General features: G+C 40.1%; 1 protein-coding gene across 2 annotated transcripts; it reads left to right on the top strand.

Moving 5' to 3' along the window:
* The first annotated feature begins 116966 nt into the window (after window positions 1-116966).
* Window positions 116967-254103, top strand: LOC126299558 (probable serine/threonine-protein kinase DDB_G0282963). Of its 2 annotated transcripts, XM_049991552.1 has the most exons (7): window positions 116967-117457; window positions 146080-146205; window positions 152543-152662; window positions 207578-207770; window positions 222132-222339; window positions 224796-224917; window positions 250194-254103. In XM_049991552.1, exons 1-7 carry the CDS (start codon window positions 117117-117119, stop codon window positions 254025-254027), a joined length of 4944 nt encoding a protein of 1647 aa, XP_049847509.1. In that variant the 5' UTR covers window positions 116967-117116; the 3' UTR covers window positions 254028-254103. The 2 variants fall into 2 exon arrangements, with proteins under 2 accessions (XP_049847509.1, XP_049847510.1); XM_049991553.1 differs by lacking the exons at window positions 116967-117457; window positions 146080-146205 and adding an exon at window positions 148341-148463.
* The last annotated feature ends 34255 nt before the right edge of the window (window positions 254104-288358 follow it).

The raw sequence follows: 288358 nt of genomic DNA, 5'->3' as shown, positions 1-288358 counted from the left end.
CCAACCAGTATTTCGTGCCATTTCATGGCAAAAACACGAGAATAACGATGTCTCTTCCTGTGCCGGAATCAAAGGAATCAAACAGTATGAGACGTAGACACTGTGACATATGGAAGTTTGGGTAGCCATCGGAGGCGTGCACCGATAGCCAAAGTTATTAAGGCGATCGCTTGCATTAAGCGGAAAATCCGGGTTAGAGTCCCGCTCAAGCACTAATTTTGATCTGTCACTAATCATTTGTAGAGCTCTTACAACTACTAAAATCTATTATTCTGCTTGTTAGTATCACATCTAAGATACAATATTTTACAAATCAATTGAACCTACGTTATTATAGTTGCTGAATACCACCGCAAAATGTTCACGCTCTTCTCCATTGCTAGGTCGCTTTCTTTTAAACGTTGAAGTGCGGAAAACAAAACTGTCTCATGTTATACCTATCACACACATCTATACAAAGAGGACGCTTATCATAGATAACCTCGTTTTGCGCTAACAAAACTAGTTCAGCAGCTGACAAACAGTTGTGGCATTTCTTGTTTCAGTAAAAATTTGCAGACATGGAATACATCTAATAATAGCGACCTTAAAAAAAAAAAAAAAAAAAAAAAAAGAATGCAGTACCGAAATTATGCTTTACATATTTTACAGTTACCTTTCTCAGTCCAGCTTCATGAACCAGGGCGATAGCTGAACCTCATTAGCGGTGAGGCGCAGCCCTTGGAAGATATTCTAGTAATCTCGAAATTCCTTATTCGCGACATGAATTGCCAAGGAAGAGCCTGAGCTTACAGACCTCTTTTACCGGAGTACTTGATAGAATTAAATAAACCAAAAAGCAAACAAAGTAAACATTATATTTAACAATACATAATTTTATCTCTGTGGATCCCATTCAATTAAATTCAAAGTGGCATTGAATTTAAAAACTGCTGTAGGATATTGAAAGTTTGAGAAACACTTTGCACCATTCATTATTGAATTACAAAAAGTACTCACTTGTGAGGGCACGGAAAAAAATTTCATGACTGCCTACAGAGATGGCTCTGATATCTTTAAAATTTTGTTTTGTCGTGACGGTACATATTGCACAACATTAAAAGTGTTGGTTTGATCATCAAAAAAATTTCGTTTGTGCGATTTTTTAAAGTAGTACTATTCTGTGTGTTTTGTTGAAACTGATCAAGTGTAAAGTAGTTGATGAACGTCAGTTGGAGCACAACATAGGAGGACTATGTCTGCGTCATGAGGGGCCACCTCCCCTCCCCCATCCCCGACCCTCTATCACCACACTCACGATAACTGCGCTTCAATTGGGATTCATCCCTACTCTGTCAAACCATGCCACCATAAAATTGTTTTAGTTGAAAGCTTTTTAGAAAATGGAAATGTAATTAAACTATTTAGGATTGTATATCTCAGTTTACAACTCTTCGGCGATTGAATTAAGAAGTGGCCGCAGTTCTTTTAATATGACCCACGTGATTAACGTCAGCAATCCAATGCGCCACCCACCGCAAACTGTGCTAAAAGGGTTAGGATTTGAGCACCAGACTACTGACTTGAGGATGCTTTTATAGCCAACCCTTCTCCCATTTGTCCCGACGTCACTCCTAGTAAGCAAGTTTTGGAAGCCATCGCGCGAGGTATGCAACTCTTGGACTCAGTTGCCGAACAATCTTGGTCAATAATTGTGGGCGGTGCTTGAGCGATACATGGATCAGAATGGCTTCCGGTATCCCGAGGAAAGCATGCTAGGACACCTCCTGACAACTTGTACATTAAGCGGCATTGAAAGTGGATTCTCACTGTTTATAATATGTCCAACATATGTAAACAGTTGTGATATTGCGTACCGCGTTTCTATGGTGCAACAAGCAACTGGTAACAATAGTATATGTACATAGCCTGTTGTACAAAGAGCTTTATATTTTTAAATATTTTAGAGATGACAAAATTTTTATAATGTGCTCTTTCTATCCACTTCACATATTGTACGTAGGATCAGTGTAAAATGAGCATGTTTTACAACAAGAGATTTTAAGACCTGAAGGTCACAGCATAATCTTTTGAAACAGCTTCTCCTAAAAAAATCTTGAGTGTTTAATGGTTTTTAAACGTCAGTTTTACTATTTGTAAGTGTCCCACTAAGCCGGTGGCGTAATAAGACCTGCAGGACCAAAAGAGGTCGAAAATGGAAAATAATTCGAGCAATCACAAATTGTTGTTAAGTGGCGGAAGGGGAGTGCCATGAACAGCATACCAGAAATCCTGATCGGTGAGGGCGGAGTGTGTGAGTGGGGGTGCGTTTTAAGTTCGCTTTTGTACGTTTTTCCTGAATAACTCGAAAACTACGACCTGTAGCGGAAACGTAACCCAGACCAGAATTTAACGTTACATTTCCTACAAAAAAGTCGTGTTCATTTTTTTTCTGTAGGACTTATAGTGCGCTCGTAGTGAGCGTGAGAATATGAAAATCTCTGACATGGTTTTTGAAGGCCGGGTATAACATTGCATGTTGCATAACGTGACGTCGGTAGGAACAGTTGATAATGACCCTGTATAATTATAATAGCGTAGAGAATCTCTGTCTGACTCCTTTTGGCTGTATATTTTGCACCAACTAATAGCATTTGCCGACATTTAGTCTCTTGAATTTATTTATTAAATTTATGTGGAAGGCCAGTTACAACAGAGAGAAAGAACTTGCATGTATTCTTTGACATTGTGTCTGTACAAATAAAAATACAAAGATGAAAGTTAGGATATAATGTCCCATCGACGACAACGTGATTAGAGACACTGCACATGCTCGTATGGGAGGAAGCTGAAAGAACAAATAGACCGTGCCTTAGAAACATAAAAACAAAAACGATTTATTGAAACTAAGCAAAACAGAAATCTGGGTAGTCGAACGGGATTTTTAACGACCTTCCTCCCAATTATGCGTCCACTGTGTTAACACTGCCCCACCTAGCTTTGTGCATTAATAAAACTTCTTAATTGTATGCAAACACGAAGCAGTCGAAAAGCAGAAGACTGGCAGAAGCGGAGTAGATTTAAGGTCCAAGCGGCACAAGCGGACGCTTGTGGCGCCAAGGTGAGAGGGGCGACGGAGGCGCCCAAGTGCAAAAGTTATACAGGGTGATCCATTGATAGTGACCGGGCCATATATCTCACGAAATAAGCATCAAACGAAAAAACTACAAAGAACGAAATTCGTCTAGCTTGAAGGGGGAAACCAGATGGCGCTGTGGTTGGCCCGCTAGATGGCGCTGCCATAGATCAAACAAGTATCAGCTGCGTTTTTGTAAGTAGGAACCCCCAATTTTTATTACATATTCGTGTGGTACGTAAAGAAATATTAATGTTTTAATTGAACCACTTTTTTCGCTTTGTGATAGATGGCGCTGTAATAGCCACAAAAGTATAAGTACGTGGTATCACGTAACATTCCGCCAGTGCGGACGGTGTTTGCTTCGTGATACATTACCCGTGTTAAAATGGACCGTTTACCAACTGCGGAAAAGATCAATATCGTGTTGATGTATGGATATTGCGATCAAAATGCCAAACGGGCATATGCTGTGTATGCTGCTCAGTATCCTGGACGATGTCATCCAAGTGTCCGGACCGTTCGTCGGATAGTTACGTATTTTAAGGAAACAGGAAGTGTTCAGCCACATGTGAAACGTCATCCACGACCTGCAATAAATGATGATGCCCAAATAGGTGTTTTAGCTGCTGTCGCGGCTAATCCGCACATCAGCAACAGACAAATTGCGCGAGAATCTGGAATCTCAAAAACGTCCGTGTTGAGAATGCTACATCAACATCGATTGCACCCGTACCATATTTCTATGCACCAGAAATTGCATGGTGACGATTTTGAGCGTCGTGTACGGTTCTGTCACTGGGCACAAGAGAAATTACGGGACGATGACAGATTTTTTGCACGCGTTCTATTTAGCGACGAAGGGTCATTCACCAACAGCGGTAACGTAAACCTGAATAATATGCACTATTGGGCAATGGAAAATCCACAATGGCTGCGACAAGTGGAACATCGGCGACCTTGGCGGGTTAATGTATAGTGCGACGTTACGGGAGGAAAGATAATTGGCCCCCATTTTATCGATGGCAATCTAAATGGTGCAATGTATGCTGATTTCCTACGTAATGTTCTACCGATGTTACTACAAGATGTTTCACTGCATGACATAATGGCGATGTACTTCCCAGATTATGGATGTCCGGCAAATAGCTCGCGTGCGGCTGAAGCGGTAATGAATAGCATATTTCATAACAGGTGGATTGGTCGTCGAAGCACCATACCATGGCCCGCACGTTCACCGGATCTGACATCCCCGGATTTCTTTCTGTGGGGAAAGTTGAAGGATTTGCTATCGTGATCCACCGACAACGCCTGACAACATGCGTCGGCGCATTGTCAATGCATGTGCGAACATTACGGAAAGCGAACAACTCGCTGTTGAGAGGAATGTCGTTACACGTATTGCCAAATGCATTGAGGTTGACGGACATCATTTTGAGTATTTGTTGCATTAATGTGGTATTTACAGGTCATCACGCTGTAACACCATGCGTTCTCAGAAATGATAAGTTCACTAAGGTACATGTATCACATTGGAACAACCGAAATAAAATGTTCAAACGTACCTACGTTCTGTATTTTAATTTAAAAAACCCGCCTGTTACCAACTGTTCGTCTAAAATTGTGAGCCATATGTTTAGGACTATTACATCGCCATCTTTCAGAAAGCGAAAAAAGTGGTCCAACCAAATCATTCATATTTCTTTACATACTACACTTATATGTAATAAAAAATGAGGATTCCTATTTTAAAAAACGCAGTTGATATCCGTTTGACCTATGGCAGCGCCATTTAGCTGGCCAACCATAGCCTCATCTGGTTTCCTCCTTCAAACAAGACGAGTTTCGTTCTTTGTAGTTTTTTCGTTTGACGCTTGTTTCGTGAGATATTTGGCCCGGTCACGATCAATGGACCACCCTGTACACAGGCCATATCACAATCAGTAGCGCGAAACGAGATGAGTGGAAGTATGCACTAACAGAGACAAAAACGTTCCAGCAAATGGTTCGTTTGAGAAGCCATGTGTTCGGGAACGTTTCCCTTCTGCTATTGTATATTTTCACCCTTGTCATTTTTCGTTCAGTTTATACACTGTCCAGTCACATTGACGTGATTACCTGTAAAACGCCTTAAAAAGCACCGACCGCTATGAGGTAGGCAGGAAGGGAGTCATAAGGTTCTGCACGGTATCGGCAGGAGTGTGGAGCCATGCCGACTCGAGTGTCGTATGCAGCTGCATTAGGTTTCTCGGTTGAAAATCCATGACGCCAACAGCTCTTTCGAGGTGGTGCCAAAGATTCTCGATTTGTTTGAAATCCGGGAAGTGTATTGGCCGTTGGAGTGTGGTAAACTCATCCTGGTGCTCTACGAACTACACACGTACACTGCGTGCTGTACGACACGTTAATTCGTCCTGCTGGTAGAAGCCATCGTCCCGAGGAAAAACAAACTGCATGTAGGGGTGGGTAAGGATACATCCATACTTGTGTCTACCCATTGTGCAGTCCATAATGACGAGATCACTCAAGGAATGCCACGAAAACATGCCGCAGAAGGTAAGGCTCCCTTCTCCGACCTGGATCCTTCCGACCGTTGTTGCAGGGCCGTACACGCCAACCGCCATCTGTCCTATGGAGCGTGAAAAGTGATTCCTGTGGAAAGGCCACCAAGTTGCGGCACTGGCGTGCTAATTCCAGCCTTCGTCGCTGACGAAAGGTAGTCAGCATGGGTGCGTGAAACTGGCACCTGTTGCGGAGGCTCGTATGCAGCAACGTTCGCTGAACGGTCGTTGAGGAGATATGTTCGTAGCCCATTGGTTCATCTGAACGGTCTGTTGATCAGCAGTTTCACTTTTATTCACCCTTACGCATCTCCGTAGCCGTCGTTCAGCCCTGTAACCTATGGCCCTTGGTGCACCACAGTCGCTTCGGCGGTAGTTTTGGATACTACCATTATGCCATGCACGGTATACTTTAGCCACGATGGCACGAGAACAGTTTACGAACTTAGCCGTTTTGGCCTGAAAGCCAACGATCATGCTGTTTTGGACGTCAGACAACGACTGCACTGTTCTCCGCGTCCTCCGACACACACTCATGTCCATAAATTAAGGATAATTGCAGAATGTGGTGACACAAAACGTGACACTACACAAATCTGGCGCTAATAGCATAGGCACATAGGGAACACACACGACACAGATCTGTAAGTCCACGGTATTGGTGATAAGTTGAGAAAAGCGTCCCGAAGCATATGTGCCACAAAACGCCACTATTTCCTGCGCATGTACCCCGACATCAATATGGGATATGATCACCATGCACTCGTACACAGGCCGCACAACAGGTTGGCATACTCTGTATCTGGTGGTCGAGCAGCTGCTGGGGTATAGCCTCCCATTCTTGCACCAGTGCCTGTCGGAGCTCCTGAAGTGTCGTAGGAGTTTGAAGACGTCGACCTAGAGCATCCCAGACGTGCTCGATGGGGCTTAGGTCTGGCGAACAGGCAGGACACTCCATTCGCCTGATATCTTCTATTTCAAGGTACTCCTCCACGATGGCAGCTCGGTGGGGCCGTGGTTTATCATCCAACAGGAGGAAGGTGGGACCCACTGAACTCCTGAAAAGGCGAACATACTGATGCAAAATGACGTCCCGATACACCTGACCTGTTACAGTTCCTCTGTCAAAGACATGCAGGGGTGTAGTTGCACCAAACATAATCCCACCTCACACCATCAAACCACGACCTCCATACAGGTCCCTTTCAAGGACATTAAAGGGTTGGTATCTGGTTCCTGGTTCACGCCAGATGATAACCCGGCGAGAATCACTGTTCAGACTATACCTGGATTCGTCCATGAACATATCCTGGGACCACTGTTCCAACAACTATGCCGACCGAAGTGGCCGAGCGGTTCTAGGCGCTATAACTGGAACCAAGCGACCACTACGGTCGCAGGTTCGAATCCTGCCTCAACCATGGATGTGTGCGATGTCCTTAGGTTAGTTAGGTTTAAGTAGTTCTCAGTTCTAGGGGACTGATGACCTCAGCAGTTGAGTCCCATAGTGCTCAGAGCCATTTGAACCATTTGAACCAATGACCATGTACTGTGTTCTTGACACCAGGCTTTACGGGCTCTCCTGTGACCAGGGGTCAGTGGAATACACCTTGCAGGTCTCCAGGCGAATAAACCATGTCTGTTCAGTCGTCTATAGACTGTGTGTCTGGAGACAAATGTTCCATTGGCTGCGTTAAGGCCTCGAACAAGGCTACCTGCAGTACTCCGTGGCCGTCTGAGGGCACTGATGGTGAGATATCGGTCTTCTTGTGGTGTTGTATACTGTGGACGTCCCGTACTGTACCTCCTGGACACGTTTCCTGTCTGTTGAAATCGTTACCATAATCTTGAGATCACACTTTGTGGCATACGGAGGGCCCGTGCTACGACCTGCTGTGTTTGACCAGCCTCCAGTCGCCCTAGTATTCTACCCCTCATAACATCATCAATATGTGTTCTTTGGGCAAATTTCAATACACAGTCACCATTAGCACGTCTGAAAATGTCTGCACACTTACTCGAGGCACCGTGCTCTGATATGCATCAGTATGTGGACCGCTGCCAGCGCTACCGTGCGACGACCACAGGTCACATGCACCGCATGGTCATACCCCAAGGTGAGTTAAACCCGCAAACTGCCCACCAGAGCGTTGTTTCACCATGTATCAGCATTATCCTTAATTTATGAGAATGGTGTACTTTATGTACCATCCAATGCTAGTGCTGCCACCTGGCGTCTGTGGATGGTTACTGCACGTTGACATCGAACACAGACGGTGGTCACATCAATGTGACTGGACCGTGCACATCGTCGTCCAGCCAACTGAAGACCTACTTGAATGAGAAGTAGTAGTTCCAAGGTCAACAACGCCAGCAACTGCCGAGAAAGCGATGAGCTGACCCCACGCGCTTCCATGTCGCATCCAATGAAGCCGTTGGCAGAGGATATGACGGCGATCAGTCGGTCCCGATTGCATCGAGACCAGAACGCAGAGCTTTGCTTTGCCTGCTTCTATGTAACAGTTTTTTATTATAATGTTCACACATAAATGAATATTAAATCTCTTGTGACTTAGGACTCGACACAAATATTTTAGTTTGACGTCATTTCCAAGGCAGGTGTGTCAGTTTAAACTGATGCTGTCACCAGTAGTCAAATCCAGTTCTACCGCGTGATTTTTCTTTATTATGACACTCCAATTTGTGTTTTATCATTTTCAGTTGCATACATAAAAATTGTAAACATGTTTATCAATTATCAGTTACTTTCATGGAAAATGTCCTAAAATTAAACTACTTTCCAGTGCTTTTTTTCCAACTTTAACATGCAACTTACGTAGTTATACAATGCCTTATATTTAACAGATCAATATACAGAATTAGTTGATATTTTTTTTTATTTCTAACCCACTTTTTCCCATGGAAAATAAAATAATTTGTGTATTAGAGAATTAAAAAGTTTTATTATAAATCTAAAAAATTACAGAACTTTTATATTTTCATTCTTTCCAACCACGTCAGTAGATAGCTCATTATTATTGCAAGTAGAACGATGAAGTAAGTCTAGTTATTTTCTGAAAATGATTTAAATGTCTCAGGAATTACGTTAAAAGGGAATGAATTTATTGTTTCCTCTTTAACACTGGAATAAGACTCAGAAATTTATTTCTGTTGCAGAAGAACGTCTACATGGTAAATGTTTTAAAAGAAGTAATATTTGAGAGAGGGGTGGGGGAGGAGGCACCAAATGACACGACGCTTGTGTGGAATAACTGTGCTCGAACCAGCCCTGGATAGAAGATAAACTACTGAACGGAGGACGAACTGGCTTCAGAATTACATGATTGTATAATTCTTGCACGGACATTACCTAAATCCAGTCGTAATGCCAGGGCATCTTTTTTGCTGCCACACCGATCACCAAATTTTTTCGTTGTGGCAGCAATTCATATTCGTTTCAGATAGTTTCATTTGTACCTAAATCCGTACTCTGCAAGCCACTGATAACCAAATGAAAGAGAGTGCTTCTCGTTGTACAACATATTATTATTTTTTCCCTGTTCATCCGTGATTGGAATAGATAAATAATTACTGCTTAAATGGCCAGATATACGCTCTAATTAATCTAACCATGTCCTCGCTGCCCCTACAGATGAGACACGTAGGTGTCTCTGATATATTCCGCACATGATACTAGTTCTTGCAACTTTGCAGACAGGGTTTTGTGGGATAGGTGGCACCCATCTTTGGTCTGCCAGCCCAAGTTCTTCATCATTTCCATGAAACGCACCCACGGGTAAAACAAACCTGTGAGCAGTCGTGCTCTCCTTTTTCCTGTACGTTCAAATATTTGCCGTTAGACATATCAGGTAAGGCCCCCACACACCTCTAGGAGGAGACGTACGAAAGTTTTGTAAGCAGTCTCCTTTGCATCCTAGGCGCTCCAGTCTGGAACTGCGCTGCTGCTACGGTCGCAGGTTCGAATCCTGTCTCGGGCATGGATGTGTGTGATGTCCTTAGTTTAGTTAGGTTTAAGTAGTTCTAAATCGAGGGGACTGATGACCTCAGATGTTACGTCCCATAGTGCTTAGAGCCATTTGAACCTTGTATCCCAGCAATGAACCGAAACCTACCACCTGATTTACCTACAGATGAATGTACGTGAGCATTTCCTTATGTATCTTCACAAATTTGATATGCAGATATACAGGGTGGTCCATTGATAGTGACCGGGCCAAATATCTCATAAAATAAACATCAAACGAAAAAACTACATAGAACGAAACTCGTCTAGCTTGAAGCTTGGCCAGCTAGGTGGGGCTGCCATAGGTCAAAGGGGTATCAACTGCGTTTTTTCAAGTAGGAACCATTATTTTTTTATTATACACTCGTGTAGTATGTAAAGAAATATGAATGTTTTAGTTGGACCACTTTTTTCGCTTTGTGACAGATGGCGCTGTAATAGCCACCAACGTATACATTCTGCCAGTGCGGGCGCTGTTGGCTTCGTGATACATTACCCATGTGAAAATGGACCGTTTACCAATTGCGGAAAAGGTCGACATCGTGCTGATGTATGGCTATTGTGTTCAAAATGCCCAACGGCCGTGTGCTATGTATCCTGGAGGACATCATCCAAGTGTCTGTGCCGTTCGCCGGATACTTACGTTATTTAAGGAAACAGGAAGTGTTCAGCCACATGTGAAACATCAACCACGACCTGCAACAAATTATGATGCCCAAGTAGGTGTTTTAGCTGCTGTCGCGGCTAATCCGCACATCAGTAGCACACAAATTGCGCGAGAATCGGGAACCTCAAAAGCGTCGGTGTTCATAATGCTACATCAACATCGATTGCACCCGTACCATATTTCTATGCACCAGGAATTGCATGGTGACGACTTTGAACGTCGTGTACAGTTCTGCCACTGGGCACAAGAGAAATTACGGGACGATGAAAGAATTTTTGCACGCGTTCTATTTAGCGAAGAAGCGTCATTCACCAACAACCGGCATAATATGCACTATTGGGCAACGGAAAATCCACGATGGCTGCAACAACTGAAAATAAAAAAAAAAGTTCAAATGTGTATGAAATCTTATGGGACTAAACTGCTAAGGTCATCAGTCCATAAGCTTTCTCACTACTTAACCTAAATTATCCTAAAGACAAACACACACACTCATGCCCGCGAGAGAACTCGAACCTCCGCCGGTATCAGCCGCACAGTCCATGACTGCAGCGCCCTAGACCGCTCGGCTAATCCCGCGCGGCAAGTGAAACATCAGCGACCTTGGCCGGTTAATGTATGGTGCGACATTATGGGAGGAAGGATAATTGGTCCCCATTTTATCCATGGCAGTCTAAATGGTGCAATGTATGCTGATTTCCTACGTACTTTTCTACCGATGTTACTACAGGATGTTTCACTGGATAACACAATGGCGATGTACTTCATGTTTGATGGATGTCCGGCACATAGCTCGCGTGCGGTTGAAGCGGTATTGAATAGCATATTTCATGACAGGTGGATTGGTCGGCGAAGCACCATACCATGGCCCGCACGTTCATCGGATCTGGCGTCCCCGGATTTTCTTTTGTGGGGATAGTTGAAGGATATTTGCTATCGTGATCCACCGACGTCGCCTGAAAACATGCGTTAGTGCATTGTCAATGCACGTGCGAACATTACGGAAGGCGAACTACTCGCTCTTGAGAGGAATTTCGTTACACGTATTGCCAAATGCATTGAGGTTGACGGACATCATTATGAGCATTTATTGCATTAATGTGGTATTTACAGGTTATCACGCTGCAACAGCATGCGTTCTCAGAAATGATAAGTTCACAAAGATACCTGTATCACATTGGAACAACCGAAATAAAATGTTCAAACGTACCTACGTTCTGTATTTTAATTTAAAAAACCCACCTGTTACCAACTGTTCGTCTAAAATTGTGAGCCATATGTTTGTGACTATTACAGCGCTATCACAAAGGGTAGAAAGTGGTCCAACTAAAAATTCATATTTCTTTACATACTACACGAATATGTAATAAAAATGGGGAGTTTCTATTTTAAAAAAAACGTAGTTGATAGCCGTTTGACCTATGGCAGCGCCATCTAGCGGGCCAACCATAGCGCTATCTGGTTTCTACCTTCAAGCTAGATAAGTTTCGTTCTTTGTAGTTTTTTCGTTTGACGCTTATTTCGTGAGATATTTGGCCCGGTCACGATCAATGGACCACCCTATATAAGCTAGCTGATTCCAGTTGTGACTCGTTGATATTGCACTCATTGTACGCTGTTTATCTGTGTTTTGTGAGGTGCATAAATTTACGTTTCTGTACGTTTAAAGCAACTTTCCAAGTCTTGCACCACTCTGAAATCTTATCAAGATCTGCCTGGATAATTCCGTAGATTTTTTTAAAGATGGTGCTTCACTATATATAACTGCATCATTTACAAAACATGTGAGATCGCTTTTAACAACTTCTGTAAGGACGTTAACATACAAGGTGAACCACCTGGGTCACACGGCACTTTCCTGGAGCACGCCTGCAGATGTAGATCTGCTGGTCACACTCCATCCAAGAGAAAATAAAAACCACGTCTAATCCTACTTTCGTTAATAAGCACTTGCGTGTTTCTGAGTCAGGTGATTTTTCGTAAGTCAAGAAATACCACAACAACCTGACCGCCGTGATCTATGGATTTCAGGATTTCGTGTAAGATAAGCTCGAGCTGGGTTTCATGTGAGCAAGGTTTACAGAATCCATGCTGGTTGGCACGGGTGTCACTCTTGTCGAGATACCTCATTACATTTGAGCTCAGATTATTTTCTACGATTCCGCCACAAATTTATCTCACTAATATTGCACGAAAATGTCATAGATCACGTCTGTTACCCCTCCCGTAGCCCTTTTACTCGCTTTTACCCAATCCTCAATGTTTCGAATGCCTCCTTGAGATACGACACTACTGGCTCTTTACCTAACTAAAAATCTAAATCTTTCTACTTTCTTTTAAATGCATTTTGTACTTTATTAATCATTTTTTTACAACTGCCTCATGGTCACTAACATCCGTTTCAATTTGAACATCCTCAAACAGATTAGGTTCATTAGTTGACATTAGATCTTAAATTTCCGTCATGTGTGGGCATCCAAACTGTCCGTTCTAAGTTCTTTGCAGAGAAGGTATTTATTTTACTTTCTTTTCACACCCACCACTTTTATATCTTTAATTATCCCTAATGATTGTTGCATGATTTAAGCCTCCTCCAATGTTAATGTTGTTCAGCAACATATGTATTGGCAATCTAAGGGTTCTTTCTAAATTTTTCAGTTAAATTTTTGGTTTGTCAGAAGGTCGATAGAAGGATCCAGTTTCTGTGAATTTAGTGAATTTGAATTTCTGATCTACTACGACGAATACACCATCTCAATTTCCCACTAATCTACTCATTATGTGTACCCTTAGATTTATTCTAAAACTCTCACTGCTGTCAAGTTCGTGTTTTTAGCCATATTTGTTTGCCTATTATTGTATGAGTTCCATTGCGTTTTAGAGGTACTTTAAACTCTAGCACGCCTTTGAATATTAGGATTTAAAAAGTTTGATATCAGTCATCATCGGTGCATTTTTCTAACCGATACATGCCATAAATAGGATTTCTGTCCTTGGCAGCCAATGACTTCATGATAGAAATCTGCCGAGGACTGTACTTCTACTTCTGGCATGTATCGGTTAGAAAAATGCACCGATGATGACTGATATCAGTCGAAACTATTTGCAACAAGATAAATAAATTATGTTTCCGCGACTGGGTGCTACATTCTTTGTAATTTTATACTCCACGGTCGCTGCACAGAAAGGGAACCTTATGGAGTCCAACATTTAAAAAGTCTGTTCTATGGGGACATTTCTGTGGTTCTTATACGAATATCTTTTGATTGTGTAAATCATGGAATACTTATAGACAAGCTCAAGTACTGTGGTATGAATGGGACAGTGCTCAAATGGTTTAAATCATACCTAACTGGAAGAGTGCAGAAAGTTGAAATAAACAGTTCACATAATATGCAAAAAACTGGTGATTTCTCAAACTGGGGAACAATCAATAATGGGGTGCCGCAAGGTTCGGTCTTGGGTCCTCTGCTGCTGGTTGGTTTGTGGTGTGTGTTTAACGTCCGGTCGACAACGAGGTCATTAGAGACGGAGCGCAAGCTCTGGTTAGGGAAGGATTGGGAACGAAATCGCCGTGCCCTTTCAAAGGAACCATCCCAGCATTTGCCTGAAACGATTTAGGGAAATCACGGAAAACCTAAATCAGGATGGCCGGCGGCGGGATTGAACCGTCGTCCTCCCGAATGCGAGTCCAGTGTGCTAACCATCCTCTGCTGTTCTTAATATATACACTCCTAGAAATTGAAATAAGAACACCATGAATTCATTGTCCCAGGAAGGGGAAACTTTATTGACTCATTCCTGGGGTCAGATACATCACATGATCACACTGACAGAACCACAGGCACATAGACATAGACACAGGCAACAGAGCATGCACAATGTCGGCACTATTACAGTGTATATCCACCTTTCGCAGCAATGCAGGCTGCTATTCTCCCATGGAGACGATCGTAGAGATGCTGGATGTAGTCCTGTGGAACGGCTTGCCATGCCATTTCCACCTGGCGCCTCAGTTGGACCAGCGTTCGTGCTGGACGTGCAGACCGCGTGAGACGACGCTTCATCCAGTCCCAAACATGCTCAATGGGGGACAGATCCGGAGATCTTGCTGGCCAGGGTAGTTAACTTACACCTTCATTGTCCTGTCCTGTTGGAACAGCAAGTTCCCTTGCCGGTCTAGGAATGGTACAACGATGGGTTCGATGACGGTTTGGATGTACCGTGCACTATTCAGTGTCCCCTCGACGATCACCAGAGGTGTACGGCCAGTGTAGGAGATGCCTCCCCACACCAAGATGCCGGGTGTTGGCCCTGTGTGCCTCAGTCGTATGCAGTCCTGATTGTGCGCTCACCTGCACGGCGCCAAACACGCATACGACCATCATTGGCATCAAGGCAGAAGCGACTCTCATCGCTGAAGACGACACGTCTCCATTCGTCCCTCCATTCACGCCTGTCGCGACACCACTGGAGGCGGGCTGCTCGATGTTGGGGCGTGAGCGGAAGACGGCCTAACGGTGTGCGGGACCGTAGCCCAGCTTCATGGAGACGGTTGCGAATGGTCCTCGCCGATACCCCAGGAGCAACAGTGTCCCTAATTTGCTGGGAAGGGGCGGTGCGGTCCCCTACGGCACTGCGTAGGATCCTACGGTCTTGGCGTGCATCCGTGCGTCGCTGCGGTCCGGTCCTAGGTCTACGGGCACGTGCACCTTCCGCCGACCACTGGCGACAACATCGATGTACTGTGGAGACCTCACGCCCCACGTGTTGAGCAATTCGGCGGTACGTCCACCCGGCCTCCCGCATGCCCACTATATGCCCTCGCTCAAAGTTCGTCAACTGCACATACGGTTCACGTCCACGCTGTCGCGGCATGCTACCAGTGTTAAAGACTGCGATGGAGCTCCGTATGCCACGGCAAACTGGCTGACACTGACGGCGGCGGTGCACAAATGCTGCGCAGCTAGCGCCATTCGACGGCCAACACCGCGGTTCCCGGTGTGTCCGCTGTGCCGTGCGTGTGATCATTGCTTGTACAACCCTCTCGCAGTGTCCGGAGCAAGTATGGTGGGTCTGACACACCGGTGTCAATGTGTTCTTTTTTCCATTTCCAGGAGTGTACATCTGAGTAAATTAGCTTTCCACGTCTATTTTCATTCTCTGCTTTCGTATGGCATCATATTCTGGGGCAATTCATCATTGCGTAAGAGAGTGTTCATTGCACAAAAGCGTGTAATCAGAATAACTGCTGGAGCTCATCCAAGATCATCCTGCAAACACTTATTTAAAGAGCTAGAAATCTTCACTGTAGCCTCACAATATATATATTCATTTATCAAATTTGTTGTTAACAATGCAAATGAATTCAAAAGTAATATTAGTGTACATGGCTGCAACACTAGGAGAAAGGATGATCTTCACTACTCAAGGTTAAATCTAACTTCAGCTCAGAAGGGGGTAAATTATGCTGCCACAAAAGTCTTTGGTCACTTACCTAATAGCATCAAAAGTCTGGCAGATAGCCATATAACATTTAAAAAGAAATTAAAAGAATTTCTTATTGGCAACGCCTTCTACTCATTAGATGAATTTTTGGATATAGTAAGTGGGTAATTTCCCTACCCCCACAAAAAAAGTATTGAGTGTCATGTAATATTTTGTGTAATGTAATATCTTGTATAGACACCTTTTATTAACCTGGCACGTTCCACATCATTACGAAGTGTCGTATTAATGATCTGTGGAACAAGTACTAATCTAATCTATAATCTAATCTGGAGGTCTCCCATATCTATCATTATCTCTAACTGAATGGAGAGTCGCCAGGTAATTAAAAAAAAAGGTTTTGTCCGCCCGACACACAGTCAGCAACCTAGGTACCAGCTTCTGATGTGTAATGCACCCTGATCCATTTAGGGGGAACTTTCAGCCGCAACCCTATGGAGCTAGTCTAGGAAGTCGCAGACTAGCTTATTACAGAGCTTTGAATGTCTATGGTTCGAGCCTTTCACTCGACTCGGAACCTGAGGGACACAGATTTTCCTAAAGCCAATGGTGCAGATGGTGAGCATCATTGAAATTCCGTGAGAAAACCTGGTCGATCTTTGTTAGTCTGTCAGTGGCTGCAACGGTCCACATACTGCCTCGAACCCAGTCGACTGGTGTCGTTCATTCCAACGCGCACCACAAACTGCAGCTGGTTGCATCCCATTTTCTCAAGACATGGAGGAACAACATGTTCAGCATGTTGAAACATGCCCGTAGAAATACACTTTGAGTGTACAGGTTGATCGTTCTTGTCCTCTCCTATTCCCTTACCCTTTTCCCTTGCTTTCATCTGACAGGCGACTCAGCAGGCTTCCAGACAAGTGAAATGTATCGTAATGGCTCAGCTTCAGTGGGAGACTGCACTTTTAACATATTGGTTAGGGGGTGGTTGCAAAGGACTCTTACTCCAACCACCGACGCAACTCATAGAGAAGATGCTGAATGGTGAGAGATCCTACATTTCCTGGAGAGGAGACAGTACCCTTGGGAGAGCAGAGTATTTGAGATACCTTTGGTACATCTGGTACGTGTATCTTACCAGATCGCCTAAGGCACACATATTCACCACCTTCCAATTGCTTTACAGCAGTCGAGACGATTTTCAGCTGCTTACGGACATAAACTAACTCGTCTCGTGTCTGAGAACATCATTTCCAGTGGGCTGCATTTTGACTGGTCCAATAACATCCCGAAGTACTAAAAGCTTTAAGCTTGCTGTCCCACATTCATTTTCTGGATCTATTAAGCTGCAAGTAATACAAGTTGGCTTTCAGAACTGAAACTGTTAATACCCAAGAAAATGACTCAGTGTATTAACAAGAAAAATAACCTTGGGTAAAATATACCGAGCACCTGAAGCAGCATGAAACTTAATCTCTCTAATTTTTTGTTTTGTCTAGGTTATGCTCACTATCAAACTTACGTAACAAAACAAATACACTATGTGATCAAACGTATCTGGTCACCTGGCTGAAAATGATTTACACGTTCGTGGCACCCTCTATCGGTAATGCTGGTGTTGGCCCACGCTTAGCCTTGATGACAGCCTCCACTCTCGCAGGCATACGTTCCGTCAGGTGCTGGAAGGTTTCTTGGGGAATGGCAACCCATTATTCACGGAGTGCGGCACTGAGGAGAGATATCGATCTGGATCGGGGAGGCCTGGCACGAAGTCGGGGTTCCGAAACATTCCAAAGGTGTTCTATAGGATTCAGTTCAGAACTCTGTGCAAGTCAGTCCATTACAGGGATGTTATTGCCGTGCAACCACTCCAACATAGGCCGTGCAATATGAACAGGTGCTGGATCGTGTTGAAAGATGCAGTCACTATCCCCGAATTGCTCTTCAACAGTGGGAAGCAAGAAGGTGCTTAAAACATCAATTGAGGCCTGTGCTATGATAGTGCCACGCAGAACAACAAGCTGTGCAAGTCCCCTCCATGAATAACACGAACAAACCATAACTGTACGGCCTCTGAATCTTATTGTTGGCACTACAACGCTGGCAAATGACGTTCACCGGACATTTGCCATACCGACACGCTGCCATCGAATCGCCACATTGTGTACAGTGATTCGTCACTCCACACAACGTTTTTCCACTGTTCAATCGTCCAATGTTTACCCTCCTTACACCAAGCCAGGCGTCGTTGGCATTTACCGGCGTGATGTGTCGCTTATGAGTAGCCGCTCGACCATGAAATCTAAGTTTTCTCACCTCCCGCCTAACTATCATAGTACTTGCAGTGGATCCTGATGGAGTTTGGAATTCCTGTGTGATGGTCTGGATAGATGTCTGCCCATTACACGTTACGACCCTCTTCAACTGTCGGCGGTCTTTGTCAGTCAACAGACGAAGTCGGCCTGTACGCTTTTGTGCTGCACATGCCCCTTCACGTTTCCACTTCACATCGGAAACAGTGGACCTAGGGATGTGGAAATCTCGCGTACAGACGTATGAGACATGTGACATCCAATCACCTGACCACGTTCAAAGTCCATGAGTTCCGCGGAGCGCACCATTCTGCTCTCTCACGACGTCTAATGACTACTGAGGTCGCTGATTTGGAGCACCTGGCAGTAGGTGGCAGCACAATGCACCTAATATGAAAAATGTATGTTTTTGTGGGTGACCGGATACTTTTGATCACATAGCGTAAATAGCGAAAATTTATGGCTAATGCAGACATTATTCACTGCTGCTGAAGGTGGAAATTAAATGAATTAAGTATGACAGTTTCAATATCAGCAGAACGCAACACTGATAACAGCACTCAACTTCGTAAGAACTGTGTTTATATTTTGATCTTAAACGTTCGTGCATTTACATTTTAGAAAAAATTTTAGTGGCTGGGAAAAGTGTAAACACATCACCAGCGATCCAAGTACGTACAGCGCAATAATGAAAAACGATTTTCGATTACGATGCTCTATACTGTCCACGCAGAGTATTTCTGAGGGTCGAAGTAGATGTTGAAGTTCATCCGTATGTTCACGAAACGACACCTAAAAGATTAAGCTATGTAAATGAGCATATTACCGTCGTTTGGAGACTGAGTTCTTATTAAAGAGAAACACACGCACCACCTATACACTATAAAATTCCACGTAATTCTTGGCAATAATGAGCTGTAGGCAATGCGATACAATGAAACAGCGGCCCTTGCCACCACAGGGTGTCAGTACGTAATCTTTTTCACCGTGTAGCTTACATAAGTGAGCTATTACCAGAACGAAAGTCAAGGATGCTGAGTCATTGTATGATTTTTCATTTTTTTGCGACTCCTTTAGAACTGCAACTCCAAAACAAGGTAACAAGATATTCTGGTTTCGTTCACTTGTCTTTTATGTCTTATTAGCTTTACGGGCCCGGCTTTACCGTACGGTGAACCAAATAATAAGAAGCAAGAGTGCGTCATTGTTCAAACAATTTTCTCATATTCAAAACAAGTGAGTTTCAAGTGTTCGTCCAGCTAAGAGATTCAGATTTTCCTCTATAGTTTCAGTTTACAGCTGAATTAAAGGCTCGAACTATTCCCTTTCTTCACCTTTCTCCAGCCAAACTACAGTACCGTTTCTGATGACCTCTACACTGACGAAAAGGCAATTTCTGAGATTCCTTCACCTTTTCGTAATATAGTTACCGAGAGTACTTTTTTCTCCGTTTAGACTTTCAGCGAGAATCGTGTTAGTCGTTGACACGTTTTCTTCATGGTGTATTGAGATATTCCAACGACAGTTTCTCAATAAGCAACGTTACAAAACACTTCGAAGAACTTCAAACTTCGCGTAATAAAAAATCGCGACGAGGAAGCACGTCCCAATGACGACGGCGTAATTCCATTTAAAATCACCAAGTGGGACAAACCAGTTGATTCGTTTGATATTTGCATTTTAATTTAGATCCGCCATCATCTAAAATAATTAAATCTGGACTATATCAAGCCAGTTAATTGTTCGTTGATGCATGAACGATCAATTGAGAACAGTTCTTATGCATGAAATTACGTAAGATAAAGAAATAATCTTAAAATTAATCTGAGGGCGTCTCAGACTCCTGCAAAGGAATAGTTAACGAAAGAACATGAATAGCGTTCCGTCATTTTATCATAAACAATCCGCTTCCAACTCCTCTCATTCTATCTCTGAAGAGTTATTATGGTTACTTTTATGTTAAAATTATCTTTGTGTGGCATGGTTCATATTAACTAGATATTTTTGACATAATGTTATCTTTGAGGTTACGAGTACTCTGGCTACTCATGTCATGTCCAGACCAAATATGTACAATTTCCTGTTTGTATGTATGATGAAGGTCGCTGATGTGAGAAAATTGTTGTGTTCTTTGTTATTACTCATGAGCTTGACAGTTAATCAGATTTTATGGTTCAGCATTATTGATATGCGATTTGTATTGAGTAATTCTTTTGTAAGTAAGGTTTTTTGTATTTTCGTGTCCTTATGACTTTTTTACATTGAGGTTTTCCTCTCATTTCTGTCCTTTTTTACTACTGATTCACGTACCAGGTGATGGTCGTCCATCGATACACGTAATAAACAAATAATCTGCTCTAATTCAGCCTTGTGTCATGAGTTTCCTGAAACATATATCTGCTGCTGACATAGCCTGAAGAAAACATTTGAACTAAAATAGCCTCAGGCAACAAAGATGGTTTTATAGCTTTTTTGTTCCATTGTAAATTTCGAGACTTCTCGTCCCATCACCATATGTAAATTTGTGCACGTTTATTCTACGTTAATTATCAATTTCCCAGCTCACAGCAGGTTGTCAACCATTCTGCAGGTGTGCAACCTAATGTCACCAACACCACGTAAAGTGACATCTCACCAGTGGGCAGCCATAACGGTTGTTGTCTAGCAGCAGACCGAAGACCACCAAAGAACACCAATGTACAAGTCTCTTGGTAGGCTGAACATCATGGACATTATCATCAGCTTTGGAACTAACCTTAGTAATATTACTGTATTAGTGTCATGTTAGTAATAATGGGTGAACTGGCACCACAAAGCATTAAATTAGTTCTGACCAATGGTGTTAAATCACTTGTTGCAGATTCTGAATTTATAAGTCTTGTATGTACAGGTGCGATATCTAACAGTGTTTGATCCATTTCTTGGATACAATACGTTTTTTGGAAGAGAGCTCCTCTAATAAATAATCTTAAAACCAATTTTTCGGCAGTTTGCAATCTTCTTTATCCAAGTCACGTGAAGTAAAATAAATGCAACTAAATACAAAGAATGCGAGTTAAATCATATCCAGAATTAGTCATTACTATTCGAATAATATTATCGATAAGCTGTTTAAGAAACTTGACTTTTCAAGAGGGAGATTCTAGCTGGACATTGAGAGAAACATTTCAACTATATGTTAATCTAAATGAAAAAAGAGCTTTATGCGGGGCTATACACTAAACTGCTCAAAGTGATAGCACATAAACACATAGCAATAAATGTTCATCCAAGAGACAATACTGGCAATACCTGTTTCAGTTGGTCATTCTGACTGGACAACATCCTGTAAATAAGGATTTACAATGTTTGTCTAAATACTGTACTCATGCCAACAAATTAAAATTTACCACGATACCGCGTCCTAGTGAGCTGAAACATGTTCAGTATTAGTATTACTCCTCATCGTAGATATCGAAGTATGTGAGAACTGGCTGCACTATTTCCATTCAAAGGAGAAATTAGTTGCAGATTTAATTGACTGCGCAATGTGTGACCCTCCTAGAATCACCGAGGTCAATACGACTCCATAAGCACTTTGGAAATACATCTCCCTAGTTTTCGTAATGTATGACTTTCCCAATCTGTTTCAATTGTAGCCGATGGCGTTTCGTTCATTTTCATATTTACAACATTTTAAAATTTATTCATGCATTTTGCACTGACCCCAACTTAAATTGTTTGCTTCTTTCCTGACTGTAACATTTATGAAAACAGAACGATGAATATTATGTTGAACAACTGCTATACGAAACACCTACAACAATGAAAATATTAATTCCCGCTTATTATTGTACCTATTGTTAGGTTTTCTTCCATCATTTGTTGTACCCTTCCTAGTACGACTGTACCGAGCGAGGTGGCGCAGTGGTCAGCACACTGGACTCGCATTCGAGAGGACGACGGTTGAATCCCGCGTTCGGCCATCCTGATTTCCCTAAATCGCTCCAGGCAAATTCCAGGATGGTTCCTTTGAAAGGTCACGTACGACTTCCTTCCCCATCCTTCCCTAATTCGATGAGACTGATGACCTTGCTGCTTCGTCTCTTCCCCCAAACAACCCAACCCAAACCTAGAACGACTGGAGTCAACGTGACCCCATAATCACGTTGGAAAATTATGTTTTCCTTGTTTCCCAAGCTATTTTTTTTCAATATATATGTCTTTCTCTCTTTGACTCAGTTGTGCCAGTGATTTTTTTTTGCAGCTTTATATTTATAGCACATTAAAATTTATTCATGGTTTTTTGCACTGAATAACAATGGGGTCAATATGACCCCAATCTATATTTATTTTTATGTCTTAATCGTAATATTTATGAAAACAATCATTACTTTTGCACTGAGCAGCTGTAATCTAAATTTTACGTTAGTCCATTAAAACAGTGCCAACATATCCAATGTAAACTACTTTGTGTCTGTGTGATACTAATGCTAATTAGCGAGACAAAAAAATGCTGGTAGTAGGAGGGTTAAAGCTGTCAAGTGCCATGCACAGCGGACTGAATTAGTAAATAAAATTGAGCAAGTCTGGCAACAAACTGAAGCTCCCCTTTGTAATTTATGCTGATATGGAGTGTATGTTGAAACTAATTGTCACTTGCAGACACACTACTGACTCTGGTTCATGTACCAATCAATTACGTTTGCCTACAGCATTTCACATAGCCTACTATGTACTCTGCGGCTATGACCATGGATATTCCGAGTTTAAATTGTAGAGAGGCAGCGATCACGTGAAATGTTCCACTCAACAATTCATGAAATCACTAAGAGCGTGAATGACTTTCTTCTTATTGCAAAGTAAAAAGATGCACCTAAGTCCCAAAGAAAAATTAGCGTCTTGCTCAGCAAAGGTCTGCCATATTTGACGAAATCCGTTTAAGGAAGCAGATATTAAACACTGAGGCCACTGTCATTTGACTGCTGCATACTGAGGGATTGCACATGCCAGTTGCAATGTAAACTACAGGTCTCACTAAACAGTACCAGTCTTATCCCACAATCTCTGCTATTATGATGACCATTTCTTAATCATGAGCATATGCCAACGGGTGATGATAGACAATGATGAGAATGTTAAATTAAATCTGGGTCGCATTTCTCTGCTGCCATTATGAGGTGGCGGTTGAGCATTTAGTACACCCAGGAGATGCTATGAGATCAGGACCCAGTGATCTCCATGGTGAAATAATGGCTCCCCATCAGATCAGGTGATACGAAGAAGCAAAGTCATGCTGTGGATAACTAATTGGGTATCTGAACTAAATAAGAGTGGCCAAAATGAACATGAAACCTGGGTGGCACCTAGCTACTAAACGAAGCATATGGTCACTATGACAATTCGATTTATTGCTGCATACATTTATATAATTCTTATCAGTGAATCAACAGTACACATAATCACAAAAGGGCACAACGATGCAATGACTGTACGAAAAACCTTGGCACAGGTGGCTAATTTTTAAAGACAAAATTATACGAAAATTGTCTAAGAGAATCTCAATTATTGCTGAAAAATTTGATAGCCTAATTAAAACACCAATCAAATTCGAGGAAGCACCAATTCTTTCACCTAAGCACATCCTGAGTACAACTAGCTGGCTATGAATTAGGTAAAAAAAACGGAACTTTGACGTGAACCAAATAACTTCGCAGTCCCCTCATCACAACGTACGCATGTGTAGTTCATGCTTACCACTCTAGTGATGTACTAAAATGCAGAGTATGACTGCAGTAGGGTCTGAGAATTCCAAGTTGACTCCTGGCATCCGTGATCAGCTCTAAAGTCAAGACATCTCCATTCCCTCCCTATGTTCTGTTAGAAAGAAGTACACTCTCTCATGCCCTAAGACGAAGACTTACTCTTCTCCTCCCCAAAATCTAGCTGCTTCTGTGAACACTGGATACTCAGCCAACCAATGAAAAGTCTATAACACTTGAAACAGTTTCCCTACTCCTAAAGAAATTGCCGTAGTTAACCAAACCTCATCAATTCTTTCTTAGAGAGCGGCAGAAGACATACAATCTCTTCCATTCTGTGTGTGGTTTTGTGTTTCCTTCAATCAAAATAGCTGCCTTCATGCACTCACGATTTCTCATCCCCACTACCAAAAGCATTACTATGAACCAGCCACGGGCCATTTCCAGATCTTATTTTTTCTACATGGCATTCTTGCTCCTTGCTTTTCAAACGTTTACAATGTGCTGGGTTCTCTTACTTGGCTTGCCGCCTCCAGCTGGTATTTTCGCATCTGCCGAAAAAAAACATTGCTCTGTCCCCAGCTGGTACTTGCCTGACTCCTGGTTTTCAGAAGAAACATTTTTATTGTCTGCCTGCCGCACTCTTCTTTGGCGCACTTGTACATTCTCATGGCCAGCTGGTCATTCAGAGTTTCAGAAATACACTAGAAGGGTCCGCAACAGTGCATAGTTAAATGAAAGATTTCTGTTTATATCCGCAGTCAGTGGTATTGGATTTAATTACGTTCATATTTTCATACAGTATAAAAAATTTGAATGGAATGTGTACCCTGATCTGAATAATGATTTATAAACCCTTTCAGACCTTCTGGCTACAACTGTGTACAATAACTTTTACTGTGTCTTAGCTGCAATAGAAATATTTTTTCCTAATGGAAACCTGAGGTACACATTTGGGAATGTTCAACCCTGACATCACGCGCAAGTGCTGCCAACTGTTTGGCATCGCTATGAAAATATCAGCAAGTCAACATAGCAGTGCACAGCAGCTTGTGACCACCAGCATACACTAATTTGATTGGTTTGCTATATTTTACAGTATAATTGAATATTGCTATTGTTACTTGGAATGCTAATTATTTAATGATCATTTTACTGTTTATTACAATAGAGAATATTTCTTAGTAAGTTATTTTAGTCCATAACATGAGCCAAGCGTACAAAGTATGTTTTGAAAACGGGTACATATTCTTGTATAAGTCTTACATCTAAAACCACTGAAAAGTCACCTAAGAGCATTAGCACATAAAGAAATATTTTCTTTCCTCCAGAAAAAATTCAGATCTGAAATTGTTAATGAAGTTATGGACTCGTCTTGAAAAAATTGTCCCGTAACACCATCTAATATGAAAAATTTTAATCATTTATGAAAAGTATTGGACCGAGAGAGACAATGTAATACAGATTTATGATTTATTGATCCTATGCATGTTTTGATGTGCCCACTCGAAAACTGTAGTAACACTTGAAATCATATGAACTCAAGGTTAAGAGGATATAGTTTCCTGATTATTGAGAGTTTAATGTAGTTAATCAGGAGATGAGGATCGAGAGGGAGAGGAGAGGAGAGAAGGGAAGAGGAAGTTGTGGCCTCTCATGCGATGATGATGACGATGATGATGTCATTGATAAGGCCGATACGTCATTGAGAAGAAAGGCGGGGCTTATGATATCACGGATAAGGCAAAAAACTGTGTTCAAATGTGTGTGAAATCTTATGGGACTTAACTGCCAAGGTCATCAGTCCCTAAGCTTACACACTACTTAACCTAAATGATCCTAAGGACAAACACACACACCCATGCCCGAGGGAGGACTCGAACCTCCGCCGGGACCAGCCGCACAGCCTAAGACTGCAGAACCTAAAACCGCTCAGCTAATCCCGCGCGGCCATGGGTAAGGCACTGACCTGCTCAACTGACATCACAAATTCAAACAAAGTGCACCAGAACATTTACAGCCATACTGTTCACCTCGTATCCAATGTGTGTGTGTGTATGGCATTAATGTCGTCAGCTTTGGTTCATTAGAAATTCAATCAAAAGTGGTTCAAATGGCTCTGAGCACTATGGGACTCAACTGCTGTGGTCATTAGTCCCCTAGAACTTAGAACTACTTAAACCTAACTAACCTAAGGAGATCACACACATCCATGCCCGAGGCAGGATTAGAACCTGCGACCGTAGCAGACGCACGGTTCCGGACTGCGCGCCTAGAACCGCGAGACCACCGCGGCCGGCAGAAATTCAGTCAAAGGTTACTATACTCTACTGCGCATTACCTTATGTTAAGACTAGTAGCCAACGTTTTTCCACCTTTCTGACAGATCGTCAACCATCAACCTGGGGTTTACTCAAGGGGGAATCCCCAAAATATTGCTATTTCGTCAATATTGAACTGGACATTAATACAATTTTTAGCCGATATCCTTCGTCTTAGATTGTGTTCTCAGAACATAGTCTGAATTACTTGTGTGTTGTAGATAACACTCCTTTCAGGGTATATTTGTGCGTTCTACATGTTAATAAAGCTTCAGTCCAGTCGAGAATATGGCTAGATCTCTCACGCGAAGCTGCTTCCTTTAGATGGCGAAGGTGTGACAATGTATCTGAAGTATTACGAAATTCTCAAAACAATGAATTTGTGTACCCCTCTTCCATGACTGTCTGGATGTACTTTCAGAAGCGGGCGACCTATTGTTTGTGTTCTTGAAGGAAAATATGTATGCGATGTGCACATCCCTGATGCACTAATGATAAATACGTACCACAAAAATAACTAGTACCCACCATGAGAGCTAGTTCCTGAGAGGAACGTTACAACACTGTAACGTTGATGCACTACGTATTGGAGTACATAGGCTGTATTTTAACACAAGCCTTTTGAAGAGAAGGAAATCTATACTTTTACATCTTCTTGTTGACAAAACTATTAGAGATTCGAAAATAAACTAGACAAAGTTGGAAAAACAATTGGTATAACATAGAACTCATTGCAGTTATTATTAAGTAGCGTAGAAAGTTTTTCGAATTGTCGAAGGTCTTACTACACTGTGTCATTAGACGTTTCTATCAATGTTTCTAAGTACTCCATTTTTTCTTAACTGCACTACTGGTCATTAAAATTGCTACACCATGAAGAAATGCAGATGATAAACGGGTATACATTCAACAAATATATTATACTAGAACTGACATGTGATTACATTTTCACGCAATTTGGGTGCATAGATCCTGAGAAATCAGTACCCAGAACAACCACCTCTGGTGAGTCAAACAGAGCTTGGATGGCGTGTACAGGTACAGCTGCACATGCAGCTTCAACACGATACCACAGTTCATCAATAATAGTGGATGGCGTATTGTGACGAGCCAGTTGCTCGGCCACCATTGACCAGACGTTTTCAATTGGTGAGAGATCTGGAGAATGTGCTTGCCAGGGCAGTAGTCGAACATTTACTTTATCCAGAAAGGCCCGTACAGGACCTGCAATTTGCGGTCGTGCATTAACCAGCTGAAATGTAGGGTTTCGCAGGGATCGAATGAAGGGTAGAGCCACGGGTCGTAACACATCTGAAATGTAACGTCCACTGTTCAGAGTGCCGTCAATGCGAACAAGAGGTGACCGAGACGTGTAACCAATGGCACGCCAAACCGTCACGCCGGGTGATACGCTAGTATGGTGATGACGATTACACGCTTCTAATGTGCGTTCACCGCGATGTCGCCAAACACGGAAGCTACCATCATGATACTGTAAACAGAACCTGGATTCATCCGAAAAAATGACGTTTTGCCATTCGTGCAACCAGCTTCGTCGTCGAGTACACCATCACAGGCGCTCCTGTCTGTGATGCAGCGTCAAGGGTTACTGCAGCCTTGGTCTCCGAGCTGATAGTCCATGCTGCTGTAAACGTCGTCGAACTGTTCGTGCAGATGGTTGTTGTCTTGCAAACGTCCCCATCTCTTGACTCAGGGATCGAGACGTGGCTACACGATCCGTTAGTCATGCGGATAAGATGTCTGTCAACTCGACTGCTAGTGATACGAGGCCATTGGGATCCAGCACGGCGTTCCGTATTACCCTCCTCAACCCGCCGATACCATATTCTGCTAACAGTCATTGGATGTCGACCAATGCGAGCAGCAATGTCGCGATACGATAAACCGCAATCGCGATATGCTACAATCCGACCTTTATCAAAGTCGGAAATGTGATGGTTTGTATTTCTCCTCCTTACACGAAGCATCACAATAACGTTTCACCAGGCAAAACCGGTCAACTGCTGTTCTGTGTATGAGAAATAGGTTCGAAACTTTCCTCATGTCAGCACGTTGTAGGTGTCGCCACCGGCGCCAACCTTGTGTGAATGCTCTGAAAAGCTAATCATTTGCATATCACAGCATCTTCTTCCTGTCGGTTAAACTTCGCGTCTGTAGCACGTCATCTTTTTGGTGTAGCAATTTCAATGGCCAGTAGTCTATAAGAAGAATCATAACGGAGAAGAATGTGGAAGAGAAGATCTTTTTTGTTCTTTTAATCACAGTCGCGCACATAACTGGTTGCCTGTAATAACATTTATACACGTTATAGGACTAACGTGATTCGAACACCTGCAACCCATTTTACAATTTTAAAAATTGATTTAACAGAGGTATTTTGACATTTAAAAAACGAATTGCACATTTTTCTGATTTTTTTTTTAAGTAACGGAGGTAATTTTATCGATGATGTACTACAAGCTGTTGACTTCCTCTGATGTTTCTATTGTTGGTGGTGATGGCAGTAGTTGATTTGCAGGTTCAAATGGCTCTGAGCACTATGGGACTCAACTGTTGTGGTCATCAGTCCCCTAGAACTTAGAACTACTTAAACCTAACTAACCTAAGGACATCACACACATCCATGCCCGAAGCAGGATTTGAACCTGCGACCGTAGCAGTCGCACGGTTCCGGACTGCGCGCCTAGAACCGCGAGACCACCGCGGCCGGTGCTGATTTGCAGGAGAAAAGCTCGAGAATAACAATCGAAAGGGAATGGGAGTTTGCAGATTTTTGCAAAAAGGGAAGAAAGATTATCACAACTAATGCTGTCATTAGAGACGGAGCACAAGTTCGAAACAGGAAAGTTAAGGAAGGTTATCAGCAGTTAACTTTTAAATTAAACTTTCCCGGAATTTGTTTAATGATTTGGTAAGTGCACGGCAAACATCAATTTGCGTGGTTGGATGGGTATTTCAATCACGGTCCTCCCGAATTCGAATCCAGTGTACTATAACTGCACCACATCATTCGACATGAAGGTTTCAATGCTTCTCTTTGGGTTTGCTATGTCGGAAGTGAAAAATTAGCCACGATTCTTGTGTGTGGTTGACTTTTTTTTTTTTTAGATGAAAGGAAAGGTGTGGGTGGAACGACTCCGATAGGAACAGAAAGAGTGGACAGAGCAGGAAGGGAATAATGGGGATTTTCTTAAAATTGGATAGATGGGCGTATTTCGTTATCCATTCATGGTCAACTGTACACTTAAGTGACAAAACTCATGGGGTACCTCCTAATATCGTGTCGGACCTCCTTTTGCTAGGAGTAGTGGAGCAGCTCGACGTGGCATGGACACAGCAAGTCTTTGGAAGTCATCTGTAGAAATACTCAGCCATGCTGCCTCTACACCCCTCCATGATTGCGAAAGTGTGGCCGGTGCAGGATTTTGTGCACGAGCTCTCCATTATGTGTCCGATTCCCGGCCGGGTTGGGGATTTTTTCTGCCCGGTGACTGGACGTTTGTGTTGTCCTCGTCATTTCATCATCATCATCACCATCATTCGTGACAATGGCTAGATTTGATTGCATAAAAATTGTACTGTGTAAAAATTGACTTTGTACGAGTGCTGATGACCGGGCAGTTGAGCGCCCCACAAACCAAACATCATCATCATCTATTATATACCGTAAATGTTCGATGGCATTCGTGTCGGGCGATCTGAGTGGTCAAATCACTCGCTAGAGTTGTTCAGAATGTTCTTGAAGTCAATCGAGAGCAATTGTTGTTCCGTGGCATGGCACATTGTCATCCATAAAAAATCCATCGGTATTTTGGAATGTGAAGTCCATGAATGGTCGCCAAGTAGCCCAACAGAACCATTTCCAGTCCATGTTCGGTTCAGTTGGACAGAGGCCCAACACATTCCATGTAAACACATCCCACACCATTATGGACCCACCACCAGATTGCACAGTACTTTGCTGACAGCTTGGCTCCATGACTTCGTGGGGTCTGCGCCACACTCAAAACCTACCATCAACTGCCGGCCGAGGTGGCCGAGCGGTTCTAGGCGCTACAGTCTGGAACCGCGTGACCGCTACGGTCGCAGGTTCGATTCCTGTCTCGGGCATGGATGTGTGTGATATCTTTAGGTGAGTTAGGTCCAAGTAGTTCTAAGTTCTAGGGAACTGATAACCTCAGAAGTTAAGTCCCATACTGCTCAGAGCCATTTGAATCATTTTGAACCTACCATCAACTCTTACCAACTGAAGTCGGGACGCATTTTACAACGCCAAAGTCTTGAAGTCGTCTAGGTTCCAATCGACAGGGTCACGAGTCCAGGGGAGGCGCTGCAGGTGATGGTTTGCTTTTGGCAAAGGCACTTGAATCGGTCGTCTGCTGCCATAGCCTATAACGCCAAATATCGCCGCACTGTCCTAACGGATTCGTTCGTCGTACGTCCCACATTGATTTCTGCCGTTATTTCATGCAGCATTGCTTGTCTGTTAGCACTGACAACTCTACGCAAACGACGCTGCTCTCCGTCGTTAAGTAAACGCCGTCGGCCACTGAACTCTCCGTGGCGAGAGGTAACGCCTGAAATTTGATATGCTGGGCACAATTTTGACACTGTGGATTCCGGAATATTCAATTCCCAAACGATTTCCGGAATGGATTGTCCCATGCGTCTAGCTCCAACTACCATTCCGCATTCAGAGTTTGTTAATTTCCATCGCGCGGCCATAATCACGTCAGGAACCTTTTCACATGCATAAACTGAGTGTAAATGACAGTTCCGCCAATGCGCTGTCCTTTTATACCTTGTGTACGCGATGCTACCGCCATCTGTGTATGTGCATATCGTTATCCCATGATTTTTGTCACCCTGTGTAGGTACAGGAGATTATTGTGACTGGCGATCAAGGTTGGAAGATAGAGCGATTATGTTTCTAGGAACTCTAGAAAATCCACGGTTGTTCATTATGTGAAATGACCGGATAAATAATATAACCTGGTAAGGGATTCAAAAGGGGGAACTATGGAAGGAATTCAAGATGTTCAAGTAATTGTGAGAGTGTTAGGGTGTTGTAAGAGCAGAAACAAAGCGGCATTTACCTATAATAGAATGACTCAGTTCAAGTATTTCTAAATGCGTAAACTGGTGGGGTAAAGCAATGCCCATGTTCGGCTGCTTAGTTTTATAGTATTGTGCGATTTCAAATGGTTCAAATGGCTCTGAGCACTATGGGACTCAACATCTGGGGTCATCAGTCCCTTAGAACTTTGAACTACTTGAACCTAACTAACCTAAGGACATTGTGGTATTTTGCGTGTATATTTAACGAATGATTTTCATTGTTCTACTAAAGTTTAGGATTATCCAAGGCTATTAAGGGGATAGTTAGCTGTGTATTCTGGGTGATTAGGCAGAAGTTGTGCCACTGGAAACTGTGAGAGTTTCGACTGGACTTTGGAAAGATTTAGCCAAAGAAGCCACTAACTGCAACAGTAAACTTGTTGAGAAGAAAGTTTGGGATTTATAGTGGCTGTAGCACAGTGTATCAGCAGTATACTGACGAAAGTGTGCAGGGGGAGGTGACTTAATTGTGTGGACGTTATACTGAGTTTGTGGGAGTGGAGAGATGATGAAGCCTTGAGCATGAATTTAAAAGAAATTGCTTTTTCTAATGATTATATTTCATGGACCATTGGATAATGAGTGTGTAAAAAGCGGACGTAATTATTTGAAGGTTCATAGTTATGCAGTTTGAAATTCTCATTTGGTACCGCATAAACAATATAATTTGGTGACTGGCCTGTGACGAGTCTAGGATATTGGTAGGTGTCCAGTATGGGAGAGAACATGAGGGATCGTAGCTGATAAAGTATATGAGAAGCAAGACAGAGTGTATGGGGTTCAATGGTTCACAAGAAATGACAGAATTTTGGGCGAGCGGAAATATCGTTTATATATGAGTAGATGCACGATCCAAGGCTTTATAGGTGCGGCTAATGGTGGAGGAAGTACGAGACAGAGAGCAGTCAGGGCCCAGGACAGAGCGGCAAACGACGCGCGTCGAATGGCCGAGTCTCGTATTCGGGTCTCATTAACAGCGGCGCAGCCGGTTTCCTTTTCAGTCCAAGCGGTCGGTGATAGCCCGATACCGCCCAAATCACCCACCACCGAGTCTAAAAGAACAGCTGCCGCAAAACAAACTTGGCTGAGGATGGCTGTAGCCGGTAAAGGAAGACTTAGGAGATGGAGAGCTAAGGCATTTCTCATCTAGCCGACATGAATAGGGTCCACCTGTGGGCTAGCGTAAATAATAAATAACCGAAAGTATTAAAATTTGCATATTATTGTAGCTAACATATATTCCTTTTGGTTCTCGTAAAAGAAATAAATGCATCAAATTTCTTGAAAAAGAAAATGGTCCAGTGATTGATAAGATCCTAGCCCCCATCTTTTAATCCCTTTCTGAATACTTATTTACGAGGGCGTGCTAGAAAGTAATACCTCCGAATCTTTCATGTGAAAACTCTCAAAGTTTTTTAAATAAAGAAAACTATATCAACATTCTACTTCTGTATTCTTTATCAACATAGTCACCCTGACGATTGACACATTTCTCCCAACGAGAGACCTGTTTGTTGATACCGTCACTGTAGAATGTTTGACTTTTTTGACGCAGTCACAAACTCACCTCTGCTTGCACGCTTCATCACTATCAGAGTGAAATACTCGAATGTGTTCCTTAAGTTTTGGAAACAGGTGAAAATGGGATGGGGCCCAGTCGGGGACTGTATGAAAGATGATCGATGACAACAGACCCAAGGCGTCGGATTGTTGCAGATATCGCAGCGCTCGTGCGCGGTCTGGCATTATCATGTTGAAGGAGAGTGTGCTCCATGTGTGTACTGGCTCTTGGAATTCGAAACTCGATTACAGCACGTTGTTTCTCGTGTACTGACACCTTACGTTACATAGAGCCATGTTACACGTTACAGCTCGGAGCCCTCTAACGGCAGAGGGCTGCAAATTTGTGGACATGAAGAATAAGGACGTAAAATGTTAATAACGTTTGCTGCATTTAAAAAAAACATTAAGAGTTTTCACATAAAAAATTTGATGACATGACTTCTCAGCACGGCCTTGTATTTAGTCTTTACAATTACAGTCTGTTATATGGATAGCTAAAATAGGCCTTAAAACCCACATTAATGGGTGCTATACTAAAAACGAAATGAGAAAGAAAATCAGAAAATCTACCAAAACATACAGAAGACAGAATTAATGGCATATCTTCTCTGAACACCACTACTAAAAAACAGGCCAACAAGAGAAACACCCCGGTTTCCCTGAAAAAAAAAATATTAAAAATAGATCTAGAAAGAAAGAATCCGAAATAACAGGAATTAACTAAAAATAAAGAATAAAATACTAATTCTGAAGGCTTTCAAGACAGAAAAAGTAAGAAATCAGGGACACGAAAGCCAGAAGAAAGGAAAAGACATAATGGGGAGAAGATGAAAGCGTAGTGGAAAAATAGGAAAAAACAATGAAAGGGTTATTGAAGTTGTTACGTGATCCCAGTTGGTCAATACTAAAGCCTAAAAAGAACTAATAAGGCAACGAAGAAACAGAAAAAGAAAGAAGAAACTACTTTCTAGCACTAGAAACCCACTACTGATCCTTTAACGGATTACCTACGCATTAGAGCTACCGTTTATGCACGTGTTTCTATCACTCCTACCGCTACATCTCTCTCAATATTCGATCATGGAGGTCATTGTTTCCTTGCAAAACGGATATACTGCTGACCATTAGCACTGCTACACTGGCAAGAATAGCAAAAAATGAAATTTTGATTATTTTGTGCATACAGTATAGTAGGAAGAACACATGATGTGACTGTAGCAGTACTGTCAGTCCCGTTTCGTAAGAGTTGCAAATTCAGAATTTCCAAGAGTGCGCACAAAACGCAAGTCACATCGAATGTTTCTCTTTTACCTTGATAAGGAGCCTCTGGAAGAGTGTTGACTCGGAAAATGTGTTTTTTTATTGTGTATTTGTATCTATGTGATCCATACACTTCCCTGTGCGCTCTTCTGAGTGAATGAGTTTGTTTTGAAAGTTCCGTGGTTGGTTTGGGGGAGGGGTTCAAACAGTGAGGTCATCGATCCCGTCGGATTAGCGAAAGGATGGGGAAGGAAGTCGGCTGTGTCCGTTCAAATGAACCATCCCGGCATTTGCCTGAAGCGATTTAGTGAAAGCACGAAAAAGCTGAATCAGGATGGCCGGACACGGGTTTGAACCGGCTTCCTCCCGAATGCGAGTCCAGTGTGCTAACCACTGCACCACCCCGCTCGGTTATAGTAAAGTGTAGGAATGAATTCAGTTCAGGCCAGAGATTTACCGTTTCCACTAAAACACCTCTAAGCAAGGGTTGGAACTACGTAACTGTTTTGCCCTCCACCTCTCTTCAGAATGCAAGCAGTGAAAATAGCAAATGGATAAGCACTCTTGTTCCGTGTACGTCAGTATAATATGGTGCTCTTTGGAGCTTACTGTTACATTTTTGGAGTTTGGTAGCGATTTGAGTTATGCCAATAGCTAGAGGGGCTTTATCTGTTTCTTTCTGCAGTATAACACGACAGGGTGTCTCGCGATTATATTTTTGATTACTTTTATTCAATTTTTACATGTTGTGTGCAACTTAGTATGGAGGACACTGTCCATTGCACAATGCAACCACGTGTCTGTATGGTTCTTCGCGTTTAGTCTCTCATGAGTTGCTTAATTTCTAATACAGTACACAGTTCGCAAGGTTTATGAAAATTTACAGGTGAACCACTCTTTCCTAAAATTTTCCCAATAAACCGAAGTCGACCATTCGCCTTCCCTACCAGAGTTCTCACTTGCTCGTTCCACCTCATATCGCCTTGCAACGTTACGCGTATTTAAACGACTTCACTGTGTCAATCAGGACACTAGTTATACTGTATTCGAACGTTACAGGTTTATCTTCCTACTGATCCGCATCATTTACATTTTTCCGCATGTAGGGCTAGCTGCCATTCATCACACAAACCGCAAATTTTGTCTAAGCCATCTTGTATCTTCCTATAGTCACTCAACTTCGACACCTTACCGTACACCGCGGCATCATCAGCAAACAACCGCAGATTGCTGCCCACTCTGTCCGCCAAATCATTTATGTAACCAGAGAACCACAGCGGTCTTATCACACTTCCCTGGGCCACTCCTGATGATACCTTTGTCCCTGATGAACACTCGCTATTTCGAACTGAGAATATGTTCGAGGATTCTGCAGTTAACAGAAGTTAGGGATATTGGTCTGTCCCATTTGTAGGCTGTCGTTAACCCGACCGAACTAACGGCTGCTATTGCAGAAGTTCCGTGACTGGGAAGCATGGACTGCCGATGAATGGTAGTGGTACGTGGGTTCCCTTATTCGTACTACACTTACCCACCATATCTTAGATACCTTAAAAGAGGAAGCGGGATGGAATCATGGTTGGTAGTTACAATTTATAATTAATACGGATTATTGACATTACGTCTTTTAAGGACTTTGACAATTACAAAGTGTGGACGAGCCACTAGATAAAGCTTTGCAAATACAGTTAGAAACCCATCGTACTCAGTACTCAAATAAACAGTCCCTTAAGAGAAAGTTATAAAAAAACTTAATGTACCAGACATTTATAGAAAACTTAAGCATAGCAATTATCACTTACTTCACATAGCCACTCCTTAAGACCAGGTATTACATTAAAATGGCCACACTTAAAACATTCTTCCTAAAATACCCTTATAAAATTATTATTTCAAGCCGTTAAAGAAGCACTTGTCAAAAGGTTAATTACAAACTTAACGTTGCCGGGCACTAATACCCTTCACTTTATTTTGCCTTATTAAGAAAACAGAATTACTGACAAACTTCAGAAATTCAAACTCCCATATAGGATTTCCCTCAAAATACATATAATGAAAACAGTTACCAGTAAAGGGTGACTTAATGACACTTCAACACTAGTGCCAAGCTAAGTTCCAATTACATAACGTGATAGAACCACTTATATAAAAAACAACAGAAACACTGATCTATAAAAATGAATGTTCACATGCTCAGACGTGTTAATAAAAGACTACTAGAAAGAGCTGCGCAAGAAACTCAGCGGATGCTATGCAATTTAAAGTTTAGCCAGTTACGAATCGCTAATATTTAAAGAAACAGGTTCGTATAGGAACAGGTTACATACAATATACACTTATATATCTACCAGCTTAACCCGCCTTGGCGGCAGGAATATAAATATTAAACTTTGGAAGGCGGTATGCGAAGAACTCCCGGTAATGGCCAGGTTCTTAAACACTGCCAGGCCTACACCTCAGATGACATTTCACTCCCCAACAAGACGCCGGCACAATCAAAGATAAGGCGCGAATCACAAAGACATTCCAATAACTCTGAAATATAGACTCAATATATGGGTAAGCGTGTAAGGGAACACGTTACACTACTGACAAATTCGCAACTTTGACCTTAAGCATTTTACACATGGACAACTGTATTAATAGAGTGCAGCCTTTGAAAACGTCAACACAAAATCATTTGATTACAAGAAACAGAGAGCAATACTAAAACTTCTGAGGAAGCTTTCAAATAACGGCCACCATTTAACTAGGCCAACTGAACTCTTCCACACCATATTAAATTTCTACTGTGAAAGTATCACCACAATAATAAAATTTAAATACCTCTGAGTGCGTCGGTCAACAAAACACAATTAAGACCACTTACTCACATCACGTACACAATACGAAGTGGCAGGTTCCACAGCTTCACCACTTCACTTCAAATTTTGTTCCCAGTAAGTCACAGAACTTGTATCTCCAAGCTGCCCATGTCGCCAAAACGCCCGACCAGGTTCACACAACAACATACACTCCTGGAAATTGAAATAAGAACACAGTGAATTCATTGTCCCAGGAAGGGGAAACTTTATTGACACATCCCTGGGGTCAGATACATCACATGATCACACTGACAGAACCACAGGCACATAGACACAGGCAACAGAGCCTGCACAATGTCGGCACTAGTACAGTGTATATCCACCTTTCGCAGCAATGCAGGCTGCTATTCTCCCATGGAGACGATCGTAGAGATGCTGGATGTAGTCCTGTGGAACGGCTTGCTATGCCATTTCCACGTGGCGCCTCAGTTGGACCAGCGTTCGTGCTGGACGTGCAGACCGCGTGAGACGACGCTTCATCCAGTCCCAAACATGCTCAATGGGGGACAGATCCGGAGATCTTGCTGGCTAGGGTAGTTGACTTACACCTTCTAGAGCACGTTGGGTGGCACGGGATACATGCGGAATTGCATTGTCCTGTTGAAACAGCAAGTTCCCTTGCCGGTCTAGGAATGGTAGAACGATGGGTTCGATGACGGTTTGGATCTACCGTGCACTATTCAGTGTCCCCTCGACGATCACTAGAGGTGTACGGCCAGTGTAGGAGATCGCTCCCCACACCATGATGCCGGGTGTTGGCCCTGTGTGCCTCCGTCGTATGCAGTCATGATTGTGGCGCTCACCTGCACGGCGCCAAACACGACCATCATTGACACCGAGGCAGAAGCGACTCTCATCGCTGAAGACGACACGTCTACATTCGTCCCTCCATTCACGCCTGTCGCGACACCACTGGAGGAGGGCTGCACGATGTTGGGGCGTGAGCGGAAGACGGCCTCAAGGTGTGCGGGACCGTAGCCCAGCTTCATGGAGACGGTTGCGAATGGTCCTCGCCGATACCCCAGGAGCAACAGTGTCCCTAATTTGCTGGGAAGTGGCGGTGCTGTCCCCTACGGCACTGCGTAGGATCCTATGGTCTTGGCGTGCATCCGTGCGTCGCTGCGGTCCGGTCCCAGGTCGACGACCACTGGCGACAACATCGATGTACTGTGGAGACCTCACGCCCCACGTGTTGAGCAATTCGGCGGTACGTCCACCCGGCCTCCCGCATGCCCACTATACGCCCTCGCTCAAAGTCCGTCAACTGCACATACGGTTCACGTCCACGCTGTCGCGGCATGCTACCAGTGTTAAAGACTGCGATGTTGCTCCGTATGCCAGGGCAAACTGGCTGACACTGACGGCGGCGGTGCACAAATGCTGCGCAGCTAGCGCCATTCGACGGCCAACACCGCGGTTCCTGGTGTGTCCGCTGTGCCGTGCGTGTGATCATTGCTTGTACAGCCCTCTCGCAGTGTCCGGAGCAAGTATGGTGGGTCTGACACACCGGTGTCAATGTGTTCTTTTTTCCATTTCCAGGAGTGTATAACGGTCGTCACGCTCGTTCGGAAGCCGTTGACACTCATCTCCCCAGGGAATGTCACGAGATCTCGAGGGTTACCCGTAGAAGGCTGACAACCAACTCGCTTCGTCCGCCATCCCGAAAGATAAAGACACCCGAAAAGCAAAGACAGCTTAGCTCAACCACAAACGATCTCAACGATACATGAACAAAATAACACTGGCGCCAGCTCGCCAAGGCTCAGGTAGTTCTGCACTGTTCAACATGACGATCGTCAGTGAGTATGGCAGAGACCTTGGCAGAGGTCTTATCTTTCCAATGTTTTGGAAAGACGCAGCAGTGTTACTCCTTGCGTCATGGAATGGAGAGCCATCGAGTATGGCTTCAGTACATGGCTGGTAGTAACTGAGGGAACTCTGACGATCCTACATTACATCACAAACAACTTGCTTCCTCATGTGTTTTCTCTCATGCGACGATATTGACGTGCCATTTTTCAACACGGCAATGTTCGTCTAAGGCTCTTGTCTCTATGAATTGTCTGCATAATGGTGAGGTATCCCCATGAGCAGTAAGATACCCAGATCTGTCTCCAACAGAACATGTGTGGGACCAGCTGAGACGTCAGGTCCGTTCCAGCATCAGTATCCAGGTTGTCAAGAAGCAGTTACAATAGTTGTGGACTAGCTTGCCTCTGGAGAGGAGACAACGGCTTTATGACCCCCTACCAAACAAAATTAGTACACTCGCCCGGGCCAGACGGGCTGCAACATCGTACTGATTAGTGGGCTCATACTGCCAAGTTCTTTGTAAATGTGACTCGATTTGGTAGTCACTGAAATAACGTCATATACCCTCTCACCTCTAAAGTTTTTCTTCGTTTCTTCTTCCCCTTCTGGATGCTTCACTTTTTGTCAAGCAGTGTGTTAGAAGAAAGCATTTAAAGTGTATCTTTTAACTGAAACACGCTACATATCCAAACATTATTTAGAAGGTGAAGAGAAAGGGTTTAAAATATGTACCATAAATTGATGGTAAAATACCTCTTTAGATGAGCAATATTCTATTAGCGTACAACGCATCTTAATAGAAAATCGTCCGACCAAAGTCAATGATGAATAACACCAATCTCTTTTTGTCTTCTTGAACTCTACGTTTTTATTGTGGGGCATTCTGAATCAACTTTCCAGACAAATAAATGGGAAAGCAAGGTAGGTGTATTAACCTAGTCGTCGTGGTTCCTACGTCAGCGGAAGTTTATACACGTAATGCGTTCAGTGCGTTTTAGCATTGCAAATGGATTTTTGAAAATGTTTGGGGAGTCATAACTGAGCCGTATCCTGGTAAACACTGTTTTATTATGAGGCAAAAGACTTGTTAACAGATTTGTACGTGTCAGCATTATGGAGGGTTGATGTAATTTCGATTAGTTGGCTCTCAAATACAATAGATTTTCCATTTAATTTTGTTCCAACTGCGTGGTATGTGGCACTTCACAAACTATCCAATTTATGCCGAGAAAGCCTCTACTGAACTTACCTGCTAATAACTTTCAGTCAGATGAGCCGTGATATGGAACCACCGGAGCTTTCAAGTTCAAGATGCTGTCAGGATTTTGTAATATCTGTAAAGAAATGGCTATATGAACGTTGTGAAGGACTCAACCTGAATGGTAAAAGTTTAACAAACAATACAGAGTTATGCAGCCTCGAAGGAGCTCTTTTTTTAGTAGTATAGCCTATGGGCCTTCTGGCTCTCGGTTTACAAGCTTATAAGGACACCACACGGTAATCGGATTTTCGTAATTTTTTACACTGATGAGCCGAAACATTATAACCACCTGCTTTATACCTTGTTTTTCCGTCTTTGGAGGGAAATACATCATTGATTCTGCGTATCAGGGATCCGACAGTTTGTTGGTAGGTTTGTGAAGGAATGGGGCATTAGATGTCTACTCACAGGTCATGTAATTCGCGTAAATAACGGACTGCTGATCTGCGTACGAGATGATGGCGCCCGATAGCGACACAAGTGGTTCTATAAGAATAACATCAGGCGAATTTGATTGCCAAGACAGCAACGTGAGTTCGCTATAATTCACCTCAAACCAATGTAGCATAATTCTGGCTCTGAAACGTGGACAAATATAATGCTGAAAGATGAAATTGCCATTGGGGAAGACATCAGGCATCAAGGGATGCAGGTGGTTCGCAGCTGTCATAGTTTCTTCGCTTACTACCACACGTCCCATGCAAGCGCAGATGTATATATCTCGAAGCATAATACTGCTCCCACCAGACTGCGTCCGTGGTGCGTTTACGTTTCAAACCGCCGTTCACATCAATGACGGCGCTTGTGGAGACGTTCATTAACATAGTGTAACAAAATGTGATTGACCCGAAGAGCCGACACTTATCCATTGATCGACAGTCGAATCCCTATGGTCCCACGCCTGCTGCTATTGTAACTGATGATGTCGTTGGGTCAACATGTGAACATGTAGGGATGGTCTTCTACGGAGCTCAATGTTCAACAATGTACGACGAATGGTGTGCTCTGAAACACTCGTGCGTGTACCGGCATTGTGCTCTTTCGGCAGAGGTGCCACAGATCACCATCTATTCTACATTACAGGGTAGACACGCCTCCGAACCCCACATTCTGTGAAAAGTCGTGGACGTCCAACCTTTAGCACCTAGTGGTAGTTTCACTGTCCTTCTACCTCTTTCCGTATATGCTCACGACAGTAGCACGTGAACATTGGACCAGATTTCCCGTTTTCGAGATACTCGTCCACAGGCTCTGCGTAATAATAATTTGCCCTTTGCCAAATTCGCTTATCTCAATGGATTTCTCGATTTGCAGCCCATATCTTCGCTAGGGTGATCCCCCTAACGTGTCTGCTCCTCTTACATACTTTTGCTACAGCGTCATCTGCCCGCAAACCCATCAGGCGGGATCCAACCCCGTGGTGGGCACTGGTCATAATGTCTCGGCGTATCATTGTATATTTAGGTTACATGAACTTCAGAACTCAAGTATCAGTATCCGAAAGTAATTCGATTCAACCCTCAAGATCTCTCGGAAAAATCGACTCTGAAGTGTTCCAGCCACCTTTAATATGGTGGCATTTAAAAATATCTAGGTACAGTTCTAGAGATATCAGACACAGTTCGACCACCGAACACCTAACTAGAGGCTAATGGCAGCAACGTTTAAGTCAGCTTCCTGACCAGCAACACACTCAAAAAGTACTCGGAAGTATGAAACTCAACTAAACATGCAAAAATACAACAAAAGTTAAATTGCATATATTTATGGGTAAATGTATTGTAGCCAATACACACTATGGTCTTTGAACCACACTAAAACTAAAAAACCATCATGTCTATGCAATCAGGTTTCAAAAGAGCCATACTGGTCATACATATCATCTCGCAAACCAATTTGTCAATTGACCAGTGAGGAGCCCACACAACATGCCAATAATTGAATCGTAAGTGAATCCTAAATTTATGTTTGATGTGAGACTGTGATCATGTCACAGCAGTCTCGAGTTGACAATACGTCCACAATTACAAATGCAACACTGGGAATGTCATAGTCCTGCCCAGCGGAATCTGAGTGATGGTAAACGCATACTTATGTAAACTCGTAAATGGGTGCATAACCACTGAATGTGTCACACACGACCTTTTTTCTTAACAATTATTTCTCAGCACTACCCTGCAACACCTTTACAAGCTTTCCAGACTGTTTCTGACCACCCTGTACATGGAACAATTGATTTATCAACATAATGTAATATCTAGTCAAAATGCTAACTGCTGCAATGATTCTCTTGGTGTTGTTTTCAAGGTCACCCCTTATCTGTCGTAGTTCCGTTAAACAAGTGCATCACCAACCACAGTCTGATGATCAGGGTGCAGTGCACGTGGTGAGTGGTGCCTCCTTCTCTAGTACAGGAACGCTCACAATTGCGTTGTGTATGTAATACCTTGTACAACACTCACGCCCAGAGTACGATGATCAGGGCACAACTTATATAACGATCGGAGCTTGCGTCTGTGTTAAATTTCCTTATTTCGATGCAGTTATTGTAAGCCGTATGTGCCTAAACATAAGTATATCCACCTTGTGCGTGTCACATACAAAGCGTAGCTTTATTTCGAAAAATGGCTCTGAGCACTATGGGACTTAACATCTGAGGTCATCAGTCCCCTAGAATTTAGAACCACTTAAACCTAACTAACCTAAGGACATCACACACATACATGCCCGAGGCAGGATTCGAACCTGCGACCGTAGCGGTATCGCGGTTCCGAACTGAAGCGCCTAGATCCGATCGGCCATAACAGCTGTATTTCATAATCTAACGTTTTCCCAGAAAAAAGACTTGAGGTTCCAGCCATTTGCACGGCGAAATAAACAGCCAATTTTTTTACCATATTTTAAAGTATTTGTGAGTAAAATGTAAAACGGTTTGTTTACTTACTAATGGGTTGGTGCATAAGTTCGTAGTCTTTTTGTTTTGGATGTTGGTATTCCGGCTGTTATGCGTTTATTTATCGATTCTCATTTTTTATTTGTACTTCACTGTTGCTAATTGAGTTTACACATTGTCATTTCGTTATCTGGAGATAGTGAGTGAAGCTATGGACACTAGAAAATACAGAGGCAAATTGAGAAATCTAAACATTTTTGACATATTTTTCTTTTCAGTTTAGTAGAGGGTGACCGCAGCGGAGACAGTCAGAAACACTTTCGCCGTGTATGGGGATAATGCCTTTGGACAGAGTACGCAAGAAAATGATTTGCTCTTTTTAAGGAGGATCGTTTTGACATTAGTAACTCTCCAGGTTAAGGAAACCAGAGAGCTTTGATGAAGATCGTTTAAACGCATTAATCGACGATGCCCCACGTCAGTGTACTCGAGAAATGACAAATTTGATGAACTGTGATCATACCAACATTGTGCGACATTTACATGCAATGTGGAAGATTGAAAAATCGGATGCATGGGTACTGCATATATGAGCCAAAATCACAAAAATCAGCGGGTAGTCATAAGTGCATCTCTGGTTTCCCGTCATTAAACGGCTCTCGAACAACACGCACCGTTCCTATCCCGAATCGTTGCTGGTGATAACAAATGATGCCTTTATGCTAATACGAGGGTGAGTCAAATGAAAACCTTAAATATTTTTTAAATATTATTTATTGTGCAGAAGTGGTATAAAGCTGTATCACTTTTCAACATAATCTCCCCCATGCTCAATGTAAGTCCTCCAGCGCTTACAAAGTGCATCAATTCCTTTAGAAAAAAAATCGTTTGGTAGTCCGCGCAGTCACTCATGCACCGCGTGAAGTACCTCTTCATCAGAAAGGAACTTCTTTACTCCCATTACGTCTTTGAGTGGTCCAAACATATGGAAATCACTTGGGGCAAGATCTGCTGAGTATGGTGGATGAGGAAGACACTCAAAATGCAGGTCTGTGATTGTTGCAATTGTTGTACGGGCAGTGTAAGGCCTTGCATTGTCATGTTTCAAAAGGACACCTGCTGACAGCAATCCACGTCTCTTTGATTTTATTGCAGGCCGCAGATGATTTTTTAGGAGATCTATGTATGATGCACTGGTGACAGTGGCACCTCTTGGCATGTGATGCTCCAAAATGACGCCTTTTTCGTCCCAAAAGAGAGTCAACATAATCTTCCCTGCTGATGGTTCTCTTCGAAACCTCTTTGATTTTGGTGATAAAGGAATGGCGCCATTCCTTGCTCGCTCTCTTTGTATCCGGTTGGTGGGAGCGAACCCAGGTTTAGTCCCCAGTAACGATTCTTGCAAGGAAGCCATCATCTTCTCGTTAAAAGCGCCGAAGAAGTTCTTCACAAGCATCAACACGTCGTTCCCTCACTTCAGGAGTCAGCTGCCGTGGCACCCATCTTGCAGACACTTTGTGAAACTGGAGCACATCATGCACAATGTGGTGTGCTGACCCATGACTAATCTGTAAACATGCTGCAATGTCATTCAGTGTCACTCTGCGGTTTTCCTTCACTATGGCTTCAACTGCTGCAATGTTCTGTGGAGTCACAACTCGTTGTGCCTGACCTGTACGAGGAGCATCTGCCACTGAAGTCACACCATTTGCGAACTTCCTACTCCATTTGTAGACTTGCTGCTGTGACAAACATGCATTACCGTACTGATCCTTCATTCGTCGATGAATTCCAATTGGTTTCACACCTTCACGACACTCTCTCACTCACTGGTCATACCGGACTCGAGAGTCCATTACCGCAGCAACGTACACTCCTGGAAATGGAAAAAAGAACACATTGACACCGGTGTGTCAGACCCACCATACTTGCTCCGGACACTGCGAGAGGGCTGTACAAGCAATGATCACACGCACGGCACAGCGGACACACCAGGAACCGCGGTGTTGGCCGTCGAATGGCGCTAGCTGCGCAGCATTTGTGCACCGCCGCCGTCAGTGTCAGCCACTTTGCCGTGGCATACGGAGCTCCATCGCATTCTTTAACACTGGTAGCATGCCGCGACAGCGTGGACGTGAACCGTATGTGCAGTTGACGGACTTTGAGCGAGGGCGTATAGTGGGCATGCGGGAGGCCGGGTGGACGTACCGCCGAAATGCTCAACACGTGGGGCGTGAGGTCTCCACAGTACATCGATGTTGTCGCCAATGGTCGGCGGAAGGTGCACGTGCCCGTCGACCTGGGACCGGACCGCAGCGACGCATGGATGCACGCCAAGAACGTAGGATCCTACACAGTGCCGTAGGGGACCGCACCGCCACTTCCCAGCAAATTAGGGACACTGTTGTTCCTGGGGTATCGGCGAGGACCATTCGCAGCCGTCTCCATGAAGCTGGGCTACGGTCCCGCACACCGTTAGGCAGTCTTCCGCTCACGCCCCAACATCTTGCAGCCCGCCTCCAGTGGTGTCGCGACAGGCGTGAATGGAGGGACGAATGGAGACGTGTAGTCTTCAGCGATGAGAGTCGCTTCTGCCTTGGTGCCAATGATGGTCGTATGCGTGTTTGGCGCCGTACAGGTGAGCGCCACAATCAGGACTGCATACGACCGAGGCACACAGGGCCAACACCCGGCATCATGGTGTGGGGAGCGATCTCCTACACTGGCCGTACACCTCTGGTGATCGTCGAGGGGACACTGAATAGTGCACGGTACATCCAAACCGTCATCGAACCCATCGTTCTACCATTCCTAGACCGGCAAGGGAACTTGCTGTTCCAACAGGACAATGCACGTCCGCATGTATCCCGTGCCACCCAACGTGCTCTAGAAGGTGTAAGTCAACTACCCTGGCCAGCAATATCTCCGGATCTGTCCCCCATTGAGCATGTTTGGGACTGGATGAAGCGTCGTCTCACGCGGTCTGCACGTCCAGCACGAACGCTGGTCCAACTGAGGCGCCAAATGGAAATGGCATGGCAAGCCGTTCCACAGGACTACATCCAGCATCTCTACGATCGTCTCCATGGGAGAATAGCAGCCTGCATTGCTGCGAAAGGTGGATATACACTGTACTAGTGCCGACATTGTGCATGCTCTGTTGCCTGTGTCTATGTGCGTGTGGTTCTGTCAGTGTGATCATGTGATGTATCTGACCCCAGGAATGTGTCAATAAAGTTTCCCCTTCCTGGGACAATGAATTCACGGTGTTCTTATTTCAATTTCCAGGAGTGTATTTTCGCCATCTGTCCCTGTCTTGGGCTATTTCCTTCCATTCACCTTCAATACCTAGGCTCCTCAAATCTGCCTTCACATTGTCCTCCCATCTACTCCTCGGTCTCCCCACAGGACGTTTTCCGTCTAAGTGCCCTACCAGTACTCTGCGCGCTGCCCTGCCCTCATGCGTTCGAGCTACGTGTCCCGCCAATCGCAGCCTACGTGATTTAATAATACTGATTACGTCAGGGCTTGAATAGAGTTCGTGAACCTCTACGTTATGCAGTTTTCGCCACTCTCCGCTAATGTCATCCCTTTTTGTTCCGAAAATTTTCCTCAAAATTTTGTTCTCAAATACTCGAAACGGCTTTTCATTTTGCACAGTGGGAGATCAAGTCTCACACCCATACAGCATAAGTGGTAGAATAATAGTTTTGTATATTGTAATCTTTAAATTCCTAGACAATATCCGTGATGAAAGTAGTCCATTCAGTGAGAAGTAACACGCATTTCCCGCCCGTAATCTCTTCTTCAGTTCGGATTAAATCTCCTTTTTCATAGTAATGTCCTCGCCTAGATACTTACATGTGTTCACTTTTTCAAACTGCATGTCTCCAACTCTTAACATGTCCTGTTCTACTTCTGTTGGCATTCTAGTAGTAACCAGGCATTTAGTTTTGTCACACCTTCACTAAGCAAAAACCGAGTAACAGAACGTTGTCCTTCCCTGGTGCAAGTCGCAAGTGAGGCGGCCTTCTTTATGCTGATGCTGCGACGGTACTTGTGCATCTGCACTATGCTGCCACCTACAGGCCATCCTACACGCTGTTTGTAACACGCCTACCAATTTACAGGATAACGGCGAGAAATTTCGATTTGTTATTACAAATTTAAGGTTTCCATTTGACTCACCTTCGTATAAGGAAAAGAGAGGAATGGTGGAGCCCAAACAAAGCGGTAACTCCCACTTCAAAGACCTGTGCGCATCCACAAAAGATAAGGTTATACATCTGGTAGAACAGCGATGGTGTGATGCACTACGAATTGCTTCCCTGAGGTGTAACCGTCACTGCTAAGATTTACTGTCAACAACTGAGACGACTACAGACGAAATCCAAGAACAACCACTGGGAAGACTGCGGACATGTCCGAAAGAACAGATATATAGGTGGGGCTTACCGGCCAATGATCTGCTACAGTGCAGATGAACTCACATTTGCTCAAACTCTTTCGTGAATCGGTAGATTGAATGCCGCGAGTAATGAGTATAGTGGGCACGGGCACTACAAATGTAGTGTGTGGGCAATAAGTTGGAAACGTGGATCTCACAGGGAGTGTGCCAGAGATAAGTCCCTGCAGTCGCACTATCTTCTGTGTCCTCGATGGCTCAGTCGGATAGAGCGTCTGCCATGTAAGCAGGAGATCCCGAGTTGGAGACCCGGTCAGGGCACACTTTTTCTACTGTCCCCGTTGATATTTATCAACACCTGTAAGCAGCTAATGGTCTGGATTTCATAGTAATTTCATTAAACCAAAGTTGGTAGGCTTGTTTCTACACTCCTGGAAATTGAAATAAGAACACCGTGAATTCATTGTCCCAGGAAGGGGAAGCTTTATTGACACATTCCTGGGGTCAGATACATCACATGATCACACTGACAGAACCACACGCACATAGACACAGGCAACAGAGCATGCACAATGTCGGCACTAGTACAGTGTATATCCACCTTTCGCAGCAATGCAGGCTGCTATTCTCCCATGGAGACGATCGTAGAGATGCTGGATGTAGTCCTGTGGAACGGCTTGCCATGCCATTTCCACCTGGCGCCTCAGTTGGACCAGCGTTCGTGCTGGACGTGCAGACCGCGTGAGACGACGCTTCATCCAGTCCCAAACATGCTCATTGGGGGAGAGATCCGGAGATCTTGTTGGCCAGGGTAGTTGACTTACACCTTCTAGAGCACGTTGGGTGGCACGGGATACATGCGGACGTGCATTGTCCTGTTGGAACAGCAAGTTCCCTTGCCGGTCTATGAATGGTAGAACGATGGGTTCGATGACGGTTTGGATGTACCGTGCATTATTCAGTGTCCCCTCGACGATCACCAGAGGTGTACGGCCAGTGTAGGAGATCGCTCCCCACACCATGATGCCGGGTGTTGGCCCTGTGTGCCTCCGTCGTATGCAGTCCTGATTGTGCGCTCACCTGCACGGCGCCAAACACGCATACGACCATCATTGGCACCAAGGCAGAAGCGACTCTCATCGCTGAAGACGACACGTCTCCATTCGTCCCTCCATTCACGCCTGTCGCGACTCCACTGGAGGCGGGCTGCACGATGTTGGGGCGTGAGCGGAAGACGGCCTAACGGTGTGCGGGACCGTAGCCCAGCTTCATGGAGACGGTTGCGAATGGTCCTCGCCGATACCCCAGGAGCAACAGTGTCCCTAATTTTCTGGGAAGTGGCGGTGCGGTCCCCTACGGCACTGCGTAGGATCCTACGGTCTTGGCGTGCATCCGTGCGTCGGTGCTGTCCGGTCCCAGGTCGACGGGCACGTGCACCTTCCGCCGACCACTGGCGACAACATCGATGTACTGCGGAGACCTCACGCCCCACGTGTTGAGCAATTCGGCGGTACGTCCACCCGGCCTCCCGCATGCCCACTATATGCCCTCGCTCAAAGTTCGTCAACTGCACATACGGTTCACGTCCACGCTGTCGCGGCATGCTACCAGTGTTCGACGGCCAACACTGCGGTTCCTGGTGTGTCCGCTGTGCCGTGCGTGTGATCATTGCTTGTACAGCCCTCTCGCAGTGTCCGGAGCAAGTATGGTGGGTCTGACACACCGGTGTCAATGTGTTCTTTTTTCCATTTCCAGGAGTGTACATCTGAAAGATGGTGTCTATTCAAATTTCGCGCCCGACACGTATGAGTGGCCTTGTAGCGACACAGTGATGATGCAGATCAGGTTTGCTTTAAACACATGCTGTAACGGTCGTCAGCTTTAGTTACCTTTGCGATTGGACGCGGTGAGTTGATGTTAGTCAAGAACGCCTTTCTGGCAACAAAGGGGCCACTATCAGCATCTTAGTAAGTTTGAACGGCGTCGTGTAATAGGATTACGAGAAGATGGATGTTCCTTCTACAATACTGAAGAAAGACTTGGCAGCAATGTAGCCACAGTATGTGATTGCTATCAGTGGTGGTGACGGGAATGTACGGTCGCAAAAAGATCAACTTCAGAAGACCTCAACGCACTATCTAAATGTAAGACCATCGTGTTCAGCTTATGACACTGGCGCGTCGTACTGCACCTGCAGCAGCAATTTGAGCAGCAGTTTACACCATAGTGACAAGACTAACTGTTACATATCGGTCGCGTCAAGAACGGCTCCAAGAGAGACGCCTTGTGGCATACATTCCACTGACGCCAAACCACCACCATTTGCGGCCTCAGTTGTGTCAAAGGAGAGCCCATTTGAGGGCAGAGTGGAGGTATATTTTGTTTTCTGATGAAAGCTGGTTCTTCCTCTGTGACAGTGATGGCCGTGAATCGGTTAGGAGAAGGCCAATTGAAGGTCTACAACCAACCTATCTGTGTGATAGACGCATTGGACCTACACCTGGAGATTTGGTCTGCGGTGTGATTTCGTATAACAGCAGAAGCACTCTGGGGCATTGGCTAGCGCACGGGACTCGCATTCGGGAGGACGACGGTTCAAAGCCCCCTCCAGCCATCCTGATTTAGGTTTTCCGTGATTTCCCAAAATCGCTTCAGGCAAATGGCGAAATGGCTCCTTTGAAAAGGCATGGCCGATTTCCTTCCCCCTCCTTCCCTTATCCGATATGACTGATGACTTCGCTGTTTCGTCCCCTCCAACCAACAAACCAACCAACCAACAAACCAACCAACCAACCAGAAGTACTCTCATGGTTATAATACCATGACTGCAACTATGCTCATAAATCTGGTCATTCGACCTGATGTGCTGTCATTCATGAACAACGTACCAGGGGGTCTTTTCCAATAGGCTGTCACTCGCTCACATACCACTGTTGTAACCCAACATGCTCTACAGAGTGTCGACATGTTGCTTTGGTCCACCCGATCTGCAGATCTGTCTCCAACAGAGCACATATATGACAACATCGGACGACGACTCCAGTGTCATCCACAATCCGTATTAACCGTTCTTGTACTGAGGGACCAAGTGCAACAGCCGTGGAACTCAAGCCCAAAAACAGACATTCAACACCTGTAGAACACAGTCCATACACATACGCATGCCTGCAGTCAACATTCCGGTTATTAACGTACGCCTTCAACAATTGCAATGAGGTATTTCGCGCTTACATTAACCTGTGATCTCGCAGTGTTAATCGTTTAAACATGTTACTTAGATAAATGTATTCCTGAAATTCCAGTACTCTATATAAATTATTTCTGGTATCACGGTTTTTTCCGTCAGTGTATGCCAACTCCTCTTTTTGCTGCTGTCAGCTGTTGACAGAACAGGGTCTGTGATATCACGAAAACATCACTGTTTCATCACACCATATCATAAATTCTGCAGAGTCTTTTCCATATAATACTGTAAAGTGTGTGTAGGGTGTGTAGGACATAAAGTTTATCACTTTAGCAAACGAATGGCTGTTCCTTGTAGTCGTTCCATACGTCTTAAACTCTGAATATGGTTTTCCTACTGCTAGCTGCACAATGCCGACAGCACCACGTTTAAATACACTCTAACCATCATTTTTAAGTAGGTCTAGACGGTAATGGAGGTTAATAAATAGCTTCTTCATATATTCTCTATTGTAGTAAACGTCCTTGGATCCATCGTTTTTTTACTCAAACCTGTGGTCATTTTCCCTTTGTATTTACAGTAAGTGCTGATTTATTATATTCGCCCAGTTTTATGCAGATTTTTACACACACAGTTTTAAATGCAATTTGTCAGCCTTGTTTGCACATGTACAATGGCTTCTTCTTTTTCCAACAACAGTTTACACTGCGGGACATAAGACATGGGATAGCAATACAGCCGGCTGTGGTGGCCGAGCGGTTCTAGGCGCTACAGTCTGGAACCGCGCGACCGCTACGGTCGCAGGTTCGAATCCTGCCTCGGGCATGTATGTGAGTGCTGTCCTTGGGTTAGTTAGGTTTAAGTAGTTCTAAGTTCTAGGGAACTGATGTCCCCAGAAGTTAAGTCCCATAGTGCTCAGAGACATTTGAACCATTTTGATAGCAATACACACATATACAGATGGTAGTAGTATAACGTACATAAGGTATAAAAGGGTGGTGCATTGGCGGAGCTTTCACTTGTACTTAGGTAATCTATGGGAAAAGGTTTCCAACGTGATTATTGCCACACTACGGGAATTACCAGACTTTGAACGCAGAATGGTAGTTGGAGCTTGACAGATGGGACATTCTGTTTCGGAAACTGTTAGTGAATTCAGTATTCCGAGATCCACAATGTCAAGAGAGTGTCGAGAACACCCAATTTCAGGCATTACCTCTCACCACGGACAACGCAGTGGTGAGGGCCCTCACATAATGACTGAGAGCAGTGACGTTTGGGTAGACTTTTCAGTACTAACAGACAAGAAATACCGCGTCAAACAACAGTAGAAATCAATACAGGACGTACGACGAACATATCCGTTGGGACACTGTGGCTAAATTTGGCTATGGTAGCGGATGTCCAACGCGAGTGCCTTTGCTAACAGCGCGACGTCACCTACAGCTCCTCTCCTGGGCTCTTCACCATATTGGTTGGATGCTAGACGACTGGAAAACAGTGACCTCCTCAGATGAGTCCCGATTTCAGGTGGTAGGAGCTGATGGGAGGCCGTGCGGAGTGGCCGCGTGGTCTAAGGTGCCATGTCACGGTTCGAGTCCCCCCCCCAGGTATCGCTGTGTGTGTTGTTCTTAGCGTTAAGTTAGTTTAAGTAGTGTGTAAGTTTAGAGGCCGATGACCTCAGCAGTTTGGTCCCTTAGGAATTCACACACACTTGAACATTTTAGCAGGTGATGGTTGGATTCGAGTGTGGCGCATACCCCACGAGGCCATGGGCCCAGGTTGTCAACAAGGCACTGTGTAAGATGGTGGTGGTTCCATAATGATGTGGACTGTGTTTACATGGAATGGACTTCGTCCTCCGGTCCAACTGAAGCGATCATTAACAGGAAATGGTTCTGTTCGGCTATCTGGAGACCATTTGTTGCCATTCATGGCCTTTACGTTCCCAATGACAATACACCATATTACCAGGTCATAAACGTTCGCGATTGGTTTGAAGGCTGTTATGGACAATTCTAGCGAAAGATTTAGCCACCCGAACGTCCGACGTGAATCATATCGAATGGTTATGGGACTTAATCGAGAGGTCAGTTCTTGCACAAATTCCTGCACCTGCAACACTTTCGCAATTATGGATGGCTACAGGGGCAGTATGGCTCAATACTTCGGCAGGGGACTTCCAACGACTCGTTGAACAACTGTGGCCAAGTGACATGAAAACGTTTTTTGGGAACATGAAGTCCATCAGAGACTGCAAATGGTCTCCCAGTAGCTGAACTGAGCCACTTCCAGTCAACTATCAAATCAGTAGGTCCAGATAGCACAGTCGGCACCATTATGGAGCCACCAACAGCTTGCACAGTGCCTTGCTAACAACCTGGATCCGTTGTTTCGTGTGGTCCGTGTCACACTCGAAATCTACCATTAACTCTTATCAACTGAAATCATCAGAGTCATCTGACTAGGTCACAGTTTTCCAGTCATGGTTCAAATGGCTCTGAGCACTATGGGACTTAACATCTATGGTCATCAGTCCCCTAGAACTTAGAACTACTTAAACCTAAATGACCTAAGGACATCACACAACACCCAGCCATCACAAGGCAGAGAAAATCCCTGATCCCGCCGGGAATCGAACCCGGGAACCCGGGCGTGGGAAGCGAGAACGCTACCGGATGACCACGAGATTTCCAGTCATCTAGGGTCCAACCGATAGGTTCAAAAGCCCAGGAGAGGAGCTGCAAGTGATGTCGTGTTGTTAGCAAAGGCATTCACGTTGGTCGTCTGCTGCCATAACCCATTAATGTCAAATTTCGCCCAATATCCTAACGGATACGTTCGTCGTTCGTCCCACATTGATTTCTGCCGTTATTTCACATATTTTTGCTTGTCTTTTAGCACTGGCAACTCTATGCGAACGCCTCTGCTCTCGGTCGGTATGTGAAGGGCACTGGCCTCTGTGTTATCCGTGGTGAGAGGCATTGCCTGAAATCTGACGTTGTCGGCATATTCTTGATATTGTGGATCTCTAAATATTGTATTCCCTGACGATATGCGTGGTGTAATGTCCCATGCGTGAAGCTCCAACTGCCATTCCGCGTTCAAAGTCCGCTAAATCCAGTCTTGCGGCCATAATCATCTGGGAAACACTTTCACACGAATCACCTGAGTACAGATGACAGCTCCGCTTTTTTTTTTCTTTATTGATTTTCAAGTCCCCCCGAAGGGGGCGGGCTGGCAGCAGCTTAGTATGCTGCTCTACAGCCTACAGACTTTTTAAAAACGGAAGAAGAAAAGAAACAAGAAAAACAGGCGATGAAACGATGACTTAAAGTGTAAAATGGCGGAAAAATGCGGAAAGTTAAAACAGAAAGCAAAGGGGTTGGCGATGTTAATAAAATACACAGGAATCGGACAAGTAACATAGTAGACACACAATTAAAAAGCATGGCGACAGTCTGGTTTCTGTTGGCAAGAGATAAAAAAAATCACACCCAGCGACAGTATGATGGCCGTTCGCAACACTTCCCAAAAGACACAACACGGAACACTCACTGTAAAACACTGCACGAAAATGGCGGCACAAAGATGACACTCCTGAGCCAAGGCAGATGGGGGGGGGGGACCTGGAGAAGGGGCAAAAACAAGGAGGGAGGAGAGGAAAAAACGAAATGGGGAACCAAGGAGGGAGAGGACTCATAAGGAAGGAGAGGGGCAGGGCAGACGGGAGAGGGAATGAGAAGAGGCAGAGGAGGGAAATGCAAAAGTACTTGGGGGAGAGAAGGGGGCCGAGAGGGGAAGTGGGGAAAAAAAGAGGATGGAAGGGGGGGAGAGGGAGCCCGGGAAAGGACAGAGGAAGGGAGGGGGAGTGAGGATCAGAGTTGATAAGAGGGATAAATGGAGGGAGAGAGGACATCATCCGGGAGGGGGAGTTGATGGAAGCCACCTTGGGAAAGGAGATGAAGGGTGTAGAGATGAAGGGTAGGGTGGACACAAAAGTGAAGATGTGGCAGTGGGTGGGGATGGGAGAAGAGAGGAGCAACCAGGGGGTGAGGGGGATCAAGGCGGCGGGAGGTGTAGAGGGTGCGGATATGTTCGAGGAATAGGAGCAGATGGGGGAAAGGAATGAGGTCATAGAGGATCCGCGTGGGGGACGGGAGGCGAATACGGAAGGCAAGGCGGAGTGCATGACGCTCAAGGATCTGGAGCGACTTATAGAATTTGGGGGGGCGGGGGGGCATATATCCAGGCAGGACTGGAATAACAGAGGATGGGATGGATTAAAGATTTGTAGGTGTGGAGGATGGTAGAGGGGTGCAACCCCTATGTCTGGCCAGAGAGGAGTTTGAGGAGTTGTAGGTGGTTGTGGGCTTTGGATTGGATGGAGTGGAGATGAGGGATCCAGGTAAGGTGACGGTCAATGGTGAGGCCAAGGCAGGTGAGGGTGGGGGTGAGGTGGACAGGATGGGTGCAGACAGTAAGGGAGAAATTCAGGAGCCGGAAGGAGCGAGTGGTACGACCTACGACGATTGCCTGGGTCTTGGAAGGATTGATTTTCAAGAGCCACTGGTTACACCATGCAGCAAAAAGGTCAAGGTGATTCTGGAGAATGCGCTGGGACCGTTGGAGGGTAGGAGCGAGGGCGAGGAATGCGGTGTCATCAGCATATTCCAACAGGTGTCTGGAGGGAGGGGGGGTTGGGGCCTATCTGCCGTGCACAGGAGGTAGAGGAGAGGGGAGAGGACAGAGCCCTGAGGCACACCTGCAGAGGGGTAGAAGGTGTGGGAATTGGCATTATGGAAAAGCTCCGCCAATGCACTGCGCTTTTATACCTTGTGTAAGCGATACTACCGCCAACTGTAGATGTGCAAATAGTTAACCCACGACTTTTTATCACCTCAGTGTACATTTAGACGGTATGCCACACGGTTAAACGAAGTATCTCTTCTATAGTTTTAAACTGTAGCATCCAATCTGACAATATTATGTTCTTCAGTCAAGGAACACGTAGAAGTTGCTTGTAGGCGCGGTTCAGAGCACTTTATAAAACCGGTAATATGGTTGCCGATATTTTTGTTAACCCTTCTCCTTGTGTTTTGACAAATTTCTTGTATAACTTTGTTCTGGAATTGGAGCTCATCTACGTTAAACTGTCTGTTGCAACTATCTTATCGTAGTTCACAATGACATAGCTGTTACCTTGGTAGTTTCTTCCATACAAAAGTTGAGGACTGATGTTTGGCAATCACACATCTGTTTTATTAAAAATCCCAGTAAAATCTTGCATTATATTCATGTGTGTAAGGTAATGGACATGTGCATGGGTTGCTGCAATATGCAAGGCAGCTCATCAATTAGTACACCCATTTAAGTGTCAAATAACGACCTTGCTGCAGTGACTACACGCGTCCCCGTGAGATCACTGAAGTTAAGCGCTGTCGGGCGTGGTCGACACTTGGATGGGTGACCATCCAGGCCACCATGCGCTGTTGCCATTTTTCTGGGTGCACTCAGCCTCGTGATGCCAAGTGAGGAGCTACTCGACCGAATAGTAGCGGCGTCGGTCAAGAATGCCATCATAACGACTGGGAGAGAGGTGTGCTGACCCTACGCCCCTCCTATCCGCATCCTCCACTGAGAATGACACGGCGGTCGGATGGTCCCGGTAGGCCACTCCTGGCCGGACGACGGAGTGCTTATCTAAATGTCAAACTACTCCATTTTATTTCGTATGGCCACCATATTTTTGTATTTCCTAGAAATGGTTTCCAGTGTTTCTGTGTCGATTTTTCCCAAAATAACTTTCGCCGTGACATTATCGTTCCCATGTAGGAGAAATTATAGTTTGGCCTTCACTCCACCTCTCACAGAGATGAACTTAGTGAATTTACCATGTAGATAACTGTAACATGTATGTGTCTATAGTTGAGTGGTCAGTGCAGCTGATTATCATAAGAGGGATCAGGGTTCCACTTCCGCTATTACCAGGAATTATTCCTTTGTGGAAAGGCTGGCAAGGAGTGCACTCAGTCTCATGATGTCAGTTGAAAAGCAGCTTGACTGAGTAGTATCGGTACCAGCTCTGATAGCACGACAACAGCTGGGAGAGAGATGTGTTGACCTCAAGCCCCTCCATACCGAATCCTGATTATGCTATTGTCTGACAGCATTCAATCGGCCCACTAGCCCCATCTGTGACGACAATGGGGTTCTTTCCTTTCCTTTCTCTTCCTTTCCTTTCCTTTCCTTTCCTTTTAACTGTAACATGCGCCACATTATTCCCTCTTTCACGTTACTACTATCCCTTCTCTAACTTTACTTAGCAGTCCACTAGAGCACAGGTTCCCCCTGCTGCCACCAAGCTGATACATGTGTAACTGCATCTCTTTAATATGGAAAGTAATACATGTGCAAGTTTGAAGTCCCTACTTCTCTAAGATTTTGCTGACTAAGCGTAAGTATATATCTTAGGGCCATCCCACGACATTACATGTATGGCTATCTGTAGCCCTCTTCCCATCCCCACCATCACCTTCGTCTCGGGCCGCATGTTGATATATGTCTTTTTACGAAACTAACCCGTCATATTTTATGCTTTTCTTATTTATACTTGCATATTACCAAGACGTGCAGTTTAAGTGATATATCACACTAAGGAGTTCTTCAAAACGAGTCATTTAAAGTACGCTTTGTTGTGCTAAAATGTCGTAATATTTGAGGTCGTTGGCTTAACGTATCATAGATCTTACCTTGGAGTTATCTCTTGTACTGTTTAGTAGTTTATTACGAAAAGGAGATCAGTATTAAAGTTTTCAGAGCTGTGACACCATAGGTCCGATTGACAAATGACACAACATTCCTCTGTGGAACCTTTTAGCTGTTCCTGTTCAAAGATGAAGCTACGTTGGTGCTTTCACGAAGTACACAAAATAAAAACCAAATCAGTACTGTAAATTTCATTTTTCTAGCGTAATACAGTATCTTCTTACCTTTGGAAATCATGCTTTTTGAAGGGCAGCATTACTGAAAGACACCAAAAACGTCCCATGGTAGTTCGTTTGTTGTACCCACCGTTCCCTGAACATTACTTCCAATAACACCAGTTGTCTCACACGCAGCAGAGAATCTAGCTCATTTCACTTGGTTTACAGTGACTTAATTGCGAGAAACTATAGCATATAGTAAGTGAGTAAATAGTTTCACAATTTGCACACAAATGATTCGAAGTACAGCAAAACTAGAGTAGGTTATTGGTACCGGCGTGGAATGCAATGTAACTTCGAATCTATTTCTCGTAAAACATTAGAAAACGAAATAAAGATAGACTCTGTTTGTGACACACATAAGATGAACACGCATATGTTTCGGACAGTGCTGCTGACAGTAGCTACACTACTGGCCATTAAAATTGCTACACCAAGAATAAATGCAGATTATAAACGGGTATTCATTCAACAAACATATTATACTGGAACTGACATGTGATTACATTTTCACGCAATTTGGGTGCATAGGTCCTGAGAAATCAATACCCAGAACAACCACCTCCGGCCGTAATAACGGCCTTGATACGCCTGGGCATTGAGTCAAACAGAGCTTGGATGGCGTGTGCAGGTACAGCTGCCCATGCAGCTTCAACATGATACCACAGTTTATCAAGGGTAGTGACTGGCGCATTGTGACGAGCCAGTTTCTCGGCCACCATTGACCAGACGTTTTCAATTGGTGAGAGATCAGGAAAATGTGCTGGCCAGGGCAGCCGTCGAACATTTTCTGTATCCAGAAAGGCCCGTACAGGACCTGCAACATGCGGTCGTGCATTATCCTGCTGAAATGTAGGGTTTCGCAAAGATCGAATGAACGGTAGAGCCACGGGTCGTAACACATCTGAAATGTAACGTCCAATGTTCAAAGTGCCGTCAATGCGAACAAGAGGTGACCGAGACGTGTAACCAATGGCACGCCAAACCGTCACGCCGGGTGATACGCTAGTATGGTGATGACGATTACACGCTTCTAATGTGCGTTCACCGCGATGTCGCCAAACACGGAAGCTACCATCATGATACTGTAAACAGAACCTGGATTCATCCGAAAAAATGACGTTTTGCCATTCGTGCAACCAGCTTCGTCGTCGAGTACACCATCACAGGCGCTCCTGTCTGTGATGCAGCGTCAAGGGTTACTGCAGCCTTGGTCTCCGAGCTGATAGTCCATGCTGCTGTAAACGTCGTCGAACTGTTCGTGCAGATGGTTGTTGTCTTGCAAACGTCCCCATCTCTTGACTCAGGGATCGAGACGTGGCTGCACGATCCGTTACAGCCATGCGGATAGGATGCCTGTCATGTCGACTACTAGTGATACGAGGCCGTTGGGATCCAGCACGGCATTCCGTATTACCCTCCTGAATCCCACCGATTCCATATTCTGCTAACAGTCATTGGATCACGACCAACGCCAGCAGCAATGTCGCGATACGATAAATTGCAATCGTGATAGGCTACAATGCGACCTTTATCAAAGTCGGAAACGTGGTGGTACGCATTTCTCCTCCTTACACGAGGCTTCACAACAACGTTTCACCAGGCAACGCCGGTCAAGTGCTGTTTGTGTATGAGAAATCGGGTGGAAACTTTCCTCCTATCAGCACGTTGTAGGTGTTGCCTCCGGCTCCAACCTTGTGTGAATGCTCTGAAAAGCTAATCATTTGCATATCACAGCATCTTCTTCCTGTCGGTTAAATTTCGCGTCTGCAGCACGTCATCTTCGTGGTGTAGCAATTTTAATGGCCAGTACTGTATATCGAAAACGAGAAGTGTAGCAAAGAGGCAGGTACCATTCCGTGCACAGCCCTACATTGCGCCCTGATCATCGGACTGTGTAAGTCAGTGTTGTACAGCATGTTTCACTTGCGACACGAGTGCTATGTCCGGCACTGTATAGGTTCCAGTACTTGGGAGGACTCCAGGCGCCGCATATGCTGTGCCTTGGTCATCGAACCATGGAATTTGACGAACTGGTTTTAGCTGAACTAAGAACAATGATGAGCAGGCTTGAAAAGTAGTCTGCGAAAATCGTTATGCCATTTAGCACTTGAGGCTATGTATTAAATGATTTTGATAAATGAACTGTTCAGCGTATAATTCGATCCAAATTGCATACAGCTTCCACCATATAGAGAAGTAAAATACCTTTATGGGTAAAAGATTATAAACGCTTTCTTCTTGATGATAAAGTGAGCATTGTAATTTGGGGATGGGAATTTTCCTGAGCCTCGAAATCTACATGAAAGCCACACACCAATTTATATTGTGAACATTCATTGCGTTCATAGAACGACGGATCAGGAGTCAAACAACCAGAAACTCCAGACATTCGCAGAACCCGTTTATTCTGAATCTGGGGAATTACGATCACAACCATAGATGGAAACATAAAAGACCAAAACACATACTTGTAAGGAACTAATATCTATGGCCAAGTTCAAGCAAACACAACGTTGGAGGTGAGCCCCTGTTAATCAGCCACCATTACTGGATTTCCAGTTGGAACACATTTGCCGAATAACTGGCACCACGCAGGGGAGCCGTACCGTACACTGCATGCAGACAAGCTCCACACACCCCCAACACAGTGAGATGATCTAAGGCCCATCTCCCACTAATATATAACGATCCTGATGTTCCAGGAATGCAGCAGCTGCAGCAAACTCGGATACATCGCCATCGCCTGCCACGGCAATGATGCATGATACCCATACTAACAAACCCAACCTTGCATGAACTATCGCAGCTAGTAAACCACTACTGCTCTTACTACCCATGCCACAGTCGCAGAGGTTTTTTCTTTTATCCACGGCACGAGCCTTGGCACTTTTTCCCCCTGCTCTTCAAATTGCTACCCTCATTCGCGTTTCGTCCACTATCCATCACCTGATGGACCGTGTTAATGCGTAGTCTTACCCAGACGCACGTATAACATCACAGCCCAGCATACTGTGATCCACCTATTAGATAACTAACATGTTGACGGAGATGACAGCAAAACTTTTGGTTTGGTCACCACGTTGGTGCGGGCGTGGAGAGGCCCCATCTCTCTTTAAGTCAAAGAACTAACTAAGATAACAAAGCTGCGGATTCTGTGGTACGTAGAATAAATTACGATAGTAAAGATTTTGGAGAAGTGATCAGAGTTAGAACTAGGAGAAAGTTGGCAGCTCTTGGGTACGTAGAACGAACTACCTTCGCAACATCTTTGGGTCTTAGACATCGAACTAGAAGAGTAAAGTGGCACAGCAGGGGATTAGAGATTGAACTATCACTGTAACATTTTTGGGTGTCAGAGGCCGAACAAGCACACAAAGATGGCAGAGTGGGGTCTAAGATCGAACTTAAACAACAAATATGGCGGCTCTGGGATACATGGATGTCGTAGCACGAGTTAGAAAGCTGTTTCATTTTTTTTTGGCGGTAAAGTACTAGGCTGTGATTAGGAGAGGAAATATTTTGGGTGCATATGTGTGTGCGTGTGTGTTAGCGCGTTATGTATGTGTAGGCAGTTTCTATTCCGCCACTCTCCTCGCCAAAATCCTGCCCCTGTAGGTAGGTAACCGCGGAGTATGAAGACATAAGGGAGGTACTAAGGACGGTACACACTAAGTTTACAAACTGTAAGCCAGAACCCTATACTACTTATTTTATTTAAATGCAACACTGAAGTCACTTCAGACAGATATCTGAAAAACTAATCATTTTTCAGCACAGTAGTTGAGATGTCAGCAAGCAGAGTAATGAGGTTTTTTTACAATTTTATGGTTATCAATAATAGTGTTTCAATGAATTGGTGATAGAATAGGTTATTATAAGCAGTAACAGTGAATTTATTCATCAGTACGTATGTTTCTTTACTAACGTCAAAATATTGCTTGTACAGCCCCAGACTTTTTTCTTTATGACAAGTGCTTGTACAAAATTTCTTGATCTTCAGAGCATTTTAAACCTTCTTAACTTTAGTCCTCACACATGTGCGCAGTGACTCAGTGGACTGTTCGCTTTCAGTCATGTTACATTCGTTCGCAACTCGTTAGAGTAAATGCGGGGTCAGCGATGTTTAACCCGACCGCATTCGACGCTGCAAGCACGCTGCTTCAAAGTCAGCCGAGTATGATAACTCTAGGCTGACCGCTAGAGGCGCTGCGCGCGCTAGATTCTCCGTCACTCGCCGCATGACTGATGGGTGTCACTAGATATGAAGATAAGAGGTCACCGCCAATGGCCAAGCCCACAACGGTTGATACTGTATCCTTCCGCGCCTTCTTATAAGAAGCGCATTCAGCGATCTGGCAGAAGACATAAAGAAGACACTCAGAAGACACATCGAACCTTGGAGGACTGCCACCGACGACTGCATCACAATCATTAGTTACTACACGGAACTACTCAAACCCAGATCTTCCTTATTTCACAGTATTCTTAGCTGACGTGGACTCTTTAAATTTTATATCACCGGATCTCGCTACATTAGGAACCATCCATTTTATACATCTATAAAGTCTTTTTACATCACACAATATTGTTATTATTATTATTATTATTATTATTATTATTATTATTATTATTATCACTGTTACTGACAGCAGCAACAGTAGTACAAGTACTGCCAGTATTAGCATCATTAGTTTATAGTCAGTATTAAAATACATTGTCACTATAGACACTCAAATAATTTTCATACAGTTTGTCATATTAAAATTGTTATTTCTTACGAAGCTGTGTTGTAAAAAAGTTACAGTATGTGTGAAGCAATGGTCCGATGTAAAAGAGGGACTGATGTCCCTAATAATATCAAGTTAAATAAATAAAATATTCAGTGAGACAGATCATAGCTTGGATACATGTAAATAAGTGTGTGAATTTTACCCATGCAACTGTGTGTCTTAGTGTTTGTATTACAAATATATTCATCGTATCTCCCACATACCACTGCATTCAAAACAGACATCTCTGGTGAAGAGGCTGGGATTGAGACATCCACTGGATGAAGAAGTCTATCAGACTGAATCTTCGATGGGAATGAAACTTACTTGGCTGCATCTGAATCAATCCAATCAGGCTTAATAGGACGCGGGTTCTGTAGAAATAAAGGAATTTTTTTCAGAAAGCTTTCGGCAAAGAATTGATTGCAGTTACTGCTAATTCTTCTCTCTTTCACAAGGCGGAAAACGCGTTTAATTATTCTTTTCATTAAAGATTGCAGCGCCATATTAGAAAAAGCAAACTAATTTCCTGTTTTCCTCATTTAGTGGCGCCAGTAGACATCAGGTGCTCAAATACTTCAGCTATAGTATACAGTCTACCCTTTAAGTTCGCTGAATACTTGTGTAAAAGTGACATTCAACGGCGAGTAATCACTCACAACACTCGTTCAGTTTCAGCCATCAAACTGACGAATTGTTAACCACGGTTACACAACTGTTTCAAACAGAGTAAAACCAGCGGTAGCTACTAATCAAGATCAGAATTACCAAAGTTCAATGCCGCCTCCACCATTTCAGCCATTCAGCGCCACAGTTGACGAATGGTTCGAATATAAAATGCAGCTCTAGCGGCAGCAGCACTCCTACGCCTTCTACAAGAATCTCGTCGTTTATTTTTCTTACCTTTGGTTGGGGTGTAAAACTTTAGACTCTTTTATTTCCTCAGCTAGAGATTTGCCCTTTGCTGACCTCATGAATGAATTGGACGACTATTATGAATCGTAAATACGTGTGGCTGCAGCTCGCTGCTAATTTTTCAGAACGTGTAGACAACCTAATCAGTCCTATAAAGAACAGATAGCAGAACTTAAAGATATGACCAGAAATTACAAATTTATTTGTACTTGTGGAGCATTATTTATGGACGAAATGCTTCGGAATGCCAGCAGACAACAGAATTACAGCAGAAAATGTAAAGCATCACAATCGTTGTCTCGGCGACGTACTACAAGTAACTGAAGCTCTGCACGAACAAGACTCCGCGGAGTTAGGTTTTCGCCGGCCATTGTGACCGAGCGGTTCTAGGCGCATCAGTCTGGAACCGCAACGGTCGCAGGTTCGAATCCTACCTCGGGTATGGATGTGTGTGGTGTCCTTAGGTTAGTTAGGTTTAAGTAGTTCTAAGTTCTAGGGGTCTGATGACCTCAGATGTTAAGTCCAATAGTGCTCAGAGCCATTTTTTGCAGCTGTAGACGCTAAGTGCTCTACACGGGCTAAAAAGTCGCAAACAGTTCATGTTGCTCAGCGCCGCGAGAGCAAACAATCGCAGCAGACCGAGCCGGCACAACTGCCCGCGTGCGCCAAAGTGAGGTGCTAACTGTTTCATAACGCACAGCCGTAAACACTGGTTTTATCCGACAAGCGTAATGCAGATACTGTCATAAAATCGGACACAGTCAGCAAGTGTGCTTACAGAAGAAGCGTAAAGTGAATTCTGTTCAATGTCTACCTCAGTTGCAGAAAATGGAAATAGACAATTTCACAATATGAAGTAAAACGTGCTCCTTCTAGCAGAACTCGGACCAAATGAAAGAAAAATCGCAAGAAGCGCAAACTTAAATGCGCGCAACAAAACTTCGCTGTTGAAAAGTCACATTAACTCTAAGCAAATAGATTAAAATCATATCGTGCACTCAACCGAGATTCAAGACGTAACCGTATTCGACGAAAGAATACTGACACTAAGATTAAAAGGAACAACAGCAAATTGTTCACTACTTTCTGGATTCTCAATCGAAATGTGAAATTTCAGCTAGATACTGGTGCTTCAGTTAGTTTACTTAACCAGCAAACATAAGAGTGTATTAGGACGCCCCAACCTTCAGTACTCAAATCTGCATCTCACAACTTATAATGGCGGAAGAATTTCTGTTCTCGGGACACTTACACAAAGAACGAAATGCAAAATTAAGACCAATACACTGACATTCACTGTAGTTCAATCCAAAACTAGTCAAAACAAATTTGGAATGGAGGCATTCGATCTCCTCTGTCTGGAAATTGAAGATAATATACATACAGTCAGTATTTAGGTATCACACGAGAGCATCAAAAAATTATACAGGGTGAGTCACGTAAGACGTACCACCCTTTTTATTTCGTGAACAGTTACAAATATCGAAACACTGTTTTTGTTTTCAGCAAATGGTGGTAGTGAGTTCCTATTCGACCAAACTGCTGAGGTCATCGGTCTCGAGGTTTACACACTACTCAGTCTAACTGAAACTAACTTAATCTAAGGACAAACACACGCACCCATGCCCGAGGGAGGACTCGAACCTCCTACGGGGAAAGCCGCGCGAACCGTGACAAGGCGCTCGAGACAACGCGGCTTCGGCAAATGTTAGAGCGTGCAGGGATACGTATGTTTTTGTTTGGTTAATGTTTTTAGCGCTGGTATCAACTGAAGTATTGAAATATGTACGTTTTTTTAAATGGAACCTTATATATTTTATCTTGAGAAAATACTTACAGTGATATATCGTTTGTTAATGTTAGCGTTGAAACCTGTCTTTAAATATTCGGGAAATGTCCTAGAATGTGAGAGCACGGAGGACGGGAACGGCATTTGTCGTGCAAACACTGGCAAGAAGGAGTCTCGCACCAGGCTTCGTAGTTGTATACCGTCAGGTAGGCCTACGATACGAGAGTAAAGCTTTATTTCCGATTGCACCAACTTAAGTGGCAGAGCGGTTCCAGGCGCTACAGTCTGGAACCGCGCGACCGCTACGGTTGCAGGTTTGAATCCTGCCTCGGGCATGGATGTGTGTGGTGTCCTTAGGTTAGTTAGATTTAATTAGTTCTAAGTTCTAGGCGACTGATGACCTCAGAAGTTAAGTCGCATAGTGCTCAGATCCATTTGAACCAATACACATTGTCGACTTATTTGACCTGGCAATGCAATTTAGTACACACAGAAATGAAATAAATAGCTTATTAACAATGATTTGGTAACCATCCAAATCACATAATATAAATTTTGTCTTCCAAAAATAACTTTATCCTTTATTTAAACAAGTGTTCAAATTCTTGAGATGGACTGAAAGGCACATTTGCGATCGCCGTTCGAAAAAACGATGAACAGATGTAAGCACAGTGGATGGATGATATGTTGCAAACTTCCAACTTTTAATTGTGATCAGGACTTTAATAAAAATGGCAAAGGTAATGTTAATCAGAACACTGGGAGGAGTTGTGCTCTAAATAACAATAGATTTATTCATTCTTAACATCACAAAACAAAACAAAAATAGCTAAAGAAACGTCACACAGCCGCGCGAGCTTAGCCGAGCGGTCTTAGGCGCTGCAGTCATCGACTGTGCGGCTGGTCCCGGCGGAGGTTCGAGTCCTCCCTCGGGCATGGGTGTGTGCGTTTGTCCTTAGGATAATTTAGGTTAAGTAGTGTGTAAGCTTAGGGACTGATGATCTTAGCAGTTAAGTCCCATAAGATTTCACACACATTTGAACATTTTTGAAACGTTACATAAACGCCGGCCGCGGTGGTCTAGCGTTTCAGGCGCTCAGTCCGGAACCGCGGGACTGCTACGGTCCCAGGTTCGAATCCTGCCTCGGGCATGGACGTGTGTGATGTCCTTAGGTTAGTTAGGTTTAAGTAGTTGTAAGTTCTAGGGAACTAATGACCACAGCAGTTAAGTCCCATAGTGCTCAGAGCCATTTGAACCATTTGAACTTCTTTCATTTATCTACCCATTTTCATAGACGTTTACTACATGAATTTTTCTTATAAAGTCAGGGGACGCAAGGGTGTTTCATTAGTTGTAAAATTACAACTGGGTTTCACAAAAAGTACAAAATAGCATTGCCTGTGTTATTAAGAAATACGATGTAATGTTCTTTCTGATATGCTTGCATATCCGAACACTGCATCGCACTTCTTAATAACAGAGGCAATGCTATTTTGTGCTTTTTGACCAATATAATCCCTCGACTCTTGAAAAGTATATCATCCTTGGAAAAGAATGTACGTAAAGTGCGAGTGCAGGTTGTGACACAAGGACGAAGACATATAGAAGTTTGGGTGTGGCTGTGATTCGTGCACAGATAGCCGAAGCAATAGTCTTCCTTGTCAGTTCCGCGGTACAGACCGTGTTTAGCCGCCCTCGCCACTACGCGCGTATAGTATTTGTTTAATTCCGCGCCACAGCCTAACCTGAACGAACTATCATGGCCAGCTCTTAGAAGAAGAACACTCTGAAGTTCACCTTTTCGAATTAATACATTCACCCACCGATCGTCAACGGCGTCGTTTATGTTAAGGTGACTTCCGACGCTGCCTGAAATGAGATTAACCAACGGACACGACACAAAACGCAGTTCAAAACCCTCTCCCAAGAGTGACACAACAGGCGGCATCACAGTAGCTTGTCACCGGAAGCGCCAACCATGATCCTGATTTCCAAGTGGACACACCTACACCCGAAGTTCACAAGCATATCCGCGAGAGTCGTACGGATATCGATGATCGCATTGTACCAGCTGCAGCTTTTGTACTGGAACGACGCGGGTCTCTTCCCTCCTCAGACAACAGCACACATACAACACACTATGAGCTGCGGACACCAATAGTGCCCTGCTGCAAGAAATGAGGATAGTGACTTGGTCCAGTTCCCTGATGGATGTGGAACATACCAATGGAAATATCCTCCTCCAGGGAAGCACTGCAGTTTCCAATGTCGCAAATCTACCAACGGCACGACCATTGAGGGAACAATAATCATAAATCTCTATGCCGCATTTGACACAGATAAACGTAGGGATCGATCCCAGTTCAAGGTGCATGATGTCATTATTTTATTTCTCGGCACGTACGATCATCTCATTGCGGGTGGAGAGCGTAAAGATAAATACCCTCATTTCGGCACATGCCTGGAACTTTGCTACCTCGCCTGCCGCCTTTGTCTCGTCGACACTTGGAGAGGAGTACACAGCGACATATGTGCAGCATACACTCGTCATGACCCACTCCACCAGTCGACTCGATAGAAGATATATCGCCAACGCTTTCGGATAATATCTACATCTGTTCCATCAGTCCTCATAGACAATCTATAAGGAGCAGTGTGGGCCCCTGGAAACTCAATGCCACGCTATTGTGAGACACCAAATGTCGACAAAATGTCACAGACATATGGCATGCTTGTACGAAATGCATCATACGATATGGGACCACACTGCAATGGTGGATACTGTGTGCCAAACCGGCCATCCGCCACATCTTGACCGAATATGGTAAAGCCAAAGTGAGGTGCAACCACCACACAACAGATATTTACCATAGTACTCTACGTGATCTCACTGACTATCCCCATCCCCAGACAGTCAAGAAGAAGTTCAATGCATCCAAGTAAAAATTTTAGTCTCGACTAGGTGCCACTTTAAAGGAATCATTATAGAGCACACAGCCAAGAGAGGGTTAGTGAGGAAGAACCATATCGTTTAAAACATTCGACGACATCGACAGGCCTTAGTATTGATTGTAGACATCCCTGATGACGATGACTGACGTTGAAAACTCCCACTAGCGATGCCTTCCCAATGCACTACAGGCATTTCTAAGAAGAAGTACCAGCTGGTGTGCAGGCTATTGCTGAGGTTCCCCAGGAGGTCCATTGTACACTAGACCCCGTGGTAGCAACCTTCTCAGCGGAAGTGACTACCAACGATTTCTTTGCAGCTGTGGCCTAAGGATCAGTGAGTCAGTCTCCCAGTCTCAACAACTACCTTTATAGGTTTACAGAACCTTTCAAGATCTGACGTTATTGCACATGTACCAGGAACTTTTGTCAGGAGCGGTGCTCCTGCCACCAGCGTTCGCAGAGGACCTACTCTTATCAGTCCCGAAATCCATGGTAGGAACAAGGCTTCATAGTCTCTGGCCAGTCAAGTTAGTAAACTATGATTTGAAGATTCTCTTTCTCCTTTTAGCTATGAACTCAAACATGTGTTACTACAAGTTGTGTCCTATAAACGTACCTTCTTAGGTGGCGGTAATAACATTTAGACTGCCATCAGTGAATATCAAGATGTGATCGTCGAGGCAAAACACTCCCTACAGCCAAGCGTTTTAATTTCCATCGACTTCAACCACAGTGGTGGACCGGATGGGAATTCCCCCAACGTCATAAAATGGTTCAAATGGCTCTGAGCACTATGGGACGTAACATCTGAGGTCATCAGTCCCCTAGGACTTAGAACTACTTAAACCTAATTAATCTAAGGACATCACACACATCCATGCCCGAGGCAGGGTTCGAACCTGTGACCGTAGCGATTTCGCGGTTCCAGACTGAAGCGCCTAGTGCCGCTCGGCTACAACGACCTCGTTCATGCAGTCGATCATGTGCCTGCTTCAAGGGGTGACGTCCAGGCTTCCCATCGTCAGATGACTCATAGAACCCATATGAAACGGACCCTCTGTATAACAGGATTTGCCACAGTTGACCATGGTTTATGCTGTTGTGATGGAACCACTCATCTGTGGATTACGGTGACACTTGACTGGTATTCCTCTCTGGGAGCACGTTTTCTGCTGTCGCGCCTATACGGATGACTTGGTCCTCATACATTCAGCAGATGAATTACAAGCGAATGGTATGAATTACCTGTTACAGTGTCAGGGCAGGAAGTGCTGTTAACATCACAAAATCATTCTCCATGAAGATCAGCTGGAGCCTTCCCAGTAAGATTGCATGCAGCCTTCAGGTATTTTGTATGTTCTGGACAGATAATAAAAGTACAGTATGATGCCCTCATCTTACCAAAGCGGGATGGTGGTCTCGTTTTGGTTCACTTGAGCGCTAGAGCCACGGTACTTTACACCAATACCAAGCTCTGGCTGAAATAAAGCCAGGATATTACCTTCACTTGAATGTTGACTGCTGAGTTCGCACCTATTTCTAGATGCCCGACGACGTCATTGGCCTACCATCCACCTCCACTGTCACACATCGCCCGTTCTCTTTGGGATACAGCTACATATGTGCCGAGCTCCCCATGACCGGGAAGACGATCACCAGCAACATGTACTGTCTTCTCTGACCATCCCCATCCAGAAAACCCATCGAAGCATGACATCCCCAGCTCTCGTGGCCTAGAGTTTGGAAAACGATCTTCAACTCTTTCACACTACTGACGCCTGTGCGACGTGGTACCTTCTCGTCAACAGCAAATACACAACAAGACAGAAAATTAGTACTGCATCACGCTGGTGGACTCTCCCTTGTGCCTCAAGTGCAATGTCAAAGATCGTTTACTCCATTTCGAGTGTGAAGCAGCAGCGATCATCTGGGCCCTTGTACAGAAGATTGTGGCTTTCTACATACGATTACCACCACATCTCTTATATCATTCTCATGTGACCTTTTTTCTATCATCCAAGTGGCACGCAACCACATGAATTAAAATTTACTATCAACTACCTCTTTAGTGACGACGTTGTCGATCTGACTGACTTCTGGACACGCCTCCAAGTACAACACCACACCCTGTACTGACATAGACACTATGAGCCACTTTCGTGAAATATTTACAGAGTATTTTCGCCAACCCCACAGAAACTGGAATTTTGGTGGACACCAGCCAAGACAAGAGGACGGCCGCCCCCCGCCCCCCTCTTCCTTCAACTATAGAAAGAATATAGCAAGTCTACCTAGTTTCCCTCACTTTCCTCTTCCCTTTCTTTTCTCTTCACCTTCTAAACATTTTTTGTACATGTATTTATTTGTGGATTGCTTTGCATATGTTGTCGTATTTGTTTTACCTTTCTATGTGCATTGCTATTGTAATCAACCTATATTCTCTCTTCCTACACCTAGATGGAATTTTAGAAAGGCTAACTGGAAGAAGTTCAGTGAACAACTGGAAAATGATATCATATGGATTCGTATTAAACTAGAAAACCTGGAAAGATTTGTGGCCTTAACAATTAACTTTGCTGAAAAACATATCTCCTGAGGAGTAACAAAATCTTACATTCCTTTCAAATGAAGAGTAAAACAACTGTACTCTGCTTATGAATGACCAAGGAACCAGGAACTAGATGAACACCTACTAGAAGCACTTACAACCGAAAGACCTTTTAGATGAAAAGAAACATTTGAGAGACTAGACTTTAAACACAGTAGCCAAACAGCATGGAGCTTACTGCACAAAACTGAAACTGCATAATGAACACACACCATTTCCACAGACTCCTCATGATCAGAAGACATAGCCAAAAGCAATAAACATCAATCAAAATCCATCACTCATAAGACACAAAAGAGAGAAGTGAGGTATGCAATAAGAGACATCCTTAAAAGCCAACAACAGCTCTCTCCTATTATAGACCTTATCTAAATTGGAAAACCTGAATACTGCAATCAACATAATGCAGAAAAGCTATAGGTTTAGACACATATACTCTGAATTCATTGAACATATGTGTCCAAAAACGATACAGTAGCTATGAAAATGTTTACATTGATGTCTTATGAAAAGGCAAATTACCCAAAATTTTCAAGAGAGGCAAAGATGTATCTATCCATAAGTTCGAAAAAATATCGCTTTGCAAGAAAGCTACACACAATTAACACTTTTAAGCATTTACTTCAAGATCCTTGGAAGGATACTCTATGCATGTGTAGCACATGTTGTAAAAATATCATAGCAACAGAGTGAGATGGACTTATGCCAGACTGTTGCAATCACTTGCTCTCACTCACAACATTCACAAATAATTATATATATATATATATATATATATATATATATATATATATATATATATATATAATAAGTTCCACCAAACCTCATTTATCCATACCAATGACTGAAAATTGCATTTTATTTTTAAAAAATTTAATACTTTTTCTTTATAAATAAATTCTGTCAAAAACTGTATCTATAAGAATGATTGAAACTCAAAGGTGCATATCAACAATAACACTTTTAAAATTTTACATTCTACAATTTTTCTGTATAAATAAAACCAAAACAAAATGTACACTAAAGCTGAGCTATTTCGAACTGTAGAAACATATTGTGAGAAAATTAGAGATTGAGTTATACAAATTTAGAAAATTATTGTAATGGAAATGGTTATTCAGATGTAACTAGACAAGACCTCTGGAAATTAATTGATTATTTTATTAAGAAAGAAATGAAGAAGAGAGAACTAAGATATAAAAATATAGAAGATCAATTGGTAAAACAAAAAGTTAAACAATTATTACAAATTTCATAACAAAAAATTAACCGATCATATTCTAAACTCTTTTGACAGTATTACTAATAATGATAACGAACTGAATACAAAATCCTTATAAGAACACTATGAAATCTGTAAAAAAAATTAAAAATTGTTCTGAAGTTATTAAAAGCAATTTATCGCTCTTATCAAATGAGCTGAGGAAAACAATAATAATAAGATTAGAAATAAATAAAATATCTTTAGAAGATTATCATCAAATATGTAAAACAAAACACAAAAAATAATATTCTGAACTTAATAAACAACAACTAATCGATCTTATCAGATGATCTGAGGGTAATATTAATAATAAGGAAAATGAGAATTATTTTCAAAACCTTCTAGTAGATAAATATCAAGAAATTAAGCAAATGAAAGATTTTCAGTTTACAGTTTTCTAGATGACAGCGACTTTTTAAAATCACCTAACCGAATTAATCGCAAAGATTATGCTTTTATATCCAGAACAATAACTTACGAAATTAACATTGTTGAAAATATTGTTGAACCACAAGAACTTTTTAATCAATTTAAAAAAGAAGGAACACTAAATTTAAGAATATTTTAATATAAAATGAGTGATTAAAACTAACAAGAAGTTTTACTGGAATTTCAAAAGACGAGTGCGAAATACTAGAATTTACTTTAAAACAAGTTTTGAGGTTTTATTAAATAATTTAGTAGATCATTATCAAAAATCAAACATAAACTTTTACCTCAAATGGAGGAAACGCAAAGGAAAAAAATTTGTTTGGCCTTTATACTAAATAAATGGTTCAGAACTAAGTGTTAAAAGGCACAAACGAATTTATGGTTCTCCTTATATCGATTTACCAAAAGAAATTAAAGATAAAAATCTGTAATGTTAAATATACATATAAAATTGTTTTCTTTATTCAACAAAATCAGCTTGATATCAAACATATGCAGATGCAGAAAGAGTTAATAAGTATATCAATATTGGATTAGAATCAGATGAATTTTTGAAAAAGAGAAAGTTAGTTTTTCTGTTTAATTAACAGAGTTTGCAAACTTTGAATTCAACTCACATATTTGATTTAATATTAGAACTTATGAAGAAACATTTATTGTATATCCTCTTTACGATACGAAAAGTAAACAATAAAAATATATTAACATTCTTTTAATTCGACAAGAAAATAAGTGTAGTTACCATTGGACTTGAAAGCTGTCTAGATTAATTAGATCATGAACAATTGAAAAAATTATTCTTCTCATAGATGATAGGGATATTTTTGTTCTCCAGAAAAATTAGACAACCATAAAAACGATTCTGAGGATCATAATTAAGTAAGAATAGATATCCCTGTCGAAGGTGAAACAATTAAATTTAAAAATTATACTAATTTTTTATGAGTATCTTAAGTAATTACGCAGATTTCGTGTGTCTTTTAAAAGATGTTAACACTTGTCAACCAAATCCTGAAGAAGCTTACATTAACAGTGTCAAAAATATGTTCCATTTTCATTTAGTTATTATCTTAAACATTTTAAAAATAGTTAATAAATCCTGTAACATATAATGGTGAAGATTTAGAAAAGCGATTCATTGAAATTTGCTAACGGAGGGGAAAAGTACGAGATCATTATCAATTAATAGGAAAATATCGTAGAAAGGTTCAAAAAGATTGTAATAATAATTATCAACATTATAGTATTATTCAAGTTTAAATTCATAACATAGCATATTACAATGTACCCTTGTTTACTTAAGAATTAGTAATAGATAACCAAGATATAAATGCTATTCCAACTAATGAACGAAAACACGTTTCCTTTAGTAAAATGGCTGAAGATGCATTAACATTAAAATTTTTGGATACATTTAAATTTATAGCTTCATATATTGATAAGAACAATTAGACTTAATGATTATAAAAGAGTTTATCCTATTGAATATTGGAACTGTACAGAAAAATAAAAGAAAACAAAATTATCTAAGAATATTTCAATTCTAGACTTAATACATCATACATTTCTGATGAAGATTATAATCATACAAAATCAGAAAACAATCAAAGTTAAACATGTAGAAGAATATATAGAATTATATATTAAATCTAATGATTTAATACTATCAAATATTTTTGAAAATTTTAGAGGTGCATGTAGTAAATATTATGAAGGCGATCCATCTTGGTATTTTGCAATACCTGGTTTATCTTGGGTTTGAATGTTAAAAATCACAAATATAGAATTAACTTTATTAGAGATGATGATGACACGATTTTATGTCTCAGAAAAAGGAATTGGAGGAAGAATTTCTAAAAGTATTAAAAGATATTTCAAGTCAAATAACATATATATGAAAAATAATCAGCCAAAAAAATATTCTATTACATATTTAGATGAAAATAAGTTATGTGGTTATGCAGTGTCTCAATTTTTAGTGTTTAAAAGGTTCTAGTGGTTAGATTTAAAATATTTTAATTCTGAAGAAATACATATAATATCAGAAGATAATTAGTATAATTAGATTTTAGGAGTTGATTTCGAATATTAAAAAAATTACATGATTTGCAGAAGATTTACCATTAGTGCCATAAGGAGGAAATAAATAATTAACAACATATAATAATAAAACATATAATAATAAAGAAAAATATATTTTACACTATAAAACTCTCAAACAGTAGTTAAATCTGGGTTTAAAATTACCAAATTTCTTCGAATATTGTAAGTTGAATAAATACATCAGTTGGCGAAATATTCAGATTTGAACATATACATAAAAAAATTCAGCTAACTGAATTGAAAAAGATTTCTGTAAGTTAATGAGCAATTCTGTGTTGGTAATGGGATGGAAAATATGTGATATAGATAAAATATAACAATAATATCATATTCAGAAAATTCTACAAAATATGTTTCAAAATCAAACTATGAACATACTGTGTTATTTTCAGGAAATTGAGTTGCAGTTAATATGAACATAATAGAAAAATTAATTAAAAATACTTTGGAATCAGTATTCTAGAGATTTGAAAAATAAAAACCTATATTTTTTCATAATTGATCAAATGGAAATATGGTGAAATATTGATTCATCTCATATGGATACCAATTCTTTCATTTACGATATCAGAACCAAAGATTTTTGTTAAGATATGAAATCAGTCATAACAGCCTTTCACCAAAACGATTATTCAGGAGATAATATTTATAAATTCCACAAGTAAGCAGGAAAGTCTTAGTAAAAACGAAGGACTAAAATCTTGGAAAAATTAAGCTAGAACATGTTAATATAAGATCTAAAAGAATGCTTATAAAATACAAGATAATGAATATAAAAAACTCTAACAGGCTTAGAAAATCTGTTGTAAAAAATGAAAATACTTTTGATGATAATAAAAATTGCTTAGTTAACAAAAGAAAACAATGGAGAAAAATGAGTATAATATGTCATTTTAACATGAATAGTATACAGTTGAATAACAGTTTTCAGTTCTGATTATGATAAATGTATAATATCATAAAAATAATTCATACTGTTCATATGCATATTGTAAAATAAATAAATCAAATCTATACACTCAAAAAGGTTAATCACAAAAGTTTTCAAAATAAAATAAAAAATTTAAGTTTAAAAAACTGAGTAATTTATTATACATGATGGTTATAAATTAAAACATTATCAAATAAAAAATAATTAGATCACAGAACAGTTTTTAATATTTATTCATGATATGTACATTATGGATATGTTTCCAGATATATTTTACGAACAAATTTTCCACATTACACTCAACTTTTTGATAATGCCTTTCTGTATGTTGCTGATTATCTAAAGCCTTTTCCTCTTATTTTGGTTCATTATAGTTACAGTAATGATTATATTTAGAAGATCTTTTAGTTTCTTTTTTATCAATTTTCCCAAGTTATTAATAAATTCTTTAATATTTTGTTATCCATTTTCTCTATATTTTTCGTTTCTTTTTATACATTAAAGACATCCAATTTTGTATTTTTATTTGTAATTCTTTATGAAATTAATATTCTTGTTTGTACAGTGGACACATCACATTATTATCACATTCCACTAACAAAGAAAAGATTTTTAAAATTTTAAAAATAAAAATCTACTAAATTTTGCTACAAATGAGTGGATTTGCTTTTATATCTTAAAAATAACAAACACATATATAAAGATAATAAAGTGTTAGTGATTATTAATGAAAAATATGATTCATAGTTTAAAGCCGAAAAATATCTGCTATTAAGGAAAATGTTAATTCGAGAGGTCCATTGAAGAACAATGTTTAAGTAAATTTAAAAAGAATTAAGAGGTAGGTCGTAGATACACTTACATCATCATACAAATTTATGCCTGAACCAGGATTATATTCTTTAATCTTATAATACGAAATGACTTTAGCTGCAATATTCATGTTGGATTTATGAAGATCAATTCAAAAACAAGATGAATATAAAATATATACTAATATGAAAAACTCATTTAAATTATTTAAAAGATCTGAATAAATTTAGGCATAATTATATATAAATATCAGATCAATGATTGGATGAAGCTATAGAAATTCTCCATGAAAGAAATGAACATTTAAATAGTTTATTACCTCATAGAGTTCCACAATTAACTGATGAAAATTAAAAACATAGATTTGTTATTTTAAAATTAAATGATAATAATTGTAAATATGATTATTAATTTGAACACAGTTTAAAAATGTTCAAAAATAAAAAAAATGTTATCAGAAACAAACAAAGAACTATTGAATGATTATTAACAAGTAATGATGTACCTAATTTAATAAACTTTTCTCAAAGAATGATAGGAAGACTAAATTTTGTTTGTGTTCACAACCAGAGAAAATCAATTTTTCGTATAATTATTAACAAGAAGAATTGTATGATGATGTAATTAATCTTAGTAATGTGTTTTAGAAAATAAAACTAAATTTGAAACTGTTTTGATTAAATTTATAAATGAAAATTGAAAACGACTTTTAATTCCAAATAATATATTAAAACTATTAAAACCATCTGATTCCATTTACTCAAATTTAAAATTTTTAAGTACTTCTGATATTAAATATATTTTGTAAACCTTAATTTGATTATCAAAATATACTTCAACATTTTCTTTAATAAAACAATAACCATTATGAATATTACATGCAGTCCAAACAACTTTAACTTTTCAATAACTAACTCCATTTATGTAAGAAATTTTTTAGTAAAATTTTAAAAAAGTACATTACTTTTATTCACCCAATATAGAGTGATTTATCAGAACCTCACCAAATAACATATACTTTATTACCTTTGATATTTAAAACTTTTTCAACTAGATGAAGTTCAGGAGAGTGCGTCTTCGATAGTTCTTGGTCATAAATATTCCGTTTATTTCTTCACCATTTAAATCTTTCAGTTTACATGTGGCAGGATTAGAATGAATAACATTGTCAATCTCAAAAAATATTCGGTTGAATAGTTTGCTGTATATCCCTTTTCGAAAATTCCTTATAATTTACTTATTGCTACTCTAACACCAATGTCATATTTAGAATTAGTATCTAACAAATAAGTTATATATATACAGTTTTCATTAAGATTTTTTCATTTTCTTTGTTTACATGTTTTAGTCTCATTTTTATTGTTGAATGTTTTGTGTTATTATAGTCTTCAACAATATTTGTAACTAAATCAAGCCATTTATAATTTTCCTCTAATTTTGAGTTTCATAGTTTACTTTTAATTTTCTATAAAACCGTTAATAACAGAGCCTCTTCAGTAACTAAAAGTTGAATATTCATTATTTCTATACTTTTCATGAGCTATTGAAATACTTTATCATAAAATTCTTTACTGTTATCAGGTTGTAGGTATTTCGCTTCCTTGTCTCAGATATTATTTCAAATAATAAACTATATTTTTATCTGTTCTATCTTTAACTGGAATAGACCAATCAAATTTTGAATAAACATGAATAAAGGTCAATAAATATTTACATTCTTTACTTATTTTTTAAATTTATTTCAATTTACCAGAATCTACTTCAACTAAATCAGTTGCCATAAAACATCTATTCCCTAATAAATTGCATTTTTTATGTTAAAATCTTTTCCCATTGGTTTATATAATTAATTAAAGATGTCTTCACGAACATTAGGTATAAACATACCAAATTTTTTTTAAAAATACTTTTCTTGGTTTTACGACTTGAGTAACCTCCTTCAAATCTTTGTTTTACATTTTTAGTTGTTAATCTATGACGATTATGTCTCCATTTATTTAAAATAAAACATGATTAAATTTTAATTTATTCCATCAAGTATAATTAGCTTAACATAATCAGGTGTACTTTTAACAGAACCTTTTTAATCTTAGAGTTAGAAAATTTGATTTGTGCAATATTTTTACTGCTTTGCTGTCAGGAGCTATTTTGTAAAGTTTGTGAAAAACGCTTATCGAAACAATGAAAACATTAAATAATAAATATTTATTTGTAGCTCTACCACTATCAACAACTTTTTAAGAATAAATTTGCACTTGAGATTGTACGCTTTTCGTTTTCCCTCAGTCATGAAAGTAAATTCAATTATTTGTTTCTCATATACTTTATCCTTAACATCACTTGAATCATTTATAAAATGGAGTACTTTGTCCAATATAATTACTTAGTGGATTTTTAAGCATTTTAATGAAATAACCTGGGAAAGAGATTTAACAGTAATTTTCGGTTGGAGTTTAATAAACATCAAGAAGAGTCTATTCTTCAATGTAGTACTACTAATAATAATAGTAGACTTCCAAAAGAAGGTAAAATTGTTGAATAAAGTATAGTAATTCGTCTTCCTTTTGTTAAATATGAATCAGAATATTCACCTGAAGTAAAATCAGAGAGATTAAAAAATCCAAAAATTCCTATTCCTCTTCTATACCTACAACGAACTGAAATTTCTGGTAGAGATACAAATGATATTTAGAACAAGATGTTACAAATTTTTATAATTATGCTGAATTTGATATACCTTAATTTATTTTCGTTTTTTTTAACTAATCGAACAAATAACGAGTTACATGATTTTCCTTTATTTGAGCATGTTAAATTGCAAAATACCTATGTAAAGAACAGAAGAACTAATTTTTTTCTTTAAGAATTATGGAATTTTGATCCACCGAATTGTTTTTAAAAAGGTTATGGTACTTTACTGATTTTAAAAGATTAACACAATTAAATAATGATGTAAACATAAATCCATTTAATTTTATTCACAATTATCGTATCTATGTAATAAATATATTTAGAAGAGAAAATTTTTTACTACACAAAAACAACAAGGAAGTTATGTCTTTTGTTTAATGAAAATACACCAAGTGATACACATGTATGTATAATTTTCTATGGCAAAAATAAGTTAACTTGTTATTCAGTAAATAGAATTTTAACTGAAAATTTGTTATTACCTGAATGAATAAAAAGTTAGTAAAAGCTATAGAAGTGTTAACTTTATCTTTACTCTTCCTTCTGAAGTATTTTTCAAACAATTTAAAATCCTAAATTTTTGCCTTTATAAATAAAAGAAAAACAAAATTAACAGGAACAGTGGTGATGAAAATATAGTATAATTTAACAATTGTGGCAATGGTTGTGCAGAAATGTTCCTTAGATTAACAGAACTGAAAAAAACAAATCTTCCAATATTTCAAAAGCTGAAATTTTGATAACTAAATATGATGAAAAAGTTTTATTATTTTTAGATGATTATTATAAAATTACTCTTCCACATCATTATACTAAAATATTTTCAGAATGTGAAGCTAAATTACAGAAAATTATTGGTTTAAATTTTGTTTATAGATGTAAAATAACAAAATAAAGATAAATCAGTTTATGTCATTGAATTTGAATAAATGTTAGAATTTTTGTATTTTTTAATTTAATATTTTGAATATTAAATTGTAATCGAATAAATTTGTTTTTAGTGAAATGGATAAATTTGTAAGTGGGGGAAACAATGAAACTAAAATCTAATTTCAGCCTATGATGCAGTTGGGAAAAATAGAATGCTACTCAAGATGTACCTCCTTATCTTTGCAAAACTCTTTCCCCATCTACTCAAAAAGATGTTCAGTGACAGACTTCATGAAGTATACCTCAGCGGAAATTCAAGTATTTTCAGTGGCCATAAAATGGCCTAAAACAAAGATCTGTACTAGCTCCTATAGTATTTATTAATTACAGATGTCTAAGATATACCGCCAACAACATCTTAAAAATTCATGTATGCTGATAATATTGCCATCGATAGCCAAAGTTCGAGCTTTGGCTCAAATTGAGGATGTACTGCCAGGTGACCTTGGCATAATTAGTGAATGTTTCAGGAAATGGGGGCTTCAGCCAAATGGAACTATTAGAACAATTCCGCTCTAGGGGCTACCATTTTAGAGTAATATCGCACCTCTCAAACTAGAAGAATGGCAGCCCTCAAATCACAGTGGGAAAAATGTTTATCAACCCATTCTTTCCCAATCATGTCAATGCAGATTTTCTTAAACGACAGCAACCGAGACTGAAGTCAAGACGTCCACCTGCAGCAGTAGCAAACTAACTCAACTAATGAATATCAGTTATCAAAGGATGTCGCTGTGCCATGATCAGAATATCGTGAACTCTCAAAGATACAACTTTGAAGGTACGAATGATCTCTCTTCACAGAAGACAGTTTTGCAACATCAACAGATTTCTTAAAAATCATGGTATCTGTGAAAGGGGCCTGACTCAATGGGGAGCTTTAGAATCACTCTAGTGCAACTGTTGTGGAGCAAGGCATCTATGAACTCTCCACAGAAGCATTAATGTGGCTTCATCAATTACATTTGTGACTTTAAAAAATGCACTGCTCAAAATAGATTTATTTTCAGTTAGTTTAGGTTTTTGACAGTTATTTGAAACAAACTGCAAGGCTGTATGCAACAATAAATTATTCACGCATAACACAAAAAAACACAATTCATATAGTGAAGTTCTTTCTCTAGTCTGCCTCACTTGCGATAGAAATAACTTAATTTGTGGCTGTCAGTAGCAATTAAAAACCTCTTGGTTTCAGTGGTCACGCCATATACTAACAGAATATCGTTCACCTGTATCAGAAGTCATATATAGTTTATGTAAAACAGCTCAATCTATTCCATGCGTATACTGGATTTTGTAGTCTGAAAGTGGAAGTCTCTTGAAGCTAAGCTGCATCAAAAGACAGAGTCTGTTGTAAAATAAGAATTTAGTGTGGGTTAATTTATAATATGAGTACAGTGCACTCCCCAAGAACATTTCTCAGTTCTTAGCTTTTAGTGTAGCCTTGATGAAAATGTTTGCACAGTAGGTATTTGCCCACCTTGGCATTGTGTGACTAATTACATAAGATCCAAACGTCATTCACATGTTTGGTTTGCCAAAGTGACATCAAAAGCCAAACGACGGCTCCTTTAGATAGTTACTCTGTAGGTCACAATATGAATGGTTGAGTATGTCAGTTCAAATATTGGAGAAAGGCAAGGAAATACCATTTCCAACAGGACCATGCCCAGTAAAATTCTGTAATTGCCAAAGCAGCCTTTGGGGTGAGGGTAGTTTCTTCCCAATGAACCTACAACAATGCTTATACTCAGTAATGCAAAGTGCTGTGGTATTGTTGGCTGGAAGACCCCATGGAGTAGGTTCAGCTGCATAGTCAGAAAGAGTTTTCTTCTTCCATGCACAATGGCTTTGAGTGTAGGTGCGTGTAATAGATGTGTGTATAATGTGGTGTTATGTGGAACTAAGTGCTAGTACACAGCCTACTCCTCTTGAACAGCAACAAAGGCATCACCGAGCTTAACGACCTATTCCATAAAAGGAACACCATAAACAATGTCACATGCCCTCACTTCATGAGATACTGTGGAGAGGTTTGAAACCTGGATACTGGCGTAAATTCTGGTGATCAGAAGTTGTACGCCACCACCACGCCTCCTCTTTCTGGCTGAATGCTGGCAGTGAAAATTGCATATACCAGCAGAATTCGAACCATCTTACCTCTGTGTCGAGAGCCAGCGAACAGACATGCCTCAGCAATCTTGGCTGCAGAGGGTGGTTCTCGTACTCAAAAGTTCTATATATCTAATGTATGTAATGGAATTTTCGACATTTTTTTCTCAGTTTAAGGTTTTTTAGTTGCACCAACATTTATGATAAAATATATGTGCATTACTGTCAAAAATAAGTTTGTTTTTGCAGATGGTTTTTTGTGGGGCTAAAAAATTCGAAGATCTTGGAGTAGATCATGATTTGTGAGAAAACTTTGTGTATGGCATATTCCAAATGATACCAGGGCACTGATTCCATGATATTAAGGTGAAGGTCTTCTTTAATTGTTTGCCTTGTTGTCAGGGTGGGAGAAGGCATTATCAGCATTCATGATATAAAAGTTTGGTTATCGAAACAACTTTTCTTTCTCTCAAAGCATTACGTAGAAGATAAAACATGAATGGATGAAAGTAATGCATATGTGTGCACAGTGTAACAAATGTTTAATCAACAACTGAAGAAATGTGCGATTTCTGCCTGATTTAATCAGTTGTCCCATGCACTTTGCACTGATCGTAACCTAATATAGTTTTCGGTGAGATTCTGCTGTTGAAGGCAGCAACAATGTTGTGGTCACCAATTTCTACAGATATGTTAGTGATAAGTGATATGACCAGTGCCTGTAATGACTTACCTCTAATCCCATGCTTCTCCAAATATTTTCCTCCAATCATTGAATCCTTGCGAAACTATTTTGGGTTACAAAGGGATACATATAGACATAAATAACGACAGTCACAACTTCGGTGAATACCGAATATTAAGATATTAAGGCATACGTTTTTGTTTGGGTTCCTCACTGTTTCTGTACGTTTCACAGAGTTAATTAATTACTCTTGTAAGTTATGTCCACATCAGTAAGTTTTTTTGGTTATTGTCATATCAGTATAGGTTCTTTTTTTGTGAGCACTCAGATTGTTTGTGACGTCATAGTAATTCACTCAGTTGCAATTTTATATAGCATACTTGTCGTTTCATACCTCCTGTGAGTAAATGGCTCATTTATGAAGAAAGTGTCGTAAGGTGGCAGAATAAATGAAGGTGAATTTCGCACCTTACATAATAGTTTTACATATCATAACAGTAAGGTGAATATGACACCTAACTTACTTTGGCGGTAATGAGCAAATTTGCCTATAAGTGTGCAATGCAAAATAGATGGCACTCAATCGATAGTGTTAATACACCACTCCTATATAATGCATGTCAATAAGCAGAAGATGAAACAAGCACCGAGAGGAAACATTTTGTGTGGAAGCCTGCATGGGCAGCCGCAGAGGCGGCACCCTGGGATGCACTACAGAAAGGTCTTAAGTGGGTGCATACCGTGGCAGGTCAGCGAGCGGACATGTGACGCACAATGCAGGGGGAATAACGGGCCACCAACAGTAGGACAGAAACAAGCATTAGAAAACTGCATATCGGCATTCCAAACGGATACACACAAAATCAATGACACATTCGATGATGTGAACTGCAAGTCGTACACACATGATAGACACATTTAACATTTTAGGCGTCTGGAGCAGGCACAAAATGTCCGATTGACAGAAACGCACCAGGAAGGAGTAAAATGCTAAGTTTTCGATTTGTTGTAGGACCCTTATGATTCGTAGAAAGAGTTTCCACAAAATAAGATGAACACTCTTATTGGGCCACAAACGCCATGACGTGGAGAACAAAAGAACCCAGGTGGGGAGAGAGTTCGGCTACGAGGAAGACGAGAGTGAAATTTTTGGGGACTCTTCTCTGAACTGGTGTCAAGTGAAGAACAGAGCACATAATCCTCTCTATGACACAGAGGAGAAATTTCTGTGAACACTGCATTCACGGCAGCTGACCTCCAGCTAGAAATTAGATGTAGCGTCGTTGAGCTCCAACTGTAGAGAAACGAACCAGCCAGTTAGTTAATTGTTCTTGTGAGAACTGAGAGGGCATTATAATATGCACGCTGCTCCAGCCATGTGTGTGTATATCGCCATAGTCTGAGACTAGAGATGACTTCATGTTTTCTCGCATATTGAGAAAAACAGAGAGAGTTTATGCTGCAAAATTCAGCAAAGGCTTAGTTAGATTTTATAGGAATTTCAGTGGGCAAGGGCAGCCATGCAGACGACAACTCATTGAAGCTAAGATAAATACTGTGTGCAGAGGCGTAAACTTGTTGGTTCACCAGCTTGCTTCCACTGTAATCACGAGTGACCTTGGGTAATCTTTTGCTCGACTTGTCACAAAACTAACCATCCTCTGTAGACTTAATTGTCATCCTAAAAGTAGTACTGAACTATGAACCGGAATCAGATTATTTTATCATAGTGATGGCCAATATCATAACGTAATCCTAAGAATAATTTTGTAGAGAAACTTCTAATTAAAATTTAATATTGTTGTGTTTAGGATTAGTTCACTTTCAGAGGTCGAGGTGCGTCATTTTGACAACTGTCTTAACATGGTCACACTGTAAACTGTGTAAACGTGTTTATTTCTGTGACAAAATTGCAATATTAAACAATGTCACTATAGCTTACACAGTTGCGTTCAGTCATAGAATAAGAAACCACCTAACCACAACCTTACAAATGGTGGCCCTGCCAGGATGGCAATTGGTCTGTCTGGATGGCAGTTAGTAAAAATTAGAAAGGGGAGTTAAACTTTTTTAATGAATTTTTTTTGTTTTGTTGTTTTTGCGACGAGGTCATCCTACATATGTGTATGTATAGTGGTCAAAATACAGCGAATGTGTAATCCAAAGTGTAGAAAAGTTGCATTAATAAATGAAATAAGGTTTATTTTGGCATAAAAGTAGCTTGTACGTGACTGTGCTCGCGAGCGCGAAATTATTCACGACGTTGTTGAGTTGCGTTCAAATTCTACAAACAGTGAACAGCATTGATAATAATGTGTACATAGGCTAAGAAACTTTTTATGATATTTTGGAAATCTGTAAGATCATATAACTTGAGGTTGACGATAGCGCAATTCAAGGAAGACAGGGGTTAGTTAGACGATCGGAGATGGCGGAGGAATGGAGATTATCGCAGATAGGGCAAACGGAAGATCTTGATGCACAGCTAAAAGTATCGAGTGCGAGTCACGTAACGGAACGTAGTGACAGTGCAGAGAGAATGGTAGCAGTTTCTCGATTGGCATCACAGTCTGAGAACTCACAAAAACAAACAAATGACAGAGCTAGTGAGTCAGAAGTAGAATCAGAGGACGAAGAACTTCAGCATGTTGAACCAAATATTATGTTTCTAAATCATACGGGACAGTTTCCAACAGAAAGAATGTGTGTAAGTGCATCCGCACTATGTACGGAAGTCGGTGAGACGCCACGTGAAAGACGCGAACGGAAAAATCTACACCAAATAGTGACAAGTGATGATGGCGAAGAGTCAGATAGTGTGTTCACAATGTTGAAGCAACTTACAATGGTCGTAAAGCAAACGAGTGAAACAACAAATGCAGGGTTAGCAGATTTGAAAATAGAGACAAATGCTGGCTTAAATAGTCTCAAATTTGAAACCTATGCTGGATTTTAAAAGGTCAGAGAAGATCAACAAAAACTACGAACAGAAGTAAATGAACAGTTCACTGAAATCCGTTGAGAGGCGAGAGACTCACGTGAGCTTATACAGTCGTTAATGGCTGACCAAAAAAGGTGCGTTCTGACGTTGATCAGGTGCAGGATGCAGTGTCTAATGTTAACCAAAAAGTTAACAATTTAGCACGTAATACGTCTGGTAAAGCGCAACAAATCGTGGAAGCGCGCCTTGGTGAAAGCAACGTTCCTAGAAGATAACACCTCAGTGGAAAAGTCTGGAGAGCTACAACGGATCGTGGATACAATCAACATGTACCATGAAGTGAGCTTGACTCATATGTAAGCCACATACAAGGTTCATAACAATGGTTTTGCGAAATTGTTAGATACTTGACATTTCTATCGCGAACTGTTCAAAGCAGCTTATGGAGAGTCGAGTTATGTCCACCGAACCGCAACGGAGGCGGACATGGTACAACGAGAAAAAGTGGGTGTTTAAATTCACCACAGGAAGAAGAACAGACGCGTTTCTGTAACACAACTTGTAGAATAGCTGAAACGGTTATCAGAACATATGGGCTGCAACAACTGTGAAACAACCTCTGAATACTCATGGGATGGAGAGAGAAATCGATGGAAGGCTGTCCAACCTATCTAGTTAAACAACCGAATACAATAGACGAATGCACAACAGTTTCAAAGAAGACGCCATAAGGTCGAATTAAACGATAATGATTTTCAGCAGGTCTTTAATCCCAATTCCCGGTCCAGAGAAGAACGAAGACACAAGTGAGAAGATAGCAAGATGCACCAAGAACAGAAGATGCAACGCAGAAGATTTCGAAGAAAGAAAAGCCTGGACTAGAGTAGATCAAGAAACCTTTTCAAATACCTTCCCATACAGGACCATTATTGCATTTAACTGTTCTAGCAGTACAAAAATCCTATATTTATTACGGTAAGTTGGAACACCTTCAGATATCATACCGAGAGATGGGAAATGACTACTCATATGGAAACCTGGAGACGAATAGACCATTGATGAACCGACATAAGGATTCGTCAAATGAAGAAGAGAAGTTTATGCTGCCAAGAATAGATCTCCAATACAACGTCGCTATAGACACATGCGAAATGAAACAAAGGCAACCACGCATTCACGACACGCTCAGGCCTTCAGTAACCTTTCTCCTTGCCGACCGTCATTGCATGCTCAGTGGAGACGTGGAGGAGCGCATCCCGACCGTCATTCCATGCTCAACAGAGACGCGGCGAGGCTCAAGGCCGATCGTCTTCCCGTGTTCGACGGAGGCACGTCGAAACACACGAAAACCAAAGTGTCGATATTAATGTGCTATGTTATAGAGGTAGGAGAAAGAACTGTCTGTGACAGACTAGTATCGGAACAAAGGGAAATGAATAAAATTTTTACAATTGTGTTTAAAAATATTTGCATTTGAAGATATTTAGGTGTTAACAACAGATCCTTGTTGGCGATGAGTGTAATATTTCCTTGTATTTCATATTTTTCAACGTGTTTTAATTAAGAAAACCTAAAGTTAACATTTTTTGGAAAGGTTAAGATTCTAGTCTGTGATAGGTTTTTCAAAAAGAGAGCATAGATAAATACAAATAGGTTTAGGTATTCCATGATGTCTGTTTAAGTTTTGTAAAGTAATTAACAGGGTTAGAAATTTAATATGTTTGTAAAAGTGAAATTTGAAAATTTTTGTAAAGTTAAATGTAGAGATTTAAGATTTTGGGGAATACAAACATGTTCGTGAATAGGCTTATGCCTGTAAACTCACGGGAATCATTTTGTTGAGTTTAAAATAAGTCATACAGCTTTAGTATAAGAAATGAAACTTCCTTAGATTATGATTGATATGAAAGGTGTAGATATTGAAAAAGGAGAGGATAATGACACTTCCCTCAACTTCAATACATATCCATCATCATTTAACATAAATTAAGTAATCAAAAAACATATCAGTCTCAAAACTGAAATTTTTAGAGATAATACAAATTTAAAGATAAGCTCCAATTGTTTGTATTTAAATTGAAATTAAAATGTATATAACTATATTGAAAGAAAAGGAGTTTAGATAAGTTAAATAGAATTGTATACAGAACAGAAAATTAGAAACAATGTTAAATTTTGAAAGAAAAAAGAATATAACTTACGACCTCACATCTGTAGACATGAAATAAAGTACAATGTGAAATGGAAAGATTAGGAGACTAGATTGAACCACTGTCCAAGGTATACAAAAGATTAAAAATAGGAAGTTGGTCAGTAAATAAGTCAATTGCTACAGTCAGCAGTTGCAAACAATTTTGCACTGACTTCAATCAATTTCTCAACCACTGATTGGCCCAGCACAAAACTGAACATGGAAGGAGGAGGATATGTAAGGTGGCAGAGTAAATGAAGGTCAATTTAGCACCTTATATAAGACTTTTATACATCGTAAAGGAAAGGTGAATATGACACCTAACTTATTTTGTTGGTAATGAGCAGATTTGTCTATAAGTATGCAATGCAAAACGGATGATAGTCAATCGATGGTATTAACACACCACTCCTATATAATGCATGTCAATGAGCAAAAGATGAAACAAGCAGCGAGAGGAAAGAATTTGAGTGGGAGTCAGCGTGGGCAGATGCAGAGGCAGCACCGCAGGAGGCACTACAGAAAGCTCTTAAGGGGGCGCGTCCAGCAGCGGGTCAACGACCGGACAGCTGACACATACTGAAGGGGGAATAACGGACCACCAGAAGTAGGACAGAAAGAAGCTTTAGAAAAGTGCATATCAGCATTCCAAATGGATACGAACAAAACCAGTGACGCATTCGATCATGTGAACTGCAAGCGGTACACATATGATAGACACATCTAACTTTTAAGACGTCTGGAGCAGGCACAAAACGCCCGACTGGCGGAAACGCACGGGAAGGCGTAAAGTGCCGAGATTTCGATGCAGTTTAACGGTAGGAGCCTTACAGTTGAAAAAGAGAATTTACACAAAATAAGAGGAACGTTCCTATTGGTCGAAAAAACCCGTGACGTGGAGAATGGAAGAACCCAGGTGGGGAGAGAGTTTGGCTATGAGAAAGGAGAGAGCGAAATTTTCGGGGACTCTTCTCTGAACTGGCGTCAAGTGCAGAACGGAGCACATAAGTCTCTATACGACGCAGAGGAGAAATTTGTGTAACACTGCGTTCACAGCGGCTGACCTCCAGCTAGAAAGTAGCTGTAGCGCCGTTGAGCTCCAACTGCAGTGAAACGAACCAGCCAGTTAGTTAATTGTTCTTGAGAGATCTGAGAGGGCATTATAATATGCACGCTGCTCCAGTCATGCGTGTGTATGTCACCATAGTCTGAGACTAGGGATAAGCTCATATTTTCTCGCATATCGATAAACATTGGGAGAGTTTACGCTGAAAGATTCAGCAAAGCCTTAGTTACATTTTATAGGAATTTCAGTGGGCGAGAGCAGTCATGCAGGCAACTCATCACGGCTAAGGTAAATACCATGTGCAGTGGCGTAAAATTGTTAGTACACCAGCTTGCATCCACTGTAAACTCGAGTGACCTTGGGTAATCTTTTGCTCGACTTGTCAGAAAACTAACCATCCTCCTTAGACTTGATTGTCATCCTAAAAATGGTACTTAAATTTGAACTGGAATCGGTTGATTTATCGAAGTGCTGGACGACATCATAATGTAATCGTAAAAACTATTTTGTAAAGAAACTTTTAGCTAGAATTTAATATTGTTGTCTTTAGGATTATTTAACTCTCTGAGAGTTACAATTTAATACTGTTGTGTTTAGGATTAGTTCACTTTCAGAGGTCGAGGTGCGTCATTTTGACAACTCTCTTAACATTGTCACATTGTAAACTGTGTAAAAGCGTGTATTTCTATGAGAAAATTGCAATATTAAACATTTTCGTTACAGCTACTACAGTTGTGTTCAGTCAGAGTTAGAAATCACAATCTTAAGCTGTCACTCTGGTGCAGTTAACTAATTAACAGACATTTCTGTTAACTCACAATTCACATTTTACATTTAACTGAGGATCGCCACAATTAACTCAACGTTTCAGAAAATTATGACGTTCAGCATCATGCATGAACTTGAACTCTCGAGACCCATTGCCTGCTGAAATTCCCCCAAAATTTGGTGCAGGTTTATAAGGATCCTGCTCCAAAATTTTCACTAGTTAACAACAGAGCGACTTCATTCAAACGTGGATATACTTCTTAAGATGATTCAGCTGAAGCCCGTTCCGAAATGGCAACTATAAATGTAAACATCCAAACAATGCATGCTGTAGTACTGGATGATCGGGTGTGAAGTAGCAGATGACAGGGATTTCAGCTGGAAAAATGCAGTTTATTTTACCACAAGAATTTATTATGATAAACCTTTGTGCAAGATAAATATCGCATTTGACCAAAGGCAAATGTGAACTCGAATGTCTCTAAAAGCTTTCACCTGTTTTTAAAAAGAATGTGTTTATTGTTTGACGTGGATTTTTTATTATGGATTAGACGCAAGAAACGAACATCAATAAAATCATTACACATAAAGTTTCGCCCTTGCATTAGAAAAAGAGGAGTCGATTTCGTTTGCTGGAGCAATTGTGTCCAGTATTTTAGGAATTCAAATCACATTCTTCTTATCGATATCTTACCACAGCGGATTTCCACACCCTTGTTCTAGACCAACTATATGAAGAAAATTATCTGAAGGACTTCCTGTATTTCAAAATAAAATACAATCATCTTTCATCAGACCACTTCACTTACCGACAGAGGTACGTTTGTGAATGGAAAAGTGGGAGCTCTGTAAGTTTTAATTGTTGAAAATCCTCCCTGTCCATTCATAGCTGCTCCAAGCAGAAGACGTGCTTTGTTGATACTGCACAATTTTCGCAGTTTTGACTGAGATAAACTGACACTGCAGTGTTAATCTGCAGCACACCTTTGTAGAAGTTGTCACAGAAAAAAAATCCCTGCAATTCGCTCGTTTATTCACTAGTAAAAGGCAACGTCCGTATTTTATTTTGTGTGAAACCGTGTGTGCCATATTTCCGTGCCGATTCGAACTCTAGATTCTAATCTTTTGCTGTTTGCTTCGCTTGTGCATCATCTTACACTGATTGTGTCAGTACTCGTTTGTATCCTGATATAATGCGAAATTTCCAACATTAGCGAGTACCACGATAAACTCAAACTATTTTCGTCAATTGTAAATCCAAACCCCAACTGTGCTCTTTTAGAAATTTTTGACAATAGTAGTCCTATCCCCATTCGAAAACAATCATTCCCAAATTTTATTGTACAGTTATGTGAAATATAAGGTTATTTTTGAAAATTTTCAAATGTTTACAAAAATGTCGTTCCGAAAATTTTCAAAAGTTACAAGTGTTGTGGACAACTTATTTCTTAGCAAATCAACAGTTGTGATTCACTGTTACCATCAAAGAATAATTTACCTCGAGTTACAATGTGTATCAACATGAATAAACATATGTTTTTGAGAATTTTCAGGAGTTACCATTGTCGTGTGCATAAATTATTAAATATATTATCTACATTTACCTTAAGTTAAAGCTGTTTTCGAATTCGTTAGCAACTACAGATTTCAAAAGTTAGGAAACAAATAATTTTTACCATAGGTTAATCTGTTACCTTCATAAAAATCAGGTTTTGTGTACTACCTGCTTCAGTTCTTAAAGGAAATTAAAAATATTTTTAGCTCAACATACACTCCTGGAAATTGAAATAAGAACACCGTGAATTCATTGTCCCAGGAAGGGGAAACTTTATTGACACATTCCTGGGGTCAGATACATCACATGATCACACTGACAGAACCACAGGCACATAGACACAGGCAACAGAGCATGCACAATGTCGGCACTAGTACAGTGTATATCCACCTTTCCAGGAATGCAGGCTGCTATTCTCCCATGGAGACGATCGTAGAGATGCTGGATGTAGTCCTGTGGAACGGCTTGCCATGCCATTTCCACCTGGCGCCTCAGATGGACCAGCGTTCGTGCTGGACGTGCAGACCGCGTGAGACGACGCTTCATCCAGTCCCAAACATGCTCAATGGGGGACAGATCCGGAGATCTTGCTGGCCAGGGTAGTTGACTTACATCTTCTAGAGCACGTTGGGTGGTACGGGATACATGCGGACGTGCATTGTCCTGTTGGAACAGCAGGTTCCCTTGCCGGTCTAGGAATGGTAGAACGATGGGTTCGATGACGGTTTGGATGTACCGTGCACTATTCAGTGTCCCCTCGACGATCACCAGAGGTGTACGGCCAGTGTAGGAGATTGCTCCCCACACCATGATGCCAGGTGTTGGCCCTGTGTGCCTCAGTCGTATGCAGTCCTGATTGTGGCGCTCACGTGCACAGCGCCAAACAAGCATACGACCATCATTGGCACCAAGGCAGAAGCGACTCTCATCGCTGAAGACGACACGTCTCCATTCGTCCCTCCATTCACGCCTGTCGCGACACCACTGGAGGCGGGCTGCACGATGTTGGGGCGTGAGCGGAAGACGGCCTAACGGTGTGCGGGACCGTAGCCCAGCTTCATGGAGACGGTTGCGAATGGTCCTCGCCGATACCCCAGGAGCAACAGTGTCCCTAATTTGCTGGGAAGTGGCGGTGCGGTCCCCTACGGCACTGCGTAGGATCCTACGGTCTTGGCGTGCATCCGTGCGTCGCTGCGGTCCGGTCCCAGGTCGACGTCAGAGCTCCCCAAGATTCACAAGAATTAGGTGACTTGGGTGTGCAGATATGATGCCAGCTGCCTCCAGCGACCTACCAAGGCCTCATTACTTTCATGTCACGACGCGTCGCCGTTGTTACCCGTGGCAAAAGTGGACTTACAAGCTATTGGGTCAGTGTATGATGCTGAGATTCGTACCATTTACAGTTTCAGCCCTTGTAGGCACGTTCATACCTTGTATTTTATCTATGATAACTTAAAGATTCTAGTCAGTATTGTCAAACACTTTTTCCAAGTCCATAGATGCTGTAACTGCGGCTATGTCGTTCCTCAATCTATCGTCTAAGACAAGTCGTAGGGTAAGTAATGCTATCTTGTGCTGTTGCTACATTTCTCCGAAACTGAAACCCATCTTACCTCAGCTTCGCTTCTACCAGTTGTTCCATCGTTCCATAGATCGTATATGTTACCACTTACTACACTAACAAAAAAAATCGCAACACCAAAAATTAATTAATGTGGAGTAATGAAATTTTGTAAATCCATTTGTCTCAGTGGCATATTTAATTGATTAGTATTCTGAGATCACTAAGTGCGATATAAGCCATTGTAAATTTGAGACGCGGGTACATTAATAACAAGCGTGACTCTAGAATGTTGAATTAAAGCATGCAAATGTACATACATTGTTTTTTTATAGGTGCTGGACGTCAGTGACATGGAGTTCCATGCCTGTCGCACTTGATCGGTCAATACAAGGACGTTTAAAGCTGTTTGTGGATGACGCTGGAGATGTCATCCGACGATGTGTTCGATTGGAGACAGATCTGGTCATCGAGCACGCCAAGTCAACATATCGACACTCTTTATATCGTGTTGGATTACAAGATTGGTATGTGGGCGAGTTTTATTTAGGTGGAAAACATCCCCTGGAATGCTGTTCATGAATGGCAGCACAACAGGTCGACTCACCAGACTGACGTACAATTTTGCAGTCAGCGTGCGTGGGATAATCACGAGAGTGCTCCTGCTTTCATACGAAATCGCACCCAAGACCATAATTTGGGTGTAGGTACAGTGTGTCTAGTACGCACACAGGTTGGTTGCAGGCCCTCAATTAGCCTCCTTCTAACCAACGCACGACCATCACTGGCACCGAGGTAGACCTAGCTTTCATCATAAAACACAAGACCTCCACCCTGCCCTCAATTATCTCTCGCATGACACCTTTGAAGTCGCAAATGGTGGTGGTTTGGGGCCAGTGAAATGTACGCTACAGGGCATCTGACTCTCAACTGTTCTTGAAGTAACAGTTTGTTGTGTCACTCTTGTGCCAGCTGTTGCTCAAACTGATGCTGCAGATGCAGTACGATAAGTCAAAGTCGTACACTGAACATGATGGTGTTCCCTCTCGGCAGTGCCACATGCCAGCGATCATGCAAGCGGCTACATTCCTGCGAAGTCTTTCTGCAATATCGCAGAAGGAACATCCAGCTTCTCGTTTCCCTATTACATGAGCTTGCTCAAACTCAGGGCATCTGACTCTGAACTGTTCTTGAAGTAACAGTTTGTTGTGTCACTCTTGTGCCAGCTGTTGATAATGTTGTTTTTGTTGACTTATTATTAACTCACCATGTCCAGTCTCAAAAGTAACTAACGCTCACGACCGTTACAGTGTGCATTTAAGGCAAGCATCATTTGTATCCTCATAGTGGAGCTACTAGCGCCACTCAATGCGAGTGGCCGAAATTTGAATAGACATTATCTTTCAAATATAGGAACACGTCTACCAGATTTTGTTTATATCGCACAATTCCTTCTTGCTACTGCTATTTTTCCGTCAGTGTATAATGGCTGATAAAACAGATGTGGAGTCAATTATCTTATTATGCTGTTCAAAAAAGATCTGGACAACCCTTATGACTTGCATAATTCGAGTTTTTTTTTGTTTTTAGATCGAAAATCTTTTGACAAAAGATATAGTTACGTACAGCCTCGAAGAGTAATGTCAAGCTTCTGCCACGCTCACGTTATGATTTTACGGAAAGACGTTCAACACGATAAGTTGCCCTCTGAATTAGCATACACCACTGCAACGTCTTTCGATCATTTCAGCCGTTACCGTCAGACAGAAAAATCTGCCTCTAACTGGTCGTCTGTGGTCAAAAATACCACGTAATTATCCCTATGCACAAATTATGGCTCCGAAGTACCCCGAGGAGTCTTCAACAGAGTCTGCGGGAGCTATATTGAAACAGATTCTAGGCAACTATCTCCACACAATCAGTTCGGCTTGGGGAGAGCTTTGACGTTACCCAGCTGTAGGTTTTATTTAATAGGTGTGGAAAGATGTGCACTTTCAAACAGGTTGCTTCTATTTAGGTTAAGCGTGAGCTGGCACTTTTTCTCTGACATATAGGTTGTGCAAAATGTTTTGAGCAATTTGCACTTGGACTAACTGGCTTCATTGGCGATCCATTTATTCTAGTCTGTTTGGAGACAATGATGGAGTCATGGGTGAAGGCTAAGGTAACACAGCTCTATAAATATATACTTTGCATTTTTTCTTCATCGTTTTTCTGATTCAAATGTTTTTTGATATGCTAAGTTCGAAAATGCGAAGGATTTCCCTTTAACGTGAAGATTTTTTCACAAAGTAAAGATGAAGAACCAGAAAATTCATTCATAACACATACACTCAAAGAACTTTACTAAAAGTCACGTGATAAAAGAATTTCATAAATAAATTTATTTGGTAGAGTTTCAAGGTAACTGTTGAAATGATAACTTAATAAAAGTTCTCTGTCACTTAAGAAAACTGAAGAATTTTGATTAAATGAACGATAATTTAATCAGATTTAAAATTGAATTGGGGAACTTGAGATGCTTTGATACGTAGAAAGAATTCTGTTTTGCTATAAGGTTTAAATACGAGATTGTAGTTGAGGAAAGATAGCGATTGTCAAAACAAATTTCAACCCATTTAACTTTATAAGATATCCAACACAATGATAAGATTCTTCTGCTCTGTGGTAGTGAACCTTATAATAGAAGACTGAGCTGTGTTTTGTTAGCAAACAGACAGTACATTTTATTAGAATTTTTATTCGTTTGGCGATGCAGTGAAGTTATCATATTGCCAAATAAAGAAATATTACATTGTCCATTTCGGTATATAAGAAAAAATATTCTTCTTTAATTTTATAGACCAAGTACTATTTGCATGAAAGCCTCCTAAAAGCAAATAATGTACATAAAATTAAAGAATAAATAAATGTGTTTATAGAATACATGAGAAACGTGAACCTTTTTAAGGTCCTCTTCAACAAATTGGCTCCCTGCTTTGACAAAATCCTGGCTACATCCTTGGATGTCCTTGGGTAAGGAGGAAGGTATAACAGTGTTTTTTTTATAGATTTTATTGCCTCTTGTAGGATACCATCGACCTTATAAACTATTTCTCCCATAATTTTTTTCATGCTTAGTCACCATTTGCACCTACTCCCTATACCGACAGTCTAAGACGCTTTGAAGCTTGTCTTCCGTGCTAACATTTCTCCTATGATAATACATATTCACAAACAGCATCGTTGTCAAACGTTTTAGTTACTGCTCACTCTGTATCACAGATCGTTTAGACATTAGGTGTTCGTTTTTCCCACTCGCTGTTCGGGAGTGGAATAGTAGAGAGATAGTATGATTGTGGTTCGATGAACCCTCTGCCAAGCACTTAAATGTGAATTGCAGAGTAGTCATGTAAGATGTAGATGTAGATGTATGTGAGTATAAAATCTCTCATCAGTCCAAACTACAACAAAGCTGGCCATCTGGTGTCCACCTCCATTCTGGAATAATGCACTGATGTTTGATTGCTTGTGTATCCTGAAAAGTTACTAAAACGATATTTTGCATGACAACGATGGACAACAGGAAAGGCCGCTAGAGATGGAGGGCCATATGTCCAGCCACCCTTGGTAACGTAATTATTATTATATTACCAACTTTCACTTGGCAAATGTTACCTTTATACATCTGTTGTATTATTTTAATCAAGGAAGGGTTTATGTTTGCCATATGTAGTGCTCTCCAAAGTAATTTTTTTGGAACAGTATCATACGCTTTTACTAGATCTATGAAAATTAATCCTATATTTTTTGATTTTTCCTATGTTTCTCCAAAATCTGTCGTAATATGAAAATATGGTCTACACATAATCTCCCAGCCGTGAATCCACATTGTTCTTCTTGGGTTCTAAATTTTTTTGCAGTTGGTTTTTAATTACTTTCGCAAAAATTCTCATTAATGTGTTTGTAACACAAATCCCTCGATATTTTGAACAAATTTTGCGATCGTCTTTCTTAAATATAGTATTAATGTAACCTAGCTTCATCTCGTTGGGTATTGAATCTACATATATCATTTTGTTGAAGAGCTTTGTTATCGGTTTCACAATTTTGTCACCACCATATTTCAGACACTCCAGATTGATATTGCCTGGCCCTGGTGATTTACCATTCTGTTCTCAATGTCTGAAGTAATTCGCTTTCTAAAATGGATCTCATCACCTTCATGTCCTTTTTCGTCCACTCTTCCTTCTTCTAGATATTCTCCTCTGTCCTCATTTAATAATTTTTGGAAATACTCTTCCCATTCCTTTTGTGTTATCAGTTGGAGATTGGTTTTGCTTTTTGTTTCCAGTCAAAGCCGTTTTAATACTGACCATGCTTCTTTTGCTCTCCCGAATCCTTATTTGCTATTCACCTTGGCACATGTTCTTTCCCATGCTTTATTTTTTGCCATCCTTATTCTTTTCATCACTTCATTCTTCTTTTCCTTGTATATTGATCTTGTTTCTTCTGATTTATCATTCAACCAAGGAAGGAACGCATTTTGTTTTGCTCTAACTAGGACCTCTATTTCCACTCTGCTGCACAGTTGTGGTTGCTATCTTTTTTACCCAACACCTCTGTTGCTATGATTTTCATATTGGTTTTTATATAGTCATATATTTCCTCTGTACTTCCTTCATTGATTCAACCAGTTTCCTTTCCATCCTGGCTGCAAAGAGTGTTCGGATTCTTTCGTCTTGTAGGCTGTCAATATTAAAAGCTAAATTTTCATTTTTCTCAGTCTGGTTCGTTTTATGTTACTTGTATCATTCCTTGCATTCTTCCATGGCCAAAAAGACTTCATTTTTGCTAGTAGTGGTCTGGTCCACACTGGGGTCCTCTATAAGATCTGACGTCTACTGCCTTGAAACTACTTGTTTGCCTAATGATAATATAATCTATTACAGAACGAACTTCTTTAATGTTCTGTTACCAAGTATATTTATGAATGTCCTTATATTTGAAAAATGTATTGGTAAATTTTAGATCACATTGTTCACAAATTGCAATCAGTCGTTCCCTATTGTCATTATATTCGTCCTCTCCATGTTTTCCTACTATTCTACAGGATTCTCTAATTCCTACCCTTCCATTCAGATCACCCATGATAATCAGTTCCTTTCTTCTTGGGATTTTTTCAATAGTCTCCCTGAGGGTGGCCCAGAATGTATCTTTCTCCTCATCTTTTGTGTCGTTCGTGGGTGCATATATGCTAATAATCACAACTTCCCTAGCAAATAATGTCATTTCAACAGTTATAATACGTTGATTGATGAACGTCCAATTTGTGATTCTTTTTTCCCCTGATTTCTTTATTATAATGGAGGCTCCTGCTTTGGCTCTTACTGCTTTTGATACCCCACTCCAGATATGTACATAATTATCCAATTCTTCTTCTCCTTGGCCTTTCTTCTTTGTTTCAGAGAGTACGACAACATCCATAGTGAACATGTCTGCAGGTAGTAAATTTATTTTAGTGGAAATACCTTGCACATTAAAGCATCCACACATCATTTTCCGTTTCTCATCGCCAGTTTGTCGTCCAAAGTTCCAATTTTTCCGAGGCATATTATTAGGTTTTTAGCATTTTTATGTTTTTTCGTGAGTGAGGAGCTGGCCCACTGCACAACCCCCAACTCGGAAACCAGGTAATTTTTACTCAAAGTTTTCTTCCTTTAGCCTTTGATAAGCCAATATGATACTACAGGGCAGCAGTTGCTAGTTTTGGTCCGACCCGGGTATTTTATTTTCCCGGTACCCACCATATCTGGTGAGCATTACCCTATCTGCCACCTGGGGAGGCGCCCGATGGGAGACTAGCAAACTCCACATGGGTGGTAAATTAATACTTATATTATTTCATTCAAGATGATAATATGTTAGTTTTTACATAGGAACCTAGTACAAATCCATTTTGGATTTTACAGTTAAATATTTACTGTTTAAACGTAACTTTTACATCAAATTACAGGACGATATCAGTAGCCTTGCAACAAATTAATACTATCTGGTCATGACTGCAGTTTCCGTATCTACTCTATTATCCCAATAATTGAACGAGGTGGTGGCTTGGCGCCAGCAGACTCACATGCTACGGAGATGGAGATTACCCGGTGTAAAGTATGCAGTTTGTGCTATAACGATTTGACACTGCGCCATGTTGTTGTGTCATCAATACGTGTCAGATGCACATGAGTGATAAATTGGAAAAGCTTGTGCATAGTGTTGTGTTGTTGTGTTCAATATGTCGAAATTTATACCAAAAAAGAGCATTTGCGGACAGCATTAATTTTTGTTTTCATTTGAAGAAAATTGCTGCTATATAATACCGATTACTTCGAAAAGTTTATGGTGAATACACTCCATCGCAAGATATGTATGAACAATGGTTTCGGCTTTTCAAAAATGTTGACATCGATGTTGCAAAAAAGGAACGTAAGAATCTACCAAAAAAACTAAGATGTGCAACTGGAAACACTTTTGAACAAATATGATTCGCAAGCCCAAAAACAACTTGCTGAGCAATTGGGCGTCAGTCAACAAGCTGTTTCCAATTGGCTATGAGAGATGGGAAAGATTCAGAAGACCGGTTCATGGATACCACATGAGTTGAACGACAGGCAAATGGAAATGCACAAAAACTCATGTGAGATTTTGCTCGATCGGTACAAAAGGAAGTCATTCTTGCATCATATAGCTACATGGGATAAGAAATGCATTTATTTTGAGAATACCGAGCTCAAAAAATCATGGTTAGACCAAGGCACACCATCCACATTGACCGAAAGACCGGATCGCTTTGGTAGAAAGACGATGCTCTGTGTTTGGTGGAACCAGAGGGTCTCGGTCCTGTATGGGCTCTTAAAACCAGAGGAAATGGTTAATACTAAATATTGTTAACAACAATTGACCGATTATAACAATTCGCTGCTTGCAAAAATGCCACAATAACGAAAGAGACAAAACAAAGTCATTTTTCTTCATGACAATGCTCCTTCATATATGGCAAAAAACGACAAGTTGGGAGCATTTGGCTGGGAAGTTCGACCCCACGCGTCTTACTCACCAGATTTGGTTCCTTCTGATTAAGACTTGTTTGCATCGATGGGTCACACACTTGCTTAGCAGCGATGTGGTTCATACGAAGGTGTGAAAAAATGGCTTGATGAATGGTTCGCAGCAAAAGGGGGCAATTTTTACTGGTGTGGTATTCACAAATGGCCTGAAAGATGGGAAAAATCTATAATAAATGATGGATCATACTTTGAATAAAGCCTTGTTTATCACTCTTCTGAATTTAAGATGTTTTTTTAGATAAAATATCCACATTTCATCCTTGTACACCTGATAAATCCCCGTCCAGCTATATAGATTTAGAATCTATGTGGTTTTCTAGTATCGATTAAATAAAATGTCAGAATGGAGTCTTCGAAAACAAGACGCTTGATATACTTCTCCATGCTCCCTCTGCTCCATCATTGACAAAACGAAAAAACAAGCGCCATTCATTGATCGATGTATACTTGTAAAATACTATGGGCCTTCCAGCCCGCAACAATCTTGTATTGTTGGGTGTGTTTCAAGGTCTATCATTGTAAAGGCTGAGTGCAGTGATAAACTTAGTTCAACATAGTAAGTGCTGCAGCTCTCACAACTGAGTGTCCTTTCTGAGATGTTTCTAATCATACTTCACGTGATGAGCGACAGACACTGTCACTTCTACATTAACTTGCACATCTGGAAGGTGAATTTTTGGCACTCAGAAACTTAGCCCTCCTCTCATTGCATGGTATCGTAGAAGTACTGAAAGTGTTCTGTAGAATCTTTGTACAGAGGTGTCGATCAATTATTAGTATGTGTTGCAGGCACAAGAGACCAGATGTTTTTGGCTTATCTTTTCTTTCTTCTTCTTCACACAGGGTATCCCAGAGATATTACAGTGTACTTTGAAGGTTTGTGGAGGGTGTCTTGATGAATAAATTTAGTATAGGAATCCGTGTCTGGAAACGTCATCCAAGGAATCTACAGAACATCGAAGTTATAGACGCCGCCGCCTACCACTACGCCACCACTTCAGCACCAGTCGCGACTTTGCTCGCTGACGGTCCGTAGGCGGGAAGTCTCCTAATGCTGTTTGTTATTCAGTGATCGCGACTGATTGCCACCATCGCCAGTGGAGAAGATGGAGAAGTCTGCTACATAGAAAGGTCTTGTCTCCTATAAATGTGATGCACTGTTGCCTTGGTAGATAACAGTTTCAAACACAGGTTTCCACCTGCAGTTTATTTTTCTCCTAGAACCCTGTAGAAAATCCAGTGTTTTACGGTATACAAAGTCACGTTGGCTGCAAAAGCGGTTGCCTAGTGACAGGCTACGTCACCTAAAATCTCGGTGTTGGGTAGTGTCGTTGGATGACATTTCTGGACACGGGTTCCTATCGTTGATTTGTTGCTCAACACAACATCTACAACCCCTCAGAGTTTGTCGCAAAATTATTGGGACACCCTGTCAGCCGGTGTGCATCTTATCCAATATATGCTGTGTCGCTATCTGCCGTCTGTTCTTCTTTTTACGAGGATATCCGGAAAAAGGAGCAATCGATCCACTTGGACTTCCACTGTAATACTAATGTTCTGCTGTGTAGTACTGAGACGTATAAAGAAGTCATTTAACTTGTGTCTTCCATGTGACCATATGACGAAGTTGTGGTCTGCATATGGAAAGAAACAAGTATGCCTCCACTGGACTGACTCCAGGGCTTCTTCCTCGAAATGTTCCATATACGGGACATGTTGGAAACAATTGTTGAAAGTGGACTCATCATGGCTACTGCTTTCCTCTGTCTTGTATCAGGACCCGCATTACCTCAGTGTAATCCTGGTGAGATAGTACCACAGTTACCCCATCTTGGTCTTTTGATGAGATGACGACAACTGGATTTTCTCTTAGTTTTATTATTTCTGCCACTTCCCTTCTAGGGATGTTCGGTATCGTAGGTATCGTAGGTTTTGTTTGCGCGCGCGCGTGTGTGTGTGTGTGTGTGTGTGTGTGTGTGCGAAAACTGAAGTGATGAATGAAAATTTGTACCAAGGCTGGGGCAGATGCGCTAACCAGTACGCCACCCAGTCACAGTGGCTTTCCTTAACTGCTTGGACTATATTAGCACACCTCCCTTTTCAGTCTAAATTCCCATTCACCCCTCATCCCCCCTCTCTTTTTTTTAGTCATCAACCTTCTTACTGGTTTGGCTTGGCCTGCCACGAATTCAAGAATTCCTCTCCCATGCCAACCTTTTCATATTGGAGTATCACTTGCAACCTATCTCCTCAATTTCTTGCTGCATGTATTCCAATCTCTATCTTCCCCAATACTTTTTACCCTCTGCAACTCCATCTAGTACCGTGGAAGTTACTCTCTGATGTCTTAACAGGTGTCCTATCATCCTGTCCCTTGTTCTTGTCAGTGTTTTCCATGTATTCCTTTCCTCAACAATTCTGCTGAGAACCTCTTCATTCCTTACCTTATCAGTTCACCTAATTTTCAACATTCTTCTGCACATCAGGTTTCAAATGCTTCGATTCTCTTCTATTCCGGTGTTCCCACAGTCTGTGTTGCACTGCCATATGATGCTGTGCTCCAAACATACACTCTCAGAAATTTCTTCTTCGAACTAAGGCCTATGTTTGACGCTAGTAGACTTTTTTTGGCCAGGAATGCCCTTTTTACCAGTGCCAATCTTCTCTTACGTCCTCCTTGCTCCATCCATCATGTGTTATTTTGCTACCTAAATAGCATAATTCCTTCACCTTTTCTACTTTGTGATCTCCAATTCTGATGTTAAGGTTCTCGATGTTCTCATTTCTGGTACTTCTCATTCCTTCCATCTTTCTTTGATTTAGTCTCAGTACATATTCTGCACCCATTAGACTGTTCATCCCATTCAACAGATCCTGTAATTCTTCCTCACTTTCACTGAAGATAGCAATGTCGGTAACGAATCTTATCGTTGATATCGTTTTACCCAGAATTGTAAGCCCAAACTTGAAGTTTTCTTTTATTTCCGTCATTCCTTCTTCAATATATCAACTAAACAGTAGAGGCGAAAGATTACATACCTGTCTTACACCATTTATAACCCTACCACTTCGTTCTTGGTCTCTCACTGTTATTTTTCCTTCTTGGTTCTTGTACATATTATATTTTACCCATCCATCTTTATAGCTTACACATATTTTTCTCAGAATTTCAAACATTTTGCACCACTTGACATTCTTGGAAACTTTTGCCAGGTCGACAAATCGTATGAACGTGTCTTCATTTTTTTCTCCAGTTTTGCTTCCATTGTGAACTACTGCGTTCAAATTGTGTGTCTGGTGCCTTTACCTTTTCTAAAGCCAAACTGATAGTCATCTAATGTAGCCTGAATTTTCTTTTCCATTCTTCTGTATACTGTTCTTGTCAGCAACTTGGAGGCATGAACTGTTACGCTGACTGTGCGATAATTCTTGCACTTGTCAGCTCTTGCTATCTCATGAATTGTGTGATATTTTTCCGAAAGTCTGATGGTATATCGCCAGTCTCATACATTCTACACACCAATGTGAATACTCGTTTTGTTTTCACTTCCCCTAATGATTTTAGAAATTCTGATGGAATGTTTTCTATTCTATTACCTTATTTGATTTTAAGTCTTCCAACGCTCTTTTAAATTCTGGCTCTAATACTGAATCCCTTATCGCTTCCCTATTGATTCCTGTTTCTTCTTCTATCTCGTCATCGGACAAGTCCACCCCTCATAGAAACATTCAATGGTTTTTTTACCACTTATCTACTCTCTCTTCTGCAATTCATAGTAGAATTAACATTCTACTCTTAACGTTACCTTACTTGCTTTTAATTTCACCGAACGTTGTTTTGACTTTCCTATATGCTGTGTCAATTCTTCAGACAATCGTTTCTCTTTCGATTTCTTCACAGTTTGCATTCAGGCATTTCGCTTTCTCTTTCCTGCACTTCCTATTTACTTCATTTCTGAGTGTCCTGTATATCTGTATTCATAAATTTCCTTGATCATTTTTGTACTTCCTTCTTTCGTCAATCAGCTGAAGTATTTCTTCCATTACCCATAGTTTCCTCATAGTTACTTTATTTTTTTATTTTTCTTTCCAGCTTCTGTGACTGCCTTTTTTAGAGATGTCCCTTCCTCTTCAGCTGAACTGCCTACTAAGCGCTTTATTGTTGAAGAATCTATATCCCCAGAGAACTTCAAGCATATCTCTACAGTCCTTAGTATTTCCATATCCTACTCCTTTCCTGACTAACCTCTTCAACTTCAGCCTGCTCTTCATCATTACTAAATTGTGATCTGAGATATATCTGCTTCTGGATACACCTTACAATCCAATATCTGATTTCGGACTCTGCCTGACCATGATGTAATGTAACTGAAATCTTCCTTTATCTCCCGCCATTTCCCAAGTTTAACCCCTCCTCTTGTGACTCTTGAACATGGAATCCGCTATTACTAGCTGAAATTTATTGCAGAACTTAATTAGCCTTTCTCCTCTCTCATTCCTACTGCCAAGCCCACATTTTTGCCATTCCAATGCCCCATGACTATTATATTTTCGTCTCTCTTTACATACTGAGTTATCCATTCAGTATCCTCGCATACTCTCCCCATCTATTCATCTTTACCTTGTAACATCGGCATGTATATCTGACCTATCATTATCGGTGTTGGTTTGCTATCTATTTTTATGAGAACAACCCTGTCACTGAATTGTTCACAGTAACTGATTTTCTGCCCCACTTTCTTATTCATAACAAAGCCTACTCCTGTTATACAATTTTCGGCTGCTATTGATATTATCCTATACTCATCTTCTGCATTACATATGCCACTGATGTGCCTGATGCTAATTTCAAAGTAAATTTAGAAAGGTTCTCTGTATTGGGTAGTTTACATACAGAATGTAATAGGTGTAAGTCAGATATTGTTATATGTGGTACCTTAATATGTACACACATTGATGTGTTGGTTATTTTTTCTCTGCGCCAAACAGTCTGTGAACAAACATACCACAAACTTTACAACCTGATGTTTTCTGCACAGTTGTACTGCACAACTAAGTGGACTATGGCTGGTAGTATAGACCAACCATTTCGTGTAAACATGTTCACAATTCAACACCTGACCTGCTGTGCAGGAAAAATAGGCATTAATGGCCTGCTCTTGCCATATGTACTTGGACGTACAAACCAATTTAAAAACATACAACTTATAATTTCTATAATAATAATTCTGTGTATGATGTAAATTACTGATGTAATGCTGTCAGTACATCATCCTCAGTCACCGACATAAATATCTACACTTATACTCATTATACCCTGTATAGATATTTAACATTTGCTAGCTTCTGAGTGCCACATGTAAAAGACAAAGACAAGGCAAAATATAGTTGCAGCAATAGTTTATGGACTTTCTTGCTTCAAGTTCCGTGCATTTAAATTTTTTTAAAAAAAATTCTGCTAATCTAATAGGAGTGTACTAACGATTCCCTTAAACAGTAAGAAAGAATAATTTTCATTTTATATGGAGAAGGTTAGTCAATGTAGGTAACAGAGTTTTTGGTAGAAGTCTTAAAAGCTGAATTTGCTTTTTTGTCTTGTTACATTCATGGATATTCAAGAATTTTTTAAGTTCTTTTCACTCTCTTCTCATTAATTTACAGTTTTCTAGACTTTAAATGCAGGAGAGTGGTTGTATCAAAGACTTTTGATAGGAGGAATAGATGTGTGGAGCATAACACAGCGCACTTACAACCCTGCACTAACTGGTGTGTTACCCCATAACAGAATGGCACACTAACGAAAGCTATGGAGTTGGACATTGCAAGCAACTCTAACAAAGTGAGAATATAATGTATAAGAAAATTAACGTAATCTGTAACCTTTTTCAGTATTGTGTTTGTTTTACATACATTTGTCTGTCATTTGAAATAGATATGACACCAAATGATAAAAAATTTTGTTCTGAGTACAGTGAAATTCTGCCAAAGTTTGTCAGCATACACATGTTGTTAGCATACACATGTTGCTTATTAACCCTAAAAACTGAAGTTTATGGACAGTGTCTTTGTGTAGATATTAATAAATTATTTATTTCATAGGAGTCTTTTAGTTGGTTTGTACCCTTATTTCACTATAACCAGGGTTCCAATATGTAAATATGGGACACAAATTAGAAGTTGAAATAAATCGACATTTTGTGGACACTTTCTAAACGTTATTTCTATATAGCAGACATGAGTTACAATACTTGACTTATGCTGCAGCTATATAGATCATCATAATTTTTTGTTAAAACTTGCACTAAAAACATCAAAATACCTTACATTCCTAATCAAATAAATATTTTATTGTTGTCACATGCAAACACAATATCATTTTAATATAATGAGATCTTTAACTCATGTAGACAATGATTAATATTAACACAGGTTATTTATTTCTCACTTTCAAAGGGCCTGGAAGTTGTACACACACAAAGAATGTGTCTGCTGTGTCGTAGCAGTATAGGCCAGATGGTACAGGACAAGTTAGGGACAGGGTTGTAGGGTACCAGGTCACAAGTATTGTGAAGCAAAGTGCTAGAGTTAGCCACGTGACAGACGACACAGGGAATTTGTGCAAAGAGTTTTGGCAAAGCGGATCAGGTTATTGTAGTAGGTTGGGCAGAGAAAAGCATGGCTAAGGCCAGTAATTACAGCATTAGGGGTGACCTGAATGAAATAGGATTAGCAACTACACACACAAATGTGAGTTTTGTGGAGGTCCTGCAACGCCATAACCAGCCCTGGGCTAACGCCGCTGTGAGCTGTGTGAACACCGAGTTGAGCAGGCTGCTGCTGACTGAAATGAACTCTCACGTGAATGTAGTGTCTGTTGTTGCAATTGAAAGATATACTAGACATGGCCTACACCTGTATAGGAGAGGGGATGGTAAGTTGGTTGAGCTTCTTGCAGATAACATATGGTGGAGGGGCACCACACAAAGTGAGATCCCTGTGGTTCTTGGTGTCAGAGAGGTACCTTTTTTATGTAAGAATCGGGATTCAGGCGCCCTATTTTAAAAGAAGGCAAAATAACAAAAGAGGCCCTCAAAATGCTTAACAAAGCACAGGAGAGTAAGGTTAACTTGTTTCATCAAAATATTAGAGGATTAGTTTAATGCCCACTGTTTCCTTGCATTGACTTTTTTATTCTTATTTAATCGAATTTTTATGTTATCCAAAAATTGCAACATCTTCTAAATTTTACATGCTAATTGAGGCCATGGAAGCATGGTGTTTACTTCTGACGAATGCAATTATGGAAGCTAGAGTTCGAGTCTTAGTTATTCTTACATTTTGACTTCTTGTGATGATATTTCCATAGAAACTTTCATCTGCTAACACATAATTATTTAGAAGTCAAATAATATTTGCATAGATTTAGCTTTAAAAATGTTTTTATATAATGAAATATTTACATACAAATTTACATCCCCTTGGGAGTTGAATTCCAAAAACACTCGAAAAACATCTTTTTTATTTGTAAGCAAGAAGTCAAATATCAATTTGTATATATGTAACTTTAAAATGCCTTATTAGGACTTAAGTAATGATTTATTTTCCAGAAACACTATAACTCACAACTGTACACCTCAGTGGCTGAATTTCTAAAAATTCTGAAGCACATAATTTAATTGCTGAATCCAAATACCAATTTTTGTAGTTCTAGCTTCAAAATTACCTTAACAGCGACATATTTTTCAAGAAACCTTTCATCCCCTATTTCATCACTAAGGGGTGGAAATTTGAACAATTCCTTAGTGAGGGATGCCGACAGTATAAAATCAACACCCTCTCTCAATTTCAACTTTGTGTCCTTAGTGGTTAGGCCTGGGCAGTGATGAGTTAATGAATCAGCCAGGCCCTATTTCACCTCCTTAGAGGCTGAATTTTCCAAAACACTGAATCACATTATATTTTATTTACAACTGAGAGACTAAATACAAACTTTCATACTTTAGCTTCAAAAATGTTTTCATAGTGAAATATTTCTATAAAAAAAACTATCATCCCCTATTTCACCCCCTTGGGGGTTGAATTTTCAAAAACACTGAATCACATATTTCTTTATTTCTGACATAGAAACCAAATATCAACTTTCGTACCTCTAGCTTCAAAATTGAATTAATAGGGACATTTTTCAAAAACCTTTCAATCCCTCCTTCACCCCCTTATGTGTGCAATTTCGAAAAATTCCTTCTTAAACGGTGCCCACAGTATAAGAGCAATACCCTCTGTAAATCTCAAATTCTTATACTTACTGGTTTGGTCCAGGTAATAATGAGTCTGTGAGTCAGTCAGTTGCGACATTGCCTTTCACAGATGCAGATCAAGTAATAAGTTAGAAAAATGTCTTGCCTGTTTGGAAAATTTAGAGAGGCTTGGAAAATATCACATTATAAATGTTTACACTCTGGCAGCTTACTCATGCAGAACTAATATGAGAAAACGGAGTTACCTTGCATGTGTTAAAACTGGACACAAGTTTAAAACATCGAGACAAGTAGATTTTGTAGTGATCAGCACATAAAAGTTTGCTCTTGTGAATTAATACTGAAAAATAGTTCACTTTTAATTGTAACTGTATATAGATCCCCATTGAAAAATTTTCAGATTAACTTCTGAATGCTAGTGATTAAAGACAGTAGGACTCTAACTGATAATGTTTTCTTCGGTAAAACTCAAAGCAAGAAAATAACTGTTTACCCAGTAATAATTGTTCTAACTGATCATGGTGGACAGTTAGTAAGGATGAATAACATGGTATCTTACAGTATGGATACTCTTCAGTGGAAGTCAGTTAGAGTCATTAATGACTCCAAGATAAATGTCTTTAAGAGTTAGGACTTCAAAAAAATTTATAATGAACCAAATGTTAACATAAAATGCAATTAGAAAGGACACTAAACAGCTAAATAAAAAATCATGGATCACTAAGGGGATTAAAGTATCTTGTGAAGGGAAAAGATAGAGATCCTGCAGTAACTGCACACTAGAAAAACTACTCAAAATTATTACAAAAGGTTATTAAAAATCAAAGAGCATAGCCATAATGCCAGATATCAGTACTTTTGACAATAGACTTAAAGGTATATGAAATGTAGCGAAACAAGAGATAGGATAACCAGGCACAGAAGAGGATAACATCATCACTGAACTGAATGGAAGGGCTATGAATGATGAGTCATAGGTAATAAATGTATTTAATAATCCTTTCTTAAATATAGTAGAAAGCATGGGGACAAACAGTTCAAGAGAAAAATCATAGCAGTATGTCGAAAAAGTAACTCTCATAAAATTCAGTCATATGAATGTATCACCAACTTCTCCTGATGTTAAGAAAATTTTACATTCCCTCGAAAACAAAAACTTATCTGGTTTAATGGTGTTTCTGATAGAGTACTGAAAATTAGTTCCTTAATAATAAGCCCAAACTTATCAAAAATGTGTATTGCACTACTAACTGAAGGTATTTTGCTGGAGAGACTGAAATAAGCCGTTGTTAAACTCCTCTTAAGGAAGGTGATAAAAGAAATGTCAGTAACTACTACCATGTTTCACTGCTGACATCATTTTCCAATATCTGTGAGAAAGTTGTGTATTCTAGAATAGAATCTTACCTTAGCAACAATAATGTCCGCAGCAAATGAAAGTTTGGACTTCAGAAGGGTTACTCTACTGAGAATGCCATTTACATGTTCAATTATGAAATTTTACAAGCACTGAGGAATAAAACAGCGCTGGTTGCTATTTTCTGTGATCTATCTAACGTATTTCACTGGGTGAATCACTTTTTCTCATAGATATATTTACGTTTTATGGAATTGATGGTACAGCCAACCAATGGAAAATTTCATATCTAATCAAAGAAATACAGAAAGTTGTTCTCAGTAATTCAACCAATATAGTCCAGAGACATTGTTCTGACTGAGGAAAAATCGCATACGGGATTCACCCAGACCTAGTCTTAGATCCACTATTGTTCCCTATCTATGTAAACAATCTTCTGTCTAATGTACAACAAGCAAAATTAGTTCTTTTTGCAGACAACATTAGTATTCATATAGAAATAGAAGAAATGATAAACAATTTTCTTAAAAATTTCATTGACTTGTTTTCTGTGAATGGTTCCACTCGAAATTTTTAAAAGACAGCAAATTCAGTTCTGCACACCTAAGGGCAGTACACCAATGATAACTGTAACACGTGGTCACAAAATAATAAATAGGGTGAAAACTTCAAAAATTTTTAGGTGTAGATATTGATAAGAATTTAAACTTAGCATTCAGATGCATTGCAAGTCTTGGGAAGAGACAAGTCAGTAAGATGACGTATTTTGCTTATTTTCATTCAATAATGCCATATGGAATAATGTTCTGGGCTAACTAATCTATAAAAAGGAAGTCTTCATTGATAAGAAATGTGCTGTAAGAATTATATATGGTGCTTCTGTGGTGTATGATCGTCTTGTAGATACCTGTTCAAAGAGTTGGGCATTCTGATTACTGTTTCACAGCATAGTCATTCCCTCATTAAGTTTGTTCGAAATAATCCACTGTCTTTCAAAAGGAACAGTGATATACGTCGCTACGATATCAGAAGGAAGAACGACATTCATTACTCCATATTATGGTTGACTCTAGCACAAAAAAGGGTGCACAAGGCTGCCTCTTAAATTTTTGATTACTTACCGAGGGACATAAAATGTCTGAGAGACACCACAGAAAGATATGAAAACAAACTGAAAAAGGATTGTACAAAACAAACTATAGAACATGATACAAGCTAACTGATTAACATAACCACACAGATAAACAACGAAACGCACGCTCCCATGGCCATGACACGACTAAGAAGGGTGAGGTCAGAGTGGCTCCGACTTCGGTGGATTCTCACTACGATCGACATTGACCGAAGACGGCCGATGGTTTCAAAATAGTATCCCAGTATGTGAGCAGTCACAATGCAGCCGATCTCAACGCCCGAACGTACCGATTTCGGACGACAATCCGAATCGGTTTTTTGTCTTCGGTAGAATTGGCCGACGTCCACACACACAAATCATAGACCCTGAGGATGAAAAATATCATAATCGGGTTTTATCCAGGAATCTATGGACTGAAATTGCAGTTTTATCTGAAACAACAATTAAGCAAAATCTTTATCGGAAATTTTAGGCGTAAATTATAGCCTAAAAAATAATTAGTACAAGTTGTTTCAAGTGAATTAACAATCTTTTGGGCTGTGATAGGTGGCCAGTTTATCTCTGTACGTATTGTTAATGCTACTATCGAAAATTGTAGGCCTAAATTATAAGCATAAGAAATTAAATGTTCAAGTGAGACCGGTGGCGTAATGCATGTTTACAGTTACAATCATGGATCTATTTTGGAGGTGTTTTATGGCCATTTTAGTTGTATACGAATTTTATTGTTACTCACTGGTGATTCTATTGAAGTAGGCTGGTGATTCTGTTACATGAAGTGGTTTGCAAACGTGGGTCATGTTCTTCAGCGTATCAGGGCTGTAACTGTAGACGTTACGCATCTCTGTCACATATTCTGAATGACTGTCACTGCAAGTAAACTGACATTTTGCCTGCTTTGCTCAATTTATTTGAAGTTATACCAAGTGTTCGCGATTTCCTCGTAAAAGTTATGTAGTGGACACCTTTTCACATTTTTCGTCTTTTTTGTACAATATAATATGCATCAAAATATCATTATCTAACAAAGGTGTATACATTCTGAATATATCTTGTAGTTTTAAGTTTGATGACGAAAAGTGTTTTAAACATGACAAAGTGTGTCTCTAACATTGTATGAACTTACACAGGCTGCATTACAGGTCAATCTGTCACCATAGCCTTTTATTCGACATTCACGTTCGTTTACTTTTCCAAACATAACCAGATTATCACCTACCAACCTAACATAGACATTGGGCTATGCTAGAGATCAGTGTATCGCCATAACTAAGACATTTAGAAGGGGGAGGGGAGATCCAATAGCACACCCTAGTCATCTGCTCTGTAATATGTCGTCTACTCTGCATGCCACTTGTATTCCTTGTTTTCTCAGGACGTTTCACACCCAGTGATTAGTTTGTTATCAAATATCAGTGTGTGTCATGTGTTCCTGTTATATGAGTCATCCCAATCTTGGCATACTTTCCGTGATCTTTCCTGCTGTGTTCTTGTTACTGTTGTTTTTTCTTGTGTGTTTTCTTTCTGTTCGTTTATATTACATGTCTCAGTTGTAGACTTTTCTGTGGGGATTTTTGGCTGGTTTAGTTCCTGTAAGTAGCTGTATTTATTCATTGGGACTCTGTTTAGTCCATCAAGGAGATATTTGGAGAACTGGTATTGGTGGTTTTAAGGATCTAGTGTGATGTTTGTCTGCCAAAAAGTGTGCATGTATCTGACTAAATGCTATGCTAGTGCAGTTCTAAAATTCATTACTGTTGTGAGTAGCACATTCAGTTTGTGAGTCCTTGGTTAATTATATACATCAATATTTTGTCATGACTTATAAATAAATACCCACTGATGATGCCACAACAGAGGTTAAATCTATTTAGGTGAAAACAATGTAAATTGTCTTCTCACTAGAAGATAGTCTCCATTAACCCTCATTATTTTCTGCAATAACAGAAATTGAATATATTATGATAACACTTAAAAATTTGTTAGATACATGCATATACAAACATTTTACATAATGTAGTTCAGAAATGCGTAACAGCCATTTAAACTGAATTATTGTGTTGAGCCACAACCCTACTGAGGAAATATTGCTTAAATGCTTCATGTACTTTTTGTGCTCTCTGTAAAGACCAATTAAAATGCCCTGTGTATGTGTCAGAGTCATTTTCTTTCTTGTACATGTTAGAGTTGGTGTCCACTGACAGAGACTCACTCTCACTTATACCTTCCATATCAATGACAATATTGTGTAATAGCCAAACACATTTTACAAGAGTATCAACATTAAAAGGATGTAAATGAAGCTCCATCTAAAGGCACCTCCATTTGCTTGTCAGGATACCAAACGCACATTCAGCTGCTTGTCTGGCCCTAAACAGGTGGTAACTGAAGATCTCCTTTTGGTGATCCATATTGTGTCTCCAGTGGAGTATGGTCTACTCAAATATTTCTTCAGAGAGTGTCCTTGATCACCCAGCAGTACATGAGGTACAGTAACTTCTGTTCCTGGTAGTAGTTTACTGGGTGGTACATTTAATGAATTACTTTCCACAAAATGATAGACGCAGTATCTACAAATGCACGACTGTCACTCTGTCTCCCATATGCACCTACATCTGCTGTGATAAATCTGTACCTGGCGTCTGCAGTACCTTGAGGGTGAATAGAGAAGTGCTTTTCGTAATTAAAGTACATGGATACCGATTTAGGAGGTCTTTTTATGCGAATGTGTTTGCCATCAGTGCTGTCTATATAAGTGGGAAAATTCCACAAACGCTCATAATCATTCGCAATTTTGCGAAAATCTTCCATACTTTGCAATTTTGCCCAGATGGCTTCACACATTTCATAAACAATGCTGGCGATGGTGTTACATCCCACTCTGAATGAGTGTGCCAGTGATTTGAAAGCTATTCCTGTAGAAAGAAACCTGAAACAACATTTTATTTATTTGACTATGTATCTTAGGTGAAAGTGCAGATGGGTGAAGAGGCAGGCATACAGTGAATGTTATGTGAAAAAAGTATACAGTTGTACTGTGCTCCCATCGGCTGTCTCAAACTTTACTGATTTTTTACCAACATCTGCTCACAAACTCAGTAAAGCCACGACGCTTTTGTAACCCATTTGCACTTTATCTGTCTCGTTTTGTTGTCTTATCATTCCACGAATATTTGTGTGAGCGGTTCGGTAGAAACTGATTTATCGTATGTGTGTTTTTAGCTTCCAACGTGAAAGCAAAACGGCAGAATTTAAGAGATACATATTGACGGGAATGTCTGAAGAATAAACTACCAACAGGTTCAGCGTCACTTGACACTGATTCTAAACGGACGTACTTCAACTAAGGGCACTTTTTACAAGACACATATGTTTCGAGGCGTCTCATTTGTAACGTTCCAAAACCCCACAAATTCGACACATCAGACTTAGTGTTTGACGATACAGATGTACAAGTTACATCATACGATGAAGAAACACAACTTCAGGATTCATTTTCATAACAAGCTGATCACGATGGAACACACCCTTTAACTCAGGACGAAGGTATTACTTCCGAAAAGCTATGAAAATGGGTAGAGAAAAGGTGTCGAAAGAAAACAAGTCCAATTTATGATCTAATACAACTGGAAAAAGCCAAGAAGCTGTGAGTTCCGAGAATAAAAAGTGGAAGAGTGTGATGAAGACTATTTCCTTCTCATAAGTTTATTGCTATATTTACATGCCATACCACAGCTCATGAAATTAATCACCAGAGTTAAATTCCAGCAGGTCTTAATTGAAAATCTGACTACATGTCAACTATACCCACACTCATTTCATGGTTCATCACACACTACCACCTCCTCATAAAGTCCGTCAGGCTCAGAACAGTAGACATACATCAGTATTTGTGATGCTGAGGACCATCAAAATTCAGGAACAGTACTTGCATTATATCAACTAGAAAATTCTGGCTTCTACTGTTACACATTTTCTTGGATGTGACCCAGTAAGGAATATCACTTGAGTGATTGCAAAAATCTAAGGCTGCCAATGATTTGCGAGCAAATTCAGTTGAATAATTCTATTCTGGTCATATTAGTATTTTACCAGGTTTAGTGTTAGATGCTCTCAGATACAAGCAACTTCAATTCTTTGAACTTAGTATTACATAATATGAGTCAAAAGAGTTAATGTGTGGTTAAAGCTCACTTCTCTTCTGCTGAAATGCATTTCCTGAAATTGGATTGCTTTTCAATATCCCTGTGAATTATCTTTAGCACATAAGAGAATATTTCTCTCTTCATTCTCATATACTCATAAAATTTTCCCGATTGTTCTAGCAACTGAAGGAAGAGTTTATGGTATTTGCCATGTTCTTCCCAAGACTGATTTAACTCATTTACATGCATTCTGTGTCGATCCAAGAGTAAAACCCAGAATGCAAGATTCGTCTCTAAACACAGAAGCGTTGTGGGAGCGATCTCGCAAAAAAGTGTGAAGGAGATCGTACGCATTGTACCAAACTGTCGGCCGATGTTATCGTGTTACCTCTGGCGACGGCCTCTGACGACCGTTGTCCGAGTCACTCCGACCGCAGCCTCACGCATGCGTCACTGCACGTGAAATTTACAGTTCTTACGAGTTACAGCGACCGTGTCCAGCGGTCAGCAAGTTACTACTTGAGGCCACTTTATTACTTCGTATGTGCATATTTAAATAGACTCTCGATAACATACGACAATGTTAAGGAATTTATTGGGTACCTTTTCACTGACTGACTCACTACACTTAAGCCGGCTTCACACACGCAACGAAAGTGTCGCCACAAGTCAAGTCATTCTGAAGTGGCGCTGTGAGCTACCGTTCACACAGGACGCCACAAATTCTTCGTAATTGGGCAGTTTGCAAAATGGCGTCACCTGTATCAGCTGATTAAACGGCTGTACATATTACTAAATAAGATGTTTTGGAAACATAATAAATGTAAAATATTACTTACCAAAGTGTTTCTCGTCTCTTTTGTCTCGAATACATGTTTTAAGAACCGGTCTGCAGCTTCAAACCAAGCAAGGCTGGGTTTATAAATACAGTCTGTAGACGCACCACTCTTAAGTGATTTCAGTACTTTTTTATGATCATTCATGTAAGCATTTCGAATGCTTAGAATTTTTAACTTTGTTGTAGCTACATCAATTCCAGGTACATATTCACGCATACTGTTTACTATTTCAATTAATGCAGAATCTCTCAAATTTCTGTCTTTGTATGATTCGCTTTTGTGGTTCCAAAGGCATTCTCGTTCTTGATACACCTCCAAGAATCTCATAATTGTGGCTGTTGACCACTTTTTCGACATATTAATAGCAAACGCACAAGCAAAAGCACTATTTGCGAACGAATACGCACTAGAAAGGTTTGAATCCAGCGGCGAGGTAGCAATCGAATGGTGTTATTCGGTTGTGGAGAAGGCAAAATGGCGCAACAAAGTAGAACCAAGTTCAACTGTTTGTGGCGTGACAAAAGTTGCGCTTCTTAAATGGCGCCACCGAAAATGAGGAGTTCACACATGCAACTACAAAGCAACTGCAGTTCGCCATTCCCAGTGGCGATACTTTTGTTGCCTTTGTGAATCCGGCATTACATGAGACACATCTTCCGAAAGACGAAAACGAATTCCCTAACTGTTTTTCGCTGTCGTGTTTATATGTTTAAGTCCAAAGCGGATTTGCTTGTCCATTTAAATATGGCGCCTGAAAAACAGCTGTTACAGTTTCTGATGTCGTCAGCACAATCGCTGTTTCTCTTCAACTAGACGAGGTGTAAACAGACGAAAGTTTCTAAAAATAAAATGAAACCTGACAGCCAAAGCACGTTTCAAAACCGGTTGCGTTTACATGGGAGCAACAATCGATTGCAGAATTGGAAAACCGGCAACCAGAAGCAGGTTTGCAGAACCGATTTTGAAGTGTTTACACGTCCACCGAGAAGTGGTATTGGGGAATCGGTCTACGAAATTCGGTTTTGAAAGCCCCATGTAAACAAGGTGCATGACCACTCAGAAGTGGTATTGTGAAATCGGTTTACGAAATCCGGTTTTGGGGACCCCATGTAACCGGGGTGACTGATTTCCCGTCTACTAAGTTCAACATTGAGCTCGGTTACTCCCTTGATTTCTAGTCAGCATTTGGACATAACGAAAGCAGTGACCGAAAAAGTTTTGTAATTGGTTATCATTTTGGGGTCCACAGTAAAGACAATTGTTTATGTTTTAAATTTGGGACAAATAATTTTTTTTTTTAATTTCCCAAAGCAAGTAAACGTCACAGCATTTGAAGTCTCTAGCCAGTGAATGATAGCACAATACTCCATCACTAGATGTTTCGAACGGATAATTTCAAATTGTCAATACTTTTAGATTTTGATTGCTGTTTCACTCCCAATAGCGAGACTTTCGGCAGAAACCACGGGAAAACATCTTCAAAGTAAAGCCATGGTACAGTGCGATTAACGCTGTGGAATATCTTCCGCGTAGCTTCATGCCAGTCAAACACTAACAAGTTGCACAGCTGATTGATATGACAAAATGGTTGGCTGGCCTCGGTGGGGTGTTGGAAAAGTTTGTCATCAAAAACCTTGACTGGAAAAATGGATGGCCCAACTACACAAATAATGGCCACAGAAAATCATGACGCCGTTAGAGACATCAAATGTGAGCTTGACAACGAACTGGAGCAAAAAGAAGTTGGGTCGCAATATGTCATCGGAGGCAGCGGTGGATCTAGTGCCAGATATTCAGAAGCTAACGGGGATACGTCAAATGACAGTTGTGCCAGAATATCTAACAGTGTCCATGGTAATAATCATGGTAGTGACGGTATCTCACACAGTCATCCAGATAGTTCAAACTCTTTTGGTGATACGTTAAACACAAGTGGCCTTGACAGTACTACTCTCAAGTTAAAAGAAATCATAGAAGACACAATCAGGTATGACTTTCAGTGACATTCTTTGGTTTGGCGATGTTTCTTATTAGCAAGCTAATCCCTATCGTTTACTTTTTAATTTTTGCATGTTTGTTTAAAGTTTGGATTGAAACAGAAATGAAGAATCCAAAATTTATTAGTTCAATGCACATTTCCTGCAGATAGATTTATTTGTGACATTTTATTTATTTAGTAAATATTATCGGTATTTGTTTATTATTTATGTTTGTAAACAATCTCAGTCTTGTGAAAAATCACAAAACTCAATAATCACCTGTAATACATTCACATTAAGAGCAATTTATGACTCCACTACGTATTTCTCTATTAATTTTATTCACTTTTAATATTTGAACGTGTTGGCAAACTCATTCTTAACTTTATAATCCCTGGTTTGTTTCTTATGGAACTTAATTTTGTATTGTAATGTATGTACAGTGCAGTAATTGCTTTATATCATGCAGGTGCTTAGTGTAGGGTTTAAAAAATTTGAATTTTGTAATTGGTTTCTGTTCTCCACATCCTTTTATCTCCCTTGAGATTAAAGATTTTACATCAGAACACGAGAGAAACCTTTATAGCAATTGTATTGTCTGTGATGTTAGTACATTATTTGTTAAAAGTAAGAAAATAAGCGTGAATAATTGTAATATTTCCGATAATCATTTTGGACCCTCTCTTCTTTTAGATTCTTTAGTGCTTCATCCTAATCCTAGCCATTTCTTTTCTGACATTTGGTTCTTCTGGTTCCTTTTATCGTCCAGTGGATTACTTTTCCACAAGGATCTGTGAGTGAAATTCGGACGTTTCTGTGAGAATGATACTGTAGGCTGCTTACCTTCCAGTAGGTAGCAGTTTTCAAGCATTTATGTTCTATATCTTGGTTCTAATACTTCATTTTTTACATATTCAGAACAGGGTTGCAATGCATTATGTTGTTTCTTTATGACTTCATGCCATTCCTGAATAATGTTGTTGTTATACAGTGTTGTTAATGAAAGCTCTTGTGTTACGTCATTTACTGGAAATGAAAGATTTTGGGTCCTAAGGAGTAACACTGTAACTGTATAGCACTGGACTTGTATCTGTTGAATACTGTAATGATTCTGCTCAATAAATTGCATCTTATTTTATTTCCTATCATTGTGTAATGGTGAAAGTACTCTATCTGTTATGTGCTGTGGACAGGAAATTGAAGTTTAAATTTTCTAGTGAAGGGGATAGTGGTACAAGGCAGAGACTTTGGACTCAAATTTGTGTGCATGGTGGTTCAAATCATCTGAGCACCCAGATTTAGGTTGTCAGTTGTTTCCCCAAGTTGCGTACAATGTGCACCAAGATGGTTTTGGATAGTGTAGATTTCCCTCACCAAGCTAAACTTGTGTCACGTCTCTCATGACGTCATTGTCTGAACTTTAAACCTAGATATTATTCCTCCTCTTTTTTTTTTTCTTTTTTTAAACTTTCCTTACATTGTTTTGTAATTGAGTATAAAATGTCACTGAATGGCATCAGGTAACCTGAAAACACCTTGCACCATTTCTTACGAAAAATAAGAATAATAATAGTAATGTAGTTTAGGTCATTGTGGAATAGAGAGAAGGGACAGAGCAGTGAACAGCAGCAGTTATCTCAGATGAGAAGGAACTGAATTAGGTATTAATAAGGCTATTTCTATTATTTTTGTTTCGCAATTTTAATTCTAATGTTATTTATATGCAAAATATACTGTTATTGTTTTATGCAGAAACAAAATTTGAAGCTGTAAGAATGACTAACTGGGGTGCAGTATGGTGCCTCGTAATATACACACATGCGGTTTTCAGTTAATGTTTGGTGGTGTTCCCCCTTTCAAGTGTGGTGTTGCCCAGTGTCTAGGGTAAGTTGAAAGATGACAATCTGTCTGATGGTTGACAAAGTGAGAGAGTATGAACAAGAAATAGGGTCTGTAGTAACAGATTGATCTGTAGTGTAGCCGAAGATCTATACAACTCGCTTATTCATTATGAATAATTAAAATATAGAAAGATAAATTTAGAAAAGCTGTGTTAAATAAGACAAATCTCTGACAGCTATAGTTTTCAAGTATCTCACATAAACAAAAATTGTCTGTGTAGAATGAGGCACTATGTAACTCTCATCCTTTTTTATGTTTAGTAAGACAATAGGGAAGTATGAAAACTGATTATGTAATGCAGTTGACTTGACAATGCGAACAACTTACAAAATTGCCAGATCTCCAAAATATGTGTAATTTTATATAGTAAACTATTCTGCTCTTGTTGTTAATCTTTTAATTGCTTTTAGTGTGGATGAAATACCAATGTTATAAATTATTTTCATACACTTGAGTGATTCATAACAGTTTTAAGTGATTTGTAACAATTTGTAGAAAATTACAGGCAAAAATAAGATACACGTCAGTTTATGATTCATGAAGATGTGTGTTAGATGCCGGGTAGGATAATATTGTGAAATTCTGAGTAGCAAGTAACAGAGCTAACATAACATGCACTAAGTCTGTTCAATTCAGGCACTAAAAGCACATACAGAATGGGGAGAATATTGGTGAACTAATAAAAGCCTCTAGACTGAACAAAACAGTTTGGTTTTACATGAGCTGGTGAAGGCAGTGAATGCGAATATGAAGTCTTAGCTGTGATGACATACTGATTTGTAGCATAGCTTGAGGTCTAGGGTAGGTGGCAAGGTGACAATGTGGTTGTGAGTTGGCAAATTGATTTCAATATCTTAAAGTTGATTCCTAAATCAGTCTAATTGGGTGATGTATATTAAGCAGTCATCTGTGAGGTTGGTCTGAATCCTGTAGTCCTTTACTAGACTTGCAGTTATTAAACACCAAAATATTGTCTGCATTTAACCTTTGAGATGACCAGACATGTTATTACTCAACCTACAAAAACATGAAACTTTTCAAATGTATAAAATATTAGCATTGAAATGTGAAGCCATCCATTTGTTGCACTGCTTATGAGACTCAAATAGAGGTAGAAACCACATACAGTGGCAAAATATCTTATAATCATGTGTAGTTTGAACTTCAAACCTTTGGTAAGTTGCCTAACAACAGCACTGTCAGTAAAACATGTGACCATTGTGGTTGAAAATAATTTCAGGAAATTATTGTAGGAGTTGGATAAGGTTAACTGTGTGAGATCTAGTTGTTAAACACGTTTCTGAAGTTTTAAAACAAGGTATGTGTTGGGTTGTTACAAATATAAGAATAGTTTAAAATTGGGAATGTAAGACATTACTTTTCAGGACTGAGGAAATTCTGAGTACTACAAGTGGCCTACATTTTGCTAATAACTGATAATTGCAAAATACTATCACCATCAAAGCTCAACAAAGAGGAAGATTTAAGATGATGATGCTGCAGTTGGGAGGGAAAATTCAGTATGTAGCTGTAATCAGTGAACTCAGAGAGATAGGTCTTTATAAATATCCAGTGTTAATTATCTTTTGCACACTTTTATACGTAATTTGTTGTTCACCTACTCTATTCATATGTATTGGCAACTTCTTAAAATCATGTTGGCACTATTTGGAAAGTTGCATTTAACACTTTCAACGTACATTAAATTTTATTGAATTCAATTACTTTCTGTTTCTGTCTCTCTGTATTTGACAAATTTTCTTGTTTTATTTTGTGTTTGCACTCTGTAGTATATAAAAGTATATTTATAGCATGTAAAAAAAGCTTTGGAGTACATGCAATACATACACTTACAGTTAAAGTTGATTAGTTGCTGAGCATAGTTTGACTCAATGATTTACTGTACATAATATTGTGCTGAAATTAGATGCTATAGCTGTTCTCTGCTGTAGCTGATGTTTTTGTCAAATAAAAAAAAAATCAGTTGGCAAAATCTCAGATGCCCATAAAGGGAATATTATGAAATTCTGGACACAAGTAACAGTGTGAGCCAACAAAACATAAATAAGCCTGATGGATTCAGACATTAACACAGCTTGTCAGAAGCGGATGCTGACAGGGTACACAGTTGGTGCATTGGTAAAGACCGTTATCAGAACAACATTTAACTGTACATAAGACCAAGAAAGATCAGAAGAGATGTGAAGAAAATGTAGTTGCCAGATTTGAAAAATTGTGGTGCAAATAAGCTCTTCTATAAATACAATGATGATTTACCTAAAGTAGAACAGGGCTGTTAGCCGGATTAAAAACTAATGGGGTCTGGCATGCCGGCCACTGTGCATGAGGATTGTAGATGCCTTTTACCATTCATGTAGGCAATTTCTGAGCAGGATCTATATTTTCAAATCAGATTAGTAGTGCACTAATTGTTAATTACAGCCTACTCACACAAATGGCGTCCATTGTGTTAGATGTAATTTCTGATGAAAAATCGTGAGACGTGGAGGCACCCTTGATAGTGTATCATAAAATGAGAAAACTGGGTCCCTAAGCAGATGGAATATTAATGTATTTAACCACACCTGCAAATCAGTAATCTGGCACATATGGCTAGGGAGGTACCAGGTAATTTATAGCAAGATTTAGTGTGTATTAACTGCTAGTTATATCACTTGATTTTTTTGGGTTGGTTGTCCATATTGCTAGATATTTAGAATATGACCTAAGAAAATTAGTTCTCCCATGGAATGGCAGTTTCAGTAAATGAAAAGTTTGTTTTTCACACATGTCATTCTTGATTGCATTCTCAAAGTTAATGTACTGATTGATTTGTGAACTGTTGACAATAATTGTGTTTGATATGTTGCTCTTTTCATCCATGTACCCCATTCATTTACTGAGCTACAGAAATACTTTCATACTCTTTTTGCAGTTTCTATGTTTTCTGTTGTTGTTGTTGCTGTTGTTGTCTGTTGTTTATTCATTACATTCGTGTTGTCATGACAATAAAAATTGTACAGCACTTCACTTTTGAACCACCTGTTCAGTGAGTTGTCCTGACAGGATTACTGGTATTGAATAGTGTCTTTTGTTGGTAGCAGAGTCATTCACAAAGTTAGTTTCTCTAGATTTGACACCTTTAGAAGAATATGCATTGTCTTAACTTCTTGTGTTGCACATGAGTCTTTGTATGATACCATATTTGCAAGCTCAGAGTATCTATTTGTACAGTAATCAAAATGTCCTGGGTTCATTCCCAGCCACTGCTTAAAATTAGAATAAAAATCACCACCAGTGACAGCGAAACACTCCCAGTACAATGAGTCACCCTTGTTCTGAGAACATGAGGGTGGAGGAGCGTGTAAAGTTTCAGAGCAGCTTCTTGTTCTTCAGGTGGAAAACTGCCCCTAAAAGGCAATCTGCAGTGTGAGCTTAATAAATTAGCACTGTCAGAATGTTGTTATGAACTGCAGGAAGGCCTGCAGAGAATTAATGAATGGTGTAGGGTCTGACAGTTGATCTTGATTGTAAATAAATCTAAATTTACGTATGTACTCCACAAGCCAGTATATGGTGTGTGGCAGAGGTTACCCTGTACCTCTACTAGTAATGTCCATGTCTGTTGCACTCGCTAATAGTGAGAGGAGGAAACGACTGTCTATACGCCTCCGCATGAGCCCCAATTTATTGTATCGTAACTTCATGGTGCATGTGTGAAATGTATGTTGGCAGCAGTAGAATCATTCTGCAGTCAGATTCAAATGCTGGTTCTCTCAGTTTTCTCAGTAGTGTTCCTTGAATAGAACATTGCCTTACCCCCAGAGATTCACATTTGAATTCCTGAAACACCTCCGTGACACTTGCGTGTAGTTTAGATCTACTGGTAAAAAATCTACCAGCTCGCCTCTTGAGTTGCTTCAATCTCTTCCTTTAATCTGACCTGGTATGGATCCCAAACAATCGAATGGTACTCAAGAATAGGTCGCACTAGAGACCTTCCACTCACATCAAAATAAAGAACCCCAATAAACTTTGGGAACACTGTTGCAAATTGCAAGCTCTGCTTGCATTCCATGTTTGAGGTGAGCAGCTTTGACCATCTCTGCCTGCTGCTGTGTATGAACTGACAATGCCCTCAGAACCTATGTGACCGGTGTCATTGGTGGCAACATGAGCCACAACTTGCAGACAACCGCATCCTACATGCTTGATAGCCACAAGCAAGGACACCTCCATGTCTTGGATGAAGAAGGCGTTTATGGCCCCCATCTTGGACGAGGTCCTCGTGGCAGACATTCTGAGTGAACATTGCCTTTCTTTCCAGCTATGAATGCTGTTTTCCTAAGGGGCTCCATAATTCAAATAATGTTGGAGCTCTTGATAACTAACAAACCCCTACCCATGTGTGCCTGCTCTGAGCCTGCTGAAGAAGCAGCTACATGTACACTCACAGGACAGATAGATGAGGCCACACGGCCAACCTCCACATTGGCCCTCTGCCTTGAGCGACATGAACATGTTACCACACATCACTCGCCCCACAGAGAGGGTGGATCCACCATATCAGGTGCACTAGGAGGTGCCTTGGCAGCAGAGCCCACGGGAAAGATAAGTGACACCAGGGATTTCACATGCAATGCTCCAGGTTCTCTGCCACCACTAAACCCTGAACCAGCAGCCTGAAGGTGGCTGACCATAGACAAAAGAGCATTCTGCTGTTTGGGTACTGTGGCCAGTTCCCCCCTGCATCTGCACACTGTGAGCACATATACTACCAATGCTAGCAAGACTAACTGAAGGCATGAACTATAAAAGTGGACAGAAACCTAGATATGTGACTTGCTACCCTCCTGATGTGTCATCAATGCATGGAGATGCCTTAATGAGATAGATAGCTGGCTGTTCAGAAGACATGAAAACTGTGCTACAGTCTCTTAAATAGAAAAACACCCACAATATTTAAGAAATATACTACAAGGAAAACACAGCAAAAGGTAAATACATAACTTGCCGCTCCAGAGGTGTGTATCAGCCAACAGGTGGGGCCTGAAATGTAATGTATTGCACACTCATAGGGGAACAGATACACTACCATGCAGTTAAACTATTGGCAACAAGTCACAGTAAACAGTAACTCCCATAAACATCTACATCTGTACTCCTGAAGCCACCTTGCTTAGTGTACAGTGTGTCCCACTCAAACCTCTCTGATTTCAAAAACCCAGGGGGAAAAAAACACAGTAGATAAGACAATGAAAAATTCACCACATTGTAGAGCATCTCAAAGACTTTATTTATTTATCATCAATACACCTGTATATGTAAACCATTTGTAGCATGAAGAATATAGAGTCTATATTCAATTTCTTGTCAAGTTCTGTGTAACATTTCTTCTGTTATTGTTGCAATCGCAGTAGTGATGTCGCAATGTAGGAGTATCGTCCACTTTGGTCACATACATGTGGTCCTTCACGAATCCCCACATGAAGAAATCAAGCAGGGTAATGTAGGGTGAATGTGGTGGCCAGGCAATGGGTCCTCCACGTCCGATCCAACAATTGGGAAATTTCCTATCCAGGAACTTGCAAACAGCCGTTGACCCATGTGGCGGAGCTCCATCTTGTTGAAAAATGATGTTCGGTTGCAAGTCTTGTATCTGAGGGTACACAAACTGCTCCAACATGTCCAGATACACTGACCCATTCATTGTTTGTTCCACCAAGAAGAACGGTCCAACAGTCCTGTCGTGCATTAACCTACACCAGACGTTTAGTTTAGGGATATCACGAAGATGTTCAGTGACGACGTGCAGATTTTGCGAACCCCAAATCTGAACATTATGCTTATTAATCCTTCCTAATAGATGAAAGGTTGCCTTATCTGATAATAAACATCTTTCCAGGAAGCTGACATCCATATCAATACGCTGCAGTATATCCGCAGCAAATTGTTGGTGGTGTGGTTTGACATTCGGCATCAGATGATGTAGAATTTGGACTTTGTAGGCACACATATGAAGACGCTGGTGAACTACATGATGCAATGTTGATCGAGGTACATCAGGTGGCCTAGATACTTGACGAATTGACTTGCGTGGACTTCTGAAAAACTTTTGTCTGATGTCCTCCACTGTCTCTTCTGAAACTCCATAACGTGCACCACCAGACTGTTTCAGAACACTTCCTGTTGCCAGAAACTTCCTATACCAGTCCTTAATTGTTTTCACATCAGATGGATCACATTCATATACACAACGATAATTTATTTGCACAGTAATAGCCAATTTTGTTTATGCACTGCGCTGCTGTGGAGTCGCCATTTTCACTTCATGTGACCATGCTGCAATACATTACATTTCAGGCCCCACCTGTTGGCTTATACACACCTCCAGAGTGGGAAGTTATGTATTTATCTTTTGCTGTGTTTTCCTCATAGTATATTTCTTAACTATCGTGGGTGTTTTTCTATGTAAGTGCCGGGGGGTATGCCCCCATCGCATATTCCACTTTGGGGGCCTCCAGCTGCTCAGTGGATGGGGCACTTTGCCTGCCTTTCTTCCTCTCCTCCCTTTCTGCCATGTTCCTTTGTCTAGGCTGTGTTGACCTTCAGTAGATCTTGGGGTTTCCTTTCCTTGGGTTCTGCACACTAGTCCCTTCTTTGATGTGTAGTTTTGTTCACTTGCTTGTTCCAGGTAGGAGGGACATGTGGCCTTGTAGTTCAGTCCCTTTAATCATTAAACCGGCTGACCAACCAACCACCACTTAAATCTTTCATCATGACAGTAACAGACCACACACAAGTACTGTTACATCTGCAACAATTCGGCACCTTTGGTTCACTGTCATCAGTCATTCTCCATATGGTCCTGACCTGACCCCATCCAATTTTCATCTATTTCCAGAAGTAAAGAACACCTTATAGGACTTCACTTTGATAATGATAAGCAGTGATGGAGGTTGTGACTCTGTCATCAAAATCAAACATTGTACAGTGACAGTATCAACAAATTGGTGTCTCATTTGGAGAAATGTGTTCATTACCAGAGTGACTGTTAAGAAATAATTATGTAGACATGAAGAATAAAGATGTAGAATATCAATCATGTTTATTTTGTTTAAAAAGCTTTAAGAGTTTTCACATAAAGAATTTGGAGGCTTTTCTTTTCATGATACCCTCGTACATGTAAAAGTCAAGTATGAAATAAGGCGAAAGATGGAGATGATTTTGTTGGTGTTAGACCTGTTCCCTTTTTGCTTTACTCTGGATTTTAAATTTAATTTTATAGTTCAGTTTCTTGTTTTAAAATGGAGCTGTACATACATAAATCTTTTATTGTAATAAACATTGTAACATATTTTTAAATAATGTTAGACGTTTTGCATGGTGCATTACTCAGTTACGTTCATCAGCAGTATGAGATACCATGATGTGACTGAATTTCAAAACTGCATCTAGTCTTGATGGATATAGACCATAGATTTCTTGATGTCATCCATTTTGTTATTATTTATGGTCAGTACAGCTATGTAGACTGTCTTTGAAAGGAGTTTCAAAGATTGCACAACTTTTCTCAGCCTCAAAGTGTCCATAATCAAGTCAGTAATATTCATGTCGTGTGTAATGCAATGCCGATTTTTAACTGAAAATGTCATCTCACTGTATTTTGAGATAGCGAGAACCCTTTTTCAGGTGTCTAGGGATGACTTTACCATACAAATCGTTGTTCAGGTAGCTTCTTCTATAGGATGTAGACCACCATGACCTCTAGTCTATAAAAGAATCCACCTTTGTTTGAAAAATGGAAAACTGGTCATTTTTCAAGGATGTTTTAAGTGTTCAGCAACATCATTCACTAAAGTGTCTTCCCTCTTCCTTCACATTCCTTCTAATTATCCCCAAATCCCAATCATTCAGCATGAACAAATAACCTCTGATGCAAAAATAGCTTTAATGTCAGTGAACCTTTTGATCTTGCACATCACCCAGTCATCCTAACCAGAGTATTGTTTTTTTTCTGACCCACACAATTCTCCCCTAATACGTATAAAATTTTTATTTCTTTGTCAGTCGTATTTTCAGTGCCAATTCAACTTGAGCCCTGTCCTCTCTCACCTTCATGGTAGATGAAAAATTGGCATTTCCCATGTAGGTAGGTTATGCACACCCCCTCAACAGTAAGTTGTCCCAAGTATGAGGTATCCTCAACACAAATGCAAGGTAGAGATATGCCAGTGAAGTCAATACAGATTTCAACATGTCCCAGACTACTTCCCTGTCTGCAGTAAATAGAAAATTGAAGCTGTTGCAAGACTCTTTTTATCATGCAAAAAGTTTTCCTTTTTGTGATAAACAACAGACTGATCCTCTCAGAACCATAATTATCAAAAAATAGAAATTTATAAATTTCGGACTAGTTGCCTTTCTGCAGTAAGCAAGTCATATACAGGGTGTAGACAAACATATGGAAACACCAAAAACAAAACACATCATCATGCCTAATATGGTGTACAAAACCATTGACATTGAACAAAACTGCTTTCAGTCATCTCAGAATTGATAAATACAGGTCCTATTTGCTTTTTAGGGGACTCTTGTACCATTCTTTCTTCAAAATAGTGGTGAGTTGAGGTAATGATGTTGGAGGTAGATAGTGATCATGCACCCTTCTACATTCATATGATCTATCGACCTAGAAAAAGCATCTGACAGAGTAAAATGGTGCAAGATTTTCTAAATTAGGGGTGAATCGAAGTCGGATACAGGAAAAGATGGATAATATACAAATATACTAAGAGGAATCAATAAGAATGGAAGACAAAGAAGGAAGTGCTCTGATTAAAATGGGTGTAAGACAGGTACGTAGTCTTTGAACTACTGGTCAGCCTCTATAAACATTGAAGAAGCAGTGATGGAAATAGAAGAAAGTTTCAAGTGTGGGATTGAAATTTAAGGGAAAGGATGTCAATGATAATATCTGCTGATAACATAGCTATCCTCAATGGAAGTGGAGAAGAATTGCAGGACCTGTTGAATGGAATGAATAGTGGGACGGGTACAGAATAGGAATTGAGAGTAAATTGAAGAAACACTAAAGTATTGAAGAGTAGCAGAAATGAGATTAGCAATAAACTTATCATCAAAACTGACAACCACAAAGTAAATGAAGTTAAGGAATTCTGCTACCTTTGAAGCAAAATAACACGTTACACTAGCACAGGCAAAGAGGGCATTCCTGGCCAAAGGAAGCCTTCCCCTCCCCCCCCCCCCTCCACCTCGATCAGTCTACTGACTGGTTTGATCCGGCCCGCCACGAATTCCTTTCATGTGCTAACCTCTTCATCTCAGAGTAGCACTTGCAACCTACGTCCGCAATTATTTGCTTGACAGATTCCAATCTCTGTCTTCCTCTACAGTTTTTGCCCTCTACAGCTCCCTCTAGTACCATGGAAGTCATTCCCTCATGTCTTAGCAGATGTCCTATCATCCTGTCCCTTCTCCTTATCAGTGTTTTCCACATATTTCTTTCCTCTCCGATTCTGCGTAGAACCTCCTCATTCCTTATCAGTCCACCTAATTTTCAACATTTGTCTATAGCACCACATCTCAAATGCTTCGATTCTCTTCTGTTCCAGTTTTCCCACAGTCCATGTTTCACTACCATACTATGCTGTACTCCAGACGTACATCCTCAGAAATTTCTTCCTCAAATTAAGGTCGGAATTTGATATTAGTAGACTTCTCTTGGCCAGAAATGCCTTTTTTGCCATAGCGAGTCTGCTTTTGGTGTCCTCCTTGCTCCGTCCATCATTGGTTATTTTACTGCCTAGGTAGCAGAATTCCTTAACTTCATTGACTTCATGACCATCAAACCTGAGGTTAAGTTTCTCGCTGTTCTCATTTCTACTACTTCTCATTACCTTCGTCTTTCCCGATTTACTCTCAAACCATACTGTGTACTCATTAGACTGTTCATTCCGTTCAGCAGATCATTTAATTCTTCTTCACTTTCACTCAGGGTAGCAATGTCATCAGCGAATCGTATCATTGATATCCTTTCACCTTGTATTTTAATTCCACTCCTGAACCTTTCTTTTATTTCCATCATTGCTTCCTCGATGTACAGATTGAAGAGTAGGGGCGAAAGGCTACAGACTTGTCTTACACCCTTCTTAATACGAACACTTCGTTCTTGACCGTCCACTCTTATTATTCCCTCTTGGTTGTTGTACATATTGTATATGACCCGTCTCTCCCTATAGCTTACCCCTACTTTTTTCAGAATTTCGAACAGCTTGCACCATTTTATATTGTCGAACGCTTTTTCCAGGTCGACAAATCCTATGAACGTGTCTTGATTTTTCTTTAGCCTTGCTTCCATTATTAGCCGTAACGTCAGAATTGCCTCTCTCGTGCCTTTACTTTTCCTAAAGCCAAACTGATCGTCACCTAGCGCATTATCAGTTTTCTTTTTCCATTCTTCTGTATATTATTCTTGTAAGCAGCTTTGATGCATGAGCTGTTAAGCTGATTGTGCGATAATTCTCGCAGTTGTCAGCTCTTGATGATGTTGAGTACAAGAAACCTACTGGTATCAAAATAGACCTTAATTTGAGGAAAAAAATTCTGAGACTGTATGTTTGAGCACAGCATTGTATAGTACCAAATCCTGGACTGTGGAAAGACAGGAAAAGGAAAGAATCAAAGCATTTGAGATGTGGTGCTATAGAAGGATATTAAAAACTGGCTGGCCTTGTAAGATGAGGCATGAGGAGAGTCTATGTAGAATCAACAAAGAAAGGAACATGTGGAAAACATTGACAAGAAAAAGGGGCAGGCTCATAGGACGTGTGTTAAGACATCAGGGAGCAATTTCCACGGCACTAGAGGAAACCTGAGACAGTAAAAACTATATTGGAAGATAGAGATTAGATTATATCCAACAAATAATTTAAGATGTTGAGTGCAAGTGCTACTCTGAGATGAAGGACCATATCAAACCAATAAGACATCTGATGGCTTGAAAATATATGTTAGATATATAATGGTTTCATTATTATGTAGATCCATTTTTCTTGTGATTTAAATTTACTTTCTGTGACATTTCTGTATCTGTCAGAATTTTTTATTCAGATATTAGCTACCATATTTTTTTGTTCTTGGTTTCCACATTTTCCATAGTAGCTATCTGATTAAAATGTATTTTCTGTCATCCCGTGTTTCTGTGAGCTGATCTGGTATTATTAATAAAGGAAACAAATTGCAATAACTTCTCTTTTTTCCGCATTGTATTCTTATTTTAAAGTATCTGATTATGATTGTTGATGCAACATGTAATATTGAATGAATTATGTGACCACTATAGAATTCATTAAATAATAGATTGTGCATTATATTACGACGCTCTAAATCATAAAAAGTATTAGTTTCATAATATACAACATGGAGTTTGTTTGTTGCAATTTTACACACCACTTTTACATGAGTGCACTGTGTATGTGTTTTTGTGACAAACATATCTAAAATAGTATATGTAATCTACCATGAGATATTTGCACTGATCACAGATAAATTTAGAACCTATCATCTCCTCTTTCTTCGCACAGAAGTGTTACACATTACTTATGATGAAGTAGAAGCTCATCCCTGTATGATGAGTGTACAAAATGTAACATTTTCTTTGCACACCACAATTCTATACTATTACTTGAGTGGCTCAGAAATGTTTCACATATGGTACAGTAAAAGAAATGTGTTCTTCCATTTGTAATAGAGTTACATGCAGTCCTGAAAGACTAGAGCAGATTGTACTTGATTGAGAGAACTTTTTATTTATTCTTGTTCCCTAAATACTTTACAAGTGGCTCAACTGATGGCTTGCTATGTGGTTGAGCAAGTATGTGTTAGACTACAAAGCTAGAGAGTGAAGGTTTGATTTATGTTTTGTACTAGATCTTTTTTACTGCCATTTATAATTTTCACCTTGTAGTACTCTGGGTGTGCAAAAACTGTCAAATGACACCTTGATTTAAATCCTTTATTAAGTTGCATACCCAACCATAAATAATTGGATGATATGATTTAGGAATTAGTCAAAAACAAGGGGCAGCACCTCTAATGGAACAGTGCTAAGTAAAGTACCGTGGTGATCATACCAAATTTCAGGCTATCAATTGCTGTACGTTTATTCAGTGGAGAATTTGTTCAAACAATTGAGGACTCCCCTCTCGTGAGTGAAAGTAGGGGCATGTGTATAACTGTCCAGTCTGTCCTACAATTCTGAATCCAGGTAATCACACAGGTAGGCTTGGCAACCAAGCAAATTAATACACACACTGTGGCTAATTTGTAATTTGCATGCAACCCATTGACTCATTGTTGAATCGAAGAGGTGGGTACAGTTGAACTGCACTCATTGTTTTAGAGAACATTGCCTCAAGATTTATTTTAGAGAACATTCTTTTCAAGATTGTGGCCATTTACTTTACTGGGAGGATGCAGATGCATCCTGACAGAATTATATTTGAATTTGAATGTTGCTTAAAAACTGAACAGTGCTACCATGGAGTGTATACAGCACTATCAGGGAACCTGGTCTTGGGCGCCTTCTGAACTCTGGCTACCATTGCTCCAGATACTGATTGCTGAGGGCTGCAGATTTTCATAGGCAACATTTCTGTCCTGTATGCTTTAGTTAATACCTCCAGAAATTCCGTAATGTTCTAATATGTAGTCAGTAAACTGTCATGGAATAATCCAATTTTTTTAAACAGTGGAAACTCCGGGTTCGAATATCAACAATGTAATTAAAGGATAGATTGCTGCTTACCATAAAGATGACACTAAGTTGCAGACAGGCACAATTAAGACACTTACACACTAGCTTTTGACCACAGCCTTAATCAGAAAATGAAAGGGAAACACACAGACATTCATTCACACAAGCAAGCACACCTCACACACACACGACAGCAATCTCCTGCAGCTCGGGCCAGAATGCTGTGTTTCAGCAACTGTCATAACAGCACACTTTAAAATAAGAATAAAATCTGGATGAAGAAGAGAATTTATTACAGTTTGTTTCCTTTATTAATAATACCAGATCACCTTATAACAACAACGAACAAGAAAAATACATTTTAATCATATAGCTACTACGGAAATTGTGGAAACCAAGAACAAACAATATGGGAGCCTGGTATTCTGGTCAGAGCTGCCAGAATGGGTGGTCATTTGCGCATCTTCCCTAGACGACTGAAAAACTGTGGTTTGGTCAGATGAGTCTTGGTAAGAGCTGATGGGCCCTTGTCAATAAGGCACTGTGAAAGCTGGTGTGGACTGCATTTATGTGGAATGGACAGGGACCTCTGATCCAACTGAACTGTTCATTCCAGAATGAGATTTTCACTCTGCAGCGGAGTGTGTGCTGATATGAAACTTCCTGGCAGATTAAAACTGTGTGCCAGACTGAGACTCGAACTCGGGACCTTTGCCTTTCGTGGGCAAGTGCTCTACCAACTGAGCTACTCACGCCCCATCCTCACAGCTTTACTTCTGCCAGCATCTCGTCTCCTACCTTCCAAACTTTACAGAAGCTCTCCTGCGAACCTTGCAGAACTAGCACTTTTGAAAGAAAGGATATTGTAGAGACATGGCTTAGCCACAGCCTGGGGGATGTTTCCGGAATGAGATTTTCACTCGTGACTGTTCATTGATTGGAAATGGTTGCATTTGACTACTTGCAGACCATTTGCTGCCATTCATGGACTTCATGTCCCCAAACAACAATGGAATTTTTATGGATAACAATGCACTATGTCTCCAGTCCCCAGTTGTTTGCAGTTGGTTTGAAGAACACCCTAGACAGTTCGCGTGAATGATTTGGCCACCCAGGCTGCCCAACATGAATCCTGCACAGTGGTGGGATAGCAACCTGACTGTTGCCCACAGTACAGCCCGACAACTAGGAGTGATGGTCTGAGGTGCCATTTCTTTTCATTTGGCTGTCATCCTCGGCACCCTTACAGCACACTGGTATGTTGTCATTATTCTACAACCCCTTTTGTTACCCTTTGTGGCATGTCATCTTGGATTTACATTTCAGCAAGGTAATGTCCATCCAGACATGGTAAGAGTTTGTACTGCTTGTCTTCATGCTTGTCATACCCAGTCTTGGCCAGTAAGGTCGAATCTCTCCCCAGTTGAGAATTTTTGGAGTGTTGTGAGCAGAGCCCTCCAACCATCTTAGAACTTTGACAATCTAATGCACCAATTGGACAGAATTTAGCACAATATCCCTTGGGAGGACATCCAACAACTCTATCGATCAATGCCAAGCTGAATAACTGCTTGCGTAAGGGCCAGACATGGACCAACACATTATTGACTTGCTCAAATTGTGAAGCTCTCTCTCCTGAATAAATCTTCAATTTTTTTCTGAAATTGTAATCATTTATTTGCCTGTACATGTACATGACATCTATCACTTTCTGTCCCATTGGACTGAAAGTAGTAGGAAAGTGTACCAGCATTTATTTCCATATTTTGAAGCACCCGACTATCATGTGCTAAGGGGCGAAGCTACAGACGGTGTGGCTATAATGGAAAACTGGTACATATCACACCATGTCTTCCTATACTACATGAACATATGTAGTTAAGGTTGCAATTTCTGCACTCATGAAGGTCAACACATACTCTGTATACTTAGAATTAAATGATATTATAGATTATGTGCCTCTCAGTGCCTGATCTTAATCTGATATTATATTTAGAGATATGTCTTCTAAATTCAAGGCAGATTACACAAACTGCACAGCAGTAATGGCATTCTGTGCTAGACAAGAAACTGAACTGAAACTGGAGGAATGGTTGCTCACACTTTTGCATCCATTTAAAGGTGTTGCAGTTCTTGAGTGAGTGAAGTTTCGCTTGGTGGTCAGACCAGATGAGTGGCTAATCAGGGAGCCTGGTGTAACTCCTATGCAGAGACTCTCACAGCCTTTCATTTTCCAAAGCAGAGGTGTGTGTGGCATCATAAATGAGTTCAGGAAGAAATGTTAAAGAGCTGAATGCTAACAGAACAAGTAATGGATGTGAATGAGCACTCCTGGAGATGACAATTAGGAAATTAAAGTAGTTTTTGTAGAACCAGATTGGACAGTGAAGTCTTAACTGTAATATGATGGTTATTTCCAACAATGAGGAAATATATATTCGTTCCTCCTCCTTCTGGAAATTGAAAACAGTCCTGTTTTGGTTTGCAATGTGTCATTACTTGTTAACCAGATACAGTTAGACAATCTGTACAAACTTTGTCCTGAAGTGAAAGATTTCCATCTTGATGGTTTTATTTAAAGTGGCCTGACGGCATTCTCCTTATAGCAGGAAAAGGAATCGATAATTATATGATAATTACACAATTTCAAAGCCAGGAAAGGAGTTCACGACTCCGTGTAGTTAGCATGATGTTAACCAGCCGTGTAGGAAAGTCTGTTAAACATATGATGAACTACCACATTTTATGAATTTTCTAGTCTGAAAAACCTTGATTCATTTCAGTAAGGGTGGAATTGATGCAATTTGACTTTCGACTACCTGATCCTGCTGGTGGCATGTGTACAGGAGTCTTAAGAACAATATCTTACCACTTTAATTATTCTTATTTGAAGAGGGCCTGGAATACTTGTTAATAGTATCCTTCAACAGCTCACATCCTTTTACAGGGTAAGAAGTACACCTGTTCCTCTTATATTTGTTGGATAACAGTAGCTCTGCTTTTGAGTCGGTCACATCATGTCAATTATGTACATCACATCTATCGATTTTCATCCTGTTTAGATAACTATTTTGTGGCACATATTTATTTATTTATTTTAGAGTGTATTTAGAAATCAGTCTGTCTTCCTCAAGAGCCTTTAGCCATTCAAATAAATATTTTTAAATGTTACCTACTGAACAGTAGTAATTTTGTGTTAAGTATTCTCTGGTTGTGGATGAGTTATCAGGTTTCTGAACTTGACCCAGTCTTGCAGATAACTATTTAAAGATTTGAAAAATGAACAGGAAACATTGGTCCCAGTTTTATGTATTTTCAAGAAACCAGTTAGTACAGATTTTAAATGTTCATATCATTGTTTTAACATGCTTGAACTACAAAAGCCCCTCATTTAAAAAAACTGTTACTTACAGGCCTAATTTTTACTGAAAAATTAAGATCGTTTCCACACCTGAGACACCTAGGAGCAAGGTGAACACTTTGAAGTGCCAAAGCCGATGTATGGGAGAATCTGACAGGTTATTTCTGCTAAATTTTTCATTGTGTGTTTTGATATATTTTAATTAACTGTATTTATCTTACCAACATATTTACCAGAGCTGCCAGTGTAGTTCTGTCTGTGTGATGATACGATAGTGGCATGGTAAAAGGCACACTGTTACCATGCCATTTAGGTATACTAGGCCCTTTTAGCTGACTGCACTTCAGCTCATCATTGCATTATATAATTAATTTTATATCTTCATGTACATCTGTACTTTGTTAACACTCATGTGGTATTTGATGGAGCATACATAACATACCAGAATCATTTTCTGCATTTGTTGTTCCATTTATTGGTGATGTTGCAGAAGAAAGATTGTTTGTACCCCTCTGTATATACACTAATTTGTCTAATTTCACACTCTTGGTCATTACATGAGAATCTCATTGCATACATCATAACTCATATTAGAATGTGGGCTCTTGGAATTGGTAATTTCGGAAAGTATTCATTGGTTTATATAAGGAGACATTAAGGATTTTTGCCAGAAGTGCATGCACTACTGAACTCTGTAAGCTTGACACAGACTCAAGATTACTCTTACTCATTGGCTATAAGAGTTTTTGAGTGCTGCAGAATCATCGGAAACCTTAAATGAGAGTGACTTTGTGAATAAATGCTTGCTCAATGCCCTAGAAACTGTATGATGGGCATATGCAGATCAGCTTTAAATAATAAACTATCTTAGGTTACAGTTACTCATTGTTTTTCTGTCATTGCAGAAAGTGCGTTGAACTACTGTATGTAAAAATGCATTTGTTTGCTTTTTGTTGTGCATTTATGAATTAAATGAAATTTCAGGTGTGACAGTTTATGCTAATTTTGTGAAGAAGATTTCGATTACTTTTTTCCTAATGGATGAGCTGAAAGATATGACAAAAATATTGTGATATGCAGGTGTGAAAATGTTTACTATTTGTGTAGTTTGTTTGCAGTTGGGGTATTTTTTTTTCTTCAGTTACTGCAAATGTCACACTGGCAATGCACTGTTTTTACCACTTTTATAGTAGCTAAGTTGGATAGTAGAATGAAAAGGTGATACAAACATTGCATTATATCTTTTATGTCTTTTACTAGGAGATATGCTGTTCAAATATTTCAAAAATAACCAATATAGTGAAGCAGGCATCCACACAGTAAAATTTCATAGTCATAAAATCTTCCTTAGATTGTACTCCGTAGCTATAGTAAGGTATTTTATGTATGTGGTATTAGGTTGAAACTAGCTTCTCATCAACATCTATGAGATCTGTCAGATGGTGACTTAAATTGTTGAAACTAGTTTCAGCATAATAAAGATTTTAGCACCATTTTGGTGGTATGTATAAAAATGTCTTTCTGTAATTCCACCCCCCTATGGGTCTTCGGTTTGGAATAGGCCCAAGGTATTCCTGCCTGTCGTAAGAGGTGACTAAAAGGACTCTCACGCTTTTTGGCCCTATGAGTTGAGGTCCCATTCTATGGTTTGACCTGCCACTTTCAAAGTTCTACAGAAATGCAGGCCATATGGGGAAGGACGCCTTACATGGTGCATGAGTTATCCATTGTGCCCTCAAATTCGATCTCCTGAATCTCTTGTCATGGCTTTGCATCTCCACCTGTGATTCAACTATTTGGGGGAGGACACTTTCCGGGGTATGCCATCTTCTTCCATTGTCTCCTGTCCTCTTTCGTCCCCGTGACAATATGGGACTTCTCTGTGCCCAGTATCCAGCACGGTAGCCAGTCTGCTGTGGTGGGGCCATCATGTATGCATTTGGTGGTAGCCCCTTGAGAACAGAGGGATTGCACTCCTGATGCCTGAGCTGTAAACTCTCCACATATGCCAAGGAGTAGATGCCTGTCTTCCTGGGGCATGAACACTCCCGGCAATAGCCATCATGCCAGTTGGCCTTTGCTGTGGCTGGGTGATGCCTGTGGGGAGAGCCCCTGATTGGAGTGGGTGACATCAGGGTGGGTGACCCGCAATGAAACAGACTAAGTCATCTCTTGCTGGTGACCGTACAGCACCAACAGTCTCTAAGAAGGGCAAGATCGAATACAATGTCGACAGGCATGACCCTAAATCATTTCTCGCTACACCATGGGAGGAATGTAGTCTTGATTCAGACAGCATCCCAAGTGTTACTCACCTGTGACAAGCTGGGTGATATTCCTGTTTCCATCACTCCTCATAAAAGCCTCAACATGGTCTAGGGGATCATTATCCATCGCGATCTCCTCTTGCAGTCTGACGACGAGCTCTGCACCAATTTAGAATGGCGGGGTGTTCATTTCATCTGACACATTTACAGGGAACCCAAAGACAACAGAGTTGCTACCGGTGCCTTCATCTTGGCCTTTGATGGTGGTTCATTGCCTGAAAAGGTCAAGGTGATGGTTTACCGCTGTGATGTTAAACCATATGTTCCTCCCCCTATGCAGTGTTTTAAGTGCTGGAAGTTCGGGCATATGTCGTTCCGCTGCACTTCCAGTGCCACATATCGAGACTGTGGACGTCCACTGCTCCCAGATACTCCATGTGCTGTGGAGAGCACCACTCCCCCTACTCTCCAGACTGCCCAGTACTCCAAAAGGAGTGGAAAATCATGGAGTACAAGACCCTGGACCAGTTGACTTACAGAGAGGCTAAATGTAAATTTTAAATATTACACTCCATTCAATTGATGTTGACATATGCTGCAGCTATGTCACCATTGCCGTCCCAATTGCCAGTCGTTCTTCACTCCGCGCCACAAACAGTGAGCCCTTCGGGCCACCAGAATACATTCACCTCCTTGGTGGTAGGTGACAAATCTTCCTTCGCTGCTCCCAAGGCACGACATTGGTCCCCTGCCCCCTGCAGGAGAAGCAAAAGCCTCCTTCGGCTCCTCTTGTGCGGAAGGGGTCCCTTGGGGCCCTCGCTTCCAAGGTCTCTACTAATGCCACGGCGGACACTCACCAGTGGCTCAAGGAGCCAAAAGTTTCGGGACAAACAGCTTCACGGTCTTCCTCCATGCCTGAAGCTGCTTCGGAGAAATCTTCCCAGCAAGCCCCTAAAGAGAAGCGAGAGAGCAAGCAAACTAAGAAGTAGTCTGCTGAAGTAGGACTCTCCAGTGGCCCCAACACCACCATTCCCTATCAGTCCTGCATCTGAGGATGTGGTGGAGGTCTTAACATCTCCTGCCCACCTGGATCACACTGATGCCTCATCCACCATAGAAATGGCTACAAATACTCAGTCGGTGGCAGCAGGTGACCCTGAGGCATAACCTGCCTCCATGTGCACTTCATGCCTTCCCAGCCTCACGATAACGTCATCCTCCAACGAAATTGCAGCGGTTTTTTCCACCACCTGGCTGAGCTACGGCAACTCTTAAGCTTTACACCTGCTTTCTGCATTGCCCTTCAGGAAACCTGGTTCCTGGAAATGCGGACCCCTGCCCTCCATGGCTATAGGGGATATTATAAGAACCATAGTGACTATAATAGAGTGTCAGGTGGAGTTTGTGTCTATGTCCTCAACTCAGTATGCAGTGAGCCTGTGCCCCTCCAAACCCCTCCTGAAGCTGTAGCTGTCCAGATAAAGACGATGCAGGAAATAATTGTCAGATGGTGAAGTACTCCTGAGCACATTGGCTGCACTGATTGATCAGCTCCCCAAACCTCTCCTACTTTCAGGAGATTTTAATGCTCAAAACCACTTGTGGGGTGGCACCGTGCTTACTAGCTGAGGCAGAGATCTCGAAACTTTACTTTCTTAGTTCGACCTATGCCTCTTAAAGAAAGGTGCCCCCACAAATTTCAGTGTGGCATGCGGCACATATTCGGCCATTGATCTCTCGATTTGCAGTCCTGGTTTTCTCCCATGTATCCACTGGAGAGCACATGATGACCTGTGTAGTAGTCACCACTTCCCGGCGTCAGGTCCATGGACGCCTGCCCAGATGGGCTTTAAACAAGGCTGACTGGGATGCTTTCACCTCTACTGTCACCAATGAATCTCCCCCACATCGTAACATCGATGTGGTGGTTGAGCAGGTAACTACAACGATCATTTCTGCGGCGGAAAACACAATCCCTCATTCTTTAGGGTTGCCCCGGTGGAAGATAGTTCCTTGGTGGTTGCCAGAAATCACTGAGGCAATTAAGGAGTGTCAGTGAGCCCTACAATGGCATAAGTGGCACCCTTCCCGGGAGCACTCCATAGCCTTTAAACATCTCTGTGCCTATGTTTGCCAGCTTATCAAAAGACAGAAACAGGAGTGTTGGGAGCGATACGTCTCAACCATTTGGTGTCATACGTCACCTTCCCAAGTCTTGGCAAAGATCAAACAAGTTTTTGGGTACCAGATTCCAACAGGTTTTTCCGGTGTTAACATAAATGGCTTGTTATCTACTGATGCAAACACGGTTGCTGAGCGCTTTGTTCGTGCCTCTGCATCGGAGAATTACCCTTTCGCACTCTCAAACAGGGGATGGAAGGGACAGTCCTCTCATTCACTACACACCACCGTGAACCTTATAATGCCCATTTACAGAGTGGGAGTTGCTCAGTGCCCTTGCACATTGACCCGACACAGCTCCTGGGCCAGATCGGATCCACAGTCAGATGATTAATCATCTCTCGTCTGACTACAAGCGGCATCTCCTCGTGGTCTTCAACTGGATCTGGTGCGATGGCGTCTTTCCATTGCACTGGAGGGAGAGCACCATCATACCAGTGCTCAAACTTGGCAAAACTTGATGTGGATAGCTATCGGCCCATGAGCCTCACAAATGTTCTCTGTAAGCTGCTGCAACATATGGTGTGTCGGCAGTTGGGTTGAGTCCTGGAGTCACGTGGACTACAGGCTCTGTTCTGGGCCGGTTTCCACCTGGTTCGCTCTACTGCTGATAATCTTGTGCCGCTTGAGTCTGTCATCTGAACAACCTTTTCCATACACCAACACCTTGTTGCCATCTTTTTTGATGTACGAAAAGCACATGACACCACCTGGCGACATCATACCCTTGCCACATTATACGAATTCCGTCTCTGAGGCCTGCTCCCGATTTTTATCCAGAATTTCCTTTTGCTTCGTACTTTCTATGTCCAAGTTGGTGCCTCCCATAGTTCCCCCCCCCCCCCTCTCCCCCCTCCAATTGCATATCCAGGAGAATGGGGTCCCACAGGGCTCTGTATTGAGTGTATCTCTATTTTTAGTGGCCATTAACGGTCTAGCAACAGTGGTACAGCCATCCGTCTCACCCTCTCTGTATGCAGATGACTTCTGCATTTAGTACTGCTTCACCAGTACTGGTGTTGCTGAGCGGCACCTACAGGGTGCGATCCACAATGCGCAGTCATGGGCTCTAGCCCACGGCTTCCAGTTTTCGGTCGCAAAGTCATGTGTTATGCACTTCTGTAGGTGTCGTACCGTTCATCTGGAACCAGAACTTTGCCTTATTGACGATCCCTCACTGTAGTGGAGACATATTGATTCTTAGGACTGGTTTTTGACACTAGATTGACTTGGCTTCCTCACCTTCGTCAGCTTAAGCGGAAGTGCTGGCAGCACCTCAGTCCTCTTTGCTGCCTGAGCAACACCAACTGGGGTGCAGAACACTCTATGACGTTGCAGCTCTACAGAGCCCTTGTTCAATCCCACCTTGACTATTGGAGTCTGGTTTATGGTTCGGCTGCGCCCTCAGTGTTGCATTTACTCAACCCGGTGCTTTTAGGACGAGTCCAGTGACCAGCGTCCTGGCAGAGGCTGGAATCCCTCCATTGCAGGTCAGGCGTATGCAACTGCTCGCCAGTTACGTCGCACACATTCGTAGTTCTTGTGTGCATCCAGATTACCGTCTCATTTTCCCACCCACAATGGTTCATCTCCTACATTGGTGGTCAGGTCAGGGCCTACAATTGCAGTTCATGTATGGTCCCTTCTATCTAAACCGGAGTCCTTGCCTTTACCACCTATACTCAAGGTCCATTCACATAGACCTCCATGGTGTACACCTAGGCCACGGCTTCGCCTGGACCTTTCACATAGCCCAAAGGACTCAGTTCACCCCGTGGCTCTCCAGTGTCGCTTCGTCTCGATTCTTGACGTGTACCGAGGCAATGAAGTGGTTTCACTGACAGCTTGATGGCTTGATGTCAGCTTCGCTTATGTCCATGGAGGACATACTGAACAGCATTCTTTGCCCAATGGCTGCAGTGTTTTCACTGCAGAGCTGGTTGCTATACCTTGTGCTCTTGAGGCACATCTGTTCATGCCCCGGGGAGTTGTTTCTTCTGTGTATTGACTCCTTCAGCAGCCTACAAGCTATCAACCAGTGCTACCCTTGTCATCCTGTGGTAGTGACCATCCAGGAGTCCATCTATGCCCTGGAACGGTCTGGTCATTGAGTGATGTTTGTGTATACACGTCAAAATCCCAGGCAACAAACTTGCTGACAGGCTGTCCAAACAGGCTACACGGAAACCGCTTATGGAGATCGGCATTCCAATAACTGACCTGTGTTTGTTTTTATCCCGCCAGGTTTTTTGGTTTTGGGAGACGGAATGGCATAGTCTCAGTACGCACAAAAAACTGCATGCCATTAAGGACACTAAGAATGTGTGGCAGCCCTCCATGCAGGCCTCTCGCAGCGACTGTGTGGTTCTCTGCTGGCTCTGCATTGGCCACACAACCCATGGCTACCTCCTGCCCCATGAAGACCCACCTCAGTGTTGATGTGGCACCCGGTTGACTTTGGCCCATATTCTAGTGCACTGTCCCACTTTGACTGCCCTGTGATGAAATCTTTGGTTACCGGACTTGTTGCCACTAATTTTGATGTCTCATCGGCTGATTTAGTTTCACGTTTTATTCTTGAGGGTGGGTTTTATCGTTTGATCTAAGTTTTAGTGTGTTCTTTGTTCCTATGTGTCCTCCACTTCAGTGCTTTTAGGGTGGAAGTTTTAATGTGTTGCAGAGTGGCTAGCTTTTACTGTTTATTCTCGTGGTCAGCCAACCATGGTATCTGTTTTGTCATTTTAATCTCTTCTACCTGATTCTTACGTTTCTGTGGTTTTCTTCCCCCCTTTTGTCAATTTAAGTGTTTGTTGCCCTTCCGTCATTCTTGTGGTTTTTCCTTTCTCTCCGTTTTGTGTTGTCAGTCTCGTTTCTCTCTCTCTCTCTCTCTCTCTCTCTCTCACACACACACACACACACACAAACACACACACACACACACACCCTCATGGCATTGTTTTATTTGGAACAAGGGACCAATGTCCTAGCAGTTTGGTCCCTTTTCTCCTCTTTTAAACCAACCAACCTTCTGCAATTACACTGCCTCAGTTGCTGTCAGTTCAAGCATTATTATATACACTGACAAGCCAAAACATGATGATCACTGCCCACCACAATGTTGAAAGCCACCTGGTGTTGTTGCGGGCATACAATGTAGTAACAAAAGCATGTAAGTGGAGTAGACAGAGCCAGGGGATCACCCTAGTGAAGATATGGGCTTCAAATTGGGAAATCCTATGAGATAAGCAGCTTTGAAAAAGGCAGATTATTATACACAGAGCCTCTGAAGGAGTATCTAAAAAATAACAAACCTGGTTGAATGTTCACGTGGTACTGTCATGAGCATCTACAAAAAGAGACAGGAGGACAGTGAAACTACCACTAGGCACTAAATTATTGGATGTCCAGGAGTCTTCACATGAAGTGGGGGTCAGAGGCTTGTCTGTTCTGCAAGTAGGATAGATTGTGATCTGCAATGTTTATGCTGAAGGAGCCCAGTGCTGGTTCATGCACAAGTGTTTAGGAGCACACCGTTCATCGTACATTGTTGAACTCGGAGCTCTGCAGGAGGCCATCTGTATGTGTTCACATGTTAACCAAACTACATTGTCAATCATATTTGTAATGGGCAGTTGACGATTGGGATTCGACCATTGATCAATGGGAACATGTCAGCTCTTCGAGTGAATCACATTTTTGCTATACTAGGTTACTGGTCATATACACAGATGCCGTCATTGAGGTGAACGGCAGCTCAAAACATGAAGTGCCATGGACTCAGGCTGTTGGGAGCAGTATTATGCTCTGGGAAACATTCTCCTGCATTTGCATGGGATCTGTGGTAGTAATTGAAGACACGCTGACAGATGCAAACTACCTGCGTCCCTTCATGATTAATGTTGTCCCCGATGGCAATGTCATCATTCAGCAGTATAATTGTCCATTTCTCGGAGCCAGAACCATGCTACAGGTGTTTAAGGAGCATCGTAGTGAACTAACGTTGATGTCTCAGTGATCAAATTTGCCTGATGTAAATTCAACGGAACCCATCTGTGTCGCTATCAGGCACCATCACTGCATACGCATATCAGTGGCCCATTATTTATGCAAGTTACATGACATTTGCATAGACGTATAATGCCACATATCTCCTCAAAACCTACCAACAAGTTATTAGGCAGGTGATCATCAGTGTGTGAATGGTGTCTGTTCTTTCCGATATTGATGTTTGAAGGAACAGACACCATCTGTATATAATATGTACACTATTTGGGGAGCAAAATAACTGATGATGGTCGAAGTAGAGAGGATATAAAATGTAGACTGGCAATGGCAAGGAAAGCGTTTCTGAAGACGAGAAATTTGTTAACATCGAGTATAGATTTAAGTGCCAGGAAGTCGTTTCTGAAAGTATTTGTATGGAGTGTAGCCATGTATGGAAGTGAAACATGGACGATAAATAGTTTGGACAAGAAGAGAATAGAAGCTTTCGAAATGTGGTGCTACAGAAGAATGCTGAAGATTCGATGGGTAGATCATATAACTAATGTGGAGGTACTGAATAAAATTGGGGAGAATAGGAGTTTGTGGCACAACTTGACAAGAAGAAGGGACTGGTTGGTAGGACATGTTCTGAGGCATCAAGGGATAACAAATCTAGCACTGGAGGGCAGCGTGGAGGGTAAAAATCATAGAGGGAGACCAAGAGATGAATACACTAAGCAGATTCAGAAGGATGTGGGGTGCAGTAGGTACTGGGAGATGGAGCAGCTTGCACAGGATAGCGTAGCATGGAGAGCTGCATCAAACCAGTCTCAGGACTGAAGACTACAACAACAACAACAACAACAACAACAACAACAATGGCATCAAATCTAATGGTAAAATGCCAAATTATGAAACCACAAAACAACTCATAGCTTGAAGTCCTAAACTTAATACAGAACAACAGTGATGACTGATAGTATATGGAAGTAACTACTAAATATGATTAACCAAAATTATAATAAAATAAAAATGCTATGTAACTTATGCAGGTGGTCTGAAGACAGCAACCTGTCTGAAATGGATCCATCACAATAATACATCATCAAACTACTGTAACAGCAATCTACATTTTATTACATAATTTCTCAATAATGTCTCACAAAAAGAATGTCATCTTTCCTCCAGGTATTCCCATTTGAGTTTACAAAGCATCTCTGTAACCCTCCCATGTTGATTGAACCTACCAGTAACAAATCTAGCAGTTCGTCTCCGAGTTGCTTCAAAGTCTTCCTTTAATACGATCTGGTGGCAATCCTAACTACATAAACAGCACTCCAAGAATGGGTCCCACTAGTCTTCTATATGTGATTTTCATTATAAATATGCTACATGCTTCAAAAAGTTTTCTAATAAACTGAAGTCAGCCATTTGCCTTCCCCTCCCTCCCTTCATGATAGTTTCATTTCAAATTGCTTTGCAATGTTACACCTGCATATTTAATCACATCTCTGTGTCAAGCAGCTTGCTACCAATCCTGTATTCGAACATCATGGGATTGTTCCTCCTGGTCATCTGCATTAATTTACATTTTTCTACATTTAGAGCAATCTGCCTTTTGTCACATCAGCTAGAAATTTTGTCTGACTCATCTTGTATCCTCCTACGTCATTCAGCAACACCACCTTCCATTATGCCACAGCACAATCAGCAAACAACCCGCAGATTGCTGCTAATCCTGTCCATCAGATCATTTACATGTATAGAGTGTAATATCAGTCATAGTGCACTCACTTGGAGTACTAATGCCATTGTGTGTTTCTGCAGAGTGGCTAGTATCAAATTCTATTGTATTAGATTCCTATTTACTAAATGCATGTTACAATGGTTGTATAAGCTTTTATTTATTTTATTGACTGTCGTTTTTGAAGTGTTACATTGGTTAACATAACCAGCTTTCACACAGTGAGTTTACATATTGAAACCAGCTTGATAATCAGGAGATGAATATATAGTATTGCTGTATAATATTGTTTTCAAGCATAGTTTTCAATTTACCATGCACCTATCAATAAGAGAAAAATAATATTTATTATATTACTGTTCACCTGATTAAACATGTACTGAATATCCTGAAAGAACTTTATCTTTTTGCAGTTCTAGCTCAAAACAGACTGTGATGAAAATTTTGGACCAAGTTAACCAACTTTCTACTGCTGAAAAGCTTTTTCTATACCTTAAACTGCCTACGGGGAAGAATGAAAATGTGGACCCATTAAGACAGTAAGTTTCTGTAATTTTTTGCTGTCAGTAACTTAGTCATATTAATATTTATGCTATTGATAGTGAAGGGTTGTGTTTAAATTACAAAATATTCAGTACTCCACAAACCACATGACATGTATTTGGTTTCTTACATTTCACTTAATTTATTCACTGTTTCTGTCCAGTGTCCAGAAGTTGTCGGCTGAGTCCAGATACAACACATTTTGTAGTATTTGTAGAAAACAATAATGTGTTATTCTGCTCTAGACATCAACAGCATGGCTGTATATTTGTGTGCTTCTCCAGTGCAAAATTTTCAAGTTTTAGTTGCTCTAAAAAAGATAGAGTAATATATTTGAGAAGCTTGAGTGTTGAAAGTCATTTGTAATGTGACTTCTGACCTGACATACACTCAGATTTTCACCATCACATTTTTATTATTGACTGTCACTCACTCACTCACTCACTCACACACTCACTCACTCACTGACTCATTCAATGTAAAGTGAACTGTCAGATGTCAATGAAATAAATGTTAGAAATTGTGTTAATAAACTTTTGTAAAACTGCTTACTCCAACCAAGTTTAACAACATGAACCGAACAGAGAAGAAATTACTTTAAGTAAAACTGTCACATCCTCTGGCATATTGAAACATTGCTGTTTATCTCACATTTATAGGTTATTATCAACTTTGTCACATTAATATTCATCATTGAACAACAGTTATCTATAAACTGTAAAACCAGTGACAAGTGCACGTTAATTATCGTTACTCCATGTGTAGCTGTAAAGTATCCTCAGTCCACAAATTTAGATGAGTGAAGAAAGAGTTTGTGCTAATAAAGCATTTTTGGAAATTTCTTTTACATTCATGAGGTTTCTCCTCTTTATTACTTTTTGTCAGATCGGAACGTGCTATTTGAAGAACAGATAGGAAGGCCAAGTCAACTTGGGAATATAGTATCAGTAGCAAATATGTAATTAAGGAGTGAATGTATTAAGAAATTCAGTGCAAGATTTTCAAGACTTTCGAAGAGGTCTGTGCAAGATGTGTGCTTATTTATTTCATTTCATTGTTCTAACAGCTCATATCTGATGGAATTCTCTATTTGATTTAAGTGCCTGTAAACTGATGGAAATAATTAAATAGAGCTCATAGGAACTTATCATAAAATATTAAACTCTATATTGTATTTATGAGTGATATACTTCAGTCATTTTGCCCATAGTGGTGTATACTGGTGTGCCACATAATGCGTGTACCAAGTGAGGTGGCACAGTTGTTAAGACGGAGGACTCTCATGAGGAGTTGGGTTCAATCACTAACTGGATGTCGGTATTTAGATTTTCCGTGATTGCCACAAAACTCTTAAAGCAAATAGTGAGATGCTTATTTAAACTAGATCTACACCAATTAGATACTTATTTCTTTGTTTAACCACATATCTTATGAAATTTATGCTGACTGGATGGTGGTCCCTTGAGCAGTCTCCCGAAAGTTAGGTAGATACTTGTTGTTAAGTAACCTGCAGCAAATTTAAAATGAATTTCATTTGTAAAAGTAAGTAATAATTGTGTAAAAACTAACTAATACATGAGAACTGTGTACAACTTACGCCATCTGGCTTTTTCGCTGTTAAATGGCCATAGCGTGGAAAAAGTTGGATATTTAAAGTAACAAATTATAATTATAGCATTAAGAATATGTTTGATATTTGGTAAAGATGAAATAAAAGAGAGAATCCTGGAGTGGCTATGACTGATGTAACAGGGGTGTGAGTAGTTCCATTTACTTTAGTGGTTTGGAAACCACAGACAAACACACACAAATGACTTTGGAGAATAGATGAGAGTTTGCAGTCATATTACTTAGTGTGGAGTATGATTGAACAGAGTGTAAGATTTAGAAGAGGAAAAAATTACTGTATTTGCTTCCTTGAAAACGAAATGCTGTTTAATTGCAAATCCTAATTGGGTAATGAGTGTAAGGTCAGCCTTGTAGTGTCCCTAGTAACTTAGTCCTGTGGAAATCCTCATTATAAAACAACATATAATAATTTTGAGGTACAGGGAGTGACTAGAAATAAGATTATTTCAATAACATTCTGAGCCTGCATAAGACATGACTGTAATTTCTTTTTTAGGTTTTGGTGTTTCATGGTTAAGTCTTTCACTTGTCGATGAAAGTGGAATGCGACACAGATGCAATTCACAAATATCTCATCTCCCTTTGATTGACCATATAGAATGTGATATGTTTCTACATGCAGATGGTAAACGGGTATTTGTGTGGCTTATCACTGAGTAATTAACTGTAATAATCACTTCCTGGAAGTAGCTCAGATGACTGGTGTGGACAGTTCAAGGGATAAAGCAACAGAATACATGTAAGAAACAATACCAGTGTGACATACATACAACCTGCTCACAGATACTCAAGCTCTGACAAGGAAATTATGAATGTAATCAACACTCTTTAAACATAATGTGCCATAGGGGTTAATAATACATCACGTAAATTACTCAAGTCCTGTTCTTTCCATCTATACAGTATATTCAGTTACTCAAGTCCTGTTCTTTCCATCTATACAGTATATTCAGTTATTTCTGCAGTACATCATTATCACGGTGAATCTTTTTCAACAAGCTGAGATTCCCTTACAAGAAAGTTAATGAGATGTTAATAATTACTGACTGGTCTCATTGCTTACCACCTCCATGAACGTACTAGAAAATATTATGCGTGCAAGAACAACAACACACCTGTTCTAAAATAAGATACATATGTAGTATTAATTTGGATTTCAAAACGGTCTCTCCACATAAAATACCATTTTTTTATTCACAAATTATAAGAAAAATTACAGAAAGGTTCATGAGGCATGAAATGATAATTTTTCAAGATTTCATTGATTATTATTCATATTATGTAAAATAACTGTTATTGCTCATGAAAAAAGAATGTTAATTTTAGGATACAGCTCTATGTCATTAGCTGTAATTTTGTATTAGGGAGTTATGTTACCAAGCTCTGACACTTCTTCAGTAGCCAAATGAGGTGTTCGTTAGTCTGTGGCATGTTCGGCACATCATCATTGCGACCCCCCACCCTCTCCCCCTCCCTCTCCCCCGCCCCCTCCCTCTTCCTCCCCCCCCTCCCTCTTCCCCTCCCCCTCCCTCTTCCTCTCCCCCTCCCTCTTCCTCTCCCTCTCCCCCTCCCTCTTCCTCTTCCTCTCCCCCTCCCTCTCCCTCTCCCTCTTCCTCTCCCTCTCCCCCTCCCTCTCCCCCTCCCTCTCCCCCTCACTCTCCCCCTCACTCTCCCCCTCACTCTCCCCCTCCCTCTCCCCCCTCCCTCTCCCCACGCACCCTCTCCCCACGCACCCTCTCCCCACGCACCCTCTCCCCCACGCACCCTCTCCCCCACGCACCCTCTCCCCCACGCACCCTCTCCCCCACGCACCCTCTCCCCCACGCACCCTCTCCCCCACGCACCCTCTCCCCCACGCACCCTCTCCCCCACGCACCCTCTCCCCCACGCACCCTCTCCCCCACGCACCCTCTCCCCCACGCACCCTCTCCCCCACGCACCCTCTCCCCCACGCACCCTCTCCCCCACGCACCCTCTCCCCCACGCACCCTCTCCCCCACGCACCCTCTCCCCCACGCACCCTCTCCCCCACGCACCCTCTCCCCCACGCACCCTCTCCCCCACGCACCCTCTCCCCCACGCACCCTCTCCCCCACGCACCCTCTCCCCCACGCACCCTCTCCCCCACGCACCCTCTCCCCCACGCACCCTCTCCCCCACGCACCCTCTCCCCCACGCACCCTCTCCCCCACGCACCCTCTCCCCCACGCACCCTCTCCCCCACGCACCCTCTCCCCCACGCACCCTCTCCCCCACGCACCCTCTCCCCCACGCACCCTCTCCCCCACGCACCCTCTCCCCCACGCACCCTCTCCCCCACGCACCCTCTCCCCCACGCACCCTCTCCCCCACGCACCCTCTCCCCCACGCACCCTCTCCCCCACGCACCCTCTCCCCCACGCACCCTCTCCCCCACGCACCCTCTCCCCCACGCACCCTCTCCCCCACGCACCCTCTCCCCCACGCACCCTCTCCCCCACGCACCCTCTCCCCCACGCACCCTCTCCCCCACGCACCCTCTCCCCCACGCACCCTCTCCCCCACGCACCCTCTCCCCCACGCACCCTCTCCCCCACGCACCCTCTCCCCCACGCACCCTCTCCCCCACGCACCCTCTCCCCCACGCACCCTCTCCCCCACGCACCCTCTCCCCCACGCACCCTCTCCCCCACGCACCCTCGCCCCCACACACCCTCGCCCCCACGCCTCTCCCCCCTCCGTGTCTCCCCCCTCCGTCTCAACAGATTCATTGGGGACATATCAATCCTTCTGAAGCTGCCCATGTGGACTGTTGGTGATGTCATTATAAAATGGAAATACGAAGGAACAACCACAGTTAAACCAGGACCAGGCTGACCTCATGTTCTGATGGGCAGAAACAGTCAATCATTGAGGAATTTTGCTGCTGGCACTATACACGCTGGCAGATGACATTCACCGTGCATTCGCCATACTGTTGGCGGTCTCTGTCAGTCAACAGATGAGGTCAGCCTGTGCACTTTTGTGCTGTACGTGTCCCTTCACGTTTCCACTTCACTGTCACATAAAAAACAGTGGACCTATGGACGTTTAGGAGTGTGGAAATCTCTCATACAAACGTATGACACAAGTGACACCCAATCACTTGGCCACGTTCCAAGTCTGTGAGTTCTGCGGAGCACCCCATTCTGCTCTCTCACAATGTCTAATGACTACTGAGGTTGCTGATATTGAGTACCTGGCAGTAGGTGGCAGCACAATGCACCTAATATGAAAAATGTATGTTCTTTGGGGTGTCCAGATACTTTTGATCACATAGTGTATGTGAAAACAGGATTTTACTTGAGATATTCATAACTCTGGGTTTTTGGTTTTGAGAGAGTTAGTTAATTATGTTTTTTATTTCTTTGGCACAGATAAATTTGCTTTTGTACAAGATGTTCCAGGAGGAACAGTCAATATTCAGGGATATGACAGGAATGATAATTTGAAGCGAAGAAGTCTAATAAAGACGGGCTCTAAAATGCATCCATTAAGAGTTTTGTCTTTGATACTGTGAAACAAATATCTTCTACTGCATGCTCTTTGTTTTCCATATTTTGAGAGCTTGAAATATGGACAAAAACAAGAACAAAAAGTCCAGTAACAATGGGCAATTAAAGTGCATGTATTAAGCTCTATGAGCATTTTGTCATCTTTGGTACTGTGAAACACATCTCTTCTACTGAACTAGTGCTCATAGCTCTTAAGGTATGCTCTTTTGGACCCATGTTTACTATTCAATTTTTTCGTGTTTTTGGTCTGTTCTACCTCCTCCAAAAATATAGAAAGCAAAGAGCTAGCTGTATGTGAGATTTGTTTCATAGCATAAAAGATGAAGAAATGTTCATAGCTCTGAAGGTATGAATTGTATAGTCCATGTTTATTAAACGTTTTTGCAATAATGATGGAACTTTCCATCATTATTGCAGATAAAGATGAGACTTAAATGTCTCAGGGAAAACTTTGATTATAAGATCTATAAACCTTTTTTGCTTCGAATGATCGTTCCTGTCATATCGCTGAATACTGATCGTTCCTCTTGGGACACACTGTATAAAAGGCATTGGTTCTTGCATATATTCTATGGCTTTATCCCTTGAACTGTCCATATCAATCTTCTGAGCTATTTCAAAGAAGTAATTATTAAATACATTGACTACCTGATTGCTATCATTTATTATTTGGCTGTTTTCTTTAATAACAAATGTTGTCACATTCCTTAACTGATTTCCCAGTTTCTCTCTTAACTATATTATCCATATAAATTTAATTTTATTATCTGAATCATTTATTTCACATATTATTTGGACTTTTTTATTTTTAATCACTTTTTTTAAAAAATAAAGTACAGTATTTCTTGGAGTATGTAATCAGTTCTACTTCTCTGTTTGCTTTAACCATTTCAAACATTTTGTTTTTCCTTGCACATGATATTATGACTAATAAATGTATGTTATGAGATGAAAAGTTCACTATTGACTATATATAGTAGAGTGAGTGTTTTGGCATGGAGACACAGAGGACAGAACATTGACTATGATGAAAATCTGTTAATAGTGGTTGCTGTTCTTTGTTAGGGTATGTTCCAACTGGTGGTGATATTAAGGCACAGCTGTTATCTTGCATGCAGTTAGTACACAGCTAAAGTGTAACATATTAATAAATTTGTAATTCCATTTTCAGACCTTTAAATCCTCTTGGGAGCCGTTTTGAAATCCATCAGACAATAACATGGATTAAAACTCATTTAGAGGAGGATCAAGATGTTTCCTTACCAAAGCAAGATGTCTATGATGAGTACATGTAAGTATTTTAATTAGTGCATCCAATTTCCTTTTAGTATATTTAAAGATATTGTTTCACTCGAAGTAGTAAGAAAATCATGATTTATAATTTTGCTTTATGCATCTGGTAATTTGTAGGCAGCAAAACATTCATGCTTTCCTTGCCAAAATAAATAAGACTAAAACAGTGAGAGTAGTCAACCACTCACCTGCAGCTGATTAATATGTGGTACATGTATGTAACAGCACAAAAAATTTCACCCATCTTTCAAGCTGCTGCTCTTTTTCTGTTTAAGTGCAAATGCAGACTGCGAAATGCAAACACTGAGGTTGAGCTAACTTTTAGTGATGATGTATGTCTGTGCTTAAACTGGAAAAAGAGTGGGAGCTCAAGAGAGACTGCATCTTTCAATGCCATTATGTGTGTAAGGGGGGGGGGGGGGGGGGGGGGGGGGGGCATTTACATCACCACTAATCAGCAATAGTTAAGTGCTTACATGCCCTAAGTTTTGTTTATTGTTTCCATACTGGAATTCTCATTATTGTAATAAACAGTCAGCCACTGCATCTTAAGAAAAATTCTCTCAAAAAGTGAGGAAGGCTAATACTCTGAAGTATTTATTTAGTGACTTATCAAAAGCATTCCTTCAGTGGTTGGAACAGAGATAATTATGGAATGTTTTATGAAATTGTCTCATTTAAAACATTACCTGTATGTTAAAATTTTAGAATGCTAGTAAATGTGACTTATCAAATTCTGGGAAGGTATTTCTGAAGGAAACTGTTAGGGTACAACAACATGCACCATTGTAACTGTAACTAATTATTCAACTTCCCCAAAGAGCAATTAAAGATGTTGTGTAATGAAGTTTACTTCTCAAGGTAGATCATTTTCTATACCAGACATTCATGATAGGTTAAAACTGAGTGCCAGGGCAACACTCTTAATTTGGATACCTGTCCTGGAAGGAGAGTTGTATTGATAATTGTATGGTGTGAGACACTTAGATGTTGTACAAAGAATATGCAGATGGTAAAACTGGAGGGATTTGTCTTAAATGGCAGCTGCAGGTATCTGGGTTTTGAGCCATGGTCCTACATTCAGTTTTAACATGGAACAAATGGTGAAAACATTATTTCTCAAGTACTGCATCTTTTGATATGGAATTTCTTAATACACCTGACATTAGCAATTTAAATTTTATTTCAATGACTTTGCAGCATAAATGTGTATTTTAAAAATGTTGCCAGTCATCGTACAGGTAAGTTGAGTAGCTGTCTCTCATGTGTAGTAAATGGGCCGTTGACTCTGGAGTTAGTATTTACAGAACTGAATGCTAACAGTACATTGCATTATATAATAACTAATTGTATAATTTTTGAAGTCATATAAGTATGGCAGTTACATTTTTTAATTCCCCATTTGAACTCAACAAATAAGTGTGAGCTGAAGTCTGCTTGGCCTTTTCTGAGGACTGTAGTGACAAGAGATAAATACAACCAGTGCATGTTAGCAGGATGCCTTATGAAGTTAAAATTTTTCAAAATATTTTGATCTGTTTTTAGGGTGTGTCAGCATTTATATCACAGTTTAACCATGTGTCATTTTCATTTAATGTTACGTCATAATTGAAATACTGAGGCACAAGGAAGTTAGATTAATATAGGTGTACAGTGATGGATATTAGTTTTTAACATTTACTTCATTATTGTAAGAAAGGTTTCTTGGTTCATTTAGGGTGCAGATTTGAAGATAGTTGATTAATAATACATCACCAGAATTTTTTAATTTTTTATATGATAAGTAGAAAATTTCAGTTACAGAACAGGTATCTTTTACTTCAAGAACTGATAATGTAAATGGAATAAAAAATTTGTCTGTGAGGTAAAGTTAGAGCTATTCAAAGTAATTTTCCTGTTGTATATTTGATGTTACTGTAACTTTACTGTTCTACTTTATGGAGTTAATTTTCTTTTAAAGGTTATAATGTATGTACATCTGGTTTGGTGAGGTAACGAGGCAACCCACTTTTTGAAGTTACTAAGCTGAGCTCATTAGAAAGATAACAGTTGTCATTTATTGCAAACATGAGCACCAATATGTGTTAAAAATTATGTTGTGCCGTGTATGAGCAGTAAAATACACCAAATTATGAATTTTTAGAGTCAAGTTAGTGGCAGATGTAAAGTTACATAAGGCATCCCTGTCTAACATGCTGCAAATGAAATTTAGTAATATGTAAATTTTAAAATATAGTGCTTTCCATACCTAACCTTTTACTTTGCACTTCCCACATGCGCATGGATCTTTGGAAAGGCGTACATCACGCTGTCATTTGTAGTAGGCACTCGTGATGCCATAAACTGCAAGGCCAGTAATTTAAAGTAAAATCCTCTTTTTACTGTCTAGAACAAGAATTTTATGTTTTTAGTGCAGTTTGCTGCATGCTTAGATTTATCATGCTGCCCAGACTTTTTGTTGTAATACACAGTCTCTAATTATCATATGCAATTGGCAGAATGTAAATAGTAAAATGTACACCTACCAGAAAAGATGTGGTAGGAAAAGAAATGTTTAAAAATACATAATGAAAATAAAATCTGAAGTAAAGATATCAGAACATGTCATTCATTGGGTTCAGGAGAGAAATTTTTGTTACACACACGTAAGAAAAAATTGTCCTTTGTATTTTCTTTTGATAGTTTTGAAGTAGCTATAATCAATATATATTCTGGAAAACAAAGTGCAGGCTCATAAGAAAGCTACAAAGATAGTCTTTTATGTCCACAGTAAGGAAAATATATTAAAAACACTTTGTCCACAGATAATTGTATATTAATTGAACCCCATATTTTCATTTAATGTTACACACACACACACACACACACACACACACACACACACACACACACACACGCACACACAAGCTCTTGACTTTCTTGTGTACATTTGCCAAACAATGGTTACTGTGTCCATTTTAATTATATAAGGTTATTGGTGGAATAACGTTTTTCATGAAACCAGAGTGGAAGGGTGTTATGATGAATGACTAGTTATCTTTCTGATAAATATACCCTGTGTTTATATAGATAATATTTTTATGGGGTCAAAATTTGAGGTGTAACCATTACTCTCAGTAACAGTAACAACTGACAAATTTGGTATCCTGAATTATTCATTTAATTAGTAGCATCAAATGAATTGAATAGTATACAGATATTTCTAATTTTACAGTATTTCTTTTAAAGATTTTTTCTTCTTCCTACTGTTGCATGTGTGCCTGATGTAATGCATGAAATTTCTGTGTAGTTAAATAGGAGTATAAGTATAAAAATTCGCATGTATGTAAATGAAATTGTTCTTATGAAATATGTAAACACTCAAATTTGAATACTATTGTCTGCAGTCAACTGGATATAGAACTGCAAAATCAAAAGCGTTACAGTACAACAGAAACACTAATAAAGAGCAAATACTTCGATAAAAGAACTTACAAATTTTTACCAAACATACCTTACATTTATTGATATTATATAACAGACATTATTCATTAAGTATTTCATTTAGATATCGAGACCAATTCACAGTGTTTCTGTCAGTGATGGAGCATGGCCAACTCCTTGTGCCCAAGTCCTTAAAGATGGATGTGTTGTATTGCAGAATCAAACTTACCTCACAGATATCAAATTTTGTAAATGACATGACGATCGCCTTTTGACTGGAAAATTTTACAATCAAAAGATGACCATGGTCTCATTTGCAAAGTTTTACTCTAGGTATGAGAAATTAAACATATAGCAAAGTTACCAATTTTCTTTGTTTCCACAACTGTATAGCTGCTTCACAACTCCTGCCATCTCAGTCGCCCTCAACCATCAAGTTTTTTGAATTGAATCCTTCAATTCTTCTTCAGTCAGTCTCGTACCATCCCTTGTTCTTTTCTACTCAACCTTAGCTTTCATATTTCTTCCTTTTGTTACCTTTCGTCATACTGTGTATCTTTCATATTTCCATTGGACTGTTTTTAGTAGTGTCTTCTATCCCCCCCTCTCCTCCCCTGCCCCATGCCTTCTTTTGAAACAGCCTGCATCCTCCCCTGCATTTACCTAAATATACCAAACTGGCAGGATTTGCCCTCATTAATTCTCTCCCTCCCTCTGCCCCCTCTTCCACCAGTGTCATTCCTTCCTTTCCTTACCCCACACCTCTTTCGTCTCCCTACCACCCAGTCCAGCCAAAGTCATAAGATCATTATACAACCCAGTTAGGCTGCAGCATTGAGGAGGCAGGTGGTTGTGGGGAGAAGCTCAGTGTGCTTCTGTGATCTCTTCCGCACACTTATGTACCAACTATAATTCATCTGTAAGTGATAGGATTCCAGATTTTCCATTGTCATAATATCCTCTTACAGTTTCTTAGTATTGTTGTAATAGTGCAGGCATGGCTACATGTTTTCCTTGGTAATACTAAATGGTGTACATGTGAAGGAACTTGGATAACTTGGTGAGCAATGTCTGGGTTTGTGTTAGATGCAAACCTCGCAAGCTAACTCCTTCTACTCTGATTGAAGTGGGGTTGTGTAGTTCAGAGAGACCATTCACACTGAAATCGGTGGATCAGTTGTGCAACCACTTTTTAAATGTTTATGGCTCTCGTGTCATGGGGTTGCATTTACACTAGCCACTTTCTGATCCTGACAGTATTCACTACACCTCCAATGCAGCTAAGGTTCTTGTTAGGCCAATATTTGGGCAACTATTGCTGCCAATGGAAGACAAAGCTGTACAATAAATTAAATATTTACTGACTGTCAGCAAAAATTGTAGGCTGATGTACATGTACAAGCTCTAATCTGATGACAGTATGCTTATAGCATTTATGTATCAACACTGCATCTACCACAGTCTCAAAGTCCAGTGATTTCGCCGTGTGTCCCCCATTAGTGAATAAATCACTACAAAATTTACTACTGTGCGCACAAGTGCTCATTCAAAAGTAATTACACCAACTGTTCATGCCGTACAAGCAACATCAGTGCAATATCTATAGTGGCAGTGAACAAAAACATAAGTTTTTCATATTAGGTTCATTGTGCTGCCGCATACTGCCAGGTACTCCATATCAGCAACCTCAGTGGTCATTGAGCATTATGAGTGAGCAGAATGGGGCACTCCACGGAACTCATGGACTTCACATGTGGTCAGTTGATTGGGTGTTACTAGTTTCATTCATCTGTAAGTGAGATTTCCACACTCCTAAACATCCCTAGGTCCACTGTTTCTGATGTGATAGTGAAGTGGAAATGTGAAGGGACACATACAGCACAAAAGCATATGGGTGGACCTCGTCTGATGACTGACAGAGATTGCCAACATTTGAAGAGGGTTGTAATATGTAATAGACAGACATACATCCTGACTGTTAGACAGGAATTCCAAACTGCATCAGGATCCACTGCAAGTACCATGACAGTTAGGTGGGAGGTGAGAAAACTTGGGTTTCACGGTCAAGCGGCCGCTGATAAGCCACACATCATGTTTGTAAATGCCAAACGATGCCTCGCTTGGTGTAAGGAATGTAAACATTGAACATATGCCTGTGAGAGTGGAAGCTGTCATCAAGGCTAAGGGTGGGCCAACACCATATTGAATTCCAGCATTACCGATGGAGGTTGCCACGACATTGGAAGCCTTTTCAGCCAGGTGTCCGGATACTTTTGATCACATAGTGTAAGATCCTAGAGTGCACTGGTCCACACCACCATTAGAACTGGGAACTTGGGCCCCCCTTGCATCACAAGACATCCCTGGAACCACTGAGCTAGTGAACTTTAATTATGCATGCATCAGGTAGCTCTAAATATACTGAGAAACATGCATTTGACCAAAAATACATAAATATAGGGTGTACCAGAGGGTAGCGTGCTAGGTCCAGTACTGTTCCTAACTTAAATTAATGATTTCCAACAAAGTATCGAGCATGGGTAAACAATAATGCTTGCAGATGATACCAGTGTACTGGTTACTCACAGGTCACCAGAAGCACTAAGAGAGAAAGCTGAAGAAACACTTAGCAGTGTATATAATTGGGCAATAAATTATGAAGTCATATTTCATATAAAGAAAACACACACTATGGACCTCTGCATAAACAAACCCCCAGGGGGCTCACCGTTCTTTGGTGAGTACGTGCTTGGCGACCATGGGGCCCCAGCCCTGCATCACTCCTTCCCTGCACTGTTCTGCTCCCCTTTTCCTACACTGTGGCATTTGAGGGCATCCTTCCTTTTTTTCCTTTCCTTCTTATCTTTTCTCCTCCTCCCTGTGTGTGCCTGACGGCCAAGCACGGGTTTGATGCGTAGCAGGAGACTGGGTAACGGGTAATTTCCAGCCTCAGGTTGACATGTAGGACCCATACGTACTCCCTGGTACCGGCTAGGCTCAGGGAGGGCTGATTGCCTGCACTGTTACCTTTCTCCTATGCCGATTGGCTATACAACCTTGTGACTTACTGTTCAGTTTTATGGTGGCAAAGTTGTCTTGCCTTCAAGCTGACACTGCTTCTCCCACTTCCCGGGCAGTAGATTCTGCTACCTATTCTCCTCGCGCTCACCGGCGAAGACAGTTGCAGGCGCAGCCACCGAACCATCAATTCAAAAAGGATTATTCCCAGTAAGATTTCTTGTGTACCTCGAGTTCGCAACCGTCTGGCTCTTCTGCCAGTCGTGAAAAGCCAAAACAATCATCCAAAGGCAAACAGTCTTCCCCCCCCTCCAATTTGTGGGTCCTCTTCGACTCGTCGGTCCCTTTCAACTGACCGACACTGGGGAAGCTCCATTGACCCCGCTGAATTGATGGATGAAGATCGTCCACCTGTGGATTCCAGTGGTCGTCTTCCCTTGACAGCTCGCCCTAAAAAGCGCTCGTTGAGGTGAGTTTCTTCTTTATTCTCTGGTGTTCCTAAATTTTATGGCCCTTTTACAATCGATCGCAATGTCCGCTCGTCGTCTGTCTCCAAGTAACCAAGCTACGTCCTCAAGACCATTTTGGTCTCTCCCATTTTACTTTGCTCCGGATGGACCCTCCACTTAGGGTGGGGATTCGTGGTCATGGTGGGGTCATACTGCTTGTACGAGATGATGATTGTCATCGTCCTATCCCCTTGCACACCCACCTGCAAGCAGTTGCTGCCCGTGATTTCCTTACCGAATTTACCTTTTCCCTCTGCACCATTTATATCCCTTCATCTTCTGCTGTCACTAGGGCAGACCTGATGCAGCTTGTTGCTCAGTTTCCTCCACCCTTTCTGTTCCTCGGTGACACCAGTGCTCATCATCCTCTTTGGGGCTCACCTGTCGCATGCCGGAGAGGTTCTCCTTTGGCGGATCTTCTTAATCATCTTAATCTTGTGTGCCTTAACACCGGTGAAGCCAAGTTTCTCTCTTATTCCACGCACACTTATTCCCACTTAGACCTCTCGATCTGCTCTGCCCAGCTCACTCGACGTCTCGAGTGGTGTGCTCTTTCCGATACTTACTCAAGTGACCACTTCCCTTTTTTGACTCGCCTGTACAGTCATACCCCACCACAGTGGCCCACTCATTGGAAATTCTCTCTTGCTGACTGTAGGCTATATTCCTCCTTGGCAGTCTTTGATGAACGGCCATTTCCATCTGTGATGATCAGATCGAGCACCTCATGGACGTTATTCTCTCTGCTGCCAAATCCTCTATCTCTCGTGCTACTACTTCTCCCCATCGGGTCCTGGTCCGTTGGTGGACTGTGGAGTGCGGCAATGCGATTCGTGCCCGATGACGTGCGCTTCACATCTTTCACTGTCATTCTATGATACCGAACTGCATCCGCTACAAGCAAATACGTGCGCAATGCTGCCGCACTATTCAGTAAAGCAATAAAGCATGCTGGGTCTCCTTCATCAGCTTGTTCAACAGTTTTACTCCATCCTCTCTCGTTTGGGGGACTACTGCCCACTCCCCAATCCTGTGGCGGGAAACATCATAGTCGACCCTGTAGATGTTCTGAACGCTTTGCGCCAGTACTTTGCGGAGGTTTCAAGCTCCACCCACTACCATCCTGCCTTCCTTCCTCGGAAACAGGCAGAGGAGGCTCATGCAATCTCTTATTCCCTCTTTGAATCGCGAATGCTGCAATACTCCTTTTACTGTGAGGGAGCTTGGACGTGCTCTCTCCTCATCCAAGTCTTCTGCTCCTGGACCTGATACATTCCATGTCCTCATGCTGCAGAATCTTCCTCCTGCAGGAAAACACTTTCTTCTCGATACCTACAATCGTATTTGGACTGACGGTGTATTTCCCACACTTTGGCGTGAAGCTATTATTGTCCCTCTACCTAAGCCTGGTGAAGATAAATCCCTTCCTTCCAGCTGTCAGCCAATTTCCCTTACCAGCAGCGTTTTTAAGGTGATGGAACGCATGATCAATGGTTGATTGGTGTGGTGGCTGGAGTCACACCATCTCCTCACTAATATTCAGTGTGGGTTCCAAAAGCGCCGCTTGGCGGTTCATCATCTCGTCACCCTGTCGACATTCATCAGGAATAATTTTCTGCAGAAGCGACAAACAGTGGCCATTTTCTTTGATTTGGAGAAAGCCTATGATACCTGTTGATGGACAGGCATTCTATGTACTACGCACGCATGGGGCCTTCGTGGTCATCTTCCCACTTTCATCTGGGAATTTTTAACAGATAGTTTTCCAGTTATGTGTGGGTTCCTCCTTATCCAACACCTTTTCACAGGAGAACGGGGTGCCTCAGGGCTCCATACTGAGTGTCGTCCTCTTCGTCATAGCCATCAACCCCATTATGGACTGCCTTCCAGCGGGCGTTTCTGGTTCTCTTTTCGTTGACAACTTTGCTATTTATTGCAGCTCCCAGTGAACATGTCTCCTGCAACGCTGTCTTCAGTGTTGTCTGGACCATCTCTATTCATGGAGTGTCACAAATGGCTTCCACTTTTCTGCTACCAATTCCATTGGCATCAACTTCTGTGGGTACAAGGCGTTTCTTGTACCGTCCTTGTGACTGGGCCAAAATGCTCTCCCGTCTGTGGATGCAATGAAGTCCTTAGAGCTTCACTTGTCTGTCAAATCGAATTTTAAAGATGGAACATTTACTCGTACAATAACTCGGCATTAGTAAATACAAAAACAGATCGTCATAGTTGGAAACATATTTTCAGTTAGTACTGACACAAAATAGATTTCGTAAAAGCAAATAGCTGAACTGTAAATTTATTCGTGGCTGCTGTACTTTATTCTCCGTCCTTTTGCGAGGTTCAATAGGTTCAATAGGAAACTCAGTTGGTCTCCCCATGTGTCCTACCTGGCTGCACGCTGCACCCAGTCCCTAAATGTCCTTCATGTATTGAGTGGTACCTCTTGGGGGGAGCTGACCGGACTGTCCTCCTCTGCCTCTATCGATCTCTTGTCCCCTCCAAGTTAGATTATAGATGCATTGTCTACTCCTCTGCATGGCCGTCTATCTTACACTGTCTAAATACAATACACCATATGGGGATCAGTCTCGCCACTGGTACCTTCTGTAATAGCCCTGTTGAGAGTCTCTACGCAGAAGCCGGTGAACTACCACGGTCATACTGGTGCGACATACTACTCAGTAGGTATGCGTGTTGGCTTTCTTTCATGCCAGGCCACCCAACCCTTGAGTCTTTTTATTTTTATTTTTTATTTATTTATTTTTTTTTTTTTTATGACATTCTTGACCACCGGTACGAGATGTACGTTTCTTCTCTGCGCCCTCCTGGCATCCTCTTTCGTCACCTGCTTGAGCAGCTGCAGTTCACACTTCCTTCCACTTTCCAAATGGGGGAGAGCCCTTCACCACCTTGGCTTCAGACACAGGCTTCTGTTCGTTTTGACCTCAGCTCGTTCCCGAAGGATTCGACTCTCGAGCTGACCTATCGCTGCAACTTTATAAAATTTCGCTCACAACTTGCCGATAGCATATTTTTGTACACTGATGGTTCTAAGTCCACCCATGGTGTTGGCTGTGCTTTTGTCATCAGGGCTGATAAGTTTCAATACCAGCTTCTCGGTCAGCGCACAATCTTTACAGCAGAGCTTTTTGCCCTCCATCAGGCTGTTCACTACGTCCGTAGGCACCAGCTCACTCACTGTGTGATCTGCTCCAACTCCCTCAGTGCTCTTCAGAGACTAGATGATCCCGATCCAGTCCATCCCATCGTTCGTCGGATCCAGTACTGCTTCCATTTGTCCCCAGATGGGGGAGCCGAAGTGATGTTCATGTGTGTTCCTGGCCATTTTGGTGTGCCTGGGAATGACACTGCTGATGCTGCAGCCAAGGCCGCAGTCCATCTTGGTCAGCCCACCTCTTACTCTGTTCCCTTGCAAGATATTTGTACTTTTCTCTATCGGCATATCATGTCAATTTGGCATGACCATTGATGCTCCCTTCATGGGAACAAACTCAGAAAAGTCAGACCTCTCCCAACAGCCTGATCGACTTCCTCCTGGCCATCTCGCTGTGAGAAAGTAATGTTAGCTCATTTGCGAATAGGGCACTGCCACTTTAGTCACTTCCATGTGTTGAGTGGCAAGCCTGCACCCAGCTGTCCTTTCTGTAGCGAGCCATTAATGGTCAGACATTTCCTGATCCTCTGCCCCTATTTTAGCCACTTATGTCTTAGGGTCGGGCTGCTGCCTGCTTTGCTGGACATTTTAGTGGATGACATGCGAGCTGTGGCTCGCGTTTTAAGTTTTTTAAAAAGCAATAATATGGCAAAAGAGATTTGATTTCTACTTGGTGACTCCAGTGTCTTGTCAGCGTCTTTAAGATACTCTTCTCTAACATCTTGATTTTTTAGAAACCAGATTCCAGTAACCTGAAAGTAGCAAGACTGAATACCATAACATCCAAACCCTCCAAAAATAAACAAAAATTACATCTAGTTACAAAAGCAGATAAAAATTCCTTTGATGCCTTTTTAAGAGACAGTTTCCACTCCTACCAATCTGAATATGTAAGCATAGACAAGATGGGGTTTAAATTCAAAGAAATAATATCGATGGCAATTGAGAGATATTTACCAAATAATTTATTAAGACATGGTACTGATCCCCCACAGTACACAATAACAGGTTAGAACATTATTGCAGAAGCAACAAAAAAAAAAAAAAAGCATGAAAAATTTAAAAGAATCCAGAATCTCCAAGATTGGTAAAGTTTTACAGAAGCTTGAAATTTAGCGTGAACTTAAAAGAAAATTGCTTTTAATAGTTTCCACAATGAGAAACTGTCATGAAATCTGGCGGAAAACCCAAAGAGATTCTGGTTGTTTGTGGAGTATACCAGCAGAAAGACACAATAAATACTTTCGCTGTGTAATAACAATGGTGATGTAACAGATGACCCTGCCACTAAACCACAGTTACTAAACACAATTTTCTGAAACTGCTTCATGAAAGATGACAAAGTAAGTATTCCAGAATTGAATCTAGAACAACTGCCAATGTGGGTAACTTAAAAGTATATATCCTCAGTGTAGCGAAGCAGCTTAAATTGCTTAATAAAGGAAAGGCCTCCAGTCCAGATTGTATACCAGTCGGGTTCCTTTCAGAGTACACTGATAAAATAGCTCCGCCCTTGGCAATCATATACATCTGCTCGCTCTTTGAAATATCCATACCTAAAGACTGGAAAGTTGCACAAGTCACACCAATACCAAAGAAAGGAAATAGGAGTAATCCCCTGAATTAAATACACATATCACTAATGTCAATTTGCAGTAGGATTTTGGAACATTTACTGTGTTTAAACATTGTCAATTATCTCGAAGATGATGATTTATTGACAGATAGTCAGCACAGATTCAGAAACTATTATTCTTGTAAAATGCCGTTAGCTCTTTATTCCCACAAAGTAATGAGTACAATCAACTGGGGATATCAAATTGCATCCATATTTTTAGATTTCCAGAACGCTTTCGACAGCGTTCCTCACAAGCATCTTCTAATTAAATTGCGTGCCTGTGGAGTATCATCTCAGTTATGTGACTAGATTCATGATTTCCTGTCAGAAAGGTCACAGTTCGTAGTAACTGACAGAAAGCCATCAAATAAAATACACTCCTGGAAATGGAAAAAAAAACACATTGACACCGGTGTGTCAGACCCACCATACTTGCTCCGGACACTGCGAGAGGGCTGTACAAGCAATGATCACACGCACGGCACAGCGGACACACCAGGAACCGCGGTGTTGGCCGTCGAATGGCGCTAGCTGCGCAGCATTTGTGCGCCGCCGCCGGCAGTGTCAGCCAGTTTGCCGTGGCATACGGAGCTCCATCGCAGTCTTTAACACTGGTAGCATGCCGCGACAGCGTGGACGTGAACCGTATGTGCAGTTGACGGACTTTGAGCAAGGGCGTATAGTGGGCATGCGGGAGGCCGGGTGGACGTACCGCCGAATTGCTCAACACGTGGGGCGTGAGGTCTCCACAGTACATCGATGTTGTCGCCAGTGGTCGGTGGAAGGTGCACGTGCCCGTCGACCTGGGACCAGACCGCAGCGACGCACGGATACACGCCAAGACCATAGGATCCTACGCAGTGCCGTAGGGGACCGCACCGCCACTTCCCAGCAAATTAGGGACACTGTTGCTCCTGGGGTATCGGCGAGGACCATTCGCAACCGTCTCCATGAAGCTGGGCTACGGTCCCGCACACCGTTAGGCCGTCTTCCGCTCATGCCCCAACATCGTGCAGCCCACCTCCAGTGGTGTCGCGACAGGCGTGAATGGAGGGACGAATGGAGACGTGTCGTCTTCAGCGATGAGAGTCGCTTCTGCCTTGGTGCCAATGATGGTCGTATGCATGTTTGGCGCCGTGCAGGTGAGCGCCACAATCAGGACTGCATATGACCAAGGCACACAGGGCCAACACCCGGCATCATGGTGTGGGGAGCGATCTCCTACACTGGCCGTACACCTCTGGTGATCGCCGAGGGGACACTGAATAGTGCACGGTACATCCAAACCGTCATCGAACCCATCGTTCTACCATTCCTAGACCGGCAAGGGAACTTGCTGTTCCAACAGGACAATGCACGTCCGCATGTATCCCGTGCCACCCAACGTGCTCTAGAAGGTGTAAGTCAACTACCCTGGCCAGCAAGATCTCCGGATCTGTACCCCATTGAGCATGTTTGGGACTGGATGAAGCGTCGTCTCACGCGGTCTGCACGTCCAGCACGAACGCTGGTCCAACTGAGGCGCCAGGTGGAAATGGCATGGCAAGCCGTTCCACAGGACTACATCCAGCATCTCTACGATCGTCTTCATGGGAGAATAGCAGCCTGCATTGCTGCGAAAGGTGGATATACACTGTACTAGTGCCGACATTGTGCATGCTCTGTTGCCTGTGTCTATGTGCCTGTGGTTCTGTCAGTGTGATCATGTGATGTATCTGACCCTAGGAATGTGTCAATAAAGTTTCCCCTTCCTGGGACAATGAATTCATGGTGTTCTTATTTCAATTTCCAGGAGTGTAGAAGTAATATCTGGCTTTCACCAAGGAAGTGTTATAGGCGCTCTACTGTTCGTTATCTACATAAACAACATAGGAGACAATCTGAGCAGCCCTCTTAGATTGTTTGCAAATGATGCAGTCATTGTTCATCTAGCAAAGTCGTTAGATGATTGCAAATGCTTTAGAAAAGATATTTGTATGGTGCAAAAAGTGGCAGTTGACTCTAAATAATGAGAAGTATGAAGTCATCCACAAGTACTAAAAGAAAGCCACCAAATTTCAGTTACATGGTAAATTAAACAAATGTAAAGGTTGTAAATTTTACTAAATACTTAGGGATTGAAATTATGAATAATGTAAGTTGGAATAATCACGTGGGTAATTCCATGGATAAAGCAAACCAAAGACTGCAATTTATTCACAAAACATGTAGAAAGTCCAACAATTTTGCTAAAGAAACTGTGTGCATCCTTTTCTGAAGTATTGATTTGCAATGTGGGATCCGTATCAATTGGGATTGACAGAGGACATCGGAAAAGTTCAAAGAACAGCAGCTTGTTTTGCATTATCACAAAATAGGGGAGAGTGTGCCATGGACATGAAACATGAATTGGGATGCAATCATTAAAACAAATATGTTTTTCATTGAGGCAGGATATTCTCGTGAAATTTCACCCACCCACTTTCTTATCCGAATGCGAATATATTCTGTTGGTGCCTGTCTACATAGGGAGAAATGATCATCATGATATAATAAGAGAAAACAGAGCTTGCACAGAAAGATTTAAATGCTGGTTTTTCCTGTGTGCTGTTTGAGAGGGGAACGGTAGAGAAATACCTTGAAGATGGTAGGGTGAGCACTCTGTCTGGCACTTAATTGTGGAATTTATAGAGAAATCGTGTAGACGAATGAATTTACACAATTTGTGGAAAGCACAAAATTTCTATGAATGCATGCTGACTGTCATATAAAGTGGGAAGTGTGTTAAAAATACTTAGTAACACAATCTCTACAGCATGCCATCTTCTCAAATGCTGTATTTCATGTTTCAGATCAGTATATTTTGCTTATATTTATTCTGTTATTAGTTAATGCATACATTTTTGGGTAGTGAATAGGAAAAATATTCAGGCTGCAGAAAAGAGCAGTGTGTATGATGACCAGGTGTGACAACACTGTTCACTGCCTCAAACTTTTTAAAATGCTGGAAATATTAACTGTCACTAGCATATATATTTTTCAGTGTGTTATGTACGTAAAAACATATCGACTACAGTGTTAAAAATTGCTTAATAAATGGTTACAAAACTAGAAACAGCAGTAATTGGCATCTTGTCTGAAAAAATAAAGTTAAAAGTCAGCAGAGTTTATTGTAAAATGCCATCAAGTTAAATAATAAATTACCACAATGTGTAAAGGACATAGATACTATTTGCTCTTTCAAAACCAAACTCAAAGATTATGTACAAAATAAAAGTTTTCTACAGCAATGGCGAAACTGAATTAAAACGGATTACCTAATTTAATAAGTACTCTCTCTCTCTCTCTCTCTCTCTCTCTCTCTCTCTCTCTCTCTCTCTCTCTCTCTCTCTCTCTCTCTCTCTGTGTGTGTGTGTGTGTGTGTGTGTGTGTGTGTGTGTGTGTGTAAATGGTAATTAATTAAGACTAAAAGACAAAAGAAATTTGATTGACAACTGCACTTTGTAAGAAATTAATTTTAAGCTGTTGATTTTTCAGCATTTGAATGATGAAATTTATACAGTGTAAATTATTTTACAGATTAGTAAAGAAATCAATCAATAAATCGGTGTGTTGCCGTACATGAGGGTTATGTAGCATAAGTCCTTGAGGTAGAAAAGGAATGCCAAGTTAATGTAGCACAACAAAATGGCCTTGCAACTATCTCTGTTTAAGGCGTTCAGTTGTATTTAATGTAGAATTTCTCATTTTTGAAGTGTTCCAGCATGGCCAGGGCTGTTAACACCCAGTGCAGGGATAGCAAAGCTAGTGATATCAGTTTCTGATCATGCAGCATCAGCATGTGAAATATTGAGGTACATAATTTTCCATCTCAATTACAATTTTCTGAAAATACAAATAAATAAAACACAGACTTTGATAGTTTACAGTAAAAACTTATTAGGTCTACAATGTTTTTTCACACTTTTTTTTAAAAAAGTTAGAGGCTTCATTGTCAGAAAATTATAAAAAAAAAAATATGATTCAGAGTATTGGCATTACTGGCCACTAATTTCACCCATCTTTTGGGTAGCATAGCAATCCTGCTTTGGAAAGATTGATGTCTTTTGAGGAGGTCCATAAATTAATCCAATTTTTCACTTGTTCATATGACCAGAATTGCAGATCAGCCAGGCCTTATGTCATTGATCAAAAAAGGTGGTAGTCAGAGGGATCATTGGCTGGAAAACACAGCGGGTGGAATAAGGCTTCCAATTTCAATGTTTCCAAGTATGTTTTGATTGGTTTTGCAATATGGGTTCAATCATTGTAATGCTGCAAAATCACTTTTTCCTGTCTATCGCTGTATGGTGGCTATTTGTCTTTCAGTGTTCAGCTCAAACATGTCAGTTGCTTTCAATAACAATCTCCTGTGATTGTTTCCATCTGGTTTAATAGCTTCAAAAATTTTCTCTTCCACTGCCATGTTTGCCTTAGACTTCAAAATCACCATTCTTGGAATGTTGAAACCATTCTCTGCAAGTTCTTTCACTAATAAGTTCCTCACCATTGGTCTTACCCAGCATTTTATGAGCCTCAGCCACATAGTTCTTCATGTTAAAGCAGAAAATTAGAACTTCCTACAAATGATGAGAATTGGGCTCATAAGTTGACATATTCAGTCGACAATAATTTTGTGATGTAATCACAGATTGACTAATATTTTGAGAGTGTTATATGTACAAATACCTAAGCTTATTGGGTAAAAAAAGGTTTTAGGTATACAAGCTTTTGGACGCAGTGGCTCCTTCTTTTGACAGAAGAGTTAAAGGGGAGGGGAGAGGGTGAAGGAAAAGGCTGGAGAGGTTTAGGAAAAGGGATAGAGTTCAGAAAAGTCGCCCAGAACCCCAGGTCAGTGGAGTCTTACCAGATGGATGAAAAGAAATACTTATTGTTAGGGACTGCACTAGAAAAGATTTGAAAATCTGAGAGCTTAAATGTGGAAGACAGGGTAATATACAAGATAGAGGTTACTAGTAAAACATCATGAACGAGTTAATATGAGTGAAATGCTAAGTGCATTGTACGTAATAGAGTTGGAAGGGGTCAGAAAAAAATAGACAAGTCAGAAAATGAAAGATGTAGAAAGCTAAAATGGAGTGAAGAAAGGAGTAGTTACTGTGAAGAAATGCTGAGACGGAAGAAATTAACATAAATTAAGGCCAGGTGGGTGGCAAGAAACAAGGACATGGTGCAGCACGAGTTCCCACATGTGAAGTCCTGAGAAACTGGTGTCTGGGGGAAAATCCAGATGGCACGCATGGTAAAACGGTCACTGAGGTCATGACTGTCATGTTGTAGAGTGTGATCTGCATCAGGATGTTGTGTGTTGCCAGTAGACACCCTCTGCCTATGCCCATTCATCCTACCTGATAACTTGGTGGCAGTCATGCTGATGTAAAAGGCCGAAAAGTGTTTACATAACAGCAGATATATGACGTGTTGTTTCACAGGTGGCTGACTCTTTGATAATATATGTTTCGTCAGTTACTGGACTGGTGTAGGTAGTGGTAGGATAGTGCATAGGGCAAGTCTTGCAGTGGAGGCAGTCACAAGGGTAGGAGCCAAAGGGTAGGGAGATGGGTGCAGAATGAACATAGGATCTGACAAGGATATTGGCTGATTGGGAGTATGACAAAAAGCTATTCTACGTGTGCTGGGCAAAATCTTAGAATTGATCTCATTTCAGCCCCTAAAATGAGATCCATTCTGTCTCAGATTCTGCACACCACACCAAGAATAGCCTTTCATCACCCTCCCAATCTATGCAATATCCTTTCAGACCTTATGCTCCTCCTGCACCCATCTCCCTACTTTTCGGCCTTTTACATCAGCATGACTACCACCAAGTTATCAATTAGGATGAATGGGCATAGGCATTACCTCAGTGACTGTTTTACCATGCGTGCCATCTGGATTCTTACCCCCAGACACCAGTTTTTCAGAACTCCACATGTGGGAATTAGTGCTGCAACATATTCTTGTCTCTCACCACGCACCTGGCCTTAATTTATTTTAATTTCTTCCATCTCAGCATTTCTTCACAGTAACTACTCCTTTCTTCACTCCATTTTCGCTTTTGACATCTTTCAATTTTTGACCTATTTTTTGCTGCCCCCTCTCATCTCTATTGCGTACAATGCACTTAGCATTTTATATGTGTTTTCTCCTGCCACCAATTAGTGAGTATATTTTATATATATCCAATTACATTATATTTGTCAAAGATTGATTATTTCCATCGTTATAAGCTTATTGTACGAGATGTATGACTTACCATATGCACCACCACTTGCTACAACTGCTGTCTATTGCAAAACAGCAGAAGCAGAGCTATAGACATAATATTTCAATGGAATAGAACATAATTGGAAATCAACCTTGCCCCACACATCTTGAAACAGTAAGATATCAGATACTTTGCACCTCAAAATTTACTGTGTCTATGTGCAGTGTTGTGCCACACACGAAAAGAATTTCATGACTACCGTAAGAATGCAGGAGTATGTTGGTTTGGATGGAAGCGAGAAAAATGCAGTTAATTAATTATGTGGTGCTACACAGTAATCAATTCATTTGAGGATACAGAACAGAAGAAACTGAAAATTATGTTGATTAACATGTAAACTAATCTGCAAATGATATACATATATGCAGACTAAAGCGATGAATGAAAATTTGCACCAAGACAAGAATACTCATTAGGCACATATGCCTAGTTAGCAGGAGACTTGGGTTCAGATCCTGGTCTTGGAACAAATTTACATTCATTGCTTCAGTCTGCATATATACATCATAGATGCTTGAGACTTGAAAAGTTCTGTGGAACCAATTTCATTTGATTAAACTGTAGATGTGGGTCATATGCATTGCTCCCCCTTCACATGCTTTCCACCATGAGATCCATAAATACAATGCATACTACATCTACATAGGTACTCTGCAAATCACATTTAAGTGCTTGATGGAGGGTTCATCGAACCACCTTCACAATTCTTTATTATTCCAATCTCGTATCGCACGCAAAAAAAAAAAGGCTATATCTTTCCGTACAAACTCTGATTTCCCTTATTTTATCATGGTGATCATTTCTCGCTATGTAGGTTAGTGTCAACAAAATATTTTTGCATTCAGGGGAGAAAGTTGGTGATAGGAATTTCATGAGAAGATTCCTCGGCAACGAAAAATGCCTTTGTTTTAATGATGTCCATCTCCCCTATTTCTTAATAATACAAAATGTGCTGCCCTTCTTTGAACTTTCTCGATGTACTCCATCAATACTATCTGGTTAGGATCCCACCCCACATAGCAATATTTTAAAAGAGGTCATACAAGCGTAGTGTACGCAGTCTCCTTATTAGATCTTTTACAGTTTCTAAGTGTCCTGCCAGTAAAATGCAGTTTTTGGTTAGCCTTCTCCACAATAGTGCCATTCCATGTCAAATCAACACACTTTAAATAAAAATTTTACCTCATCCTCTTAGACTTTGCTGAAAGATGGTATACTTATAGTGGGTGCTGAAACTAAGAAAAATACCAGATTTCAATTTTTTACCTCAAACCTTTCCTAAAATATGGTCATGTAAACTTTTTAAAAACTGGCCAAAAATGTGTGAACTGACTTTTTTTAAATTGCCCTAGGAGGTGCCCTAATTGAGCTAGAGGACTGGGAAGTGTCTTTTGCAGCATTTTTCATGCTCTTTCCAGTGATAGACAAAAAACATAACTTCTAATTAATAACCTTTTTCAAAATGGTAATTATTATTTTGATTTAATTTTTTTTTACAAAAAGTACATAATTTAAAATTTTCAAAATATTTCCATAACTACTTCATACTGTTGTAAATCACATGGCAAAATATAAATGTGGGATGATGATGGGTTCATTGTTAAAAAAATTATTCCGGACTCTTGTTTTTCACTAACGGCCCTAGTTGGACCAAACTGACCTTTAAGGTAGTACGTCAGTAGAGGACCGTATACGTAGGGCTTGATGTCTGTACAATAATTAAGAGACTGGAGCCATTGTTGAGCTTATGCAGTCTGCATTGTTACCTTCTAAGGCTTTGTGTGCCTACAGCATTATTGTGCACTGTGGTTTTAGTGCAAATCAATTGTTACCTCTGTCTTGACCAGTCTGTATCTATTATATTTAATAGTTCATTTTCAAGTAAATCTATACATTGAAGGACAGATTTTTGTATAAATATGGAACCATGAAAAAGTGCAGTGCTGTTAGAGTGCAGTGTTGTAATTCATTGAAGAAGTCAAATCATTTTATTCAAGACAGAAAAAAACTGAGAAATGTCACAACATGGATGCCCAAATTATTTCCTCATATACCAAGTGGTGCCAAGATTTGTAACCAAATTGAAAAATACACCAGGGCCCATCAGCGATGAAAGTGTGGAAGAAGAATCTTCTGGATCAGAGATAATCATCAGAGACCAAGACACTGACTTCACTCCAACTTCCGTAGCTGTTAAAACATTTAACACAACACTTCAAGAACTAGGTGAGTCCCCAATTGACAAGAGAAAACTAACATCTAGGCATTACGCCAAATCAAAAGTGAAGAAAATCTCATCAATGACACGTAAACTTTTTGTTGCTCTTGAAACTTCTTCATCAGATACTGATACTGATGAATCTGTTCTTGAAAATCTTAAACGAAACTTTAAAAATTCTAAAACTAATGATTCTTACAAGTTTACCTGAAAAGTGGAGTGTCAGGAAAATAATGAGGGTATTTAATGCTCCTAATTACATTTTTCGGCATTCCATAAAATTTTGAAAGAGAAAGGATTCATGGAAGGTCCAAACCCAAAACCAGGGAAGTGTTCACCAACAGAAACTGTCAAAATTGTACATTCATTTTATGAAAATGATGAAGTTAGCAGGGCAATGCCAGGTGTTAAAGATTGTGTGACAATTACAGAAACAAGTGGAAATAAAACAAAAATACCAAATAGATTTATTTTGTGTAACCTTAAAGAAGCTTGCAAGCATTTTAAAGACAAGTTTCCTAACATAAAAATAGGTTTCTCTAAATTTGCTGAGTTGAGACCAAAACATTGTGTATTAGCTGGCCGGAGTGGCACACACACTGTCTGCGTGAGCACAACTCACCAAAACATAAAATTAATGATAGAAAATGCCAAACTAAACACAGTAACAAACAGCGGCTTAAACAATTATAAGCAGTGCATTGCAAAAATACTTTGCAACCCTTCATCAGTTGATTGCAACATGGGAAACTGTGAACACTGCCCAGGAGAAACTGTCATACGTAAAAATTTTAAAGGCTTAATTGAACAAGTTCAGTTCCGACAGTGGACGTCAGTTGACCAATGTAATCTGGAAATTGTTCAGAAAACTTCTGAAGAATTCATAGATTTATTTTGTAGTAAGATGTCAACTTTGATTCGGCATGACTTCATTGCCAAGCACCAACGAACATTCCTTAACTCCACAAGAGAAAACGTGACATCTCGTAAAATCGGGTGTACTGCCGGTGGTCCGCGTCTTCCCAACACGATATTTCGATGTCGTAACTCGGCGTCTTCATCAGGTGTTCCCTGAGACTGGTTGGCGATCTGACCTCGTCCCATATTTATGCCTGGGCGGTGTGTGGTGCTCCCTATGCCGTCCGCGCCCGCTGTGGCCATTTCTGTGGGTGGTATCAGTCTCTAGGCACTTCCTCTTCGGTCCGCGCCTGTTGCGGCTCTCTTCTGAGGTAGCGGACGTCCCAAGGCGTTCCCTATTGGGTCCGCGCCCGATAGGCGCGATCCTAGCACTATCATGGCTCTGCTGAAGCTCCTTATGCTGTCCACGACCGCGGCGAGTTTCTCTCGTGGCCGAGCCATTGTCCTTTGTGGAACGTCTCAACAACCTATGGATCTCAGACACAGACATCGTGGTCAGTTTTGATGTGGTGCCTCTGTTCTCCAGGGTACCACTTCAGGACACACTCGGTATTATTAGTGAGAAATTTGACAGAGCCTTGCTGGATCTCTTCAAGCATATTTTGACATCAACGTACTTCCTTTGTGGAGGCCAATTCTGTGAGCAGACTGAGGGAGTGGCCATGGGCAGCCCCTTATCTCCGGTAGTGGCGAATCTGTTTATGGAGAAATTCGAGGATGAGGCAGTTACAACTGCTGCCTACCAGCCGACGTGTTTCTTCAGATACGTTGATGATACATTCATCATCTGGCCACATGGCAAGAGAAGACTGGATGAGTTTCTGGACCATCTGAACACAAGACACCCCAACATAAAGTTCACCATGGAACTAGAGAGTGATGGTCAGCTCCCATTCCTCAATGTCCTGGTAAAGAGGAAGGCAGACAGCACCTTAGGCCACAGTGTGTACAAGAAACCAACACACACTGACTTATATCTACAGGGTGACAGCTGCCATCACCCAGCACAGAAGCATGGAGTGCTGAGAACACTCATGCACTAAGCCAAAACACTCCCTGACCCAGACAGCATGACAGCGGAATTAGAACATCTACAAAGAGTGTTCACAGACCATGGATACTCCACCAGGGACATCAGCAAAGCGCTCCGTCCCACCAGACGACCTGAGGCAACAGAAGAGGAGCAGGAAGAAGAGACCAGGAAAGTAGCCTTTCTACCATATGCGGGGCCTATATCTGCCAAGATCAGCAGAATCCTGAAGAAACACAATATTAAGAGTGTGTTCTGCCCACCTAACAAGATCAAGACGCTCCTTGGAACTGTCAAGGATGATTTGGGGTTAAGGAAACCTGGTGTCTACCATATACCATGTGAATGCGGGATGGCTTACATCGGTCAAACTACAAGAACAGTTGAAATAAGATGTAAAGAACACCAGAGACACACCAGGTTACAACAGGTAACTAAATCTGCAATAGCAGAACATTGCCTTGACCTTGAGCACACCATGGAGTATGACAAAACTAGGATCCTGGCTCAGACCCCCCGAATCTGGGCTAGTGTCATTAATGAATCGATTGAAATCAAGATGACTGAGAACTTGATCAACCGAGAAGCAGGATATCAGCTTAGTACTGTGTGGAATCCTGCTTTGGAACTACTACAGAAACAATGGAAGGAAGTTCCATCCTCCAGGAATGAACTACAGACGTCCAAGGGTATAAGTAACGGAACAGAAAGGCGTACACGACACCAGGCGGCAGCAAGCTCCTTGGAGGATGGCCATCATAATACGCAGCTCCAACAACAGCCGGATGCCACAGGAGGCGCACCGCACAGGCGCATGCCGGGTTCAGAAGGCCAGGACAATGTCTCGGCCACGAGAGAAACTCGCCGCGGTCGCGGACAGCATAAGGGGCTTCAGCAGAGCCATGATAGTGCTAGGATCGCGCCTATCGGGCGCGGACCCAATAGGGAACGCCTTGGGACGTCCAATACCTCAGAAGAGAGCTGCAACGGGTGCAGACCGAAGAGGAAGCACCTAGAGACTGATACCACTGACAGAAATGGCCACAGCGGGCGCGGACGGCATAGGGAGCACCACACACCGCCCAGGCATAAATATGGGACGAGGTCAGCTCGCCAACCAGTCTCAGGGAACACCTGATGAAGACGCCGAGTTACGACGTCGAAATATCGTGTTGGAAAGACGCAGACCACCAGCAGTACACCCGATTTTACGAGATGTCAACAAATCGCCGGGAAAGTCTTAGAAATTACAAGAGAAAACCTTATGGAATCTGAATTTGTTGTCATATGTGATTTTTCAGAAAATTATGGTATAGTTCTACAGGATGAAGCTCAGAGTTTCCACTGGACAAGACAACAGATTACCATTCATCCTTTTGGTATATATTACAAACAGGAAGACAAAATTGAGCAAATGACCTTTGTCATTGTTTCTGATTGCCTGGAGAACAATACAACTGCTGTTTACACCTTTCAAAAGAAGCTAATTTAATATCTAACAAATAAATTTCAAAAGTGAAGACTTCAACATAAAAGCTGAGTGGCACTTTTCAGCCACAGCACATGGGAAAGGGCCTTGTGATGGAGTAGGGGGTTCAGTAAAGAGACTGGGAGCTCGTGCAAGTTTATGAAGGCCATACCAAAATCAGATCCAAATCGCATGAGATCTATTTGAGTGGGCAGTAGATAATATCACAAATGTTGATTTTGCATATTCGACTCAAGAAGACTACGCGGCTTCAGAAATATTCTTAAAAAGACGACTTGAAGAGGCATTGACAATCAAAGGAACACAGCAATTTCACACTTTCATTCCCAACACTACATCAAAATTAATAGTCAAATACTTCTCAGGTGATATGCAGAGATGGGAGAGGGAAGTAACTACATCACCAGACAAACTGAAGTTACAAGATGTATCAGGCTATGTCACCACTGTATGTGGTGGAAACTGGTTGCTTGGGCACATTTTAGAAAAAAACGAAGAACTTGATGAAGTGAAAATAACTTTTTTTCATCCATGTGAACCAGCTAAGTCATTCTCTTATCCTGCACATGCAGATGTCCTCACAAAAGTGAATCCATTTACTCCGACAGGGAGAACATACATTCTTAATGAAAGTGATGTAAACCAAACCCAGTCAGTTTTATTAAAATGTAATATGTGAAGTTCCAAGACAATTTATTGGGAAACTGCTTTCAACTCAAAACTTAATTTTTGTCTCAGGTTAGTGTTAATGTATATTTTATAGAAAGTTGTTTCAAAATTATTGTTAGTACCTATTGTGTTAAATTTAGCTATGTACAGATACCTGTTACTCAAAAACAAGCATTAGGTATTTAATTTGTTTAATAGTTCCATTTCAAACATCATGGACCAGAACTATAATGTAAATACTTGTACTTATTCATACTTTATTTCAGTTTGTAGTTAAATGCTCAATTTCTTGTTTTTGTTATCTCGGTTAATATACTGTTAGTGAAGTTGTATGAAATTAAAATAAGCAATCAACTTAATTATAAAATGTGCTGATTGGTTTTGGTTTAATAAGGTGATGTTTTGATATTTCTAATACTTTTTTTACTTACCTTCCAGTATATTTTGAAGAAATTCTTGTTTGTTAAAGGTCAGTGATTTACAGTAGTATGAAGTAGTTATGGAAATATTTTGAAAATTTTCAATTATGTACTTTTTGTAAAAAAATTAAATCAAAATATTAATTCCCATTTTGAAAAAGGTTATTAATTAGAAGTTATGTTTTTTTGTCTATCACTGGAAAGAGCATGCAAAACGTTGCAAAATGACACCTTTCCCAGTTCTCTAGCTCAATTACGGCAGCTCCTAGGACAATTTTAAAAAAGTCCGCTCACACATTTTTGGCTGGTTTTTGAAAAGTTTACATAGCCATATTTCAGGAATGGTTTGAGGTAAAAAATTGAAATTTGGTATTTTTCTCAGTCTCAGTGCCCACTATAAGTATACCAACTTTCAGCAAAATCTAAGAGGGCGAGGTAAAATAGGTGTGTTGATTTGACATGGAATGACTCAATATTTTGTATGTGTTCCTTCCAATTTAAGTTGTTCGTAATTGTAATTCATGGGTATTTGTTGAATTTATGGCCATTAGATTTGACTGATTTACCATGTAACCAACATTTAATGGATTGCTTTTCGCACTCATGTGAATGACCTCACATTTTTCTTTATTTAGGGTCAATTGCCAGTTTTTGCTTACATACAGGCATCTTTTCTAAATAGTTTTGCAATTTCTTTTGATCTTCTGATGACTTCATTAGTAGATAAACGACAGTGTCACCTGCAAACAACTTGAAGACAGCTGCTCATATTGTCTCCCAAATCGTTTATATAGATACAGAACAGCAAAGGGCCTATAACACTACCTTGGGAAACACCCGCAATTACTTCTGTTGCACTCAATGACTTTCTGTTAATTACTACAAACTGTGACCTCTCTGACAGGAAATCACAAATCCAGTCACATAATTGAGACGATCTTCCATAAGCACACAATTTCATTAAAAGCTGCTTATACGGTACTGTTTCAAAAGGCTTCTGGAAATCCATAAATGCAGAATCAATCTGAAACCCTTGTCAATAGCACTCAACACTTCATGCCAGTAAAGAGCTAGTTGTGTTTCACAAGAACGATGTTTTCTAAATCCATGTTGACTGTGTGTAACTAGACCTTTTTCTTTGAGGTAATTCGTAGTGTTCAAACACAATATATGTTTCAAAATCCTGCTGCATATCGACATTAATAATATGGGTCTGTAATTTGCTGGATTACTCCTACTACAGGTGTGACCTGTAAGACTTTCCAGTCTTTGGGTATGGATCTTTCGTCGAGCGAACAGTTGTATATGATTGTTAAGGGTGGAGCTATTGCATCAGCATACTCTGAAAGGAACATAATTGGTATACAGTCTGGACCAGGAGAGTTGCTCGTATTAAGTGATTTAAGTTACTTCACTACTCCAAGGATATTTACGTCTACGTTACTCATGTTGACAGCTGTTGTTGATTTGAATTCTGGAATACTTACTTCATCATATTTGTGAAGGCATTTCGAAAGGCTGTGCTTAGTAGCTCTGCTTTGGCAGCACTGTCTTCAATAGTATCTCCATTGCTATCACACAGAGAAGGCCTGTTCATTGCTTTCATAATGTTCCATTCGTGCTTGATCCCTAAATGGTGGAAAGAGTCCACATCCATATCACTGATTGTTCCTTGGAATCTTTCCAGTGACTTCTTTTGTGTGTTGTTGCTTAGTACACTCCTGAAGCAGACCACTATGCCTGCTCACACGAGGTGTTGGATTGTGGTTACAATAAGGCTTATGAATTCTGTTTGAAACTAAATGTCACAAGTTAAACACCCTCTTTATTACCTGGACTTTCCATGTTAGTTTATGTAGCTATGTAAACAAGAGCAAGAAGAAACTGTACAAGGTTAATATGTGAAGTTGTGTTAGCCGCAGTGCCAGGGTGGCAGAGCTGGTAGTGCATCAGCCTACTGAGCAGGAGACTTGGGTTCAAACTGTGGCATTGGTACATATTTTAATTCATTGCTTCAGCCTGTATTCATTGTACAAGGTGATTATAATTAAAGTTAAACTTAGAAACCACTGTAAAAAAAAAAAAAAAAAAAAAAAAAAAAAAAAAAAAAAAAAAAAAAAAAAAAACGCTGGTCAAAATGGCATCAAATTGCAGTGAAATATTCTTTGAGAAAGGGGAAAAGTATGGTAGAAGAAAAATAAATAGTTATAAAATGTCGCAATAGATGGTGCTGTAAGCATCATAATTTAATAGAGGTCGACTACAAATGGCAACTGAATCATACAACAATGCCTAAGGTGTACGTTTGATGTTAAACAAACTGTACTATTCAGTGTGCATGGATGTACAGGTGTGATATTGCTAGTTACGTAAGTCCACCCACCACGGCAAGGTCATGTCATTTTGGACGGAAAAAATCGTTTTTTAATTGTCTCGAGGCCAAAAACCACATCAATCAGAATCGAATCAGGTTATTAATTTCCATGTCACTGGCGCAAAACATGTTCAATATGCTGTACACTGTTTTCTGCAACAAGATGAAATTTAAAAACAGCATGTTCCACAACTGATTGAAGTGTTTTAGGGGTCACATACAGAATGTGTTGCACAATGTGTGCTTTCAATTCAGCTAAGTTTGCAATCAGAACACTGAACAGAACTTCTTTCAGATAGCCCCACAGCCAGAAGTCGTTCTGATTAAGATCAGGTGACTGGCACAGCCAGGCTGTAGGGAAATGGCAGCTGATAATTCTAGCGTTTTCGAAATGATACTTCAGCAGCTGCTTAACTGGATTTGCAATGTGTGGAGGATCACCATCTTGCATGAAAATGATCCCATCCACACTGTTGGAGAGCTGGAATGACATGGTTGTGCAAAAGACACTCATAGCGCTTACCAGTGATGGTACAGGTAACAGGACCGGAAGCACCTGTCTCTTCAAAAAAATATGGCCGTATGATATATGATGCCATAAACCCGCACCTCAGTGTGAGTTTTCCAGAATGAAGTGGTACTGGTTGATTTGTGTGTGGATTTTCCATTGCCCATATTAGACAGTTCTGTGTATTGACATATCCTGTTAGATGGAAGTGGGCATTGTCTGTCCACAAAATCTTCCACTGCCAATCGTTGTCCACTTCCATGGTGAGCAAGAAATTCTAAAGCAAAGGTCTCTCTTGCTGGCAGGTCAACAGTAAGCAACTTGTGTACATGGGCAATTGTGAATGGATAGCAAAGAAGGATTTTTCATAGGATTTTATGCACCATGCTCACGGGTATGTCCAGTGTTCGGGCAATTCTCCATGCACTACATGTTTCCACACCACCACTCGTCCTCTCTTGCATTGCTTCCACTGGTATTGAATCAATTCATTTCCTCCCTCACTCTACCGGGTTGCACACCTAAAGAACTCATCTTTTCGAATTTCCAAATCATTTTCTCCAAACCCACGGCAGTCATTGGACCAACGCATTTTTTTTTTTTTTTTTTTTTTTTTTTTTTTTTTTTTTTTTTTTTTTTCCCCCAACCCCTTCAGTGTCTGGAACTTCTGCAAAGTGACATATGCACAGTCATCATTCTTGTAATACAGCTTTACAAGCAGAGTGCAATGCTATGTTGAGACTGTCATAGCGAATGTCACAGACGTGATGGGAGGAAAAGCCGTGTACCCGGCTTGTTTATACCAATTGCAATGGGTCATGCGCATGACAGGTGTTTTCATTTACGTAGTATGACATATACTGCACCATCTATTGATAAATTTTCACACTACTTTTTATTTCTTCTTCTGTATGTTTTTTCCCCTTCTCCAATAATATTCCATTGCAATTTGACATCATTCTGACCAGTGGTGCTATTTCTGCAGTGTTTTGATTGTTTAACTGTAATTATAATCATCCTGTACATTGGCATAACTCATTCGGACACCAGCATGTTATGAAACATTGGCTTCTGTGTACATGTGTAGCACTATAACCAGCAGCTAAGACAATGGTAAACTGTGGGCATGGTCATAAATTTGTAGTTATCTGTAGCGGTGGCAGAGTTCATACCTCATGTGCAGCTTTTGAATAATATACTGTGATGACATGGATTTATCTGCCGTTACAGTGTGAAATCAACACACATTGTTGCAGCATTCTGCCTGTGTCACCGACCTCCAGTTGTCGTCTTTTTTTATTGGGCTTTTCATATTGCCATGGAAGCATGATGCCAAGGTAACTGTGTGTAGTCTGCATTGCACAACATCTAATATTCCCTTCTTCCAGGTTCACTGATCATTTGCATCGGTACCAAATATGGATAAGAACGTTATTGTGAGTGAAGCAATAAGAGTAATCATAGTAAGAATAACAAACTGATTATTAATAAATTTTATTGCATTACAGAAAAAGGCTGATGCCTAAAAATAAAAATAGGCTAATCCTCAGTTGGCGCGATGAAATTTTTTTCTTAGCATTTTGTTGCTTAATTCCATTCTGCTTGTTGACGGGGAAAAAAAAAACAAACAAACAATGCACCTCGGTAGTCCAGTGAGATCAGAATGAGCAACTACACTTAGATGGCAGCATGGCACCTCGGGTGAAACATAACACTGATTTGTTTACCTATCTGCAGTTGCTATGGTGGTAGTGAATGCAGACAATTCACAACATGAAATAGAAAACCGACTGAAATTTAAGTCTAGAATTACCTTCCTAGGGTTGAAAATTAAATTTACAATCTTGATTTTACACAAATGTAATGACTATTCAGATTACCTCGTCAGTATGAAATGAAAATGTTACAGAACAAGCAGCATCACTCGGCACCAATCCTGAAAGCAGGTGAACGATCATGAGATGCCAAATGTCATCAGCAACACTGCCAAGTCTCATCTGTATGAACAATATGAAGAACTTCAAAGACAGCTCACAATTTCCTTGCTGCTATCCATAGCCTGTTCCAGCCAGCCCTCCATTGAGCTCCACTACCAGACACTGATCTAAGGGACAGCTTCAAACCAGCAGCAGATTACACCACTGAAAAATACAAATAAGTTGCAGATTTATCCCATTCGGCCTGCGATGAAAGTTTATTTTAACAAAACTAAAAATGTGTGCAAAATGACCTTGCCCAAATTGTCAAGGAACGTAAGATACTACACACTTGTTGACATCAGACAGACTGTATATACATTTGGTCTTGTCTCATACACAACTAGAATATCAGGAATATCACCAAAATGTGAAGATTGAGAAATGACTAACACATTGATGCCACAGAGTAATAAAACGGGTTTTGGATTCACAGGCAGAAATTGAATGGATGACTACTGAAGCAGCAACAAAATATCTACCATAGGTAATGCATATTAACAAGCTTGTTTATTGTTTCCATAACTTTCATCGTCTTCTTTGATTCCCAAGATGATGAAAAAATACAGTTTCTTGTCACTGACAGTTGCTTTGAATCTGTTGAGAGACTTTCTCTTGTTTTGTTGGTGATGTAACATGGTCTTTGGTAAGCAGGCAACTATGGCTACTGCTGTGAGATTGCAAGAATACATATGACACGGAGTGTTAAGATCCGTTATGTAACTTGTGACAGCAGCTCAGTTAAATTAGTTTTGAAAGGAACTGGTTAAGATATGTATTTTGCAGAAAATATTGGAACTGATTTCAAAAGAAGCTCCCATTCCAGAAATTGAACACTTCACAACTATGTGGATAAGGCACTGGTGCTGTAATTGAAGCCAAGGTAGATAGTTCACAATGTGATTGATGAAAATAGGAGTAGCTTATGCATGGGATGACCTTCATTTACCAATCATTGTGCAGAGCAACTAGCAGCTGATACCATTTAATGCTCTAAAACAGTGAAGAGCTATATGCACTTAGTTCTGATTGGCATACAACAAAACACTTTATGAAATCAATGAGGCAGGTAACAGTGGGAGAAGTTCAGAATATATTCAGTACATCATCAAGAGATGGGCTGATAGTAAGTTTAGACACACATTGAATATTATCTAATGTAGCAAGGTATTTTAACGATTACACCTCGACAGTAATTCCCACATGAGTGTACCAATATTTTTTGTTATAACAAAAATTACTTTAGGAGCAATTGGGTAGTAAATTGGGAAGAAACTCTACCAACTTCAAAGTACTGCACCAACCCTGCCTACATTCAAGATGGTAAACCTCTTGCTCTTATTTTGTTTATTTCAGTCTGAAGTGTGTTGCAAAGTGGAAAGCTCATTCACCAGACGCTGCTTGCATTTATTGACATTGTTTCCTTAGTGACCACACAGTAAACATTACAGTTTTGCTATGTAAGCAGCAAAGTAGCCGATGATGGCAGAAGTAAAACGAATATAAAATGTAGACATGTAAAAGTGAGAACAACTTTTCTCAAGAGATAAACATGCTAACATCAAAGATATTTGAATGGTAGGAAGTCTTTACTGAAAATATTTGTCAGCCTTCCTGTTGTTATTTAATTATGTATGTTGTTGCCAGTACACACAAACATTATCCATAGATAAACATTACCCATGATCAGAGTCATAGAAATGGGAAAAACTCTCGTTGGAATATTATTCTGTTTTATACTCTCTTTAGACAGCTTGCCACACCAACATATCTGAAATCTTGGGAGCAGTGGCTCCCAATAAATTACATCTCTGGATCCAGTCATGCACAATTCCAGTGACGAAAACGAGTTCCTCTTGCCACTAGTGTGCTCGAGAGTCTGAAATGTCACAGGCATTGTTTCACAACTCTGTTGTCACAATAGTGATTTGTGGATGTGGGACCAATTGATCCTACTAAATTTGCTTGAATTTTGCTTCTCATCTTGATGAAATTTTCTTACTTATTCCTACTGAAGGTATCACATTGCGTTAGTAATGCGAACTGTTTTACTTCCAGAAAGTTCATTTCATGCAGAAACTTCCCCTACTCTCATCTTTCACATCACATGCTATCTCATCAGTTTCCATTATGGCAAAGAAGGAATGTTTTTATTTAATTTAATTTCATTTCATGTTCCGTAGATCCTGGTAGTGAGTGAATTGCAAGGATATGGAACGTGTCAGATTCTACATAGTTCAAATATAACTTTTGTAAATACAATAAAAAGATACAATGTAAATAAAAATCAACTAACCAACAGCACAATCAATTAACAGAAAATTTTGTTTCACATGTTAAGGATGAGTAATATATTTATGATATGGAATGTGTCAGATTGTACACAGTTGAAATATATCTTACATAAAGAAAGACACAATGTAAATAAGATATCAGCTATTACTGCAGCAGTGCCTTGTCTGCTAAGCTCTGTAGCACTCAGTTTCTGAAATGGTAGATGCTTTCGAAATCAGTCCCAGTTTTCCTGCAAAAGCTGTATCTTGTCAGTACCTGTTGATATAGTTTCATTGAGCTGCTATCATAAATATGTGACAAATCTTGACTGCAGGTCTCCTGGCAACCTCACAGGAGGAGCTATAGTCACCTGTTCTATGACTACTAAGTTAAATTACCAACAAAACAAGAGAAAGTCTCTGAAGAGATTCAAAGCAACTGTCAGTGACATGAAAATGTATTTTGTTCATCACCTTGTGACTCAAAAAAGATGGGTAAAAATTATGGAAACCATGAATAAGCTTGTCGGTATGCATTACCTATGGTAGAGCTGGAGGCAAAAATCGTACGGAAATGCACAACTACATATTTGCCTAGTGCTTCTGTTTTATTTCTGCTTCAGTAGTCATCCCTTCAGTTTTTTCCCTGTGAATCCATATGTGGCATCAGTGTAATAGTCCTCTCTCAATCTCCACATTTTGGAGGTATACCTGATATTCTTGTTGTGTATAAGATAAGACCAGATGTAGATACATTCCATTTGTTAACAGTGTGTAGTTTCTTACTGTTTCTTGACATTTTGGACTAGGTTATTTTGTACACATTTTCAGTTTTGTTAAGATAAACTTTAATCGCAGGCCAAAGAGGAAAAGTATGCAACTCATTTGTATTTTTCAGTGGTGCAATCTGCTGTTGGTTTGAAGCCATCCCTTAGATTGGCATCTGGTAGTGCAGCTCTACAGAGGGCTGGCTGGAACAGGCTGTGGACAGCAGTGAGGACATTTTTATTTTTAATTATCAATGTTCATCTGTAATGCAATAATCTTAATTTATGATTAAATTGTTATTGTTGCTATTATTATTTATATACATTGTGTTTGTTCTCTTGCTCAGGAATCAATCAAGACATAAATGAATGAATGAAATTAGCTGCCAGTGGGCATTAATTTAAAGCAATGGAGGAAGGTGAAAATTTTTGCCAGACCAGGATTTGAACCCAGGTCTCCTGCTTCTTAGGCAAATGCACTGACCACTGTACCATGTGGACAGAATGGACATCCCACCTGCACAGACTACCCTAACATACCATGTCCGAAACAACAGACACCACATATATAATAAAGTGAGAACAATCAGTTGATCACTTCAGTGCCAATCCACACCACGCTTGAGCTCTTACGGGAATTGGCAAAATGGCATGAGTAATGAAGATAATGGACATGGGGCAATACAGCAGTAGTGTGTGGATAAGTTGAGAATTTTGGGTCTGATGGGAGGCATGCAGTTGTACTTGCAGTTGTGATCATCACAGTGTCCGGATGGCTCTGCGATCAGTGTATCTGCCTAGTAAGCTGGAAATCTGGGTTCGAGTCCTGGTGCGGCACAAATTTCCAACTTCCCCCATTTATTCAAATCAGTGTCCATTGGCAGCTAACGTCATTCATTCCTTTGTGTCTTGGCTACATTATCATTATTGCTTCACTTGAGAGCTTTTATATGTCTATTTGGTACTGATGCACATGTCCATTGAACCGGGAAGAAAGGAATGTTGGATGTTTCGCTTACAGAATGCACGCATTTACCTCGGCATCGTTTTCCCAGGGCAGTAGGAAAAGCTCAGTAAGAAATGACTATAATGGGAGGCCGATGACACAAGCAGAATGCTGCAACAATTTCTGTTGATTTAACACTGTGACGACAGATAAATCCGTGTCATAGTATATTACTCAACAGTTAAATGTGTAGTACGGACTCTTCCACTACTACAGATAGCTACAAATTTGTGACCACTCCCAATGTTTACAGTTTTGGCTACTGGTTGTAGTGTTACTACAGAAAATGAAAGACTATGTGTGATACTTTTGTTGTGCTGTTCGAATGAAATATTCCAATAGATAAATAATGGTTGCTTCTTGCTTTTATTTACACAGATAATGTGGAAATTCTGGGTAAACAAGTGTATGTTCCACTTGTGACATATTTGGAATAGAATTCACAAGCCTTTTGGCAACCTCAATGCAATATCTCGTGAGTGGGCATGGTGGTCCGCTTTGCGAGTACCAGCAACAACACACAAAAAAGTCACTGGAAAGTTTTGAAGAAACCATCAGTGACTTGGACATGGTTCCTTTTCATCCTTTAGAGACCAGATAAGAAGAGAAAATTACAAAAGCAATGAAGAGGCTGTTTACTGTGCATTGCATGTACAAACCTAAAAAAAAGGGGGGGGGGGTCATTCAGTGCGCATTGACCACATTTATCATTGAGTTCTTGTGTTAATCAACATAATTTTCAGTTTCCTCCTTTCTGAGGCCTCAGATGAATTGCTTACTTTGTGGCATCAAATAACTAGTTAACTGCATTTCTTCTTGCGTTCATCCCAATCAGCATTCTTGTGGTAGCTGTGGAATTCTTTTTGTACGGATGTAGTGTGGGACAATACGTTGAGAATGTGGATTTCGCGGGAGGCATGCCAGGGATAAATCCCTGCAGTCGCGCTATCCTCTGTGTCCTCGGTAGCTCAGATGGATAGAGCATCTGCCATGTAAGCAGGAGATCCTGGGTTCGAGTCTCGGTCGGGGCACACATTTTCATCTGTCCCCGTTGACCTATGTCAACACCTGTAAGCAGCTAAGGGTGTTCATTTCATTGTAACCAACTTCCTCGACTTTTGATAACTTAAAAAATGACCAATTTTTTGGTTTAAATCTTATTGAATACATTAAATACCACTCTGAATCAGCATTGAGTTCTCAATGAATCCATATGTGAACCTCAAAATGTGTAGTGTGCTTGCACTGCTACAGAGCATTCACTGCAAGGTATTCAGACAGTTTATTGTATACATTTGCTGTAAGATATCAAACAACAACAATAATAAAACTCACTACACCAACTTTCCTCACTGTGACTTGACAAAACCATACGAATTCCTGATGAAAAACTGGATGAAAGATCATTACTAAAGGAAAACATTAACAACAACATTAAACAATGTAGTGAGGTGTTCTGGTTGCATCACAAACTACACCAACCCCGGTGGCACAGTGGTTAGCACACTGGGCTCGCATTTGGGAGGATGACGGTTCAAACCGGCAAGCGGCAATCCTGATTTATGTTTTCTGTGATTTCCCCAAATCGCTTCAGGCAAATGCTGGAAGGGTTCCTTTGACAGGGCATATCTTATTTCCTTCCCCATCTTTCCCCAGATCGACCAACCAAATCACAAACTGCAAAATTAATTTTAAGCCATACTCATGTCTTGCATATTAGTGCAATACAATATTCAATATATAAAAATGGATCATCTGCCTTCATTTCTACCAAACATAAAATAAAATAGTAGACTTTTTTGTGGAGCATCACTCAACAAAAGTAAAGCATTGTATACACTCTAAAGCAATGAGTGGTAGGTGGCACTTGCATCACAGATTCAGGGAGCGCAACACGACCGCCGCAGTCACTGCCAGATACCAGCAAGTGGGCCCCAGAGAGCTCTGCATGTGCATCATTCACAGACAACCAGTCTTTCAAGAAATTTTCTGCAAAAATTTTGGTGGATGGGACTGTCATGCAGTATGTCAATACATTGTAGCTGTTCACCATTACTCTCAGGACTTAAGCATTCAAACGAAAGACAGTATAAAAAATTTAGGCATTGAGTTGCTTTGAATGCAAAGTGATGCATTCAGACAATGCACTGTTTACTGCTAGAACACATTTGTACACATAGCATAACAGCTTGAACAGAAGGCAGGACCTCACCTGTAGAGTTGCCAGATTGTGTAGATAGCTGGACTTAAAGAATTTCAGTGTGACCATGTTATTTGTCCCACCTTGCGATTGGTGTGAAAATAGGCTCATTGGCGGCTGGCTGACGATCAGGTTTTATGTCAAAGAGTATAAATACATGGCTAGATGCACCACACCAAGTTTTCTACTTTTGATTGTTGATAATTTCGGTATATTGAATATATGAGCTGTAATTAATTTTGTTCTAAGTGGCCATTACATAATGTTTCCCTAAATAGTATTCATATTAGTCATACAGATATGTTCAGATTATCACTATGTTTCATGTGTTTCATTCTTTCCACTGGTGTGTACGGTTTCTCCGTACCTTACTCAGGAAGCTGCATTACAAACAGGTATTCAAAACATGTGTAGGAGTAATTGGCTGTGTAACACACCTTAAAATTGCAGCACAAAGAAACTTTCTGTAGTGGGTACTTTTACCAGGGCCATGCAGTTGCTCAGCACCTACCTGCTGACAGCTCTGAATGGTGGTGCTCTGCCACTCTCCAGGGGAGCATCTCATCCATCAACTCACATTTTTCACTTGAGGTTGATGTACGTGTTGTTGGAATAAATGAGTTGAATTGTGACTGAAGTGGGGGAGCTGTGTGGAAGGAGTAGCATGTTTCATCCTGATTGTATTAGGCTGGCTCAAACATGAGGTCATGGCTGGTTTGATTTGTCTACCCTTCCCCTCTGCCTCCCTTCTCCATAGCTTCTTGTAGGAGCTTCATGGGACCCATTAGTTAGTTTTTAAAAAACTTCCTGTGACTAGGGTTGCAAACTATTGAATAAAATAAATAAATCTCATGTGGCACTACAACTTGATGCAAGTCTTTCAATTGGACACTGCTTTGCTGGCTTAAGTGTCCTTAAACCAACAGCACTTGGTTTTCCTCGAACAGTCACCCATCCAAGTACAAGCTGGGCCCAAACGTTGCTTAACTCCAGTGATCGGGTGGGAACCAAGAGAGGATAGTGATTTTAAACACAATACCACAAAGAGAAAAAGCAAGAAACAGTTGCTTTTTTTTCTCTATATGGCCAGCATCAAGTAGCTGCTGAACATATGTGTAGGGCATGTAACGCAGTATGGAGATTTTTAATCATGTCACTGAAGATTTCCTTCAGTTTTTCAAGTTCAATAAAGCATATATCTACCTCTAAAGTCTGCAAATATTGAGAAAATTGGTTGCAGAGGACACTTATCTTAGGGCAGACCCACCAATAGGGCTTTTGGGGACCTCCTCCCACATCCATATATGGTAATTGCTTTTGCAGCATTGAGTCAATTGTGAACTGTCAGATTACTCTACTTCCAAGTTCCTTTACATTGCTAAACAATATTTTACCATCTTTAGAAAGCCCTATCCAGTACTCACTCCTTGTAGATAATTTCCTGTGCTGCCTCTAGCTTTGTTATTGCAATACATCAGTTGAAACAGATGTTTGGATGATTGGAGAAATGAACATTGGCAATTACCTAATTTTTAAAATAAAACTGTACATATTAATTTAAGCGAATCTAATCATATTTTAACCTACTTGAATATGTTTGTAGATACATGAAGCTAAATTGTAATAATCAAGTGAAGTTTTTAACATCACATATTATGAACATTTAATGTGGTTGCTGCATTTGAAGGTTTTAAATGTTGAGGATCTCAAGGTACTGAATATCATTAAGTACCTTACAGTATAATTACAGAGCATGGGGAGCAGACACAGAATGCGTGATCCGCTTCTACAAGGATTCTTCTTGACCTTAGATTGGTTACATTTTCATATGTATCATTCAGTGAGATATACCTTCCCTTAAAATTTGACCTGCTGAGCACCACAGGCTAGTTAAAAGCACTTGTGTCTTGGTTGCTACACAATCACAAGCATTCTGTACCATTCTTTGCCTGGCAAAGCAGCAAATTGTCAGGTACCACATGCGAAGATTGAGGCCATTCAGATAACACAAAGAAATGGATTTTAATGCAGACCAAGTCACTATCCTTAACTGTTGGTGGAATCTTTCTACATTGAGAATTATTACGAATTCCATGAAGTTCTTGATCAGGAATTGCATGCTATTTTGAAGGCAAAAGGAATACAATTAAACCATAAAATTTCCCCTTCCTCAGGTTGCCATTGTCCTCTTCAAACAATCCACTGCACATTTCTATCAGACAAATTGATATGAGACATGAAGGTCTCCATTTTCCAGTTAGGGGCATGTAAAGAAGGTAGCATTCTACTGGATATTAGGCCAAACGGGAATTTGGGAAAATGAGCTCAAATGTGCAGTAGCTAAGGGTATTACTTGGGGCAAATATTTTGCATTCTCTTTTATGCTGCTGTTCCACTGTTGAAGCGTAGCAGTGGTTGGAAGATGTGTGGCTGGGGAGTACTGAAAAGAAGTTGTTACCAGTAAAATCCATCACCATTCTATGGCATACCACATTTTAACTGCTCAGGATAGACCAAGTAACTTACAGACTGCCTCTAAATAGGGCACTAGCTTATGATAAAAGAGCCCCTCTTCCAGTGAATAATGGTTGGGCCACAAAACTTTCAGTAAATCACATTTTAATTAACATATTTTGGATATTTACAAGATCACAGTGATTGCTTTATGATGATGATCTGCGGGCTTCTTCAGGGAATGAGGGAAAAGCAAAACTTTTTCAAAGCTTGTAAGTAAATTGTTTGGCCTTACATCTAAATCAGTGAAAGTCACAGGTTGCCAACTTCAGTGAATTGAGTGGATGTTAAACCACTTTGTACTTCAGTTGACTAAGTTTTCCTGTGTAAGATTGCCTTTGTGGATAGGTGCATTATTTGCTTGAAAGATTGTTCTCAGCCATTTTCTATTCATTTACAAAATTTGTTTCTTGGCTTGTTGACTCAAAAGACTTGGCTTTACCAGTTATTGTCTGACACTTTATATGACAATCGGTGAGATTTTTCCATAACCTGTCCAGCAGATGATCAGCCTCACATTTTTTTTTGGCACAATTGTCATCATCTTCCAACCAGTGCTTTCAATAGCTGTGTACAAAAATTGTAACTTCAAGTGTGTGTGTGTGTGTGTGTGTGTGTGTGTGTGTGTGTGTGTGTGTGTGTGTGTGTGTAACTGAGTATGGGAAGTTGTGTGTGCAATTTTACAAGTGCTCTGTTTTATCAATATCTGTATTTTGGATAAACTTATCATGCAAATTTTATCCTTCTCCTACCAGTAACAGCCACCCTTGGCTTGATAACAACTCCGACAACATTAAGATCTGGATGTAGAAGATATCAGCACCCCAAAATTTGCACCTCAACAAAAAAACTGCTTCTTCAAGTAGTGTGGATACTGCCTTTGGCATATGGTGCATAGTTATGGTTGCTCCTATAGGCTTTAGATGGTGCTCAAATCTGTGTATTTGACAGGTCGCTCAACATGTGTTCCTCATGTCGTGCAGCCTTGATAACCCAGTGGACATGAAAATGATGATATTAGAAGAATGGGCTTTTTGAGACACAATCTTCTTTCAGTGAATGGCAAAATATTGTTGTTCAGAACCTCATTGTAGCCTCCTGAGATATGAGATCAACATGACTGTATATTGTCCATGTACTGACATAAGTAGAATTTGTCTGCTCATACGAAACATTTCCAGTCTACCAGTGTCCACTACTGAAACCTATTCAGCTCATATAGGCAGGCATATTTGAGAGTAGGAGTAAGCAAGGGTCTCTTGCATGCAGTTCTGATCCAGATATCTAAGTGAAGCATTGCTTGTCAAGGAATCATTCAGAAACAGGTCCGGAAGGACCAGTGTAGACATTCTGCAGCAATAGGTGCATGCCTTATACTTTTTAGGTACAAACCATGACAATTGCCCATAGCTGTGCTCCAATTTGTTTTAATTTTCATGGACTGCAATGTTTTCCACTGCTAATAAACACAAAGAACTGAACATGGTGATGTGAAATTCGCCAGTTACTTAGCTCTGTTTGTCTTTCTCAACCTTTACCGCCCCCCCCCAACCCATTATCCCAGGGCACTCTCAGCTCTTGTGAGTACGTGCTTGGCACACACAGGGCCACCGCCCTTGCAGTAGCCCTTCCTTTTTCATGCGGCATTCCTATCCTCCTCTCATTCTTCCTCTCTTCCCTTGGGGACCATGTCTCATACAAAACCAGGGAACCGAAACTTGTGAAAGTGTAGGAAGACCTGGGTGGTTTTATTTTTGTCTTTCTCTTATCTCATGGTGTCATGCACAGGAGTAGGTCAGAACTTTTCCACAGTGAACCCGTTCATCATTCAGAAAGGTCTGGAAACAGTTGCGGGCCCACTAAAGTCATGCACTCACTTACACAATGTAACTTTGCTTGTAGAGATGGACAGTGCCTATCAGGCCCAAAAAGTGCTTAAAGCTACACTCCTCCACGGATACCCTGTTTGTGTAGAGGCTCGTCAAACACCGAATTCCTCATGTGGTATCATATGCACTCAGCTGCTTGATGGTATGACTGAGGGAGGTATATTACATTATCTCTCTGATCAGGGCATAACTGCTGTTCATCGGGTTACAAAGGAGGTTGCTGCAGAATTCGCACTCTTTTCTTCACATTTGATAGAGTGGAGGTTCCATTGAAGATCAAGGCAGGCTATGAAGTCATCAATGTCAGACCCTACATAACAAATCCAATGCATTGCTGCTGATGTCAACACTTTAACCATACTTGTATGTCCTGTAAAAATGCAGCCAAATGTATAACTTTGGCAGGGATGTTCATGACAGAAATTGCCCACCTCTTTCTCCCTGCTGCATTAACGGCACTGGCAATCATACCACTTCATCCCATGAATGCCGTCATGTGTACTTCGATGAGTGAGCCTTTCAGGATATGCGGGTGATGGAAAAGGTACCCTTCAATGTTGCTCGCAAAATGTTAGGTAGTAGAAATTCTTGCATACCACTATCCAGCAGTTAAAGTACCACCATCCCATTTTGGGTTCTCTGAAAACCTGCCTGAGAAGCTCTTTCCTGGCAAACTTTCTCAGCCATCTCACTCTCATTTCTCTGGTGAACACTGGTGAACTCACATTTCTTTCTGACACACTTCCTCACATCTGGATCTCTCTTTCTGTAGTGCACAGTTTACCCACTGTCTAGAGTGGTCAGTCCTCTCAGACACATATTTAAGCAACTATTTCCCATGTGTAATTCATCCACTAACTCATGTCCCCCCTGTGTGCTAGGTCAACTGGCCACTTTCTACAGCTGACTGGAGGCTCTGCTCTCCACAGACAAGCTTCAATAAACATCATTTCCACAGCAGTGATGATTAGGTAGACTATGAATGTTATCCTTACCACCGCAAAATGTTCCATCTCCTGAACCTGTTCCCTACCGTGATGTGTCCCTGTCTGCTGGTGGACTGAGGAATGCCATGGTCAGGGAATACTTTGCAGATATCTAAAACTTTTCCCATTACCATCCCACCGTGCTACCTTGGAAATGAGTGAAGGCAGCTCAGGAAATATCTTTCCCCTCTCAGAATCGTGAATGCTATAATACCATTTTTACTATAAGGGAACTTGAACAGGCTCTTGCCTCATCACGATCCTCCACTCCAGGACCAGACGATATTCACATATAGATGTTGCAGCACCTATCTCCTTATGGCAAGCACTTCCTGCTTTGTACGTATAATCATGTTGGGACAGATGGCACGTTTACTAGACATTGGTATGAAGTCACTGTAATCCCCATACCCAAGCTGGTAAGGACAAACATTGTTCATCCAGCTACCGCTCAATTTCCCTCACCAGAAGTGTCTGCAAGGTGATGGAATGCATGCTCAGTGGTCAGTTGGTATGGTGGTTTGAGTGAGTCTTGGAATCGGCTAACAAATGCACATCATGGATTTCATAAGCACGGTTCTGCAGTTGATCATCTTATCACCCTGTCAACCCATATTATGAACAATTTTCTGAGGAAATGCCATACTGTAGCTGTTTATTTTCCTTCCCATTTTATTCAAGGTACATGCGAGTTGGGCTTTGTCAAACGCTTTTATTCAGGGGAACACGGTGCCTAGAGGCTCTGTGCTGAGCATACCCCTATTTGTCATAGTAATTAACCTTATCATGGTCTGTCTCACACAAGTCATCTCATGCTTTCTTTTTGTTGATGACTTTGCTATCTACTGCAGGTCTCTGTGGACTTGTTTACCTGAGCAACAACTTCAACAATGTCTTGACATTCTTTACTCGTGAAGCATCAACAACGGATTCCACTTTTCCATGTAAAAACTATCTGTGAGAACTTTGGTGGCATAAGGAGTTACTTCCACCATCCGCACACCTTGGTCCTGTTGCTCTTCCACTTGTCGAAAACACAAAGTTCTTAGGGCTCACACTCATATCTTATCTGGCAGCATGCTGTACCCAGTCTCTAAGTATTCTGTGTGTTTTTAACAGTACTTCATCTGGAGCAGATTGGAAAATCCTCCTCCCCTTGTACCAGTCCCTTGTCCAATTGTAAATGTTCTCATATATTCATGTCCAAGACCATCTGTTTTATGCCTCTGAACACCGTCTATCATTAAGGCATATGTTTGGCTACTGGAGCTTTTTAAACTAGTCCAGTTATAAGTCTCTATGCAGATGCTGCCGAACAACCTCTGTCGCATCAGCATGATCTTCTCATCAACAGATATGCATACTGCCTGTTCTCTATTCCCAGCCATCCATCCTGTGTCCTTTTATGACTGACTAATTATGACTGCCAGTACAGAGAAAGCACAACTTCTTTACTGCCTCCCAGAGTTTGCTTGCATATACTAATTTGGAAACATAAACTTACATTCCCTGCCCATAGATGAGAGTCCTTTGCTGCCTTGGCTTCACGCAGAGGTCCATGTTCATCTTGGACTTAGCTTCCCAAGGACACTACTCTACAGTTGACCTATTCCTGTAAGTTTCTTGAACTTGGCACATGGCTCACGGCAGCACCCTCATCTATACTGATGACTCTTAAGACCAACCATAGTGTCAATGCATCTTTGTCATTGGCAACAAACATTATAGATACCGGCTTGTAGAACAGTGCTCAATTTTTACAGCAGAGCTTTCCACACACTAGCAGGCTGCCCAGTATATCCGATGACACAGGTTTCTCAATTGTTTATTATTTTCTGATTCACTTAGTGCCCTCTGAGCCTCTGTGTGCTGTACATGTGCAACCCCATAGAACAACGAATCTGAGAATGCCTCCGTTCACTCACTTGCTTATGACGGAGCCAACATGGTATTCATGTGGGCACCTGGTCATGTCAGGCTGTCAGGAAATGAAACTGCCAATGCTACTGCCAAGGCTGTAGCCCAACTATCTAGGCGTTTTAGCAGTCCTGTCCTTATAATGATCTCTGTGTTGCTGCATGCAGGAAAATTGTGTCTCTCTGGCACATACACTGGCCTTCTCTATGTGGGTACAAACTCCCAACATGTGGACGATTTCCTCTTGCGCCTCTCATCATGAGGAGATACTTATAGCTAGGCTGCCTACTAAGTGCTATCGTTTCAGTCGCCACACTATGCTTACTGCAGCCAACCATTGACAATGCACCATTTTCTGCCCCAGTGCCAATTTTATAACTTTTTACGTTTTAATTATGTTTTCAATTTAAATTATCGAATATTTTAGCAGATACAGTATGAGCTGTAGATTGTGTTTTACCTTTTATTCATTGTAGTAATATGGCAAAGGAAATTTAATTTTCAACCATTTGAGCAACATCCTCAAATGGGAGGCGGTCATTTTTCACTACCCCTTTACTCCAGTCTCTGACTACTATCCGCTTGAAATTCATTCAGTAATTGACCATTTTTAGTTATGAAATGGGCACTTATGACGTGCAGCAATTTTGCGCCCTAAAGCACCAACAAACAAACTCAACCTGTACAATATAGTGAGTCCGTCTCAACTTTTACAATCCAGTGCCCCCTTTCTGTTTTAGAGTGATAGCCAATGCTCGCCACCCTACCCCACCCCAGTCTTTCTTTCCTTACCTATTGGAACCAAACAAAGAACTTCATTTGTCCATCTGCCACTTATTAATCTGGCTACATGTTCCACCTACCACAGTTTCATTATCATTCCAATAACAGGTACATTTTCCTCTCCAGTTTATTATGCATTATCTTGTTTTGCTATCTGCCTCAGTAATTTTGAAAATGTAAGTGTCCATTGGTTTATAAGTGAGTCAGTTTTTGAATGGTTTTCACATTAAAAGTCCCTGTTTCCTCCCCCACCCAGCCATCCAAATGTAGGTTTTTCTGTGGTCTCCCTTAGTTGCATAAGGCAAATGCTGGTATTGTTCCTTTCAAAAAGTCACATTTGATCATTACTTGCAAATAGCTGTTAGAACACTGATCCTGGAAGTGTAAGATGAAAGCAGTAACCTTAAGGAAGGCATAATTCTCCATTGATTGGGTAATATAGATGAGGAAAGAAGAAGACTAGATTACAGTAAGAGAGATAGTAAATAAGATACAAAGTTGCTGAGTTTTTCATGGTCACTTGTTATCATATTGCCTGTGAGCTTCTGTCTTCGGATATTCTTCCAACACTTGTTTAACATTAAGCAGAATTGGTCAAAAATCTGGAGGCAGAAGCCACCAAGCAATATGTCAGCTGAGATATTGGCAGTCATTTAAATCTGACAGATGGAGGGTAGGGGGATGTTGTGAGCACCATTTGATACTGAGAGAGGTGAAATAGGGAGCTGTCAGCAGTGTTATTGCAGATGATGGAATGGGGATAGTAAAGAGTCATGAGGGGAGGACAAAGAGGGGCCAATTAGATTACCTAACTTTTGCAGACATTTTAATGTTATGTAAGAAGGGTCAAAGGAACATCTTGGGAACGTGAGAAAAATAGCCAGAAGGTTAAAACTAAGGATGGCTGGTGACTGGACAGAAACACTGAACACTGCTGGAGATAAGAAAACACAGGAAAACTATATACAAAGGGTGAACAAATTTAAGTATCAGAGATAGTACATAACAAGAAGAGAAAATAATAGTGAGTGGATGAAAGAGAGGGCATAAAAATTATAGTCCACTGTGTGTCCGGAGAAGATTATTATAGAAAGAACACATCAACTAACATGAAAGATCAGGCAGAACAGTACAAAAAGGAGAAAACATATAATTAAAGACTGATGTTATTACACTAGAAAGACATGGTATCAAACCAGAACAATATAAAAAGAGAAAAATCCTTAGGAAGAGGAAGTGAGAGATTGGTGCTAAAATGGACAAAAATACTGTACTGAGACTTGAAGACAATTCAGAAGAAATCAGACCCAGTAGTCCAAGATTTGCTGGACATATAATAAGGATAGGCTGAGATAAAATGATTGGTAAAATGGGGGAGTGTGTGTAGAGTGACAGGAAAGACAAAAACCAAGTGGTTAGTTCAGCTTGGGATGAGATGATGATCAAAATGGAAGGGCAGGACAACTGGAGAAAACTGTACATAATTATGAACTAGTAACTATGTTACCAATAAACTAATTAACAAAATAATTATCTAGGAACAGGATAGAAGGCTATGAATTGAGTGGCTCAGGACACTGAAGATCTCAGAATATGGATTGGATGGAAGGGAAAGGATTAACTTTTGGGAGGAGAAGAGGAAAACCTTATCCATGAAGGGGTCCACAGAGAGAAAGATGGTGGTGGTGGTGGTGGTGGTGGTAGACATGGAAATATCACATAGATAATGTACTCATAAAAGTGTAAAACTTATACTAATAAAGGAATAACTTGATATTTTAGTAGTTTGAAAATGGGCAACTAGTGTAAGAAATTTTTGGGGTAGTTAGGCTTCTGGAACTCTTGTACAGGCAGCACGTAGTCAGCAGAAACAAAAGTAATATTAGCAGTGTCCCAAGGAAGCACAATAGGACAAGTAATATGCTCAATAGGCATAAATGATTTAGCTGAGAATATGTTTAGTGGCAGTGTAAGACTGTTTGCTGACAATAATTGCTGGATCATCATAATGAATGACTTGGACTGAATTTCTTGTTGGTCAAATGAATGACAGCTCTCTGTAACTGTAGGTAAATGCAAAATAATACCCACAACAATGTGGAAGGACCTTATAGTATCCTATTACAAGATTGATGTGAACACTTGGGCCTCTCAGAACATTTAAATGTTTAAGGTTAATGCTAAGAAACAACATGAAATGTGATAAGTACATAAAGTCAGTAGTAGGGGAGGCAAATGGAAGACTTACACTTTTTAGAAGGGTTGGGGGAAGGTGCAATGCATCTGGGAAGGAACCCGCACACAGTACTTCATTAAGACTCTCACTATACTGCTATTCTACGATTTTTAGTACTGAAGAAGTAGGTGTGGTGTTATGATGTGCTGTAGGATTGTAGCAACTCAATATAGCTCATATGATAGTGTAACTGTAATGGTCAGGGAACTTATTTTGTAACCTTTGTAGAAAGTGTGATATTTTTCCTGTGAAACCTTTGTGGGTAAATTTGATATTTGAGGAAGGCTGTATGCAACTGTATTACCTTTACCATATTCTCTCATGAGAATAACATAACCAAGATTAGGGCACATCCCAAAGTTATAGATATTTTTCCATCCCTCAAATCGTGACTGAAATAGGACAGAAAATCACTGATATTGGTAAGAAATACCCTCTACTGTAATATGTACATTGGCTTGCAGAATGTAATATATATTTAGAGCATTTCTGTACACCCTCTATCATGAGTGTGCACTTTCACGTAAATGGCTGCAGAAAGCTGGGTTAACAGCACAGCTCACCTCAAGGTTTGCAACAGACCTTGACTTTCTATATTCCTCCCAAACTTGAATCTCAATACAGTTTAATGATCAGTGATAAAATGGAAATATTTTGTGTGAGGCCATCTATCCATTGGTGCAGTATCAGACATGAAACCCATATGTAGTACATTTGTTTAATCACTGCCTGATACATAAGTGTTGCTGCTTCTTTACAAAAATAGTGAGGTTCAAGAGTGTTTCCTGCATGAAATACTGTAATTCAATTTTGATTTGTCATTTTTTAAGAACTGGCCACATATTGATATAACATTATCCATTTTCCTGCTGTGAATATAAATTATCTCTTGTTTTGATGTTTTTGTTGCTGCTGCTGCTGCTGCTGCTGCTGCCGCTGCCGCCATTGCCGCTGCTGCTGCTGCTGCTAATGCTAATAAACTAGTACTAGCAATGTTAAATTAATGATGTTCAGATTATTCAATAAGTTCACATATAAAACCATTCTATTCCCATATTGAACCATTTGCCAATTTGTTAGTTATTTCTTGAGAGTAGTTAATGTCACTGTTATTTTTTTGATAGTTGATATTTCATATTTGTACTTCTCTCGCAATGCAAAGTTAATAATATTTTTGCCCATTATTTCAAAATTATTTGGATGTAATGTAGTATCAGATTCATGTTGTGATGATACATATATATATCTTTTTTTTAATATCACTTGATGCCGTCACTAAAAGTGGTATGCCAATAAGAGGCGTAAAACTATCTGTGATAATAGCAACTGATATCTTTCTAAGAGAGGAAAGATGATAAGTTAGAGTCAAAAGTATTCCAATTATTCTTAAGGGTTCCTTACATTAATATGACTGACGGGGGGGGGGGGGGGGGGGGGGATGTAAAGGAAAGCTGTGCTGCGCTCAGTTCTCAGTTGAATTTCCATTGTTTCAAATTTGAGCATGTTCACTATAGTCTGATTAAAATTGCTTGTTAATTGACACTTCACAGGCTGAAGCTGCTTTCCTCCAACCAGAGCACTCACTGTCATGCCCAAACCATTCGCCATTGCCAAACAGCCATGACAGTTTGTTAGTTCAGCTTGTCCAGCTTTCTGTCATCTTGTGTTTGGATCCCAAATCCTGGACCTGGTTCTTTAGTTTCGTATTTCATCACACGTGATGAACAGAAGTACACTATGATTGATGTGGGCAAATGACCATCAGCACTTGACATTGGTGCTGTGGCAGAGTGTTGCATGTTAGTTGAATCACTGTACCTCATTCATGTCAATGCACTGCAGTATGGAGACAAGCTGGTGGCAGCTCCATTATGCTCTGGGAAACATTCATGTGGGCATCCATGGGTCCAGTAGGGGGGCTCATACAAGGTACCACAATGGCCAAAGAGTATCGTACACTGATTGCAGACCATGTACACCCCTTCGACGATTGTGTTTCCCAATGGGAGTGACAGTTTTCAGTGAGATAATGCGCCCTGTCACAAGACCACGAGTGCGATGGAGTGGTTCGAGGAACACAGTAGTGAGTTCCAATTGATGTGCTGGTTGCCCAACTCACAAGATTTGAAACCGGTCGAACTCATGTGGGATGTGATTGAATGGGGCATCAGAGCTCATTGCCCCATTCCCCAGAATTTACAGGAATTAGACAACTTTGTGTGTGTGTGTGCGTGTGTGTGTGCGTGTGTGCGTGTGTGCGTGTGTGCGTGTGTGCGTGTGTGCGTGTGTGCGTGTGTGCGTGTGTGCGTGTGTGCGTGTGTGCGTGTGTGCGTGCGCGTGTGCGCGTGTGTGCGTGCGCGTGTGCGCGTGTGCGTGCGCGTGTGCGTGCGCGTGTGCGTGCGCGTGTGCGTGCGCGTGTGCGTGCGCGTGTGCGTGCGCGTGTGCGTGCGCGTGTGCGTGCGCGTGTGCGTGTGCGTGTGCGTGTGCGCGCGTGCGCGGAGATGTGGTGCCAACTCCCTCTAATGACCTACCGAGGCCTCATTGCTTCGATGACAACACACATTACCACTTTTATCCACACCAAAGGTGGACATACCGACTATTAGGTATGTGGTCATAATGTTCTGGCTGATCAGTTCATATGCCTTTCATACACAGCACAACCAAATGCTTCTTGATCCTTTCACACCAGACTTGTTTCTGCGTCCTGTGTACTATTATAGTCACAGAGATTGGCTTACATTAGAAAAGTTTCACACAGCATTAAGTGAAGCCAGATATTGGAAGGTTGCAGCCCATCATTGCTACTGGAATATCTGAGTCATAAATGTGTCAACATTATGTATCGTAATGTTTTAGCGCAGTGGTTAGCACATTAACCTGTCATGTGTAAGGTCATATCAAAACTCATGAAGCACAGTCATTATTTTTTTAATCTAATCAAAAAACTTTTATTACTATTTTTTCATTTAATTGATTTAAATGTTTTTTTAAAAAAAAATTTCTAATTCCTTGCCATATCATTTTCATTATTGTATTGGCTTTTTTATTTGCCCTAATTGTTTTCCCTATCATTCTTTTGTCATTTATAATCTGCCAGTATCTGTAATCTACAAGTGCCAACCAAGACTGCTCATTGGTTGGTAAAGTGGCAGTTCATGTAGCCAGTGTGAGGATAATTTCAGGTAACCAGTGAATGATAGGAAGAAATTACAGTTAGTTTTTTCTGCTGAAACTGAAATTTTTCTGTCTAAGTTTGCTCGTCGAGGTTAGCTTTAATAACTGTGAAGAAAGCAGTCATGATTTTATATCTGCTGTCATTTTCTCGGACACATTGCACATCACAAGGTTGTGGTTAGCCAAGGGCATGAGTTAATTCAGGGCTACAAATGAGACATCTGCAGCAGTTCAGTTATTCCTCACTTAAAATCAGTCGTCAGCAGAGCAGAGGCCACTTTCAACATTGCTCCACATTACACGTTAAACGTTTGTGAAGTGACCTGCCGTGTTGGTGTGTCACTATGACCGAGCAGTAACCAGCAGGTGATGTGACAACACTGTAGCAGAAAATGACAGGTATTAACTATCAAGTGATTTTAATTGGACTATAGTAGTTGTAATATTTGTTTGTAGAACAGTAGCTGTTAAATTAGCCCAAAAAAGCAATATTTTAGAGCCTCTAAACAAATCTTTGTATGTCAGTAGACCAATTTGTGGACATAGCATTGCAGCTTACACCAGGTACTGTGTATTTTGTAAATTTCTGTGAGCAGTTGAGTATGCTGTTTCAAAATATTCCCTAGACTTTCTCTTATTAAATCAAATAACTTACCATTCAGGTATTAAGTTCTATTATTTTAAATGACATAGTGTATTTGGAGATTAAGTAAACTGCAAAGTAACACACTATTATAGTCAACCTGTGGTGCTTTGGATAACATACAATTTTCTTATTGTTATTGCGTATCATATCAGTAACTAATAAGATTTTTAATAGTTGATTGCATTCATATCAACAGGATACTATAAACTACTTTTGTTGCAATTAGCTCTACATATCATAATAGCTATGTGTACAGCTCTTAACTAGAAATCTAGAAATTAGTGTAACTCACAAAATTGTCCCATAGAAAATTGTTTTTGTGACCAGTAGAAATAAAAAAACCCAAAGTGTCTTTTTTTGGGGGGGGGGGGGGGGGGGGATTTCTGGAAACTCTTGGTCAGGTATGTTCAAATGACACAGAAGAGGAGAGAGTCCAAATAAAGACCAGAAAAGGAAATTTTTTATAACCCATTAGGTTTAACTGAGCTGTGATGTAGCCCTAAATGTCAGGGAATCAGAAATGTGTTGAGGGCCAAGAAAGATCATTTTGACATCATTATATGAAATGAAAGTAAGAATTATGAAAAGTAATTAAAAATGCAAATAAGAAGTCACAGGAGACTGAAAAAAATTGCAGGGGGGACAGAAGACAAAGAGTATCAAACGGAGTAAATGATGGACAACAAAAAATTATTAAAATGGGATTTTCTTCACAAAGAATAAGGGATTTGAGGACAGTAGAAGAAAAATTAAAAGTGAAGACAATGGAAGGATACTGGCAGCAGACATTGCCTTTTATGGAAGGGAATGAGACAAAACAGCATTAACTGAAGTAGCACAATAACAGCCAGAATTTTTGTATAAAGAAGAGTGTCAGGAGTAAGGTTATGAGTCTCTCAGGAAGAAGAATAATATGTAACAGGAGGAATGTACACATTGTATGCTACCCTCAAGCTTCAGAGTTCTTAAGCAATGATGATATTTGAAGCACTGGAGTTACAGACCACCAATGAAATGTTGTGTCCCTTCAGAAGTTGGCTAATCCTGCCCGACACTGTACCACAGAAAGGCAAAAAAACACAAGTTTCTCACCCTCTTCTTCTATGGTGTTTTTCTTGCGTGTCTCACTGGGGGTAGCCTGTGATGCCTGACGGTGATTGTACCCATTTTCCTGGAACGCTCTTCAGAGGCAGCTTAGTTCTGGTGATAGGTCTTCAGCATCTGAGATGGCTTAAGCATGATGAATGAGAGTGTTTACAATGCCACGTTTTTTGTGCCGGATGATGATGTCTGAGTGTGTGCAGATACTGTAGGTTTCCTTTAGATACTGTGGCTGAGGTGCCCAATGGTTTTTTGCCAAACAAGAATATCAGGGAAGGGTAGTGCAACATCTCTCTCTACTTCAGTAGTAAGCTTTATGTGGCTGTGAATTCCAGACAGCCGTCTCCAGAAATCTCCCAGTTTCTCACTGCCATGGGACAGATAGTAAATGTGTCACTGAGATAACATTCAAAGCAACTTGGCCTAGTTGGAGCCATGTCCAAGGCAATATCTTCAAAATCCTCCATAAAAACATTGGCTGTAGATTGGGCTAATGAGCATCCCATCACCATGCCATTTCACCGGTGAACATACTACTAGCTGCCATATAGGAAGTATGATGGTGTCAACCTGTGCTTAATCAGTTCCATAATTGTACTATCGGATAAATGAGAGAGGGGACTATGCAGTCTTTAACAGAAACATGCATAAATAGGAGACCACATCAAAGCTGACCATTATGTCAGCTTCCCCAAGATATAGATGCTTAATTAAGCTGATGAAACTGTCAGTGTTATTTACATGATTCCTACAGTGACCTGCATGCAGTTTAAGGAGGCTGGCCACATGTTTTGTCAGTCTGTAAGATTGTGACCCAGCAGTGTTCATAGTGGGGCAGAGAGGTGAATACACTATATGGGTCTTTAATACTCAAAGCATAGCAGTAAATAGAGTGGCCTTTGGGTTGCATGAGATGTGCTAGGCTTTCCTTTCCCTCTGGGTATCCACAGCCAACTTGTATTGTATGATAAACATGGAGTGAAATTTCAAGTAATCTGATTTGCCCAAAAAACTGTTTTATGTAGTTGGTTTATCAGTAAAACTTTTAATTTTCATATAAAAAAATAATAAAAAATAACACTGTTTTGGGATTCCTGCATGATCTCTGCTATGCATTCAATTTCAGGGAAACTGTTTGGGATAATGGACTCATTTTCTATGGCCATAATTATTGCGATACTTCAAAGTAAAGTACATCACCCCACATATTTTGAAAAGTTTGCAGTGCAAAATGTAGTTGCTGACCAGTTTAAGTTTGGCACATTTTATGCCATACATTATTGTGTACAGAACATAGCTAACATATTGAAATTGTTGTAATGGTGGGAGGAGACTCATATCTCTTTCCATTTATGAGAAAATAAATAAGATAAGTTGGAGATTGCCCTTGACAAGGTTGGCAGCTATGTGACATATGCACGGCTATTGCCACTTGCTATTCGGAGTGCAGAGTTGCCTCACGTTTCTCTTCTTCATATTCTGCTAATACAGACTGAAGCTGGAAACACCCGGAGTTATCATCTCATGATGCTGACTGTATGTTTTTTCAGTCTGTGCTGTCTGGTTTCAGGGAATAGTGTTACCTATATTATCTTATTCACAATGTTACCTATGTTATTTAATTTATTCACTGATTTATGTATAACACGTTCACTTTACAGTTGCCATTTTAGCTGTGTGAGTTATGACCTGTTGACATGTTCTGCTATTGCTTGTTCCAAATGACGACCGAGTGATACAATAGTGCTCAGTGAAAATGTATCTTAGTTCCTGAAGTGTACTTGGTAGCGTGCAGCAGAAAAAAACAAAAAACCAATATACATTCTGTTAACACATTCTTCTATAGATAATCGGTTGAATGAACAGTGGGGAGATGAAACTTGTTTTATGATGTTTCAACAGAACTAAACTACATTATTTATCAACACTTTTCCATCTGAATGCACTCTTCAATAACATATATTTGCTCGATGAGTATCCATTTCGGCAGACCTAAGAATACACAGAAGTAGTGTAGGAGACAACGGTACTTATACTCGTAATATATTCTTATACGGGAAAGCAAAGGAAATAATAAAATAAAATTGTTGTGTTTCTATCTGAAACTAAAGTGAATGTGAGATATGTGTGCCATTGATACTTTTCCTATAGAGACTTATATGAAATTAAAATAAATCTGTGTGTTACAACCTAATAACTGGAGTTGGGGTTCAGATCACAGTTGTAGGTCTCTCTGCACCTTTCTTGTTTTATCTCATTCTTCTAAGAAAGTGGGCATGCCATTCTTCAGTGTCTTCCCTCTCAACAAGAAATGTCCTATTTTTAATTTTTTTATAATTATGCTAACCTTTCCATTTTTCTTCTGAGCAGAACTGAACTATGTTATTTATCAAAACTTTTCTGTCTGAGCACACTCTTTGACAGTGTACATTTTCGTGATGACTATCCATTTCAGCAGACTGTAAGAATACACAGAAGTATGAACTTTAACGTGACTGCACAATGCCGAACTGTGCGTCAGTCATGTAATTTGAGCGGTGTCAGAAACCTTTCATCGTGTATGCGTGTAAACAAAGTTTAGTTCCACGTTCTACCATTGGCAATTGTAAAATGAAGAGGTTATAATTAACTTGAAAGCCAACAAGTCTAATGCAAACCGAAAAGAAAGTAGGTGAGGTAGTGAGTAAACAAGTGCACACAGGGGAAACACCAGTACCATTTGTGCTGCTGCACTAGGTACACAGGGGGCGGAAGGGGACAGGGCACACACCCTCTCATTCTTCTCCTCAGGAAAGCACTTCCGTGCTCTGCTCTGTAATAGCCCGCTATAAAACGTAGGTGTTCGTGGCGAGTGAGACAGGAGATACCCTTGTGCTATCCTCAAAAATCAGCCATGGTAGAATGCACTTTAGAAAATAAACACTGCATTATATTCCATGAAACTTCTGTCATTGTGAGAACGAACAGGTTTTGAGATAAAGGAAGCTCTAGAAATAAAAATATATGAAAATACCATGAATAAGGATGGTGGTTTGCAGCCCAGCACAGCCTGGGATGCAGCCACTACAAGTTTGATGTGGACACGATGCTCACAGAACAGAAATATTACAGTATTTGGCAAGCAAGCAAGCACCAGTGATCTCACAGGAAGCGGCATGGCTATACACCTGTGAGCCAAAGTGACATGGCAGTCATTTACCACTCAACAGTGGCTGAGGAGAGTTCATTTGAAAGCTTGTGGGGCTTTAACCACTTATTGCAGCTGGATGCCTGAGAAAATTTTACTAATTAGTGTCACCTTGAGCCCTTACATTCATATGAAATAGATGCTATTTCAGTGGAAGCCTTCGTGATGATTTTTAAGGAAACATTTAATTCAAATGTACTTTCGTTTCTTTTTCACAATGCTAAAGGTCTTGGCAGGGTGTGGCTGTAGTAGATAGTAATTTGTGGATGCAGAACACAGATTGCCTATAGATAATTGCGTATGCTGCAAACTAGAGTTTGATTCATTTATTTATTTGCTGAGAAATTGAATACAGTCTAGATAATACAATTTATGAGATTTTCTAATCTTATCATTAAGATTCTACCCAAAAATGTAACAAATTAATAAAAATATTATTATTATATTACTATCATTATTAAGAAAAGTCAGAATACTGTTGCCTATGTCTGATTATGAATTGGTATAACATGTTTATTTGTATCTCAAAAAAAGATGGTTACTGTAATAAACTATCTGAATTCAAATTTTTCAGTGCTTACTGCAACAGTAATATGATGAAACCTCTCTCTACTGCTGATTTTGGAAAAGTTATGAAACAAGTATTTCCTCATGTACGACCACGACGACTGGGAACGAGAGGCAATTCACGGTACTGTTATGCCGGTATGCGGAAAAGGGTTAAATTGGAGACACCACTTCTGCCTGATGTTGGGGAACCAAAGAAGGTATGTCCATGTGCAAGAATATTAATTTAAACTAATTCTCCTTCCCTCCCTCCCTCCCTCCCTCCCTCCCTCCCTCCCTCCCTCCCTCCCTCCCTCCCTCCCTCCCTGCATCTACGTTGTGCCGCTCAGACACACAGTGCCAGGACTGCAGTTTGGCAGGTGGACGGGGGTGGGGGTTGTGTTGGGTGGGATGGGTAGAGGGAGAATGAGGTGGGAAATGAGAGGATATCCCTTATTTCCAGGCCTGATAATAGACAATCAAAGCCCTGACAAAGGATTTGGTTTAGTTCTTTCAGTCTGGGAAGATGTTGGGGTGACAAGGGTCACACTCCTTTGCAGCTGATTCTTGGCACTGGTATGAGCATTATGTGTGTATGAGGATATGGCAAGGGAACTCTGTTTTCAGAATTGCTTTGGGGACTACTGTCTGTATGTGAAGGCCTTTGTGAGAACTGCAGTATACTGGGCAAGGGAATTTTCGCCATTGCCGATATAGTGTCCACAGGTAGCCAGATTGTATGGGAGTTATTTTTCGGTGTGGCAGGGATGAGTTGTCAAAAGGCGGGTAGATACTGTTGGTGATTAGTGGGATGGGGCTTTCTGAGAGGTGGTGGTCAATGTCCAAGAGGTTCACACAGTGTGTTGACAATGATCTAATGAAGCAGTTGGGCAGAGCTGGTATTGAGGTTGTGGAGGTATAAGGATAGGATGTGTTGGCTTGGAGTCGAGATCATGAAGATATCATCAGTGAATCTGAACCAGGCAATGGGTTTGGGCTTTTGGGAGGCTAGGATGGTTTCCTCTCGATGGCCTGTAAAGAGATGGTCATGGGAGGGTGCTATATGTGTGCCAGTGGTTGTGCTGTGGGTTGTTTGATTCCTGTCAAAGGAGTAGCTGTGTGAGAGCTTTTTTGAGTAATCCTTGCAACACATCCTTCACTCCCATAATCCTCCCGGTCTCAGTCTCCACGAACCCACTGTCCCCCATCCATTCCCTATTCCTCCGCTCTGTCACCTGTCCTAGTCCATATGTCCACATCATATTCATTGTACACCATACCTCACCCGCTTTGATTCCTATCCTGCACATGCCGCCTCCCTCTGAGCTGCTAGCTACCCATCCCCAACACTATTCCTGCTCCCCACCTCTTTCTCCCTCCACTCCTTCTGCACACAACCCCCGCTCCAATCCACATGCTGAAGTGCAGTTCCAGCATTGTATGTCCAGCTGGCACCTTCTGCTGTTCAAGGAGTGGTCTCCTTTACTCCTAAATTATTCATTCTGAAGGACTTAGACTAATAGCTGAATATTTCAAGAATTGTTTTTCATTGACCCAACACATGACTTAGTGCCTCGTCTGTGACGAGAACCAATTTATCCTTCCATATTTTTGTTATCCAAGCCTATATGTTCCATTGTTAGATATATCAAATGGAAACTTACAGTTGTCAGTCACCAGATCATGTAGGGTAGGGTTCCGGACTAATTGTGTCATTACTGTATGCAATGCCCATCTAATACTGGCAAAGAAACTGTTTAAAGCTGCAAAGTAGCATCAAAATGTTAAACTCTGAATTAAGTATTCGCAAGAAAGGTTGAATAAACTTACTGATGTGAATGTCAATGCTGGATGGGGAAAAAATGTATGTGGAAGTTAGAATTGAGGGTTGCCGAAAATCCGAAACTCATCGCTACCATTGCCCATCTGAATCATCTAGCAACATGTGAGTGTATGTAATAAAAAATATGGAGTCATTGCACATAAATTTCCCAATCCCACCATAATTACAGTAGATGACTTCAGTTTCCCATAGTTGCCTGAGAGAAGTAAGCATTTAATAATTAATGCAAAGAAAAATGTTTAATACATGTTTAATTAAAAAATTTAATATGTGCTCCCAAAAATGTTTACTACTTAGTTAGAAAATCCACTCGCAAGGACAATACTTCAATCTTTTGACATCAAAAAGCCCACATGTTTGTGCCCCATGTAGCTGAGCAGATAATATAAGTGAACCTAAAGATGTTGTAACATCAGTGTTTACCAGTGGCTGAGAGAAACAAAGGTCAGTAGCAAGTAACTGACTGATAATTTCATATGTAGGGTTCAGCAGTCTTTCATCATCATCATCTATTGGGCTAAAATTGTACACTTCTGTCACTCAACATCAAGACAAACAAGTGAGATATGGACCATGGGCCGTGGTAAAGATCCACTGTAACTTAACAACAAAATGGGGCGAAAATCCTGCTAGTTTGCAGATTTAAAAGAAGCCATACTTTTTTGACAACCATACACTGGAAAAAAAATCAAAAAGGATGAATAGAAAGCTGGAAGAGAAGCATGCTTATACCAAATTGTCAGAAATCTCAGAAAGTGTTTGTTGTATGAAAGTTAGTCTACAGATGAAAATTATCTGTCCAGACACCTGTTGACCCAACAAACAGTGATGCGGTAGCGTTCTCGCTTCCCACGCCCGGGTTTGATTCCCGGCGGGGTCAGGGATTTTTTCTGCCTCGTGATGGCTGGGTGTTGTGTGATGTCCTTAGGTTAGTTAGGTTTAAGTAGTTCTTAGTTCTAGGGGACTGATGACCGTAGATGATAAGTCCCATAGTGCTCAAAGCCATTTGAGCCAACAAACAGTGAAGGTGAAGGTGCCAAAATAAAGGCAGAGTCTCTGCATAGGAGGATCTAACTGCCATAGGTACTTGATGAAGCCTGGATGTTTGTAATTAGCTGTAAACCTGTTTCATAACATACTGCTGCCAACTGTGCTGCATGCATTGTGGAATAGCAGTTAGTGTCACTGGCTGGCATGCTACGGGTTGCCAGTTCAAATCTGATTACCAGCAAATATTTATGTATTATTTATCATTTCCAGAAGGTTTCTGAAATTTCTTGTTTGTAATATTTGTGTATTCTGGAAAATTAAATGTTTGTATAATTAGCAGTATTTTCCATACAGAAGGCAGTTCTGTTTAGTCTATGTTGATATCTAAAACAAACTCTCTGTGCTAAGTGTTGTATGTCATTGATTACTTCGCTTTCAGATTTGGGTTTATTGCGGTTATGACATGTCTTTTTGGTATAGATGCTGTGTATTGACTCATGTACCTCTCAATTACAACAAGCTACTCAGATTTGTAAAAGAAATTGGTTTGTAAAAGAAATCTACATACATGTGATTATCGTAAGCATTGAAAGTTGACAAAGATAACTTTGGATCACAAATTGTGAGCCATAACTCATCCCTAAAAGAATGTGCGTAGCAACAGCTGGACCAGTTCAGAATGGGCGGGTCAGTGCCACTGACAAAGAATAATGCTCCATTACCATTATGACAATGCAGTGGAGGAAGCTGCTGTGGCTGCCAATAGGATCTGGTCTGATTGAGTAACAATGTCAGCGAGTGTTAGTGGTCTTTGTGAAGGAGGAGGATGATGCACATTATTTCTACATTAACTACTGACAACACAACAAAATCATTCTAAAAGAGGTCTCCCACTGCCACGTATTGATGACATCATACACTGCTTAAAGAAGCAAAGTATTTCTCTACTATAGACATGGAGAAAGGCTACTGGCAACTAGAGGTTGTGAGGCTGACCAGGATAAGACTGCATTCATAACTCCTGGCGGTCTGTGTGAGTTCAAAGTTGTGTGGTTTGGATTACGTAACTCTCCAGCCACATTCAAACATGTGCTTTACAGATTGCTTAGACACCCTAAATGGACAGCATATTTTTTTCTACCTGGGTGACATTGCAATTTTTAAAGACATTTGAAAAACATCTCAGATGACTGACAACCATGTTGAAATATGTTCAGCCTGCAGGTCTCATCGTGAAACCTAAGAATTGCATGTGCGTCGTCCAAGAAATAAAAATGATGTGGCACCTAGTTAGTAGTGATGGAGTCTGTCATGATCAAAGGAAAATAAGAGCAATCCCAAATATTCTGGCTCCTTGGCACATTCGTGATGTGAAAAATTTTCTGGGAATGTGTTCAAACTACCAGTGATTCATAAAGAACATCTGCATTAAGGGACATCCCTTGCAAGTGTTACTACTGGGAAATGCCAATGAACTCACTGGACAGATCAGCTCATGCCTACCCCTCCCTCCTTTTCGCACACCCCAGCAGACTCTGGTGTCTCTCTCTATCCCTTGGCTGTCTTTGAGTCTCCACAGTGTTTGGTGAAAGACGCCTGTGGCCCATAGGCAGAAATGCCAAAGCTGCGCTCCCACCACCCCACACCCCCAGAAAAAGTACCATTCTGCAATTTTTTTTCCATGCAGATACAGGAAATTTTGTAATTTGTAAGGTAGGTTTAATAATAATGAATTATTATTGAAAAATATTACTTATTTGAGCTACCTAAACAAAAAATATTTCACACAACAAATTAAATTTATCATTTGTTGTAAATAAATTACCAGTAGTACAGAGTTATCTAAAAAAATGGAATTTAAAACAATGTGTGGCAGCTACTGTAAACTAATTTTATCATGTTGTAAAATGAGGAAAAGATTCTATTTGCTCCTTTCAAATTATCAACATTATGTGAATCATTAATAGGGAATTGAACCGTGTTCTTATTATAATTTTACATTCTGTTTCCTTGCTTTGAGTGCAGCAAGGTCATTGATAATGTAATTGAAGTCAAATTTAGCAGCTGTGTGATATTCTGTCAACAAAATAGCTGAATTTGACTGTCTACTTCATCTGCACTTTGTCATAAATATCCTCAAAGCGAGTGCTTGATTTGTGACTGTACACTCTGATATGCCATACCTTTGACAAAAAAGAGTATTAAAATAAATTTTCAAGATTTTTAGATTTTAAAAAAGTAAGCCCCTCCCCTCTTCAGAAGGTCACAGTACTGGAACTTATTTTTTACAAATCGAGCACTGCTCTAAGCTATTTTGATGTTTGGCTAAGCACCTCGTAACCCCTACTTCAGGGGGGAGGGGGGGGGGGGGGGGGGACGGTAAGAGATTCAGAATATCTAAATGGGAATCTCTGTCAGTACTCTTCATCAGCTCTTTCTACTGGAATTTGATGGCAACTATTTTGTTAACTATTCTGCTGTATCAATATCTGCTATATCATAATCTGCTGCATAGTTTTCAAAATAAGGCACAAATCTCTCATTTAATGCTTTCCTAGTAGGAAATTAAAGTGGGATGAAATGATATGTTATAGGTGAGATTTATTTCCCATTTTACTTATTCTTCTGTCAGATATTTTGAAGCAGTTTAGCATAAACAGTTTCACTCCAGTCCTCAGTTGACAGAAATCAGCAAAAATTGGAAGCTTTCAGTTAAATAGAATGTAAATTGCTTCAAGACTTGCGGCCAATCTTTGAGTTCCTACAAAAATGCAGCGAAGTAGTAACTAAAATGCCATTCTTGACTATGAACTATCTGTGGAGGTGGCACCCATATGAACCAACTGCTCTGTTGATACATAACCCAAGTGAAACACGTTTGGTAGTAGTCATTTCTTTATGTGATACTTCAACAAAATGACACTGTCAGAACAGTGTGCATGCCAAAGGAAAGTCTTCTTCTCACAAGCAGAGGATAGGAAAAAGTGGGGCAGGAGAACTCAAGTGCTCCACCTGGTTGGTTCTTAAATTTTCTTTCTCATCGTCTTAATTGTCTTTGTGACCTGTCTGTGCCTGTGCCCTTGGCTGGGGCCTAACCCATTGTGGCCTCAGTACGACCATGCCTATAGGTCAGATTTTCATTATTGAGTGCCTTACTGCATCTGCCACCCCCGTGACCCTCCCCCCCCCCCTTCCCCCGCCACTTACTGCCATTCATCAATGGGAAATGTCACTAATAGCAAATCGAGCCACCTCTCAGTAGTGTATACTTATATGGATATGGTGTTGGTTCTTTAGGACATGTCTGAAAGAACAGACACCATTTATGACCTGCAGCCATCTAGAACAAAATTAGAATTATATATTAATTCCTTCAACTGCTAACGGGCGTTGATATATATCAACGGGGACAGGTGAAAATGTGTGCCTTGACCACGACTCGATCCCGGGATCTCGTGCTTAGATGGCAGATGCTCTATCCATCTGAGCCACCGAGGGCACAGAGGATAGTTCGACTGCAAGGACTACCTCGCAAACACCTCCTGCAAGACCCTCATTCTCATCTTATATGTCCACGCACTACATTCGTAGTGTCCATACCCAACACACTCATTACTCGTGGAAGACATTCTTACCAAGTCCCGTACGAGTTGGGGTATTGTGTGTGCATCTTCACAGAAGAGGAAGGTCATATCCGGTATTGCCAAAACTATATACTTATATAGATATGGTGTCTGTTCTTTCAGACATGTTATGAGTGTGTTGGGTAGGGACACTATGAATGTAGTGTGTGGACATATAAGGTGAGAATATGGGTCTCGCCGGAGGCGTGTGTGAGGTGTGTGTGAGTAGTTGAACTACCCTCTGTGCCCTCGGTGTCTCAGATGGATAGAGTGTCTGCCATTTAAGCAGGAGATCCCAGGTTCAAGTCCCGGTCAGGGCACACATTTTCACCTGTCCCTGTTGATATACATCAATGCCCATCAGCAGCTGAAGGTATTCATATATAATTCTAATTTTGTCTCAGTAGTGTGGTAGAAACTTGAGCATTCTTACAAACCACCATTTGATTTATTAAATATGGAAGAGAAACTATAAATGAAGTGCTTAAACGCACTGCAACCAACTACAATGTTACACACAAAACTCCAGAAAAATTGTAGGATTCACTTCTGTATGTACTTTATTAGCTACAGTATTTCATGGATTAGATTTATGTTTGTAATTGTATAATTACTATATTTACGATGTTTCTAGTGCTTTTTAAGCAGTATGACATAAATGAAGGGTATATAACAAACAGTTTGGAACAATTCCATTATCAAGTTTATTGACTTTTTATCTGTTCCAACAACAGGAATGAGCAGAAGCCGCTTCTTCACTGATGGTAGTCGTTACAGGGTAGATGCAGTTGTAGTGCAAATTCAGGAAAGTGCTGATAAGGTGATAGCTTATGTGTTCAGAGTACTCTCTAACTCCAAGCTGAACTAGTCTACAACAACAACAAAAAAAGAATGTCTTGAAGTTGTTTGGTCCATTAACAGTTTATGGCCATATTTAGTTGACAAACCATTCACCCTTGTGACAACCATCCTCTGTGCTGGCTGATGAGCTCGAAGAAACCATTGAGTCGACTAGCGAGGTGGGCGCTGAGACTTCAGGAGTGCGATGTCACTGTGGTACACTAAAGCAGATCCAAACACAAGGACACTGTCATTTGAGGAATTCTTTGATGGAAGACAGCATTGTGGATGATATCTCCAGCATCATTGCATTAAATGATATTTCTGCTGAACAGAGGGAAGATCCAACACTGCTGAGAGCCCTTAAAGTAGGAGAAACTGACCAAAGGAGAATTTCACTTAGACAGAACACTGTAGAAGATAAATTGTAATCCAGTGGGGTGGAAATGGCTGCTCATCATCCCAGTTCATCTACAGCCTACTGTCATGAAGTATTTCCATGATGCTTCAACATCGATCTGTTTGTGAGCCTCATTAAGAAACACCAACAATGGAAGCATGTGCCATAGTTACCTCCGGGCATCTGATACCCATTCCACCTGGCGCAGAACCATTGCACCAGATTGGAATTGACATCCTGGAGAGGTTATTGAAGTCAACAAATGAGAATCAATGGATAATAGTTGGGACTTACTGTCTCACTTACTATATTGTCACCAATGCTGTCCTGACTGTTGAAGCTCTGGAAATTGCAAGGTCCCTTGTAGAAGACATCCTTCTGAAGTACAGAGCACCCTGTGTAATGACCTCTCGTCATGGAAAAGTTTTCCAGTTGAGACTAGTATGAGGTAATTTCATGTTGCCACATTACTCGCAGGATGACAATTGCCTTCTATTCACAGATGAGTGACCTCACAGAATGCCGGGCAGATATTATCTTAATGCACATTGATGTCTTTCATGACATTCACACGTAAGACAGTGAAGCAAGACACTACAGACTTCACACCGCTCTTTTTGTTCCATGGTCATGTGGGCAAAACAACAAGAGATACACTATTCCCATTTCAATTGGATGATATTCAGGATGAGTGCATGAAGCACCTTTTCACCAGGATTGAAGACAACTGGGTCACATATGATTCGTGGATGCTCAGGAGAAGTACCGAGAGCACTATAATCCCAAGCACTAGCAAGTGAGATACAGCCTAGTAGACTTGGTATGGATATTTATGCCAGTTTAGGAAGTAGGATTATCAGAGGAGTTGCTAAAATGCTAGTTTTGGCCGTACCGTATCCTTTGTTGCTTGCTGGACATCACATACAAATTAAAGTATTATGCCCCTTCATCACAAAGACAAAATCTCTGAAGATGTTTTCCATGCCTTGTATGTGAAGCCCTACTACAGTCCTAAGATGGAGATCGATGGTGGGGACTTTTTATTCAAAGAAACCAAAGGTCCACTTGGTGATTGTGAAGCTTCGATGGGAAGCACTATCTTCATTGATCGTCGTAGTGAAGAGTGTGTGACAAGACAACCTGAATGCGAGGATCCTCCAATACAGTCATGCAAAGCACCACTGTCAAGATCTAGATCTATTGATTGAGAATGATGTAGTCGGCTCTAATGAGAATTGAAACACATGTTCGCTGTTTCTCCAGGAGAGGGAGCAATGTCGCAAGCTGTGCTGCATGCAGTGTGTAGTACCAGATAGTTGATGGTTGGTGTGCTGCGGGTCACCATTTCAAATCCAGTCACCGGCAAATCCTTGTTATTTATTATTTCTAGAAGATTCTTGAAATGTCTTAAGTTTGTAAAGTTTACATATTTTGTAATGTTTGATATTTTTATAAAAAGCAGTGCCCTCTGTCTAGGAGGCAATTCTGTTATGTCTGCATTGACATCCGTAATAAATGGACTTTGATTAATAAGTTCTGTACTTCACTTATAACACTGCTTTTAGATTTGGACTTGATAGGGATGACAACCTAACAATATGAATTGCTGAACAGAACTGGCCATGTTGTTACCAACAAAGTCACTGGAGCAAGATCTCATGCAGTCCAGCTTTTGGTCACTTCCGCATTTTTTGGTAAAGGAGAAGGCATACCTTAACATACCTGTCCATTGTAACTATCATTCTAACCCTGAGTGTGTCTGTGATGCTGTGTAAACTTGTGGTAATGAAAGATACATCATTCTCTTGTCTACAGTTCATGGTAAGATTGACAAGTGTAATTTGGGTGTTGTGTTTCTGTCAAATTGATACAAACGCTTGTTCTCCGTTACAATAGTAAACATTGGTTTTGACTTGCTGGGTAACTGTATTTGACATGATGACTCTCATGTAAGGACTTAAAGAAAACTGCTTTATTAATTGCAGTAGTACACTGAAAGAGCTAATGTATATGAGTGCCTTCAGTCATTTTCTGAACATGAAATACATGAAGCATTGGAGGAGGAGAATCTTTCAATCCCATCTGTAGTTGTCCATAGCACTCAAGTTCACTTTGAAATGATAGTGTTTCATACTGAAAGTTCCTGTTTCCACTCAAAGATTATATTGGCTGTTGCTGTCTACTGAGTTGTCTTGGAAATGTGACAACAGCTCAGAAGCTGATCATTCTTGAGACCTCCAGTGTAACGACCACACCATGTACTTAATTTAATTTTTTTTTTTACCTTCTTTATTATATCAGAGCTTGAAAATACCGATTCAGTTGTAAAGTTCTTTTATTATCACATGACCGGTTTCGGGCTCTTACAAGCCCATTTTCAGGTGTCATACTGGAAATAGCAAAAGACAGGAGATAATTTTCACACACAAAAAACAACAATCATTTTTTTCATAAAAAAGTTTTCAAAAACATTTAAAAACCACCAGTTGAACTAGGTGCTGTGAAACCTATGTCAATGCAAAAGTGACACCAGACAGTACTATGAACAGCTGCCTGGGTAGGGAAATATACAAATAATACCAGGACACTTACACTTGATGGTGTGGCCGCCCGAGCGCCACGGTGGATGTGTACTAGACCTGATGTGCTACCTATGAGTGCAGAACAGGGAGCAGTGGATGCGAATGAGGAAGTAAAGTGGTAAACCAGAGTGGCAAAAGTACTGCCATCTGTTGACAGAGAGAAGAATGTGGGGCCACTAACCCAAGCTGTTCACAATTTGAATTAGTGGTTTACACTTAAAATGAAGAAAAAACAAAAAAACTACACAAAAAATGAACAAAATAAGTTAAAAGTGCATTATGCATAGTAAAGAAGCATATTGAACAAGTCAGTACACAACTGTGGTGAAAAAGTAATATGCCAATTAATAGCTAGCAGCAATAACCCTAAAAGGACACATTAAAAAACCAACAGTCGACAACTAATCGAGGCTTACATGAGATAACACCTGAGATGCATTTTACATCATGAAAGACAGATAAGTTTTTAACTAATGATGGCACAGATAATTTCAGAGCACAATAATGTGCCATAGTCATAGAATAAAATGAAAAACATGCTAACATTTTTTAAGAGAGGACAATTTTACAGCTATGTAAAATGAACTGGTGGACCTTGCAGACCTCACTATTATTATGTTTATATTTGGATTACACACTTTTCTTTGCAGCAGCGTTACAAGATAACTCTGCCTCACTACTTATGTGCAAATTCATCATAAATACTGCAGATGCCTACATTGGGCCAGGTCGGAGATTTTCTTCACTTGGGGAGTGGATTTTGTGTTGTCCTTATGTTCATATTGTCATAACTGATATTCTATTTTTGAGATGGCTGCTCCTGAAAGCCAATAAATGGAAAACCGGATAATTGTGTGAGGCATCAGTAGTTGAGAATATACACTATTCGAAAGAATTGAGGGAACATCACATTGGGTGTTTTTCATTCTCCACTGAGTAATAATTGAGGTCTAGATATGTTATCAAATTATAGCTTTATCTTTCACAAATTAAGAACATAACAAGAACTGGATTGGCCGACAGGTGTTGAAAACGAAGTGCAAACAATCTTTTATCCCATCTTATGGGATGCTTCTCATTGGACTTAAAGAGCTTCATTAATGAGTATGCCCTCCATGAGCATATGTCAGCACCTGACATCTACGTCAAATTACCTTCCCTTAGAAAGTGGAATAGCTTAACCACTGTGATATGACTTTCAAAATGATGGTGAGCAGCAATCAATCATTGTTTCCTTTCTAGATGTAAGCTAGGAAGGAAATGACAACTGGTTTCTGCTCTCCATCATTTTGAATGACGCCTATGTTGCATGCTCTATATAAATCTAAGGAGGTCACCCTGTGGTAACTATTCCCGTTCTTCAGTGAGAGTCATTAGGAGTTCTGGAGAGACTGTGCTGGAACTGGATGACTATGAACACATACCCAGTGGAGTTTACCTTTAGATTCACCATAGACCAATCCATTGCTTCAGTGTCCAGACTTCGCAATACATGCCTGGTGATGCCAGCCACATGGGCCCGAGCATTATTGGGTGTGCAAAGGAATTCAGGGCCACCACTGTATGTAGTTGCCACTACATGGTCCAACAGGATCTGTTCACTGTACTACCTGGCGGTAAGGCAACCTTGGACACTGACAAGATCTGTACGGCTGGTACCACTGATGCCTCTCCAAACCATCACAGAACCTTGACCGAATCTGTAGCTTTCCTGGACACCACAGTGCACACGCTAACAGGGCCATCATTTTGTGCCATGGAAATCTAGACTCGTCTGTGAATAACACATTTTGCTAATGACGAAGTTGCCAGTTGACATGGAAACTGAACCTAAGGTCAGCTGCGAGATGTTGTAATGTGAAGAGGGATACTCTAACACAACATATGGGGCGAAGATCCTTTCTTGTAAGCTGTTCCTTAGTTTGAACAGATAGAGTTGCTCCACTGACTCTTACGAGATCATCTTGCAGTGCTCTGGCTCTAGCCTCATGATGCCACAATGCAGATATGGGCAGATATGGGCAGATCTTGTCTCCAGGTGGGGTTTCAATGCATTAGTGACCTTGTCGAACTTTCCTTGTGTACTGACTTTTCTCACTGTCGTGTGTCCACAATCTGTGTACGACATATGGAGAGAGATTGGCATCTGCAGCAACAGGACAGAAGGTTCATTCTTCTGGATCAGACAAACAGCTCTTGCAACCCGCATTGCATTAGATGGTCACATTGCATGTGCTTGGTTGAATTCAGTATCCACAAATGACAGCTGCTATCTATGTACCTACCTAGAGAATATTGGGACATCAGTGCTCACTTCCCTCTGAAGGGCCAGGTGGTACTGTAATGCATACCACGGCTAATAGATGGCGATTGACTTTAGTTGTTGTGTACATTTAAACTGAAGATCCCAGGCTTTGCATTAAGCCCATAGGTACCAGCTTTATTGAAATAGATTTAATGTATTGCACATTGATAGACACATTCCTCTAATTCATTTGAGCAGTGTATTTTGTTGTATAAACTTGTGTTTATATACAAATTTTATCTTTGTTAATATCTTGTAAAAATATTAAATGTTCAGAGTTTACACTGCATTACCACAATTTTGTGTTTCTGAACTTTCCCCATAACTTGTATCATACATGATGCGGTCATATGTTGTAACATATATTTGTTGCATTCACTCACATTCACCAATACAGAACTGTGCAGCATATCCTAATATGATGTCAAGTCTCTCTCTCTCTCTCTCTCTCTCTCTCTCTCTCTCTCTCTCCCCCCCCCCCTCCCGCCCCCCCCCCTCTCTCTCTCTCTCTCTCTCTCTCTCTCCCTCTCCCCCCCCTCTCTCCCCGCTCCTCCTCTCCCCCCTCCCCCTCAGAGAGAGAATTTAGAACAGTAACATATGCCATATGATTGTAGATTTGGGTTGGTGAAAATGAGTGAATGCAACAACAAATGTGTGTGTGTGTGTGTGTGTGTGTGTGTGTGTGTGTGTGTGTGTGTGAGTGTGTGTGTGTGTGTGAGTGTGTGTGTGTGTGTGTGTGTGTGTGTGTTACAGCATATAGCTGATAAATAAAATAAATGTTTCTCTCAGAAATTTACAATCACAAACCTGGTTTTTCTAAATTAAATACACCTGTGTTGTAGATGTAGATGTAGAGATGTAGATGTGTTCATGCTTTAACCTCCCCCCTTCCCTCTCCCCCCAAACATGGCCTCTCCCCCCAAACATGGCCTCTGCCCCCACCGTGGCCTCTGCCCTCCCACCGTGGCCTCTGCCCCCCCCCCCCCCCCACCGTGGCCTCTGCCCCCCCCCCCCCCCACCGTGGCCTCTGCCCCCCCCAACCGTGGCCACTGCCCACCCCCCCCACCGTGGCCTCTGCCCCCCCCCCCCCCCACCGATCCAATGTACAATAATTTCTAAAGACTCTGATGCCTCGTAGTTATCCACTGAAATTTACTACAGGTTTCGGACTGTATCAGTCAAAAGAAAGTTTAAAGTCTGATGTTTGGTTGCAGGGGTTGTACAACCCCAATTTCTGAAGGGCAAGTCTTCATCCCGTAGCCCCACTATGACTCCTCCTGAGCAGCATGTATACTTTCATTGACATGATATGTTCTCCTCTCGCCAGACCATATTACCTATACAGGATGTTGCAAGGCCCAAGAATATAAAAAAATTGTTAATGTAACATTTGCAGTAATGAACAGTTGTTGGAAAATTATAAATTACTAGTTACAGCATCATTTGATCTAATAGAGAAGGTACTAACCTTACATTTTACATTCTTTCATTTATGGTGTGATTTAGTGAAGACTCATAATTGTTATGCTTATGTTGGTGGTTATTGTGTAATGATTACCTGTCCAGAGATCTGAAAAAGTATGTTTTGACCCTATATTTCGTACCTGCAAGAAAAACTATTTTTTTTTTGTCCCTTTTTACATACGTCAACATCTGTATACAGTAACAAATAATCTACATGAAAAATATCGCTTTTTTTGGAGACAACAGCAGTGAATTCTAAAAGAATTGAGGTTTGAATTGTGTTGCAGGTATTGAAAATGTTTTAACTTCATTATAATGCTGAAGATTTTATGTGAATCAATTCTGATAGAAATCAACATGAATGAGCAGACAACTGAAGACTGAAAGTCAAATAGACAGGAAAATAACAGTAAGTCAAGAGACACTAATGTTTACAAACATCCTCAAACTTCCGCCAGTGTAGTGTCAAGTTTGATAGGAATTGGAAATGTGAGTTCAGAGCAGCTAATAATTGTTAACTTTCCTTCTGTTGCAGACTCCAGTCCATTGCTCTGAGGGTGAAGTTATGTCAGCTGCATCATGCTTAATTCGTGAGTGGGCCGAAAAACTTCTTGGCGTCCGTTTTGATAATCTGCGAGATCTTGCCTGTCACTTGGTGGAAAAGATGTGTGTGGACTCGCGATCTGTAGCTGCATTCACTCTTCTTTCAACATCTGGTCATCTGCAAAAGCGTGACAACAAAGGTGATATACTTTTCCAGAACTTCCTGTGTGTGGTTATTGCATTTAAATTCTGAAAAATATGTGATAAAATTCAGATCCTGCCATCTGCAAGCATAATTTTAGTGTTTTCTATACATATGCTCACAAGATAAATGAGATTTTCATTTAGCTAATTAAAAATATTTGCATGTTGAAATTATATTAAGGTATATTATTGTAGCTGTATTATATATTATGTGTTATTTTAATATTCTATTTAATATTAAAGTATATGTATATTTTTTGCATTGGATACAAATTCTCATTTTTGCTAAAGATGGTAAACTTTCCTCACTATCATATTATAACTCTTTATTTGCATAGTTATGTTCTTATTTAACTATGATTTATGAGAAAGATAAATTATATTTCATGAATCACCAGTTACAAAGACACTAAGCTGGCCTAATAAAGAAAACTAGATTTGCTGATGACACACATTTCATAACGATAGAGCAGCAAAACTACTGTAAAGTTCTGAGAAATATGAAGGGAACCCAAAAATAGGACTCCATTTTGTACACAGAGGGATAGTACTGATGTGTTCTGCTGGGTGTCTCTTTGAATCTAAATCTACATTGCATCTACATACATTAACCACAAGCCACCGTATGGTGTGTGGCGGAGGCTACCTTGCACCAGCACTAGTAATTTCATTTCCTGTCCCACTTGCAAATAGAATAAGGGAAAAAGAACTATCTGTATGCTTCTGTAGGAACTCTGATTTCTTGTATTTTATCATTGTGGTCCCTATGCAGAATGTATGTTGGAAGCAGTAGAATCATTCTGCAGTCCGCTTCAAATTCTGGTTCTCTGAATTTTCTCAATAGTGTTCCTCAAAAAGAAGGTTGCCTTCCCTCCAGGGATTCCTGTTTGATTTCCCGAAGCATCTCTGTAAAACTTGCATGATGTTCGAACCTACTGGTACAAATCTGAATTTCTTCAATGCCTTTATTAAATCCGACCTGGTGCAAATCCCAGACACTCCAGTAGTACTCAAGAATAGGTTGCACTAGCATCCTATATGCGGTCTCTTTTACAGATGAGATAAACTTTCCTAAAATCCTCCCAATAAACCAAAGTTGACCATTTGCCTTCCCTACCAGAATCCTCACATGCTTGTTCCATTTCGTATCTCTTTGCAACATTACACCCAGATTCTGATGATCCCTCGTCTCTGATGAACACTCGATGTCCTTTCCTAAGAATTGGTCGATGTCCATGAAATAATTCCCATTTAGGAACAACAGGTTTTCAAATAGAGTTAACAGCTTTTCTCGTAGTGGCTTGCCTTAATCTTAGTCATATGATGACCTTTATGTTGACTACATGCTAAACTCCAGCCTTCCTTTCTTTCCAACAATCGGGCAAGGTGCCGCAGTGGTTATCACAGTGGACTCGCATTTGGGATAGTTACAGTTCAAATCACTGTCCAGCCATCCAGATTTATATTTTCTGTGATTTCCCTAAATTTGCTCCAGAAAAATTCCACGATGGTTCATTTGAAAAGGGCACAGCCAGTTTCCTTCTCCATCCTTTCGTAATCCGAGCTTGTGCTCAATCTCCAGTGACCATAGTTGACAGAATGTTAAATCATAATCTTTATTCCTTTTTCTTTCTAACTAACAGTATTTTCATATTTTCAGCCCTGAAGATAGCTATTGGGACTATCAGTGTTAATTGTTGAAGCTCCTTATTGGGGAAGGGCGTTCACTGAACACAGGACAGTGTTCCTCTTTGTGTTTTTAGTCCATCCTTAGTTACTGTTCAAACAAAGAACATGATCCATGGCATGTGACTCATTCTTACCACCCACTCTACAACATAAATTTGCAGCAGACTTCCACAAAGTGTTAGAGCCAAACAGCAGATTTTCAAACATAAGTTAACAGCTTTTCTCCGAATAAAGTCCTTTTCTGCCCTGCTTGAATAATTTAGTGGCATACATGTTTGTCATGTATCTTCATTGCAAAGGTATTTAAGGTTCAGAATACAATCTGCTGCAGAAGGATGAATGCAGTATGAAATGCAGTTGTAATATCCAGTAACGTGATCTGTCTCTGAAGGTGTTTGAAGTTGCTTAGCTGTATCTGCTTTTACTGTCATTATCTTTAGTTTCAATGGGGTAGTCTTAATCTTACTCATAGGATTTTGAGATTCCTTACATTAATTTGTGTATTTTAAAATTTATGTATACTTTTGTCCACTTCCCCATTATTGACTCACATCCCCTATTATTGATGGTTTTACTTCTGTAGCCACTGATAACTATCATTACTGCTATTTTATTATTGTATGAACTTATTCTACTAACAGTCAATTACTTCTCATTTATAAATTCTTTTCTTTTTGTTCAGCCTTTTTTTTACTGGAACTGCTTTTTTCAATTTTTGTTAAGTTTCTTATAAAACTTCATGTAATTTTTTTATCTTGAACAGAGACAACACCACCACTGGGGCTGGCAGTACAGTACACCAGCAAACACAAAGAAGCTCAGCTGCAGCTACAAAGAAAGCTTCAGGAGCGGGAGGTCATCCGAGAACAGAAAAGGAAACTACAGGTTAGTGAATGACTGTTTTTCTTGCGTGTTCTTCTTTTCTGTCATTCAGGTCAGCGTGTGAACCTTACAGCTTGATCTGACTGAGTAACTTATAAAAGTTGCATTTTGTTGATCAGCTTCCTTAAGCCTCAGCAGGTGTCTTCTTTATGTTACTTATTACAAGATGTAATTCAGTAACCAACCCATAGAAGAGAATATATGAGGCTAAGTCAATTATTATCCGCAAAGTAGTTATAAAATATTATTGTAATCAAATAGGAACCTGAAACTTGCAAGAACATCATTTTTTGACATAGTCTCCTTGCGTTTCAATGCACTTGATCTGTCGTCGTACAGGCTTCCTGATGACCTCATAAAAGAATGTTCTTGGTTGAGCTGCAAGCCATGAATGCACTGCTTCTTTCACTGCTTTGTCTGAGGCAAATCGATGACCCCTTAATGCCTGTTTGAGTGGATCAAACAAGTGATAGTCAGAAGGGAATGATCCAGTACATTAAATTTGAGTTTCTGGAGTGTTTCAGCAGTTTGGGAGCAGTATGTGGACAGCCATTGTCGTGCAACAACACAACACCTTTTGACAGCAATCCTCGGTGTTTGCTTTCTAATTGCAGGCTTTAGCCTGTCAGTAAGCATCTCACTGTAACATACACTGTTTATTTTCGTGCCTCTTTCCTGATAATGTTCCAGTACTGGACCTTGTGCCTCCCAAAAAACCATGTGCATCAGTTTTCCTGCGGACAGTTGGATTTTCAATATCTGGCTCATAATGATGGATCCATGTTTCGTCACCAGTAATGATACTGTCTAAGAAATTGTCCCCTTTTTTACCATAGCGATCCAAATGTTTTTTGCAGATGTCCAAGTGTGTTTGTTTATGCAACTGTGCAAGTTGTTTTGGGACCCATCTTGCACAAACTTTATGAAACCCAAGTCTGTTGTGGATGATTTCGTGGGCAAAATCGTGGTCAATTTGTAGATGATATGCCACTTCCTCGATAGTTAGTCGTCTGTCTAAGAGAATCATTTCATGTGAACATTCAATGATTTCTTCATTTGTTGTGGTAAACAGTCATCCGGCTCCTTCATTGTGCGTAAAACTTGTGCAACCATTTCAGAATTTTTGAATCCATTCCTAGACACACTGTTGTGGCAAAACACTGGTCCCGTACTGTACCAAAAGTGTTCGATGAATTTCGGCCCCAGATACGCCTTCCAACCACAAAAAATGGACCACTGAATGTTGCTCTTCTTTGGTTTAAATAAACAGCAGAGCAGCCATGATTAACGGCATGGCAGCGATGACGAAACTAACCTAGCAGCTTGAAAATTTCAAAGATATAACAACAAATAAACAAAAGCATGTGTCATCAACATAAAACGACAGTACTACCAAAGTAAACAAAAATGTAACTAATTTGCAGATAATAATTGACTTTCCCTCGTAACTGGACTGCTTCATAGTTAGATACATGTACATATTTGCTTTTCAAACCATACAGTGTGTGATGAAGGGTGCTTTTGATAACATTGCCTTCCCAGTTCCATTTGCAAATGGCACATGGGAAGAATGGGCTGTAATTACTCTGTCTTCTTTGCCATGGTCATTTCACAGTTTTTATATGGGAGATAGTAATATGATGTCAGGCTGTTCCTAAATGTACAGACTCTAAATTTCAATAGTAAACTTCTCCATAATGCCTCCGTGCCTACTCAACGACGTCATGACAAAATACATCATTTTTTATTGGCTCTCTTTTATTAATGAAACACAGTAGACTTCCCAGACTGGTGAGCAGTACTTGAGAATCGACCAAAAAAAGTCTTTTGTACGCTGTTTCTTTTTTGGATGAATTACATTTCCGTAAGAATTACCCATTGTATCTTAGTCTGGCATCTGGATAGTTACTCCTAGGTACTTATGGTTTTTACTGTTTCCACTGATTTGTCATCAGTAGTCCAGTCGAACAGTAGTGCACCGCTTTGCCTATTTATGCTCAATACATTACATTTATTTACATTTAGGTTCAAGTGCCAGTACACGAGGCAAACATTGAACCTCTCCTATAGATAACAGGATTGTCCTCAAATAGCTTCACAGAGGTCGCACCTTTATCCACTTGATGAGTAATATTATTATATCTTGCAAATAATAATGCCTTTAAATATGTCTGCTTGTGTCTGTGTATGTGCGGATTGATATGTGTGTGTGTGTGTGTGCGCGAGTGTACACCTGTCCTTTTTCCCCCTAAGGGAAGTCTTTCCGCTCCCGGGGTTGGAATGACTCCTTACCCTCTCCCTTAAAACCCACATCCTTTCGTCTTTCCCTCTCCTTCCCTCTTTCCTGAAGAAGCAACCATCGGTTGCGAAAGCTAGTAATTCTGTGTGTGTGTTTGTGTGTTTTGTTCATTGTGCCTGTCTGCCGGCGCTTTCCCGCTTGGTAAGTCTTGGAATCTTTGTTTTTAATATATTTTTCCCATGTGGAAGTTTCTTTCTATTTTATTTACACAAACAATAATGACTGTCACACTTTCTTGGAGTATTCCTGAAATTGCCTTCATGTACATCAATTTCCTTCCCATGCAGGCAATCTGTTGATTACTGTCTGCAAGGAAGCCCTGAATCCAATCACAAATGTGATCTGATACTCCACAAACTGGTATTTTGTTCAATAATTGAAAATGTGGAATGGTATCAGATACCTTCCTGAACTCAAAGAACATGGCTTTGGACTGGGTGCCATTGCCTATGGTACTCTAGGTTACAAGGACAAACAGAGTGAGCTGAATGGCAAGAATTCTCTGTTTGTGGGAGATTTTTGCACTCTTAAAATAAAAAACTTCATAATGTGTGACCATAAAACGTGTACCACAGTTATATGACAGATTGATGACAGTGATATCAGCCTGTGTTTGTATTCATTGTCTGATAGCTCTTCTTGAAAAGGGAATGACATTCACTTTTTTCCAATCATGATGTACTCTCCATTGCTCTAGTGACATACAATAAGCCACTGTTTGAAGCGAGGCAAGTTCTTTTGCATAAACTCTGTAGAATCTCACAGGGATTATATCTGTTCCAGGTGAATTAGTTGATTTTCTGCTGTATGGTGACTTATCTTAATATCTGCCACTTTTTCTTTCACACTGCCTGTTCAGTATACGCCTTTGACCACCAGATAATAGTTTACTACTCTCAGTTTGTGTTTGCGTGTGGGTGTCATCTATCCTCCTTTCAGTAGTAGACTTCCAGGTAGTTAAGAATTTTACTCATTTTCACCTTGAAAAGGCTTTCCCTCTCAATCAATTTTACATTTTGAATATTCTTAATCATATATTTGAGTGTCACTAACTTTGTTATTACACAGTCAACTGTAGTCTTCAGTTGCAGCAGTCGGAGTACAGATGTGTGTACATTTCAAGCACACCTCCAGGCATCTTAAGTTGACGATTTTGTGTGACATGTGTGCTGCAAGTACACATGGTTGTTTATAGAGGTTAATTTGATCTGTAATTTATTTTGCTAGTGTTTCACTATCATCCTTCCCTTTCTTTTTTAACAAACCAAATTTTGAAATATTAAGACGACTTCTAAACCACTTCCAGCAGAGATTGTTAAGACATTCCAGAGACGAAGTTAAATGCACAATTTAGTGCAAAATATTTGTATCACATATGTGAAAGGCAAAATTCACATCAACATACAAAACTATCTGATAGGAATGGCCAGTAGTAACTGATGAAGATTGCTCTGAAATGGAACTAGATCTGATTTTTCCATTCACTGTCAGACACATTGCCAAAAAAGAAACAGGGTGAAAGAAAATCCTTTCTGATTAATACTGTAATGAAACGTGAACAGTTGAAGAACATGTGGAAAAAGTAAAGCTTTTAACACAGGATAGGCGTTTGTGCTTCTGTATATAAGGAACACATTTCTAACTCTGTGTTTGAAGGGTACACCATCCACGTAATACACATGGTGAGAGGGCTAAGGATGTAATTTGTCTAAGATACATGTTGTTCTGTGCCTGTTACCCTCACCACTCACCTTCAAGCAGTAGAGCTTCAGATTTCAGCTCTCTTATGTATAACTGTGTGCTCCCCAGTTTTCACATTTCCTACAAAATCTCATCTATCAACTGTCTGATCCCTTTCTCCTCCTCAGAGACTTCAGTGTGCCTCATATTCAGTGGGGCTTTACGTACACTTGTCCCAGGAGAGTGGCAAGTATTGGAGAGGTTCCTCTTGTCGAATGATGTGTGCCTCCTACATTCAAGGAAAGTGACACACCTCTTTACTGCAAACAGATTTTCCTCAGTAATTTATATAATTTAACTGTCACTTTGCTCTCCTACACTAGCTGATGCTATCCTTCAAAAAGTGACAGGAGACTTTCAGACTAGTGACCACTTGCCTGTATGGATCCACCTGCCAGATACATCAGCCATTTAAATAAATTTTTAACTAAACCAGCTGGATGCTTTACAGCATGGATAGTCAACCTTTTTTACCTACCGCCCACTTTTGTGTGTCTGTTAGTAGTAAACTCTCCTAACCACCTAGTGGTTCCACAGTAATCATAACTTGTAAAGTAAGGAAGTAACGTTACTTTATAAAATTTATAAAGCAGAGTTAAAGCAAGTTAAAGCATATGTATCACAGGTGTAGTTGGAGGAGGTCTGAAGACACCAGTTATGACGTGACAGTTCTGATGGCTAGGTGTGGACTAGGATTCTATGTCGAGGATATACATTGTGCAGCTGAAGAAAGACCAATGATAGTTACAATTGATCCTCCCATTATACTCTCGGGACAGCAGCCAAGTATGAGGCTGGCCCTGGCGTCCAGATGCTTAGGTGGCAGGCAGGGGTTCGTGTTCCAGTTGAGACAGAAGAGTCTGCACCATTGGCATGGTGCAGAATAGCACAGACTTGAAGTCACATTGCCACCCTGCTGTTTGATGATGACTAGCTGGTTCACACAGTTCTTAAATACTGCTTCTCCATACTGATGTCATGGTAAAATCGATGTTAGTGGCTCACACAGGAGGAGTTCAAATACAAACTATCTATGACTCTCATTGTGACACCATGGTCAAAGTGCATGGTGAAATTTGAATATTAAGTTCAAGAACTACTTCCTTGTATAATTTAACAGAATGTCGTCTGCGGGACTGTACCATTATGTTTGGAGGCAACCAATCATGATCTTTCTCATGAAATGTGAGAAAGATCACACCAATCCAACTAGCACTTACCAGTTATATAGGGTTTGACTGAAAGATCAGGAGCTGTTTAATATGGACTCTAGAATCTGAAAAACATCTTTCACCTTCCTTAGGTACCACTCTACACTCGGCAATCTACTAGTCCTGGAGGCAGCAATGCAAGAGCCTTTTTTGAGACAGCAGTTTTGCAGGAATGTTTTTCGTTATTTAAAATGCCCTTTACACCATGTGGCAATGCAATATCACCTGACAACTGTACAATCCCAACACCTAACCTCTCTGCTTAGGATGGGGAATGGCCTTAAACAGTGTGAAGAAAGTTCTTCATGGTGTGACATGCATATAGGGTCCAGTCAATCCTGCGGTCACCAGCATTTAAGTCTTCTTGTTTAACAATCAGCAGAGCGCGTACTCATGAATTTCAAAACAGCAACAAAACTATTTGGGATTAGAGCAAAGGAGTAACCTGAAGAGCTTGATATGGTGGGCTCAAATGTTTTAATGCAGCTTTGGAGCTAATATCATCCTTTGTTATTAATGAGGCCTAAGCTGTTTTTTTTTTTTTAATATGAGAAAATACAATAAATATTGTTCACCAGATTTTATTTTTAAACAAATTTTACAAAGTGGTTAGAAATGGAGAAGATATCCTTCACCTGCTTCAGTGGCAATGGAAGTAAGTATCATTCTGCAAGTGGTCAAGCCAGTTGGGATTCCAAGGAAATGAACAAGCTGGCAAAGCAGCAGGGGACACTTGCAACACAAACATTTTACTACTCCATGCTGTACTCTCAGGTGCTTTACTTCATTGTTGAGGGGGAGAAGTATTTCTCAGTGGGGCAGTGGGAGTCTATAAGTACAAAAGAACAAAATTAAGACTTGTGAAACCAACATTCTTGCCATGGCAAAAATTCCTTTACTCACACAGATAGAATTGACTTCAACATGATGGATAATAGGGCACTGACACACAGACACCACCTCAGGTGAGAGGACCCGCTAGTGATCAGTGCTTGTGCCATACTAGTATATTTGTCACATTTTACTACACTGAAGAGCCAAAGAAACTGGTACATCTACCTAATATCATGTAGGGCCCTCACAAGCATGTGGAGGTGCCACAACACGACGTGGCATGGACACGACTAATGTCTGAAGTAGTGCTGGAGGGAATTGATACCATGAATCCTGTAGGACTGTCCATATATCTGTAAGAGTACAACAGGGTGGAGATCTCTTCTGAACAGCACATTCGAGGCATCCCAGATATGCTCAGTAATGTTCATGTATGGGGAGTCCGGTGGCCAGTGGAGGTGTTAAACTCAGAAGAGTGTTCCTGGAGCCACTCTGTACCAATTCTTGATGTATGGGGTGTCATATTGTCCTGCTGGAATTGCCCAAGTCCGTCGGAATACACAATGGACATGAATGGTTGCAGGTGATCAGACAGGATGCTTATGTACATGCCACCTGTCAGAGTAGTGTCGAGATGTATCAGGGGTACCAGATCACTTCAGCTGCACACGCCCCTCACCATTACACAGCCTCCATCAGCTTGAACAGTCCCCTGCTGACATGCAGAGTCCATGGATTTATGAGGTTGCCTCCATTTCCGTACGAGTCCCTCTACTCAGTACAATTTGAAATGAGATTTTTCCAACCAGGCATCATGTTTCCAGTCATCAACAGTCCAATGTTGGTGTTGGCGGGCCCAGGTGAGGCGTAAGGCTGTGTGTCGTGCAGTCATCGAGGGTACACAAGTGGGCCTTCGGCTCTGAAAGATGATACCAATGATGTTTTGTTGAATGGTTCGCATACTGACACTTGTTGCTGGCCCAGCATTGAAATCTACAGCAATTTGCAGAAGGGTTGCACTTCTGTCGCATTGAACGATTTTCAGTCGTCATTGGTCCTTGTCTTGGAGGGTCTTCTACCGGCCACAGCGACGTCAGAGATTTGGTGTTTTGCACCGGATTCCTGATATTCACAGTACACTAATGAAATGGTTGTACGGGAAAATCCCCACTTCATCAGAGATGCTGTGCCCCATTGCTCTTGCGCCAACTATAACACTATATTCAAACTCGCTTAAATCTTGATACCCTGCCATTGTAGCAGCAGTAACCACTATAACAACTGCGCCAGACACTTGTCTTATCTAGGCGTTTTCGGCCGCAGCACCGTATTCTCCCTGTTTACACATCTCTGTATTTGAATATGCATGCCTATACCAGTTTCTTTGGTGCTTCAGTCTATATTGCATTTTATATTCTGACAAGATGGCAGGAGTCTCTGCCGGTTGCGGTGGCCAAGTGGTTCTAGTCACTTCAGTACAGAAGCGCACGACTGATACAGTCGCAGGTTTGAATCCTGCCCTGGGCATGGATGTGTGTGATGTTCTTCGGTTTCAGTAGTTCTAAGTTCTAGGGGACTGATGACCTCAGCTGTTAAGTCCCATAGTGCTCAGAGCCATTTTGAGCAGCAGTTTCTCTTGATAATGAATTACATGGTGTTTTAAATAACAATAGAAGAATTGTGGAAAAGGCCTTAAGGTTTTGTGTTGCATCATCTCTACATCCATACTCTGCAAACCAGTGTGAAGTGCAACATATTATGTTTATTTCCCATTCCTTTTGCGAATTTAGCCTGAGAAGAATTGTTGCTTAAATACATCTGTGCTCAAAGTGACTAAACCTAATCGTGTCTTTGTGGTCCCTATGGACAGAACTATTACTCTACTGTCACTTGTTCTCAAAAGTGATAGGTTCTTCATTGTGGCCGGCCGCGGTGACCGTGCGGTTCTGGCGCTGCAGTCCGGAACCGCGGGGCTGCTACAGTCGCAGGTTCGAATCCTGCCTCGGGCGTGAATGTGTGTGATGTCCTTAGGTTAGTTAGGTTTAAGTAGTTCTAAGTTCTAGGGGACTTATGACCTAAGATGTTGAGTCCCATAGTGCTCAGAGCCATTTGAACCAATCTTCATTGTGTATGACAAGTGTTAAGTCGGTCGCACATGTGTGAATGTCGTGGCCAAGTTTAATAGATTTGTATGCAATATTTGTCTGTGTTGTTATTGTTACATAGTCATTCAAGTCTCTGATATGTGCCCATGATCCATTGTTTCGGGAAGATAGCTTACAAGGGAAATCTTTCTCTCACTAAATGCATACTTTCATACTCAGAAAAGGCACTGATAACTGTGTGTTTTGAGTGTCATGAAATGATCATCAAAATCATTGAGTGACTTTCGACCATCCTTTAGGCAAGTACAGCAGTATATGTGTATTTTCCTTTATCTGGGAATTAACTGAATCACACTGCATTCTGCATGACCTGTTTACGAAAACTGCATGATCAGTATTGCGCAACTCAGATATCCTTGCACTGGGCAATATTTGCAGAAAAAAATGTTGTGCTTCTGCTTAGACACACATCTATTTGACAGTATCCACACTTGTTTAATATATTCCAGTACCATGACATAGTTTGTAGACACATTTTGCTCTTTCATTGACTCTCTTTTACCATCTGTCTCATTCCACAAGTAAGAAGTGTTCAGTTCCCTGGTTGCTTGTGATCAAATTATGCATTGCCAGTTTCCTTGTGTGTAATACTTGGCCTCAGCATCTTTTTATAACGTTCAACAGAGCCTATAGATCAAAATTGCCAGCCACAGCGCTTGAATCCATATACATGCTAACATTCTGTCTTCTCTGTAAATGTCTGCCATTATCTCCATGCCTCATCAGCCTCTCCTCCTCCTGTTTGTGAATTAAATCCAGAACATTAATGACAGAGACCTCTGAGTAGTAAAAGGATTGTAAATTGAACTTGTGTAATATTTACTAGTATTTTGGGAGAGACGCCAGCTTGCAGTTGAGCTCACATATGGTTTTAGCATCGTTAGACATTAGTGTAATATTCAGATTTGAATCCAGGTACCTCTTTTATGTAGTATGATTTTAAGATCAATGTTTGGTATGTTTGCCGTGCTCAACAGTGCTGTTATAGCATTCCTAGAGAGCACTTTTCACCATAGCCTACCCCAGTTTAAGTTGACTAGAAAAAAATGTGGAAATATTTTTTTCTCCTTCTCTTGTGAGGAAATAGAATTGAAATGCCTTTAGGTATTGTGTATATTCCTTGTAGTTCATCTTTCAGCTTCATTGGGTATGATATGCAGTTAACTGGTGTTGCTGGTTTGAGTTTTCCACACTCTTGATTTGTTGACACTCAACTACTAACATAAGAAATCTTGATTTGGTGGCCAATGGCATCTAACATGAAATATGTTTCTACCAGTTGCTGTCTTCCTCTAAACTCAGTGTACAGTCCTCCATAGTGAATTTAGTTTCATCAAGGTTTTTGTCCGTTATTTTCATTCTTTCAGTAAAAAACTGGAAATATGTTTGACAGCGTGTAAATAATTTGCAACTGTGAACACCACATTCAGATTTTGTGATGAAAATCATAATGATGTAGCTCAGGTAGCTTTTACGTAGGTTCCCTTCTTCCTGACTGTGAGCATCTGTACACACACAGAGAGAGAGGGAGGGAGGAGGGCGCTAAGTATGTTGGTGTAATGTTAAGCTATCAAAGTTGTTTTTTTATACCTAATAGAGAAAATAAATTAAAACTTACCGTTCAGTTCATCAGATAAAGACCGATTTCTTGATTTTAGTGCTGCTGCTTCTTCTTCTTCTTCTTAAAATGTTGCAAACATACATCCTGAGCCATCCTAGGAATTCTTCTCATGCTTTTTCATTTCAGCTGTGCAAAGTGCTTAATATTTTTTTCCTCGTATGTCGTTTTGTTCATTATGATTCACGTTTTTTTTGTTCTCGTTAGGCTTTTTTTTTATCATGTTGAATGTAATATTTCTTGTGCCTTTACTCATGATGTACAGTGACAGTGCTCACCACTGAAACATAGCAAATAACATGCAACCCTTTCTCTGACTACACTGTTGTCGAGCGATAGTCTGTAAAAAATTAACTGACCAGACAAATGACTGTTGCTTGTGAAGTGATTTAAATCATACAAAAATACATGATTGCTTGTGATTGTACATCAGAAAATTTGTCAGAAATTTAATCAATGTATGTAACACATCCATGCTCATACAATCATCTGCAGATAATCAAGAGTGTCCCAAAAGCATCATTGTGCTGTATTTCAGTGTGCATCATTTAAACTTTCATAATAATATACCTTGCATTTTCTCCCACACTATCATAGAAACATGTTCTGTATCCTGCCTTAACAAAGAAAAGGGAAAATTAGACATACCAATACACACACATCAAAATTGCCATTTTTGCAAATTTGTGGTTTTAACATGAAAGGGACAGTGTATTTAAGATCATGTGACAATATCAATCTTGTACTTTTTCTGTTCTTCATGCTGCCCTTCTTAAATAAGTCAGTGGCAATTTTGTTTGCAATCTCTGTGTATCAACACTTTTCTTTGCACAATCTGTTGAGCACATTGCTGATCAATCCCTCAAATTGTATTGAAGTTGTTTCTACTGTATATGTTTGCAGTTGTTTTATAGTTTCTTCGGTTTGTGTACTGCTGTGTCAATATCCGGTTAAACTATCTGCCTGTAGATTACCAAAGTAATGCGGCTCATGTGCTGTAGTGGTGTTTTAGCCTCTCTAGTTCAATAGTGTGTCAGTGTGTCCTTGAAACTCCTGTAGCACTTGGATTTCATTTCATTTTGCTTCATTATTGGGATAATGAACTAGTGGTATAGATTTGTTACCAATCCTTCAATTTTTATGATGCTGTATACTAATTTTTTATTCTTGTCTTGCTTTATTCTTAAAGTTGGCTCTTATTCATGTTTATGCTTTGCAACTGCAACTACTGAACCAGTAATTTCCTCTGTAAAAAATATTTTTTCATCAGTTTTAGTTCTATTTATGTGCATTCGTACTCAATACAAGGTTGTTTCTACACGTTTTCTATCACTCGTTCAGCCATGCTGTGTTTGTAGGTTATCATATTCAGCTCTGTTATCCTTGTACTTCATGCGTTGAGCCTACTATAGCCATTTTTATTGCATCTCATTCTCAACCTACCAATTTCAAATCTTCTCTCGGCTACATCTTTCAAAATTTTTCTGTGATGGGTAGTTCAGTCAATCACCCAATTTTTGTTTTTAGGATTATTTGTTACTGATCCTCAGGGGTCTTTTGTCATCTAAATCTAGAACCAATAGTTTATGATCTGAAGGGGTGAGAATGGCATAATCCAAAGCCACAAAATGTAAATTTTTCAGGGGAGCATTTTAAAACTTCAAATAAATCCATAAATCGTATTTCAACTTTTCAGGTTTTTTGACAAAACTAGTTCATTTCTCCAATGTGTTAAAATACATGTTTGCATAGTTATATTGTGAACAAAGTTAAACATTATTAATAAAAAATTATTTTATCCCTGGGTGACCCAACATTGGGCTTTGGCCTGTCTCATGCTAACTTCACACAAGGTTTACAAAAATTTTTACATCAATATACAACATAACTTACAGTGATAGCCACTACAGTGTTTCACACAATATAGCCAATATCTATCACTTCTGTTTTATTTTCATCACTTTGTTCCTGTGGTTCACTCACTGTTGAAGTATCCCTTCAAAACATCTGGTATGTATGGCATTAATGACATACCGTAACATCTTTGAGTTTTTTGTCAAAAATTGGAATGGGCTTTTAAGTATTTCCTTGAGAGCTGGAACGGATTACTTTCCTGATGTGCTCGTCATTTTTTTTAATTGATATTTGCAGTTCAGTGTACTGATACTTCAGTTTTAAATGTGATGGCATTCCTTCATCAAAACAAAAAGCTGTCGCTTCAGAAAATCGGAATTGAGATCCATCATCATGTTTGTCCTTTTTTAAAATATATATCTGCAGGGGTGTCAAATCTATAAAGTGCTTACTTCATTTTAACGACTGAAAATGGCTTATTCTTGCACGATTTTTTTATGACTGTAACCCAATCATGAGGGGTGTACACAGTGGGGTATCTGTTCTTAATGTGCTTCTCAATTCAACTGAAATCTCAGTCACAGGGCAGTCATGTGTGTCCAACTTGTGGAAACCAATGTTCAGTGGCCTTAAATTTTCCTGAACACACTAGTGATCTCTCTAGTGCAACAATTGTCCAGTTTTTGCCTTGGTGTCTGCAATTATCACTAATAATGTGAAGAATGTTTGCCTGAGACTTTTGTATTTCTGAGAATTTTGTCAGACAGCTTCCTATCTCATCAGATCCACACTTTGCTTCATCTTCACTCCACATGAGCATATGTTCCTTTTCAGACCCACAATCATGAATACCAAAATTGTAAGTCCTCTTATAGAATGCAGGCCCAGATGTAAGCCTTGGAGTTGGAAAGGTTTGTTGTAGATCAAAGGCTATTGTAAGATACTCCTCAGGGTTTTCCCTAGCTAATTTGGAAAGCTGTGTAATCATATTTTGCCCTGCAGATGCTTTGGCATGATGTACACCCCTTTCAATTTGTAATCTTCTAATAATATCTTCAGAGTTGGTCAACTGTGCATTTTTTATTTGAATTTGAAATTCGTCCCGTACATGACGTGTCTGAACGAGGCAATTTAAAACCAATATTAAATTCTTCGTTAAATATATCTCAAAATTTAAACTTTTACTTGTGATGCGTTATTTTCTTCACAATATTTCAAATAATGTTCTTGATGTAATGAATAAATTGACATGTCATGGTCAAAGTACACTTTATTGGGGCTCTGTGAGCGGCTGTAATGACTGGCATACTTAGGTATATTATTTATGAAATTGTGAACTGTCTGAACTGCTTCTTGTGAAATTTTGCTTGATGGGTTCCCTTTTTTCCCTAGAAACAAAGAAAAAGAAAAAGTGATTTTAAAGGTAAATGCCCAGGTCAGACAAATTTAGTGAATTTGTGTTTGAATATGATATGTAAAGGAAAACACTGGATAAATAAACACAACAGAACAAAATTATGGTTTTTCTTGGAAGCAACATTAATTTAATCATTAAATACCTCTTCTGTCTTTTGGAGAAGTGGAGTGTCCATCACACAAGTATTTTTGTGAGTTTTTAAGATGTCCTTGATTGTTCTGAAGCCCATGTACACTTAAAAATGCATACCAAAATATTACAGACATTAACCTTAAACTGGTACAAAATGTGACCATTTGCCATGAAATTTTGCTTTTCCTTTTCTTTGGGTACCTTAAATAGTGAAATATATTAATCAAAATAATAATATTTTATTTATAAAAAGTACGTGACATAAAAATCAATTTCAAATTATCATTAATCATAGTTACCTCCTTTGCACTTGTTGCATCTTAATATTGCTCAGAGGGTAATTATTTTGGCAATTGAAATCACCATATTCCAAAAAGAATTGAATATCTGCTCTACAAATTCATGAATTTTGCTCCAACACTGGTTTTTACATTTACATCCAGGACCAAGAATTTTAGCACAAACAATTTGTCCTGTTTTATCAGATATGTACTTTCTGCCATAATTTCTACGAAGTTTACATTTTTCCCTTTTCCAATTGCTCATATTTCTCCTATTTTTTCTGCCTTTAGGTTCTTTAGCAGGTGATACTTCAGGAGACCTTTCACATTCATCAGCATCCTAAGCCAAATAAAGTATTCAGAATGAGAAAGACCAAAGCCACTTAAACCATATACCAAACTTTAATATATTATAAAATAGCCTTATAATAATTAAATTATTACCAATAATGCAGTAATTAATAGGAGAAGTAAAATTTGTTTATGATTCACATGTACATATTTTAATTAGCGAGTTTATAACAGTTATAATCACGCAATAATATTTCACTGTGATACAGACCTAAGCCTCAATGTTTTAAATGTTTAAAAAAGTAACTATGTTAGACTTACCATGTCATTTTCGGATGAAAATTTATCAGAGGGACAGTAACTGCTGCAATTGGACGAAAAATCATCTTCAGAACTAGCCATTTCTGTATCTGAATCTTCTTTTTCACTTATGCATGGAAGTAGCCTCTTCTTTGGAAACTCCATTGTACTGTGGCTTTGGGTTGTTTCAGATGCAAAAAAGACTACTTCTCACAGTATGAGAACAAGAAGTGTGAACTGCTCTGCCATTTAGTGAGGGAAAGTTAAAATATTTATGCAGTAGCTTCCTCTGTTGAGTAGAAGTTGAACTAACACAAAAAACATATTTTGAGAAAAGTGTGGCTTTGGGCTATATCATTCTTGCTCCTTCATCTCTATCCAGAAATTTGCTTGGAATTATTTTGATGTAATTAACATTTTCATAAATCTTATGATCTGTCATTATATAATTATTACTAAGGCACTGTTAAAAGCCTAGCAGTACCAAGTGTTAGGGGCTTGCCTACTCTGGAACCAATGATTGGTATCAGATTGTTTCCTATACGCAGATTTACTAAATATATTCCTCTGCATCTATGCTTCACATCCCATGAGAAGATTATTGTTTGAATTCATGTCCAGTGTTGGCAACAAATCTGTGCATTAAGGTCTACTATTACAATTAAATTTTCATAATCTGTATCTTCTTACTAATGTGATAGTTGTTGTTCATGAGCACCTGGAAATTATTCTGGGTGCCAATGAAATGCCAAGAGACTCACACCAGAGATGCCGAAGGTATATCTTGAGTACTGTACTCTTCAATGGATACTGTCTGCTATACAGGAAGCACAGTGCTGCTTGCCCACTTGAGTGTGAGTGGTGTGGAAGTAGTAATTCAGAAGGCCTTGTACAGGGGAGGCCAGGACTGAGGGCAACTCACAGTATTACACCCATCCCCCAACCAACAAGTCTGATGTGCTGTTCTTCCTCTAAAACCTTAGCCAGTGAGAGAGATCACATGTTGAGAAACTTGGTGTGTCTTACAACAAGAAGAGGCAAACACAAAAGTGGAAGGATTAGTTAATCATTGGGAGTTCAAATGTTCATTGAATAATGGTACCCCTTAGAGGAATGGCAGGAAAAGGTGGGAGAGATCACCATGTTCACTCTGTGTATGTGTAGCATTATCCTCAGAGCTGATCAAGTGAAACACTTGAATCAGAGACTTAAAAATTTCTATGAAAAGCTAGGCTGTGACTTCATAGACTTGCGCGATAGGATGGAGAGTTTTAAGGATCCTCCTAAATGTGCGAGGGGTGTACTACACGTCAGAGGCTGCTACCTAGGTGGCTGGCTGTGTGTGAAGTGCACACAAGGTCTATTTTAAGTTAGGCGACACGCCATCCATTCAAGATAATGATAGCTGTAAGAGACCAAGAAGTACTACTGTATCATTATGAGAAATGGTCCCCACCCGTGAAACGATAAAAATTCCTAGTGAAATCCTGATGAAGCATTTGCAACAAAGTCTGAGAGTTTGAAGCAGTCCTAAATGGGAGTGAAACGTGTATAACAATAGGCACAGAAATTGACAGCGTTGATATTTTGAGAGAAAATCTAAATGTATATTGAAAGGATATGGAAACAGGAAATAAAAATGGTGCATTTGTTGTAGTAGACAAGAAACTTAAATCTACCAAGATAGAAATTCAAGCTGTATGCAAGAATGTTTGCACAAGATTCAATATCAAGGTTGAGCATAAACTTGTAATTAAGTCCTTCTGTCAACCACTGAACTCGCCCCCAGATGTAACTGAAAGCGTAAGAGAAAACCCAGTTCACTAGTACAAATGTTCCCCAACCATCAGTTAGGAAATTATAGTTATATAAGTGGAGAGCATGACAAAACTTCCTGCAATACATTACTAAATCCCTTCTCTGAAAACTACCCAGAACAGATAGTTCAGGAGCCCACTCATGACGGAAATATATAAAATTTAATGGCAATAAATAGACCTCAGTTATTTGGGGTATTCATATGGAATTTATCAGTGACAATGAGGCAGTTGGTTACTACAGTACGAAGAGCAGCTAAAGTGGTTAGAAAATTTACACATTTAGTAAGTTAGATAAAGTGGTGATAGTGGCACATCTCAAAGAGGAAGTCAAAACATTTACCTCTGGGCAGGAGCACATGGCCCAAGCTCAAAAGAAGATACACTAGATAGATATCTTCGTAGTTAAACAGTTTGTAATGGAAGGGACTCTCCTTGGTGTACAGTCATTGTAGAGAAACCTCTAAAGAAACAGCAACTTTTGCATAATGTGTGTAAAAGTGTAGGGCCATAAGTAGAGAGATTGTAAATGAAATTCATTTGTCTGTCAAGTGAGCAATATGCAAAATTTTCAGCGAATACCACAGCATAATCTTATGGAAAGGTCCTTTACAAATGCAAAGAAATTATGGTCATGACTAAAAGTTGTCAAATGCACCAAAGTTAGTATCCGGGCAATCATAGGTGGTACAGGAACTGAAATTCTGGGTATCAAAACGAAATCAGACATACTGAACTTTGTTTTCAAATATTCCTTTACTGTGGAATGTACAGATGCTCTGCCCTGCTTTACTTTTCACACCACTAGAAAGATGAGTGATATAGATGATAATGTCAGTGGCATTGAGAAGTAACTACAATAGCTAAAATTATTCAAGACTCCAGGACCTGATGATATTCCTGTCAGATTCTATATAGAATTTACATCTTAGTCAGCTCTCACATTAATCATAATACATCATAAATTCATTGAACAAAATGTTTTGTCCAGTGTCTGGAAAAAAGCACATCACATCAGTCTACAAGAAGGGTAATGGAAGTGAACCACAAATGTAGCATCCAATCTCACTGACTTCCATCTGGTGTAGAATTGTAGAACATATTCTGGGCTCAAACATAATGAGGTATCTCAAACAGAATGACTTCCTCCTTGCCAACTAGCATGGATTCTGAAAACATTGGTCATGCAAAACCCAACTTGCACTTTTCTCACATGATGTCCTGAAAGTCACAGGCCAAGGAAATCGTGTAGATCCATTACTTCTTGACTTTGAAAAGTATTTGACTTCATACCATACCAATGTTTAATAACACAAGTGTGATTATATGGATTATCAAACAAAATTTCTGACTAGATTGAGATTTTTTTGGTTAGCAAGATGCAGAATGTTATCTTGGCTGGAGAGTTATCAGTATAAGTTGAAATAATTTCATGTATGCCCCAGGAAAGTGTGTAGAGGCCCTTGTTGTTCATGTTGTGTATTAATGACCTGGTAGGCAATATTAGCAGAAACCTCAGACTTTCTGCACATAATTCAGTTAACTGTGATGAAAGAACTGTCTGAAAAAAAGCTACAAATACATTAAATCAGATCTTGGTAAGATTTGAAAATGATGCAAAGATCGACAACTTGCTTCAGATGAACAGACGTTAAATTATGGGTTTTTCAAAATTCAAAAACAGTGTCCAATGAGTACAATCTCAATTAATAACAATTAGAATCAGCCAACTCATACAAATACCTGTGTGTAACAATTTGTGGAGGTATGAAATGGAATTTTCGAATAGGTAAGTCAGGTGGTAAACTTACATTCATTGGTCAAATACTCGAAAGATGTAGTCGCTCTACAAAGAAATAAGTCACTTGTGCATCTAATCTTAGAACATTGCTCAAGTTTATCAGACGTGTATCGGAGAGGACTAACACTGTATGTTGAACATATATGACGGAGGACAGCATGAATGGTCACAGTTTTGTTTGACTGATAGGAGAATGCCACAGAAATATTGGAAAACCTAAATTGGCAGACTGTTGAAGACAGGCATACATTATCACATGAAAGCTTACTTCCAAAATTTTAAGGACTGGTTTTAATTGAAGAATCCAGGGATATTCTTCAGATCCCTCTGTATCATCCGGTAGGGACTGTAAAGAAGAAAATTACGCAGTATGGATTTAAGCAGTCATTTTCCCTCCCAGTCCATATGTGATTGGAATGCAAAGAAATCTTAGCACATGATACCATGTGCTTTAATTTAATTTGAATTCAAGCTGCGACAGGTTGAAGGATGATCAATGCCTATTATTGCTCTCACGATTCACCGAACATGGTGGCGCAGTGGTTAGTACACTGGACTTCCATTCAGGAGAACAATAGTTCAAATTCCCCTCCATCCATCTAGATTTAGGTTTTCAGTCTGAATCTCAGAATAGATCAATTCCGATGGAGAAGACTCTGTCCATTTTCATCATAACACTTAAACTCATAATCAGCTCAGTGTTGAGAAGGCAGAATCTACATCACAATAGTAATGGTTGAAGTTTAAAACTTTATTGTTACTTTCATAATCAGGTTAATAAATTAGGTGTACAGGACTGTTTTTGTGTGTGATTCCATATCTAGTTTTGTGTGCCAAGTGTACCAATATGCTTTCAACGTATTGGTTAACCTTCCAGAAACACACACACACACACACACACACACACACACACACACACACACACACACACACACCACGTGTGTGTGTGGATGTATTCACATATTATTGATTACAGCTGGTCATCTCTTTTAGATTAAAAATCTGAAAAAAGTATCCAGAAACTGTTGCAATGACCTCAATTATTTTTCTTGATTAGATCAGTATGTCAATAGAAGTGCTAGTTTTGCTTCAGTTTTACAACATTCATAGTTACTCTTGTACTGCACTGTGAAAAATTTAACATCACTTGTGAGGCTCTAATAAAAATATTTATGCTGATAAAGATGTAAATAGTGATTACACTTCACTTGTTACTGGATCTTTTCTGAAAAAAATTGCTTTAAGTGGTTGTGTAGCTGAGTTTTTGATCTATTGTGAGGGTTGGCAACTGCCTCTTATGTAAAGAGATGTGAAATTTTGTACTTCAAAGTGTGGGAAAAATGGTACCCATGTGCTACAGGGTCAACAAGGCTCAGTCATAGCTAATCATGTAAAAATCCCTGAAACATGATAGTGAAGACATAGGTGCAATTATGATGAAGTATGTGTTGAGCTTTGATTTAATTTTTTGACGCTGAGAAACTTCGGTTTGTGTGCAAGAGAGATCTATACAGTTATATAATTTAAAGTCCCCCCCCCCCCAATCCCATTGCTTTTTTCTGTCTGTACATGAAGGCTAATATCAAGAACTACTGTAGGGATTTTGATATGGTTTTCATTAATTGATAGACTAATTGACAAGGAAGGTTTATGTATATAATTTATTACTTCTATGCCAGGCAAGTCCCCTGTCTGTAGACACTTGGTGTTACTGATGTGATGCTGGTGTCGGTCAATAGAAGCTTATACAAAGCTTTTATGACATTTTCTTTGAGGTTGATAGAGTAGCGGGATCCACATAGGCTTGGATGTATGACAGTGTGTTTACGAAATTGTCACTCATTGACAGTGAACCCGGAAAGGGCACTGTGTTAAAGTTCTGGCAGTTCATCAGGAATGTGTCCCAAATTTCACATTAGGAAATGTTGTTTCATTACGGCTCAGTGAACATTCTGTAAGAATCTGAAGTTGACATTTTATGTAAGATTTGTATAGGGAATAAATTCTCAAATTATTGTAAGGAAACATGGACATATATAAACAAAATTGTCTCTGACAGATATAGCATGATGACAGAAGGAGGAAAAGCAGACAGTATCACTCACATGAAATGTATTTTGTGTGTGTTTAGTGAATATGAAGTGCATGCAGTAAACATAATCTCTTGTTTGTCAAGTAATAGGTGAGTAGTGACTGTCATTCTCTTCATTCTTACCTCAGTTATAACATTTTGTATGTGGTCATTGAATGCCTTTTCAAATTAGTGCAGTGAATAAACATTCAAATCTGATTATCACTTATCATACAAAACTTACTATAGAGAAAAAAATGTGCCAAAGAAATATAGACAGTATATGATGAAGCATAATTAAGCAGCCACCCACAAACTAACTGTGAGATCTGCATTGCAATGCTAATAATATGGGCAGCAGTGGTATGTTTGAGTTAAAACTATTTATATTGTCTTTAAATTTTGTAATCTATTACAGTACTGCCATTACTACTCTCACATTTTTTTCTGTTTTGTTCCTAAATCTTTCTTATCTGTTGAATTTTACTTTGTTTGTGTCATTTGTGAGTAGTATAATGTTGACATATACTGATGAGCCAAAATATTATAATAAACTGTTCATTAGCATGCTGGTCCACTTTTGGAAAGCAGTGTTGCAGCAATTCTGAATGGCATACATTCAACAACTGAAATGTGACACTAGATAATAGAAAGAAAAAAAAAATACCCCACCTGATGCAGTACCTGTAGATTATGGGTTGGTGGTTTGTGGCTGCGTAATTAGTGCCAGATAGCATCCCAGATGTGTTCCATTGAGTTCATATCAGGCAAACTTGGTGACCAAGACATTGTGAGCTCACTATTGTGCTTCTCAAACAACTGTTTCACAATTGTGGACTTGTGACATGGACAGTTATCCTGCAAGAAGTTGTAATCACCGTCAGAAATGAAATTGAGCATGAAGGCATGCAGGTCGTCCACAATTATGTTCATTTAGTCCATAGCTGTCGTAGTGTATTAGGTTACTAATACAAGTCCCATGGAAACCGAAATCAATATTCCCTTGTAGTATAATACCACCTCCACCAGCCAGCATACGTGGTGTGGTGCAAGTCTCCAGCATCTGCTTGCATGGACGATGCTGTACCCAGACAAGAGTATCAACTTGGTGTAACAAGAAAAGTGATTCATCAAATTAGGTGACACGTTCCATCGCTCTGTGGTCCAACCTTGATGATCCTGTGCACAGTGCAATCATAATTAACAGTGTCATTGGGTCAAAATGGGAACATGTAGAAATCATCTGCTGTGAAACCCTGTGTTCAGCTGTATGTTCTGAAACACCTGTGCAGGCACCAACAGTGTAATTTTCCATAGATTACCAGCTATCCTGCTTTATAGGGTGGATAAGGTTATGACCTCCATGTTGTGTGATGATGAGGCTTGAATGTCCAACTACTTGGTGCCTGCTCATGGATGCTTATAACAGTAGCATGTGAACAGTTGACCAGATCTGCTGTTTCTGAGATGCTTGTTCCTATCTACTGGGCCTGAAAGTGTGCCCTTTGTCAAAGTTGCTTATGTCAATAGTTCTACATCTACATCTACATCCGTACTCCGCAAGCCACCTGACGGTGTGTGGCGGAGGGTACCCTGAGTACCTCTATCGGTTCTCCCTTCTATTCCAGTCTCGTATTGTACGTGGAAAGAAGGACTGTCGGTATGCCTCTGTGTGGGCTCTAATCTCTCTGATTTTATCCTCATGGTCTCTTCGCGAGATATATGTAGGAGGGAGCAATATACTGCTTGACTCTTCGGTGAAGGTATGTTCTCGAAACTTCAACAAAAGCCCGTACCGAGCTACTGAGCGTCTCTCCTGCAGAGTCTTCCACTGGAGTTTATCTATCATCTCCGTAACGCTTTCGCAATTACTAAATGATCCTGTAACGAAGCGCGCTGCTCTCCGTTGGATCTTCTCTATCTCTTCTATCAACCCTACCTGGTGCGGATCCCACACTGCTGAGCAGTATTCAAGCATTGGGCGAACAAGCGTACTGTAACCTACTTCCTTTGTTGTCGGATTGCATTTCCTTAGGATTCTTCCAATGAATCTCAGTCTGGCATCTGCTTTACCGACGATCAACTTTATATGATCATTCCATTTTAAATCACTCCTAATGCGTACTCCCAGATAATTTATGGAATTAACTGCTTCCAGTTGCTGACCTGCTATTTTGTAGCTAAATGATAAGGGACCTATCTTTCTATGTATTCGCATCACATTACACTTCGCTACATTGAGATTCAATTGCCATTCCGTGCACCATGCGTCAATTCGCTGCAGATCCTCCTGCATTTCAGTACAATTTTCCATTGTTGCAACCTCTCGATACACCACAGCATCATCTGCAAAAAGCCTCAGTGAACTTCCGATGTCATCCACCAGGTCATTTATGTATATTGTGAATAGCAACGGTCCTATGACACTCCCCTGCGGCACACCTGAAATCACTCTTACTTCGGAAGACTTCTCTCCATTGAGAATGACGTGCTGCGTTCTGCTATCTAGGAACTCCTCAATCCAATCACACAATTGATCTGATAGTCCGTATGCTCTTACTTTGTTCATTAAACGACTATGGGGAACTGTGTCAAACGCCTTGCGGAAGTCAAGAAACACGGCATCTACCTGTGAACCCGTGTCTAAGGCCCTCTGAGTCTCGTGGACGAATAGCGCGAGCTGGGTTTCACACGATCGTCTTTTTCGAAACCCATGCTGATTCCTACAGAGTAGATTTCTAGTCTCCAGAAAAGACATTATACTCGAACATAATACGTGTTCCAAAATTCTACAACTGATCGACGTTAGAGATATAGGTCTATAGTTCTGCACATCTGTTCGACGTCCCTTCTTGAGAACGGGGATGACCTGTGCCCTTTTCCAATCCTTTGGAACGCTTCGCTCTTCTAGAGACCTACGGTACACCGCTGCAAGAAGGGGGGCAAGTTCCTTCGCGTACTCTGTGTAAAATCGAACTGGTATCCCATCAGGACCAGCGGCCTTTCCTCTTTTGAGCGATTTTAATTGTTTCTCTATCCCTCTGTCGTCTACTTCGATATCTACCATTTTGTCAACTGTGCGACAATCTAGAGAAGGAAGCACAGTGCAGTCTTCCTCTGTGAAACAGCTTTGGAAGAAGACATTTAGTAATTCGGCCTTTAGTCTGTCATCCTCTGTTTCAGTACCATTTTGGTCACAGAGTGTCTGGACATTTTGTTTTGATCCACCTACCGCTTTGACATAGGACCAAAATTTCTTAGGATTTTCTGCCAAGTCAGTACATAGAACGTTACTTTCGAATTCATTGAAAGCCTCTCGCATAGCCCTCCTCACACTACATTTCGCTTCGCGTAATTTTTGTTTGTCTGCAAGGCTTTGGCTATGTTTATGTTTGCTGTGAAGTTCCCTTTGCTTCCGCAGCAGTTTTCTAACTCGGTTGTTGTACCACGGTGGCTCTTTTCCATCTCTTACGATCTTGCTTGGCACATACTCATCTAACGCATATTGTACCATGGTTTTGAACTTTGTCCACTGATCCTCAACACTATCTGCACTTGAGACAAAACTTTTGTGTTGAGCCGTCAGGTACTCTGTAATCTGCTTTTTGTCACTTTTGCTAAACAGAAAAATCTTCCTACCTTTTTTAATATTTCTATTTACGGCTGAAATCATCGACGCAGTAACCGCTTTATGATCGCTGATTCCCTGTTCTGCATTAACTGATTCAAATAGTTCGGGTCTGTTTGTCACCAGAAGGTCTAATATGTTATCGCCACGAGTCGGTTTTCTGTTTAACTGCTCAAGGTAGTTTTCAGATAAAGCACTTAAAAATATTTCACTGGATTCTTTGTCCCTGCCACCCGTTATGAACGTTTGAGTCTCCCAGTCTATATCCGGCAAATTAAAATCTCCACCCAGAACTATAACATGGTGGGGAAATCTACTCGAAATATTTTCCAAATTATTCTTCAGGTGCTGAGCCACAACAGCTGCTGAGCCCGGGGGCCTATAGAGACATCCAATTACCATGTCTGAGCCTGCTTTAACCGTGACCTTCACCCAAATCATTTCACAATTCGAATCTCCGTCAATTTCCTTCGATACTATTGCACTTCTTATCGCTATAAACACGCCTCCCCCTTCACTGTCCAGCCTATCTCTGCGGTATACATTCCAATCAGAGTTTAGGATTTCATTACTGTTTACGTCTGGTTTCAGCCAACTTTCTGTTCCTAGTACTATATGGGCGTTGTGACCGTTTATTAATGAGAGCAGTTCTGGGACCTTTCTATAGACGCTTCTGCAGTTTACTATTAGCACATTAATATTGTTATTCCTTGTTGCATTTTGCCTACTCCTGCTTTGCCGCGTCTCAGGAGGCGTCTTGTCGGGCCTAGGGAGGGAATTCTCTAACCTAAAAAAACCCCATGTGCACTCCACACGTACTCCGCTACCCTCGTAGCCGCTTCCGGCGTGTAGTGCACGCCTGACCTATTCAGGGGGACCCTACATTTCTCCACCCGATAGCGGAGGTCGAGAAATTTGCACCCCAGCTCTCCGCAGAATCGTCTGAGCCTCTGGTTTAAGCCTTCCACTCGGCTCCAAACCAGAGGACCGCGATCGGTTCTCGGAACGATACTACAAATAGTTAGCTCTGATTCCACCCCGCGAGCGAGGCTTTCCACCTTCACCAACTCCGCCAACCGCCTGTACGAACTGAGGATGACCTCTGAACCCAGACGGCAAGAGTCATTGGTGCCGACATGAGCAACAATTTGCAGTCGGGTGCACCCAGTGCTCTCTATCGCCGCGGGTAGGGCCTCCTCCACATCTCGGATGAGACCCCCCGGCAAGCAGACAGAGTGAACACTGGCCTTCTTCCCCGACCTTTCCGCTATTTCCCTAAGGGGCTCCATCACCCGCCTAACGTTGGAGCTCCCAATAACTAATAAACCCCTCCCCCCGTGTGCCTGCTCGGACCTTGCTGAAGGAGCAGCCACATGTCCACTCACAGGCAGAGCGGGCGATGCCACACGGCCAGCCTCCACATTGACCCTCCGCCTCGTGCGCCGCGATTTGCTGATTGTCTATGTGCCTATGCTCCAAATACATACTTTCCTTACTATGTCACATGCCTACAATGCCACTGAGTGATATTTAGTCTCTTGATGGGGAGTTTTCGTAATGTTTAGGCCCATCAGTGTGTATAGTAAGGCATAATTTTGGTGTCATTGTGCTCTCAGCATTTTGAGATAATAGATATCCTAAATTTTTCCCATGCTCCATCTTAATGAAATTAAACGTAGTGGGAGGACAGTTTGTGGAGGTGACAACATAAAGATTGTGCCCCTGTTCTTTACATATATTTTCATAACACTGCACATATGCATTTGTTATTAGTGTCTGTTCTTGTAGATATGTTTTCTTACTTGCTATCCCTCTTTCAGGATCATCAGCAGACAACAGCTATCCTGAAGAACCTCTCATCTGAAAGACTGAAGTCGAAAAGAGCTAAAATATCTCAGCACAACAGCATGAACAATCTGCATAGTTCGAAAGGCCTTGTGCACATTAAGGATTTAAATACTACACTTACGAATACATATACTCAGGGAAAGCGTTCACCACCGATGGCAATAGAAACACCTATTTCGTCGGAAGTTGTTCATTCTGTCTGTGATAAAACTCTTACTTCCGTGCCTAGCTCACTTGGTAATTGTACATCATCTTCCATGGTGTTCAAAAGTGACACAGCAGATAATAGTAGGGGTCTCTCCAATGAAGTCAACTCTACCAGTGCTTTTCTTAGTCTGAAGGAAGACTCCACTAATGCTGGAAACTGTGTGCCAAGTGAAAAGGTGCATTTGTTGAGTGTAATAAGCAGAAAAAGTGATATTGAAGGTATGAGTGATAGTACTGTTCCAGTTAAGGACACAGTAATGTATGAGAGCGAGAATGCTGCTGCTGTAGCTGGTAAGTCTGACCAGACAAACTATAATGTGAACTTTCAAACTAGAGCCAGAAGTGTTGACTTCAGTATTGCCAACTCTTCAGATGATGCATTGTCTACAGCAGAGGGTATGGCAGTTAAGCCTGTGAGTGAGTGTGGCTTAGACATAAATATGCAGCTTAACTTAGGAACTCCTCTTGACAGTACTAATAAACATAATGTAAATAATCTAAATAACTTGAGTACAAATAAATGTTTATCTGCCTTCTCTCCTGTCCAGGACTTAACTCCTGGAACGATTATTAATGATGTCAAAACTAAAACTTCTGAAATAGTTTGTCATGATGCTTCTCAGCAGGATACATCCAGTAGCAAAATGCAAAAGCTTCCAATTCCTAGGATAAATAACATGAAGGTTAAAAAGGCAACTAATCTGATAATATTTCCCTCATCAGTGTCTTCATATCGGCAGACAGCAAAAAGGTATAAACACATACAACCAAAACCAGAAATAGGAGGCACTGGCAAATTGAAATCAGAAATTGAATCTAGTCAAGAAGACAATCAAGAATTCATAAATTCTGGTGTCAGCTTAGGTGTGATTTCTGGTGAAAGGGCCAAGTTTGACTGCAGTTCATTGAAAAACTCTCATTTTACAACAATAAAAAATGTCCCAGCTGCCTCAGAAAGCAATAAAAGTGACACATCAGAGAATGTAAATGTGCGCGAAGTAAGTATAGAACATCTAGAGAAAGATGCATTCAGAGAATATTATCATGATGGAAATAATTCACAAGAGCAGGAGGAAGAACTAATGAAGTATTTCCAAAACCAAGACAGCTCACCTGCCAATGAAGAAGCCACAACACATGCTCCTATTCGAAGGCATTCATCTGCAGAAGTTCAGAGCAATACGTTATTTTCTGAATCAGCTGGAAGTAAATCAGATAAACTTTCACAGCTACGGCTGCTCCTAGAGCGTAATCTAAATCCTGCAACTTCCTGTGGTAGGTCAAAATTCTTAAAATCAGAAGATCAAGTGCAGATATCTGATAGTGTGTCAGATTCCTCTGTAATGCAGTCATCATGCCTGTCAGCAGATAGTATAGCGAGTAGCAGGAACACTTGTGATGAAGAATTTTTTATGAGGAAATCTGCATTCCCTTTTGGAGGCAGTTCTTCAGCATCAGAAAGTCTTGTACTTTTATCACAACGAAGCCAACAGTTAAATAGTCCTAAGAAGCCTTCTGCCCTTTTGCCCTCTCTTCTGAATAACTGCGTGTCTGGTCTCAGTGCTAGAAGGAGAGTCAGTTTTGAAACACCAGTAGTGGAAGACAGTCATGAAAGCACGCGTCATATTGCTGTACCTCCTAGTCCCAATACAAGGCGACGTATTTTTAGTTTCACACCAATATCTCCTGGTCCCCATTCCCCAAACAACACACAACAGAAGTCATCAAAGCCATCCAGTGCAAATGCTAGCCCATTTGTGTCCCCACGAAACACCCCTATTCCACGTTCAAGGCAAAACATTAGCCATGTAAGTGCACAGTTGTGTTTGAACAGTAATATTCTGAACATGTCAAATCAAAATAATCTCTATGCATCATCATCATCATCATCATCTAGTCATCCTAAGCAATCAGCAAACGCCGCAAGAATAGTGCGTTCGAATTCTGTTAATAGCAGTTCTCCTTCAACCCAAGTTCATTACCCAGCTCCAAGACCACGAGCCCTTTCCACAACTACTTCTTTCCTTCATGCAACTGTACAGTGTGATGCACCTGCAACAGGAGATAAGCACAGTGAAACCAATAGCCATTTCAATGCTGGCAGCAGTGCTGGGACCAGTGAAAATGAAAGGATAACTCTGAATTGTAGTAACAATATTACTAGTATTAGCTGTAGCAGTAGTAATAGTAGTAGTGGTAATAATAATAATAATAATAATAATAATAATAATAGTGAACTTGATAGTAGTGGAATACGTAGTGGTGAAGATCTTGAACTGAATAACTTCTGTGATACACAAATGAAGACTTGCAATGATCCTGCTGCATTATTTGCTATGCCAGGGGAAGCATTGCAGAAAGAGGCACATTCAAATGTTGTACTTCCTTTGTCTCCTGTTTCAGTTTCTGCTCCCCATTCACCGATGTTGAACATTCCAGCTGCAAAACATGTAGAATGTGGTGTCAGGAACACAGTAAGCACCATAGATATTGGTACAAATTCTGTGAGAAAAAATAAAGATATTCTAGACTTTGAACCCAGTAACACTCTAAAATGTGAGAAAACACGGAGTGTAAGAGCTAGTAGGAGGTCTGATGTTAGATCTTTGAGCACTATTAGTGGTGAAGGGCCTTCTGGAACACCTCTTTTGACAAATGGCAATGTGGTTGATCCACTGGCACATGAAGTCAGTCAGTTCTTTTCAGATGAGCAGCATTTTGTTCGGATGCTAGGAAATTCTCAAGTTCAGTCCAGGTCACAGTCTGTACCTCTGCATTGCCCAAATTCTGACAATACTGCCATTTCTTCAATATCAGCACAGCCTTCACCATTGTATATAGGACAGCATAATACATTCTCCTTTAATAATTTTGGATCATCAGCTACAAGTTCCGTCACTCCCACACCTGTCCCAAGTGAGTTTACTGATTTTGCTGTTACAGAAAGTTCAGCACAGTCTTCAAGCCTTTTAATAGTTGATGATGAGCACAATTCTGATACTGTCACAGGAGATTTGAACAGTGAAAATTTGAACCGCATCTTTAATATGTTGGATGATGCTCAAAATGATCATGAAAATAGACATTCAGCAATGGGAATATCCATCAGTAATGAAATAAGTGAATGTGATCTAGAATCAGCTTGTCAGAGAGCTCTGCAAAAACCATCACGTTCTTACCCCAATACACCTGTACCTTACAAAACTGCAGGAATAAGGGACCCTGTTGTGACATCTTTCAGTACCACTGCCAGTGCTTTTGAATCACACTCAAACTTAACTTCGAGGTCATACCCGTCAACTCCGCTGATAGGTATGCCGGTCTTTGGTACTTCAGATGATGCACGTCTCCAAAATGTAAACAGTGGTGAAGATTCTGTCAATCAGTTTACATTAAGCTTGTGCCAAGAACAAAGCACAGCAACTTGTTTTGCAGAAAGAAGGAATATGAGTCCTTTGTTAGACCAGAGCACATTTACTGTAGGAAATGATTTGGAGTTGGATACCCTGGAGGTTTTAGCAGACTGCGACTCAATTACACAGCTTGTTCAGGATGTAAGCAATGTTAATGCATCGTCATCATCATCATGTGATATATAAGGGCAATTTTGTTAAATAATTAATGTTTAGCACAACTTAGTTTCTTTTGGTTGTGTGACTTCAGCATCATGTACTATTGGGGGATGGAGGGGAGGGGGGGGGGGGGGGGGGGAGAGAGCGTGTGTTCACAGCAGAGCAGCCATAATGAATCCCAGTGAACTGAGAAATATTATTACCTATTTCTGTATACATGATTAATGAAAGAGCTGTTAGCACTGTTGTTCTTTGATCTTGCTATAAATGCAACCTTTTGAGCATGCACACGTACATGCTGCTGCATACCCCTCCCTCCCCCACTCTCACCCTCCCTACCTACACACACACACACACACACACACACACACACACACACACACACACACACACACACACACACACACAAAATTAGTTATATGTATGTGTGTTGTTTGCCAACATTGCTGAATGAGTGATTAGTATGCCAGTTTCTCACACACTGAGTTAGGTGTATCAATAAGTCTTACACAGTCTGAAATTCATGAAATTTTGTTATTGAAAACAAATATTAATATCCTTAGAGTCTTCTGCAACAGCATACGTGATGTGAGACCAAATAGTCAGTAGTTTAATTCATGATAATGCAGTCAGTAATAGCTGCTTCAGTGTGGCACAGCTTGAAAAACAGGATTTTACTTAAATTAAACTTAACAACTTTTCTGTTAACTCCTTTTCAGTTCTGAAAAAGTCCACACTTTAATCTGCGGTCACAATTTATGTATTTTGCCAGTAGCCAAAATAAATAAATTGTGACTATAGAATAAAATATAAACTTTTTCAGTATTATATTGGTCACTATTCAACATGCAGTTTGTTGGGAATACGTCCTGTTCAGTTGTTCAAGTGGGGTGCAGAAATTGGCATGCAGTACCATATCGCAGGGCGTGCATTGAAGAACTTTGTAATAATTATTTAATTACAAGACAAGGGAAACTGGAATTACATAAAAGAAAGATAAAATAGTGATATGTATTTTAAAGATGATACTATACCAAACTATGAAGCATTTCTAAGTGCAAATTTGGGTCTTTCAGACCTAGAGTTTCATTGTATATGAGAAAAAAAAAGGAGCTACAAAAATGGAAGAAAAATTAATATTGGGATGAAGTCAATTATCATTAGGAACTGGAAAAATTAGCATTTTACAGTAAATGGCAAAGAGATGAGAATTCTGCCTCTGAATGCAAAAATGCGAAATTGCTTAATAGACTCTATTTCATCAAATTGAATCCAGATGAACAATTTTATCATAGGTAGTTTGAAATAGCTTTATTTAAACAGTTTTCAGTGACTGGTGTTGTACATCATCTGGCAAAACCCAATTTGGAAAGATAAAGTGCATAATATCTGTGTGTGAAATAAAAAGTGCAAGACCGCAAAAATGTATCGATGCACTCAGTGATCTTGTACCATACCAATTATGAGCGCTTGAATGGGCTGTCTAAAATAGACACCACGCAAAGTAACTCGATACCCAGCCATGCGACCTAGCATTTTATAACAAAGAAATGCCTATCTTTGTTTGTTAGCTAAAGCTCAAAAAATGGTATAATGTGGACACTTTTAACATGGAAAATTAGGTGGTGGACATTTTGAACGGTGGTTGCATTGAATACCGCTACAGGTTGGGCCTGAACTACGTCATTAACAGTACACTGCTAATGTCAGCAAGCAGTTGTGCAATAGCTGCCCCTGAATGCTTTGTGTTGTGCATTGCATTGTATGTTAACCAGGCACCTAGAAACTATGGAGAGGTTCCGTCCCCATCGCAGCCGCAGTGGTCCACAACCCCACGATGACTACTGCAGTCCACTTCACCCCTCCATCGCCCCACACTGAACCCAGGGTTATTGTGCAGTTCGGCCCCCGGTGGAACCCCCAGGGAACGTCTTGCACTAGACGAGTGTAACCCCTATGTTTGTGTGGTAGAGTAATGGTGGTGTACGCGTACGTGGAGAACTTGTTTGCGCAGCAATCGCCGACATAGTGTAACTGAGGCGGAATAGGGGGAACCAGCCCACATTCACCATGGCAGATGGAAAACCGCCTAAAAACCATCCACAGTCTGGCCGGTTCACTGGACATTGACACAAATTCGCCAGGCAGATTCGTGCTGGGGACCAGGCGCTCCTTCCCGCTCGGAAAGCCGTGCATTAGGCCGCACGGCCAACAGGGTGGGTGTGTTGTGCATTGCTTGTTGTTTTGTTATTTTGAAGATAAGTGAAACGAGTAATCCCATCTGGCCCAGATTTGATTACATCCCGTACAGCACCTGTCAATCCTTGTGATAATGTGTCAGTTCTGCTGTAAGCTGCTGCCCTGCGAAAGAGAGGCGAGGCTTGTTTTCCTCCCGACCCACTTCTCTCTCTACTGGCAGTCCACATTCTAGTTTGTTTACAATTGTGGCTATCTGCTACTGTAGCCTAAACTGCCAGCACTGTGCACTATAGCGATTGGAAAACAAAATCTGTAACGTTTTTTTACTCTACTGAAATTCTTAAGGGCCCCACACACCGGCGATGTATAGCAGCAATCCGTCACTGGAAATACTGTGTGCAGTCGGTCCCTCGCCTTGACACCACACACTAGCAGTTTGCTAAGCAACTTCAGTCAGTATTATAAACGTCACTGTGTTGATAAGTGCTGCTACGGAAAGTGAACTTCTATGTTTAGCAGCAGTTCCAGTGGTTTTCAGTGGCACCATGAATACTTGCAAAACATAAATTGAAAATGAACAAGAATTGTAATTTATTAAACTTGCTTTGAAACATTTTTCCTGTGAATTGCAGGTTATTATACAGAATATATTACATTTTTTGTCGGCACCAAATGGGTTGATTACATCTTTCCTGTGTGCTAATATAATTCATTTTACATTTATTAGCCATCAATTCATTTTTTTTATTTACTAGTCTTATATTTTATCTTCAAGTATTAGACAATATAGGCACATCGAGTACAGTGTGGCTATAGAGAGGTTGTCAGTAGCAGCATTACTGATTACTCTAACCCTTGTTCTAATTTGGAGAGATAGGTTATATGAAATGACAAGGGTGTATGTAACTGTGTAATAGATTTGCCCTGAACATTTAATTTAAAATGTGTTCTTAACATTACAGTAGGTACATACTGGTATGTCATTCTGTTTAGAAGTTAAAAACTTTAACTATGCGAATAATTATTTCATAAATAACTCAAAATCATAAGAGGGAGCCCATCGTATTGTGCCTATTACCATGAACTTCTCATCAATACTACTACTGTAGCACAAGCTTCAAAATACTATTACTGCAAAATCAGAGGGTGTATTTTGTATTACTTCTTAATAAAAATTCAACTCCGGCTCACACTTCACTTCTTAGTGGATAACCGTAAATCCAAACGTAAATTTCTTACACAACATGGGCAAAGCAAAATGAAACAAAACTGTACAACCACTCTTAATAAATAGAGAATCAAGTCGCAGCCGTATTGCCAAAGGTTGCTGCTCACCAGATAGATAGCCATATTGCGTACATGATTTACATGCAATCTATCAGATTGTGTGGGATTTCCAGCAATCAGTGGCCGATCGCTGTGGTTTGCCCATATATGTGCAATCTATGAAGCAATAGGTCACCCACGTGATGGACCACTGCGATCCATTGCTCGTGTGTGGCGCCTTTTACTCCAACATTAAAAAAGAATTACTGTACATTCAGTTCCACTTCTACCCTAAGTGCTTTGTCAGTTTTGTCTGTAGTGTTATAAACCTTGGGTCGCATGACTATGAATTCCCAAGAAAGGTAGAAATCAATACTCTGCAGATTTTGTAATCACCGAAGTAGGCAAGAAAAGACAAATAATTTTAGAAACCCCTTAAATCAGCAATGCATTCAGTTCACCGGTGGAAAAATTCTTCTACTTCTCAAGAGAGCAGTCATTTTTAAAAGCTTAAATACAGCCAAACAAAGGCCATTTCAGAAGAAAATGGTGAAGTTTTTGCAATTGCAAACATTCCAGTTAAAGATTCCTAATCACCACTTTCTTTTAACAGTCAGTTTCAAAGAACTAAGACTTTGTTGTTTTCACTCATGTAACATGACAACCTTTTAAATTTGTGTGTCTAATCATTTACAAACAAAAATAGATCTGAATTATGACAAAAATAGACACAAATTTTGCAAAAAATATAAGCAAATTTTGCCAAAAATAGATGCTACATTTTCCAGTTCCTAATTATCATCTTGTGTATAGATATTGATATATATGTAAGTCAAATAGTGAAGTACAACACACAGAATTTAACCAGGGACATTGGCTCCAGGTCTAGTATCGCAACTGTTTCCCTTTCAGATACAAATGGCCAAGGTGGTACTGTGGTTGGGACAGTGTACTCATATACTGGAACAGTGAGTTTCCAATTTTCAATCGGCCTGAAACACATACCGTTGTGACTCTTTACATAAAGCCATAGACAATTTCCTTCCACATCATTGCTCCGTCTTAGTTTGAGTTCCAATTCTAATCATTTTGATGTTGGCAGAACATTAATATTGAACCTTCCTGCCATCACAGTCATTCAAACCAGTTGTATTCACGAGCACCGCCGTAAACTACAGTTCTTAACTACTGACCTGGGTTGGTTTCAAAAACTCCTACAGTCTATAATAGAATGAGACCATTAGACATTGCTAATTCCCATAAGAAAGATATCAACTCAGAATTCAGATAAAATAATACAACAGAGACCACAATATGTGAGAAGCAGGGGTAGAAAAATTAAGAGAAGGAAAGAAAGATGGTTAATAATTGAACAGCTGGAAGTGTGTTAATACAACAATAAAGAAAAATTTCTCAGTAGACACAGCAGCTTTGAGTCTGACTGTGAGACTTGCTTGTAAAGCTTGCTTGTGAAGGCATTCCATTATATGAATGCATGGTGTCTGTTCTTTTGGACATATCCAAAGAACAGACACCATGCAGAATCCGCAACTGTGATATATATTATGTAAACAGAAGGTGGAGGGCGGGAGAAAGGGAAGGAAAGGGAAAGGGCTGTTGATGTCAGCTGCATTATAACTTTATGCAGAATCAGTGACGAGTGGAAATGTGTGCCAGACCGGGATTCGAACTCTGGACCCCTTCTTGCTAGACAGTTACATTAACCACTGCGTGAACCAGACACAGTGTTTATCACAAATGTGTGGACTCTCCTGGTACAAACAGAAACAACGCATTGATGTAACTGATTTGCCTGAAGGGGCAATGAATCCTCCACACTCAGTGTGGATGCACAATTACTCACATGGAGGACATGGACGGGGACTGCGGATAGGAGGCACTAAGGAGGAATGTGGGTTGGCTGAGAGGTGTACCGAGGTAGTCCAAATAGCTGCGATAAACATATGTCTGGGTGGAGCTGTTGTTAACGCAACTGCCTACTAAACAGGAGGTCCCAGTTTTGAATCCTGGTCTAGCACACATTTTCACCCATTGCCACTAATTCTGCATAAAGTCCTGATGCAGCTGACATCAGTAGCTCCTTCCCTTCCCTTCCCTTCCCTTCCCTTCCCTTCCCTTCCCTTCCCTTCCCTTCCCTTCTTTTCATTTCCTTTCTGCCCACTCTCCACCTTCCATTTACAGTTTTATTATGTCAGATAGATTCAGTTCAGCACATCTTTGCTGCAGAGTCAAAGGCTTAGAACCAGCCTTCTTGAATGTGTCTGACTCTTTTTGCATTTCATTCTTCTTCCCTACACTATTACCCTCGTGTGCTAATCTAAAGACCTTTTGAGTAAGAGAATCGTTAAAGAAATTCAGAAACTTTGAATTAGCATGAAAAACATACCTTAATCTCTAGTTGGTAGATCATTGCAAATGCAAGACAGATAATAGTTTTAATATGTAGTGAAGATTTAGACAAGGTCATCTTATGTAAGCTTTTTTTTTATATTAAAAGCAGCCAGCTCTGTAAACAACCTAGTTCTGACTAGCCTCATTTACAGTTTCGGTGATTTATTCTCTTTCTCCTGCCATTCAACATCCAACCTACATTTGATTGGGCAGTCGTAGTAACTGCAGGTGTCTTTTAATTAATAAAATTATTGTTGTGTCTAGATTTCACTTTCCAGTATAGTTCTCCAGTCACAACTTATATGAAGTTACAGCCAATCACTGCTTAAGAAAAATTGTCTAGCTCTCTGTCCTTGTCACACACCACTGTCACCATTTATCCAACCACTTCCCCAAATCTTGCAAGCTAACCTAGCTGCTCTCTTCATAGTTCTGATATTACTAACAAGTGAGGTGATGCAGTGGTAAAAGAATGAACTCATATCTGTGAGGATGGCATTTCTTACAGTGTCAGGCTATTCAGATTTAGATTTGGAATGCTGGCACATTAACTCCTTGTAAAGCACATGTTATTCAGCATGTGCTAACAAAAAAAGGCAAGGTTTTGTTATTTTCCAACCACTCTGTATAAAATGTACTCATACTTGAATCCTATTTAGCAAACAAATCTGATACAGTAGTGATTCTCTTACATCTACATTTCAAATATACTCCACAAGCCACCGTATGGTACATGGCGGAGGGTGCCTTGTAGCACTACCAGTCATTTCCTTTCCTGTTCCACTCCCAAGTAGAGCAAGGAAAAAACGACTGTCTATATGCCTCCATACAAGACCCAATTTCACTTATGGAATCTTCGTGGTCTTTACACTGAATGTATATTGATGACAGTAGAGTCATTCCCCAGTCAGCTTCAGATACCAGTTCTCTAAATTTTCTCAGTACTGTTTCATAAAAAAAAAGTCGTCTTTCCTCCTGGGATTCCCATTTTAGTTCACAAAGTATCTCTGTAATGCTTGCGTGTTGACCAAACCCACCAGTAACAAACCTAGCAGCCTGCCCCTAAATTGCTTCAATTTCTCCCTTTAATTCAACCTGGTGGGGATCCCAAACACTCATGCAGTACTCAAGAATAGGTTGCTCTAGTGCTCTGTACATGGGCTACTTCATAGATGAGCTACACTTCCCCAAAATTCTCCCAATGAACTGAAGTTGACCTTCACCTTCCCTACCACCATCCATATGTACCTATTTGATTCCGTATCTATCTACAATGTTATGCATGGATATTTAATCGACGAGATGGTGTCAAGGAGCTCACTGCTTATTGTTGATGCTTATAAGGGCTCTCATGGTAAGCAAGCTCCCATGCAAACTATGCTTAGCTTACCATATTAGCATAACACTGGCCAAGTTTATTGTAGAAATTGATGGGGTGTATTGATGTTGTACACTTGGACCACAGATGGCTCATTTTGCAGGTTATGGTTCACAACATAGTGTTGGAACCCCAGGTGACTGTTTTACTGCTTGAGCCATGCTGAAGCCTCCTGTAGCCTTAATATTTGCTATCCAGTGCTTACTTTTTGTATGCCTGCATTATTGTCATGACATAAGTTAACGTTTTTCCTTGCACCGTGTAACTGTGTTTATTCCATTCACTTCCAGTTCCCACCAGTTTTACCTTGTTCTGTTAGGTAGTCTGCTTTTCTTCTCCACTTTCTTTCATTTCAGTTGTTTCTTCTTAACATTCTTGTGTCTTTTGCCATTTTCCTGTCACATTTTATTGATGTGCTAATGATACTCCTGTAAAAGCCAGGAAGAATGTCTAACTTTATTTGAAAAACTGAAAAACAATGAGAAAATTATGAGTGTCCAAATAAAATACAGTTAGAAATTTCAGACGCACAACATGTATCATCAGGAGTGTAAGATGTTATAAACTATGAAGAGATGAAAAGTGAACTGTCATGAGGACAACATGAGCTGTAAGCTTGGGATGTTGAACAATAATTCTCTGCTGGCCTTTATATCAAATCCTTGTATGCTCACAGAACATTGGCTTCCTCCTATTATTACTTGTTTCATGTAATACATCACTTGTGTGGCCATAGTATCTATAGCTGTTTTGCAGCTGTTAAAGGGATTTCAGTCTGTCTATGCAGCTACTAGAACATGTGTATTTATAACACTGTTATTATTTCATTCTGTTGGTATAAAACATCATTGGTGGTAGCATTTTATGTTTGATTTTTGTTGTCTGGTTGCACATTTATGAGGTGTGCCAAATGAAGGAGTACCACAAAAATGGGCAAGCAGAGATACTTCCTAACACCAGGGAACATCTGAGGTAAAATACCACCACTGGTGATGTTTCATATCAGTAAAACAAAACATGTATGGTGATATAAATATTCATTTTCTTGTAGTTGCTAGTATAAATTTAGGTACCTTTCACAGTTATTCCACAAACTTCGTATGTCTTTTCTATCTACTGAATACCTTTATTTTAACTTCTCAAGAAGATGAATCAGACCTGTTTCACTGCAGTGTCTGACTTCCTGTGCAATTTCTGTTAAACTGAATGCGAGCCCTCTTGTTTGGTTCTCTCACACATGACCTCCTTGTCCCTGTCCTTTATTTTCTTTCAGAAAAAGAATATTAAAATGTTTTTTTAGTCAGTATAGTTCTTTTATATGCCGTTAATGTTGTTTCACATGTAACTTGCTTAGCTGTCAATAGACAGTAATCGAAAGTCAAGTAAATATGAAGCAGTGCCGTAAGTCATTCACCATAATGTGTTTTCTTCAGGGAGTATTAGTTCAGGAAAATGTATAGGAGAACTTCTGAGGAGTTGGGAAGATAGGAGAGACATACTGGCAGTCAAAAGCTACAAGGCAGCTTGTGTGTCCAAGCTCAGCCAGTATAAATATTGCTCTCAAATGGTACAGGTTGGGTTTCTGTTTGCACACAATTTTTGTGTGTGAGGATATTTCAGTTATCAAATAAATGTGAAAAACAGACTGAACACATTGATCTCATTGCAAAGTTAGGGTAGATTTCAAACTTCACATGATACTTTTTAAGATTTGGGACTGCTGTACTTGGTGATGCTCATGTTTGATATAGAAGGCATGCAGCCCATTAATTACTTTCACACAGTCAAGAATGAGTACAGTGAAACCTCTTTATAACATTCCTCCATATAATGTTTTCCTCTTTGTTACATCTGTTTTTTTTCGGTCCCAACTAAAAGCCCATATAAACAATGTTAAATTTTCCTCTTTACTGCGTTTCCTCTATATTACAAATTCCTCCATGTAACGCTCATATTTTTGGAACCCTGGTCAATTATTTACCTCTTTATCACATTTAAATGACTGGATGTAGATGCATCGTTTTCCGTTCTGTGGATTCACAGTTTGCACCGGTTTGGAAAGCCCACGCTCAGTGTATTTCATATGTCAGTGGCAGAACCTGGTCACGTGACATGTGACGCACATTCTGCTTGTGATCTTTTTGGCACCATTTACTTTCACCCATCCACCTACCGGGCCCCGTGTTTTAATTACAAAACTAATCATTTGATACATTGATCATTTGCAAAGAATATCATATTACAGTGTTGTGAAAATTTAAAATGTCACCTATGGCACCATTTGTCAAAGCTGATTAGTGGTATCCCAATCTTCAGTACTGCCCTATAATTATTATTTGGAAGCCTTCCTCTTTATGGTGCTTTCCTCTATACAGTGTTCAGAGTTTGTGGTCCCTTGAAAAATGTTATATAGAGGCTTCACTGTATATGTTCATTACTTCTTTAGAGGGTATATCACAGTTATGCCTACAGATTCTGCTAGATCATCAGACATGTTAATAATAATCACAGTGAAAAAGAAAATATAATGATGCAGGCCTGTATAGCACCTCTCATTACAAAGAAATTAAATGTTATGTTGATAATTTGACCCTACTGTGGAGATCAAATTGCCGGTGCGGCAAAGATTGCACTGAATGGAGGTAGTATCAGTGTCTATTAGATGTTCAAAAGTGGTTAAGGGAAAATGCACGTGATATTCTTAAGTCCGCCAACGATTAGTGGCTGTCTTTTGGTTTCAGTAAAGGGACTAGTTCAATTTTTCACAAAGTGATTGCTTTCCATCTCGTTGAAAGGACCCATGGTAAATTTATGTATTGTGCCTAGTCGTTTCCCTGTGAGGAATACTTTGTTTTCTTGAAGTAATATTTAAAACACTCTCCAGATAAGTTCTCAGTAGCCCATTGACACCGATTGTAGTGAGTAAATCTGAGATTATTGCCTGTCAGAATTGCTCATTTAGTCTATATGCCCGATTCAAAATACACAAAAGTGGTTTGGTGTGGATAGGGAAAATAGCTACATCATGTATTGTTCTCTTAATTACAGTCATCTAGTGCTCTTACAAGAGAAGGCAATGTGTGTGTAGTTTTTTCTCTCACACTCTTAATGATATGATGGAGAACAGTTCATCTAATGTAAGCAAAACAAAATCAATGAACTTACCTACCCAAGTAGTTGAATATTGTATGATTATCACTTGTCAGCAATTGTGTGCTTACTGGATTGATTATGTGCCATCAGCATATTTCAGTTAGACTCCACCAGGTGGTATCAGAGGATGAAATTAAGTTCTTTAGTTTCTGCATTCCATTCCCTACTTGACCAACTTGACGGCACCGACGACAAAAGGTTCAAACTTAATCAATTACTCATTACTGTTAGCAATACCATTGTAACTTAAGTTTATTTTTCTCTCCAAGAACTTGGAGGTGTACATTGCCAAAATCTTCCTTCCACTATATTATACAATGTCTTCATAGATAAAGTGTAGTTCAAGTTCCCAACAGACATTTTTATCTTGTTTGTTACTTCATGGATGGACTGCAGCTTGCTGGCAGAAACTTTTTCACAAAGCCCTTGTAATAGCTTATCTGTTTTCTAAAAATTTAACCTGCCAAACAGATCTTACACTTCAGAAACAGTCTTCCATGATGTATGCAATTGTTCTTATGGCATGTGCTTGGGTATCTGTCATTTTTGTTGAGTACAGAAGTTTATTCTGGAGATGGGACCTCAGTAAACATTGTAAGTAATGGTGATTATTATTGCTCTTCTGTTGAACTTTTATTCATCAAACCTTCCGTCCTCTTCCTCACCTTCACCCTCCCGTGATTCCTCTCTTCTGCGTGATACTTGCATTACTTACATTTCAGTTATAGGGTTGATAGAAAAAGTGGAATTGTGTGTGTGTTGGTGGGGGTAGGGGGGGGGGAGTAGGGGGGTTAATAAAAGTTGAATAGCTGAGCTGTAATAATTTTCACCTTTATATGTGCTTGTCCATTGCTCATTGCTTCCTCTACAGTGGTATAAAACAAACATCTAAATGATACACAGATTTTTAAGAACAGATAGAGCAAAATTTGGATAAAAACATGTGTGATAATGTCATTCATAAATAGAAGTTATAGAAAAATTTATATAGATTCTTACTGTAAACATCCATGTTTCAACAATTATCAACATGAATTAATACTGTGCATCTGAAAATACATAAACTCCTGTTGTAAGATTTATCTTCTGTAAGATTTATGGGTTGTGCATCTGTTATCTCCAGTAATTATTTAACTCTGATCAAGGAAACTCCTAATATTTTCATCTTGGGTATTAATAACTGCTTCCGTTGTATTTGGTCCTTTATTACTGGATCACTGCCGGTTTCGTGGCACTAAAAGCCACATCTTCTGGTGAACGTGCGATCTAAACATTAGAGCGGAAAAGTGCGGAATCTTTTTACCCAACATTCATTGTCTGTCAAAACAAAACACTGCTAAAAGATGGTGTGTCATAGATTAAAACCTGACAGATTGCAATATAGAGGATGTGTCCAAAACAAATTGTATGATTTGGTTTGGACCCATCCACAATATCGAAATCTGGCAGTTTTTAATCTACGGCGTACCGTCTTTTAGCAGTGTTTTGTTTTGACAGACAGTGAATGTTAGGTAAAGAGAGTGAGCTTTACTGCTCTAATGTTTTAATCAGATGTTCACCTGAAGATGTGGCTTTTAGTGCCACGAAACTGGTAGTGATCCTGTAACAAAGGTTCAAATGCAACTGAAGTGGTTATTAATTCCCCAAGATGAATACTCCATAGCTGTGGTTGCCTCACCTACAAGGTGGTCTGCTCCTAACATTTTATCAGTGTTCACATATGAATTCTGTCAGAAACTGGCAAACTAACTGCTCATCTACCAGTGCATCCAACTACTCAGTGGGCAAGTTCTAAACAAAGTGGAATGTCCTCATACAGAAGCAAGCGATAAAATCCAAAAAAGGGTAAATCAGAAGTGGCTCAAGAATGTTTGCTTTTATACCTGATATTGACCTGGGAGAAGGTGCATTGGTTCTCAGTAACACCTTTTATTGTATTGTTGATGTGTTGCAGAATACATTTGATACCTGATGACAGGCAGTTTCATAACAATCTTCTGGCATACTTTTTGCCTTATTTAGTTTCTGTTCCGGCATAGTTACAATATATTGTTGACTCGACACAGAATTTTAGGGAAAATTCAAAAGCATCTTCAAGTGGGAAAAAAAACTAGAAAAAGAATTGACTTAAAGTGAGGTGTAATGAAAAAATATGATTTACTACAAACCACTATCAAATGCTGAATTGTTGCTGTTGAAAATCAGCATCCCCAGAAGCAATTTATCACTGTAGTATGCACTAGAGTCAACAAGTAGAATAGTATAAAGACATATTAAACCTCTTGTAAAAAATTGTCACAAAAGAAGAGATAATTGATCTTATAAAATTTATCTGCATGCAAGACCAAACATATTTAGTTTTGGGTTTCACTAGTTGATGCATCAAAATAAGCAAGTATGATTAATACCTTTAAAATTCTAAAGTGAATCTGCTCCTGAATATTGTTGCAGTATATACGAGCTTGTCAATTGTGAACTTTATGGTGTCTCAAACACAAATAATGAATGAACTGTGATAATCAGTAAACTGTGATTGCAAATTTCCTCACGACGCCTTTATATTGCAACTATGCTATTGACGAACTGCTGTAAACTTACCGCTCAAATAAATACATCACATGGAAACTTGGTGTGAGGGATTTCAAAGCAAGAGTCTACAATGAAAGTTTATTATGATTCCATTAGTAGGACTGTATATCACATTTCGCCTTTTATTGCACTTTAATCCATACAATTAATCATATAGTGTCAGGTTTCCAATGTACCTACTTTTCTAACTCAAATCCAGAATAAGTAACTTCAGAATCAGTACCTTCATTAGGATTAAGATTACACCATTTACTTTTAAATGTATGTTAGTATTGTGATAATGTTCTGCTAACATTATACATTCTTTTATTTTCCATTTTTAAGTAATGGTGACTCTGTTAACTCTGTCTCGCACATTCAAAGAATGTCATCAAGAATTTCTTCCAGAAAACATGTACTGCTGGTAATAATAATTTATTTCTTGTAACACCAAATGGGATCATACAGATCTGGATTTTTGCAGGATAGTTGCAACAAGACCACTACAGATTCCTGTGTATCATTGGTACTTTCTGTTCACAAGAGACATTAGACTCACATTTGGGAAGACCAGGGTTTAAATCTCCACTAGACCAACCAGATTTAAGTTTTCTGTAGTTCCCCTAAAAGTGCTAGGATGGTTCCTATGAAAAGGATATTGATTATTTTCTTTCTCAATTGTAGCTTGTGCTATATATTTTTATGGCCTTGTCATTAACAGAATGTAAAACTGTTAAGTCTCTCTTTTTCTATGTAGTTCACTTGATACAAGCAAATTTTAGTAAAAGATGGACAATGTTCACAAACATGCAATTTCCCTGATAATACTGCATTCTCAGTGAATACCAGGGAGGATAGCTGGGTTAATATTTTAAAACATATTTATGACAGTTAAATTCTTACAAGAAATGAAAATCTTCTAGGTCTGACAATCATAAAGGAAAAGCTTATGAAAATTATTTGTTAGAAGTATATAATCTGGCAACTTTCAAGGGGTAAAAGTTAAATGTTCATTCATTACATAATCAAACAGTTACAGTGTAAGGGAAGTTAAACAAGCATAGAGTGCAATTGCTTAGCTCTTACCTTGTGAAATATTACATTAAGCTGTGCTCCTGTCTATAGAAGTGTAAGTCTTAATCATTCATTACAGTTTTATTATTGCTGAATAAAAACAGAAAATAATCATCATTTGAATCAATTTAAAATTAGGGATTTTTGTTTTGCAGAGAACAACATTATGTGGAGATGATAACTTTTACGATTGGCAAAACGGCCAATAGCTGTGTACCTGTAGCAATCCTTTCTACTTTGCCTTTATCCTTTATGGTTAACTGTGCAGCATTACCACTGGAAGTTAGTGGCTCTTACATTAATCATGTTTTTGTAAACTTTATTACAACACTGAGCTTAATATTTTCTAAATTAAAGAAAGTCTTGATTGCAGCTGACAAGATGTTACGATATGGAGAGAGATGATTTAAATATTGTCAGTTTCCTTTTCTGTATAAGGTGCTAGCTGAAGCGACTTCTGAAGCAATGTAGCAGAATAAAATTTTAGGCAGCTTTGTTTCCTCCAGAAAATGTATTAACTTTTTTTTGTTTCCATATAAATGAAGTGAGCCAATATATGCAAGAAACCATCCTGGTTTTATTTGTTTCTCTGGTCATCCTAATTGCTGTAAATTGTATCAACCTGTGTGTGTTGTTTGGCTAGTGGTACATGTGTTTCAGTTCCATTATCTACATGTTAATTGGTACCGTCATGTAAGGAACCAGTTTAGTTGCTGGTACAATATGAGGGGTTTTACAAGTTGTTGATTCTGTGCCCAGCAGATTTTAGAAATATGTGAAGACACATTGTTTGTTGAAGTTATTTTATACTCTCTAGTCTGCTGGTGTATACTTGTGTAAGTAGAAAAAATAAAACTTGGAACTATTTTGAGAGAAATTTTGTAAATAAAGCCACGGTTATTCAATCGTGGAAGTATGTAAGCAGGGTACTATTAAAAAAAAAAACACATTTTAACGCTTTGATATTGGAACTTTTGTAGTATATTTCTGAGTCTATCTGCTAGAGGACCAATAATTAATTAAAAGTTACACTTTTGTGATTAGGTGTGGTATAGCACTTCAAAAGTGCTGCAGTAAGTGAATATGCAGTTTGGTTTTGTGAAGCTTGGATGACTTCAACAGATATACTTCATTTGTAGATTTTATTAAACTTCTGTATACCATGTAATATGACCTAAAAATACTAAATAATTGACACAGGCCCTGAGAGTCACCATGTAGTGTATAGTATAGGATGTTCATTACTGCTGTTATTAGATTAGCTTCACACATGGAAGCATATGATACTATTAGGTGAACTAAATAATGCACAATACCATTTCAAAACCCAAAAGCTTTTAGTCACCCTCCAATCTGTATACCTTGCGGAATGGGCTTGTGTGAGTCTGAAATAACCTTAGCAGTTGTTGATACTATTGTTTGCTGACATTAACCCCTTGATCTGTCTACCGTTGGCCTCTGGAATAGTGCTTCCACAGGTCCAGTACTGTCAGGTCTGGCAGTTGAGATACCATGGTCATCTGTCCTCTTCCTAAATTACCTTCTTTCCTCTACTAGAGGAAGTACAGAAAGAAAGCAGTGAGAATTGTGATCCAACCAGTGTAATAGTTTGTTTGATAGTTTTCTGAAATCATGTTATATGATTGTGAGGATAATTTCCCAATGTGCTAGATATCACTGCAATGTTAGTGAGCATTGTATTTACAAATTTAATTCCACCAGACAGTTAAAGACAAATAGAAAGAAAGTCTCCTCCACCTCCTCCTCCTCCTTTTTATTCTTCTTTACTATTTTTATTTGTTTCTTATTATTTCATCTTCTGTGTTCCTTACTTATGCCGTTACACTGAAATTTTTTAATTTCCATGAATTACTTTTGTTTTCATAATGCATCTCCTTAACATAATACACAAGAAACTTAAATAAAAACTTGAGGATGACAAAAAAATGATGTTGGTAGCTCAGGTATTGCTCTTTAAAATTTTTTCAATAATACGTTAGCCTGTATTAACGGTGTGTTAAGATTCATGAAGGGATTCAGAAAGAAAGGTTTCTTATTCATTACTCTAATATAGATGATGTTGGTACATTGGTGAAAGAAAATGGAAGCCGAGTCATCCCAGCATTTCAACGTGTCAGTAAATTTTTAATAGGAACTGCAAAGAGTAGGAAGAGGAAGGAATTTTCATCACACTTCCACGAAGTGTTTTTGAAACCCATCATACTAGAAAGATAAATTTAGTTGTGGGCACTACAGGTTGTAGGTCTCGATTTTGTGTTATGTTGGTGATAAACAGAGGAGGTTCTTATATAGTAAAAACAGAAAGAGGAAAAACTGGAAAGATTCTTTTTGCACCAAATGCATTGCCTCTAAGACCAGTCACAGCTTTCACAAGAATTGTTTGCTAGCTTTTCATCCCCCTCCCCCCTCTTGCTCCCCTAAAAAAATCTACATACACGGAATTTGACATCTATATTTTAAAGATTAAATTTGGCAGTTGACAAAAAGCAAATAGATTACAGAGAATAGATTTTTAGGTTTTGAAATTTTTGTGTAGTTTAATTATTGATGTATATAGGATCACGATTTATGATCTCTCTTGTGTAGTAGTTTTATATTTATTCACAGCATCAAATTCTCATTGTGACTGTGAATTAAAATTCCACATAAACGTATCAGTTGAGTGTAGATTGATTTCAAGTTTATTATTTATTACAGAATTAGTTTGAGGGATTTTTGCCTGTAAAAATGTGTAATCTTGTATAAGTGACTTTTGGACAGAGCTTATCATCATTATTCATGGAAATCATTCATTTTGAGGTGAAAGATGTTTCCATTCGTGTTAGCAGTACTTAATCAAAGAGTGCTTTCGTAAATGCTACGTAAGCAATCTGTTTTGTTTATAGTACTTTTTTAACCTTCATGCACTTGTTTTGTTGTTATAGTTGTTTATTTTCATTGTCTTATAATAAAAATATGAAAGTGATACTTGATCTTTGAAAACTATATGGAAAAGTTTACTTTGCTAACAGCCTCCATTTCAATGTAGATGTTGCTAAAAGATATGTGTATGACTTGTACAGCTGAATGCCTGTTTGAAGAACCACTACAGTTTCATTGGGCAAATATTTATTTAATGTTCAAGTTAAGTGTCTTCTGTTATGTACCAAATTTGGGTCAAATCTGTCTGTCATTTGGAACACTGATGTGCAGAATTACTGTTATTGTCATTTTTATTTACTTCTTGTGTGCCTCCTATAATGAATGTCAGTTCAAAGAGTTGGGGGGGGAGGGGGGGGGGAGTGTGAGTGTGTGAGTGTGAGAGAGGGGGGGGGGGGGCTGTTATGCATGTGGTGTAAAAAGGAAACTGCTGTAAAAATCAGTTCTGTAAATATTGCAGCATATGGTTCTAGCTAACTTAATGTTCTCTACAATATGAAATTCAAATGTAGTTGTATTATAAAGTGGCATCTGACTAGCTACCTTTTCCTTTGCTTTTCTCATTTAGAAATCTTTTAAAGTTTGTTTCATTTAAACACACTTCCCCTTGTGATACGTTGTCCTTGTTGAATATTCTTTTTGTGCAATCAGCTGCTTGCACTTGATATTGTTTACATTCCTGCCAGGAAGGTACTTTCATCATGAAAATTCATTTCTGTTTTTTAGTAAATGTAGCTCCTTTCTGACTTCTAATGTAGATATATTTCATTGCAGTTTCTTCCTGTTCACAGTGTATTTCTTTTAGTGCCTTGTGTAGAAAAAGCAAGGGATGTTTTTGTTTATACTTGTTTATATGTTTGTATCTGAAATGTCGTGCTCTGCTACACTCAAATGTTATTGTGTACAATGCCATATACAATTGTTTTATTATACAGAGTGCAGCACACTTCAGTTTTTTTGACCAACATGTATGTTCTTAAATAATTTACTGTAACATAGGAGACATCATTCATAAATCACTGTAATGATACCTGAAATATACATTCTATAATGTCAGTTGTTTACAGAAATGTCTGCAGATGCCATGCAGGAATAAATGCCCTGAGAATCATGTAGTTATTGGAATTATAGTTAAATGTACTTAATACAAAAGTCTAGTAAAGAGTGCTAAATGCTTCCTATCTCTAATACTGGGAGTATGAAAATTATGTTTTAACTACACTAAATTTCTTTAAAAGGAGCTTTCTTTTAGATTGCTGTAGCAAAGTTGCACAGAAAATTTGGTGAATAACTTGCTCATATAAATTTCTAGCATGTTGTAAAGTTGTTAGAACTCACATACTGTATTTGAGGAATTGTGGAATGCTGTATTCCGTGTGTGTGTGTGTGTGTGTGTGTGTGTGTGTGTGTGTGTGTGTGTGTGTGTGTGTGGGTGTGTGTGTGTTTGTTTTAGGTGTGCACACACACAGAGTGGGGGAAGGGTTACACTGTGTTAAAAAAAAAAACAACAAAACATGTTAATAAGTTTGGAATAGTCAGAGAGAAAAATAAATGTATGTGTAGATGATTAGTTGAAATTTTATTAAAGAAATTGCTAGATTTTGGTGAAATAACTTTCTCATTTTAAATTTCTATTGTGCTGCTGCATTATGACTGATACTGCTTCATATTCAGTGTTCCAAAAGTTCTGTTAACACTTTTTCTTACATTTAACACTGATAAATCTTGTATGATATAGATGCTTAATGCACATGTAATTGAGTTAACTGTGATTACTCGAGAATTCTGGGCTTCGCTTTTAAATAGACACCAATGTTACTATGCTGGTATGTAAATTTGTAACTGTTTTAGGTGAACATGATATTAGTGATAAAATTGCCATTTATATTAAAGTAAATTATATTTTGATACTTTATTTTTCTTTTTTGGAGATACTAATACATGTTTTATATTCTGCCATGGACGTAAGGCAAACTCTATTTTTAAGCATGGTTGTACCTTTAAGATTTATGAATGTCATATTTTAATTTCTTGCTGCTTGTAGATCATTGTACTTCTGTTGTTCCTATATTCTTCCATTTCTTTATTTAGTTGTACAGCACTTTATAAAAGATTTGTAAGTTTGTTAAAAACTTCATATTTCACATTGCTATGCAATTTCTGCACTAGGGAAGAAGTTACAGGGATGCTAAACAGACCCACTTGTCTTCCATTTTAGTGTGTGTAAAAGCTGCAAGATCTGTGCAGTGATAGATAATAGAAGCAGTGCAGGAACTGCAGAGTGACCCTGTAGCTTTAAAAATTTGAATATAATATGAAAAGTTACTTAGTTTCAGGTAATTATTCTTTTCTTTTATGGGGATAAATGTGTGCTATACCATAAATACTTGTTATTAATAGAAATTTTATGTTGTATGGTTTTTAAATTGTGATCTAACTTTTCACATGTTATTTTTGTGATAGTTAGCCACAATGTCAGAATTTTATAAAATATGTGGTATGCATTTTCTTGTTATCTTTTTCAAAGTTTAACATGTTTATGCAAATGACACATTTCTTTAAGAAAGTGTATTTGCACATTGTGAGGCACTGATTTTAAATATTTTATAATTTTAAATTCATTGTAAGCAATTCTGTTGAAATTTCATATTCTAATTTAGAGCACAAATATGAACTGGCATTTAGTAGATGTTAACCTATGCTTCCTTTCTCTCCCCATACCTAATTAATTGTACTGTATTACCTAAAACTACAATGAACTTTAGTGAAATTAGTGTATATCTATCATTTCTGTGATTCATAAGTTTTCATGATGATACTTATGGCATTCTTAAGAAAACTATAATTTTTGTATTTTTTGTCAAGGTTGAGGTGAGTTTTAATGGCACAGGCTTGTTGAAAAGTGCCACCAGTCATTTTAGTACTCTATATCAGATTGATATATCTGCAAATGAAATGGTACAAATTTTAGAGGTGTAAAAACTGGAGTTGATTGTAATGTAAATGTTATTTGCTAGTCTTGGTAAAACTGAATTGTCTTTCTATGATACTTTTTGTGTATCTGGGGTAAAGCATTTTTACTATTTATAAATCACAAATGTTAGATTATATATAATCCTAGCAAAATATATGGCACCTTCAGTAAGAGATGATTATATCTGTGAGCTTCAAAAAAACAGTTTTGTATACTGAATTGAATTGTCCAAGAGCTGACACATTTGTCACAGTGAACTGTATCATCGAACTTTCAGATACTGAATTTGTATGTCTCCTTTTTCAAAATACAAAATGAAATTTACAAATAAGACACTGATTGTGATGAACATGTCTGTCTGTTCTTTTCAAAATACCTAGGTGCCCACTGTAGTCCTGATATTGTGCTTTTCCTGTTTAATAGTTTTCATTGACCAAATAATTTTGTTTTCATTTCATCTCTAATTTTTTTAAATCTTTTATGCTGTTTCAGCCAGACACCAGAAAGTGCCTTAATGAGGTATTTCAATTCCATTGACATAGATTAATAGGTGCTTTGTAATGTGATTATCTGACTCGCCAGTTCAGGGAACAATTAAGAGGAGGAGGAGGAGGACGAGATGGAAGGGCAGTTATGAGTTTAGCTCCCCACAAGTGTCAAGCATTAGTGCATAAGTGTGTGTGTGTGTGTGTGTGTGTGTGTGTGTGTGTGTGTGTGTGTGTGTGTGTGTGTGTGTGTGTAATTGCTTTTACTGTTCAGTGAGATGTTGTCTTTGCTCCTCAGATTATTCACATTCCACCAGAACTTTTTATTACTATATTTAGTTAGAAATGTAGTATGTGAATGAGTTACTTGATGTGTTGAGATGATTCATGGATAATAATTCTTAAAGGCAGTGTTGGGTGCACATAAGGTTGCCAGAACCTTTCCAGAGGTTACAGTCTGTGTATAGTATTTAGACAGATAAGAGCTTTATTTTGTGTTGATTCAAGGGATGGAAAGCAAATGCTACAAACATCTGCCATACTATAAGCCCTTGCATGTTTGATTCCATCATTTATTTTATGCTTCAGCTGTGTTTGTCCTGTACCTTTGTCTTCTGTTTATTTTCACCCTCAGTATCTCACTATCTGCTGCAAATGTATGCTGTATAACATAACTATTCGTTACAGTGCCTATCTCAGAGTTCTTATAGGTCTTATTTCTTAACAACCATGTACACAGCTTCTTAAGTGTGGATATTTAGATACACTCGCTTACCATTCTTTTTACGTTGCGCACCTGCCTGTATGTCCTGTTCATTTTATTAACTGTAAGTTTCTTACAGCAACTGTCAGTCATTTCTGAATTTATTTTTCATTTTGTATTGATCATAGCCAAACGAAGCACACAATTAACCTTGTTGTATAGTTCCAAAATCCCTCCAACCATGATCCTTCTTCCTTCCTCCTCTTTTCACCCCCCTGGTAAGCTTTCCACATAACTTTTCTGTCCTCCTCCTTTCCCAGATACCTCCTCAGTGAGTCAAGTATAAAATATATTGACTACCTGAAAACCATTCCTGATTTTACAATTCTTTCTGCTGAGTAGTGTTCACTTTGGTCACAGCTTGCTGTGACTACTTGACTGTAGGTCTCTGCCAGTGTCCCTGAATATCTATTTAGTGATCTTATCACTGTGATGTAATCCCAGAAGTCTGTCATGACCTTTGTCAGACCTTCAAAATATATGGTCTATCCAGGAAATTCTCACCTAAATCTATCTCCCTCCCTACACCAGCACCTTTCCATAGGCACTCCATTTATCTGCTCCCAAAGCTCCACAGATATTGCTGCCCTGGTTTCTTATTGATTGCCCCATTGTGGTTCATGACAATGCTCCAACATAAATATCCACTTCTTTGGTCGACTAACAGCCCCAACCAATCGATCATGGTGTCCAATTCTAGATTGAAGAGACTAAGTAGTTTCTCCTACACCTTTCCACAGATTCTGTTCTATTATTACCAGGTGTTTGTCGCTGTGGATGGCTATGTCCCTGTACACCAACATAGTTGTTTTCATGGCCTTGCTGACATGGGATGCTACCTTCTCTGTGTCTTCTTTCCATCTGTCCAATTTCCTCCTCCTCCTGCTCTTCAGTTATTTTGGACTACCACATTTGGAAGAATAATTATTTTTCTTTTGAAGGCCAACTCAACAGAACTGTCATGGGCACATGGTTGACACCCTTGTGTGTTTTCATGTTTACAGGCCACCTAGTAGAATCCTTCCTAACTGTTCACCACACTAAAACCCATGTCAGATACAATGAAGACATATTCACTCTTTTTCACAAGCTATGTTCCTGGATGATGTCCACCTCTGATGACTGCAGAAATAGTCTACCCATATAAGATGCGCTGTCTGCCAACAATAACTTTGTTCTGACAGCTGTCATCCATTTATTGTTAAAAGGTCTCGCCCCTACCACTGTGACACACATGGCCACCACATCTGCAGGGTTTGTCAAAATATGCTTACAACTTTACAGGATCTTTTTAGGATGCCAATAGCCTGTCAAACTAATCCAGAACAGATTTTCCACATCATTTCATTTTGTCTCTCAGTCACCAACCATTACTACAGTTGTCACCTAGACCTTGAAATGTTGTCATTCACCAGGGTTTTACTAATTGGTTTTGGCATTGAATGCCCAAAATGTTGCCATCATACTTAAAAATAGCATTCTCATTGCCCACACAACTCATACAATACCTGAGGCCATCCTTGTGCCACTCTTGCTACCAATACTGTACTCCACAGATCATTCTCCTGTAGATGATAAAGGTCAGGATGTTTCACACACTGACCCACTACATCTTCCTGCAGTCCAGTAACAGACAATTTGTATACTGTGTACACTCCAGTTCCTGTGTAGCATCTCTGTTGGATGTGACATCTCACTGGCTGTTCACCTAGTGGGTGGTCACCATCAAGTTATTGTTAACCAGAAACATGAACACCCAGTTTCTGATACTGCATCCACTAGATCTATGCTTTCAACAACAGCTTTCAATAACTTTGCAATTAGCTCTCTCTCTCTCTCTCTCTCTCTCTGTCTAGGTACGATAGTTTATCCTCATTCTGGCTTTGTTGCTGAAGTGCTGAGAGTCATCTGTCTCCTCCCTTCCAGGACTTCTATATCCCCACCTTACCTCAACTCCCCTCCCAGTCACCAAAAACCAGTTTCTCTCCCATCAAGTGAGATGGTGCTTTGGTAAAAGCACTAAATTCAGGTTCATGAGATGCAGGGTTCAAATCGCCATATAGATTGTGTTTTCTTTAGTTTTCCTAAATTGATGAGAGCCAAATCCTATGATTTTTCCTTTGAAAAAGGACATGACCAACTTTCCTCACCGTTCTCCCATCCGGGCTAGTGCTCAGTCTCTAAGAACATTATTGACAAGTCACTTAACCGTTATAGTCTTTCCTTTTGTTTTCATTTGTGAAAGGCATGATTGAATTCCTTCTCCATCCTCCAATCTGAGGTTCTGATAATTAACTCACTGTCAACAGGACTTTAAACTCTTTAACTCTTTCATTCCTTCTGCCCCCCTCCCCACACTCACACACAGCTGATGAGCCACTCTTCAATTTTAGAGCCAAAGTTACTGTCATGAACTCAGCACAACATGCAACAAAGAATAAGACATATGTTACATGGTATTTGATAATGTTAAAGAGAACTGGCTCGTAATAAATATGAGTGGGCAGCTATAAAGTTTAATCATCACCTCAAAAAATTGAGTTGCATAATTAGTTTTTTTTCATTTGTTTGCAAATATGTCTGCAAGCCTTTTACACATTGCTGGCCCCATGTCACAATGCTAGAGGAGCCAAACCGAAATGGCACAACTCATCTCCACTGATATCAATGGGGTTTCTGTCCACCCCTGATACAAATACATAATCTTTAAACAAAGCCAAAGTTGTCGTGAACTGTTCACTGAATACAAACTGATAGTGGGGACAAGGAAGTCAATATGCGTAGCATCATCATCGTCCATATGGGAACAAGGCTTGACTGGTGGTAACTCATGCAATGTACTACATAACATGACTGCTAGTAACTCGTGCAATGTTCTATACAAGACTTAACTAACAGCTGCTTGTGCAGCCTCATTCCCCGTGTGAAGGGATTGACCCACGTGATGTGCCGCATACTTACTTCCCTGGCAGTTTTCACAAGATACAGCACCTCTGAGCTGCAATCGATATCTGCCATTGGATTCCCTTTTTTTTTTTTTTTTTTTTTTTTTTTTTTTTTTTTTTTTTTTTTTACTCCTCTAGCAGCATGCCATCATACTGTGATGTGTCAGTTTCTATGCATATTAGGAATATAGAAATATACTTACGAACAAGCAAAAAATTATGTTAACTTAAATTTTGGAGATGATAATTAAAGCTTTCTGACTAGCCGTCGAAGAGTGGGTTACAACCCCTGTCCAACCACTCTTATTTAGTTGTCCTGTGATTTCTCTAAATGTGTTACAGTTTGTACTAGGATAATTCTTTCAGTGAAATCACACCTTCTTCAGCCTTATCCATCTATGCCAAAAAAAAGTGGACGATTATTTTGCAGTTTCACCAAAAAATATTCAAGCCTAGAACATACTTGAAATTCTGTAGAAAATGTTTGTCAATATGGTACAGTCAGCCTGGAGTGTGAGTACCACCACCAAGCAATATGATACGTACAATGATGTGTGATGCACATAATAATAAATATAAACTACACTGGAAATTAATTGAGTTCTTTCAGAGCTACTGTAAGCACCAAAGGATCTTGGGAGAATGACTGTGAGTAGTAACATTTCACTTGAGAGCATTAGACACCTCATATGGAATTCGGGTTGGAAGATCCCGCTGGCTACTCATAACACTTGCTGTTCAGTATATTTATGCGTGAGAAGTTTGCTGTGTTGTTGAATGCTGTCATCTTGTAAGATGAAATCAGTTATTGCTCCAGCATGAGGACATAGTTAAGAATTTAGGATGTCATACCCTTGACCTGTTTCACATAGAAGTCAGCAAGCCCACTTACACACATTGATTAATCCAAATGCATTTCACTGGTAGATATATGAGTAATTATAAAGGGCTGCAGCTGCTTGCCAAATCATAAATATGTGATGTTATTTGCAAACTACACTTAGAAGTCGCCTTGTGAAAAGAACAGTCTTCATTGGTACTCAGTGAATTTTAGATGGCAACATGCCAGATGCACACACACTCTCCTGTGATTAGTGGCGAGTATTATACACATTGGTCTTCTTGCCACAAATATACAGTTGTTTGCTTTGTTGAGTGACAGAAGTGGATTGCAGTGCAACTGGTCTATATAGGCATCCACATCCTCTTCTGTTTCGACCTTGTGCTTCATCTCTAATGTCTCGACATCAGCAGAACATGAGAACTCAAACTCAATTACTTCTTTCTCACTTTCAGAGCACTGATTGCTATCCGTGTCTGAAATACATGGATGTGTGCCATGTTCAGTAACAAAAATGGGTTTCAAAGCCACTATTTCAAGCTATTTAATGTTTTTTTTTATATATATTTTCTACAATTTATGCAAGCAGTATGGTTTGATCAGAGGCACTTAAAAGGAAGTGACTTAGATGCACAGTAAACTTGGCAATAACTTCTTCTAGCACTGAGACATGTTTGATTTGTTGGTCATGTGAACAATGTATTAAAAAGGGTTGTAGACTCGTTCAGTTTTTGGGAAGGACACATTAAAACACTTGTTGTCCAATCTGCTCTAGAAATGTGAATCAGAATTAACAAAGAATTCTCCAAATTTATTTTAGTTTGCATTTTCTCAAGCATTCCAGTGCCATTCAACCACTTTATTTGCTGGTAACAAAACTTTGATACCCACTGGTATGCTTGCCAGGTAAACATTGTGAACCCTAATTAGTTGTGAGATTTGACAACAAATGGCTCTGGGGGCACATACTAGTAGGAAATGTGAGTTACGTGATCTTTCTTCAAATTGTTATGTCTGTCTTGCTGGCAGGATGCAAACTCGGTTTGCAGAATATTTTTTTTTTTTTTTTTTGGGCGGGATGTGGGCAGTGATTTCCCTGGACAGTTGCTCCCTGCCCCCACCACCCCCCTCTTCACCGCATATCCCCTTGAATAGAAACAAAGTTGTTGAAACATTTACATCAATAGTAGTGTGTTCTGTCACTTTCTTGCTCAAATTGTTTAGGCTGTTTCTGCAACAATTCTTTGGAGCTCTTAAACATTGATATTAATGTTTAGTCCAAATTGTAGAAGGTAATAATTTGAAGACAATTACATTTTTGTATTTGGTGACAAACTACAGTTAAAGTACTGAAACTTATTCCTGAAATTCAAGTTAGATGTTAGATGTACTACATAAAGCAACATATGAACATTTGTTTGGGCCAGGACTTGAACCCAAATTTCCTGCTTATCTGGAAATCCGGTTTTAAGTCCCAGTCCAGCTCAAATATTCACGTGTCACTTTAGGCTGTACATCTATACCTATTACAGTTAAGTTAAATTTCAATAACATAATTATTTGATATTCTGAAGCATTACAATGTACTGAATTGATTACACACATTAGACTTCCATTTCCTGATTAACTATCTGAAAAATAAATTAAGGTGTCATTTCACTGAGTCCACTACAAGATATCTGGGTAGAAAGTAAATTTTTCTACACATTTGAAGGCTAATTTACTAATCAGGAGGTGCGACAAACAGTATTCCACATTTATTTAACATGTAAAATTCTGCATAACATTTGACTTATTTTTTGTGCCATCCTTTTAAATTCCCAAATGTTTTTCTATGAAATGAAACAAGGATGTGTGGATCATTTCATTTTTAATAGCAACATTTCTTACAGTTACTTTACAAGATGAAAAGTATCTATATACCATCTGAGAAGAGAATTTTAAGCGCACCTGACACTCCATACTGCAAACATCACTTCTATAAGATATCCAATTTCAGTGCGAACAATGCAAGACTAAAAAATGGGCAACTTTGAGGCAATCACAAATTTTTGATATTTCCAGGTACAGCAGAACTACAGTTATCCAAACTCTGACTATCCAGATCACCAGTTACTCAGATTGCTTTGAGGAAAAAGAAATTTGTTTTGTATGACTAAACTTGCTGGTTTCTTCAATAGTCATTAAAGTATACAGTATGTTTCTTTATCGCCGTAAAATCAGACCGCAGTGAATGTATCAAGACAAAATATACCAGTCAGCAATGAATACAGTACGTGCATTGCTGTGTCTGTGGTGCCTATGATTCAGTGCAGCCTACATCAGTCTGCATTGTGATCTTAACGTGTACTCTGATTTTTCACTATATGTTTGGTTCTGGCTTCTGTGTCTTTTATTTTGTTTTGTGCATCTGTTTTAATTTACTGTGTGGAATATACCTTCCAAAAGGAAATGTCCTGTCTTATCATAGGCAGATGAAAGAAAAGTCCGTGAATAATGAGACAAAGGTTTGAGTAGTAAGCATTTAGCTGAGATGTTCAGCATGGGAACCAGTGGCGGATTTAAAAATTTTGCGCCGCCCTTAGGCACACCATATTATACGCCCCCCCCCCCCCCCCCCAAAAAAACATGTTTTAAATAATAACTATTACCCGATCACTTCACAGTTGCTGTTTTGGGTGGGAGCGCTGTGAGCTGTTTCCGCACTCTGCTATTCGTTGTTCTGAAGGACGCGTCAGCGATCTAGTCGCTCTGAATCTAAATGTTGTATGGTTCCTGATCTGTATTTGTTGTACGGCAGCGGATAAAACAGACATTGTGTTAATTCTTCTGTCGAAAGACAGCAGAAACGAACACAAGGAAAATAACTTTTCTTTTGTGCCCTAAAAATTTAGCAGGGCGTATAGGAGACAATGGATTTATTGTTATACATTCACTTATAATATGTTCTTTTACACGAAACGATTGAAAATAACTGGATTTGCAATTACATAATTTTACAGACTAGTGTTGAAAAATCAAATTTGTTTTATAATCTAATGGTTAACGTGTAAAGAATTAGGGTATGTGTTGCTAGATGCTGCATAATACGTGTACCTTTCACGTATTTACGTTATTTAACACTTTTTCATTTGAGTGTACTCTCCGATAACGTATATTTCCGCGATAACTATACATTTCAGCAGACGCCAAGAATACGCATCAGTTGTGATATACTTCAGTATCAGTATTACTTGCCTGTACAGCGCCGAGCGGCCTGGGTCATTCGAGTATTGTTTAGTATTGCCGGGCGCCTTTGGTCACATCTGCACGTAAACGAGGTTTAGTCCCGCGTTCTGCCATCGGCTGTTGTAAAACAAACCGGTAATACGAAGTTTGTAAATCGAACGAATGTGCTCTAAGTTATAATAAAAATCACATTATAATCTTAAATTTTCGAAACTAATGTGAATAAACAAACAAACTCACCAGTCAGCAAAGTTCGCGCCTGTCTTTGACGATAGAAAACTCGTTGACCATATCTTCATAGTTCAGACGGTTATCAGTTAGGAGGTCGGTACCTTCGATGTGAAGAATGGACAAGGCGTTCAATCTCTCTTCAGACAACGTAGGACGTACGTAAAATTTCAGTCTTTTAAAAGCCGAAAACGTGCGTTCTGCTGAACAATTTGTAAGTGCCACACATGGAAATATTCTAAGAGCAATGTCAACGTTCGAAAATACGGACTGTAACATTTATTTTCGTAAAAATTTACTCATTTCGACTGGTAGACCACTAATCTTAAAAGATTTCAAAAGTTCCGGCGAAATGTACACATCCAATAGAGAAGGAGGGCTCTAAATCTGTGTCATATGACGCTTGGAGTTTTGCTGCACGTTGAGCAATATCGTCAGTCACAATCTCGATGGATTTATTTTCATAACAGTCGAACATGCGACGAATAGATGCAATAAATCCTACAAGTGATTCGCGTAATTCATGCACTATTTTAGTATCAATGTTTACACTTTGCAATTTCAGATTTACACTATTAAATCTTCAGAGTATGTCCTGCCAAACTGTCATCACCAATACTGTTAACAGTCTGCTGAGTTGATTCAATAAAGCTGAAGCCTCATGTCACAAAAGTGGTTTTTCAAACGTATTATTGGCAATATGTGTGAGGACATTGATAACGCCCTCCCACTTTTCATATGGACTTACACACGCTTCCTTTCATGCTGACCGACGTGTTTTTGATAAACTTTTTACCGTTTTGCTTCCTGGTTTCATGAAAGAAAGAAGTTTATCCCAGCGCTGTGTAGAACCAGAGAAAAGAATTATAAAGGTTTTGGACCACATTGAAAAATGAACATGCTTCCCGACAATAGCTTGCAGTATTAGTGGCGACTAAATTCAAAGAATGCGCTGCCCAAGTTACATAATGCGCTTTCGGCTTTCGTTCTTCAATGTGTGCCTGCAAACCAGTGTAGGCTCCTGACATATTGCTTGCGTTGTCAAATGATTGGCGTCTACAGCCAGTAATATCAATGGAATTTGTAGACAGGACTTGTACCACGGCCTCAGCAGTAGAATCTACTATTATAGAGAAATACACTTCTGGAAATTGAAATAAGAACACCGTGAATTCATTGTCCCAGGAAGGGGAAACTTTATTGACACATTCCTGGGGTCAGATACATCACATGATCACACTGACAGAACCACAGGCACATAGACACAGGCAACAGAGCATCCACAATGTCGGCACTAGTACAGTGTATATCCACCTTTCGCAGCAATGCAGGCTGCTATTCTCCCATGGAGACGATCGTAGAGATGCTGGATGTAGTCCTGTGGAACGGCTTGCCATGCCATTTCCACCTGGCACCTCAGTTGGACCAGCGTTCGTGCTCGACGTGCAGACCGCGTGAAACGACGCTTCATCCAGTCCCAAACATGCTCAATAGGGGACAGATTCGGAGATCTTGCTGGCCAGGGTAGTTGACTTACACCTTCTAGAGCACGTTGGGTGGCACGGGATACATGCGGACGTGCATTGTCCTGTTGGAACAGCAAGTTCCCTTGCCGGTCTAGGAATGGTAGAACGATGGGTTCGATGACGGTTTGGATGTACCGTGCACTATTCAGTGTCCCCTCGACGATCACCAGAGGTGTACGGCCAGTGTAGGAGATCGCTCCCCACACCATGATGCCGGGTGTTGGCCCTGTGTACCTCGGTCGTATGCAGTCCTGATTGTGGCGCTCACCTGCACGGCGCCAAACACGCATACGACCATTATTGGCACCAAGGCAGAAGCGACTCTCATCGCTGAAGACGACACGTCTCCATTCGTCCCTCCATTCACGCCTGTCGCGACACCACTGGAGGCGGGCTGCACGATGTTGGGGCGTTAGCGGAAGACGGCCTAACGGTGTCGGGACCGTAGCCCAGCTTCATGGAGACGGTTGCGAATGGTCCTCGCCGATACCCCAGGAGCAACAGTGTCCCTAATTTGCTGGGAAGTGGCGGTGCGGTCCCCTACGGCACTGCGTAGGATCCTACGGTCTTGGCGTGCATCCGTGCGTCGCTGCGGTCTGGTCCCAGGTCGACGGGCACGTGCACCTTCCGCCGACCACTGGCGACAACATCGATGTACTGTGGAGACCTCACGCCCCACGTGTTGAGCAATTCGGCGGTACGTCCACCCGGCCTCCCGCATGCCCACTATACGCCCTCCCTCAAAGTCCGTCAACTGCACATACGATTCACGTCCACGCTGTCGGGGCATGCTACCAGTGTTAAAGACTGCGATGGAGCTCCGTATGCCACGGCAAACTGGCTGACACTGACGGCGGCGGTGCACAAATGCTGCGCAGCTAGCGCCATTCGACGGCCAACACCGCGGTTCCTGGTGTGTCCGCTGTGCCGTGCGTGTGATCATTGCTTGTACAGCCCTCTCGCAGTGTCCGGAGCAAGTATGGTGGGTCTGACACACCGGTGTCAATGTGTTCTTTTTTCCATTTCCAGGAGTGTATTTGGCGTGTTTTATTCCACTTATGATAATTCGGGACCTAGTAGGGGAAGTCCACGATATGTTAGCTTCTTCACTTTTGCAAACTCCCTTTTCAATACTCTGCGCAGTACATTTTTTCTGTTTTAGCATATGACTAGACATGGTTATTTATTGTTACAAGTGACTTTTTTCTTGTTAAGAGTGATAACTCAGAATTTTTGTGTTCAAATGAATTCTCATGATGAGATAAAATATTAGAAATATTTTTTTCCAATCTGCAATACCATTGGTAGCAATTTACATGGTGCACAAAAAACAACACCGGTGCTACAGGTGTATACTAGAAAATAACGCAAAGTTGATTCACCATTTAAAAGTTTATGGTAAAATACATTTTTGTTGAGGTATCTGGGTTTATCGCCTATTGATCTTCTAGAATTAGAAATATCACCGTTTCAATTTTGATTAACGTCACGTTGTAAGAGAATGTTGACTGTTGATTCATTGACACAACACTCTGCAGGATCATCACTAACCAGGTTATTTCTTTTTGTTATGTCTGACTCGTCACTTAGTTTTCGTGAAACTCGAAATCAGTAGCAATTTACTTTTTTCATTTTTAACTTGTGTTGCGTCTGTATTTACTTCTTTTACAAGAGCTGCAGTGCCAGAAATATCATCTATCGATTGTTCATTTGATTTTTAAATGCATCCCTGTTGGTTTTTGAACACATTCTAAGTTGATTTCTGAATGAATGACGGAAGTTGATTTTTGAATATGCATAGAATTCCCGTCGCATGTAGAGATAAACTTTCCTGCAGATAAAAGGGGACGGGGTTATACAAGCTGAACGGGTGAATGACAATCGGTGTTCATGTGGTTGACTAGGTTTGCGAATGATCAGCGTTGTTATAATTACTAGCGAAATCCATAGATTCAAACTAGTAGAGTGGAAATAAACGACTGACAGGTGTGGCAGGTAAGAAAGGTTACGTATTATCTTTGTTGCTGTATCCAAGAAAATGAAATTTTGACAGAATATTTTTGGCCAGGTCGCTACACTAGTTGTACACTAGTTGTACAGTCCACGGCTAGCAGCCGCGTAAGTTCTATTCTGGGAGAGACGCGGAAAACGCTTAGTGCGAACACGTAATAAAGCCTAACCGGAGAATAAATGCGGGATAACTAAACTGATGATTGTGGCAGGGTTACTGAAGTTAACTGGAGAAGTTACAGAATGATTGGTGACAAGATTGTTAGAGAAAATGGTTCAAATGGCTCTGAGCACTATGTGACTTAACTTATTTGGTTATCAGTCTCCTAGAACTTAGAACTACTTAAACCTAACTAATCTAAGGACATCGCACACATCCATGCCCGAGGCAGGATTCGAACTTTCGTCGAAGTGGTCGCGCGGTTCCAGACTGTAGCGCGTAGAACCGCTCGGCCACTTCGGACGGCGCGAAGGAGAAGAAACGGGGCCATCACACAAATTATGGAAGAATATGACGACTCCAAATCTACATAAAAATTTCGTGCTACTACGATTCCATCTCATGCTTGAGAACCTGGAGCGTATGAATGAAATGTGAAACAATTTCCTAACATGAAACGTTTTGCTTATAGTAGGCTTAACAGGCATTTGATATTTGTACTTCGTGAATTATATTCTGTGTTCTATGGCCATTTGTGCCAAACCAGTCTCGTTTAATTGGTGTGTGTTACAATTACTGCAATATTAGGCAGGCCTATTTCATTTTATCTAGGAGACAGTGGCCAAATTCATGTAGGCTAATCAGATTGAGAAACCGCACCAGTTGTGGTTACTATTTGTATTAACAGCTTTTTAAGAGTTAGACAATGACGTTTCGTTTTGACATGTAGCAAGACGTTTGATGAACTTTGATGAGGTAATACATTCTTTCCCAGAAAGGAAAGCATGCCACGTAGAGCTGTATCAAGATTAGAGAGAAAGAAATGCTAGTACCTAAGGATTGAAGAAATTTGTACTGTCTTGCTTGCCTCTTGTCTTTACTGGTTTTATGTATCCTATATTTAGTTTTATGTCACACAAAACAGCAAGTTATTAGCTAATAGGCAATAAAGAGTGCAAATTTTCTGAAGAGTTCTTGTTCCCCCCGTTACAAATAATTCCGTCCTGCATTAGTAGATAGGGGCAGGCTGACTGGGAACAGGGGAGACACCATAGAACAATTTTAATTTCCACTGTTCTGAATATAGTTTGATGGCATCCATTAAAAATATTACACGTTTCAATTCCTCAGAGCGAAATACAGTGACATGCTGTGTGAAGAGGTGTGGCACTGCACTTTGGCACACTTCAGACTAAATAACATGTCTTACATTTCCTCGAACACTTATGTTTTATGTATTAGGCGCTTCAGAAAGATGTGCGCTACAAAATGGATATATTTCTGAAAATCTGATTTGTTTAAAATTTCTGGCGTCCCACTATCTAGTATTGCCCCGGTTCGGAAATATCCGGGGCTGATATACAGAGCAGTCTGAGTTGTAGTGGGGACGTGGGTAGTCTCCATGTGACCTGTGTTTACGTTTGGTGATCTTCGTTTATTATCCTCACGTCAAATGAAAACAAAGTGGGTTTCTGTGGACGGGAGCTATCAAGTGACTTAAAATACATTCACGTAATTACGGAAGGCAAAAATATGTTATTAGTTTCAGATTTTATTTTATTTCCACCATTCTGACAGTCAAGCATTAATCTCCTTGCAGAACAATGAAGTTATTTTGTCGGTTTACTAAAGGAATTTTCTTTTATTAATATTTTCCGCTGATGTAGTCAATTTATTGAAACGAAGTGTTTAATTCCACGCTACTGGCTAGTTTCAACTTTCGCTTTCTGCGTCATCGTAGCCGCGCAAGCGCGGTGACGCCTGTTATCTGGCGTTATCTGGTAACTGCTGAAACCAACCTGTTTCTGAAACTTCGCTAGACAGTATTGCGAATGGTTGATTGAAAAGCGTTACTTTCAAAGTAAATTTTATTTTATGCAATGTGTACTATGTGCGAGAATGTGCGATGAATTTCTTAAATCACAGAGCATTTAACTCTCATTTAAAAATCAACTCTTTGAGGACGATCGTTTGGAAGAATTTCGAGCTCAGAAGATCAGGAATTTATGTGTTGTTAAAAATTTTACTGTCACATTTGTGTCATGTATCTTAAAATTGTAACACGCGCAAAAAAGATCAACAATATATGTGAAAGCTTAGCTTCTCTTGCAGCTTATTAATCTTCGAGACCAATATTTTATGTGAAAGTTTTCTTTTCTTGTAGCAACACTATATTAATTTAAACCACTAACTTTTCCTATTTGTGTG

This window comes from Schistocerca gregaria, chromosome X, assembly GCF_023897955.1.
Source record: "Schistocerca gregaria isolate iqSchGreg1 chromosome X, iqSchGreg1.2, whole genome shotgun sequence".
Lineage (NCBI taxonomy): Eukaryota > Metazoa > Arthropoda > Insecta > Orthoptera > Acrididae > Schistocerca > Schistocerca gregaria.
This window is presented reverse-complemented; position numbering and strand designations above follow the sequence as displayed.

Coding starts and splice junctions, on each gene's coding strand:
- LOC126299558 (XM_049991552.1), top strand. CDS start 117,117: ATGGATGGCCCAACTACACAAATAATGGCCACAGAAAATCATGACGCC. Junction 207,771..222,131: donor ATGTTGGGGAACCAAAGAAG/GTATGTCCATGT, acceptor CTTCTGTTGCAG/ACTCCAGTCCATTGCTCTGA. Junction 222,340..224,795: donor GCAAAAGCGTGACAACAAAG/GTGATATACTTT, acceptor TATCTTGAACAG/AGACAACACCACCACTGGGG.